Source organism: Mauremys reevesii, linkage group 8 (assembly GCF_016161935.1).
Source record: "Mauremys reevesii isolate NIE-2019 linkage group 8, ASM1616193v1, whole genome shotgun sequence".
NCBI classification, from domain to species: domain Eukaryota; kingdom Metazoa; phylum Chordata; order Testudines; family Geoemydidae; genus Mauremys; species Mauremys reevesii.
This window is the reverse complement of record NC_052630.1, coordinates 79,725,564-79,969,161: the sequence shown is the minus strand read 5'-3', so window position 1 is coordinate 79,969,161 and position 243,598 is coordinate 79,725,564. Positions and strand designations below refer to the sequence as shown.

The 243,598-nt window shown below is 45.8% G+C and overlaps 5 protein-coding genes and 2 long non-coding RNA genes across 10 annotated transcripts; all 7 read left to right on the top strand.

The window, feature by feature from the left end:
• The first annotated feature begins 18,519 nt into the window (after positions 1-18,519).
• On the top strand, positions 18,520-19,766 carry LOC120370547. Its single transcript, XR_005583793.1, has 3 exons — positions 18,520-18,568; positions 18,737-18,832; positions 19,715-19,766. It is a non-coding gene; the product is annotated as an uncharacterized LOC120370547 (long non-coding RNA).
• LOC120370546 (maestro heat-like repeat-containing protein family member 2B) lies at positions 19,767-52,041 on the top strand. The gene is made up of 16 exons (XM_039485463.1): positions 19,767-19,819; positions 33,979-34,102; positions 35,884-35,996; positions 36,815-36,967; positions 38,885-39,039; positions 40,396-40,558; positions 41,009-41,202; positions 43,800-43,937; positions 44,144-44,255; positions 45,972-46,118; positions 47,292-47,474; positions 48,548-48,703; positions 49,203-49,337; positions 49,538-49,640; positions 50,718-50,783; positions 51,600-52,041. The coding sequence occupies exons 3-16, from the start codon at positions 35,892-35,894 to the stop codon at positions 51,695-51,697; spliced, it is 1,908 nt and encodes a 635-aa protein (XP_039341397.1). The 5' UTR covers positions 19,767-19,819; positions 33,979-34,102; positions 35,884-35,891; the 3' UTR covers positions 51,698-52,041.
• Positions 52,042-63,668: 11,627 nt separating this feature from the next.
• On the top strand, positions 63,669-65,442 carry LOC120370902. The gene is made up of 2 exons (XR_005584048.1): positions 63,669-63,950; positions 65,333-65,442. It is a non-coding gene; the product is annotated as an uncharacterized LOC120370902 (long non-coding RNA).
• Positions 65,443-86,722: 21,280 nt separating this feature from the next.
• LOC120371019 (adhesion G protein-coupled receptor E3-like) lies at positions 86,723-105,817 on the top strand. The gene is made up of 15 exons (XM_039486461.1): positions 86,723-86,753; positions 88,060-88,116; positions 89,281-89,430; positions 90,068-90,223; positions 95,451-95,582; positions 96,683-96,750; positions 99,317-99,421; positions 100,099-100,276; positions 100,818-100,937; positions 101,631-101,830; positions 102,424-102,594; positions 102,763-102,957; positions 103,492-103,727; positions 104,474-104,540; positions 105,312-105,817. Exons 1-15 carry the CDS (start codon positions 86,723-86,725, stop codon positions 105,405-105,407), a joined length of 1,962 nt encoding a protein of 653 aa, XP_039342395.1. The 3' UTR covers positions 105,408-105,817.
• A 5,803-nt stretch (positions 105,818-111,620) lies between these two features.
• Positions 111,621-147,034, top strand: LOC120369640 (calcium-activated chloride channel regulator 2-like). 4 transcript variants are annotated; one of them, XM_039483144.1, is made up of 14 exons: positions 120,721-120,923; positions 122,270-122,407; positions 124,349-124,499; positions 127,134-127,242; positions 128,094-128,262; positions 129,062-129,289; positions 133,662-133,889; positions 134,992-135,169; positions 137,070-137,176; positions 139,329-139,553; positions 140,491-140,761; positions 142,819-142,989; positions 143,944-144,183; positions 145,144-147,034. In XM_039483144.1, the coding sequence occupies exons 1-14, from the start codon at positions 120,753-120,755 to the stop codon at positions 145,554-145,556; spliced, it is 2,799 nt and encodes a 932-aa protein (XP_039339078.1). In that variant the 5' UTR covers positions 120,721-120,752; the 3' UTR covers positions 145,557-147,034. The 4 variants fall into 4 exon arrangements, with proteins under 4 accessions (XP_039339081.1, XP_039339078.1, XP_039339079.1 ...); XM_039483146.1 differs by lacking the exon at positions 120,721-120,923 and adding an exon at positions 122,181-122,229 and having other exon boundaries at positions 122,317-122,407; XM_039483147.1 differs by lacking the exons at positions 120,721-120,923; positions 122,270-122,407 and adding an exon at positions 111,621-111,663.
• Positions 147,035-155,808: 8,774 nt separating this feature from the next.
• Positions 155,809-188,989, top strand: LOC120370871 (calcium-activated chloride channel regulator 1-like). Its single transcript, XM_039486146.1, has 14 exons — positions 155,809-155,963; positions 157,400-157,540; positions 157,992-158,142; positions 159,777-159,894; positions 162,532-162,709; positions 168,232-168,459; positions 172,266-172,487; positions 173,516-173,693; positions 174,303-174,409; positions 178,270-178,500; positions 179,042-179,312; positions 183,904-184,068; positions 185,877-186,113; positions 188,484-188,989. The coding sequence occupies exons 1-14, from the start codon at positions 155,814-155,816 to the stop codon at positions 188,912-188,914; spliced, it is 2,808 nt and encodes a 935-aa protein (XP_039342080.1). The 5' UTR covers positions 155,809-155,813; the 3' UTR covers positions 188,915-188,989.
• Positions 188,990-211,918: 22,929 nt separating this feature from the next.
• Positions 211,919-242,480, top strand: LOC120370874 (calcium-activated chloride channel regulator 1-like). Its single transcript, XM_039486154.1, has 14 exons — positions 211,919-212,068; positions 213,273-213,413; positions 213,864-214,014; positions 215,627-215,744; positions 217,635-217,794; positions 221,280-221,507; positions 226,045-226,269; positions 228,720-228,897; positions 229,670-229,776; positions 233,420-233,650; positions 235,159-235,429; positions 236,759-236,923; positions 238,554-238,790; positions 242,074-242,480. The coding sequence occupies exons 1-14, from the start codon at positions 211,919-211,921 to the stop codon at positions 242,478-242,480; spliced, it is 2,769 nt and encodes a 922-aa protein (XP_039342088.1).
• The last annotated feature ends 1,118 nt before the right edge of the window (positions 242,481-243,598 follow it).

Here is a 243,598-nt window from a genome sequence, read left to right as displayed (position 1 = left end):
AATATAACGAAAACACTGATGTTTTTCACGTCACCAAGGTGAGGTACCACTCCTTAAGGTAACTGTCTATGTGTGTGCATGTATGAACTGCACAAGGAATTTGCTGCCAGTGGGGTTTCCTGGTTGAGACAGTGACTTGTTAGAAAATAAATATCCACACGAGTTCTGGGTTTATACACATGGTGAGGCAGGCAAGAAGATTTGTAGGTAAATGCCTCTTATGAAAAGCATCCTCTGTTTCCTGGGGAGGATGATAAGGAGATAAAAAACAAAACACCTGCCCCCCTCCCCAACAAGATCCTCCCTCATGATTTCCCAGTACATCCTGTCAACTCTGCCTCTCTTTTAGTTCATAAGCTCCCAGAGCATGGTCTGCCATATGTTGTCTCTGGTCAGTACCAAGCCAATGGTCAATGGCTGAAAATTAATACTAAGGAGGCTTGAGGGTGATTGCTTTGGATTATGTAACTAGATGGATCTAAAAGCATTGCCTGTCTATTTCACCTCCCGTTCTATGCAGTGCTGTTGTAGCCATGTTGGTCCCAACAGCGCCAAGGTGGGTGAGATAATCTAATTAAAGATATTGTCTCACTCCCCTTCTCTCTCTATTTCATCTACCCTGAGTACCACATGAGCAAGAATTAAGGGGCCATATTCTGTCTTCAGTGCGGCTACACTGTTGTAAATGAACTCACGAGACAGCTATAACTTCTTGGTAGTGATATTTACTCACCATCTCTGTTGGTTGAAGCTTTCTGGTACAGTATGTGGTCACTTTTGGGGTTGAAATACCCATGATTTGGAGGGAACCAACGCATGATGGACTTGTTTGATAGCATCAGAGCACTACAGAACTGTTTCAATATAGTAAAATCTGTAGATGGCATCAGAGACATTCTGGAAGCTTGAAGCAGCAAAGGAGAAAAGTGTTTAGATGCAGGAAGGAATTCGATTGTCACCTTTTTTATCAATAACCTGGCAGAGGACATAAAAACATCTCTGATAAAGTTGGGAGATGAGATAAAAATTGGGAAGTGGTAAAAAATGGAGAGGACAGATTCACAGAGATCTAGATCACTTGGGAAACTGGGTGCAAACAAAGGTGCATTTAAATATGGCTGAATGTAAATGTGAGCATCTAGGCACAAAGAATTTAGGCCATACATACATGATGGGGGATGCTGTCCTGGGAAGCAGTGACTCTGAAAAAGATTATTCATCATGATCACCACAATCAGCTGAACATGAGCTCATGCTGTGGCCAAAAAAGCTGAAAAGCATAAAAAGGGGAATCTCTAGGAGGAGTACAGTGGTTATTTTACCTCTAAATCTGGCACATGTGTGACTACTGTTGGAATACGGTGTCCAGTTCTAGTGCCCACAACTCAAAAAGGGTGTTGATAAATTGGAGAGGAGATTGAGAGAAGAGCCACAGTGATTAAAGGATTAGAAAACATGCCTTACAGTGGTAGAATCAAGGAACTCAATCTATTTAGTTTAACAAACAGAAAGTAAAAGGGTGCGTGATTGGGTTTAGCTACCCAACATTGGTTCAACACGGGATAATCATACTTTATGGGTTAAGAAGGCCATGGCCCCTCATCTCTGCTGGGCATGCTTCAGCTGGAACCAGGATATTAAAGAGAGCCACTCAGCTCAGTCTGGGATGGCTGCCGAAGAGAGAAGAGGTGCATTCAGGAGCAGTGCCAGGGTTTTTGGCACCCTAGGCGCAGGGCCGGCTCTACCCATTTTGCCGCCGGTCCCGCGGCTCCGGTGGACCTCCCGCAGGCGTTCCTGCGGAGGGTCCGTCCCACGGCTCCGGTGGACCTGCCGCAGGCGTGCCTGCGGATGCTCCACGAGAGCCGCTGGACCAGCGGACCCTCCACAGGCACATCTGCAGGAGGTCCACCGGAGCCACCTGCCGCCCTCCAGGCAAAATGCCGCCCCCCCCTCCCCCCAAATCCTGGCGCCCTAGGCAACTGCCTAGCTCGCCTAAATGGAAGCGCCGGCCCTGGGTGCATTGGAGGCTCCTGCAGAGAGACTGCCAGTGCTCCAGGATTCAGAGGTCAGCCAGACTGTGGCTGCAACCGACCCCCAGCCGCCCAATGCCAGAGATGGAGGAGAGACCACAGAATTCCTGAGTGGAAAGTATCCTAGGTAGACTAAGCATTGATCCAGTTGAGGCACTGGGCTTTGACTTGGCGTGTTTTGGAAGGATCCCCGCTGATTTGGTGGCAGATACCCCTGTGGCAAGACAGGGCCCTGGGCTGGGACCTGTGGAATACATAGGACCCAGTGGAGAAGGGCTGGCCACTAGGCAACACTTCCCTGCTGCAAAAGGTGGTTCTAATGACTCTGGCCACTAGGCCGCATTGCTCTGCTGCCAAGGGTGGTTCCATTGACTTTGGCCACTAGGCCGCACTGCTATACCTAGAAGGGGAGCCCTACAGACTCAGGCTGTTTGGCCGTGGACCCTCACTGAAGGGCTGCTGCGCTGATCCCAACCAGTAGGCTATGCTGCCATAGGAGTCAGGACTGCTGCGGTGGCTAAGGAGACTAGGCCAGCTGGGCCGCCCGAGATCTACTTCATTTCCTCCACAACCTGGTACCACCCTGACGGGGTGGACCTATCCTGTGACAGGTGACTTCATGACAGTCTATAATATCTTACATGAGGGACTCATGTTTTATAACGGGCTCTTCAGTCTAGCAGAGAAAGGGGTAACTTGATCCAGTGGCTAGAAACTGAAGCAAGACACATTCAGACTAGAAATGTGGTGTCCATTTTTAATGGTGAGATAATTAACCATTACAACCATTTACCAAGGGCCGAGGCAGATTCTCCCTCACTGACAGTTTTTAAATCGAGATTGGGATGTTTTTCTAAAAGCTGTGCTCTGGGAATTATTCTGGGAAAGGTCTGTGGCCTGTGTTATACCGGAGGTCAGACTAGATGATGGCAATAATCTGTTTCGGCCTTGGAATCCATGAATCCCTCAATCTGCTTCAGTCACTACATATTGCTCCTGTGTGTGCCACCATCTGACTTTCACCCTCTGTTGCAGAGTCTGAGCCAGCTCTTGGAGGTCTCTGGTGAATATAAGATCCCTCTCCCTGACGGGAAGTTTCAAGCCATCTGCAGTGCTCTGCATAACCAGGTGAGGGGTGGTTTTGCTTGGATCCCTTGAGCTTAGGCACAGCAGATCTGAAGCATATTAACAATCCAAATCTATGAAATGATAGTGCAGAGCCTGGGGACTGCCTCATGCCTTACTGATTTCTGCCGGCTCAAAAGTAAGCAGGTAGTGGTCTCACTTTCTTGGCTAATATCCAGCTCAGTTTGTAAAGCAATTTTACCATAAGCCGATTATCAGGGGGAGTCAGAGTTGTACAGTAAACACTGTGGCTGTGTCTTGATTCGATGAGCTCTGCCGTTCAAAACACTTTAGCTTCTCTCATCTAATGTATTGGACATTGTGTTTGATTCTTGCTGTGCGTTCAGTACCATCCACCTGGGGTTCAGACCTCTAGTTGGACAAGTAGGAAGTGGAAGCTTAGAAATTAATTGAACATTTTCTTTTCAATTGCTTCTGATTAGTTTTTCTTTGACCATTTCCCTTCTTCCCACAGATCTGTTCTCAAGCTAGGCCGCTCAGCATGGAAAATCACACAGAGCTGGTCCATTGTGTAGTTCAACTAGGTAAGGGGAAGAAACTCTGAGTTACACAGTAGTTTCCTTGTAACTTCCTTACCTTTGTAAGGTATGGTAACAATAAGAGTTCTGTCATCAGCGAGGACGTGATTTCTTCCCTTGCAGCCCGTTCTTCTCCAGAGGATCTGATAGCCTTTCTGCACTCACAGCTGAAGATTAAGAATGAGGCTGTTTGTGTGACCTCTTTGAAGCTGCTCAGAGCTATTGTTGATGCTGACTGTAAGTAACACAGGAGCAACTGTGCCAGCCGCCCTCTTGGCCGACATGCTGAGGGTTGAGTTGGGGACGTCCAGGGCAGGGCCGGCTTTAGGAAGTGCGGGGCCTGATTTGTGGGGCTTGTACTCACCGGGCGGTGCCCTGAGACTTCGGCTGCACTTCGGCGGCGGGTCCTTCACTCGCTCTGAGTCTTCGGTGGAACTTCAGCAGCGGGTCCTTCACGTGCTGCCGAAGACCCATAGCGCGAGTGAAGGACCCGCAGCTGAAGTGCTGCCGAAGACCCATAGCGCTGCCGGGTGAGTAAAAATTTAAAAGGTCACTGGGCGCGGGGTCCTGTTATGTGCAGGGCCCTGTCAGGCACGGGGCCCAATTCAGGAGAATCAGAGGAATCGGCCTAAAGCCAGCCCTGATCCAGAGCTAAAAGCATGAGCTACTATAGATTGAGCTAAAGAACCAAGGCTTTGTAGGCCCGGCAGGGCTGTAACAGACTCATCACCTCTGCAAATGGGGCACAGAATCTCTATAACACACAGTCACCAGTGGTCTGGATATCCACTAAGGGGCAAAATGCTGCCCTAAGTTACCCCCCTATGGCCACACAGAAATCAACAGGTTCAACTAAGTGCTGAATGTAGCCCAAGATATTTTTCAACTTCAGATACAGAAGTTGACTTGGGGCTAATGCACATTAACGATAATCAAAAATAAAATAATACCCCTGACTTGATAATCGTCAGTATTAGACACTGTAGACTAGATTCTGAGTTCTGTTAGACTGTGTTAAACACAGATTGACCTCAGTCTATCTAATTCTTTTATACTATTTCCATCATGGCAGCATGATGGCACTATTTATAGAACTGGAATTACTTTAGATTTACACTAGTGTAACTCAGACCAGAGTCTGGTCCTATGTTTTCCCCATTGATTCTGTGTATGAGAGAAGCTTGGTATTATTCTTAAATAGGGCCTTTTGAAATCCGGGATTCATTCCAATGTGGAAAGTGAGTGTGTGGATCAAAGAAGTACTGTACACCTCTCCTTATCTTTCAGTGCCCGAGACAAGACCGAAAAAGTGTCTGATTGTGAAGGCAGTGAAATCCACTTTCAGTGATCAGAATGCTACGGTAAGATTGTGTGGAGCAGTGAAATATTTCAATTTTTTTTCAATGATATGGGATGAATGGACATCTGGGTGGAGCTTTCATTCAGATCCAGAGGAGAGACTGCAGACTAGAGAAGGCATGTCATTATCCTGACTCTGTTAAATGGATCCATGTTTATAAGCCAAGGAGATCAAATCAAAAGCATAAGGACTCTCATATCCTATCTCCTATTTCAGGCAGAAGGGATAACAATAACTCATGTGTGTCATCTCTACCCTTGCAGGTGAGGAAGGCAGTTCTTCATTTCATCCAGAGGCTGCTCAGCTTACAAAGTGTGGAGAACTGTGCAGCTTGGGATATGGTAGCACATGTTTTCACGGAGTTCAGTGTGTCCACCAGCAAACTGGTAAGGAGACTTCTTAACACTTAAGACTCGGTCCTACCATTCTTGCATGCTGACTGCTCCCCTTGCCTTCAGTGGGAGTTTGGACTCAAGGACAACTGGACTGAAGGATTAGAGCCAGAATCTGATCAGTTATATTGGTGTAAAGTCAAGGTAACTCCACTGACTTTAGTGGTGTTACTCTGGATTTATACTAGTGTAACAGATCAGACTCTCACACTGGGTATTTACATCTAACAGAGTCATCTAGGTTCCTCAACCCTCTGATGAGTCATTGAAAATTCTGAAAACACCATTTTTCAGTGAAATGTTCTTGTACAAGGAAGCACATCTCTTTGTTTTCAATAGACTCTCCAGAGAACATAATGGTGCCCAATTCTGTGGCTGTTGAAGCAAACATAAACTATCAGCAAAATACCGAGGTTATGCAGGTTGCATCCCAGACTGTCAAGAGCCTGGAAAAGCTTGCTGCATATTTCCCTCACTACATGCTCTAATCTACATGTACTAGTTTAAAAATGTCTTCAATCCGTATTTCTATCCATGGATACAGCCAGAGGCTCCAGAAACTTTGTGCTCCATGATTGGATCCATGATCTGTATTAACATAAACAGTTCAACTTTACAGTAAGTTGTTGAAGATCTTAGCTCTGCCTGGCCCCTTTTCTTCAAAGTTGGAGCTTGTGGCAATACTCTCCAAGGGCCTTTTTTTCACACACACGCGCACACATGCATCCATCTTAAGGAAGGCTGCTTTTTCTCCTCGGGCCAGTTTTGCTCTCCTTTACACTGAAATCAGTAGAGTCAATCAATATTTAGTCCGGTGTAAGTAAGAGCAGAATTAGGCCCGTTGATAGAATCACACTCACTACACCCAGAATGACCAAGCTGGTTGGGGCATCAGAACAAACAGAGTGGATCCCCCTGGTTCTGCATATTGATTTCCACTGGGCAGAGTCTGAATGTTTTTCCTCAGAGATAAAAGATGAAACAGTTTTTCAAATTTAAAGAAAATTAACCCTGTTGGGGAAACTCTTGTGTTCAGAGAATCATTCCCTTCACTTTAGGGTTTTCCTAAGCCTGGGATCTGACCCACCAGTTAAGAGTTTCCATTATTCTCTTCCCTTCAGATGTTTGTGCACTTCCAGTGCAATATAAAAGCAGGCATAGGTCAATGTTCATGATGGCTTTGTAAGAGAAGGACACTGATTCTCTAGCCAGTGTCTTGCTACTAGCTAATAAGTTCTATAGAGCTGTCTCACAGCAGGGTACAACACTTCTCACCCAGGCTATTCCGGAAGAAAACATGATCCAAACCCTGTGCACTGACATCCTGCAATGTCTGGACACCTCGGTCACTGGAATGACCCAAGTAAGTGACCTGTTGCTACTGCTTCTTGAAATAGGGACGTTCTTCCTTATCTTCCTTGTACCTCCCCACAAGGAAGCTTTTTGCACAGTCAGCATAATGAACAGCATGTCAGATTCATGTCAGGGATGTGACCCTTTCATCATGGAGTAAGTGGTTCACATTAGAGAAAAGATAAAAAGCAACTGAACTGGAAGGAATCATGTTGCAGAGATCTTCTCTTCATTCTTTCCACTGTCTGAGTGCAACTGCCCCTTAGGTCCCCCAGGGGGCTAAGCTACAAGCTACATGAGAGGGAGGGATTCCGACAGCAAGATATTGGAGGTGGGGGGATGGAAATAGCTGCGTACTGAACAGTCTCGCTCTTCTCTGCAGGTGTTATGGCCAAGGCTTCTCGAATATGTGGTGCCAGTTCAGTACACTGGTACTTTGAAGCCTCTCTGCAGATGCCTTAGGGAGCTGGCTGAGAAAAAGCAGCAGGAAGGAGAAGAAGCTGCTTGCCTTGACTACGGTGGACCAGGTTTATAACAGAAACTCTTTCATTTATGCTCTCCAGGCACACTACGCAATGAACAGGTTCAGTCTGCTCCAGTTCTCTCATCTGCAATGAGAAGGCTAAAATGAGGATGGTCTTGTGATTACAACATGGCCATGGGATGGAGCTAGGAAATGTGGGTTCTGTTCCCAGCTTGCCACCAAAATTCTGATGTGACCTTGGGAAATCACCTGATCTTTCTCTCTCAGCTTCCCCACTTGTGAAATGAAGGAGTAATTAATGGCAACCTCATAGAGGTGCTGTGAGATGGAATTCATTCATGGCTGTAAAGCATTTTGAGAAGCTCAGACTGAAAGCACTATGGAAATGCAAATTATGATCAGCTGCATTCAACATTGGTGGGCACGTTGGAAATGGCTAGGTGAATAACATCAGCAGGACTCTCTGAAAGTCTGGCAGAATTCATGATATTCTCTTTCTTTCCCTAGTGAAACTCCCTACACCCCAGGGGCTGCTGGCACGACTCCTGGTGAGTAGACCATGAGAATAGGTTTTCTGTGGAATGTGAAGTGGGACAGTTAACTATAAAAATGGGTTTTCTAGCTAGATGCTTGTAGACAGGCTGAGGAATGTGTATGATTTGGATCTCTCTGTCTCTGCCCTCTCCTGAGACGCACTGTTCTGCATCCTCGTACTAGCTAGAATGCTTTCTTCTTCAGAAAGGCACTGCAGTAGAATCAACAACTCTATTGTATGGTCTCCACAATGAGAGAGTCTGAACTATTCCCTCCTTCAGGACCACAGTGGTATTGTGCTGACCAAACTTAGCCTGTTCTTTCTCTCTCGCTGACAGGTAGTAGCCTCGTCCCCTTATGCAGGAGAAGGACAGGGATGTGCTGCCTTGCAGTTACTACAGGCCCTGCACCAAAATATCCATGTAGCAGTGGGTGAGATGTGGGGAGTAAAGATCCCATCTCTGCTGCAGTACATTGAAGGTAAAGTGCTAGTTAGGAGGAGTGCGATCCATGGAGCATAGAAGGGAAGCCAGAAAATGCAGCTTCGTATCGACACGTGTTGTGCCATTCCTGTTGCAGTATGTGGGAACAGTGGGGAATTGAAATTGGGCTTCTAGGCCTTCACTTTTCCTTCATCTGGATAACTGTGAACCACTGGGCTAAATCTAGAGTTAAACCACTGAAGCCAATTCAATCCGGGCAGAATCAGGCCAGGAAGGTTTCAGCTGAATGGAAATTTTACAGCAGTTCCCCCCACACCTTTGCTAGGTTAATGTTTCAGAAGGTGAATTACATGTGAAGTTGGAGGTTAGTGAAATATTTTGGGGTTCCATATATAGTCTAATTTTGCAAACTGAATGTTTCTGAAAATTAAACCCCATGTTTACTTTCAAGGGTGATTCAATTAAAAACCCAGAGTTTTTCTTTCTGTAAGGAAACCTGAGCCATAAAAGCTAGGTTGGCCAAGTGGGTGCCCATGTAGACTCTAGGTATTGTGGGCCTAATAATGTCTTTCAGCAATTTTACAGTGGTATGAATCTATTGACCTCCTCAGTCAGTGTAGCTGCATCTACACTATGGGGTTATGCCAGCAGAACTCCAATGACGTGGTTGTGCCAGTGTAGTCTCTGTGGAGTATGACAGACCCTACGTGGAGCACAAACCCAATATGTTTCTGATGAAGGTCAGACCCCACAATGTTCAAGTGGGTTTGATAGTCAAAAAAAGATTTTAAAAATGAGCTGTATCTTCCCTAGTTGTTGCTGTACAGAGTCCCCAGTACTGCCTTGTGCCGACATTAAAGAAGGGTAGGTTAGAGCTGGACATTCAGAAACGGGGCCAGATTCTCAGCTGATGTAAATCAGTATAATTCCATTGACTTCAGTGAAGCTACACCGATTTACATCAAGTTAGGATCAAGTCCAGAATCTTTTATTATGCAGGAAAAGTTTGTATTCCCATTAAACCCAGTCTTCTGATGTGCTGAACAGTTTTCTGAGATGCTAAGTACCCTCAGCTCCCATTAAAGTCAAAAGGAATTGGGAGTGCTCAGCATCTCACTCCTGGTGGGTTGACTGACCCTGAATAAAAATGCCAGCAGGGTACATAACATGATACTTTCTGTTGGTCCAACAAAGAACGTTGGCGTAGGTCCCATTTAGCCTTGAAAGCCCAGGCATGTTACAGCTTGGCAGAGCAGGGGTTTTCGAAGGACTGATTGCAAAGGAGATTCCTGGGACGACTCTTCTTGCTAACCTAGCTGACATTATTGTTTTGCCTCCTGCTTCATAGGAAACACAGAGAATTCCCTGGACCACGCGCGGTGGGAGCAGATGCTGCTTCAGGTACAAGATGGCTTTCAGCTGTATTGTCACAGCCCTCCCTCCCCCCTCCAAATGTATCAGCTGGGGAAAATATTAATGATAAACTATTCATTCTAAGCAGAGCTGGTCAAACCATTTCATTTGCAACTTTTGTTCAGTGAAAACTGGCCTTTTTTATTTTCATGGGACACTTTCAATATTTTTTTTTTTTACACAAAACAAAACAAAACCCAACCCAACTGGAAAATGTTCAGGTTTTTTTTTTTAACTGAAGTTGATTTTTTTGTGTGTTTTTTTCATTTGCTTTCCTGTTTGTCTCCTTCCCCCTGCCTCCACTCCCCCCCGCCCCGGCTTTTTCAGTCACAAAGTGGAAGAGGGGAGGAAAGGCCTGGGGACGAGGGATAAAGGGAAGGAAAGGGGGAAAACAAAGAGCTGAATAATGGTCATTTTTTATTTTGAAAAGCAAAATATTTTTGTTTCTTTCACTTTTCATGTGTGTGTTGAAAAATCAAGAAAACAAAAAACTCCCACTTGCTTTGTGAAATGGACTTACCATTGTTCAACCAGCGCTAGTTATAAATAACTCTGCGTTACCACTGGGAACAACACACAACATAACCAGAAAACCAGCATGCTCATGGTGCTAATGCACCACTGGGGGACATAGAAAGGATTCTTTTTTTCTCTTTGCCACTCAAAAGAAAATTTGCTGTGAGAAACCCCAAAAGGAAAAGAGACAAGACAGGGTTTGGTGACTGTATCTCAGGGAGAAGCCTTTCTGCTCAGAAAGAGCTCTTTGCAGCCTCGTGTAAATCCAGACAAGGAACACTTTGATGGCGAGTGCTGAAAATGAAAGGAAGGGACCTAGTGACAAATACGCCTCAGAAGGTTTGCAGTTCCATTTGGGGTTGGATTACACTCTGGAGTTCCCCATTCCAGATCCAGCCTCCTTTGAAATTCTTTGGGCTAAAAAATCAACTAAGATTAGGTTTTCTTGTGAGGTTTCTGAGATTTCCTGGCTGCTGTTCAAAATTAGGGCCTGAAACAGCAAAGTGCTGAAAGTTACTAACCTCTGGCTGACTTCAATGGGAGATGAGGGTGTGACTCCTGGTCCTTTGGGTGTCCACTGACTTAGGCTACAGGATTGGGGAGGGATAGCTCAGTGGTTTGAGCATGGCCTGCTAAACACAGGGTTGTGAGTTCAATCCTTGAGGGGGCCACTTAGGGGTCTGGGGCAAAAATTGGTCCTGCTAGTGAAGGCAGGGGGCTGGACTCAATGACCTTTCCAGGTCCCTTCCAGTTCTAGGAGATTGGTACATCTCCAATTATTACCTTGGATTCCCTGGATCTGATCTCTATATAATCAAAGGGTGTCATGTAAAGCCTTTACTGGATACCTGTGTCACACGGCTCATCATAAGCATTGCACAGTGATTGGATGGATAATATATAAGGTGCTATGGTTCTATACTGAAATTGATGCTTTTAAGGTCTGTGAGTTCGGGCTGGTCACCAGAAAGTGATAAACAAGTTTCTTTCAGGCAGGAGACGCTTATCTGCCTGTGAGTAATTATTCACAGTGGATGCTAATCAACAGAGGAAAATTCTAATCAAGTGATTGTGAAGTCTCCAGAGGAGATTTGATACAAGAAAAACAAGCAAACAATAGGGGGTACCCTGTTTTCAAATGAAGACAATGGATGCGTGGAACTATATCTGGAGGTCCAGAGGTATCTGGCCCCAGGTATCCTTCATCTATTGGACGAACTGACAGCTCCTTGTCTTATGAATGGAGGATGATCTTTGGTCTGGGTGTTTCATGCTGGGAGAGAGATTTGGGGGAGCTATCCTTTGTGAGACAGGGGAATATTTGGTTATCTAAGTTCAAGCTCTAGAAGTGTGTTAGGATTTTATTTTTACGTAACCATTTGTTTACATTAATTTTACTTGCTGCTTCTCAACTCTCTGATCTTTGTCAATTGAACTCTGCTTGTTTTCACTATAAATGTATGTGTGTGTGTGAAATGGAGCGGTGATGCTGAGGTGAAACTGATAAGGTGATGTGTAGCAAACCTATGAATTCTGTGAGTGTCCAGTGGAACAGGGGCTGGACATTGTGGGGCTGCAGAGAGGGCTCGGCGGTTGGACTGTACCGATTGCTTATCTGTAGAAGGAGAGTGGAACCTGGATGGGGTGAGAAGGGCGTGCTTGTGTTTCCTGTGGCTGGCTGAGTCAGGAGCTGACACCTGGCAGGCACAGAGAAGGCTTTCTCATGCTAAGGGCAGGGGTAGTGAGGTACCTCACAACCCTGGGGACCCTCAGGTGGCAGAATGGGTTCATAGCACTTCAGAGAAGGTGCCTGGTCCTTCGTAGTCCAGGGCCCTTTGCTCAAAGTTTACTAGACCCATCCTCCATCCACTATAAAATCACTCCTCAATGGTCAGATTTCTTGGCTCCATCTCATTCTCCAATTCACTGTTCATCTGGATTTGAGGACTGAGAGGAATCATCACACAAAGGTTAAAGAACAACAGCAGAGGAAATCTGGGTTGTCGATGTTTATAGTTCTCAATAGGGAAATAACCTTCCCATGACACCTGAATATTGGAAAGTTTACAAGAGAGAACAAGGAAGAAAAAAAAACACCAAACAAATACGCAAACAAACCCCCACAACAACCCCCAAATTCTTGCAATTAACCATCTGCTTTAACTCTCTTCTTTTACACTCAGTTCCTAAGAACATCTCTGGGGATGATAGATGACAGTGCCTGGAGCAGCCAGATAAGCCTTGAGTTGAACCAGCAGATGGCCAGCTATGCCAGCCCCTCCCTTGAGAAGGTTTGTTCTCTGTTAAGGCTTAGTTTCTAGTTAATTTTCCTTGAAATTCTGATTGGGGGGCTGCATAAGGCTTCTCTCAAGGCTTCATTACTTTATATTTTATTCTGCATATAAAATTTGTTTTTACTTGTTCCCTGCTCTCTTGCCCCCCTGCCCATCCAATATTTGCTTGGACAGGCTGCTTGTCTGTGCTGCATTGTTAGTTCTCTGGCTGGGCTAGATGATGGGATGTTTCTGCAGTATGAGTGCTTGGACTTGGCTATCTTGTTCTTTCCTGAGTGTTGCTGAGCTGGGTCTGTACTGACTGGCACGTTCTGTTACTGGTATCTCAATGCTGGTCTCTTTCTTTCAGAGTTTCCTGTATAAGGCACTAGGAACATCCTTAGCAGTTTGCCAGGACCTGGTCCATGTTAAATCCCAGCTTCATCAATTTTTGACAGCAACAGATTATATGGAAGCCCCTGAGAGACAGGTGAGGACCCTGTCCCTCTCCCCGCTTTACCAAGTAACCCCTGAATGCTCCCTGTGGGGCTCAGCTCTGAGCTGGCCTGGGACAGATGCTATTTTGCTTCATATCCTCTTCGTTGCTGTTTCACTCAGCCCCCGCTGCCCACGGGTCTGACGCCTGACTGGCGCTTTACACTCCTTCAGCTGAAAGGAATGGACTTGTGGGTTAGATCCTAACCAGTATTTTTATTGGGTGACAGGGAGTCATTTCCATCCTCGCACTCTCTGCTGAGAGCCACTTGGACCTCACCCTGAACGCACTTCAGGAGTTTGGGGCTGCAGTGAGCAAGGTTACGATTCCTGGGTTCATCAGCTGCCTGAAGGTAAAGGAGCCAGGGGGTTCTCTCCAACTTCCTCTCCCTCTATAGCAGGGGCAGCAGCCCCAGGGTAGTGTCTGCTCTGCTCAGCTTGCATTGTCCCCCAGTGTGTGCATTCTACGTGACGCCTGCAGTTAAGCAGAGAGGAGCACACTCTGGAGCTGGGGTTCTCTCAAATGATTTTTATCATCTCCTTCTTTGAGAGAGTAACAGATTTTTTAGACAAGGGAAATGCGGTGGATCTCATATATCTGGATTTCAGTAAGGCGTTTGATACGGTACCGCATGAAGAATTACTGGTTAAATTGGAAAAGATGGAGATCGAAGTGAAAATCCAGAGGTGGATAAGGAGCTGGTTAAAGGGGAGACTGCAGAGGGTAGTATTGAAGGGGGAACTGTCCGGTTGGAGGGGGGTTACCAGTGGAGTTCCTCAAGGCTCGGTTTTGGGTCCGATTTTATTCAATCTATTTATTGCTGACCTGGGAACCAAGAGTAGGAGTGGGCTGATAAAGTTTGCGGATGACACCAAGTTGGGGGGTATTGTCAATTCGGAAGAGGATCGGGATATTCTCCAGGGAGATTTGGATGACCTTGTAAACTGGAGTATTAGTAACAGGATGAAATTCAATAGTGAGAAGTGTAAGGTTATGCATTTAGGGATGTCTAACAAGAACTTTAGTTATAAGCTGGGGACGCACCAGTTGGAAGTAACGGAGGAGGAGAAGGACCTAGGAGTCCTGGTTGATCGCAAGATGACTATGAGTAGGCAATGTGATGTGGCGTTAACAAAGCTAATGCGGTCTTGGGTTGCATTAGGCGAGGTATTTCTAGTAGGGATAAGGAGGTGCTAGTCCCGTTATATAAGGCGCTGGTGAGACCTCATTTGGAGTATTGTGTGCAGTTTTGGTCTCCCATGTTTAAGAAGGATGAATTCAAACTAGAACAGGTACAAAGAAGGGCCACTAGAATGATCCGAGGAATGGAAGGCCTTTCGTATGAAAGGAGACTTGAGGAGCTCGGTTTGTTTTCCTTAACCAAAAGAAGGATGAGAGGAGATATGATTACACTCTTTAAATATATCAGAGGATAAATACCAGGGAAGGAGAAGAATTATTTCAGCTCAGTGCTAATGTGGACACGAGGACGAACGGATATAAACTGTCAGTCAGGAAATTCAGGCTTGAAATTAGACGAAGGTTCCTAACCATCAGGGAGTGCAATACTGGAACAGTCTACCGAGGGAAACAGTGGGGCGAAGGACCTCCACGACTTTAAGATTAAGCTAGATAAGTTTATGGAGGGGATGGTATGATAGGATAACGGGCTTAGTCAATAGGTCAATTATGTGCCTGGTATGATGTAACCTTTTCCAGAGGGTTTGGCTGGAGAGTCTTGCCCGCATGCTCGGGGTTCAGCTGACCGCCATATTTGGGGTCGGGAAGGAATTTTCCTCCAGGGAAGATTGGCTATGGCCCTGGAGGTTTTTCGCCTTCCTCCAAAGCATGGGGCAGGGTTCACTTGCTAAGGAGTGGGTGGATCGGCTTATGTGGCCTGCATCTTGCAGGAGGTCAGACTAGATGATCATAATGGTCCCTTCTGATCTTGAATTCTATGATTCTATGATTCTATGTCTCATGGCTTGAGCGCCCCTCCCATGCACAATGTGTGGGAACTACCTCAGTTGCTTGCATGGAAAAGCATTTAAGGTATTTTTAGCATTTTTTTAATCCCAGTTAGTAGCTGGAAATGAGGAGGTGTTGCAAGCAACATGTGGCCAACCAACCTGCTTTAGATAGACCACCAGTGGTCTACGAATGACAATTATGGAACCTGTGATTTAGAGCAGTGGTTCTCAACCTGTCCAGATTAGTGTACCCCTTTCAGGAGTCTGATTTGTCTTGTGTACCCCAAATTTCACCTCCCTTAAAAACTACTTGCTTACAAAATCAGGCATAAAATTATTAAAAAGTGTCATAGCACATTATTACTGAAAATTGCTTATTTTCTCATTTTTACCATATAATTATAAAATAAATCAACTGGAATATAAATATTGTACTTGCATTCTTTGTAGTCTGCTGTAAAACTAGGCAAATAGCTAGATGAGTTGATAAACCCCCTGGAAGACCTCTGCAGACCCTCAGGGGTACACAAGTAGCTCTGGTTGAAAACCACTGATCTAAAGGCTAGAGCAGGAGACTAGGCCTCTGGGCTTCCACTGCTGGCTCTGCCATTTACTCACTGTGCAGCCTTAGGCAAGACATTTAGCGCCTGATCTTGTACCCGCCAGTGTCAATGACTAAGCTCCCGTGTACTTCACTGCTGTAGGTTCAGCATTTTAGGCTCTCTGTGTCAGAGTTACCTAGTGGGAATGATGGAGATACTAATATCTCCACGCCTCACAGTTATTATATTGCTTAAATACTTTTTGCAAGTGGTTTGAGATCTTTGGCTGAAAAGAGCTTTGCAAGTGCAAGCTGCTATTGCTGCTGTGAGGAATTCCTCGGTCAGCAGCAGATCAGAATTCCAAAGCAAAAGGCATCAGAGGAACTTTCTGATTGTCTAGGACTACCACCATGGGAGAAGAGGCCAGACTCGCAGCACCCTGATGCTGACCTACAGCAGCGTGGCTGTCCATGCTCCAAAAGAACAGCTTCTCTCCCGAGTAGAGGCAGACATCACAAAGAACATCCTTCTCCATTACAGAGCCAGTTGTCAGGTAAGAGTTTTTGCGTGATAAGTGTCACATAACTCAAATTTAAACCTGTAATGGATGGAGCGTGAGCTGTCACATGTTGTATCATTTTTGTTGCTCTTCTTTGTATTCTCTCTAGTTTTTCTATATTCTTCTGAAATTCTGTAGACCCCAGCTACACAGTAATTCAGATGCAGTGACACTCAGAGTGTTATTCTGAATAGCCTAACTCCTCTCATATGGATGTGTATCTAGCTCTATCTTTTGCTACCCAAGAGAGACTAGTGCTAGCCTGTATTTATTTCATTTGCTCACTACTTCCCTTACCTCTTATCTGTCGTCTTGTTTGTCTGTGTGCTTTATTTCTGTTCCCCAGGTGCCTGACTGCTGGTCCTGACTCTCATCTCAATGCAACCTCTCCACGTCACTTTGCCATTCAGTACTGCCTTGTCTAACTGAGACTCTCACTTAGGCATTGCCAAAAACAGTTGAACCAAACTGAGATCTTCCAGTAGTTCACAAATGCAAATACTACAGAGGATGGCCCCTGATATTGACCTCTGCAAAACACCCTCTCTGGATACCTTTCCTGCCTTTTGGAAGATTTAACAATAGTGATTTCTCTCTGCTCCATATTCACCAGCCAGGACATTTTGAGGATGTGTGTTATGTGGGACTATCTACATTGCTAATAGCTGTTTTGCATTTCATTTTTCAGGTGCTGGGCATCACTGTTGCGAACAAGGTACATTCTAAATAATCTGCCCTCAGCTCTTGCATTTTCTGTACACAAGTTGCTTGTTTAAATTGCACAGAGCTTGGTTTCCTTGCTACATCAAGCAGGAGTCCTGGCTGCTCTGGTGTAAGTAGGCCTGGATTTATTTGATGAACCTGGGTTTTCTCTTCTTCTGAGGTGGGTGCAGAGCCAGAGTCCACTACCTTCTGGGGTCTGGGGACACCTCTCTCCTCTCCCGAGGCTAGATTTAATTCCTGATCTTTATCTTCTGGACTCTGGTTCTTCTCTCAGATTCTCATCCACATTCTCTTGTTTCTCCTTCTGGATTATGTAGGACATGAACCTAAAATTAACCCTCATCCAGAATGTCATGGAGATTAGCTGTGCCATCTTGGAGACCAGAGACTCCCAAGAGTTTGAATTCTCATACAAACTGGAGCTCCTTGGCTACATGTTGGTGAGTGATTAGGAGCTTTGAGGACTGAAGTACAAGAGAGTTTGTTGTAATGTAATGAGACTGGTTTTCTGGGGAGATGATATTTTATCCATTGGCTGTGACTGTACTACTGCAGTCTCATGAGCTACCTGCATAGCACCCAGAATGCTGGGTCCACTCTGATCTTGGCAGGGATGCTGACATATATTGTGGGCTGTAACTGGAAGGAATAGCTTGTGTCTTGTGAGTTCTCTTTCTGTCCTCTGTATAGCCTGCAGATGGCCCTACGGCCCATTTCTGAGGCAGAGAGCCTGCTGGGCACGGTGTCTGTTTATTCCAGGTCTGGCATATGGCCCTGTTTCAGGGTGTGAGAGGAAGGCCTCTCTGCCTTTCAAATCCATTTCCCATTTTTGATGTCCCCATTCATGCATTTCAGGACTTCATTAAAATGGAACCACTGGATTCCCTGACATCTCCAGTTCGCTACCAGGCAGTTCTTGCCATTGGACACCTGAGGTAGGCTATTTTCCGCCATATTTCCTGGCACTGTGATGCCTTCTTATTTGTTAATTCATGAAAGTCAGGTTGGGAGCAGTCTAATGCCTGCAGGGTTTGGCTCACCAGGGCCGCCCGGGGGGAGCAAATGGGGCAATTTGCCCCAGGTCCCGGGCCCTGCAGGGGCCCCCATGAGAGTTTTTTCAGGGCCCCTGGAGTGGGGTCCTTCACTCCGGGGGCCCTGGAAAACTCTCACGGGGTCCCAGTCTTCGGCAGCAATTCGGCGGCGGGGGGAACTTCCGCCCCGGGACCCACCGCCGAAGTGCTGGGCCTTCAGCGGCAATTCCCCGTCGCCGAAGACCCCAGGCCCCCTGAATCCTCTGGGTGGCCCTGTGGCTCACATGCTGCTCACCAGCAGGACTTCAGTTCTTAAGGATTTGAATGTGTCCATTTGGGGGTTTGTGCTCGAAAGACACAAGATTGGAGGTTGTGGGGCATGCAGTACAATGGAGCAGAGTTCAGATGGGGAGGGAGGTGTCTGGCTAGCTGGCAGGGGGGAGGAAGCTTGTGGGTTTCTCTAAAAGGAGATTTGAAGTTTTAGCTTTACTTCTAGAGGAGCCAATACTTAATAGAGGTGCAAAGTGAAGGGTTGTTTGCACTTGGGGTTCTAGATTGGGACAATCTGTAGTCATTGGACCCATTTCTTTTACTTGGAGGTGGTACTGAGTCTAATACATGACTTTTCTCTCCATCTTTCTTCTGCCAGCAAGCTCAAACCATCTCTGACCATGGAGGAAAACCGTGAGCTCCTTGGTCAGTGCTTCAAAAGTTTATTTCCCCTTCCTCCCTTGGAGAAGATGAAAGAGGAAGACGGGACAGCAAAGGATGCTCTGCATATACAAGTACGTGACAACAATTCTCCTCCGGCACCATCCACTGTATTTCTGCCCAGCAGGCACTGGGTGATGGCAGTCACACATGGCCTCCCTGGCAAAGTTATGGTTAGCTTTCCCCAGCCCACACACACAAATGATCTGTGCTGAGCCTCACTCCTTCTTTTCTGGTTTCAGTCACTCTACGTGAGGTCCTTGGCAGCCCTTGGCAAACTAGTGGAGACTTTGCTGGAGGAAGAACCAACCGCAGACTGGTTCCAGGAAATGTTTGAAGTGAGTAGATCATTGAACCGTGGTGCAGATTGTTCCTTGTGTTACAGCAGGGAAGAGTCAGAGATTTAGGGGGTCAAGCTTCAGTTGTGGAGGAATTTTCCACAATGGAGTGAATTTTAGGGAGAAAGCACCAAATTCTTCTTGGGATAAGCGGGCATGTGCCCCACTGAAATCCACGGAAGCTATGCCATTTTATGCCAGGGCTGGATTGGGACCAGGTTCTTACAGTGTCCTTGACACTACTTGGAGCGGCAAGAAAATCACCACTGCAGTAGCCAAATCCAAGAGAACCAGTGGAAACTGATCACTTCTTCTAAGAGGAATTCATGAATATTGAGTTAAGCCCTGTGTATGGAAACTCATTCAGAGGAAACTTCCTGTTCCTCAGACATGAACAGAATATCGTGAAGAGCTGAGGGGTGGGGAGTTTGATGCACGTTCAGTATAAAAGTGAAGTTATAAAAGGAGCTGGGCTGGGGGGACTTCTCTGCTCTTATTCAAATTAATAAAAAGAAATGCTCCTCTCTGTCATTTTGCCACTCAGTGTGGGAGAAGTTGCCCAGGAAATAGACCACAGAAGCAGACATCAAACAGCATGCAATGTGCTAGACAGCTCCCATCAGACAGTCTACAGCAGACATCACATACACGGGCCCAGATTCATCTCTCATGTAACTCCTTTGGCTTCAATCACCAGAGGTGAATCTGGCCCCTGGGACTTGTATATCTAAGGGGCTCTTCCATTAGACATGTGATTCCTTTGCTACATGGAGGTCAGATGCTTTGGAGAGGGATTTTAGTGACAATTAAACCTGTTTAAGAGGAACTTTTGGGAAGGATTTTCTGGTACTAACTCTGTCCATTCCCCTGCTCTGCCAACAGCTCCTAAGGACATGGTTCAGTTCGGGGAAGGAGTGGGAGAGAGAACGGGCCTTGCAGGCCAGCACCCAGCTGCTGACTGCCTATCGAGAGACAGTTCACAGCACAGTGAGTATAGCCGTACTCTTCCTTGAGCTGACTTCCCTGCTTACGTCAGATCTGACACTCAACGCAAATGCATGAAAAACTCTTCCAGGACAGCAGCTGGGATCTCAAGGTGACTAACATCCCTCTGCTTCCGTGAGTGAGAGGTTTATACAACAATGCTGTGACCACACTGCGGGCAGACTGCAAGAAGTAGAGGGAGACAACCGCCAAACTGATGGCTTATTCTATCATTAGATTCACCAAGTCAACAACAAAAGAGCTTCCACCGTAGTTAACAAGATGCCAAACACGGTCCCCTTTTTGGCATTCCAGACCTTGGCTCCCATCTAAACATCTCTGTCTTGGAAGAGGGGGGAGGGATAGCTCAGTGGTTTGAGCAGTGGCCTGCTAAACCCCAGGTTGTGAGTTCAGTATTTGAGGGGGCCATTTAGGGAACTGGGGTAAAAATCTGTCTGGGGATTGGTCCTGCTTTGAGCCAGGGGTTGGACTAGATACCTCCTGCGGTCCTTTCCAACCCTGATATTCTATGTCCAATATAGTGAGGGGTTACTGGAAACCTGATTCACCATATGTGGGGTTCACTGATCATAAAGGCCCAGATGCTTATCCCCAGGTCAATGTGAATCTCAGGTCTTCCCCAAATATCACGCTGTCAGCCAATCCTTAACTAAATCTAAGATTTATTGTTAAAAGAAAGAAGAGTTACAAATGGTTAAAAGATCAATATCCAGACAAGTGACTTTCCATGTTCATAGTTCAGGATCACAACAGTGATGGAATAAACTGCTGGTTTGTAAAAGTCTCTCTGGAATCATCCCAACAGATCAGAATCCAAAGGCAGCTTAGATGTAAAGTCTGTTAGTTTTTCCAGGCATTTTCCAGGTTCTTCCAAATGATTATTTGGAAGATCTCTGTCCTATAAACACTGTCCCTGTTCAACATTTAAGCAGTCTAGAGATGATAGGATCAGGCCCGAGCCTTCTCTTGTCTAGCTATTCTACCACGCTGACAAGCCAACCTCACAGACATTGTCACAGAAGGCCCTTCCCACAATGCGGATGGCCTGTTGTACTTCTTTGAAGATAATCTTCTATTTCCTGTGCATACCCAGTAAACTAGTTACATTCATTCACATAAGGTCTTCCATTATGGAACTAATAGAGCATGAAGATAATGTAGAATAGCAGCCCAGAGCCCTCGACTCCCGGCCGCGGCTGGGATTTAAGGCTCTGGGCTCCCCCCGCAGGCTGCAGGCAGCCCCTCCCCTCTGATTCCCGTGCTGGGATTTAAAGGCTCTTGGGCTGCAGGCATGGACCTTGTAGGATTTGCACTAATGCATTTTATGCCAATGTTGGCGGTTGAACACAGTGGACCTCCCGCAGGCATGTTTTGTTATAGCACTTTGGTAGCTATAGGAACAGCCCAATCCTGGCACTAAAAGATTAAGAGATGATAGTACAATAACTTGTGAATTTTAAATGAGATCAAAACGAGTTGCTGTCACCATTTCTTCCTGGTGTGTTCTTGCATGGAAGTCTATCCAGTGTGGAAACCTCCCCTGGACATTCGCTTCATGTTGTTTTCATTTGTGCTGTGGTAACAGTGAATGAGAAGAAGCAGACATGGAAGAGTGGCACTGGTCAGAGGTCTAACCAAGCCGCACACCTACTTTCTCATTTATTGTTCTGGTTGGATCACTACCCATGCTGGGTTTGAACATACAGTCCATATGTTCAAAGCCTCCTACGTGGATCTGTGCATTATTGTGTGAAAAGTTTTTCTCAGTCTTTTGACTTTATCCAACCAGAATCTCATATTCAGCTCGAATTGTTTGCTGAATGTTGAGTCTCTAAAGTGCAGTTCCAGTCAGGAAAGTGACTCTGTAAAAATAGAGAATGGCAGCGTCTTTTACTGATTCTATTTCTCTTTCAGTGGCTTCTATGTCACACTTGCTCAAAACCATTTTTTTAACTTTCAGCACTGTAAGTTCATCTAGGGATCTCAGAATCAAGCCCAAGTGTGTTCTCCTTCATGTATCCTCACCAGGCAGTTTTGTCAGTGAGGCATGAAGCAGACTAGAATATAGCTCACTGTCGCACAGCTGTGTTGGTTCTACAGTAAAAATGTCAGTACATGAAGCAAATGATGACTCTGAAGACCCAAGGAGAGTACCGGTGGGCCATTTTACAGAGCCATTTTTCTGAGCACAGTCCTGTTGCAAACCTTAACTATGAACACTTGTTAGTCTTTGTAGCAATGTGCAGTGCTGCAGACATAGCAGAGTGAACACAGGGATAGCTACAATGACCAAGAAAGCTCTTAGGAAAGATTGGATTTGCAAGGCAGTGTACAGACCTTTCCTCTCTTCCCTTGTGCTCAGTTAGATTTACTAGATTAATTTGCAAATAATCCAGTTAACTTTGTTTAAAAATGTGAACTGCATCTTGAACGACAGTCAAATTACATTGCATACATTGAGAGATTCAGTCTCAAGACATCCCTAGGTTTACCACGCTGTGAGCAGCATTGCATTGAGACCTTTGAAAAGGAATTAAGAAATCAATCTCTTTCTCCACATCAGTATGATCCCGAGCTTTCGTCACGGCAGTTTGGGGTTGAGCTCTCCCGACTGACCAATGAGGAGCGAGCGGTGCCACTGGTGGTGGAGAAGCTCATAAACTACATTGAAATGCATGGATTGTACACCGAGGGCATTTACAGGAAGTCAGGCTCAACCAGTAAGATAAAGGAGCTCCGACAGGGTCTTGATACAGGTAAGATGAAAAAGAGAGAGTCTCAGAGGAGGAGCAAAAGGGACAGCCGAGAACCTCTGTGAACAGGGAATTCATGTCATCTAAAGGAGGCCAGAGCAAAGGAACCGTTTTCCCTTCCCCCACCGTAGACTCTGGCTTTTGGTACCATGAAACTACAGACACTTCTCTAATACCAGCCTTCACCAAAAGTCTGCACTGTGTTAGAGCCCTCCTGTCTTGTGGAACTGTTTAATTCTTCCTTGTTTTATTCCTCCTCTTGTGCACAAGTGTGCAAAAAAGAAATTGGGAGAAAAAGCTACATTAGCCAGGCTTCATATTTATCAACATCACCTAGACTTCCAAAGTGCTTTACAAACTCTCTCTAAAGACTTTCACCCCTGGAAAACTGGCTCCTTTCACTACAAGAATTTTAACATGGTCATATTAAAAAAGCAGGTGCCAAGGTTGTGCACTGTGTGATCTGAGGTTGCTACAGTATTGATACCTGTTTTTCTATGCAGTGTTGTTGTAGCTCTGCTCACTGTAGAAGAGCCTGAGACATAAGCCCTTGTATCAGAGGCCTGAGGGCTGGGCTAAAGTAGCGGTCAAAACTTTGCTGATATAAAACAAAATCAGGCTGTGAGCTAGAGGCAGGCCCTTCTCACAGAATCTGGCAAGAACAGGGCTGATATTGCAGAAACACACGTTGCTGAGTGCTAAGCACAAAACACACACACACAGACACATTCCAGAAGGGTGGTACCAGAACACCCCATACCAAGAATGGTACAAACACATTCCCCAAAGATAACAGGAACACACTGACCCTGACTAAAGATATGGTCAGGATGACAATATGATGGATAGAAATGTACAAGGTGGTGGGTTGTGATATCAGAGGATGTCAACTATCAGAGGAACAATATGTAACTTGTTTGTATCTGTGTATAAAAATGTATCTCGGGGGCAGTGTCTTTATCTAGCCTAGGAAGGAACGGAAAGTCCCGCCGTTTGCTGAGCTGGTCCATTGTTATGGGTATACATGTATTAGTGCAGGATACTAGTACTGTGCTTCATCAAAATAAGCCTGGCTGGGTGCCTTCATGCCTTAATGGATCTTGTGGTCATTGGGCGGTTCGCTCGAGGTCTGCCATGTCAGTTGTCTGTGCCAGGCTGGGGTGGCACACAGAGGGAACACACACGGGCAGCCGAACATCTGACCACACCCATGATAGTAGAGAGACGGTGAGTGAGGTAATAGCTTCTGTTGGACTGACGTCTGTTGGCAAGAGACAAGCTATCGAGCTACACAGAGCTCTTCCTCAGGACCTCTCTCACCCACAGAAGTTGGTCCAACAGCAGTGGTTAGGTAATAGCCAGTGCTAGTACTGACATGAAAACACTGGCTTGTTTACTGGATCAAAACTGATCATTTGCTTTTTCTTTGGTTTCTTTTCCACTCCCTCCCCTCACTTGCCTCGGTGAACAGATATTGACAATGTGAATCTAGATGACTACAATATTCATGTCATTGCCAGTGTGTTCAAACAGTGGCTGAGAGATTTGCCCAATCCCCTCATGACCTTCGAACTCTACGAGGAATTTCTGCGAGCTATGGGTAAGGAAGGTCCATACAAATCCTATACAATCACACACAAAACCCAAGACAGGGAAGGTACAATTAGCTGCAGGTACCAAACCCAGTTTCTGCTTGCCCAGAACAAGCAGTCTTTTTTTACTTTAGTTTTATCATCACCATTGTCATGACAAGCAGCAAGCAAGTAGATTGTGTGCTTGTACAATTGTACAAGCGCCAATTGTATGGAGTGTTTGAATCCAAAAAGTCATTTTGGTGATCTGTCATCTTTTATGACGTAACTGGCAAGACAGTGCTGGAGCCTCTCCCATCTGCCTCCCTCTTAGAGCCTTTTCCCACTGCCGGGGTCTTTCCTGCAACAGGGAAAGACTCCATCGGGGGTGATGACACTGCTAAAAATAGACAATGTAGGTGGGAGGAATGACTTTGGCATTTAGAAAGCCACGTAGGTGATGCTTAATTTGTGCCAAGGCTTGCCAGGGCTGAGCTCCGGCACATCTGCTCCAGCAGCTCTCTGCTGTTGAAGTCTTTCCTTGCAGCCTCCTTCTGCCAGAGCCTTTCACTGACGTGTAGGTAGGCATTGCAATGTGGACACAGCCTGCTTTTCACTGTGCCATGTAGCCACAGACAGCACTGTGACACAAACTAATCCCTTACACTGTTATAGTAGTCAAAGCCTTTGCTGTTCAGAGCCCTGGTACCACTGGGCTTGCTGTGTGAAAGTTTAAAAAAAAAAAAAAAAAAACCTTGAGCCCCGGCACCTCTTTCGTTACAAATTAAGCAGTGTGTGTAGGGTATATCCCCACAGCCTTCATGCATGTCTTTACTCACCTAAGCAGTGCCTCACCATCTACATTGCTATTTCTGCCCGTGCTAGAGTGGTATGTAGCATATGATTTTGATGGTGAGCAGAGCAGAGTGTGCAGCATAGACGTGCCCCAGGAGACATTGTTATTATTCAGCTCCCAGCTCTTTTGGAATCTGTTTAAAAGAAATCAGTGTCTTATGCTCATGTTTTTTGCATAGGATACTGCTACCCGAGGGACCTGCAAAGGGGGCCTGCTTGTATAGGCAGGGAGAGGAGGGAGTTGTCATCCCTGTCTCTGTGCACTAGCCTCCTGCACAGCTCCCCTGTACTGGGCCATTCACACTACCTTCACAAGTAAAGATGGCAGAAGACACCATGGGGAAGTTGCCTGTAATATGTGTAACTGTGTGTGCTCTCTCCAGGCCTGCAGGAGAGGAAGGAGACCATCCGAGGCGTGTACTCTGTCATTGATCAGCTCTCTCGCACCCACCTCAGTACCCTGGAACGCCTCATCTTTCACCTTGTGAGGTAATGGCACACCACAGCGTGGGATCATCATACTGCAGCCACTCTTTCTGTTCTCCTTCCTCACTAGGGGCCTGATTCTGATACACTTACTCCCCATGAGTACCACCGTACTCCATGAGTAGTTCCACTGGAACAAGGTACTGTTCTCCGTGAGTAAGAGTACCTGAACACGGGCCTATGTGATCCAAGTACTTTTGTCGGGAAAAAGGGGAGTGAAACTTCGCAAGGGAGTGCTTTAAATTCTGAAATGGCTTTAACGCTCTGGACCCAAGGGCTCTTTTTCCAGACAATGCTCTCATTGACAGCTAATGCCAATAATGTTCTTCTTTTTATATATAAGTTCCCTTTCGTAATAGCAACAAATGTTTCAGACTTGCTGAGAAGACAACCACTGTGGGTCTCAGCTGGTTACAAACACATGGTTCCATGCCATAGACAGGGGTGAGCTGCAGCCGGTTCGCACCGGATCGCGCGAACCGGTTGTTAAATTTAGAAGCCCTTTTAGAACCGGTTGTTCCCAGTGGGACAAACTGGTTCTAAAAGGGCATTTAAATTTAACAAGCGCTCCCTGCTGCCCGGCCCCAGCTCACCTCAGCTCTGCCTCCACCCCCTGCCATGAATGCTCCTTCTTGCTTCTCCTCCCACCCTGCTTCCCGCGAATCAGCTGTTAGCGCGGAAAGCCTGGGAAGGCTGAGAAGCAAGCAGGCTTCCCCGGTCCAGGAAGACGACGCTGAGGTAGGAAACCAGGAGGGGCCGTGTGCTCCCGCCGGTCTCCAGCCCCGTCCCCGACCACGGCCCCCCCTGTCCCCGGGTCCCCGCCCGGCCCCGACCCTCCCCGGCCACCCAGTCCGGCCGGCACCCCTCCGCCCGGCTCCCCGCCCGGCTCGCCGCAACCTCCCGGCCACCCGTCCCGCCGCGCCCTCCCCCGCCGGCCCACATTCCTCCCGGCTGCCCGGCGCGGGCTCGGCGCCCTGCCCGGCCCGCTCCTCGGCCCGGCTCCGGCTCCAGCAGCGCGCCTGCCCTCTCCCGCCGCTCGGGCTCCGGCTCGGGCTCCGGCTCCAGCAGCGGTGCCCTGGCCGGCCCCGCGACCCTCCCTGACCGCTGCAGCCCGGCTCCGGGCACGGGGGCAGGAATCACGACCGATACTTACCCAGATGCTGGGGTCCGGGCGCAGTGGCGGCCTTGGCTGCCTGGCTCCGGGCTCTGGCAGCACGGTAAGGGGGCCGGGAGGGGGTGTTGGAGAGAGGGCTGGGGAGTTCGGGGGTCGGGGGGGAGTGGATAGGGGTTGGGAGGTGTTAGAGGGTAGGGAACAGGGAGGGGGGGTGGACGGGGCAGGGGTCCCTGGGTGGGGGAGGCATGATTCCTCCTGGGGTGAGGAGGGAACCGGTTGTTATGATTTTGGCAGCTCATCACTAGCCATAGACCTAACCCACTGAGGAGTGCAGTAAGATTGCAGTGGATCACAGTACTGCCATGTGTTGCACCCTTTAGTTTGAACATTGAGGATCTAGGGATCATGTGTGATGCTTTTGCATGAGCTTAGACAATATCTAGTTCAGGCTATAGTCACTGTTACAATCTGCGAAGTTTCCTGCCATCTACATGCATTTAGACACATCTGTGCTCTGTTTCTAAGGCATAGCTTAATGATGGCTAAGTGAGTTGCTTGCTACTGTAATAAATATGCACTGTATCTATTCCTTTTTGGAAAATAGGTTAAGTAGGTCAAAACAAAAGATTTCCTAAAGAGTGTCATGGCATGTTGCGTGGTTCACTCAGTATCCATTGTCTTACCTTTTTGCCCTTGTCTGGTATAATATTTACATCCTGTTGGTCTAGTTCTTTACCAGATACAACAAATTGAAGCTCTTCACTTCAAAGCTATATAATATTGTGGAAAATCTTCCCCTGGCAATGACCTCCAGATCTCATGTGCATATACAGCCCTCCTCTCCCTGCCCTGCTCTGAATTTGTATTTTGTCCTCTTTCTGTTTCTCTACAGGGGTATTTCCTGCCAGTGTTATGTGAATTGGAGCTACCTTTAACCCTTGCTGCTTTGTTGTTTATTGTTTAGGATTGCCCTGCAGGAAGAGACCAATCGAATGTCAGCTAATGCCCTGGCCATTGTGTTTGCTCCCTGTATTCTCCGCTGTCCTGACACAACTGACCCACTGCAGAGCGTTCAGGACATCAGTAAAACAACCACGTAAGAATATAGCATTACAACTTCCAGAGTAAATCCTGTAATGAGGTCATGTCAGGACAGTCAAATGATCACTGAGTAATGCACTTTAATGTGCTGTAGAATGACAGCTACAAACACATCACTGGTTTGCAAATGAATTGCCTTAATGAAATACTGTCTATTCTATCAGTAACTAGCAGCTGCTAAAGTTAAACCTTTTAAAATCTGCAGGATTGGATAACCTGCACCCAGGAGTTTTTAAAGAACGGGACAGTGAGCTCTCTCCGCCATTGATGTTGATATTTAACAAATCCTGGAGTAATGGGGAAGTTCCAGAGGCCTGTACAAAAAGCTAATGTGCCAGTATCTAAAAAGGATTAACAGGATGATCTGGGTAACTACAGGCCAGTTAGCTCAATATCAGTCTCAGGCAAAATCATGGGAAAGCTGACGTGGAAGGTAATCAGTAAAGAATTGAAGGATGGCAGTGTAATTAGTGCCAGTCAACACAGTTTTTTATGGAAAATAGGTCTTGTCAAAATTGATTGGATGCCAGGTTTGGTTGGCAGAGGTAACCACGTTGACATCGTTGACTTAGATTCCAGTCGGGTCATCCTGATTAAAAAATTAACACTATACAGATTCAGTGCAGCAAATATTAAATGGATTGAAAATTGGCTAATTGATATCTCCAAAGTAATTGTAAATAGGTAATCATCATCCAGTGGATGGGAAGGGTTTGTAATGAAACCCCTCGGGGATGTTTTTGACTTCAACTGGAATTTTAAGAATAAACATGTTAGATTGTGAGAAGCTCAGATAATAGGGCACTGGGGGTTAGATAAGTACCTAGGATGGATAGTGGATGCAGGAATCATTTGATGAAATTCTATTCAGGAGACCAGACTACATGAACCTGCCTGGCCTTCAAATCTCTCCTAGAAGCAATTCTTCTGCCTACAGATGTGAAAATTACTTTGAATCACTCTTCTAAAGGTTCCTTATAAGAAGAAGTCTCTAAAGGTTCCTTGTAAGAAGAAGTCTCTTTGTAACTTGACTTATATACGCCGCCTTGTATCATTACTGCTCTAAAAGGATTTCTTCCAGAAAACAATACTGATGGTATTAAACAAAATATCTGCCCCAGACACCTAATCACTGTCATTGCCCTGCGACTGCCTGTCCAGCTTGGATGCAAACAAGCACAAGTGTGTGTGTCTACAAATAGATATAGCTAGATAGCGCAGCATATCTGAAATGGCCATTCTTTCAGCCTTTCATTTGAACACGCTGTGCTTTCCTAACCTTGGTGGGTATTTGCCTTTCCAGGGGAAGGACCTGTTTCCCTGATGGAGCCCTTGGGGAGCCCTCCCTTTAGTCCTCTAGTTTAGCTCCCCTGCCTACTACCATTTGGGGCATTTCAACCACACTGTTCGTTTCCAGCCCACGAAGCAAGAGAATTGGCGCAGCACTTAGGCGACATGGCCAGCTCAAACACAGCCAGAGTTTTATCCTCCCGTTTTACCACTTTCTTTTTTCCTTTTTGCAGCTGTGTGGAGTTGATTGTCGTAGAGCAGATGAATAAATACAGGGCTCATCTCAAGGACATCAACAGCCTGGAGTTTGCTGAGAACAAAGCAAAAAGCAGGCCGTCTTTGATCCGCAGATCAATGGTAAGATTCGGATGGAGGGTGGGAGGGGGTTGAGCTGGTAGTATGTTCTGTTCCTGTGTCAGGAAAAAATGGAGCAGACTTTTCCTTTGTTTTAGGAGGACAAGTTTCTCCAGCCATGTCATTGATCATAACTTCCTTTTATACATAAAATTCAAAGGAGAACCTCGTGTCCATGTAGCTATTGTGTATTTGCATAGTTTATTCAGTGTGTCTGTTGTAACTGAGAAGAATGTGCATGGTACTAAATTGAAAATCAGAGAATAATTTGGTACTGATAAGCCAGCCCCGTCCTTTCCTCTCCTTTTCACTCAGACTAATCTCCCCTAATCTTCTCCTGCCTATTACAGTCTCCCTAGCCTCTTACACCTCCCAAAGCATCATATCCAGGGCCAACAGAGAGACTGAACCTCAGCCCTGCACTTGGCTCCTTGCGTTTCCTGAGCCACACATTTATACCAAAAAAAAGCCCAAAGGAGATGGGAATGGTGCCTGTCAAGAGTTCTAAAGGAAAGTGCCACAGAAACGTGGTCTCTGGATTTCACAGGCTCATTTGTACATTTTGGGGATATATTTCGCAAATTTGGACTAATTTATCCTGTGTTAATCAACTCTTTGCAGGCTCTGTTTATGACCTCCTCACTCCTGCACTCAAGTCCCCTAATCCCACAGTGGCCTGCTGTCTGGTACTGCCCACTGTGTTAAAACCCTTCACTTGTTTTCCTCCTACATAACTTCAGGGGGAATCTGGGGTGAAGCTGCCCTTAACCAAGCCCTTGCTTTGACTCTCTGTGTGCAAGTCACTTCATTAGTACTGCCTTCAGCAGCGAGGACTGAACTGAGCTGCCTATAAAGGGTCACTTTCTTTTCCTCCACTGCCTTTCTGGGAGTTTGGAATACCAGCTCATTTAGCTTTCACACACCCAACTGGGTAGATGAATGAGAGGCAGATGGGCACAGGTGGTGATGCTTTATCTTCAGAATTGAGGTGATATGATGCCCCGATGGTAGTTGAGCCTCTCCTGGAGGCTAACCTTGGAACAGCATTGGCCCCAACCATAGAGCAGGATGCTCTGCTGCTAGAGAATATCATAGAATCATGGAAATGTAGGGCTGGATGGACCTTCAAGAAGTCATCTCCCCACGCTGAGGCAGGACCAAGTAAACCTAAACCATCCCTGACCAATGTTTGTCCAAACTGGTTCTTAAGAACCCCCAATTTCAGGGATTCCACAACCTCCCTAGCTAACCTGTGCCAGTGCTTAACCATCCTTAAAGTTGGAAAGTTTTTCTAATATCTTACCTCAATCTCCCTTGCTGCTGAATAAGGCCTGGGCTACACTAGTGGGGGGGTGGGGGTTTGAACTAAGATACACAACTGCAGCTAAGCTATTCGCGTAGCTGAAGTCGAAGTATCTTAGTTCGACTTATCTGGCCATCCTCACGGCGGCAAGTCGACTGGTACGGCTCCCCTGTCGGCACCGCTTACTCCTCCTGCCGAGGTGGAGTATGGGTGTCGATTAGCAGATCGATTTATCGCATCCAGACGAGACGCAATAAATCAATGCGCTATACATCGAACACTACCCGCCGATGCGGTGGGTAGTATAGACATACCCTAAGCCAATAACTTCTTGTCCAAGCCCCAGTTGACATGGAGAACAGTTGATCACCATCTCATTATAACAACCAAGACTGTTATCTTCCCTCTCAGCCTTCTCTTCTGAAGACTAAACATGTCCAACCTTTCGTCACAGGTCATGTTTTCTAAACCTCTTACCATTTTTCTAGCTCCCTGGAATCTCTCCAATTTGTCCATATGTTTCCTAAAGTGTGGTCCCCAGAACTGGACACAATACTTCAGATGAGGCCTCACCAGTGATGAGTAGATTGGAATAGTCACTTCCCATGTCTTAGAAATGACAAACACAACAAAATGCCCCAATCTGACATCCAGCTCAAAAGAGAAGGGGGGAATAAAAAAGAGTCTGCAAAATCCCATCTGGGTCTGCTCACTCTATCCCCAAAATACATGATGAGCAGCAGAAAGTGCAGTGTGTAGGGAAAGGTGCTGGGGTTGTGATTGGGGCACCAGATTCTGTAGATTCAGGAATCATTAAGTGGGACAAAGCAGTATCTGAAGTTCTAGCAGTACAATTTGTATTGACATGAATGAGATTTGGACAGCTCAAAGCCTGTGCAGCTAGGGCCAGCTCTAGCTTTTTTGCTGCCCCAAGCACAAAAAAAAAAAAAAGGGGTGGCTGGACTGCCGAAGCAAAAACAAAAAAAAACCCAAAAAACCAGCAGCCGCAGGGAGCGTGTGGAGGGTGGTCAAGGCGGCTCGCAGGGGGGTGAATGGTGGCGCCCACCCCCTGTAGGCAGCCAGGCGCTGCAGCCCGCTCGCAGCCGGGCGAGACGGGCTCCCTCCTCCGGCCTTGGGGTGCCTCTCCTGGGGGCTGCAGGAGGTGCTGGCTCAGCCACTCCTTTAAAGGCGGCTCAGCCGGGCCGGGCTCAGAGCGGCATGGGAGGCGGAGGCCGGTGCAGGCAGCGGGGAGTGGCACGTCCCGGGGAGCCCGGCAGCACGGTGAGCGGCGGGGATCGCTAGTTCCTGCCCCCCACCCCCACCCCCGGGCCGGGGTCCGTGCCCCGGCTGGGCTGGGACTGGCAGAGCGTGGGGAGCCAGCCGGGGGCTCCAGAGCTGCTGACCGGGCTGCCAAAACAAACAAACAAAACCACGGCAAGGTGGCCGGAATTGCCCCGCCCCAAGATTAGCCAGAATTCTGCCCCTTACAATGTGCCATCCCAGGCATGTGCTTTCTCGTCTGGTGCCTGGAGCCGGCCCTGTTACTGCCTTATTATCGATCTGCTTCCTAATGGTTCCTAACATGTTGTTAGCGTTTTTGACGGCATGTGGAGCAGATGCTTTCAGAGAACTGTACACAATGACTCTGAGGTCTCTTTGAGTGATAACAGCTAATTTAGACCCCGTCCGTTTGTATGTACAATTGGGATTATATTTTCCAATGTGCGTTACCCAGTTCAGTACAGGAATCAGAGGCACAATGTTACCAGACGTGCCCGTTACTTTGGGGAGGCTCATTAATTAGGGTTACTCTTCTGTGGGGGAAGGGAGGGGTGGGGCAGTTCTGTAATTTTATTAATGTGCTGCTTATGTCACTTGTGTGTTCTACTCCTTCCTTCTACAAGTCCCCTCCCAATGGAGCTCTCCTGCAGGACCTAGGTTCCCCAGGGCTAATAACTAGAACTAGACAAACATGCGCACACACTAGCAGAGCAAGTCAATCAGCACTCCCCAGCTGATCCCCCTCATATGTCCCTGTGTTCAGTGGGCTGGGTTAAACAGCACTGTCAAGCTGGTACCCTCATGCGCCCCTGGTCTCAACAGGCTGGGTTCAGCAGCACTTTCCACTGCTCCCCGCACCCACTTATGTGCCCCAAGTTTAACACATTCCTATCACACTTTCACATTACAATTGTACTGGTAGTAACCCATTTGATGAGCAAACCCCACAGTATTTTGGGGCACTACAGGGATCTTTAGCTTAGGTACAAGAAGTGTTGCTGCAGAGTAAATGGGGGAAGCTAAAAACACAAAAATCTCAAATTGATAGAGAGAGAGAGAGAAGCAACCAGCTGACCCATAACAGTTATTGATTGAATCATAGTGATAACCACACCAGGAGGGCTAAACAAACATAGCAGCTACATTTTAAAGGTTAATACCTGAGGTAGGAAAGAAAACAGAGAGAGAGATGGATCTAACCCACTCCATGAGGCTTGAACTGGTCGGGGTTCCCAGGTGATGGTGGTAGCTCAGGGTCCTGAGTGCTGGAGACAGGCAGAGCCCCCAGCACGATCAGTCAGGAGGTGGAATCCCAGTGGAACTGATGCAGAGTTTGGGTCTATACATCAGAGTTTGGGGAGTTTGTAGAGAAAATACAGTGGTTGAAGGGAGAACACTAGATTTGTTTATGGGTAAACTGATGGCTCAAGGGTTTTCTTTAGGCTAGACAATAGGAGCTGATCATTCTTGGCTATGGGTGTTGTTTTCTTCCGGGGAGCTCACAAGGCAACTAGGCTGCTTCAGTATTTTGGGATATGAGTCAAAGATTTATTACTAGAATTGGTCTGATAATTGCTGAGCTGAGTGTGTGCAGGTGTAGGTTCATTAGCATCTGGAGCAGGGATTCCCATGATTCAATGCGTCCCTGCTTTCTGGTCCCAGAGTTCAGTGCGGTTCTCTGTTCTTCATTCTTTATGCTAATCCCTATTCCATCTTTCATGCAGTTGAGGCATGCAGAGTTGTCTCTGTTCTTCATTCTGTATGCAAATGGAGATGTCTTAATCTTGTCACCCTTGTCAGGAGGCGTCTAGGTATGTCTCCCCAAACCCTTCATTGTTCTCTGCAAGCCTTTTCTCTGATCGGTTTTGGTTCAAACAGAGATGGGAATTGGGGGTGTCCTTCATGAGTCACACAAGCTAGATACTGTGCCCTGGTTCCCCAAAAACACAGAGCTGACTGGTATCAACAATAAAGATGGCAAGTGAAGTCTAGTACAGCTGGAGAACGTTCATTCTTCATTCTTTTTTAATTAGACTCAGGAAACTTTTCATCAGTTTGGATCTCTGATTGGAGCAATAGCACCATACAGCTGTGATTCACTGGCCACGTCTCGTCAGTGGGTGTTTGACTGTATCAGCTGCCTTCTCTGTATACAAGGTGAGGAGACCATTAGCAGGTATAAGTAATTCTTCCCCATTAGCAGGTATAAGTAATTCTTCACCTTCTTTCACTGTTGTAATGTCCATTTTTTTGCCTCTCTAGTTCTTTCTGTCCTGTCTGTTGGCACTTAGATAACAGAGTGGTGGGCATCCTGTAAATAGCTCATTAGAAGAGACGATTATGATGTGTAAAGAGTGTGGCACACTTCTGGGAACTGTACAAATAATAAATGGTCTGCACCAGGTAGATAACTGCTCAGTTCCTTAAAGCTTCTCTACACAGGGACACTAAGGAGAGTTAATCCAAATGAACTAAAGGTGTAAATTTTAAAGTGTCATTAAACACGTGTGGATGCTCTGATTCTGAATGAAAATGGCCCTTCTTAATTTTAGTGAATTACATGAATTAAACTAACCTGAAAAAGGCCCCTTTAATTCTAAATAAGTGTGTCCCCAGAGGTGTTTAATGAAGTTTAACTAATGCAGTTTGAAAATGAATTTGGATTAGCTTTCTTGACTATCTCCATGTAGACAAGCCCTTGGTACTAAACATTTTCATTCTCTTTACCCTGCCACTGGCTGTATTGGAGGGGTTTCCTGGACTAATTCTTTAAACAAAAAGTTCTTGCAGCAGCCCTCTGTCATGAGCATTCAAAGCTATTGGAGTAAGTGTAGGCCATTTTCCCATTTGTGAAAGAGTGGGACAGGGGTAGGCAATCTATGGCACGGGTACCGAAGGCGGCACGTGAGCTGATTTTCAGTGGCACTCACACTGCCCAGGTTCTGGCCACCAGTCCGGTGGGCTCCGCATTTTAATTTAATTTTAAATGAAGCTTCTGAAACATTTAAAAAGCCTTATTTACTTTACATATAACAATAGTTTAGTTATATATTATAGACTTATAGAAAGAGACCTTCTCAAAACATTAAATTGTCTTACTGGCACGCGAAACCTTAAATTCGAGTGAATAAATGAAGACTCGGCACAGCACTTCTGAAAGGTTGCCGACCCCTGGAGTAGGATATTCTTTTCACCTAATGGTTAGATGTAAAGGGATAAAGCTTGGTTATCATTTAAGGCCATTTCCAATTAGAGCGACCAGAGAGCAAATGTGAAACATCAGGACAGGGGGTAGGGGTAATATGAGTCTATATAAGAAAAAAGACCCCAAAATCGGGACTGACCCTATAAAATCGGGACATCTGGTCACCCTATTTCTAATTATTATTAATCAGTCCTAAAAACCAGTGTTGGTGATTCAGAAACAGAATAAGGGACTCCAGTCTTTGAGCGTACAACATAGAAATCCCAGCATTGTTTAGAAGTGACGGATGAGCCTGGGTTTCCTGCCGAAGGTTTTGTCCAGCCCCATCTCGTTTACAACGAGAGTTTGGTGGAGGGATTCACTTTTACATTGGAACCCCTCACATCTACCTCCATGAGTTGTACTTGAATGTGAGATTAGATGTAAATAGTGAGAGCAGAGAGGCTACTGAAACCAGACACCCCCAGAAAGCTGCTCCAAGCTGAATACGGTGCTTGTTCAATCCTGTATCAGTCACAATAACATACCACTACTGTTAACTTTCAGACATTTAGGGTGTAATCCCGACTCCATTATAGTCAACAGGAGTTTTGCCGTTGACTTTGATGGGGCCAAGATTTTACACTATGCTGATAACAGCCTAGCACATGGATCCTCCTGTATGAATATCCATGCAGTAGAGGTTCAGTTTCATTAGTCGTTACAGTACTTTTTTTCCTTTTCTCCACTCCAGGCCAGCCCATGAACCTGGGGTCAGTGGAAGAGGAGCTGAGATGTCTCCATGAAGAACTAACAGCAGCTCCGGACCCTGAAGCTCTGTTTCAGGCATCTTCCAAAATGGCCAGGGTAACTGACTCAAAAAACTTGTGCGGATGTTCTAGTGACCAGGCACCCTTCATTTTACATTTATGCTTTCATGATGCCTTTCCGTACTTGGAGCGAGCTGTGGGCGAGGGGCATTCGTTGCTAGTAACCAGCAAGATGCTTTTCATAGATGTGTGCTATGAATGCCATGTAAAATCCAGATTCCACAGAATGTTGCATGTCCATGAAAATGCACACGCAGATGCGCACACATGTACCTATCCAGCTATCCATGAGAAAAAACTGTATTAGTGGAACATCAAGCTGAGAACCCATCCAGTCTTCATTCTGTCACCTTGTGGGTTTGCCTTAGCCTGTATTTGTGTGCATGCCTCTCTTGACTTCATTGTATATATTGTAAAAAGATGCAGTGTATCTAAGAGAATACGAACTGGAAACTTACCTCCTGCATATCCAGTACAATGTTGTGCTAACTGTGCAACAGAAGCTTTGCCTCGAACCTGATCTCATTAGTGTAGAATACAAAAATGTAGTATATAGACTATGGAGAGAATTTTAATCCCAAATGACTAGCTGGACATGAGGCTAATTAATAAATTGTTAATTAATCAGAAGGGTAGCCATGTTAGTCTGAATCTGTAAAAGCAGCAAAGAGTCCTGTGGCACCTTATAGACTAACAGATGTATTGGAGCATGAGCTTTCGTGGGTGAATACCCACTTCGTCGGATGCAATTTGCTGATGCATAGATATTTTTCCATAGAGATATTAGGCCTCCATTTTTACAAGTGCTGGAGCCAAACATCATTGCAGTCTCTCCTGTTTTTGATTTGTTCCCAGGTTGTTAGTGAGTACTTTCCCCCAGAACAGGCCACAGCCTTTATTGAGGCCACAGTGGAAAGTATGCTGTCTGCCAGCCCCACCTGTGCCACAGCAGCTGGACTGTGGATGAAGGTTATACTGAAGGAGTGTGGAGATGCCATGCTTGATAAGGTAAAACGGGAAACTGGAGAGGTTTTCTGCCTAAACTCGAGGCTTTTAGATCTTTGCCCTCATGTGTAATGAACAAAAATCTTGCTGTTTCTCCCCCTCGGACATAGAATCGATTCCATCTCTGTTCCCACCCTAAACTAGGCAATGGCAGAATCAATAGCAATAGACAGAGAGAATCCAAGGGAAAAGGAAGATGGTTGGTTATTTATTTGTCTGGCTTGTTGCCACAGTATTCAGCCAAGAAAGGCTTGAAAAAACACTCTGGGGAAAAGACAAGAAGACAGAATGACCGGCACTTGGAGGCATCCAGTTCTTAGGAGGCCTATGGCTAAGGGCTACCTGGATAAAAATAGCCCTGTAGTCATTCCCAGGGAGTCTGGAGCCTGGGCTCTGAGACCCACCCTCTTGCCAGGTTTCAGAGCCTGGGCTGCAGCCCGAGCAGGAACAGCTACACTTTTAGCCACATAGTGCAAGCCCCTCAGGCCCAGGTTGACCTGAGCTCTGAAACTCACTGCTGTGGGATTTTTTTGGTGTGTAGACGTACCCTTTAAGAATAGAAGGAGGGAGGGAGAAAACTATAGTGTCTTTGGGATCCACTATTTATATGCCTTATTCTGGAGCCCAGTGTGTTAGGGCTAGATGAAAGGAGCACTCCACAAATCTTCTATCAAGGCTGGTGAAAGGCCTCAGGACAGGGAACCCTCGCAGCAGAACTGCCACGTTTGCACAGTATTTCGAAGATGTGAAGGGCTAGGAATGAATGAGAGGTCGTCACCTTGTCATAGTCCCAGGCATTTGCACACTGTGTTTAAAGCACTTGCATATTTTGTGCTTGTGGTTGTTTATGAGCTGTGCATCCTTCGAGGCAAATGGTTGCATTTGGCTGCTTAAATCACACCTGCAAAATCTGGGCAAGCAAAGCCTTCTTTTGTGCATGCCAGCTGGTTTATTTAATGCATAGCTGGGCACCACCACATTAAATTACCTGGTATGTACAGGGAAACCCCACTCAGGGGTGGCTCCAGGCCCCAGCACGCAAAGCGCGTGCTTGGGGCGTCACGCCGCGGGGGGTGCTCTGCCGGTCGCCTGCGGGAGGTCCACTGGAGCCACGGGTGCCACTGTGCTTGGGGTGGCGAAATGGCTAGAGCCTCCCCTGACCCTGCTATAATGCACCCCGTAATAATGTGAATTCGGCTATAACACGATTGTAAGGTGGCTCCGGCCGCCCCAGGCCAAAAAAAAAAAGCAGCTGGAGCGCTGCGGAAGCGCAAAAGAGAGAGAGAAAAAAGAGAGAGAGAGAGAGAGGCTTTGTGAAGGAAGAGGGGCTGGAGTGCCCCCAAAGGGAAAAAAAAAGCAAAAAATGGAATGTGCCTTCCTCACTGCCTTTTCCCACCTGCCCCCACTTACCCTTTTGGTGAGAAGAGCCACTCTCTCCCCAGCTGCTCCTCGCCCTTTCTCTGCCCATTGCACGTCTCCCCTGCTCACCCCAAGTGTTTCCCTCTCTCCCTCCATGGCTGAGAGCCCCCGTTGCTGGAGCTCCACCCTTTCAGTTACTGCGGTGGGCAGTTCACAAATGAAAGTAGTTTTCTGCCCAAGAGAAATCGACCGGCTTGAAACTGACCAGCTTGAAATGGTAAACCCTGCTATACCGCGACCCCACATTTAGCGCGATCCAATTTTTTGGACCCTGATCATCGTGTTATAGCGGGGTTTCGCTGTATGTGTGTGTGTCAGTGTTAATTTTTACAGCCAAGTGTGGGCAATTGTTGTGGGTTAAAGTTACACAGACATATTTGAACGTTTGTTTCTTGAGGAATTTCTAAAAAAGCAGCAAATGTCTAAATAAGGGTTTTGATTCTGTAGAATGAATGGAGAGAAAGAAAAAGGGACATTTCTTTCTGGTTTTGTTCCTTCCAGGTGCCAGCTATTGTGGGTATAATATATAGCCACATGGCTACTATCCAGGAGGGCAGCTTGAGGCAATTCCTGCTGGAGGCAGTGTCTATTTTAGCTCACCATCACCTAGAGGCAGTGATCTCCAGCCTACTCAGCAACCATCTGCCAATGGACAGGTATATACCGCTACCTATTGCATTCATCTTGGTAAAACATGGATCCCACAGCTTTGCTGGGAGATGTAGGGCTTTATTTAAGCAGCAGACATTTTGGGATAATTCCTGATGGTTAATAGCCTGGGTCTTTCTCCAGGAAGGTCCAAGAGCATGGTAAGGTGGGGTGTGGAGAGAAATTAAGTGTCATTCTGTTTCCATTAATTCATAACTGCTTTGACATCCTAAAGACCTAACTTTACTGGTATAACTGGAGTGTATTGTTGGAAACATCTACTTCTCTAACAGGGCTGGCTCCAGGGCTTTTGCTGCCCCAAGCAGCAAAAAAAGGGTGGGGAATAAAAAACCCTGCGATCACGATGTGCAGCTCTACTCCTTCGCTCCGAGAAGGAGTGACGGACCAGCCGCCGAATTGCCACTGAAGACCCAGATGTGCTGCCCCTCACCATTGCCTGCCCCAAGCAGCTGCTTGCTGGGCTGGTGCCTGGAACCGGCCTGGCTCTCTAGACACCTGAATTGACCTCACTTTGGAAATTAGCAATTGCTGTTGATTTCCTGGGAGTATGACAGCTTCAAGTCCAATCCCTGGCTGATGACAAAGAATAGGGCCAATATTGTCATCAGACCGCTGCTTGGTATCGGTCAGGGTGTGGCTGCTAGAATAGAGTTGCTGTCCTTGGGATTTAAAACTGGACTGGAAGCAGATCCATCATTTCATTTAAAGGTCCCCAACTGGGTTATCAGTTATCAGTGCTGGAATCTAAGACCATAAGAATGGCCATACTGGGTCAGACCAAAGGTCCATCTAGCCTAGTGTCCTGTCTTCCGACAGTGGCCAGTGCCACATGTCCTAGAGGGAATGAACAGAACAGGTAACTGTCAAATGATCCATCCCCTGTTGCCCAGTCCCGGCTTCTGGCAAACAGAGGGTAGGGACACCCTTTGTGAAGGGGAACTAGGATGGCCATGAATATTCGTTCTCATAATTGTATGTCCAGTTAGTAGAAATGTGGCTTTTCTTTCATCCACTTGCCTTCCAAACCCTGGATCTTTGGGAGCCACATGCTCAGGATTCCATATTTACTGGGAAGTGGGAAAACAGGAACTGAGGTTGGCGCTCTGTGTCCTGTCCTTCGGAAGTCTAGTATTAATGGTTAGGCTGCAGTAAGACTAGGTCACTTAACCTAGTTCTGTAACTGGAAACTCAATATTTAAACAGGAGGAGCGTTAAAGGAGGACAGTGCTCCTAACTTTCTCCTCATAGGCAAGGAGAAAAGTTGGTCTTTACTTAAATAGGACGCATTCAGTCTGAGCCACAAAAGTGTCCAGGGGTCACATGTAACTTCTGTTAAATTGCAGTGACACCAGTGAGCTGTGGAGATCTCTAGGGGGAGACCCCTTGCTTGCCACTCAGGTCCTACAGGTCCTAATAGAAAAAATAAAGATGTCAACAAGCCAAGAAGAAAGCATCACCTCACAGACTGAAACTGACAGGCATTTGGCAGCTGCTGAACCTCTCTCAGTAAGTTAGATGACAGACACACCTTTCAGGCTTTCCTCTGCCCTGTGACAATCCTGCTGATGGAAACCTAGAAGTGTGGTAGAATATTGCTGTGTGGGCACTTCTCCTCTGATGTACTGTTTCCCTGAGTCCAGCTCTGCTGTCTGTGGAAGAAATACGCAGTTTTAGAGTACATGGCTGATTTACTTAATAACATCTGGCAATTAGAAAGTCTTTGAACCAGGTTTCTCACAGTGCTTTGCAAATATTCCTTAGGACTCACAACATGCCTTGGTAGGTCATACACATTTTTACAGATGTGGGAAACTGAGCCATGAGTTAAGGGAGTTGCTTGCAGTCATTCAAGTTACCGGCAGAAGTGAAAATTCAGTACAGCTGATATCAGAAGGGGAGAAGAGGGTGTGATGGTGTTGGGAGGAGATCTCATTTTTTACCATGCTCTCCTTTCAGGCAACATGTGCCATCTTTGAGGTGGTGTCAGCACAGCAGTCGAGCAAAGCTGTGCAGGAGCTGCTCCCAGAGTTGTTTCCTGTTCTCCTGCAGCAGGTCAGCCGAACCTCAGGACAAAAGATGCCTTTGCCAAGGATAAGAAGCCGGAGCCTATTCCAAAAAGACCAACAACATACTGAGGGCAACCCTTGCCGGTAATTAGAAGGAAGGGAGAGAAACAAAGAATTCCAATAGAGTTGTGTGACACTCCCCAGGAATTTCCAGGGTTATGAGGCACCTTACCATTGCCTGCCCTTAGAGTGAGGAAGTCTTGTCTGTGTCTGCTGTGGGTCAGTTCCCTAAAATGACCAGGCTCTGGCAAAACAAGCACTGCCATCCAGGCCTCCTCAGACCCCAGTCTCTTTGTACAGGTTAGTGATAGGCACACACCAACCCCCGAGTCTTCTGACCGTTCCGTATAGTGTCCAGACCTTTATCCACTGAACACCCACAGAATTACCGGGCGTGCTGTTCCCTATGGAACAGTACACACCAGTTTACTTCTTATACTTTAGACTCTGTACTTTATACTTTATTACTTATACTCTATAGTGCAAAACACACAGCACTTAGATATATTTATAGTGCAAACAAGAGCAGAGATGATCAAAGAACAGAGATTCCAGTGACAGTGAGTAAGAATGCAAACAAAAAATGGTTACATGTCAAATGAAATCATAACATGGTCCTAGAGACTAAACTTAACCAACAGGTTAACGTCCTGTCTAAAGATGTTTCTCACCCAATGTTCTCAACCAAGCCTGATAGCGACCCCGCTGTCCGTCTCGCTGTCCGTCTACTTCCTAAGTGAAAGATGCCAGAGTGTCTTCTTTGTCCCCCAAATATACTAGAGCAAACCTTTGAGGTGTACCCCAAAATTGGGTCTCCACCCCCTGTCTCCTTCCTTTTACTTTTCTTTCTTTGAAGTTCTCACAGTCCTGAACTGAATGTGAACCCTACATGCTTAATTTACATGTAAACAAACAGATGGAGAAACATTTCTTGCCTTAAAGAGAACCATTTTTTCACCTTTCCTGGTGACTAGTCCCTAGACACAGATCATAAGAATGTAATTTTCAATGCATATATATGGCTCGTTACACAGCATCTGTAGATGTGTTTCACAATGATATTGGTAACATGAGCTTTTATTTGAGACTCATATGACAATCTTTGAGTGATCTTTTAGCCCCTTAAACCACTGACTCACTCTGGGAATGTCCGCCTCTGCAAATTCCTCTGTAACTTTAACTGCGGGGTCCAGATTAACTGGCTGGTGCCACGTAACCCATACTCGGGTATTGTCAGGGAAACTCTGAAGAAACTTCCAGAATCATGCAGTCCATGATCTCCCCCACAGTTTGAGTATGTGGCCTTACCAGTGAGTGGCCCAATCTTTCAATTTCTATGCAAATGCACAGAGGCCTAATCCCTCAATCCATCTTTCAACTCTCCATTTCTGGCAGTACTTTTCTGTGGACAGGCCCCACCTCGTCCAGCATGGCTGCCTTGATCATGTCCTAATCTCTTGCCCGCTAATCACTAAGAGCTATATATGTGCTTCCCCGGTTAAATGGGGTGTCAGTCGAAAGGCCCACATTGTTCTGTCCTTGTGAGGTCTCACCGCTGCTCCTTTAAGAGTAACCAAAAGCAGATCAGGGTTGTTCGCAGGTCCCATTTTACAGAGTCTGGTCTCCTGTGCCTAGTTTCCATTTCCTGTCACAGGACTCGCCAGACTTTGGAGGAGTTGTTGCCAGACCCGGGCTTGCTCCCGTATAAATTCCTGAGGGCTCTTTTGCTGTTAAACCTACCAGGCAAGCAAAGGCTGTTTTTCTGCCTGGTGGGATTGTTGGAAGGTCTGTGGGGTCTTCTACACCAGCAGTTCTCAACAGGGCCGGTTTTAGGGGTTCCACCAAGCAGGGCTGGCAGTAGACTAGTTGGGCTTAGGGCAGAAAGCTGAATCTCTGAGCCCAGCCAGGCAGGAGCCCTGAGGCCCAGCACCTGCACTAAAGCCCCAAGCCCCTGCATCCTGTGGAGTTAAAATCTAGAGCCAGGAGCCCCAAACTCTGATGCCTGGCAGGGCAGAGGCCTGGGACTGGGCCATGGAGTATTTATAGCTTGTTGAGGTAAGAGGTGGCTCAGAAACGGAAAGGTTGAGAACCCCTGTTCTATACTTCTCCTTGCTGCTTCACCACCCATTTCAGTGTGTTCCCTCCATCACCCACACTGCCAAACCTCTACCCCGGCTTCTCCAGCAGGTTCTCCATTTGCATAGATAACAGGGAAATCCCTGATGAGCCCCCAGCTGTGACAGAGAGGGGTGTTGCACTGAATTAGTACTAATAGTGACCAGAGTGCTGACTCAAGTGCAAACCCTCAGCACTCTGTCACATCATATCTGGAGATAGGACCCCAAAATATCCACTAGTGATCACCACATTCTATGCCCCCCAGTTTTTGGGTCCTGATCATGTATCTTTTTTATATCCTTGTACTCTGCTAGTACCCATACTCCTTGCAGAAAGTGAAAGACTGCAAAATTTTGTCCCTAGCAAAACTAGTTCTGTGAGATGTATGAGACAGAAACTTACCTCCTGGCATCAAGTCCTTCCAGGGACACTGGTGTCCAGGATATTGCCAATGGATGAACTGTCGATGAACAGCAGACCTGATAAGTAACCTGGGCTTCCTGACTCTGTTCAGGCTGCACCTTCCTACTGATTGCTGCAGTTCTGTGCCTCTCTTTCCCCAGGTTTTCTGTCCAAGCATTAGAATCTGTGCTTTCTAAAGCTGGGAATGAGAGACTGGTGAGAGTGCTCAGGATGCAGAAAACATGGATTCTGCTTGAAAACCCCCAGACTCACCATGAGGGAGTGTGTCTGCTGGTGAGGTAAGAGATCTAAGAGGCATGATTTTATCCTTGGGAATCAGTAGCAAATAGAGTGGCTGAGAGGGAACCTCCAGTTTATAGCTTTGTGGGGGGTGCCCTGGGTGGAAACACACAGCTCTCACCCATAGATATCAGAGCTGTCTGCTCAGAGCAGCTGAGTTTTTGAAGTGTGCAATCGACCCCATAAGCGGTTTTTTGCCTTCCAGTGTTCTGCTAAGATTTGGACTAATAACACTTGAGATCATCCAGAGCCTCCTCCCCTGGGTGAATTCCCCAATGGAAAACTTCCGAGTCACCGGCACAGCTTTCCTTGCCCAGGTAAGACACAGGGCTCCGAAGAGCAGTTTCACCATTAGACCACTGTCTGTTTGCCTTTCTTTTAAGGAGCTGTACAGTTCAGTTCATAGGAGTAATTGTCATTTTAGATAGTAGACTGGGTCCCCCTTTATATGGAAACCTGACAAGGAACTTCATTCTACCTTTCGGAGTCATTCTCTCGCTGATATTTGTATTGCTGTCATTGCCTATACTAGCTACACAACCACAGGCGCTGGCTGAGAGAGATACAGACAGAGTTTGAAGTACTGGACCTCTTCTGCCAAGTCCCAGTGCTGATATTAACCAACAGCTCCTGGTTTTGGTTTCACTCAGCAGATCTTCAGAATGAACCTAGTGTCCTAATACTATAAAACAAGCAACATACAAATACATTCACATCTGTCTTAGGTTCTCATGACTATTGTATCTGAGTACCTCAAAACTCATTTATGTATGTATGTAATCCCCACAACACTCCTGGGAGGTAGGGAAGCACTATTATTCCTATTTTACAGGCAGGGAGCCTGATGCACAGAAGGGCTAAGTGATTTGCCCAAGGTCACCCAGGAAGTCTTTGAGGGAACAGGACTTTGAACCTGGGTCTCCTAAGTCCTAGGCAAGTGTGTTAACTGCTGGACCATCCTCCCTTTCTACAGCCCTCCTCTAACATCTGCATCATATTTCCACTTATGCTAAGTAACTATCTTAGGGGTTCATCTGGTTCTAAGGAAAACAATCGATCTGTGCCTGGGATGGGCTGTTCCTGGGCTTTGAGGCTCCTTACAAGAGGCCTCATGGACCTACTGCACCCTGCCCCAGGAAAAGAGCCACAAATCTGGGTCTGTCTAGAGAGGCCTCATGAGAGCAGCCAATCAGAGCCCATCAAGCTCAGCTAAAAGGAGCTGCAGGGCCTTAGCAGGTCAGTTCCTGCCAGGAACTGGAGGGGCAAGAAAGGGTGCTGCTCTCTGGCTGCAGAAATTCCGGGGATTGCCAGAGTTTGATTCTGGCAGCATTTGCTTAAGTTGGGTTTGCAGGAAGAGAGTCCTTAAGAACTTGAACTTTGAGGTGAGGGTGAAGCTAAAAGTGGCCAGTAGGAAAAAGCAACAATGAACTGAAATCAAGCGGTGCCTAGCTACTGTTTACTGGGTCCATGGTTTGGAACTCAGAGTTATGGGCAGGCCCTGGATCCCCTACCACTTACAGTGGCATAAGCCCCAAGAAGGGGACAATGCTTACGGAGAGCTTGAACAAAGAGCAGAATTTCAAGGACCCAGAGTTGGGGCTGGAGACCCTAGTGAGGGCAATGGGACTGTTCTTGACTAGCCCAGAAGGGGTTCATTTGGACTTTGGGACTTAGCCAGAGGCCTGAGCCACAGAAGACTCACTGAGGTCAGCTGGCAGGGTGCACCGGGGGTGAGAAAAGGACTGTGGTACCAGACCCAGCCACTAAGAGGCTCTCAAGAGGTGAGTGGATCCCTATTATAGTGCCCAAAAGGAAAGCTCCATGTTCTTAAGACATTTCTCATTTGTGTGGAATGATAAAGTTAGTGTGTTATGTGCCACGTATCAGAGGGGTAGCCATATTAGTCTGTATCCACAAGACTGTGGCTATAGGAGGACTCCTTGTTGTTTTTAGTGTATTCTATGCTGGCTCAAATTCTATTCCCAATCTTAAGGATCATATTGGTGCTAATGGACATGTTGATTTTATTTCAGCTAATGACTGATCCCATGCTCAGGGAGAAGAAGTTGCTTAAGAGTGTCTTGCGCATCTTGGAAGAAAGGTCACAGGATAGGAACAGCATTGTCCGTCAGATGGCTGTAAGAGGCCTGGGAAATATAGTCAATGGGGCGCCTGTGAAGGTATGAGAGAATACTGAATAGGATGCAACATAAGTAGAGAATCCAAGGGAAATAATTGCTCAGAGTTTACAGAGGCTGCACACAATGCACTAGGCCAAATTCTGCTCTCTCCCATACCCTAGTAACCTTTTTGCAGTCAATACAGAGCAAGCTGGATCCTTTGGTAAACTGGGCATAAGCAAACAATGTGCACTTTAATGTAACCATATGTAAATGTATACATCTAGGAACAAAAAATGCAGGCCATACTTACAGGACGGGAGACTCTATCCCAGGAAACAATGATGCTGAGAAAAAACTTGAGCCATGGCAGATAATCAGTTGAACATAAGCTCCCAATGCAAAGTTGTGGCCAAAAGGACTGAAATGATCCTTGGAGGCATAAATAGAGGAATCTTGAAGAAGAGTAAAGAAATTATTTTCCCTCTGAATATGGCACTCATGTGAGCGCTGCTGGAATGCTGTGTCCAGATCAGGTGTCCACAATTCAAGAAGGATGCTTATAAATTAGAGAGGATTCAGAGAAGAGTCACAAGAACTATCAAAGGATTGGAAAATATACCTTTAGTGATAGACTCAAGGAGCTCAATCTATTTAGCTTTACGAAGAGAAGGTTAAGGAGTGACTTGAGGACAGTCTATAACTACTCACATGGGGAACAAATTTTGATAATGGGTTCTTCACATTAGCAAACAATGGTATAACAAGATTCAATGGAGAAAAAGGAAGCTAGATTAATTCAGACTGGTAATAAGGCGTACATTTTTAATAGTAATTTTAATTAATCATTGGAACAATTTACCAAAAGTTGTGGTGGATTTTCGGTCACTAGCAATTTTAAAATCAAGATTGGATGTTTTTATAGAAGATGTACTCTAGTTCAGAGACTATTTCGGAGAAATTCTATGTTATGCAGGAGGTCAGACCGGATAATCACAATGATCCCTTTTGGCCTTGGAATCTAAGTAACAAGAAATCTAATAATAGGATTATGCACGTGTATTATGGCACTGAGTTTGGCTCATTGTAGCTAGCACCTGGTTTGAAATATAGCTATAGATCTCAGGAGGGAGGGAGAGTTGATGAAATTCCCACAGCTTCATAACTGCTAAAGAAAAGTTCTTAGAAGTGTGATCAGTGATAAGTGTTCTTTAATGTCGTATGTTTGTACAGGTGAAAAAATACAAGAAGTTTCTTCTGGACATACTGATCGGGGCCTTACATGATATTTTCAGTTCTGAAGTGATTGGTGAGAGCATGAAAGCACTGGCCAAAGTCCTGAAGGAGCTGAAAGAGAAGGACATTGGTTCTTCCTTCAAAGACCTCACCCAACAGATCCGGACCTACTTTGACGATGTATGTGAACAGAACTCTCCAACCCCAGTTCAACCGATCTTGATTAGACTCGATTTATGATGTGTGATGTGGACTCCCTGGGCATTGCTCATGTCAGAGTGCAGAGATTTTAGGCCCCAGGGAAGGGAGGTATTTTACGGAGGAGGAGAACATTAGGAGGATGGGGATGACATCCCTGCTCCCACAGTCTCACCCTTCTGTTCTTCTTGATTGCCACTGAGAACCTCAAAGAAAGTCTGAATACTAGATTAGGTAGCTAGATAACCATGAAAAGGGGGTTACAGAGTGCAATAGAGAGTGTTGGGCCTGCTCTGTACTGTTTTTATGTGAGAGGGTTGGAATGATCATTCTGTTTTGCAGAGAATTTTTGAGATTTCAAATTTTGGTTTTGTTCCTATTTGTGGGAACCCCTCCCCCAAACTTCAGAACTCCTTGTGAAACAGAATTACTATTCTCAACCTAGCTCTGTTGGAAGCCTTGGCCCGGGGCAGTCTGTTCTCAGACTATCCTGGTGCTGGGAACCCAGGAAACTCTGGGAGCTAGAGGTGCCAGGGAGTTGCAAATTTGAGAGCTAGGACTCCCAGGGTCATAGAATTGGAAGGGACCTCAGGAGGTCATCTAGTCCAACCCTCTGCTCAAAGCAGGACCAATCCTCAGCTTTTTATCCCAGTTCCCAAAATGGCCCCCCAGGGACTGAACTCACAACCCTGGGTTTAGCAGGCCAATGCTCAAACCACTGAGCTATCCTTCCCCCCAAAGCTGGGAGCCTGGAAGCCTATGATCCCAGTCAGCCTGCTAGATTGGCTGCCAAGGAGCTGGATGGGTGTACTGGCAAGACACCAGGCAGGTTTCTAAGGACTCTGTCTGGCTTCTGGAGGAATTTCATCAAAATTGAACTGTCTCTAAAATATTGTCAGGAATCAGAAAATTCAAACAAAAAATTGGTTAATTAAAGTTTTATCTGACTAGCTGTAGTTGCAATCACTCTACTTTAGCGTAGAAGAGACGTCTGTGTGAGGTGCGTGATGGGATTGTCCCTTACTTACCAAGTTGTGGGGCTTTCTTGGCTGTAGGAGGACGATGCTCTTCGCTCAGTGGCCTTTGTCCTATTTGGCATCCTGGCTCAGTTGACAAAGAAAAAACGGAAGGCCTATTTCGCTGAGCAGGTTCGAAAGAGCTGGGTCACACTTCTGCTGCACCTGCAAGACCCAAGCCCCGAGGTTTCAATGGTAAGACCAACAGTGACTTATTTCCTAAGCCAAAGGAATCTTCCTCCCAATACCAGGGGAGCACTGCTATTCCTGCTTGTTGTGAAGGCCCAAATTCTCCCCTCGGTTCATTGCTCTCCTGCTGAGTCAGTTCCAGCCAGGTTGGTCCATGGCTGCCTCACCAGAATCCAGGATAGGTCATGGGTCTGACCCCTACAGGTCTCTGTTCCTGTCTGACTCTTCACCCCAGGCCCCTGCCTCCCCAGAACAGAGGAGAGACCACAGCTGTGCCTGGTGAAGCAGCTTTCATCGGTATATCTGTTCCCAAAAGACAGTGATGCTACCTCCAGGTTTCAGTGGAAGCTCTCCCCTCTTAGTCATTCCTGCATGTTTCTGCCAGTTGCATCCAGATTAATCCCTTTTTGTCCTGGAATAGATGAGCAGTCATGCAGATGAGTTCCCTTTGATTGAACACAGCACTCGGTAGGGAACAATTCAATGGTGTGACACTCTTTTTCAGGAATGCAGAGCTACGTTTCACCTCTGTTTCCCGTTTTTGGGACTGAAGAGGCTCCAACATGCGATCAATAGGCACCTTGGTGGCAGAGCCGAGCTGAAGCCTGAAGAGCTCCAGATGGACATTTGCAGACACCTTGTGAGTGAGCTGTTGAATTGTATGAGATTATTGACTGGAGGGTGATGGGAAATGTAAATCTGCCCCAGATTCCCATTTTTCCCACTTCTACCCAGCCACCTGTTCTTTCTCTTATTTACCTGTGGTTCATAAAAGCATGTGCTAGCAGTCAAAGGGCACTTCTAGCCAGAGAGAGCTCATGTGTCCCTGATTTCCTCTAGGCCAAAGAAAATGCAGAACTGCTGGAGAACTTGTACAGCACCACCATCGCTTACTTCAGTAGCAGCTGGGAAGGGATCCGGGCAGTTGCCGCCAACTTAGCTGGTGAGAGATGATGCCCAGTGTCCCTTTTGATATTCCCATTGAGGGAGACAGAAAAAATCCCACTGTGCAGCACTGAGCTGCCCTTAATCTCTCTGTGCCTCAGCTTTCCAGCCATAGATGGAGATGTTAATGTCCCTACCTCTCTAGGATGGTGGTCGGAGGAATTCATTAGTTGCTATAAAGTGCTTCAGGATTGTTGCAGGGGAAGCACGGTGCAGTCATTTTGCAGTAGCGGCTGGGACACCGTCACGTAGGGCATGGTTACACTTTGAGCTGGGGGTATAATTTCCAGCTTAATGAGACACACCCACAGTAGCCCTGTGTGCTAAAAATAGAGAGTAGCTGCGATGGCAGGAGCAGCAGGAGGTTTAACCACCCCAAGTATGATCCCATCCAAACCCCAAAGTCTGTTCTCACAGTGGCTGCTCCTCCCACGGCTTGTTAACATGCTAGCACTGTCAGAGCTAGTGTGGGCCCATCCCATTGAACTGGGAGTGATACCCCTAGCTCAAAGTGCAGACCCTACCCAGTGCTGTTCAGTGCTCCTCACTGCGACTTCATCACTGGGAGGCATGCAGCCCACCTCCCCACAGCGCCTGCTGTTTCACCTTCCTGGCCACAGCACCTTGTCAAGGAAGCATTAGGTTCCTCCTCTTTGACCCAGTGCCCTCTTCTCCCTAGCACACCCATGTGAGACAGGCAGGCATTGGGGCTCACCTATCAGTCTCCTTGTGAGATCCCTGCTTAGAACTCGCTTATTCCTGGCCCCAGTCCTTTGCTCAGACCACTAGACCAAGACACTATCTTAGTATGTCTCCAATAACTGACAGCATTGGCAAGAGGAGCACAGACTGTTTCAAGCAAATGGGTTTTATGTAAACATTCTTTTTAAAAAATGTCTCTCTCATTCTCTTCAGTGTGGACTCTAAACTGCTCTAGCATCCTCTTGCCCACAGCTCACCCTTAGGCCCACAGTAGGAGACCCCAAAGACCTGTCTAAGGGCTGCTAATATCACTTTGCACTCAACAAGGGAAGATTTTATTATTGTTGTTATTTATTTGACATTTTGTATTTAGGCATCATCCTGGAACACACAGACACTCAGCGTATGAAATGGCTGGACCTGGAACATCTGCTGATGTGTAAGTGATAAATACAGCTGAAGTCCTGCTCATTAGTGAGTTATAAAGGAATTTAGCTCACAAGCAGCAGTAACCGATACCACTGGTGCAAAGTGCATCAGCCACACATCGAAGGACAAATTCACTCTTGCCCAGTAGAAAGTCAGCCTTAATTTCCCCTGAAGGAGGAAGCTGCAGAAGGTGTGATATGAGTCAGTGCATCTCCTGGTTGTCCTGGCAATGCCCCCTCCCCAGCCAGTGCTCTCCACACTTTGGGCTTTATTGGCTCTCTGTGGACTCCCCAAGTGAGAAGTAGCCACTTTCTGCTACCCCAAATTTCCCACCAGCAATTTTGCTTCCAGTAGGTGCCCTGTATCATGCGCAAACCAGCTTGGACCTGGCCTGTGTTAAATTCCAGGTTTAGTTGAGCTCAGGCAGTGGCTCCTGAATAGAGCTGGAAAATAACTGAAAAGTGGAAGCTATTGAAACAATGGACCTTCTTCCATTTGCAGCGGAGTGGATGACTTTCTGGTAGAGTCAGGGTCAACCCACAGTTGGGAGCGTGGAAGGGACCCAATGGGGGACCCTAAAGCTTTGTTTGTATTGGAGAGCTGCTGTTGTGTGGTATTCAGAAGTAATAAGTCTCCAGCTATTTCAGGCACAGGTGACTATATGAAAAGTGAGGCCTATTCATCTCTCATGTATTTTCCACCCCCAATAAAAGGACTGAGCCCAGTTTCACATTTTTCCATGTGATCATTCTGCTCAGGTACTTCAAGGTTCTGTGATCACGCTTAGCTGTCTGTTCACTAACGTTATGTCCTCCTGTAATTTCAGCTCTCCAGGTCCTAGAGAAAGACCCAAGTCCCACTGTCCAGCTGGTGGCAACTGAGCTCATAAGTGACATCTGTCCTGGCCGAGCGCTTGGCGAATGAAGCAGAACGGAGACCAACAGAACAAGGCGCTCCAGTGGTATAAGGGCCCTACCATCAATCAAATGTTAACCTCACCCCTTGACCCCGGCAGCAAGATGTGTCATGTGACCCCTCTAAGAACTCCTCCCACTTTCCTCTACCAATCAGGATGGGTTTCGCCCCAATAGGAATGCCCCGAGAGAAGACTTGACCAATCAGGGGGAGTTCCGGGGCAGGTGACGTGTCCTTTGTGTGACCCCTCTAAGAACTCCTCCCATTGCCATCTACCGATCAGGATGGGTTTCAGCCACTGGGGATCACTCCAAGAGGAGATTTGACCAACTGGGGGGAATTCTGGGGTGGGGTGACCCATCCGGAAGTGCTTCATGTGACCCCTCTAGGAACTCCTCTCACCACCCTTTACCAGTTGCGATGGGTTTCAGCTGCAGAGGACTGCCCCAAGAGGAGAGTTGACCAAAACAAGGTAGGTTCTCGGAAGGGGTGAACCTCCCAGAAGAGGGTCGTGTGACTCCTCTAAGAACTCTTTCCAATGCCCTCTGCCAATCAAAGTGCAGCACATCACTTCATAAGTCCCAGCGCTGGGCAGAGGAGGTCATCTCTTACCAAGAAGACGTGTTTTATGAATTGTGGAAAGGCTGAGAGGAGACATGGACTCCTTTACCACTCCCCTGAGAACTTCAGACTTTGTTTTAGCCCTGAGGACCTTTGGGCTTGTATGGATAAAGCGCTATAGCAGTTACAGTTCCGAGGAGGGCCCTTTGACTCGACCATTGATAGATACCTCGGGACCCGACCCCGAACCCTCGTGAAGAACCCTGATGAGTGTGACGACCCCCCCCCAAAGTTGGAAGATGATCATGGCTTGGGGGAGTCACTGGTGGACAAGGTGAACGGGAAAGACGTTGCTCAGGTAAATGAATGATTAAGAAGCGATGGTCGATCATGGGGGTATAATGGGATTAGAAATCGACTTGGCATTGCATAAATCTAAGAACAAGCAGGGGGTTGCTTACACTGTCTTTTGTCTGAAAATCTGTCAACAGGTCGATGATGCCTTTCAAGAGGCCTTTAAGAACTTACACATCGGTAGCCCTGTCGTGCATCAGCTGTTTTTGCTCCTGTCTGAGATGCAGATCTCAAGAGGAAAATCTGGAAAAGGACAAAATAGAAGAATGAACCAGCTCAGAGCCCTTCGTTGTAGGGGTCATGGCATCCATTTTTACAGGTGGCTGTCAAAGGTTGTGTTAAACCAGGCAATTAATTAAACTTATTTAAATGTGTCCCTGTGACTGTATCCCCCTCCATACTTGCGTTAGTAAAAGACGGTACCAGGAACAGTCCTGTCTCCACAGACAGCTCTGTTAATGAAAATATATTACATCCCCAGGGAAGCTAGGAGCTTTGGTGGGGGAATCCTCTTTTTCGAGTGGCCAAAAAGCACAGTAAAACTTTAAATAGAAGACAGGTAACAGCTTAGCTTTCAGATCAGATTTTTTCACTTTACACAAACTGGCTCAAATACATTTTAAAAGAAACAAGACCATTGTTTCACATGTGGACGTGCAATGGCAGGCAGATTTGGTAGATGTGCACCGGTTCTCCAAACACAACAGAGGCTTTAAGTACATCTTAACGGTGATAGACATTGTATCCAAATATGCTTGGGCCTTAGGCCTAAAAGACCAGATGAATGGTGAGGTATCCAAGGCCTTTAAAGCTAGTTTTAGCGAAGGCCGCATGCCTCAAAAATTACAAACTGATCGGTGGAAAGAATTTTTAAACAAACCTTTTAGCAGATTGTTAAAACGGCATGGCGTTCACCATTTTGTTACTAATAATGAAGTCAAAGTAGGGGTAGTGGAGCAATTTAACAGAACTTTAAAAAGATGTGGAGGAGGTGGAGATATTTTACAGCCCGGAACACTTTTCGCTACATTGACGTGTTATCTGACTTTATAAAGAATGACAACCGGACCTTTCACAGAACTATACGTACCAGACCTGCTGATGTTAATCCTTCACATTCTCTGAAGATATGGAAAACAGTTTATAGAGATGGTTTTAAAATAAAATCGGTTGTTGCCCCTTTTAGAAAAGGCGACCACGTGAGACTATCTAAAGTCAAAGGAGCCTTTGAAAAAGGTTATGAACAGACGTTTACTGATGACCTATTTATAGTGGATGAAGCCTTAACCAGGAGCCAGAGCCCTGTATACTGATTAAAAGATTACGAGGGTGAGACAGTTACTGGATCTTTTTACCCTGAAGAATTACAAAAAGTAAACCCCAAACAAGACCGGATTTACAGGATCGAAAAAGTTCTAGCGGATAAAGGAAAAGGGAGAAAAAAGCAGCTACTGGTGAAGTGGTTGAGGGAGGCGATAAGTTTAACAGCTTGGTGGAAGCTTCTCAACTCTGTGACATTTAGAGACGGATAAAACAAACAAACAAAGATTCCTCCTGCAAAGACAGAGAGAGAGAAAAATGAGCGACAGCGGGTTCTACATTACGTTGCCCAGCAATGCCAGCTCTGCAGTTTTTCCTCAGAACACCAGCTTGAACTTTACAATACGGCTAATTAAGCCCTAGGATCTCCGGAGAGCCTGGGAGGTGGGTTAGTGGAAATACAATACCCACACAGCCGGAACACTGTCAACACTGGGGGGGAGGGATAGCTCAGTGGTTTGAGCATTGGCCTGCTAAACCCAGGGTTGTGAGTTCAGTCCTTGAGGAGGTCATTTAAGGATCTGGGGCAAAAATTGGTCCTGCTAGTGAAGGCAGGGGGCTGGACTTGATGACCTTTCAAGGTCCCTTCCAGTTCTAGGCGATTGGTATATCTCCAATTATTACCTTACCTAACAAAGACACCCCTTTTGAAATCACCTTTGCAGGTGTGGCATGGAGTTTATCCTACTACAGGGTTATTACTCATCCATACCCGAATTATTGGATCATATGAACAGTACTGTGGCTCGTCATCCCACACCACCTGAGGTGGTCATGAACTACGACCCTGGGGGTAGAAAAGTTAGTCTTAAATCCGCCAATTTTACTTGTATGTTTTCTATCAGCGGGGAGCTAGCTAACGTTCTAGGTTTGGGCCCCAAGCACAGAGTCCAAAAATTCCCCTTCTCAGCAGACATCACAGGGCTTTTAATTTCTTGCGTCTGTTCACAGATATTGTAGAACACGAGTTTGTGGGGGACTTTTCTGTTCCCCTGTTGCACTGTGTCCCTGTCCGAGGAAGGAACAACCAGTTTGTCACCATCACCTACGATAAACCTCATTACATTCCTGTCAGAAAACTCCACATCGATACCATTACCACTGAAATAAAGACAGATCAGAACAGCCACGTCTTGTATTGCTTTGGCAAGGTGATCATCAAGATGCACCTGTATGCCCGGAGAGAGCGAGGTTTCTAAAAAGCAAAACATTAGGCGATCCTAAAAAATTACAGTGACCCCACCATCTACAGGAACTATTACAAAGCCCAGGTGGGATAGGCCCTTCCTGCATGTATGGGGCTGGCGTGGGTGGAATATTCCGTAACCAAGCCTCTGCAACCGACTTCGAGGCAGAACACTGCGTGAGAGACTACATGAATCTGGTACAGACAGCTAGTAAAGATGTGAAAGATCGTTCTCTGTTAATCAATCATGAGGAGTTTGCACGGAGTTACACCTTGTTTGCCTTTGACCTGTCTCCTGACCAGGAATGCGCCAATCACTGTTCCCTGTTTAAAACCTAGAACCTGAGAGCAGAAATACGTTTTGGGATGGCTTTAACTGATTGTGTATGGGGTTTTTGACAACGCCATAGAGATAAATCAGAGGAGAAATGTTCTGCTTGACTATATGTGAACATGGACACCGTGCAGCTCTCACGTGTCTCATCAACGACCTCTTACACAAAAAAGAATTCCCTTATGATTGGCTCCCTGGCAGCAAGCTGTCTCAGAGACCCTTAGGTTTGGTGGTCAACATGTATCCACATAACCAACCTGGTGAACACTGGCTCACGTTGTATCTGGCGAAGTGTAACCGTGGAGAGTTTTTTGACTCATACGGGCACACCCCCCCCAATAGCGTGTTGTTTCCTAAAAGCATTATGAAATTGTTAAACAAAAATGCCACAGACAATGTGTTTCATAATAGACAATTACAAGACCCCCACTCTCTTGCCTGCAGCGATCACAGCGTGTTTTTCTTACATCATCGTAGCAAGGGTTTATCTTTCGACTGGATTTTAAAATTGTATTCTAACGACTTAGTGCAAAACTGACTGGATGGTGATGAATTTTGTAAAAACTAAATTTAAATTCTTGGGCATATCTAGCCTATCTTAAAACATGTTTCAACAAGCCCAGACATGTGTATCTTGCAATGATTTTTATAGCCATGTTATTCAATACTCTCAGGCATAACAGACAATGTTTGTTTGGCATTATCCAACACATTTTTTATAAAGTAACTTTTCCCACAGTTGCTAGGCCCCACAAGAATGGCAGAAAAGGGCTGTTTCCACCTCAGATCCATTTTTAAAGCCATAGGGCAGGGTTTTAAACCCTTCTCCTAGGACCTTCTTGGTGGAAACGACTTTCTGTTTTTTCTTAAGGGTTTTTGTCTTTATTTGCCACTGATTTTTGTTCCTTATGATAGAGGGCTGCTGCACCTCTATCTTTTTGGAGGGGTTTTCTCATAGGCCCATGCAATAGTCCAGAACTAGATCTTTCAAACTGTCCAAGTTGATCTTTACACAATTTCCTACGTTCAGGGTAATACCTTTTGACTTTCATGCAGGCCTTTCTTCCCGACAGCTTTTGCCCATATGCCGGCACAAACTCGGTGATGTGTTGATCTGGGGGGATCTTGCCTAAATAATCCCGCAGAGGAGGATTCCAGTTACCCTCCCTTTTCACAAATATCACCAAGTCAGTGTCATGGTACAGGCACCGCTCTTGCAACCTGTCTAGCAGGCTGTATAGTTCTATGCGGGCATAAGCAATGGTGAAACAGGCTATGAAAACACTGGTATTTCCAGAGACAGAGTACCGGTCTTTTGGGTCCTTCCAAGACACTCATGCTGTTTCATCGATAAACTTGCAGGATGAAACCTTATAGTTGGGGGGAAAACAGGTACTGAAAGAGTTTGTTAGGGTCTCTCACACTGCTGGTATTGGGTAGGTTTGTGGAGCAGACAATGTTGTTGTTATAAATCACATGAAACTGTCTTGTAAACTTAAAAATAAAATATTCATTAGGGTATTTTTCTATTTAAAAAGTCATAGCTTTAAAACAAAATAATCCATTTCAGGCTGTATAACAAACAGGAGTTTTAAGTTTGTTTCTACCATTTTAAAACAACAAACCCACAAACTTTTTTTAAATACACCTCATTTTGCAAAATGAAAATCAAACTGCTTTTAAAATCAACTTTTAAAATCCAGTTTAAAACACATTTTGCACACTAAAAACAACAACACCCTGTTAGTTTGAAACACACCATTACCATCAGTCTGCAGCCATATTCTTTAAAAAAAATCCCACCTATGTTTTACAGAGAGAGAGAGAGAGTTTAAAATACAATTTGCAACAAAATAGTTTTCAATAAACCCACGCATATTTAAAAGCCAATTGCAGAAAGTTACCTTCTACTACAGGATAAAGTGTTGCAGGTACATGCTTGTTCTGTCCCCCTCAACGTGTGCTTGGGCCTTTGGATTAAAGAACAAGCAAAAACTGTTAGTTAGTATTAGCCCCAAATCCCTACACAACTTGTGTAGTACCTGAAGTTATTAAGCAAAACTAGAGTTACAATGGTTTTTACCTTGGGCTGGTGATGAAATGCAATTTAAAGTTACTAGTTCCATGCTAAACAGATCACACTGCAATAAACATAGGCACCATTATTTACTAAGACAGCACGGCCAACGAGTGATATTATATAATATATATTTTCTGAGTTTAAAACAGGGAGCATACCTCCTCTTGCAGCCCAGCAGCCATTCAAGAGATTCTGTTCAGAAAAACAGTCTCCAAAATACCTGAGGTTTTCATATCATCCTAACCCTTTGTTTCAAAAGGACTTCAAAATAGTAGCCAGCAGGTTGATTTGATCGCTACAGCTCTGAAATACTAGCGACTTAAGGACTTTAGGCCCCTTCCTAACATTCCCTTTTGGGAGCTGGGGTGGGGGAATTAAGCTGTCTGCACAACTGAGCTGCTTTTGGCTACATTTTTTCTTTTAGTTAAAATACATTTTTCTGCAGGGCCTTCTTACACTATTAAACAGTAAATCCCCAATCCTTAATGTAACTGTCCCCCCCCCCTTTCCCAAATGGGGACCTTTTGCAGATATCAATACATCTCTTTGGGGCTTGTTTTTTAAAACATGTTTCTTACATGCATGAAGTTTGGGGTGGGGGTTGAAATAAAATGATTGTATCACAACCATAATAAGCCCCCCAGAGCTGTTAAATGTTTGATTGTCATTAGCGCAAATGCTTGTTCTGTAGCATGGTAAAGGTTTGTGACCCCTTGAAACAGTTCAGTTTTGGTTTAGACCCTTGTGTGGGGGGGAGTGTGTGTGTGTTTGTTTGTTGTAAATATATTAATTTAAACTTTTAATGGCTTTGAATTGCTAGAAAGAGTGACCCATAGCACTCAAACAACTCCAGGGGTCATATTTAAACTGTCCAATAGCACTCTATCAACTTCAGGGGTTATATTTAAACTATCCAATAGCATCTGCAAATTCCTGAGGTTTTATTTCATAGAATCATAGAATCATAGATCAGAAGGGACCAATATGATCATCTAGTCTGACCTCCTGCAAGATGCAGGCCACATTAGCCGATCTCCCCACTCCATTAGCAAGCGACCCCTGCCCCATGCTTCGGAGGAAGGCGAAAAACCTCCAGGGCCACAGCCAATCTACCCTGGAGGAAAATTCCTTCCCGACCCCAAATATGGCGGTCAGCTGAACCCCGAGCATGCGGGCAAGACTCTCCAGCCATACCCTCTGGAAAAAGGTTAAGAATAACATATCATTGACCCATTGTACTATTTACCAGTGTGGCACTTAATTAACCTATTGACTAAGCCCGGTATCCTATCATACCATCTCCTCCATAAACTTATCTAGCTTAGTCTTAAAGTCATGGAGGTCCTTCGCCCCCACTGTTTCCCTCGGTAGGCTGTTCCAGTATTGCACTCCTGATAGTTAGAAACCGTCTAATTTCTAGCCTAAATTTCCTAACTGACAATTTATATCCGTTTGTCCTCGTGTCCACATTAGCACTGAGCTGAAATAATTCCTCTCCTTCCCTGGTATTTATCCCTCTGATATATTTAAAGAGTGTAATCATATCTCCTCTTATCCTTCTTTTGGTTAAGGAAAACAAACCGAGCTCCTCAAGTCTCCTTTCATATGACAGGCCTTCCATTCCTCGGACCATTCTAGTGGCCCTTCTTTGTACCTGTTCCAGTTTGAATTCATCCTTCTTAAACATGGGAGACCAAAACTGCACACAATACTCCAAATGAGGTCTCACCAACGCCTTATATAACGGGACTAGCACTTCCTTATCCCTACTAGAAATACCTCGCCTAATGCATCCCAATACCGCATTTGCTTTCTTAACGGCCACATCACATTGCCTGCTCATGGTCATCCTACGATCAACCAGGACTCCTAGGTCCTTCTCCTCCTCCGTTACTTGCAACTGGTGCGTCCCTAGCTTATAACTAAAATTCTTGTTAGTCATCCCTAAATGCATAACCTTACACTTCTCACTATTGAATTTCATCCTGTTACTAATACTCCAGCTTACAAGGTCATCCAAATCTCCCTGGAGGATATCCCGATCCTTTTCGAATTGGCAATACCTCCCAACTTGGTGTCGTCCACTAAACTTTATCAGCCCACTCCTACTCTTGGTTCCCAGGTCAGCAATAAATAGATTGAATAAAATTGGACCCAAAACCGAACCTTGAGGAACTCCACTCGTGACCCCCTCCAACCTGACAGTTCCCCTTCAATACTACCCTCTGCAGTCTCCTTTAACCAGCTCCTTATCCACCTCTGGATTTTCATTTCAATCCCCATCCTTTCCAATTTAACCAGTAATTCCTCATGCGGTACCGTATCAAACGCCTTACTGAAATCTAGATATATTAGATCCACTGCATTTCCCTTGTCTAAAAAATCTGTTACTTTCTCGAAGAAGGAGATCAGGTTGGTTTGGCACGATCTACCTTTTGTAAATCCATGCTGTAAACTATCCCAGTTGCCATCGGCCTCCTGCTCCGTAACCACTCTCTCTTTTAAAATTATTTCCATGACTTTGCATACTACAGATGTTAAACTAACAGGCCTGTAGTTTCACATTTTTCCCCTTCTTGAATATAGGAACTACATTAGCTAATCTCAGTCCAACGGTACAATCCCGAATTTAGAGATTTATTAAAAATCATCGCTAACGGGCTAGCAATATCACTCGCTAGTTCCCTTAATATTCTAGGATGAAGATTATCCGGGCCCCCCGATTTACTTCCGTTAAGCTGTTCAAGTTTGGCTTTCACCTCCGATACCATAATGTCTACCCCCATATCCTCATTCCCATCGGTCCCTGTATCACTATTCCTTAGCCCTTCATTAGCCTCATTGAAGACCGAGGCAAAATATTCGTTCAGATATTGTGCCATTCCAAGATTATCCTAATCTCCACTCCGTTCAAAGTTTTAAGCGGTCCCACTTCTTCTTTCTTGGTTTTCTTCCTATTTATATGGCTAAAAAACCTTTTGCTATTGGTTTTAATCCCCTTCGCTAAGTCCATCTCCACCCGTCGTTTTGCCTTTCTCACTGCTTCCCTACACCCTCTGACCTCAATAAGGTAGGTTTCTTTGCTGATCCCTCCCATTTTCCAGTCCTTGTACGCTTTCTGTTTTTTCTTAATGACCCCTCTGAGACGCTTGCTCATCCAGCTCGGTCTAAAACTGCTACCTACGAGCCGTTTCCCTTTCTTGGGATACATGCCTCTGACATCTCCTGCAACTTCAACCTGAAGTAACCCCAGGCGTCATCTGCCCTTAGATCCCTAAATATGTTAGGCCAGTCTACTTCCCTAACTAGTCGCCTTAGTTTAGTAAAGTTAGCCCTTTTGAAATCATAAACCCTAGTCTCAGATGCACTATTGATTATCCTCTCATTTATTTTGAAACAAATTAGCTCATGATCACTCGAGCCAAGGTTGTCCCCTACAACTATTTCCTCAACAAGGTCCTCGTTGCTCACCAAAACCAGATCTAAAATGGCATCCCCCCTCGTCGGTTCAGCAATCACTTGATGAAGGAATTCATCAGCTATCACGTCTAGGAAAAGCTGAGCCCTATTATTGTTACTAGCATTTGTTTCCCAATCTATATCCGGGAAGTTAAAATCCCCCATGATCAAGCAGTTCCTATTAGTGTTTACCTCCTTAAAAACATTAAAGAGCTCTCTATCCATCTCTAGGGTAGATCCCGGCGGTCTATAGCACACCCCAATCACTATCCCGGGTGAGGCTCTAGTAGTTTTCTTCCCCACATTTCATATTAATCAGAACTCATCCACCCACCTCCCTTACTATGGGTGCACACCAATCAAATTTATCCCTATGGCAACAAGGATAAGTAGTCACAGTTACCTTCGCTATTCAGTGGGGGTGTGGTTAAAACCATTTGGTTCAACAGGCTGAGTCAACTCTATTGTACTCAAACACATGTCTGAACCATCCCTGTTTGTTTTACTGTTGTAAGCAGAGTCAGGATGAGATCTACCCTGACATTTGGTGGTGAGTTGTGGAAAAGAACGTCAGGGGTTGATCTCGTTTGCACAGGCACACCCACCCTGCCTAGCATGAGCCCATAGTAGCCCAAATGGTCACTTTGGCTGCTGTGGGATCCCCAGTTTCTCTGTTATTGAGGCAGGAAGAATAAAGTGTTGTTCTCCTGATTATGTGAATCAAGGACAGTGGAACTGTACTTGGCCTTTTATGACAGAGGGACTCGCCGTCAACTAAGTAGCACTCGCTAGGCAAGGGACGTGGGTTCCAAAACTCAGCAAATTGAGAGAGGCTGGGGACAGGTATTTGTACCTGGTGGGCCCCATACACTAATTCCATCTCTTCTTCCTGTCTCCACTGTGAAATGTTAGTGCTAATTTTGATTCCATGAGGAGTCTGATTACAGACTGCAGAGCTGAATTCACTTTGGGCTAATGGTGAACCAGCACTGAGTCCTCCCTACTGCTTAACACAGTAAGTGGTGATTTTAGCTTGTAGTAGGGGAGCCTCAGTGCCCCACTGGCTGAGGGCTTGAGCCAGTTTTGCATTGTGTGATTGGAATGGAGTTCCTAGCAACTGAACGCAGCTCTTGTTGCTGCCAACTCTGATGGCAGAATGGTTACACTATAAACACATTTTTAGGATTTTTCTCCACCCACAACATACATTTCAGCTTTTTGCTGTAAATGGGTCTTTTTTACACAAAAACACAAAAGTTAGATTCTCACAAACCATTTTTTTATAATTTAAAAGACATACAGCTTCTTGAAAACAAACCAAGAGGCTCCATTAAAACTTTTAGCTCACTTAAGGGCCAGAGATCTTCTAACAGAAATGCATATAGTCACAAAACCCTTTTCAATAGATGTTTTTAATTTACATATTTAAATTTACAAATTTACATATAAAGTTGAAGTCCAAATCTCACAGTCATGGTGCCGTTGGGCTGGGGTATCTATGACATAGCCCTCACAATCTTCAAAAAGCTTTTCCCTAAGACAGTTATTAAGAACAGCATAAATAGCAATGCATACAATAGTCCACATAAATTTTTACGCTCACAGTGTGGCACTGGCTCAGCGAGTTCCATGCCAAACCTTCTCCTAAACTCCTTATAACCTTCATCCTCGAAGTCCTCTTCAACAATTTTTAGCGGCGTTCAGCAAAAACAAGGCGGGCCCGGTTCATCTTTGCTGCTTGATACAACGTTGTCCAGGGCCTCTGGGTCCTCTAGAAAGGCATCATCGAGCTGGCTCAGACAAGAAACAAGTGTAAGTTCTCACTGCTTGTTATTTAGATTGACACAACCCCAGGTTCCTAACCTCATTACACCTCATCATCAGCTGTCGCTTCTTAATCATTCATTTACCTGAGCGACGTCTTTTCCATTCAGCTTGTCCGCCGGTAACTCCCCCAAGCAATGATCGCCTTCCTCCTCCAGGGTGGTGGACAACGAGAGGCCACCATGCTCACTGGTGTGTCTCATGAATGGTTGGGCTTTGGGTTCAGGTTCTGGCGTATCCATCAATGGCTGGGCCAAAGGAATCCCCTCGGCTGTTCCTCATCCTCTTCAGAACTGTTGCTGCTGTAGCACTTTCTCCACACAAGTCCAAAGGGCCGCGGGGCTAAAACAAAGTCTGAAGTTCTCAGGGGGGTGGTAAAGGAGTCCACGTTTCCTCTCAGCCTTTCCACAATTTCTGAAACATGTCTTCTTGGTAAGAGATCGCCTCCTCTGTCCAGCTCTGGGACTTGTGCAGTGATGGTGCTGCACTCTGACTGGCAGAGGGCATTGGGAGGAGTTCTTAGAGGGGTCACACAACCCTCTTCTGGGTGGTCACCCCATCCCAGAACCTGCCCTGTTTTGGTCAAATCTCCTTTCGGGGCAGTCCTCTGCAGCCGAAACCCATCGCGACTGGTAGAGGGTGGTGGGATGAGTTCCTAGAGGGGTCACACGAACCACTTCTGGATGGTCACCCAGCCTCAGAATTCCCCCCAATTGGTCTAATCTCCTCTCAGGGTGCTCTCTAGGGGCTGAAGCCCCTCCTGATTGGTAGAGGGCAGTGGGAGGAGTTCTTAGAGGGGTCACACAAACCCCGGAACTCCCCCTGGTTGGTTAAATCTTCTCTCAGGGCGTTCCTATCGGGGCAAAATCTATCCTGATTGGTATAGTGGAAGGAGTACTTAGAGGGGTCACATGACACACCTTGCTTCCGGTCATGTGTCCGCCTTGACCCCCAGAAGTAATACCCCCATGGGGTGGGGCTTCTGATGACCAGTGGGCAGGGCTTATTCAGTCAAGAGGTGGGGTTAAGTTTTGATTGACAGTAGGGCCCTTATACTCCTCGCTCCCGCTACCCAAAATTGGAAGAAGACCGAGGCAACTATAATACTGCGCAGTAGTCGCCATTGTCCTACTGCTCAGATGCTGTAAGTGAGAGAAGGATCAGGCCCTGTAAAGTAGCCTGGGTTGATTTTTATTACTCAAACGTTTTTATTACACATCAGGACATCTAGTCATTCTGATGGATATGCAGCCTCTGGACAAGCTCATCGATAAGCATGTACATTATACTGCTTGCTCAGGGGTCATTACTATAGTAACAGTCAAGTACTGGCCCAGATCCTCAAATGCACTCTAGACTCTGGGTTCTAAATTACGCTGTCTTGTAACAGCCATTGCTGCACTGGAGATAGCTGTAGCACAACGCACAGTGTGTGTGCCATCTTCTGTTCCCAGCTCCCACCCCATATACTTGAGTGGGAAGCTAGGAGTTGGTGACATACAGCCAGCTACACTGACTGTACACTCTCTATGCTGGTTCTCTGGGTGTTAGGGATTTGCACATGCTGGGGAATTCCTAGCTGCCTCTTAGGGCAGCTTTATGGCTAATTTGCCGGGCTCCACTGCAACATAGTGCAGCAAAAGGGTGACTTTACAACTAACCCCACCCCTATTGATGCACCTACCCGTGGTTGTTAGGAGTCTGAGTTCAGGTATCCGGGTTTGGAAAACCCACTCACTTGGCATAAAGGTGTCTGTCAACCAAAGGCCAAATATGCCTTTAAACATCAGTCCCCTTGTTTTTCAAATATCTATTTGAAACACCACAAAGCTGATAGAGATTTAAGTGCCCTAATCAGCACCTCTGCAGATGGCTATAATGAGTATTTAGGCTTCTACCTGCAGATTTCAGTGCTTAACTTTAGCCACCCAAGGCCTTTGTATTTGTCTTGCCCAAGCCTATGAGTTGCTGAGTGTTCTCAAACTCCCACTGTTGTTATTGGGAGATAAGGATGCTCTACCCTTCTCAGCAGATATAACTCATCTTCCAAAATTCGCTACTATAATCCTTCACCTCCTATCAAAAGGTCACTGAATGGTCAGATTTCTAGTCTCCATCACCACCTCATTCTCCAGTTTACTGTCCCCTTGGGTGCAGGGCTTGTGAGGATTCACCAGGCAGCGGTTTGCAGAGGAGGGCGAAAGGCAAAGGGAGTCTGGGATGTTATTGCTTATAGTTCTCAAGGGGGAGACAATGTTCCTGTAATAGTTGAATATTGGAAGGAAACCAATAGAGACCCCTGTTGAATTGACACATTCTGCTAATTCAAAAGTGACTATATTAAGTAATATGAGTTCCCCTAATCTTGTAGTGTTTCCTGTTTTGGTGATTGTTTTCTAGACCGTATCCAGCAGCTTATTCCCAGTCTATGTTTTCATTTTGTTATTCCCTAGTATTCTGCACTCTGTTTATGTGTATTAAGGGGCACTGGACAAATACTGATGACTCTTCACATTTCTTTTTCAGGTGCTGGCCATGTATCTGACAAACAAGATCATATGTAAATAACCCAGCTCTGGATTTTGTATATACTGTGTACATATTTCCTATTAAACTGTTTGAAGTATCTGTTTCAATTGCTCGGAGGCCTGATTTAGTCTTTCAGAGAATTGGGGCTTCCTCAATGTCCTCTGTAACCATGATGTGGGGGCTTCCTCCTTTGCCCTTTCTCTGTGGAGCTGGACGAAGACCTCAGCTCAGCGCCTCTCTGGGGTCTCTAACCACTCTTCCGCAGTCCCCACAAAGCTAGATCTACTCCCTGTAGTTAGTGGCCTGGGGTTTGGTTCTTAATCATATTCTCATCTTTGTTTTTCTGGGAGTTCAGTGTTGCTGATGAATTCTGGGTTGTAAGTGGGATGGACTGTGTTCTGGTGAGTTATCCTCCCTCCTGTCTAGCCTATTTGTGGGTCAGAAGGCTATCTGTGAACTGTGTCTGTTTACTTACAGACTTAGGATAGGTGCCTGTAATAGTGTGTGAGGGAAGGCATCTCTGCTTTTCTACGCCAAGTCCCTGTTTGTGAACTGCAAGAATTTATCCGAGAGGAACCATTGGATTCCCTAGCTTCCCCCACTGCACTACAAGGGAACGACTGTCATTGGGTATCGCTGACAGGGTATGTCCTGCTGGGCTCACTGGTCTTGTGGCTTCTTAAGGGCCAGCTCATTTTGTTAATAATTCACATTGGACTAGAGCTGGGTGAAGGCTGATGGGGCAGTTCATTGAGGGGCTTACCAGTTAAACTCCACAGTTCAGAGAATCCTAGAAATGTAGGGCTGGGAGGGTCCTAGAAATATCATCCCATCCAGCACTATACTTAGACCGTCCCTGACAGCTCTTTGTCCAATGGGTTCTTAAAAACCTCCAATCATGGGGATTCCACAACCTCCCTTTGAAGCCTATTCCAGAACTTAACTATCTTTATAGTGAGAAAGTTTTTCCTAATATCTAACTTAAATCTCCCTTGCTGCAAATTAAGCTGATACCTACTTCTCCTACGTCCAGTGCACATGGAGAACAGTTGAGCGGGGTCCTTTTTATAACAGTCCTTAACATATTTGAACACGGTTTGAACATATTTGAGGGTTGGCTAAGATAAAGAGGCACCTGGAGGAGGGAAAGCAGGTTACAGGGGTATGTGTGCAGCTTTCTTGGGGTGCCCAGTGTGACGGAGCTATTCTGGCGGGACCCAACTGAGAGTGCCAAATCAGGACCAATTGCTTAAACAGGGCAGTCACAGCCCTAGGCTGGGGTTTTTCCACCTCTAAGGCAAACCAAACCAGCCTGACAAAAAGGACTTTGGTCTCACCCCACTGGCTAACCACAAGTCACACAAGCAATTTCCTTAGACACTCCAGTCTCCCAGTATCACCACCAGTGCACTCGTCCTGGGGATAAATGGTTATGAAAACCAACACCCCAATAAAAGAAAAAGGTTCTCTCAATCCCAAAGGACCAAGCCCCAGACCCAGGTCAATATACACATCAGATCTTACCCACAAATCACGCTGTTGCCAATCCTTTAGAATCTAAAATCTAAAGGTTTATTTCCAAAGGGAAAAAGGTAGAGATGAGAGGTAGAATTGGTTAAAGGGAATCAACTACATACAGTAATGGCAAAGTTCTTAGTTCAGGCTTGCAGCAGTGATGGAGTAAACTGCAGGTTCAATTTGAGTCTCTGGAATACATCCCCCGCTGGGATGGGTCAGTCAGTCCCGTGAGTAGAGCTTCAGATTGTAACAAAGTCCTTCCAGAGGTCAGAAGCAGGATTGAAGACAAGATGGAGATGAGGCATTAGGCTTATATAGACTTTTCCAGGTGTAAGAATCCCTTTGTCTTCACTGTGGAATTTTACAGCAAAATGGAGCCTTGAGTCACATGAGCCAGTCCCTGCATACTTTGCTGAGTCACAAGGCGTGTCTGCCTTCTCTCCATGGGTCAATTGTGTAGCCGATGGCCCTTAATGGGCCATCAACCCAGCTATGCAGGGCTGACATCAGCTTGTCTGAGACACTTCCCAGAGGCAGAGCATAAAACAAAGTATAGACATTACAGAGCCAATACTTATAACTTCAACTACAAAATTATACACAGACATACAGACAGCATAATCATAACCAGCAACCCAGAACCTGGTCTTAGACACCTTATATGACCCCCTTTACTTAGGATTTGGTGCCACTACAGGACCTTGGTTGCAACCCATGTTCTATATGGTCCCCGTTTACATCAATAACGTCACACCCCCAACGCAAAAGTGATGCAGGAAGGGATGACAAAACATCACTGACTGCATCCTAAGAGCTCCCCACTCTGGACAATGCATCAGCCACGATATTTTCCTTCCCCTTTATGTGGACTATATCCATTTCATACTCTTGAAGGGCCAAACTCCAGCGCAGCAATCTGGAATTGGTACCTTTGGCCTTGTGCAGCCAGACCAGGGGGTCATGATCACTCAACACAGTGAAACTTTTGTTGTACAAATAGGGCCTAAGCTGCTTGACAGCCCAGACAATGGCATAACATTCCTTCTCAATGGTAGCGTAATTTTGCTCAGTGGGGGACAATTTCTTGCTTAGATACGCCACGGGATGTCTTTTATCCCCTTCCCCTTCTTGCATCAGTACTGCCCCACGCCCGATATTGGAAGCATCTGTACACAGCAGAAAAGGTTTGCTGAAATCTGGGCTGGCCAAAACCGGCTCTTTAGCCAAAGCACTCTTGATGCTTTGAAATCCCTGCTCACAGGCCTCGGTCCATTGCACCTGGTCTGGTTTTTCCTTTTTCGTCAGGTCTGTGATGGGAGCAACAATGTCACTGAATCCCTGAACAAACCTCCTGTAATAGTTGGCCAGACCAATGAACGATTGGACCTGTTTCTTAGTTCTAGGGACAGGCCAGTTCTTAATGGCCTCCACCTTCAAAGGCTCAGGGCGCAGTTGCCCATTGCCCACCCTGTGCCCCAGCTAGGTCACCTCAGCAGCTCCCATTCTGCATTTCGACACCTTAACAGTTAGATTGGCCTCTCTGAGCCGGTGCAGCACAACCCCTGTGTGGTTAAGGTGATCTTGCCACGAACTGCTGAATATGGCCAGGTCGTCTATATAGGCCCTGGCAAAAGACTCTAATCCCCGTAGGACCTCGTTTATAAGTCTCATGAAAGTAGCCCCTGAATTACGCATCCCAAAGGGCAACACTTTGAACTCATACAGGCCAGATTCCACTATGAAAGCGGATTTTTCTTGTGCATCAGCATCCAGAGGAATTTGCCAATATCCCCTAGTCAAATCCAGGGTGCTTATAAACTTTGCCCCCCCCAGTGTATCCAATAGATCCTCTATTCTGGGTGTGGGGTAAGGGTCAGGCTGAGTGATCGCATTTAGCTTCCTGTAATCCACACAAAACCTCATGGTTTTATCCTTCTTTGGCACCATCACAATGGGAGAGGCCCAGGGGCTCATGGAGTGGGTAATTACCCCCATTGTCAGCATGCTTTTTACTTCCTCCTGGATCTGCCTTTGCATCTCCCCCTTGGCCCTGTAAGCTCTGCTGGGAGCTGGGCGGGGACCCACCGTCTGAATGGAGTGTGTCATCCTATCAGTGAGCCCTGGCCTGTTGGAGAAGGTTCGCTTGTGGTGTTTCAACAACATTAGCAGCTCCTTCCTTTGAGGGGGGGATAAACCCTCCCCCATCTCAATGCTCTCAAGAGGCGTCTCTTCCTGGCTTTCAGCAACCATGTCAATCAAAGGGACAGACACTGCCTCTTCCTCAGCACAACAGATCATGTTCACATTTACCTCCCTTGCATGGTAAGCCTTCATTCTGTTCACATGCACTGTCTGCACACTTCCCCGGAGCTCTGGCTTTCCCACGGCATAGGTCACCTCATTAATTTTCTCCACTACCTCCATGGGCCCAATCCAAACATCCTTCATTTTGTTCCTCCGGACAGGATCTAGCACCAACACCATGTCCCCTATTTCAAACGCTCTCTCCTTAGCATCTCTATCATACCAGGCTTTCTGAGAATCCTGGCTCTCTTTCAGATTCTGCTCAACCAACTTCATCATCTCCTGCAAACTCTCCTTGAACTGAGCCACGTACTCAGCCACTGGCTGCTCTGTCTCCTTCACATTACCTTCCCATGAGTCACGGACCAAATCTAGGGGCCCCCGGACCTGCCTCCCATAGAGCAGCTCAAAGGGAGCAAACCCTGTAGACTCTTGGGGCACACTCCTGTACGCATACAATAGATACGGCAGCAGAACATCCCAGTCATTCTGGCGTCTATCAACGTACATTTTCAGCATAGACTTTAGGGTTCCATTGAACCTTTCCACTAGGCAGGGGCGGCTCTACAAAGTAGGCTGCCCCAAGCGGCGGGTCCCCTCTTCCCGCGGCTCCGGCATCCTGGGGAGGGCGGCAGCATGCCTGCGGCAGGTCCACGGAGCCGGGACGAGCGGACCTGCCGCAGTCGGCGCCTCGGAGCTCAACCGAGCCGCGGGAAGACGGGACCCGCCCGCGTGCCCTGCGCGGGCAGGGCTAGTCCGCCCGGCTCGGTGGACCTGCAGGCAGGCATGCCGGGCGGAGGGCACCCGGGCCCACCCCCCCCCCCCCGCCCCGCCCGGCCGGCGCTGCGCCGCTGGTGCCTAGAGCCGCCCCTGCCACTAGGCCATTAGTCTGGGGGTGGTAGGGAGCAGCCTTCAGGTGCTTTACCCCACATAACTCCCACAACTGCTTGAAAACCACGGACATGAAGTTAGACCCACGGTCAGACAATATTTCTTTAGGAAAACCCACCCTGCTGAAAATAGAGAACAAGGCCACTGCCACTGTCTCTGCCTCAATATTAGCCAAGGCTACAGCCTCAGGATATCGGGTAGCAAAATCTACCAACACCAGGATGTATTTCTTCCCATTTCTGGAGGGTCTTGGGAATGGCCCCACAATATCCACAGCCACTCTGGCAAAAGCCTCCCCAATGACAGGCAGAGGCTGGAGGGGCACCTTGCTAGGCCCCCTTAACCCCTTACGCTTCTGGCACAGTTCACAGCTCCTGCAGTAATCTCTCACCGACCCAAAGAGGTGAGGCCAGTAGAAATTTTGCTCTAGCCTGTCACATGTTTTGCCTACACCCAGATGTCCTGCAAATGGACCATCATGAGCCAACTTCAACAAATCACTGCGGTAACCCTCCGGCACCACAAGCTGTTTGTGAGCTGCTGCTTGGGAATTCTTCCGTCCCCTGGGCGGCTCCCTATACAACAGCCCATCCTGCATGAAAAACCTGCCTCTCTCTTCACTGGCTGGGACCTGACTTTGAGCATCCTTCCTGGCTCTCTCCAGAGATACATCCCTTTGCTGAGCCGCAATGAATTCATCCTGGGTTTTGTTTGAATTCAGAGCCATCTCTGAAACTTCAGACAAACCCTCACCTGCTTCATCATGAGAGACATTCTCTGTCTGTTCGCCGTCCCCCTCACTGGCCTCAGTCAAGGTATCTGTCCCAGGCACCAACTCTTTCTGCGACCTGGTCACCACATTCACGTGGCCATTCACCCTCAGTATGTTATTTCCTACCAAAACATCCGCTGGGATTAAATCCCGGACAGCAGCCTTCACCTCCCCTCGAAAGCCATCCCACTCCAGGTGGATTCTAGCCATCGGCAGGTCCACAGAGTACTCAGATAGGGCCACTATCGTCACATACTCCCCTGGCAACATGTCCTCTGGCTTCACCAGATGTCCCTTGACTATAGTTACATCCGAGCCCGTGTCTCGCCATCCCAGGCATTCAACACCATTGACCTTTGCCTCCTTAATAAACCTCTCACTCCCTTGCCAAGCCTCAGTTCTGACATAACTGGTGAGCTCATCCCCTCCCCCCAGGCCACTGGAGACGATGGGGTTGGCATTAGCCATCGCTGTGCTTGCACCTGGACTCAAGGTGGCGCTGTTGTGGCTTGGTTCAGCCTGAGTGCTCAGGGTAATGGAGTTGGCCTGCACTGCTGGCTTTGGGCTGCCCTTCAGGGTCGGGCAATCGGGTCTGATGTGGCCCAGCATACCACAGTGATAGCAGGTCACCTGTTCCGTCCTGGGATGCGAGTTCCTACCCTCCATCCCCCCTTTAGAGGAGTCAGGGCCAGGTTTACCTTTAAATCCTTCCCTCCTCTTGAGCTGGGGAGAATGGTGACTAGTTTTCCCCAGGGGTTTACACCCTTCCCGAGCCCTGTTTTGGGTATGGGCATCCGCAATCTCTGCCGCCCGTAGGACTGACTCAGGGTCCCTATCACACACAGCTGCTCTCACATGGTCAGGCACAATGTCTAGGAACTGTTCTAAAGTTATCAAATCCAGCAGTTTGTCAAAACTCCCATGTGCCTTTGCTCCCATAACCCATTTTTTAACAAAACCCATCAGTTTATGAGCACATTCTACAAAAGTACAATCCTTAGACATTTTAAACTCTCTAAATTTAACTCTGTAGGATTCAGGAGTGACCTTGAACCGCCTTAACACAGAATCTTTAAACAGCTCATAATCCAAGGCTTCCCGCTCCCCCAATTCATTAAATACCTCCCTGGCTTTTCCAGTCAGTCTGGTCAGCAGGACAGGCATTCGCTGACCTTCTGGGATTTGGTACAGATTGCAGAGTCGTTCAAAGGTAGATAGAAACGCCTCTATATCCTCAGTATCACTGTAAATGGGACACATCCTTTCCCAGTTTTTCTCATGGCGGTGGGGAAGTGGAGTACCAGGGGGTGATGACTTTCTCCACTCTTCCACTTGGAGCTGAAGTTTGGCCGTTTCCTGTTGCATCCTGTGAGTCTCCCGTTCAGCAGCCAGCAGCTCCAGACGCCCCTTACGAGCTCTCTCTTCTCTCTCATCAGCCTCCTTCTTTCTCTCATCAGCCTCCTTCTGTCTCTCATCAGCCTCCTTCTGTCTCCCATCAGCCTCCTTCTCTAATTCAGCTATTTTTTGCCTTTCCAGCAACCGAAGATCTGTTAGATTCCGTTCACGCTCCAGTTGCAGTTTGTCTGCCGCTTCTTGCTCTCTAACTGTTTCTGCAGCGTCAGGCAAGGGCCCAGCTCCCCGATCATTGGCCATTAACAGATTTCTGAGTTCCTCCTTTGTAGCTTTCTTTCTAAAGCTTATCCCCTTTTCTGAGCACAAATTTTCCAGGGCTCTTTTGCCCAGTCCCGCATAATCTCTCTGCTCAGCCATTGCAGCAGCTCTCTAACCAATCAAACTCTCAAACCCCAAAATTCGAATTTGGATAGCGTGGGGTTCTGACCCAAAGCTTAATTGACCTGGTTCTGTGGATCCAAGCACGACTACGCCACTGTGACGGAGCTATTCTGGCGGGACCCAACTGAGAGTGCCAAATCAGGACCAATTGCTTAAACAGGGCAGTCACAGCCCTAGGCTGGGGTTTTTCCACCTCTAAGGCAAACCAAACCAGCCTGACAAAAAGGACTTTGGTCTCACCCCACTGGCTAACCACAAGTCACACAAGCAATTTCCTTAGACACTCCAGTCTCCCAGTATCACCACCAGTGCACTCGTCCTGGGGATAAATGGTTATGAAAACCAACACCCCAATAAAAGAAAAAGGTTCTCTCAATGCCAAAGGACCAAGCCCCAGACCCAGGTCAATATACACATCAGATCTTACCCACAAATCACGCTGTTGCCAATCCTTTAGAATCTAAAATCTAAAGGTTTATTTCCAAAGGGAAAAAGGTAGAGATGAGAGGTAGAATTGGTTAAAGGGAATCAACTACATACAGTAATGGCAAAGTTCTTAGTTCAGGCTTGCAGCAGTGATGGAGTAAACTGCAGGTTCAATTTGAGTCTCTGGAATACATCCCCCGCTGGGATGGGTCAGTCAGTCCCGTGAGTAGAGCTTCAGATTGTAACAAAGTCTTTCCAGAGGTCAGAAGCAGGATTGAAGACAAGATGGAGATGAGGCATTAGGCTTATATAGACTTTTCCAGGTGTAAGAATCCCTTTGTCTTCACTGTGGAATTTTACAGCAAAATGGAGCCTTGAGTCACATGAGCCAGTCCCTGCATACTTTGCTGAGTCACAAGGCGTGTCTGCCTTCTCTCCATGGGTCCATTGTGTAGCCGATGGCCCTTAATGGGCCATCAACCCAGCTATGCAGGGCTGACATCAGCTTGTCTGAGACACTTCCCAGAGGCAGAGCATAAAACAAAGTATAGACATTACAGAGCCAATACTTATAACTTCAACTACAAAATTATACACAGACATACAGACAGCATAATCATAACCAGCAACCCAGAACCTGGTCTTAGACACCTTATATGACCCCCTTTACTTAGGATTTGGTGCCACTACAGGACCTTGGTTGCAACCCATGTTCTATATGGTCCCCGTTTACATCAATAACGTCACACCCAGGCTCTGAGTCACTTTGTTACCCATCCGGCGAGAGGAAGATTTTCTCAGGGAGCTGATATCTAGTTGAGCATAACACCACCGGTCTGTTAGCCAGCCTACCAATCTCCACAGGGCTCTGCCAGCCCTTGCTCCGCTTTGCACGGTAACAGTAATGGCACTGCAGCCCCCAAGCCCCTCTGAAAGTGTCCCCCAGTAGCATCAGATTACTGTCACAGGACACTCACAGAAATTACCGGGGAATAGAATCTAAACAGCTTGATTGGTACAGCTCAGGATCAGATCTTTATAACCTCCCAGCACTGAGACATATGTATAGTGGAATAATCCTAAATTCGTTACCAAAGATTAAGATTTTAAGAGGTAGTGAGTCAAGATCATGGAAACTGAACTGGTTACATATAAAATGAAAATCATAACATGCTGCTTAGAGTCTAAAATCAATTATTACGGCAGTTTTTCACCTAAAGCAATCTCCTAGCAGCATTAACCAACATGCCTGGGATCCAACGTTCCTGAGGAAGGAAAAGGGCTTTTTGCAGGCTGTCCCCAGATGTGCCCGTTACTTTGGGGGTAGGTTCATTTATCAGGGTTATTCTTCTGGGGGAGGGGCTTCTGTAATTCTATTAACGTGCTGTGAAAGTCACTTGTGTGTTCATATGGAGCTCTACTCCTTCCTTCTGCAAGTCCCCTCCCAATGGAGCTCTCCTGCAGGACCTAGGTTCCCCAGGGCTGGGTTCTTCCAGCCTTAGAACTGGATGAACATGTGCGCGCACACACACACTAGCAGAGCAAGTCTGAGAGGACCAGGTCAATCAGCACTCTCCAGCTGATCCCCTCATGTGTTCCTGTACTCAATGGGCTGGGTTAAGCAGCACTTTCAAGCTGGTACCCTTATGTGCTCCTGGTCTCAATAGGCTGGATTGAGCTCCACTTTCAGCTGCTCCCTCCCCACCCATGTTCCCCAAGTTTAACACATCCCTATCATGCATTCACATTATAATTGTACTGGTAGTAACCCACTTGATGAGCAAACCCCACAGTATATTTTGGGGCACTACAGGGATCTTTAGCTTAGGTACAAGGAGCGTCGCTGCACAGTAAATGGGGGAAGCTAAAATACAAACGAGTAAAATTCAGAGAGAGAGAGAGAGAGAAGCAACCAGCTGAACCATAAAAGCTATTGAATCATAGTGATAACCACACCAGGAGGGCTAAACAAACACAACAGTTACATTTTAAAGGTTAATACCTGAGATAGGAAAGAAAACAGAGAGAGAGATGGATCTAACCCACTCCATGAGGCTTGAACTGGTCGGGGTTCCCAGGTGATGGTGGTAGCTCAGGGTCCTGAGTGCTGGAGACAGGCAGAGCCCCCAGCATGATCAGTCAGGAGATGGAATCCCAGTGGAACTGATGCAGAGTTTGTGTCTATACATCAGAACCCTTACTTGGGCATAGGTAGCGGGTTTTGTAGAGAAAATACAATGGTTCAAGGGAGAACACTAGATTTATTTATGGGTAAACTGGTGGCTCAAGGGTTTTCAACTTTGCCTTTGTTCCTGTCTTTCCTGAACAGCACCTACCCTTCAATCCCTGGACTCCAGCCATGCCTATTCCACCAGGTTTCTGTTATCCCTGCAGTGTCTGGTTTCACTTCCTGCAGCAGCAGCTCTAGTTCCTCCATTTTGTTGCCCAGCCTCCTTGCCTTGGTGTATAGGCATCTTAATTGCTGCTGCTTGGCTTCACCCACATTCCTCGCCCAGCTGGGTACAGTCATTCTGCTTCAAGCATCACCTTCCTGAATGGAGGGAGGAGAGAATCCCTCCGCTCCCCAAGCCAGACCTGGGCTCGCTGGTGCCTGTGGCTCTGAGACAACCGGAAACACCCCAGTGGACGGGCAGGCTGGGCTGGGGGAGGGGAGAGCCTGGAGGCTGAGCTCTCCCCGGCCAAGGCTGAGACCCAGAAAGACCCCATCCATGGGGGGGTAGGGGGGCTGGTGCAACATCCCAGACCAGTTCTCAGCTCCCTGCCCCCTCGGGTAAGACCTCTGCCTGTGTAGCCTCAGACTCTGCTCAGCCCTCTCAGTTGCACCCTCCATGCCCCCCGCGGCAGGACCCACCTTGGCACAGGGTCGTGTTCCCATTGGAGGGGACGTAGCCGGCCCAGCACTCACACCAGTAGCTCCCATTGGTGTTGATACACATGATCTTGGGGCTGCAGATATCTGGGGTCTTGCGGCACTCGTCAATGTCTGGGAAGGGATAGCGGGGTGGGAGGGGTCACACACAGCAGGGCAGGGGGCTCACTGGGGGCGAATGACCACAGAGACACCCCCAACCATTGCAGGGGGCGTGGTCTGTCGGTCTGTCTGCTCCATCTAACCCCACCCCCATTCTATTCTCCTTTCTTCCCTGCTATGTGCAGTGCCCCAATCCCTGCAGCAAAACCCCTCCCACCCCATCCCAGACTGGGGACCAAATCTTATCCAGACCAGGACCCTGCGATCCCCTCCCTGCACCAGCCCTGACAGAGCGGGGTTAAGGGTGGGCCGCTCAGCCAGTTAAGCTGCAAAGGGGAAGTGACTCAGGCTGCATGCAGGGCGCTGGCTAGAAGGAAGCTCGCCTGGGAGGGGACAGGTGGGGCTTCTCTACAGCCCGAGGGCTGGGCCCAGTGGTGGGGGCCTGAGGCGAGGGGGGCTAGGAAGCCCCGAGGGGGGGCTAGGAGCCCCGGAGGAAGGGTTTCGCTAGCAGGCAGAGGACAGAGGGATCTGACTTTGAAAGGCTCCCCCAGAATGGGGATCACAGCGTGACCTGGACGGACTGCCGAGACACGGGGCAGCCACGACTCTGGGAGCTGCAATGGTGGAAGAGAAGAAAGGGGGCGCTGAACTGGAGCTAGTCGCCAGAAGGGGGCGCCATGCTCAGTGTTACAGACCCCAGTCCCATGGGTCCCCTTCCCATTCGGGATACACCCAGCCCCGCCCCTCCCCTGGAGCACTAGGAGAAGGGTGGGTGGGCTGTGCCCAGGGAAGTGCAGGGGAATTGGGTGCTGTCCCTTTAATCTAGTTTGTTTGCCCTCTGGTGGCTCTCACGGGGGGGTCTGTGGCAGAAGCCCCCAGACCCCCGACTTGCGGCCAGTGCACCCACCTGTACTGACCTGGGCAACGGGAGTCCCAGGCCCCAGGTGACTGATGTCCTGAGTATTCAGCAGTCAAAGGCTGGATTCACAGCTACACGGAGACCCTGCTGGGCCACTCTGGCAGTGTAATGGTCTCTGACAATCCCCCCAGCCTGTGCAGGGGCCTTCCCAGCCAGCCTGGAGCCGGTGTAAGGGCCCTTCATCCGCCCTGCCACCAGCCTGTTGTAGGGGGTGGTTTGGGGCATGGCCGTAGTACCCTGCGCTGGGGCTGTTCTCAGCACCCTGGGGCCAATCAGGGCAGATTGGGGGCCTGTCTAGAGCATCAGGCACTGGGGTTATTCTCTGCTCCCCAGAGCCCACAAGGGGCAGAGCGCACTGTGCTATGTCTATGGACCATATATAAGGCTCCTTCCCAGGCTCAGGGGGGCCCTAGCAGCCCGGATGCTGTGTGCTGGGGACAGCGAGGGCCCCACCCATCTCCCTGGTGCTTCTCTGCAAACCTAGGGGTTTATTCCCAATCCAAACACCGAGCCAGGGGAGCTCCTGCCCCCACGCTCTAGGGCAGCAGTTGAGGGTCACGGCTGATCACAGCCCCGGTGAGTGGATCGGGGGCCTTTGCTGCAGCTGGCAGCAGCCTCTGGTGCAGCACCAGGCCTGGAATGAGCCCAGGGGTGTTGGGGACTGAGCAGGGGGTAGTGGCAGCAAGGGGAGAGCTCACCCTGGCAGCTGTTCTCACTCGCATGCGGGAATTTGGTTTTCTCAGCCCTTGACTCGTATTCATCGATGCAGCTGCAGGAGTAATTCCCAGTCACATTGGTGCAGTTGGTGTTGGGTCCGCAGTTTACCCCACTGAGCCCCAGACACTCATTAATATCTGCTTCCCAGTCTTTATTCAGGCCATGTACATTGGCCAAACCGGACAGTCTCTACGCAAAAGACTAAATGGACACAAATCTGACATCAGGAATTATAAGAGTCAAAAACCAACAGGAGAACACTTCAATCTCACTGGTCACTCAATAACAGTCCTAAAAGTGGCAATTCTTCAACCAAAAAACTTCAAAAGCAGACTCCAATGTGAAACTGCAAAACTAGAATTAATTTGCAAACTGGACACCATCAAATTAGGCCTGAATAAAGACTGGGAGTGGGATGGGTCATTACAAAACCTAGTTTCCCCCATACTAATTTGCCCCTACTGTTATTCACACCTTCTTGTCAACTATTTGAAAGGGGCAACTCTCATTACCACTACAAAAGTGATTTTTCCTTCCTTGGTATCCTATTGTTAATTGAATTGACTGGCCTCCCACTTGGTAAGGCAACTCCCAGCTTTTCATATGTTGTATATTTATACCTGCTACTGTATTTTCCACTTCATGCATCTGGTGAAGTGGGTTCTATCCCACGAAAGCTTCTGCCCAAATCAATTTGTTAGTCTCTAAGATGCCACAAGCACTCCTTGTTATTTTTTGCTGATACAGACTAACACGGCTGATACACTGAAACCTTTCCAGTTCTGAAGATCCTGAGTTTCCTTTCTGTTGATAAACCGTATGGTCAATTGCTTGACCACACTTTGGTTTGTTATGCAATATGTCCAAGAGACCAAATAACCAATATCGGTCCGGTTTATTGCTAATACTCAGTAACAGCATATTAACAAAGGTTCAATATAACTCCAATTTTCAGGAATATCTCCTGCAGCAGTGCTGAATTCACCTTACAAAGAAGGCTTGTGTCCAGAGTCACACCCCTAAAGCTGTCCTTTTTATACCCAACCTGTGTACAAGGAAAGAGGTACTGTATGCACCCTGTGAGGCTATTCTTAACCGATCATCTTTCTACCTTGTTTTTCCTGGTACCACATGGCACCCCTTAGCTCTTTGTTCTGGACTCAGGAATTCCAGGTACCAAGAGCGTGATGCACCTCCTAGGCTTGTCCCGTATATATTGTCCTTATCTTTGGGACATTCCAATAAGAGTAACTCCCTGCCTGTTACTACAGTAGAACACCCCATATATGCTGATCCTGACAGTTTTCCTGGCTAATGCAAGACATCATGGGATGCTTAGCATAGGTGAACAAGACTAAAGGAAGATACAGGCCACCATTCCAGGCCATGTAACTGCTAGAGGTGTATATACAATGGAATGTTATATGTGTTGTTAGAGGGTTTATTCCTTCACTCTCCCACTTCCCTGGTCCTTCTCGCATGAACTGAGAGCAACAATACCCAAAGTCCGAAGGTGCAAACAATTCAATGTTTATTGGGGTGAACTTCCAGCAAGCTTAAATTCAAGTTCATTTTTCCTTATTTTTTAATCCAAACTTCCTGTTTGCCCCTAATTTATATAATTATATTCACAGCTATACATTAACCAATCATTCTACTAAAATTTACCTAACCAATCCTAACATACTGTAACATGATTAGCTAACCAATTATATCCCACCTCCTTAATTAGTTTACACCCAGCAAAATTAATTATACAGCAGACAGAAACAATCACAGAACCAGACAGAGACCATGCAAATAAACATACAAAACAATACAGAAGCGAGGATTTCACAACTACATCTGTACAGACATAAGGGTTCTCCAGCTGTGTCTATTAATAAGTAAGTTCTTACCAGACAGAAAACTATCAAACTAAATTTCCGTTCATATCTTCTCGGCTCTTCCCTTTCTCTGGGAAATAAACCGGTAATAAACCGGATCACCTCCTAACAGCCCCCGATTGCCTTATTTCAATATGACTAAACAGGGCCTCAGACTGTCCCAGTGAGAGAAGGCCCTTACATAGATAGACAATGATTTTAATTCTTTCTTTTATACCTCTGTAACTAGCTAAGTGATAAGAATACACCTGCATTCTTAAAGTATAGGCCTTTGCAGACAGGCTTGAATATCTATATCCTACCATGTGTTAAACACATACTATCCATATTAATATATGTAATTTGAATCATACCTATTGATCATGTAATATATTAGCCCAGCATATATGGGTGAACACTTCAGAAATAGATTTAACCAACTGATCCATAGTTATATCGTATCAACCAACAGTACTACACACAGGAAAGCACCATCTTCCCAGCATGCCCTGCTCTCCTTCCTTCTGCCGTACCACTTCTCCCAGCCCCAAAAGCATTTACCTTGCTGAGTACCTGATACCCTATGGGGGAAAATGACCATAGTGCAGAGGGCCTAGCACCACTTCACAGAATCACAGAAATGGGGAGTTGAAGGGACTTCAGGAGGTCAAACTGTCCATCCACATGTGCTGAGGCAGGACCAAGTGCACCTAGACCATCCCTGGCAGGTGTTTGTCCAACCTGTTCTTAAACCCCCCAATAACAGGGATTCCCCAGCCTCCCTAGGTCACCTGTTCCTGTGCTGAATCATCCTTAGACTTAGAAAGTTTCTCCTAATATCAAACCTAAATGTCCCTGGCTGCTCACTAAGCCAATTCCTTCTTGTCCTACCCTTGGACATGGGCACCAATTGATCACAGTCCTCTTTATAACAACCTTTTGCATATTAGCAGATTATTATCATGTCCCCACTCAGCCATCTCGTCTCTGGACAAAACATGCCCAATTCTTTCAACCTTTCCTCACAGGTCATGTTTTCTAAACCTCTGATCATTTCTCTTGCTCTCTTCTGGACTCTGTACAATTTGTCCTCATGCTTCTTGAAGCGCAGCACCCAAACCTGGACACGGTTCTCCTGCGCTGAGTAGAATAGAACAGTAACCTCCCATCTCTGACCCACCCCACTCCTGATCATGGTGATCCAGGTGCAGCAGGAGCCGGAGATTGCTGCCAGCACAGCCATGAATGTGGTCCACCGGCCCTAGCAGCATAGAGCCTGGAGACCAAGGAGCCCTATGCCAGCCTCTGGGCTCTGAAACTGGGGGAGACAGAGATGCATGGTGGTAGAGACGGCTTTCCCTGTCCACACCACTGTGCCCCATGCTGCTCCCTTCCATGGCATCAAGAAGATCAGCATCGTGGCCAAGCACCGTGGGCCTAGGCATCGGAGCCTCTCCAGGTAGGGCCCAGTGCACATGTTGGGGGGAGGGGCAGGCGCTCCATGGCCTTCCTCCCCCATCAGGCTAGGGAGCTCCCTGCCCCCTGGTCAGTTGTGGGGTGGGGATTATTGGGGGACAGAGCTAATTGGAGGGGAAAGGCTTCATGTCCGTGACCTCCATGACATAACTGTAGCCTTAACCATGAGAAAACTCCTACCCCGGAATATAATGGGCAGTGTCCTTTGCCTCAGTTTCTCCCCTTGCGGTGTGAAAGTCCAACAAATGCTCCTTTAACCTGCCTTTGCCCTTTCCCTCCCCTGCACCCCACTCGCCAAAACGTCCACCTTTTAAAGGAGCCCTGTTTGCCTCTGACTGTTTCATTTACTTTGTTGTTAGCCATGGTGGTACTTTTTTGGTTCTCTTAGTATATTTTTTAATTTGAGGTATGCGTTTAAATTGAGCCTCTATTAAAGTGTCTTTAAAAAGTTTCCATGCAGCTTGTAGAGATTCCAGTTTAAGCGCTGTACCTTTTAATTTCTCTTTAATTAACTTCTTCATTTTTGTATAGTTCCCCTTTCTAAAATTAAATGCTCCTGTGGTGGGCTGCTGTGGCGTTCCCCCCACCCAGGGATGTTCAATTTAATTATATTATGGTCACTATTATCAGGGGTTCAGCTATATTCACCTCTTGGACCAGATCCTGTGCTCCGCTTAGGACTAAATCAAGAATTGCCTCTTCTCTTGTGGATTCCAGGACTAGCTGCTCCAAGGAACAGTCATTTAAGGTGTCAAGAAACTTTATCTCTGCATCCCGTCCTGAGGTGACATGTACCCAGTCAATATGGGGCTAGTTGAAATCCCCCATTATTACTGAGTTTTTGATTGTTATAGACTCTCTAATTTCCCTGAGCATTTCACAGTCACTATCACCATCCTGGTCAGGTGTCAAGTATCAGAGGGGAAGCCGTGTTAGTCTGGATCTGTAAAAGCAGCAAAGAGTCCAGTGGCAGCTTATAGACTAACAGACGTTTTGGAGCATGAGCTTTTGTGAGTGACACCGTCAAGCACGGATAGTCATTAGCCGGCTCTTCCATCTTCTTACTACAGCACCACCTGGAACAGGACTGATGTTCTGTCTGCGTCTCCAAGACGACAGCTGCAGACAAGAGCTACAATCACAGCTGAGACTTGGACAGCACCATCTCACTCCTAGGGAGCCGCACTGTGAGCTGGATGAAGATCTGTTCTCCTGTTTGTTTCTGTTAAGAAGAGCCACAGCTCAGAATGTGACTTTGGCATTACAGCTGCACCACCTTAGATGACTGCTTGCAGCAAGACTCAATAACAACCCAGGACACTGATATCTCTGACCATGATGTCAGCAACCAGCTACTCAGTATGGGCACCTCTTTAGTGTTACTGAATGCAGGATTAAAAGGGTTAGTTGTGTCCAGATCCTTCACACCAGTTAATTTCAATAAGAGGGAAGGAAACTGTCCTGAATAGGGAAATAACAGATAAGTTAACAGATAAAGAATATTTAGATAAGTTAGATCTATGCAATTTGGCAGGGCCTGATGAAATTCACCCTAGAGTACTTAAGAAACTAGCTGAAGCAATCTCTGAATTAGTGATTGTCTTCCAGAACTCCTGGAGGATGGGTGAGGTTCATAGCAAGGGCAAACTTCAAAAAAAGGAGCTCTAAGGGAAGTGTAGACCAGAGAACCAATCTTAAATACCCAGAAAGATATTGGAAAAATGATTAATCTACCAATGTATTAAAAGCTAGAGGATAATAGGTGAGAAGTAAGAACCAACATGGATTGTCAAGAACAAGCAGGGGTGGCTCTAAGCACCAGCAAAGCAAGCACCTGCTTGGGGCAGCCCATTTGCAGAAGCAGCAGGGAAGCTGAGAACCAACAGGGGGATCTGGGAGCTGTAGTTCCTTAGTTAGCTCCCTGCCTATAGAGCCAGCCCTGGAGCAGGGAAAGAACTACATTTCCCAGCATTCCCTTCACCACTACCAACTGGAAAGGAAGGAGGGGGACCTCATGCGGCAGCCTGCTGTGAGTGGTAGGGAGACCATACTTTAACATTCAAAAAACAGGACACTCCACGGGGAGGGAGGGTAGCCCCACCCTGCCACCATCCACTCCCTCCGACTGCCCCCCACAGAAACCCCAACCCATCCAACTCCCCCCCCGCTCCCTGTCCCCTGATCACCCCCTCCTGGGACCCCTGCCCCTAACTGCCCCCCAGGACCCCACCCCCTATCTAAGCACGGCTGCTCCTTGTCCCCTGATCACCCCCCCTGCCCTTAACTGCCCCTTGGGACTCCAGCCCCTACCTAAACCTCCCTTCTCCTTGTCCCCAACTGCCTCCTCCTGAGACCCCTCCCCAATATCCCACCAGGAGCCCACCCCCTACACTTCCCTTAGAGCTCCTTTTTTGAAGTTTGCCCTTGCTATGAACCCCTGGGACTCCCATGCCTATCCAACCGCTGCCTGACCCCTGACTACCCCCCCGAACCTCTGCCCCATCCAACCCCCCCTTGCTCCCTGTCCCTTGACTGCCCCCCCCAGAACGCCTACCCCTTCTCCAACCTCCTAGCCCCCTTACCGTGCCACTCAGACGAGCGTGTCTGGCTCCGCGCAGCGCCAGACACACTGCTGCATACATGCTGCCGTGCCCCCCTGCGGAGCCCACAGCCCCACCCCCCCACACATCCGGCACCTGCCTTCCAGATTTGAACACCTCAGAATTCAGGAGTGCTTAGGCTCAATTTGGGCAGCTGTTACTTCATTTCTCCCAGATCAAATATACTGATCCACTGTAACTTGCTGTAGAAAAACTAGGATAAAATTGAGCAAGAAATGCTTCCCAGTGGTTATGAGGACTGAAATTGCTATTTTCAACAGCCATTGCCTTTTGTTTGTTTGTTTGTTTGTTTGTTTGTTTGTTTGTTTAAAAGGAAGACAGTGATATTGCATTGGCAAATTCCCCATAGAAAGAAAGAGTGGAACAAAAGAATAATAAAGGCACCTCAACTTTTCCTCATTTGTGTAGGGCGGTCTTATAATATGCATCCAGATATCCTCCAATCACACAAGCTGAAAATTGTTCCACTTTACTGCAGCTCTGTAACCATAGGGGAACCAGTCCTGTCTGTGTTTTGTGCACATCCAAAATTCCTGCTGAATGACCCACCTTGGGACCCACCATTCCAGGCCCAGTTACCAGTGACCCAGGGCTGCGGCAAAAGGAGGATACAGGTGGGGGGAGAGGAGAGCCCAGGGTTGGGGCGGCAGGAGGTGGGGGGGCACTGGTGGGGAGGAATGGGGGAGCCCAGGGCTGGGGCAGCAGAGGGGTGGGGGGAGGGCACTGGTATAGGGGGAACAGGGGAAGCCCAGCACTGGGGTGGCAGGGGGTGTTGGGGGGGAGCCCAGGGCTGGGATGGGGAGCAGCCAAAATTTCTTTTGCTTGGGGTGGAAAAAAACCTAGAGCCGGCCCTGAGATCAAGTCTTGACAAACAAACATTATATCCTTCTTTGATTGGGTACCATGTCTAGTGGATTGTGGGGGAAGAGGTTGACATGATGTATCTTGAATTTAGTCAATCTTTCAACACAGTCCCACATGACATTTTCCTACTCAAACTAAGGAAATGTGAACTAGATGAAACTACCACAAGGAGGGTGCAAAACTAATTGGAAGTCATTACTTGCAGGGGAGGGATGGGGACTCACTGGCTCGGCAGCCACACTGCAGAAAAGGGTATAAGTTTTCTGGTGGACCACAAATGAAATGTGAGTCTGCAGTGTGATGCTATTGAAAAAAGGCAAATGTCAGGTGACTGTTCTCCTCTACTCAGTGTGGGAGAACTGTGTCCAGGTTTGGGTGCTGCACTTCAAGAAAGATGAGGACAAATTGTACAGAGTCCAGAGGAGAGCAACAGAAATGATCAGAGGTTTAGAAAACATGACCTGTGAGGAAAGGTTGAAAGAATTGGGCATGTTTTGTCCAGAGACAAGACAGCTGAGGGAGAACATGATAACAATCTGCAAATATGCAAAAGGTTTTTATAAAGAGGACTGTGATCAATTGGTGCCCTCGTCCACCAAGGGTAGGACAAGAAGGAATTGCCTTAGTGAGCAGCAAGGGAGATTTAGGTTAGATATTAGGAAAATCTTTCTAAGGATGTTTCAGCACAGGAACAGGTGACCTAGGGAGGCTGTGGAACCCCTGTTTGTGACGTTATTGATATAAATTGGGACCATATAGAACATGTGTTGCAACCAAGGTCCTGTAGTGGCACCAAATCTTAAGTGAAGGGGGTCATATAAGGTGTCTAAGACCAGGTTCTGGGTTGCTGGTTATGATTATGCTGTCTGTATGTCTGTGTATCATTTTGTAGTTGAAGTTATAAGTATTGGCTCTGTACTGTCTGTATTTTGTATTATGCTCTGCTTCTGGGAAATATCCCAGACAAGCTGGTGTTAGCCCTGCCTAGCTGGCTTGATGGCCCATTAAGGACCATCAGCTACACAATTGACCCATGGAGAGAAGGCAGACACGCCTTGTGACTCAGCAAGGTATGCAGAGACTTGTCCATGTGACTGCAGACTCCATTTTGCTGTAATTTTCCACAGTGAGGACAAAGAGATTCTTACACCTGGAAAAGTCTATATAAGGCTGATGCATCATCTCCATCTTGTCTTCAATCCTGCTTCTGACCTCTGGAGAGACTTTGCTACAAACTGAAGCTCTACACAAGGGACTGAGGACCCATCCCAGCAGGGGATGTATTCCAGAGACTTAATTTGAACCTGCAGTTTACTCCATCACTGCTGCAAGCCTAAACTAAGAACTTTGCCATTACTGTATGTAATTGATTCCATTTAACCAATTCTACCTCTCATCTCTACCTTTTTCCCTTTGTAAATAAACCTTTAGATTTTAGATTCTAAAGGATTGGCAACAGCGTGATTTGTGGGTAAGATCTGATGTGTATATTGACCTGGGTCTGGGGCTTGGTCCTTTGGGATCGAGAGAACCTTTTTCTTTTATTGGGGTGTTGGTTTTCATAACCATTCATCCCCAGGACGAGTGCACTGGTGGTGATGCTGGGAGACTGGAGTGTCTAAGGAAATTGCTTGTGTGACTTGTGGTTAGCCAATGGGGTGAGACCAAAGTCCTTTTTGTCTGGCTGGTTTGGTTTGCCTTAGAGGTGGAAAAACCCCAGCCTAGGGCTGTGACTGCCCAGTTTAAGCAATTGGTCCTGATTTGGCACTCTCAGTTGGGTCCCGCCAGAACCGCACCATCACACTGTTATTGGGGGGTTTAAGAACAGGTTGGACAAGCACCTGCCAGGGATGGTCTAGGTGCACTTGGTCCTGCCTCAGCACATGGGGATGGACAGTTTGACCTCCTGAAGTCCCTTCAAGTCCCCATTTCTGTGATTCTGTGAAGTGGTGCTAAGTCCTCTGCACTGTGGTCAGTTTTCCCCATAGGTACTCAGGAAAGTAAATGCTTATGGGTCGGGGAGCAGTGGTAGGGTAGAAGGAAGGAGAGCAGGGTGTGCTGAGAAGACAGTGCTTTCCTGTGTGCACAGTGCAGTGCTGTGGGTTGATACAATATAATGCAACAGGACATCAGTTGACTTGGCTTCCTGTCTAATTTCTCAAAGATAAGGAGTCTGCAAAGCTCAGAATCCTCAGATCTTGACCTGCCCTGACAGCGTCTGAGCCACCATGGGAACCCGAGGTGATGTGTATTCATTGGGTGAGTTGAACAAAGTCCATGGGATGAACTCGGGTGGGGCTAGGAGAGTCTGGGGGGCCCACAGGTCTGTCTGCACTGGGGCTGGAAGGTGAATGTTCCAGCTGAAGGCAGTCACGCTAGCTCTCCTCTGCTAGAAATAGAAGTGTCACCGCGGAGGCAGGAGGAACTGGCCACCCTGAGTGCGTACCTGCGGTCTTAGGCTCAGTATGAGACCAGAGCATGGAGAGGTCAAAGATGGTGTCAGGCTGAGTCCCCACTCTGGCACCTCGAGTGCAGGAAGTCGGGGCTCGCAAGGATTTTAAAAATTAATATTTGCCACTCCAGGCTTGTATTACACCCTCAAGGTTACAGCTTTTCTCTGACCTTGGCTTGGTAAACGCTGCCACCACCCAAATGCAAAAACCCCCCTTTGAACTCAGGAAGGAGCACTTGGGAATTCCTCCCTGTGGGGTACGCTCAAGCCCTTTCACCCACCTTTGGGGAAGAGCTGGTGGGCTCTGGGCACATCCCGGCACAATGGGCAGGGCTGGTTTTCCAATTAGGCACAGAAGGCACGTGCCTAGGGACGCCGACGTTCTATGAGGCACCTAAAAATTCAAATTTTGCCGCTCCTGGGCCCCAGCAGGGGGCAGGGCCGGCTGAGGGGGAGACGATCCCACACACCCCTGCTGCTGGAGCGCTCCTCCCTCTGCCCAGCAGACAGTGTCACCTCCCGGGGGGCCAGTGAGTGTGGGCCGGGGGCAGGGCTTGGGAGAGCAGGTCTCTGGGGGAGTTCATGGGGCAGCTCTGGGCAGAGGGGGTGGGGGTGCTTGGCGGAGGCGCACTGGGCGGCAGGGCACCTAAAAGTTAAAAGTGGTGGGGTTCCCCCGCCGCCTGTGGTGGTGAAGAACTTAGCAGCAGGGGAACCCCTCAGCTCCTGGCTGCCTCCAGGCTGCAGGGCCCCCAGAGCTCCAAGGCGGGGGTGGGGAGGAGACCACTGAGCCCCCGTGCCTAGGGGCGCCCTAAGTATAAATCCAGCCCTGACAATGGGGGCTCCTGGTCTTTGTTGCTCATACACACAATAAAAGACCCAGGTGCCATGGCCAAAATCCCAGTTCCCAACTGGAACCAGTTAAAAATATGACCAGGGATCCCAGCTGGGGCTGATTTCCCAGAGCACCAGGTTTCTGCATTTTTAATTCCACCATCGACGTGGCCCTGACTGGCCATTGGCCCAGGATTGGCAGGACTGGGGCGGCTGGGGGTGTGTGCAGCTGCGTGGCGGTTACCATCTGCCCAGGGGCCTCACCCTGTCTCTGCCTTCCAGGGCTCTGCATCGCCCTGTGCCTGTGGGGCACCGTGGCCCAGAATCATGGCATGCAAGGTAAGGCCAACTCCTCCTGGCTAACCTTCCCCAGCGCTCCTGGCTGCCCGGGGTCTCCGGCCTCCGCCCCCTCCGGCCCCTTTCCCTTGTGGGAGGAGAGCAGAGTCAGGGGTCTGGGGAGCCGGGAACAGCACCTTGGCGTGGGCGTCTTGGGGTGGGTTTACAGAGCACGGTGGGTGCGTGCAGGGAAGAGGAGAAGGCCCCTGTGCAGCCCTCCCCTTCCCTTCCCAGCCCCGTGGCCAGCAGAGAATAGACCCTGGGGCCCAGGGCTCTACATTGGGGGCTGGAGTGAGGGGCGGGTAACCTTTGTAGCCCCTGATGGCGCAGACGTTAGAAGTGGCTTTTGTTTGTGCCCCCCCCAAAATCAGGCTGAACTGAAACCTGGGACCCATGTGCCCAACTGGGGAGTGTTTGGGATCAGGACTCTGCGCCCCGAGTCCAGCTCTGCTGTGAATCCCAAGATGGGATTTGGGCAAATTCCCATTGACCATCTGGGGTCCCCCAGTGCTGCACCCACCCTGCTCCGTCTGCTCCCACCCCAAGCCCTGCAGCCGGCTGAGCTGCGCTGGGATCCTTCCCCTCAGGCTGGTCAGAGGGACGGATCCCAGCGGAGCCCCAAACACCAGGCAGCTAATGGATCCAGGAGCTCCCGTAGGCAGGTCACAGTCTGGGTCATGGAAGGCAGCTCAGTATCCAATCTAGCCCTGCGCCCAATTCCACTTTCAGTCAATCCAGAGCAGAGCCGGGCAGGCCGATTTGGTTCAGGGAATGTTTGGTTTTACTCAGGGAAAAAAATGCGTGGGGGGAGGAGGGATGGAATAATTTTCAAAACTAAAAAATCCCATTTTCCAGTTTGAAGCGAGGTTTCAGTTTGAAATTGACGTTAATGAGAGTAATGATGAAAGGAAGAAAATCGGGTGAGATCAAAAAAGTTTCACTTGAAGCGACGCCCAGCTCCGGCGGCTCTGCCTGTCTGTGCCGGGGGCACCTCGGGGAGCCAAGGCCTCCTGTGCAGCCGAGGGCAGCGTGTGGCAGGTGGTGGATGGAGTCGGAGCTGTTTGCCAGGCGCCCAGGGATGAAAATCAGCGAATGGGGCGTGTGAAAGGAGTCGATCCCCCTGTGTGTGGGCGGGGGAGCCGCTCTGCACTGGCTGACCCTGCCCAGCTGTTCCCGCCCCTGCAACTGGGGACTGCAACAGCCATATGCTGTGCCCAGCAGACGCCAAGTGTGTGAACAGCATCCACTGCACCTGCCTGGATGGATACCAGCCACATGGGAATCGCTTCTTCATCGACACAATGGAGACCTGTGATGGTAACAGGGCTCCCACGTTGTCCGGGCGGGGCTGGGACAGAGCAGGGCATTAAGGGCCAGAGCAGCCGACTCCACTGACTCCAGGGCCTGTTGGGGGTACTCAGCCCGGCTGGGGATCGAACCGGGGCCTCCAGAGTGAGCAGCAGGAGCCAGGAGTGTTGGGCTCTGTGAATGGGGCACAGGGTGGGGGGGCCCATCACACTGACCCGTCTGAATCCCAGCCTGGGTCCTAATGGGAGCAGAATGGGGCAGCCCTGGCTGTACTCCCCCTTTCCCTCCCCCCACTCACAGGGATTTAAGGAGCAGGGGACAGAGGTGAGGCAGTTTGTCACACACACACAGGGAGCCTGGAACCCCAGGGGGATGTCTCCTCACTCTCCCCTTACATGGGGGATCTGGGTGTTTGTGGGGCCGAACCCCCCGTACCTGTGACAGGAGGCTCGGGGGCGGGGGGGCTGTTTCTGACATTCTAGCAGCAGAAATGGGTAACTGAGAATCAGGCCCTTAATCACTAACCAATCAGGACCCCGGTCACCTGGGTTCCCTCACCCAGCTCAGTGCGGGGGGCTGGAGGGAGGGTGATACGGGGAACTTCTCCCTGCCAGGACTGTACAGAGCGTCCCCTCTTGCGTTACAGATATTAACGAGTGTGTGGAGCCGAGCCTGCCAGACTGCGGATGCAGCGCACACTACACCAACATGCCTGGGAGTTACTACTGCAGCTGCATCGATGGCTACGAGCCCAGCTCTGGGAAAGCCAAGTTCACACACGCGAGTGAGAACAGCTGCCAGGGTGAGCTCTCCCCTGGCTCCCACCGCACCCTGCTCTGTCCTCCAATCTCTGTCTCCCCTCCATAGACACACTCCTGAGCTCATTCCAGGGCTGGTGCTGTGCGAGAGGCTGCTAAGGACTTCAGCAAAGACACCTGATCCACTCACCAGGGCTGTGATCAGCCGTGACCCTCAACCTCTGCCCCAGCATGTGGGGGCAGGATCTCCCCTACCTCAGTGTTTGCATTGGGACTAAACCCCTAAGTTTGCAGGGAGGCTCTGAGAAGGCGGGTGGAGCCCTCGCTGCTGCCAGCCCACAGAATTCAGGCTGCTAGTGCCGCTGAGCCTGGGAAGGGGCCTCGTGTATGGTCCACGTACAGCACAGTGCGCTCTGCCCCCTATGGGCCTGGGGAGCAGGGAATAGCCCCAGTGCAGGGCACCCTGGCCACGCCCCCAATCTGCCCCCTCCCTCAGGGCTGGGAGCAGAGCCTTTTCCAGCCCCACACTGACAGGGAGCCCCCTGGGTGGGAGGGTGTTTCCCAAGGGGGCCATTATGCCCCCATAGGCAGCCAGGGCGGCCTGACCGGAGAAGGGGCTGGGGCGTTCCAGGCCCTTGTTTGCGACGTTCAGCCGGTAGTTAGAGCTTGTGTCAAGTCCCAGCCGGCCGTTCCCATGGAAACCGCCCGTTACACCCCCGTTTGGGGGGGCGCAGAGCACCAGGCCGTAGCACTGGGAGAACTCAGGAGCCCATTGGTTCAAACGCTTCCCTGGCAGAGACCTCGCCCAGCCGTTCCTGCGCCAGCCCCAGGTCACGTGGGATCACCCCAGCCAGTGCCCCGGGGCGGGTCTAGGCACAAGAAGAAATCAGCACTGCAGGTATCTCAGCCAGTGCCCCGGGGATTGTACAAGGATAGCTGGTATCGGGAGCCGTGTGGAGAATCCCTAGGGCTTGTCCCCGGGGGGATTGATGGCGATCGCTGTTCTCTTTGGAAGCGCACTGATTATTCCAGAGCAGAGTGTCCGGACGGTGAGCGATTCCACAGGAGCTGTTACCCTCAATTTCCCCGTGTAACAGCGGGGAACACCCAATCTCAGAGCTCCCTGCAACTCCGAGTGAGTTTGGAAGCCGCGGGACACCCGTGAGCCCAAGGGAGGGGAGAGCTCTGGCCGCACAACCGAGAACCCAGCGCATGGCCCCCCTTCTCCAGCAGACAGAGCGTCCGAGCTGGGGAAAGTGCTTTGGAGCAGCGGCTGTGCTGTGGCTGGATGTGTGTACAGCACCTGGCACCACGGGGCCCCGGCTGGGGCGCTACCCGCTATAAACATCCCAATGGCACCAGGACGGGATGGATAAGAACGCTGGAAGCTCTGTTCCCATCCCGCATGGGCTCTTGGAAGCCTTCGGGGACGGAACCCGATTGTACGTCTGTAAGCAGAGTCAGGATGAGATCTACCCTGACATCTGGTGGTACATTATGAGGAGTGGGCAAAGGAATTTTAGGAATGTGCATTTACATTGGTAAACCCACTCCACTTAGCATAACACACAGCAGCATGGGATGGTTATTTTCACACAGTGGAATCCCCAATTTCTTTGTTATTGGGGCAGGAAGGAGAAAAAAGTGCTGTCACCTTAATTATGTGAATGAGGAACTATGAGACTGCTTTATGACAGAAATGACTCAACCTACATTAAATAGTACTTGCTAGACAAGGGACATGTGTTCCAAAACCCAGTGAAGGGAGAGAGGCTGGGGACTGGTGTGTGTACCTGATGGTATGGGCCCCTTTTGAGGGCCTGGAACACCAATTGCACATCCTCCTCTCTCCACTATTAAAGAGCAGAGCTAATTTTGAATCTTTTAGGAGTCCATCTGGAGACTGCTGACCTGAATTCATGTTGAGCCAAGGTGGCACTGGGGCTCAAGTTGAAACCACTAAGAGCTGAAATCACTAAAAGAGCTAAGCTTACTGAGCTGAGATCACTGAGTGGGGGAGCCTGAAGATCGATCGCTAAGCAGCTGGCAGAGCGGAGCAGTCTGCAGCACGTTGGCGCAGCCCGTGGAACAGTGAGCAGTGTGGAGCAGTTCGCGGGGACGGCTGATGCGGTTCACAGGTTGGCTGGAGGAGCGGCACAGCTGGTGGAGTGGAGCCAGTCGTGGTGAAGGCTGCAGCAGAACTCCACGGAGAAGCGGGGCAGTCGGCCCTGGCCCACGTAAGGTGTCCCTTAACACCCTGTGTGTGCCCCCCCCCCCATTTCCACCCAGGCTGGGGGGGGTAAAACTCTGCAGATAAACTTTTGAACTCTGGGGTGGCACTGGCCAGAGACAGAGACTCTTGGGTTGTTGGACTTTGGGGTGATTGGACTTAAGACCCTAAGGGGGAAAGGACAGTGCCAAATGTACTTGGAGGTGGGTTTTTTGCTTATGGTTTGTGTATAATCCTGTTTGTGGTATCTCTTCAACGTGATGCCGCATTGTTTCCCTCCTTTATTAAAAGGATTTTGCTACACTCGGACTCTGTGCTTGCGAGTGGGGAAGTATTGCCTCCTAGAGGCGCCCGGGGGGGTGGTAGGTAATTGTCCCAGGTCACTGGGTGGGGGCTCGAGCTGGTTTTGCATTGTGTTATTGAAACGGAACCCCTGGATACTGAACCCGGCCCTTGTTGCTGCCAACTCAGAGGGGCAGAAGGGTTACACGTCGGTTCCGGAATAAAGCAGGTTCTGGAAACGTGGAGCCGCCTTGGTGCTGTCAGGAGAACCCGCGAGTGTCGCAGGGTCGAGGGGCGGAGGAGGCAGCACTTGGCAGGATGCAGCCGGTAGGTTCTGACAGGGTTCAGTGCCCCGGGAGCAGCTCAGCCTCTGAAGAGGCAAAACCGTGCTGCCAGTTAGGCTGAGACACAAGTAATGCTGGCACCTGCACAGTACAGACGGGATCAGAGCTGAGGCCCATCTAGCCTGGTATCCCGGCTCCAATGAGCCAAAACCAGATGCTGCAGAGGATGGTGGAAGAGCCCTGTAGTGGCAGCTGGGGGATAATCTGCCCTCACTTCCTGGTCTCTAACACTCAGCTGGGCTGAAGCCCCAAAGCAGGAGGTTTTCTCTCTCTTCCCAAACGTTTGTGCCCTTTAACTATGATCCCTCTGGCTGTTCTCATCATCCATAGGAATGTCCAGTCGCTCCTTGAAACTTCCTAAATTCAGTGACTCTTGTGGTGAGGAGTTCCACAGGTTAATCGCACATTGCACCAAACAGCCTTTCCTTGGCTCAGTTCCGAATTTCCCCTCTTCTCACTTCCCTGACTGGTCCTTGCTCTTGTGTTATGAGGTGGGGAGAACAGAAGCTCCCCATCTCCCTTCTCTATCCCCGTCAGGCATTTATAGACTCTTAACACGTCCCCTCTTACGTTCACTCTAAGGTGACAGTCCCAGTCTGTTCAATCTCTCTCCGCAGAGGGTTTTTCCAGGCCCCTGATCATTCTCATTGCCTGTCTCTGAACCCCTCTGGTTCTGCACTGGCCTGTGTGCAAGGGGGTGTCCAGGGCAGCTGGTGGGTTGCAGAGGAGGTCACCCCATTGACTGATATCCAGGCATTAGACCAGCCCTCATGTTAGTCTCTACCCCCTTCCTCCAAAGCAGCTCCCCACTTGTCCCCTTCAGGGGCGGGCGGCTCATTCAGGCATTGCCGTCCGCACTAATATTGCGGCACTGGGCATCGCCAGATCCGCTTGGGAGCTTTAGGAAGCAGCAGGCGCGTGTCCTGGCAGGGCTGCATTTCCCTTCCCAGCTGGAGCAGCTCATTCCGGACAATAGTCACTTGCTCCCATTCACTGACCCAGTCACTGAACTCCTGGCTCTAACCAGCCCCGTCTCCCCAGCGCACGGTGCATGTCGGATGCCCGGATTATCCCCCAGCAGCATCATCCCAGTGCCCAAGGTCCAGCTCCTAGATCAGCCTGACCCAGCGCTTTCTCTCCCCTTACAGACATTGACGAGTGCCAGCGAAATGCCACAATCTGTGAGCCCCACGGGAACTGCATCAACATGCCAGGGAGTTACATGTGTAAATGTAGAGAGGGATTTGGGAAGATTCAAAAGGATACGTCTAAGATCTGCACAGGTATAATGGGAGCTGGAAACAGTCATGGCAAAGGCATGATGTTTCTGGCTTTTCTGCAGTGTTACTAATGCGTAGCGTTGCCTTAAAGCCCCACCTCCCGGAGTCACGTGATTCTAGTTTAAAGGGACATCACCCAATTCCCCTGCACTCCCCTGGGCGCAGCCCACCCACTCTTCTCCTAGTGCTCCAGGGGAGGGGCGGGGCTGGGTGTATCCCGAACGGGGAGAGGACCCATCGGGCTGGGGTCTGTAACGCTGAGCTTGGTGCCCCCTTCTGGCGACTAGCTCCAGTTCAGCGCCCCCTTTCTTCTCTTCCATTCATTAATGATCTGGAGGATGGTGTGGACTGCACTCTCAGCAAGTTTGCGGATGACACTAAACTGGGAGGAGTGGTAGATACGCTGGAGGGAAGGGATAGGATACAGGGGGACCTAGACAAATTAGAGGATTGGACCAAAAATCTGATGAGTTTCAACAATGACAAGTGCAGAGTCCTGCACTTACAATGGAAGAATCCTCTCTTCCACCATTGAAGCTCCCGGAGTCATGGCTGCCTCGTGTCTCAACTGTCTGGCCAGGTCACGCTGTGATCCCCATTCTGGGGGAGCCTTTCAAATCAGATCCCTCTCTCCTATGCCTGATAGCAGAACCCTTCCTCCGGGGCTCCTAGCCCCCCCTCGGGCCTTCCTAGCCCCCCTCGCCTCAGGCCCCCACCACTGGGCCCAGCCCTCGGGCTGTAGAGAAGCTCCACCTGTCCCCTCCCAGGCAAGCTTCCTTCTAGCCAGCACCCTGCACGCAGCTGAGTCACTTCCCCTTTGCAGCTTAACTGGCTGAGCGCCCCCCACCCCTTAACCCCGCTCTGCCAGGGCTGGTGCAGGGAGGGGATCGCAGGGGCCTGGTCTGGAAAAGGTTGGGCCCCTGATCTGGGGGTGGGGGAGGGGTTGTGCTGCAGGGATTGGGGCCCTGCAAATAGCAGGGAAGAAAGGAGAATAGAATGGGGGGGTAGATGGAGCAGACAGACTGACTGACAGACTACGCCCCCTGCAATGGGTGGGGGGTGCCTCCATGCATTCGCCCCCAGTGAGCCCCCAGCCGTGCTGTGTGTGACCCCCTCCCCCGCTTTCCCCTCTCAGACATCGACGAGTGCAACAAGACCCAAGATATCTGCGGCTCCAAGGCCACGTGTATCAACACCATCGGGAGCTACTGGTGTGAGTGCCGGGCCGGCTACGTCCCCTCCAACAGGAACACGACCCTGTGCCAAGGTGGGTCCTGCCACGGGGGGCATGGAGGGGGCACCTGGGGGGAGGGGCTGGGCAGGGTCTGGGGTTACACAGGCAGAGGTCTTGCCCAAGGGGGCAGGGAGCTGGGAACTGGTCTGGGATGGTGCACCAGCCCCCTGCCCCCCATGGACGGGGTCCCTCTGGGTCTCAGCCCTGGCCAGGGAGGGCTCAGCCTCCAGGCCCTCCCCTCCCCCAGCCCAGCCTGTCCGTCCACTGGGGTGTTTCCGGTTGTCTCAGAGCCACAGGCACCAGCGAGCCCAGGTCTGGCTCTGGGAGCGGAGCAGGGGCTGTTCCAGGGCCAGGCCGGGATTACACCAGGGCCAGGCCGGGGAGGGGTGAGCAGGGCTGCCAGGGGCCAGGTGCCTCTTCCCTGGGGCTGCCAACTGTCTAATCACACGAACCCAAACACCCTTCCCTGCCCCTTCTCCGAGGTCCCTGCACCGCCTACTCCATCCCTCTCCCTCTCGCTCGTTCTCTCCCACCCTCACTCACTCTCCCCAGGCTGGGGCAGGGGGTTGGGGTGTGGGAGGGGGTGCAGGCTCCAGGTCAAGCTTGGGGAATGGGGTTGGAGTGTGTGGGGGGGGCTCTGGGAGGGGGCTCAGGGCTCAGGTAGGGGTTGGGGTGCAGGAGGGGGAGCGGGATACAGGCTCTGGGAGGGAGTTTGGGTGCCAGAGGGGGCTCAGGTGGCACTTACCTTGGGCAGCTCCTGGTCGGCAGTGCAGCGGGGCTAAGGCATGTGGAAAGGTGGGTTCCCCCCAGTGGGCGGAGGTGTCTGTACCCAGCAGGTCTCTCTGCAGAGCAGATGGAAACACGGCAAAAAGCCTCAGAGACGGGAGCAGGAGGGACAGGCAAAGCAGAGTCGAAATGGAGAGGAGAGAGAGACAGAGTGAGACGGGCAGGAAGGGAGGGAGTTTTGTAGCAGCCACATGTTAAACTATTGGCAGCGCAGGACTTTCATGTGCAGAGAGAGCAGCTGTCAGGGCTGGGAAGAGAAGGGGAATTTCCCCCAGGGAGGAGTGAGTTGATATGAAAATCTGATGTGAAAACTCTAACGTCTGCTCCTCTCTTCCCATCGCTCCAAGTCCCCAGCATTAACTCCAGCCCTGAGTTCGAGGGAATCAAAGAGACGTGCAGGAATTTCTCTCTGCAGGTACGTTTGACCCCATCATTCATTTGTGGGGGATTTTGCCCTGTGTTTTTTACCACCAATACAGAAATTCCCAGACAAAAACCTTTGCTGTTGGTATTACGGTGACCCCTGTAAACCCCAATCCAAGATCAGGGCAATTCTGTGTTTGTTTCTTTCATCGCTGGGACTCGATCCTCCTCATCCCTCTAGTAGAGCGGAAGAATTACTTCTTGTGTCTTGCTTACAACACCCCTATTAGTACAGGGGTTCTCAAACTGGAGGTTGCTACCTCTCAGGAGGTCATGAGGGTATTACATGGCGGGTCGCAAACTGTCAGTCTCCACCCCAAACCCCGCTTTGCCTCCAGCATTTATAATGGTGTTAAATTTTTTAAAAAGTGTTTTTAATGTATGAGGGAGGTCGCACTCAGAGGCTTCCTATATGAAAGGGGTCACCAGTAGAAAAGTTTGAGAACTACTATGCAAATACATCCCAGAATGAGGTTTGGGTTTTTTTGCAACAGCATTACACTGTTGACTCTTATTTAGCTTGTGATCCATGGCTTCATGGTCTGGGATAATGCCTTTTACTTCAGTCAGGCTGAGAAAAAGATCCTGGTGGTTGGGGAGAACAGAGAGCTGTGTGCTCTCTGCAAGCTCGTCCTCCTCCTCATCATCATCACCTTCCCCATCTGCAGAATCCTCAGCCATGGCTGAGATTACCCCCTCCTCGGAATCCACGGTCAGGGGTGGGGTAGTGGCGGCGGCTCCCCCTACAATTGCATGCAGCTCGGCGTAGAAGTGGCATGTCTGTGGCTCTGCCCCGGACCTTCCATTTGCTTCTTTGGTTTTCTGGTAGGCTCGTCTGAGCTCCTTAACTTTCACATGGCACTGTAGTGAGTCCCTACTGTGGCCTCTCTCCATCATGCCCTTTGAGATTTTTTCAAACATTTTGGCATTTCGTCTTTTGGAACGTAGTTCTGCTAGCACAGAATCCTCTCCCCATACAGCGATCAGATCCAGTACCTCCCGTGCAGTCCATGCTGGAGCTGTTTTTCAATTCTCAGACTGCATGGTTACCTGTGCTGATCACCTCTCCACGCTGGGCAAACAGGAAATGAAATTCAAAAGTTCACGGGGCTTTTCCTGTCTACCTGGCCAGTGCATCTGAGTTCAGATTGCTCTCCAGAGTGGTCACAATGGTGCACTGTGGGATACCGCCCAGAGGCCAATACTGTCGAATTGCGGCCACACTAACCCTAATCCGAAATGGCAATACCGATTTCAGCGCTACTCCCCTCGTCGGGGAGGAGTACAGATATCGATATTAAGAGCCTGTTATCTCAAAATAAAGAGCTTCGTTGTGTGGACGGGTACAGCATTAATTCAGTTTAACGCTGCTAAATTCGAAATAAACTTGTAGTGTAGACCAGGCCTTATTTAGCTTGTGATCCACTATGACCCCCAGATCCCTTTCCGCAGTGCTCCTTCCTAAGCAGTCAGTTCCCATTTGGTATGTGTGCAACTGATTGTTCCTTCCTAAATGGAGAACTTTGCATTTGTCCGTCTTGAACTTCATCCTATTTACTTCAGACCATTTCTCCAGTTTGTCCAGATCATTTTGAATTTTAGTCCGATCCTTCAAAGCCCTCCCAGCTTGGTAACATCCTCAAACTTTATAAGTGTTTTCTGTATGCCATTATCTAAATCACTGCTGAAGATATTGAACAGAACTGGACCCTGCACTGATCCTTGCAGGACCCCACTGGATACGCCCTTCCAGCTTGACTGTGAACCACTGATAACTGCTCACTGGGAACGGTTTTCCAACTAGTTATGCACCTATCTTAGAGTGGCTCCATATAGGTTGTATTTCCCTAGTTTGTTTATGTCACATGAGACAGTGTCAAAAACCTCACTAACGTCAAGATATAGCACATCTACTGCTTCCCCCCAGCCACAAGGCTTGTTACCCTGCCCAAGAAAGCTGTCAGGTTGATTTCACAGGATTTATTCTTGACAAATCCATGCTGACTGTTACTTATCACCTTATTATCTTCTAGGTGTTTGCAAATTGATATTGAACCTTCTAAAACTTCTGGAGCTTTGCTAGTGGCTGGTTCCCAGACTTACACACCCATTGTCTCCCTGCAGGAGAGCACTGAAACTACAGATCATGTACTCTGATTTCTTCTGCTGATTTTCATGTCGTTTCTTTCCAATATGCATCTGCATGTCTCTCTGCATCTTCCTTCACTTCCTCTTTCCTCTCCTCCACAAGCACTACAACATCTGTAAAAGGCAGGTGCCAGGGGACTCCTCTCTGGCTGCTTTCTGTCAGTGCATCCAGCACCAACGTGAACAAGCCTTGATGTATCCCAGCCGTTACTAGAAACTGTTCCTTTTCTCCCCATGAACCTCTCGCTGTGGCAACAGCACCATTGTACATGTCCTGGACACGTCTGATATAAAAGCTTTATTCACTCAATGAGGGGTGTCAGGATCAGGCCCCTGCACAAGGCAAACACCAATGTCAGTCGCCCTTCAGCAGCTGCAGAACTCACCCTCTGCCCTGGGTCTCTCTGCAGGGAAAGCGGAGCAGCAGAAGCAGCAGTTTTTGCTCTTTCTTTAATTCAACGTTAGACATTTTGATGTCCATGTTCGGAGACGGGAATGTGACGTTATCACTGGAGGTGAGATGCTCCGCCCCTTGAATGTGCCCTGCAGACTAGTGCCCCTGTGTGTGCCCCAGAGCCTGGTGTCTCGATGGAGGGGAGGGAGACATGTAGATACTACTCAGACAAGATCTGTGCCCTCCACTGCCGTAGGGAGCGGGGGATGCACCCTCTAGTGGTGTTTGTGTGAGTGCAAGTTTGTGTTTGTCCACCCATATGTGTCCTCTAGTGTTCAGAGCTGTGGTTGTTCATCAGAGGTGCTTCACTACTAACAGTTAATGGGGATTCTCCCTCAGCTCATCCGTCAGTGACCTGAGTGTTTCAGGCAGCAGGATCTGGGCTCTATCCCTGCCCTGCCAGACATTTCTGAGCAGCTGCCTGATGCAGCATAGAGACAGCCTAGGAAGCCGTGGGCTTGTGACAATGTTGTTCCCTGGCATCTGTAATGGAGGGATGGGGGAGCAGGAGTGAAGAAGGAAGGACAAAGGGTTCTAACCCCAGTTAGCTTCAGGTCCCAGTGGGGCTCTGAGTCAGCCTCAGTGGACCTCCCTTGTAAAGGGCTCCCCCTCTGAGAGCACTGCAGCCCCCTGAACTAGCACTGGCTGTGATGCCCGACGCCCCCTGGGAACACAGGGAACGTGGCAACTGAACCCCTGGACTCCTCGCTCCCAGGGCTTTTTCTTTCCTGTCCCCAGAACGTGACTCTCCATTTCAACGCTCTCCTGAACAGCACCTCCCTCTGGGATGGTGGAGATAAGGAGGAGGTGGGGTCGGCTGTGACGGTCCTGCTGCAGAGCGTGGAACGGGCCACGCTGGCCACTGCGCTCCGGTCTCCGGAGAGGACAACACAGGACATGACGACAGAGTCTCTGGGTGAGGGGGGACTTGTGGCTCTCAGCGCCACCTGCTGGCTGCCATGAGATACGGGGTTACACACTGTGCCCCAAATCCACTGGAAGTTAGAGCCTATATACCATTGTGATGTGAGCCTGTGTTCAGTACAGACACAGAACATATTTCCCCTGCACCAGGAAATATAACCCAGCCCCGCCAGTGCCCCCAGGAGCAACAGTAATGCCCAAGAGGGGTTTAAATGTGATTATTTGGCATTTCACCACTAGTGGCTGCCACTCTGAGCCAGGCGCCTCCCCCCACCCCCACTACTCCCTCTGCTGGGGATGCAGCATCCCCAGGGAGACACAGCCAGAATGGGGGGAGGGGAGGTGGAGGGGTGATCAGTGGAACTCGGGGGGGGGGGGATCAAACTTCCACCTCCCATAGTGCAAAAGAGCCCTGAAGCCCCCCGGCTCCAAACGGAGTGGGAGGGGGGTGGATCTGGCCCAGAACGGACAGATTCCCAGGGAAGTGGTTTCACAGCGAGGGGCTCTGTCATTCCTCACCCCCACCCCCGCAGCTATCCAGACGCGGCTCATCACGGGGAACTGCAGCCAGCACAGCGAGGTCTTCACGTTGAGCGCTCACGAGGAGACGATGGTTGTGCACTGTGCTACAGTTACCGGGGCAGTTACACAAGGTACCATCTCGGGGATGGAGACACCCAGGGACCAAACCACGGCACAGAGCGGTTCCTGGGCACTGAACCCCAGTCTGGGTTTCCCCCCTTCTTCCCTCCCTTCCCATGGATCCCCAGGCCGGCCCCGGCCTCTGTCTCTAGCCCTGGAGTGCTCCTTGCTGGCTGAGCCAGTGGTTCTCAGGCTGTGGCCATGGAGCTGACACCTTCGTTCCTGGCTGTCCCACAGCTTGAGCCCCCAGCAGTGAGGAGTTGGGGGTGCAGAGGGGAGACGGCTCATGAGAGGGTCTCTGGTATGAAATGGGCCCAGAGAATGGAAAGGGCAGGGACGCCCTAGTCTAGCTAGACCCCCAAACAGAGATGTGGGGGACTAGCGTAACGGACCCTCAGCTGCCATATTCAGGGCCCCGAATCCTCCAGCACCAGGGGAAGCTCATCCCTGGCCAGCCCCTCTCCTGGTCTCGCTGAGAAAATCCGTATCTTCATCTCTGCATCCTGCAGCTCAAATTTTCCAGCTGGACACTTTTCTGGCAGCTCCAAGGGAGGAGGTGGCACAGTCCAGTTCCATTCCCAGGATCCTGGGTTCCATTCCCAGAGCTGCCACAGACTCACTGTGACCCCTGAGCACCCGGCCGGCTCATTCTTTGCCATTGTGTCCCCAGCTCCCTAACGAGGGATTTTCTCCTCTCCCAGCAGGTTTGGGGGCTGCTGCTTTTATTTCTTACTCCACTTTGGACTCCATCATCAGTGCGAGACGTCTCAGCGAGGGAAATCTACCAGCTGGTGGGAAGCTGGAGAAGAGTCACCTCAACTCCAGGGTGGTGAGTGGGGCCGTCGGAGACGGGAGCCACGTTCACCTCTCCAGCCCCGCAAACTTCACCCTGCGCCACAGACAGGTGTGTGACGGAAGAGCCTCTCGCTTTGCTCCATATCTGGAGCTCCAGAGGGGTATGTAGAAGGCACAATCTCCTGCTGGGCATTTGGACCGTGCTGCCTTTCTGGCTCCGGATGGTCCTGAGAAGAGGAGGCCTCCTTATTCCTGATGCACTGGGGCTGTGTTACTGGAGGAGGTTACCGGGGGTCGCACCACGACACAGGGCTGTGCAAAGTGCTCTAGGGTAACAGCTCCGCCTAGCTCACCCCTGAGCTGGGATAACTGGAAAGCCGCTTTCTCTAGAGCCTGTGGTTCAGGAAATCAGCATGAAACACTTTGATACGGTAATGACGTGGTTAGGGTGTCTATGTGTATGTGTGCACACAGCACTGCCCTCTGCTGGATACTGTCGGAACTGCTCAGCCATGTGCCAGATTCCTCATAGTGCTAACGGCTAGCAGGATTTATTTCCCTTTCGCTCCAATAGCAGGGCCTGGGCTTTTGGAGCAGCAGGATCTGTGCTCTCTCTCCGCTGTCACCGGGATGGCCCCAGTGATAACAGAAACGACGTTCTGTGGTCCCGTGAGGATGAGGATGATCCTGTTGTGTTTCCAGGCCAAAAAAGAGGAGGAAGAGGCTCTCTGTGTCTACTGGAAAGTGGTGGCCGAGAGTGGCAGCTGGTCTCCGGACGGCTGCACCGCCGTGCGCACGAACAGCACTCACACCACCTGCAGCTGTGACCATCTCTCCAGCTTCGCCGTCCTAATGGCTCCCACCGCAGTGACGGTATCTCACCGTGAGACTCGGGTCACAGGGCAGGACCCTGAGCTCCGCACTCAGTCGTGGGCAAAGCTCTCCCTGGAGCGACTGGAGGCTTTGCTGGGGAAAAGTCTGAGTCGGAGCCGAGGGGGCTGGGCTGGGGTCACTGGTGATTCTCCCTTTGCTGTGTTACAGGAGAGTTACTCACTGACCATCATCACCTACGTGGGACTGACCCTCTCCCTGCTGTGCCTCTTCCTGGCCATCCTCACCTTCCTCCTGTGCCGCTCCATCCGCAACGTCAGCACCTCCTTCCACCTGCAGCTCTGCCTCTGCCTCTTCCTGGCCGACCTGCTCTTCCTCACGCAGGTGACCCACCCCGGCAGTCAGGTACGGCCTGATTCTCCCCTGCTCTGTGCCTCCACGCGCAGCAGGGCTGGGGTGTGTGGCTTTGAACCCCTTTGTGCTCCCTGGTTTCTGGGCTGTGCCGGACACAGGGAGGGTTCCTGGGGGGATGTTTCCACCCTGTTAGGCCCCTTCACACTGGACACAGTGCTCTGAGTGTCCCCAACCCCTGGAGTTCAGCCAGTTCTATCCCTATGTCACAGTCTCCCTGTGCCTCGATTCCTCTCCTACGTGACTTGCCCATGGTCAGCCAGGGACTCTGTGGCAGGGCTGGGAACAGAACCTGGATCCCTGAGTCCTGCTCTAACCACTAATCTCTGCTCCCTTCCTGCATCAGCAATGCGCACCCGCAGGACCCTCCATAGACCGAGGAACCTGCCGTCTCTGGGTCACGGAGCGCTGTACCTGGAGAGCCGTGCTAACAAGAGTCCCGGTGTGACACCCCACCCCGGCAGGTCTCCCCCATACTCAGCATTTCCCTTCCCCTTGCAGTGTCCCTGGGCTCTCTGTCTCCCCCAGGTGGCGTGTGCTGTCATTGCTGGCCTCCTACACTACCTCTTCCTGGCCTGCTTCAGCTGGATGTTCCTGGAGGGGCTGCACCTCTTCCTCACCGTCTGGAACCTGCAGGTCGTGAATTACACCAGCGCCAACCGGTTCAAGAAGAGATTCATGTACCCGTTCGGCTACGGATTCCCAGCCCTGGTGGTGGCTATTTCTGCAGCGGTGAATCCTGGTGGCTACGGAACTTCCACACAGTACGTGCAGCGCCCATCCCGAAGGGGAGCTGGGATGTGGCTTCCATGTGCTTGTCCGGCTCACCCCAGGTCTGACTTGAACCTAGATTTCCCAGCTCGCCCTGCCTGGGAGCTGAATTTCCCCCTGGGACCCTTCCCATCCCCAGGGATACTAAGCTGCCCCAGCGCTATAGTTGAGTTGCCCCCCTGTCAGACATCTACACTCCTCACCCCACTGATGATGCAGAAGAACAAGCCAGAAAGATCCCACCTTGATTCCCAGGTCCCAGGCTGGGTTTGTGGGGCTGGTGGGTAGGAAACAAATGCACCTTCTTACTGTGTGCAAATCCCTGAGCATCCCCTCTCTAAAGTGAGCGACTCCACTAAAACAGGGCGTGGCATGTTCTAGACACCCCAGGTGAGATCCTCAGCTGGTGTAAATCAGGGCAGCTCCACTTCCTTCAGTGCAGCTGGACCAATGTCCATCCGCTGCATGTCTGGCCCTCCATCAATACTGCGCCCATCCACCAGAAAGGGTCATGTGAGGAGGTGGAAGAGGAAGTGGTGGCTGAAAGCAGGAGATGCTGAGGTACATGGGGAAGGCTATTTGCCTGCTACCAGCAAGAGAGTCGGCCATGTCACAGGCAGGCGGAGATTCATCTCGCTTTTGTGATCCAGCTGCCCTGTGACACCCCCTCTCTGCCCCTGGGGCTGAAAAAAGGCAGTAATCCCATTAAAGTCACCTTCTTCTTCCTCCCTCCCTGTAGCTGCTGGCTCAGCCTGGACAGAGGCTTTCGTTGGAGCTTCCTGGGTCCAGTCTGTGCCATAATCCTGGTGGGTACCTCACAGAACCACAGGGCCCCATTCTCCTCTCACCTCTGCGACCTCATTGATTTCAGTGAAGTAGGGAGGGGAATGTGGCCCATAAAACACAAGGAAAGACCCAGTTAGGTCCCACCTGGCTCATCTGCTGTGGTCAGTCCTGGGATGAGTCCCTGTGCAGTATCCCCAGGCCCACAGCCGTTACTCGGGCCCAGCTCCCAGGGACGTCAGCAGAAGTTTTGCCAAGTGAAGACAGAAGAGTTTGGTCTAGTTGAGTTAATGACCCAAGGAACGAGGAAGGGAGAGGGCTGCACTCTGCAGTGTTTTTTTCAGGGGGGGAAACAAATGTCCCTACATATTCCTCCCTATGCCCTGGAGAAGTTGCAGGGGGGAGGATTTGTTACAGCCTAGAAGTGGCAGGAAATATTCTAGAGGCAGGATCTGGAATCTCTGAGCCAGATCCTGCTCTCAGTTACACCAGTGTAAACCCAAAATAACTCCTGACTGCACTGGAGAGGCTCCATATTGAACTCTAAGCAGGAACTGGCCTCTGTGATCCCATTGATCCATCTCAGCCCTGGTTGTGCTGTCAGCTCCATGCATGGGGAGGGACTGAGAGCTGCCAGGGGATATTACAGAAGAGGGGATAATTCCCACCAGAAATTAGCCTTCCCTGGTTCTGCAGTGTTTGGCTCGGTCCCCTGGGATCATTCTCTGCCTTGGCTGCAGTCACCAGCCCCGGATGGGATGTTTTACAGGAAATATTTCCCACTCTTCCCACAGATAAATATAACATTCTTTTCCCTGACCCTGTGGATCCTCAGAAACAAACTCTCCTCTCTCAGTGCAGATGTGTCCACCCTCAGAGACCACAGGTGAGAGGGCAACAAAACAATCCTGGAGGGTCAGATGCCTTGGATTGGAGAGTCCTTGGCACCGGAGGGTGTGAGAGATTTCAGGAGGGCAACAGCATATCTAGGGTCCATGGGAATGAATTCCCAGTGTGTTTGCATTGACGGTAACCCTGTCCCACACAGGAAAGCAGGGGCCGGTAGTTCCACCCCACTCTGCCCGGATTCAGCCATGTGGGTTGTGAAGAGGTATATGGCATGTGTTGTTTTAATCTAACAGACAATTCTAAACGGATTCAAGCACACATAGATAACCTCCAAGAATTGGCACAACACATTCAGCAGGACAGGAACCCATCATGGTGGGATGACCTTTGGGCGTGGCTGCCATCCATGGGATGGGTCCGAACTGTTCTGCAATATGCTTTGATTGTTATCGCCTGCTTGACTGGTTTTTGTTGCTTTGCTCAGTGTATTCCTAATATAATTAGGATGTGTTTTACACCCTGTTGGTGCAAACCCCTGCCTACACCCCAAGCCGTCATGTATGCATATAAAATCATGAAACATGCGGACCAGGCACGGGTCGACAAAACAGAAAAGGAGGGGATATAGGAACTTTACACTTCTTAAGCACTAAGGGGGTAGGAAGACCGCCCCTGAATTTAGAGCGGCTGAAGTGGTTCCCCCCCTCCACATCCGGTCAGGAGACACACAGATTAAGCGCCGACCAGGTGTGTACCACTGGAACACGCAATGCATAGAGCACCAATCAGGGGAGGGGGCGAGGAATTGGATTGGGGTTGCACATGCGCATAATAGAATGATTTATGTAACCATTATAATAAAAGGACGTGGAAACCCCCCGCTTGGGGCGCTCCACTGGAACAGACTGACTGACTTGGCTTCGTTATTGCTACAGGTGGTTATGATTATGCTGTCTGTATCATTTTGTAGTTGAAGTTATAAGTATTGGCTCTGTACTGTCTGTATTTTGTATTTGTGCTCTGCTTCTGGGTGACACCGCAGACAAGTTGGTGTTAGCTCTGATAAGTTCGCTTGATGGCCTATTAAGGACCATCAGCTACACAATCGACCCATGGAGAGAAGGCAGATACGCCTTGTAACTGAGCAAAGTATGCAGGGACTTGCCCATGTGACTCTAGACTCCATTTTGCTGTAATGTTCCACAGTAAGGACAAAGAGGTTCTTACACCTGGAAAAGCCTATATAAGGCTAATGCCTCATCTCCATCTTGTTTTCAGTCCTGCTTCTTACCTCTGGAGGGATTTTGCTAGGAAATGAAGCTCTACGCAAGGGACTAGCGACCCATCCCAGCGGGGGATGTTCTCCAGAGACTTGATTTGAACCTGCAGTTTACTCCATCACTGTTACAAGCCTGAACTAAGAACTTTGTCATTACTCTATGTAATTGATTCCATTTAACCAATTCTAGCTCTCATCTCTACCTTTTTCTCTTTATGAATAAACCTTTAGATTTTATATTCTAAAGGATTGGCAACAGCGTGATTTGTGGGTAAGATCAGATGTGTATATTGACCTGGGGCTGGGGCTTGGTCCTTTGGGATCGAGAGAACCATTTTCTTTTATTGGGGTGTTGGTTTTCATAACCATTCATCCCCAGGATGAGTGGGTCTGGTGGTGATACTGGGAGACTGGAGTGTCTAAGGACATTGTTTGTGTGACTTGTGTTACCCAGTGCGGTGAAACCAAAGTCCTTTTTGTCTGTCTGGTTTAGGTTGCCTTAGAGGTGGAAAACCCCTAGCCGAGGGCTGTAACTGCCCTGTTTGAGCAATTTGTCCTGAACTGGCACTCTCACTTTGGTACCGCCAGAACTGCCTCATCACAGTGTGAATAAGTGAAAAGGGAGGTAAGGTTTGGGGGTCCAGAGGACGCCCCTGACCCCAAGGTGGTAACCAGAGTGGCCCCATTCATTTTTTCCACTGGCTTCCTCCTTGATTACTTCCAATGACTTGGCTCCCTATGCACATGTCACTGGTCCAGGGATGGTTGTGCACCTGTCACTGTTCCGGGGATGGTTGTGCCCCTGTCACTGGTCCAGGGATGGTTGCAAATCTGGAGGGATGGGCTTTGCGGTCAAAAACGCTCACGATCTGCTTCCTCCTGGCTAATGTGCCAAATTGACCTATTGGATGAGTGAGGTGCGCTCTTTCACTCGTTTGTGTGTGAGTATGTGAAAAGGGAGGTAAGGTTTGGGGGTATACCTAAATGCACTCCCCTTCCCCACTCCCAGCCCTACAGGGCCACTCAGAGAATTCCGGGGGCCTGGGGTCTTCGGCAGCGGGGGGTGAGAGCAACAGGGGATGGATCACTTGATGACATTTTGCCCTCGTCCCCCCTGGCACACACACATACAGCCTAGGGCCCCCTCGTCCTCTCTTCACATACTGCTCCAGGCTAGGGGGCCCCCCTCATCCCCCCGGCACACACAGCTCCGGGCTAGGCCCCCCCCTCATCCCCCCGGCACACACAGCTCCGAGCTAGGGCCCCCCCTTGTCCGCCCATCACATATACCCCCTGCCCATCTGTCACATGCATCTCCAGACTAGGGCCCCCCACCCTCCCGTCACGCACACAGCCAGCCCACCCATCACTTGCATCTCCAGACTAGGGCCCTCCCTTTACATGCATTTCCAGACTTTGGCCCCTCCCCTGCCCATCCATCACACACATCTCCAGACTAATCAAAAATTGGAGAGGCCCAATCCTAAATTCACCAGCCAGATGGGGCCACTTGACTGTCTATGGCCAGTGAGAAAAATAAGATGTGCATGGACACGCGGTAATGGAGTCATTTTCATGCCAAGCTAACCTTCCCTAATGGACTGTCAAATTGGCAAATTTTGAACCACCGTGCACTTCCTGCCTGTCAAAGGCACTGAAGGTCTAATAATGGGCTCCGCAGAGAAGTACTCAGTGCAATTCAGGAAGGAGTGTTTGTGGAAAAGTGGCTTTCAGCCATCTTTGAATTCCCTGCTCTTGAGACTGCTCAGCACTGAGCCAGTCTCCTGGTGTAATTGCACTAGCTACCAATGGCCCCTAGAGACCATTCCAGAAGCCATGGATCATTGCACCAGCAACTGCAGTTGCACCAACTGCACCATCTTTGCCACAGCAGCACTTTAACGTCATTGCCCCTTTCCCTGCCCCCCCCCCCCAGGCCACCAACAGGTGGGGGAAAAGGGGCAGCTGCCCTGGGGCCGGCGATTTAAAAGGGCCCGGGGCTCCTGGCCACCGTGCCCCCCTCGGGCCCTTTTAAATTGCCGCTGGAGCCCTGGGCAGCGGAGGCCAGGCAGTGCAGATGGGCTGGCTGGGGGAGGCGGACCCCTGTACCGGTAAGAATGTAATATTACTTTCACCCCTGAACATAGGGCAAAAAGCTCCCTTTCATACTAGAAAGGGGAGCACTGCAGAGCTGAGCTGCCATTGGCACCAGTGCAGGAGGGCCAAGCCTCTGAGCATGGCACTGGTCTTCAGAGATTTCTCAAGATCCACGCTGATTTGGGAGAGCCACAGGTTTAGGGGCAACCACTGGTTGTTCTAAAGAGGAACAAACCCATCACTTAATCCCCCAACAGAATGATAAAAGATATCACACAAGCTAAGACTCAAAAAGTTTTGAGTTGTCTGTGAAGGAATAATCTAGACAGAATCTGGCCTATTGCTTTTTAGAATCCAGAAGACTGCAGTTATTGCTGTGTTACTATGACATTCAAGATTCTGTCATGTCCACCAGATTATAACAATTCTTAGACAGATCACATATTGGACTTCAACAAGTTATGTCCTTTTAAGCATCTCGCTTTTCACAGATTTGTGAATCTTTTGACATTAGATAACAAATAAACATTAGTATCCATAACATACATAAATCAACGTTTCCCTCTTCCATTGTATCACCAAACTAAAACAGTCTAAAAGAGAAATGCAAAATATTTGTCTGGTTAGATAATATCAGCTTTCAGCACAAGTTGTTGCATATGTCTAATGTCTTTGAGGGAGAATTTTTAGAATCAACTCTGATGAAGTTTTTTTTTCTTTCCTAGTCAGAAGGACACTCCTGTACTTTCTCCCTTTTTATTTTATGTTTATCCCATTGGATTTTAGGCTTCCTTTAGCTTGCCAAGCAAATATGATTCATAATTGTTAAAGTTATACAGTCTTTATGCAAGTTTTCACTGACTTTACTTTGCAGCTAGTGTTTTGTGGACTTTTATTTATATAAAGACTCTTCAATTGTGCTTCTCCTTTTACCTCAGTTCCTTGCAGCATTGCTGATTATACTGGGACAAAACTGTATAATCATCTAGGATGCTGGGCTTAGCCCATAGAACCTGGACTTTCCTGTTGAATTTAGTCACCCTGCTTATGAAGGAAGAAGTCCTACAGTGAAGTACCTTACTCAGCATCCATTTGTACATGCTCAAATGTGCCAGTGCAAATTGATTGCATACATACTTTCTACACAAAGTCAGTTATGCATACTATGACACCTCACCTCATATTCTTCACAGTGATATTATTATATGATATGATTATGGCATAATTCTGATGTAGTTTATGCAAAATAGGCCTTGTGACATATTGGAAAGGTTGAGATTATCCTATTTGTATGCATATATAATTTTTGTATCTGAAGTTAGGAATATTGACTATATATCTGTATTACAAATGTGTTTACACTTGGGGAACATACACTAGGCAAAAGACTGTCAGTCTAGATGGCTGACTGGGAAGGGCCCTTTCAGGTTAAAGGGCCATTAGGAGAAAACAATAGGCCTTAGAAGAAATTTATCTCCCAACCGGGTGTGTGTGTGTGTGGTGGGGTATCTTCCTGAGGACACTGCAAACAGCTTCCAAGCAATGGCTGCTGTGGCACTACATGGGCATGTAACCAGGTCACCTGGTACTGGACTCCATCCTGGCATACCGGTGTTTTTCCACTGACTGGCATGGAAATCAAGCTTTGAGACAAAGGATTCCCGGCCATATGCAAAAGCTATTTAAGGCAGGGGAGTGACATCACTGTGGTTCTTCACTGACTCCCCACCCAAAGAGACTCCTGGAAAGAGCTAAGGAACAGGGACTGAACTGGGGGAAAGTGCTGGACTCAGGCTAAAGGGATTTTTAGCCTGTGAAAGGAACACCTGGTGTTTTTAAGCTGTAAGCAAGTGCAGCTAGCCCCTTAAGAATATCTGCAGCCTTCTTGAATCATAGATTCATAGACTTAAGGTCAGAAGGGACCATTATGGTCATCTATTCTGACTTCCTGCACAATGCAGGCCACAGAATCTCGCCCACTCCCTCCTGTAACAAACCCCTAACCTATCATCATTTAGGATGAGAATTTGCTACTCATATCCAATCTCTTTAGTATATTAAGCTTAGTTTGCTAGGTAATCTAATATGATCTGTTTGCTCTCCCTTATAATCACTTAAAATCTATCTTTTTAGTTAATAAACTTTATTTTTGCTTTGTCTAAAATCAGTGTGTGGGGAGTCATAACTTGGGGCAGAACGCTGTTGCATATCCTTTTCCACATTGAGGGATGGGGCGAATTTCATGAGCTTAGTACAGATCACTGTGCAATGCAATGTAGCAGGGTGGACCCTGCTCCGGGGTTTTAAGGGCTTTGAAATGCAGCCTGGCAGGGCTTGAGAGCGGCGGCTGGAGGCTGGGCTGATGGGGAAAGTGGCTGCAGCTGGAGGCCACGCCCCAAACTGAAGCCCTGGGGCTTATATGAGGCAGGGAAGCCAGAGCCCAGACAGAGTCTTTCTCTGCATCAGAGAGAGATGGGCCTGGCTCCTTAGAGACTGAGGCTAGATACCTGAGGAAAGCAGGGCTGGGGGACAGGCTGAGGAGCTGGGGAAGCTCCAGCCAGGAAAGCCCCAGGCTGCGGCCTAGCAGTGGGCCAATAGGTATTGGGGGTTGCAGAGGGCAACCCAGGGGTAGGACAAAGCAGCAGGTCCAAACCCCCTTTGCCTGTGATGAGTGGGCTGATACTGCAGTCTGCCCCAGGGTGTGGGGCTAGACCATGACTGCCAGTAGCCACTACTGAGGCAAGGTGGGGATAGTAGCGTGGGGTTCCCCTGGGAGGGGGAGACCCAACCATAGATAGGGGGCACCGGGTCCAGGGAGGGACGCCGGGGCCAGAGAACAGGCGGGTCACCAGCCTGCTGAGGGCGCTCCAGGGCTGGACCGAGGGACATTCTGCGGCCAACCAGCAGGAGGCGCGGCAGGGGTGAGTACGGCCCGCTTACAGCAAGATGGTATAATTTTGGGTTTGCACTCCAGAGGGATGTGTGCATTTGAGTAGCTGGGCAATTCCTTAGCTGTAGCCTACCCCATGCAGAGCTGATCACTGCTCTGTATATACTGCAGCTGGGTGTGTCCCTACCTGTATGTGTGCTGATGCCTGGGAGAGGGCTTGGCAGGCTGGTCACAGCAGTACAGTGTAAAGGAAGCCCAGGCTGGTGGGCCAGGGTGGCTCAGTGGTATCCCAGTACCAGGTGGCTCCCTGCGGAGGGAACCCGTCATACATACATACGATGAGTTTTGCATGTGTATATTGCATATGCAAAAGCAGCTCTGTTCATGTAAATGTTATTCCAGGGGGAATTCTGTGCCACTGCGCATGTGCAGAATTCATGTCCCCCACAGATTAATTTTCTCTGCAGAAAATACATTCTGTCGGAGAGGCACGGCAATTATGCCTTTGGCCCACCAAGGGCTGCTGTGGTGTCAGAACAGAGAGCAGCAGGCTTACAGGACAGAGCAGCCAGAAAGTGGATAGGGAGGAGAGGCTGCATTTCTCACAGCATCCTGTGTGTGGAGCCTGGTGAGGAGGCACAGGATTTGTGGGGGACAGACAGAGCAGGGCACATGGGGCTGCTGGGTGGTCACAAATACTGGGGTTGTGAATGGCTAGTGGGGGGGACAGACTGAGGTGGATGTTGAATGGCAGTTGGGGTGCAAGGACACATAGAGGGAGGGGAAAATGTTCCTGATTGAATGGGAGAGGCTAGGGGTTGTCCGGGTCTGCAGGAAGAGGCTCCTCAATTCCCTAACAATCCTCCCCACACAAAAAAAACTTACATACTTCTCTCACCCACACCCAACAACCCTCCAGGATCACTCCAGGCTCCTTCCCAGCAATTACTTCCTGTATTAATATGTCTATTAAGGAATCTATTTGTTTAAAAACATTTCCTGAATCTTAAGTGCCTTAAGACATCTTGCTGACAAGATTTTTTTTAATAAATTACCAAAATAATTGAAACTGGTATGATTACATTGTGTTATTTTGACAAATAAAATATGCAGAATTCTCTTTCACTGGTGACAAGCAGAATTTTGAACAAGGGATGATGATAAAATATGGCACAACCATCCCCATGCTGGACTCTTTGGAAACTCATTTGGCCATGTGTATAATGTAAATGTTTATAATATACAACTTTCACACAACAGTAAATATAGTTCATACAGTGTGTTTATTGTTCTGATGTAAGTCTGTTGTTGTGCTGTATTTTTCTGCCACTCCCAGACACCCTGTTGCATTATCTCCTGGCATGTTAGACACCATTTTGCAATCCAAAGAGCCATAATTGATGAATTACAGCACTAGATCATTTTGTTCCCTTTTGCAAAAATGGGACTTTTTAACCACAAACACATATCTACTATTAAAAATAATACAATTATGTAATTATGTTTGTGAAATCAACATTTTTATAAGGTGCTTGGTTTATGAAATGGCATGTTCTCAAAGTTTATTACAGTCCAACACTATTCAGTGGAGTTCACAATCTATTCACATTCTATGAAACCTGGCTGAACAATATTTGGATACATCTTTTGGATATAGCTGATGTAGTAATTTCTCAGTTATTGGGCATCATTGAAGGGCAAACTAAGATTAAATAGTGAGAACTGTGTAACAACCATGACTGTATACATGCTAACACTATGGATCATGTGCAGGGATTGAAACTCTGTGTTCTGGCTTCAAAAATCCCTGACCTTTATCAATTGAGTATAGTAGGACACTTTTAGCTGTGAGACAGTAAATAGACTATTATAACCACTAGGGCAAATGTTAGGTAGAGGCACAATCACTCACACATTAAGCAGTGTATTACACTAGCAAAGATGCAAATCACATTCATCAAGGACATCCACAATTGCTGTGGCCAAGTGTACAAACTCCAACACTCATAAACGTACTATAAATAAGGCAAAAATATACACTCTTACAGTGTGTTTGAATTAATTATTATTATTATTTATTATTTATTAATGATAATACAGAATTTCACCACACCACCAAAATTTCTTAACCATAAATTTCTTTTTTAAATCAAAAAGGCTGAATGGTATTTATACAGCTGCTCCAAATACACCTTAACTACCTAAGCAATCATCACAGCCATACAGTAGCATGCAGTTATAACATTGATCAGGTATCTAGACCCTGGAAATTTCCACTACATGCATCTGACGAAGTGGGTATTCACCCACGAAAGCTCATGCTCCAATACATCTGTTAGTCTATAAGGTGCCACAGGATTCTTTGCTGCTTTTACAGATCCAGACTAACACGGCTACCCCTCTGATACTCAACATTGATCAGGTATCTAGAACAGGACTAGCTAGACCTGGGATGTCAAATCATGTTGGCTGGCTCCAACTGGACAGGGAGGTAATAGCAACAAATCCTTTAACAGTAAAAGTTCACCCTTGTATACCTTATCTATCGGAACCTACCTGATGTTTGTGACAGCTTCTTGAATTCCTTTCTTTGCAAAAGCCAGTTAGAACCATCATGGATAATTGAGGCTTTTTCTTCAAAGTTTTTCCTCTGATCTTATCAGCCACACTCCAGGTCCAGTATTTCCTATTAAATCACATTCCAAGCCCATTATATCCAATTAAGAATACCATCTTTCAAAGCATTCTCACAATTGCTAAGCACCGGCACTTAACACAAACTGCAAAACACATATATTTTTAGCCAAGGTAATCTAACCCTTTATATACCTTCTAATCCTACAAGCTGCCATAACATTTCATTTTTTTTGCTGAAATAAGACAAAATAGTATAAGTAACTACGTTAGTCTTTAAACTAGGTTCAAAACTAGGTTATTTCAGTGTATGCTACATAGACTGACTGACATGGTTGTAACTGTAAGGAAAACAAACATATTTTTAATTTTTTTTTGGCCTGCTGGAAAGGCTTATATGATGTGATGTATAAAAATTATCTAAATGTACTTGGTACGGTATTGTTTTCAATACAAAAGCCTTTATCATAGATGACTGCATATTGGATGATCAGTTGTCATGACTTCTGAATAAATGACTACACAATATTTATACTGTCATTAATTGAAACAATTTAATAATCATAGAATATCAGGGTCAGAAGGTCATCTAGTCCAACCCCCTGCTCAAAGCAGGCCCAATCCCCACACAGATTTTTTGCCCCAAATGGCCCCCTCAAGGACTGAGCTCCCAACCCTGGGTTTAGTAGGCCAATGCTCAAACCACTGAGCTATTCCTCCAAAATCACTGAGCTAGCCCTGTTCCAATTGTTTATGTTTGTCCAAAATATGCCTTGGTACTTCATTATTTCTAATCACACCATTCTGTTCAGGCTGCTGATGTAATAATAATAAATTATGCAAATTTATCTAAAACACCTCAGCCTGTCAATTAAGTTAAATTATAGCTAAGGCAGCTACATCTCTACTCCAAAGATATTTTCAGTAAACTGCCAGCACTTCTTCATACTATACATCTGTTTCTTTCATCCTTTTATTTAACAAAGAGGTAATGTGTTGCTGAGAGTTAGTTCATCAGTGATGCACACTGTACTCACAAATGTAAACTCCCATTTACTGCAGTGGGACTGCTCGGACAAAAAGGGGCTGAACTGAAAGATCACTAGAATGCACAGTGACTATTTTTCATATAGATGTGTGGTACTCATGTCATTACATTGTCAGTTGTTTGTCAACACAATGCCAGATATTAAGAAGTGTGTGTCTGTATTGTAACTTGGCTATATTATTTGATATGTATGTATTAAGCACTAGATTGTAGTGTACCATAACAGGGAAAGCTTGGGGGGTTGTTATACATCCCTCCTTCTCTCCCTCCTGCCCTCATTCCTCCTCCCCCCGACCAAGCTCTATAGTGAACAAGGAGAGTGCACAGACCCTAAGACAAAAAGATAATTCCATATACAGAAATATAAAATACGACAAAGGCCAGATTCTGCATTCTGTTACACATGTGTCAATATGGAATCAGTCCACTGTCCACGCTGGATTGTTTCCAGATTTATACCTGTGTAACAGCTAGGAGAATTTGCCCTTATATGTGCAAAGGGCCAACATTTGTTGCTTATAGGAGCCATAACTTTGAATTGTCTGACTTGTGCCTTAAAAACCTCAAACATAACTTTTCACTGGCTTAGCGTTTTATGATGATATTGGGCTGCTGTATGTGAATAGCCACTTTTAGGCCATCATAATTATATCAGACAATTTTTTAAACTTATCACAAATTGATATATAAACTAGATAACTGACCCTTGAAATGAAATGAAAGCAGAAAATTGTTGTAGTCAATTATAATGAAGGTGGTTGTTTGGTTTTTATGTAATACACAATGCATAGGCTCAAACTCAACATGTTTTCCTCACTGAAATACAGCATAAACTTTCTTACATGGGTTGACTTTTTGAAATCAGTGAGACTACTAATGTGAGCGAGGTGAGCAGGATTTGACTCTGAATGTATATGTCATAGATTATACAGTAAGTAATAACATTACAATATTGTTTTCTCTACATCACACACACACAGGATTATAATAATCATTCACCAAAAACTACATTAAAAGAACTTTGTGGCACAAAACAATCAAGAAAAATAAAAAGAGGCTAAGCAAGTTATATCACACAATTGAAGGGCTTAAAAACGAGAGGTGAGATGGATGGGAAGGTCCAGGAGAGAGATGCTGCTTTAAATATTATGCAAACTCTGCTGGCTGTTTGTCAAGGCCCAATTCTTTATCTGATTTTAAAAAAAAACATAACTCTTTCCATTTCTGTTTAGGAAATTGGAGACACTAAAACATTTCTTTGTTCATAGTTTAATTATGGCAATAGTATCTGATCAAGGAAAGTCACCGTTTCCACTTCCTAGGGATGGATTTAGCTGGTGTATAACTGTGGATAACATGCACAAATATTTTACTGATCTTTATTAAGGCAGCTGCTCTGATTCCATTTGGGTATTTTCAGAAAGAGAGCCATGGGCCTCCTTTAAAAAAGGCAAAAAAACCCACTACCTTGCTAATATTGTAAATGGGGAGGAGAGGTGATGCAAGTCTATAGATTTAGGAGGACAAAGAGGTGGGTGGTAGGGAGATACCCTCTTTTGTACCATTGCTCCCCATCTTCTTCTGTAGACGCTCTAATGAATCACCTCTAGAGTTAACAAGCCAGTTGCAACTTGAGTCAGCAAAGTGCACTTAACATTTCTCATCAAGATCATTATCTGCTAACAGGGTGGGGTTTTTGGGCAAATACTGTCAGCCTGGTGCCAAACCTCTTCATATGTAGGGAGTATAAATCTGCAATAAGTATCCAAATAGTCTGTTTATTCATGTATACTGTGATTCATGCTTACAGGTTTTTTAAGCAATACTAAGAGAAATGTGCACAAAATGGAGCCATTGTATCATGCAGTCAGGGACATCCCTAGAGGGGCCCAGAGCCCGGGACAAATCAGCCTCCTTGCTAGTCTCCTCGCCATCCACCCTGTGTGCCCGCCCGCTGCTTGCCTCCTCACCTGCCTGCCTGCCACTCGCCTCCCCACTAGTCTGCTCGCCGTCCGTCTGGCACCCACCCCGTCTGCCCGACCCGCAGCTCTCCTCCTCGCCGTCCGCCCGCCCACCTGCCTCTTCACTCCCCTGCCGCCTGCCTGCCTGTCGCTTGCCTCCTCACCCACCTCCTCACCCCACTTCCCACCTGCCTCACCAGAATATTGGGGCAAATGGCATCCCAATCGCACATAACGTAAACGTTAACATCTCTGGGTGGGAGAAAACACCACAGCAGCCCACCATGATAGCATTTAATTTCAGAAAAGGGAACTACACAAAAATGATGAAGTTCATCAAACAGAATTTAAAAGGTACAGTGCCAAAACTGAAATCCCTGCAAGCTGCAAGGAAACTTTTTAAAGACACCATAATAGAGGCTCAATTTAAATGTATACCCCAAATTAAAACGCATAGTAAGAGGATCAAAAAGTGCCACCGTGGCTAAACAACAAAGTAAAAGAAACAATGAGATGCAAAAAGGCATCCTTTAAAAAGTGGAAGTTCAATCCTAGTGAGGAAAATAGAAATTAGAAAGGAGCATAAACTCTGACAAGTGAAGTGTAAAAATATAATTAGACAGGCCTAAAAAGAATTTGAAGAACAGCTAGCCAAAGACTCAAAACGTAACAGCAAAAAAAAAAAAGTGCATCAGAAGCAGGAAGCCTGCTAAACAACCTGTGGGGCCCCTAGATGATTGAGATGCAAAAGGAGCGCTCAAGGAACATAAGGCCATTGTGGAGGAACTAAATGAATTCTTCACAACTGAAGATGTGAAGGAGATTCCCAAACCTGAGCCATTCTTTTTAGGTGACAAATCTCAGGAATTGCCCCAGACTGAGATGCCAGTGGATGTGGTTTTGGAACAAATTGATAAATTAAACAGTAATAAGTCACCAGGACCAGATGGTATTTACCCAAGAGTTCTGAAGGAACTCAAATATGAAATTGCAGAACGATTAACTGTGGTATGTAACCTATATTTTAAATTAGCTTCTGTGCCCCATGACTGGAGGATAACTAATGTGATGCCAATTTAAAAAAAACGCTCCAGAGGTGATCCTGGCAATTACAGGCCGGTAAACGTAACTTCAGTACCAGGCAAACTGGTTGAAACTATAGTAATGAACAGAATTCAGACACATAGATTAACACAATTTGTTGGGGAAGAGTCAACACAATTTTTGTAAACAGAAATCATGCCTCAACCAGGGCTGCCTAGAGGATTCAGGGGGCCTGGGGTCTTTGGAGGCAGGGGGTCCTTCTGCTCCGGGACCCGCCATCGAAGTGCCCCAAAGACCTGGGGCGGGGGCCCCCCGCCGCCGAATTACCGCCAAAGACCTGGCACTTCAGCAGTGGGTAATTTGGCGGTAATTTGGCGGCGGGGGGTCCTTCTGCCCTGGGGTGGAAGGACCCCCCGCCGCCGAAGACCTGGAGCGGAAGAAGCTCCAGAGGCCTGGGTCCCGCGAGAGTTTTCTGGGTCCCCCAGAGCGAGTGAAGGACCCCGCTCCAGGGGCCCCAAAAAACTCTTGTGGGGGCCCCTATGGGGCCCGGGGTAAATTGCCCCACCTCCCCCCCCCCTCCCCCCCCGGGCAGCCCTGGCCTCAACAACCTATTAGAATTCTTTGAGGAGAAGTATGTGGACAAGGGTGATCCAGTGGATATAAGTTTCAGAGGGGTAACCATGTTAGTCTGTATCAGCAAAAACAACGAGGAGTCCTTGTGGCACCTTAGAGACTAACAAATTTATTTGGGCATAAGCTTTTGTGGGCTATAACCCACTTCACCAGATGCATGGAGTGAAAAATACAGTAGGCAGGTATAAATATACTGCACATGAAAAGATGGGAGTTGCCTTACCAAGTGTGGGGTCAGTGCTAACGAGGCCAATTCAATCAGGGTGGACGTGGCCCATTCCCAATAGCTGACAGTTCACCCCTTCTTGTCCATCAATGGCTATTAGCCATGGTGGGTAGGGATGCTCTGAAGTGACCCTAGCCTCTGTTTGCCAGAAGCTGGGAAGGGGCAACAGGGGATGGATCACTTGATGATTCCCTGTTCTGTTCATTCCCTCTGAAGCACCTGGCATTGGCCACTGTCAGAAGACAGGACACTGGGCTAGATGGACCATTGGTCTGACCCAGTATTGTCATTCTTATGTTCTTAACAACCTCCTTTGATATAACTCCATAATAAGTAATGCATCATATATAAACACACAGAGACATGCTCCTTATTAACAGAAAAAATAAGAGATATTTCCTAGTTTGTCACACATGTATTGCTCTGTCTTGACTTGTCAAAAACTTAACACTAAATCCTGGATCAGAGTTCCCAGGCCTCTTTTGACACATTTTACCACATGTTCATTGGAAAGCCAGTTGTACTGGTGCCACTACTCATTTCTTGTGAGTCATTTCAAAACTCTCAAATCTCAGCCAGGAACCTTAAGATGTACAGGGAAGTATCTGAGTCTAAAATAAGAGAGTCAGCCATCTGGGCTATTTGTTAGAGACCTTTGAGATTTTAAAAAGAGGCAGAAAATACCTTTAGTTCTATTCCTCTTTTCTTAAGCAACTTTTCAAAGTCTACATGTGTTTATTCACCTGAGTTGTTCTATTTTTTTAGTTTGGCTTCTGTATTTGATAATCCTAGCTATTTTCCCCCTTAGATAGCAGACAGATACAATCCCTGAGCCTGGTTCTGATATTATCCTCTTGGGGCTTGGCTACACTTGCAAGTTAGAGCACATTAAAGCAGACCCTAACTCCTGAGGAGTCCACACTGGCAAGGCACATAGAGTGCCTGGTCTCTGCAGCTGGAATGCTTCTGGTAATCCACCTCCACGAGAAGCATAAAGCTTGCTGCACCCTGGCTGAAACGTCTGGGGGGTCAGTGTGGCTGAACTTTGACACCATCTCAAATCTGTTAAAAACATTGTTGGGGAAGAAAAGTTATTATCTGATCTTATCAGCTCATTCATTAACCAATGTGTGTAATGGAGGGCACATTTGGGATCACCATGTCCACAGAGCTAGCAGGGGGCCCCTTCTCAGGAGGGATAATCAAGAGACAATAAGTAAAACCTCTCTTACATTACCTGGCACTTAGCATGTGCTCATCACTAAAGCAGTTTGGAACCAGATCAGCCCAGGAAGGTTGGGGATCTGTCTCTCTGCTCTGCCAGGGCGTGGAGAGTTAGCAAGATGCTCTCTTGCTGCTCCCACTGCGGGAGGGGGTGAAGGAAAACGGGCGAGCAGGTCAGGAGCCCCGTCTAGGGTGAGGTGAGCCGAGCCAGTTGCTAAACCGCCCTGTCCCGCTCCACGGAGGAGCCGCGCTCCTCCCTCCTAGCTAGTGAGCTTGGCAGCCCAGCCCCGGCACGCACCGTGCAGGCAGCAGGGCGACTGTGCGGATCTGAGTCCCCCATTGCCTGCGGGATGCGCTGCGGGGACGGGGCTGCTGCTGCTGCAGGCTGGCTGCGGACGCTGCTCACTCTGGCGGCCGCCCGGGGCGCTGCGGTGCTGCTGCAGGGCAATGGCTACGATGGGCTACTTGTTGCGATCAACCCGCAGGTGCCAGAAGACCAGAAACTCCTCGCAAACATCAAGGTAAGAGGCCCCACGTGAGGTCTCAGTTCGGCTCGAGCTCTTCCTGCAATACAAAGCGGCTTCCCTGCAGCTTGAATCGTCCTACAGCTCACCCTTCCCCCCAGAGTGGCACCAGTTCAATAAGGCAGCAGTAAGCCAGTGCAATGCTGGGTTGGCACAGTCCGCCTGTTGGCACACAGTCTCGCTTTGGTTACACCCCCGGGGCCTTCACCTTCCCTTGTGGGCTGCAGAAATGCTTGGGGTTTTTTTTTAAAAAAGAGTCTAACCCCGCTAGGTTTTCACAAAGTATTTTTCATCGAAAGCTGCAAGGAATTCCTTGTCGCAGGCTCACCGCAATGAAGCAAACTCCTGATATTAATGGTGATGGGTATTTTTAAAAAACCTATGTGCAGTAATACACCACTAACTCTGTTTCTATGGATGACATTATTGTCAAGGTATAGATTCAAATAATGAATGTGGGGTGGCCCTGCTGAAGCTGAGCATCCGCCCAAGGGCATAGGGTATAACAATTTTTTTAGATAAAGATTTGATATTTTTCTAAGACATCTGCTCTAGGAATCATAGTGGAGAAGTTCTATGGCCTGTGTTTTAGTGGAGGTCCGACTAGATAATCACAATAGTCTCTTCTTGCCTTAGACTCTGTGATGCATTTAGTATTTTGCTAGTGTGTTTTGCTACGTTCATATCCAGGTGTTCATCTAAGAAGGTGTGGCCTTCAACAGGCCCAGAGTTTCAACATGAAAGGGAATCTGCAGCAACAGCTCCAAAGACAGTTGTTCTCCTAGTTCCACTCCTGACTGATATTGTGAAAGTTATTAAGGCAATTATAATTGCCCAGACAAGTCCCAGGCAGTATGTATGTTTAACCTGTCTCATTAAAACTGACCTTAAGTGAGATTGTTCAAGCTTAGTTTATACCAGCAGGTTACACAAATGTTATGCTTTATTGTTTGCAATTGTATTTATCACCAAAAGATGATCTTACTAGTGGGTGAAACTGAGGTGCAGGAATCTGATCTCAGTTTCTGGCTCTGACACTGCTTCTCTCTGTAGCCTTGTTACAATGACCCTTATGTGACTCAGCTTATCGGCCTGTAAAGTGACAATAACAACATTTAGTTGAATCTCACAAAGGTGGTGTGGGAGTTAATTCACATTTGTAAAACACATTGCAATCCTTGGATGAAAACACTATAAAAAGGTGAAGTAGTTTATTTTTTTCTTCTGATTGTCCAGTAACTTTTCTACAGATCTTGCTGCGCATAGTAATATACACCACTGACCTAATGCCCCAGTGACTCCAGTAAGTTTACTGTTATTTTTTAATTTCATTTTATTACTAGGAAATGATAACTGAAGCTTCTTTTTATTTGTTCAATGCTACACAAAGAAGAGTCTATTTCCAGAATATAAAGATTTTAATACCTGCTACATGGAAAGCAAACAGTTATGGGAAACCAAAGCATGAGTCATATGAAAAGGTAATATTTAAAGCCTGTCTTGGAAACTGAAGCACCATCATGAGCATGTTTTAAAAACAAATGTTCCTTTTACCCTATGGACACTAAACATCCATTTTCACCATTGAGTCTCTACCCTCCCCATGCCAGATATACACCTCTCCCCCCCCAGTGCACAAAAGCTACGTCACTGCACCAAGGCCCTGCTGTCTGCTCCTCTTCTCGCCCCCTTCTTTCACTCTTGACTGTTTGGATGGCAAGAATGAAGGCTCATTAAGATTAAGGCATTTCTGGATGTGACTTCCCCTTGACTGTCCTATCTCCAGCTGAGGATGCTGCTCACCTACAAAACCTCTGGACTATATCAGTATTCACAAGTAAGAAGTCACCCAGTGGGCAGGCTTGCTGTTCTGTAAATCCACTTAAATATGTAGTTTGTGCACATTCCTTCATGCCCCTGGATAGCATTAAACCCAGAGATTCTCTGAATGTTTTTGTTTGAAGTCGCCCCAACAGTAGGTACAGGCAATCTGCCCTACCGGTGTTATACAGCGGTGGTTCTCAACCAGGGGTCCAGGGCCGCCTGGGGGGTTGTGAGCAGGTTTCAGGGGGGACCACCAAGCAAGGCCAACATTAGACCTGCTGTGGCCCAGGGAAGAAAGCCAAAGCGCAGGGCCCCAAGCCCCACCACCAGAGGCTGAAGCTTGAGCAACTCTAGCTTCACAGGGCCACCTGTGGCATGGGGCCCTGGGCAGTTGCCTTGCTTGCTACCCCCGAATGCTGGCCCTGGCTTTTGTATGGAGAAAAACAGTTATTGTGGCATGGGTAGGCCAGGGAGTTTTAATAGCATGTTGGTGGCGATGAGCTGGGGCTCACAAAGAAAAAGATTCACTGATCGTTATTTCTGACATATGTTTTCTGACTGGGGAGAAAATATTAGAGAAAAATAAAGAAAAACTTGTTTGGCTAATTATTTGAATGAATGTTATCAATACTAGGCAAAAATAATGTTAAAATGATTTCCAAAATAAGTTAATGTGTTTCTACTGTCACAGAGCGAGAGAATGTGTAAAATAGCACTTTTGAAAGGAAGAAACTGGCTACATACTAGAAAGGAAACAAGTATGAAGGGGGATATGATAGAGGTCTATAAAATCATGAGTGGTATAGAGAAAGTAAATACGGAAGTGTTATTTACTCCTTCTCATAATACAAGAACAAGGGGCCACCAATTGAAATTAATAGGTAGCAGGTTTAAAACCAACACGAGAAAGTAGTTTTTCACGGAACGCACTGTCAACCTCTGGAACTCCTTGTCAGAGGGTGTTGTGAAGGCCAATACTATAATGGGGTTCAAAAGGGAGCTAGATAGCCATTGATGGATCTATCTTCCATGAATCTATTAGCCAAGATGAACAGGAATGGTGTCCCCTAGCCTCTGTTTGTCAGAAGCTGGGATTGGCTGACAGGGTATGGATCACTTGATGATTACCTGTTCTGTTCATTCCTTTTGGGGCACCTGCCATTGGTCACAGTCAGAGGACAGGATACTGGGCTTGATGGACCTTTGGTCTGACCCAGTATGGCCATTCTTATGAAAAGAGTATTATCAAGAAAACTGCACATGTTATAAAAGTATTTGCTGGCCTATGGTGTCTCTGTTTATTGCTATATGTACAGGGACTGATTCTTATTTACCTTAAGGCCATTTTACACACTTTAGTCACGTAAGGAGGCTGGAGTATGAGTCTAAATGTAATTTTCTCCCACGTTAAGGTCCCTTTATTCTCCAGAAAGGTTTAATGTGGTCTTAGTGTAAATGAAAGTCAGACCCAGAATGTTTTTGTTTATGATTTGTATTGTAGTCACGGACCAGGACCCCTTTGTGCTAGATGCTGTACTTACATAGAACAAAATATTACTGCACATAATTAATTAAACAAGACATTTTTGTAATTTTAGGCAGAGGTCATAGTTGCTGCTCCTTATTGGAAACATGGAGATGAGCCATATACCCTACAATATGGAGAATGTGGAAACATGGGAAAATATATACATTTCACACCTAACTTCCTAGTAAATGATTATTTGATTGATGTCTATGGATCACGGGGTAAATTTACTAAATCATTCTTAATTTTCTGTTTTTTATTCTCCTTTGTGTTTGGCAAAAGAGGTGTATCTATGAGGACTCTATAAAATAGTTGCTGTCACTTTCACGTGTGTAGAACTGCAATTACTAAGTATGCCAAGAGTCATAATAATACTAGGTACTTGTATTGCTCCTTCCATCTGAAGATCTCAAAGTGCTTTACAAACATTAATAAAACCTCACACCACTGTGAAGTAGGATATTGGGATCTCAGCACTTTGCAGGATTGAGATATTTCCCCCCTGCCCAAAAATACACTTTATGTAGAGCTGCTATACAATAGTCCAAGTTTACCTCTCCTCAGATGTGTGGCCAAAAAAACATAGAAATGTACATGAGGTCATAGATCTAGTCTATTCTCTCTGCGCCAGGGCATGCTTAAATATACCTATACTATCCCTATTAAAAATCATATGACATGAAATCCAGAGACAAGGTGGGTGAGGAAATTTCTTTTACTGGACCAACTTCTGTTGGTAAAAGAGACAAGCTTTTAAGGTCAGGTCTGAAGAAGAGTTCTGAGGAGCTTGAAAGCTTGTCTGTTTCCCCAACAGAAGTTAGTCCAGTAAAAGTTACCTTACTCACTTTGTCTTTCTCATATCCTGGGACCAACGTGGCTACAATAACACAGCAACCATTTGTGACATCCAGCCAATTATAAATATGGAAAACTGATAGTATTCCAAAAATTATTTTTGTCAGGATTGTCCACTCATTACACGGGGCATGAAGTTAATTTTGTTAAACGCAAAAGCACATATTAAATGCAATTATATCAATGACCTAGGGCTAGTCTACACTTACGAGCCGGGTCGACAGGGTGAGTTCGACTTCTCGGAGTTCGAACTATCGCGTCTAATCTGGACGCGATAGTTCGAACTCCGGAAGCGATAGTTCGAACTCCGGTACTCCACCACTGCAAACGGCGGTGGCGGAGTCGACCTTGGAGCCGCGGACTTCGATTCCGCGGCGTCTGGACGGGTGAGTAGTTCGAACTAGGGTACTTCGAATTCAGCTACGCTATTCACGTAGCTGAATTTGCGTACCCTAGTTCGACCCCGCTTCTTAGTGTGGACCAGCCCCTAGATAAGTACTCATTAGGGTAAAAATGCTGTGAGTAGTCCCAATGAAGTCAGTGGGACTACTTATGTGAGTAATGCAAGTAGGGTTTGGAGAAGTACTTACTGGGCTGGCTAAGACAATGTTACCTCTTTCTCTTCCTAATAATTGACTTTCATGATTCATTCACTTGTGAGCTTCCAGGTGGTCATCTTTGCAATCACTTATGTGAGTGCCTCAGTAAGGGTTTGCAAGACTGAGTCCATGAACATTAAAAAGTCAAGGAGTGCCAAAGTTGTCCTAGTAATATTAATTCATTTGCATTGCACTGTGTATTCAAGCATACATGAAAAAGCTTAACTAGTAATTTAAAATTTGTAGTGTAATTTTAGTAGTCTTCAATGTGTAATTGAAGACAAGTTAATTTTATTATGAGCACCAGTAGGGTGTGGAAATTGTCTGCCTTTGACTCACAGGAGGCAACTAACTTAGGGTCACTTCAATGGGAGTTGGATCTGGCCATTAGCCTCTCTGTTTCTTTCAAGCATGGAAAATTAGAGCCCAAGTTGAACTTGGGTTTTTGTTTTTTGTTTTGTTTGTTTTTTGAGCAATTCTCTTCTGAAGAAAGTCTGTCAATTGAGTAATGGTGTGTGAAAACTGTGGAAATTATTAAAAACTTTTCTCCATTTCACTTTGGGTAAGACTGCTCCCCAAACACAGACATCACATAATGAGCATGGGGATGAGTGAGTACCCATTGCAGAGAGCTTGACTGAGAGATTTAATTTTTCTGTGAGTTTCAGTTCAGTGACTTTTCCCCCATCAAATAGATGTGAAAATTCAAATCCAAATTATCTTGGCAATGGGCCAATTTTCAGGGGAAAATATGTGCAAAATTTGTGTACAAATACCATGTCTGATTTCATAATAAAATGGAAAAAAATGGAAAATTGCATAGTTGAACCCTTTGCTGCAAATGTTTCACAGATGTCTCTCTAGCAAGCACTACTTGCAAACCCCATGTTAAAATTGTATAGGGATTTGCTTTTGCCCCATTCCTTTGTCATCTAAAGAACTCAGTTCACCTAAAAGAAAATCAAGGAACCAGGAACCTTAAGTCTTTAATTACTGTTCATTGTGCACCTTCCAACAATTTCAATGCATATTTAAAAACAAATAAACAAACAAAAAAACCTCATTGCACATCTGTGTCAATATAGGTTTAGTGCAAGCCCAGATATATAGTAAAGTTAGAAGGTAATTTTCAAAGAAATAAAAGCCAAGAGTTTCAAATGAGAGTGTCTAACGTTAGCCATATTTAAGCACCAATATAAATGGCTTGATTTTTTTATTTATTTGAAAAATATTGAACACCCACTCCCTTACTGTTCCACAGTGGGATTTGCTGGGTACTCAACAATTCTGACAGTTACTATACATCTTTGCTGGTTGGTTTTATGTACAGTGATCTGCAATGGCAAACAACTAGAATACATCTTACAGTACCCCTTAAGTTTCCATGTACTATTCCCACAGGCAGAGTTTTTGTCCATGAATGGGCCCACCTTCGATGGGGGGTATTTGACGAGTATAATAATGAAAAACCTTTCTATATAACTGGACAAAATCAAGTTAAAGTTACAAGGTAAGTTATTTTACTCTTTTAAATTCCAGTTCTGATCGGCTTTAGAAATATGGGTTTCAGTAGGGTACAAATCTGGTTTGTTTCTGTAAACTTTTCAAGTGTCTCTTTTTCTCTTAGTGCCTATTTCACCCCACATAAAAATATCCTACCTACACTGTAATTAGTTCATATGAATTGTATTAATTATTATCCTTTCCTTGTTTCACATTGCATTTTCCTCTCTTAATACCGTTATGGTTAGTGGTTTGTCAAGGACACTGAGCCTGATTTTCTTCTCCTGTAGACTCAGAATTGCTCTCAATCTGGAGAGGCAGATATTCAGCAATTCACTTTCCTGTCACTCCATCTATTTGGCTATCTGTCAGCTGCCTGTTCCTTTTCTCTGCTGCCTCCTTTTTCTCTTTTAATTTTCCTAGTTGTCTTCTCTCGTCTAATCCCTCCCAATATTCTGCAGGCCCCCTTCTTTCTTCCAGAGCTTCTTGTGCTGGGCTAGTTTTTCCTCACCTTCTCTATCATTACTGCCTCAGAACTGGTACCATCACTGCTATGTGACCTGCTCTCACCCAGTGGGATTGTCTCTGTTCATCTTTTTTTCTCCATGCTGCCTCTCTTCCCATATGCCAGGGCTGGACATTAGAAAAAAACAGCAACATTGTGTATGGAATACATTTCTACAAAAAATACCTCTTCAAACACATTAATTGTGTGTAACTCATTAAGGCCATGATCCTGTAATTAGGCTCTGCCCAGTGGACAGCTGTGTCATTAAAGTCAGTGCTCCACTCATACCCATAAGTGGGGCCTAACTCCAGTCAGGAAGTTCTAAATGATAACTATTCTTTCATTCCCAGGTGCGCGTCTGACCTTACAGGGATCTACATCTGTGAAAAAAAATCCTGCACTGAAGGAAATTGTGTCATTAATCAGCTGACAGGACTTTTTAAGGAAGGATGTGCATTTATTCCTGAGAGAACTCAAACTGCAAAGTCATCAGTAATGTACATGCAAAGCTTATCATCTGTAAGTATAATCACAGAAAAATAGATTTTTCTACAAGCCACTCTACAGTTGCAAATATTACACTTTATCCTCCTTTTAGAAACGCTAAGTGTGTTTAAACCTTTATCTCAGTAAACAAACTGTTAAAAACATTTCTACCAATGAATGCTGAACTGTTTTCTCTATACTGATGTCTAATTATATATGACAGTCCATAATAAAAATCTAGAATATCTTTTGGACCCCGGTATATTGCACAAATCAGACTCTACTTTTCACACCATTATAGAAATGTATATTGTATGTATTTGTGGATGTCACTAAACTAGGATCATATAAGCAATGTTGTTTCCACAGGGTTAAATTCTGTAATCCTTACTCAGATAAAAGTTCCAGTGACTTTCATTGGAGTTTTGCGTAAATAAGGACTGGGCTCAGATTTTCGTCTTACTCATGATGGGTTAAATTATACTTACATGGCACTGGCATGCTGGACATGAGCGGGAAACACACTGCCTAAGCAGTAATATTAGATTAGAGGCCTTTCTATGGGGCTGCAATAGCTTACTGGATTGGGTATGTGACTGCAAGGGAGAATTTCTAGGTTCTGTGCCTCACTCTGCTCTTAATTTGGGTAGCTCATTTAACCTGTGTCGGTGCCTCAGTTATTGTGTTGGTAAAACAGATATAATAAAGTTAACTGAAAGTACTCATGGCTCCTGTAGTAAAAGGCACTATATAAGTCCAAATTATTATTTTTCTTACATCAGTATTTGTATTCTTGTGTTGCCGGCTTTATTTATTTGTTTCCCATTTCTAGGTTGTTGAATTTTGTAATGAAGGTAACCATAATAGAGAAGCTCCCAATCTGCAAAACAGAATGTGCGACTATAGAAGTACATGGGATGTAATAATAAGCTCTATGGACTTTAATAACACCCTTCCAAGGACCAACACCAGCCTCCCACCTCCTCCTACCTTCTCATTGCTACAGAAGAGAGACAGAGTGATCTGTTTAGTTCTTGATGTTTCCCAGAGCATGAATGGGGTAAATTGTCCCTCAGAAATATTTCTATCTGTTTATTGTAAACACATTTGACTTGTTTACATTATTCATTCAAACACCTCATCTATACTAACCAGGGAATATTTTTTTGCTGAAGAAATTTTCAATCCTGTTATGGGGTGGGTGGGGGCATGTGTGCGCACACATGTTTAAAAAACAACAAAACATGTATTGTAGTGATTATTAAGGCTAAGATTTAGTCACAGCTATTTTTAGTAAAAGTCAGGGACAGGTCATCAGCAATTAATGGAGCCTGTGACCTGTCTGTGACTTTACTAAAAATAACCAGGGTAAGGGCTAAATAGGGGGGAGGAATGGAGTCCTGGGGGGGACCCAGAGGCTGAGACCTCCCACCATGGCAGGGAGCACAGCTCTGGTTCTAGTGGCTGCAGCGGGGGAGCACAGCTACGGAGGGGCGTGCAGCTGCAGGACAGGAGTGTGCGGCCCTGGTGGCAGCCCCCTGCCAAGCCCTGGCGGCAGCCCTGGGAAGCTGCGGCCTGTGGACACATGGCTCCCTCTGCAGCCGCCAGCAGGGGCATGCAGTCCCAGCTGCAGCATGGTCTCCACTGCAGCTCCCAGGCAGTAGTGTAGCTAAGGGGGGAGCAGGGCAGCGGCCGCTCCCCCACTGAGCACAAGTAGCACCTTGTCAATTTCTTGGCGCCTTTTTAATTTTTACTCACCCGGAGGGAACAGGGGGAGCGATCAAAAAAAAAAAAGGCGCCACTTGCTGCGGCGCTTTTACTCACCCAGCGATGCTCTGGGTCTTTGGTGGCACTTCGGCGGCGGGACCTTCACTTGCTCCGTGGGTCTTTGGTGGCATTTCGGTGGCGGGTCCTTCAGTGTTGCCGAATACCCGGAGTGCCGCCGGGTAAGTAAAAGTGCTGCAGCGGGTGGCGCCTTTTTTTGATCGCTCTCCCTGTTCCCTCCACCTGGCTACGCCACTGAGCAGAAGCCATGGGCTGGGGCACAGTGGAGGTGGGAGGTGTGCAGTCGCGGGGGGAGCACGCAGTCCCTGCTCTAGAGCTGGCTGCAGCTGTGGGACAGGGATGCGTGACTGGAGCTGCAGACCCTGCCAAGCCCCAACCGCAGTGGGGGAGGGCAGATGGCCCTAGGATGTAGTGAAGAGGCGGGCATGGTCCCCGCTGCAGCCCCTGGTGGAAGCCATGGGGCTGGGATGCAGCAGGGGGACGCAGCCACAGAGAATGCACAGCTCCTGCTCCCGAGCTGGCTGCAGCTCCTGGACAGGGGCTCACAGACCAGCTGCAGCTCCCCCACCCTCTCAGCCACAGGGTGGGGGCTACTTCCAGCCCTCCAGCCCCAGTTGAAGGGCAGGGATGCAAAGTCCTAGATGGGAGAATGAAATTTGAAGACTGAAAACTGATCATAATTTCAAAGTTAGCCTCTGATTTTGAGTGCCTCAGTGTTTGGGTGTCCAACTTTAGCCAAGATATTGTTAGTCGTGCTGAGAAGTCACAAATTCTCTTGGATTTCAATGGGTGCTTACCATCTACCAAAACCAGGCCCAAGGTGTCTCGAATTGGATTCCAGACACTGAGACAGTTAAGACCAAAGGTCACTTTAAAAATGTTTTCTTTTTTCTTTATCCCCAAATAAACAGGAACCCAAACCAGTACTCTCCTGTATAACCTCCCTGACCCCAACCCGTTCAAACGCTGGCTATGTCTGGATTTAGAATGCGTGACCCATTGCCTCATTTTCCAGGTTATGGATGTTATTGGATCAAAAAGATGGGAAAAAATGCTGCTTCAGAAATTTAAATCCCACTCCTAGCCCTCGGGTGGCTCCCCCTGTTAAAGAACTCAGCTAGGAAGCCCTCTCTATATAAGCTATCTGCATATAGCAGCGGTTCTCAACCTATTTACCACTGTGGGTGGCCTTCAATGTCTTATGTGGGCCACATCTGATACTACCTGTAGAGCCCTGAGGATGTCACGTGGGCTGCAGCTGTGTGCTGATTGGGCCGCAGGTTGAGAACTACTGACATAGACAGATATACATGGCTTTTATACAGAACTCTTATAACACATTCTGTTCTTTCAGGCTCCCACTTATGGTTGCTGCCATTCTCTTGGGCTCTCTCCTGCCAGTGGGGGGCTGCTGGAACAGGCTACCATTTCTTCCAAGGGTATGTTTACACTGGGAGTGTGCTTCCCATCTTAGGTAGAGAGACACGTGCAAGCTCTGCTCCAAATAGCATAAGAAACAGAGCAGTGTAGCTGGAAGTAGCACATATGACCGCTCAGGCTAGTGACTTGAGTACAAACCTGCCTAGACACTATGGGTACCTACTTGGGCGGTTAGTCTGACCTGTGCTACCCCTACGGTTGCCAACAATCTAATCGCACAAAACCAAACAGCACTGCCTTGCCCCTTCTCCAAGGCCCCGCCCCTGCTCACTCTATCTCCACTCCCTCCATCGCTCATTCTCCCCCACCCTCACTCACTTTCATCAGGCTAGGGCATGGGATTGGGGTGTGGGAGGAGGTGAGAACTCTGGCTGGGGGTGTAGGCTCTCGGGGGGGGGGCAGGGATGATAGGTTGGGGGGGGGGGCTCCGGGCTGGGGCAGGGGGTTGGGGTGCGGGCAGGGATGCAGGCTCCAGGAGGGAGTTTGGGTGAGGTGATTCCAACCTGGGGCAGGGAGTTTGGGAGGAGGAGGGGGTTAGGGTTGCAGACTCCAGCCGGGCAGCACTTACCTGAGGCAGCTCTCGGAAGTGGCCAGTATGTCTGGCTCCTAGGTGCAGGGGTAGCCAGGTGGCTCTGCGTGCTGCCTGTGCCTGCAGGAGCCGCCCCTGCAGCTCCCATTGGCCATGGTTCTCCCATGTGGAGCCTCCTTGGCCACTCCCTGCACCGAGGAGCCGGACATGCCGGCTGCTTCCAGGAGCTGTGTGGAGCCAGGGTCAGCAGGGAGCCTTAACATCCCAGTCAGCTATGATGACCAGAGCCACCAGGGTCCCTTTTCAACAGGGTGTTCTGGTCGAAAACTGGACACCTGGCAACCCTAGCCAGCCCTGGCTACGCTGCTATTTTTAGTGTGCTAGCTCAGCCAGTCTGTCTGATGGAGCTGGGAAACATGCCGCCAGCTGCAGTGTAAATATACCCTAGGAGCTGCGGCAGCCTGGCCTTGCTGACTGCTAGCACTACCCATACTCATCTCACTATTACCTTGTGTTTCCACTCTCTGTCTGTTCTATACATCTCTTGTTTCTCATGCTATGCTTAGATTGTAAGTTCTGTTGGGGGCAGGAACTGTCTTTGTGTTAGGCATATAAGGTGCGTACTAGCACAGGCACTGCCACAATACTCCTATATCACTACTAATTGTAATAAAGTAGAATTACAAATCCCAGAAAACCTTGCCTGGGAATCTATTCCCCCGGTGTTTTGTGTGTGAGGGAAAAGGGTCAGCTGCCATCTTGATAGAAGATGCCCATTGGATTACGAGGAAGTATGGGAACCATCCCTTAGGGTGCCATTTTTTGCTTCCAATCAAGAAAGGAATTCCTTCCCATCTCAACTGATTCTCTCTCTCAGAAACCCTCAGAGTTTAACTGGCCTGCTAAGGTAGGGTGATCAGATGTCCCGATTTTATAGGGACAGTCCCGATTTTTGGGTCTTTTTCTTATCTAGGCTCCTATTACTGCCCCCACCCCCGTCCTGCTTTTTCACACTTGCTGTCTGGTCACCCTAGCTGCAGGTAGGAATCCTGAGCTGTAATAGAGCTGCTTTCCTGCAGTCAGCCCACTGGCCAGCTTCTCAGGACTCTACCGTAGCTTCCCTTCTACTGATTAGATATTACCTTAGCAAGTTTCTTATTCAGTCTAACTCACTTTTCTTCATTGAACATGACAGCAGCTGGCTGGGACCATCTGTAAATACCTAGGACTGTTCCAGCCGAATCAGGGCTGTTACCAGCTCTGTAATTTCTATTGACTCCGTTAACCTTTTGTAAGCGGAAGGGGCATTGCCTGTGTAGCTGATCCGGTACCAGACTTCATACTGCAGGGCTCATTTGTTTCATCCAGCCGTTGAAGAGAGGTCAGGGAATTCGGAGTATAGGCTCGTGGGGGTGGGGGTAGAATTTGACTATGCTACTGCTAGGTAAAGCTGATTGATCTGCAAATTTTGGTTTTGTAATTTTAAATAATTGATAGAGCATGCAGAGCCTGTCCATGGGCACCTTTTATTCTAAATTGAAACTAGTTTTTGAATGTGCAGTATTTTATGTTGTTTTTCTCTAAGATGCTGTTCTTTTCAGCAGACAATTTAGAGGTGCCTGGTTTCATTATTGCGAATTATTAATAGCACTGTTTGCTTTGAATGTTTTATATATAGGATGATCGGATCAATCGACTGCGTCAGGCAGCAGAATTGTATCTACTGCAAGTTGTTGAAGACAATTCTTATGTTGGTATTGTCACCTTCAATAACGAAGGAGAAATCAGAAGTCAGTTGCGTCAAATAGTCAACAAGGACATACGGAAACAGCTTGCTTCTTACCTACCCACTGCAGCACCTACTGGAGGAACAAACATTTGTGTGGGTCTGCAGCTGGGATTTGAGGTGAAGTAGTGCAAGCACTATTTCTGTTTGCATCACTTGTGAAGTCACTAATTATGAACATTTCTGGGTTTTTGTTGCTATATCAAATGGAGTCTGTTGATTATATTGTTTTAAATAACTTTTATTGGTTTTCCACTATACATACAATACGTTTACAACCTACTAAATATTATAACTAATAAAAAATTGATATTTCAAGGCAGGGTATTAGGTTTTTTAGAAAAATAACTTTCCTTTAATTAGTTTACATTGCACAGTCTTTCTTTCATAGATTTAATGATCTGTGTTTTAACATGCAGTTTTAGCACTAGAAATCACCCAAATGAAAAGTTTCTGAACTCTCCAAAACTCTTTCATCTACTATTGAAAGTGCAGTTCTGCTTTGATAGGTGATTAAACAGCAATGGCACTTCTTACTCTGCAGACCTGCTCCCTGTGTGTACTTAGAGTCATATCTGCCAACACTAATGACTAAAATACATTTTAACTACTTTTTACTCCTGTTTACCCTACAGGGTCAACACAGCAGAGCGAGTGAGTGGAATTCCGTTGTTTCTTGTGCATCAACAGCTCCAATCAGTTGCACCTATGCAAACACACTGAATGTTGCATGGGTTTAGCCAAGGACATAATTTGGCTAGCAAAATCTTTATTACTGGTGGATGGTGAATTAAAAGGAAAGAATCCAGCGTGACATTCCGAGTTAGCAGGGATGATAGATAAAAATAAATACAATAAAAAACAGCTGAGCACATTTGATATGGAAATACTTTGAGAAACAACAAGCCTAGAACCCCTGGATGCTATTTAATGGTATTTATGTCCTGCACAAGTACACTGGGAAGGGGGTAAAGTTGAAGGCATTCCCTGTGCTCATTCCTTCTGAAGTTTACCTATACAGGACATTCTTAATTTAGCTGATATTATTTCTTCACTCCATAATATAATAGATACGAAATGCAGAGAAATTGATGAATATAAGAGAACTTGCATTATGTTTGCTTTGATATACTTCCTCTTACAATGCCATTTTCCTGTACCTGTATGTGCAGAGCATATAATGTACATTTTTTCATATTAATACTTAGTGCTCTATTATCAGGTGATTAAAAAACAAGATGGAAATATATATGGTTCTGAAATTATATTACTGTCAGCTGGAGAAGACGGTGGGATAATTGAATGCTTTTCTAACGTAATTAACAGTGGATCGATCATTCACACCATTGCTCTTGGCCCATCTGCTGCTAAAGAAGTGGAACAATTAGCCCATGAGACAGGTAAAAAAATTTTTTACAAACTGTGTCCCCAGTCCTGTAAACACTTGGCTCAAATAGTAAAGTAAACAGAGTAAAGTTAAGTAAATATATAGATGTTTGCTTGACCGTGGAGCTGTCCCTCTTGTGTTTGTTTTAACCAATCTGTGGTTGTTTGCTGTGTTGTAGCTGTCTCTCTCAAACAATCTGGACTACTATGTAGGTAGTGTCTCTGTACTCTGAAGGAACTACTACTAAAGAATACTGCTTTTGCAGAGCTGAACTGATAATTCATCATGAGTAGTTTGTCAATTTTTCCCTCTTTATTTTCTGTTTGAAATGTCCATGAGCAGACTTCAAGACTCTCACATTTAGACATTATTCAAAATTATTTGCAAATTTCTTATTCCTATATAATTGCTCACTAACAGTTCATTCCTAATATTTAACATACTGATTTTTGTGCTGCATTGGTAAGATACATAAGTCATGTGGTAATGCTTCTGTTCCTTGATTGGATGGCTTATTTAACGAACTTACATGGCTAGACTCTGAGTATTTTAGCAGAATATAAAAATGAAAATTGAATTTCAGTGACTAGAGAAGCCTCAAGCTTAAAATTCCTTTTTCCATCTCAACCATTTAGATGCCTGAGATCAGTGAGACAAACTATGAGTAAGGACCATTTGTCATGGGTGAAATTAACCCTTGTGTGGAGGGCCACCCCAAAGATTGAAGTGGGACTTAATGTAGACCTTGTGTTGGCCCTCTTTACAAAGGTGAGATCCAGGGCCTAAGTTCTAAGTTTCCAAAAGTGAACATTAATTTTTGGAGTCTTCGTTTTTGCATAGCCATCATTACATGGCTAGCAGGGGCGGCTCCAGACCCCGGCATGCCAAGCGCATGCTTGGGGCGGCATGCCGCGGGGGGCGCTCTGCCGGTCGCCGGGAGGGAGGCAGGCGGCTCCGGTGGACCTCCCTCAGGCGTGCCTGCGGAGGGTCCACTGGTGCCGCGGCTCCGGTGGTCAACCAAAGCCGCAGGACCAGCGGACCCTCCACAGGCACACCTGCGGGAGGTCCACAGAGCCGCCTGCCGCCCTCCCGGCGACCGGCAGAGCGCCCTCCGTGGCATGCCACCCTACTTGGGGTGGCGAAATTTCTAGAGTCGCCCCTGATGGCTAGGGTTGCATAGTCTAACCCCTGCTCACACCAATAGCTTTATTAAAGCCGAGGGGGTCTAATTATGTAAGAACTCTCCAGCATGAGTGAGGGCACCAGTAGCTGGCCCTTTGTTTTAAACTGAGCACTCACAAATGGAGGCATGCAAAATCATTAGTCACTTTTGAAAGTGCTGATCACCCACACCTCTATTTTAAATCAATAGGACCGTTGGGGGCTGACCACCTTTGACAACTAGGCCAAATAGGTCTAAAGTTACTGGGCACTAAAAAATTGTGAGGTCCATAAAAATGAGGCCACTTTTGAAAACTTGGCCCTAAATGTCTAAGCAGTGTCCAATCCTGTAATCCTTATTCATGCATAAAGCCTTCGTCACAAGTTGTCTCATTTAGTAAGGCTTAGAGGATTGGGTCTGTAATGCAGTGGGAATGAATCCTGTAAATAATGTAAAATGACTACTACAATTTTTAAAATCAAGAGAGTCATTGAGAGATGGCACATTTAGATTGTCACTCTGATGAGACCTATTTTGAAAGCAGTGGGAGAGCTTTCGGTCACCAACTATTGAAGTCCATGTTTGTTATGTGGCAATCCTCATGTTGCTTTGAAAACATTGGGCTAAGATTCTTGTGGCGAGTTCGTTCTATATCAGTTAAATCTGGGTTCATACATCAAGTACGTCAAAAGACTGTAAAATAGCTAAAATTGAGTTTCTATTACAAAATAAAAACTGTACTCTATTTCAGGGGGCTTAGCATTTTTTGCCTCAGATAGACTGGACTCCAATGACCTAATTGATGGTTTCAGCGCAATTTCATCAGGGAATGGAGATACTTTCAGTCATTCCATTCAGGTCTGTCTTGTAACCAGTTTTAATGCTTTGGTTTCCCAGTTTATTCACTAGCATTGTAGCAGTAGTAAAACTTTTGTATTACGCTGTATAAATGTATTTTGAAAGAGGCATGGAAGTAGTAATTAAGGATGGGCAAACCAGTTCAGGCAAAATAAGAACTGAACCTCCTGTAATGTTTTGATCAATTCACAAACGCTTCTTTTCCCTCTTTGCTGTGGGCTGACAGGTAGGAAAGATGCAAACTTCTCTAACCCTCCTTTTGCTGTGACCACCACTCTCACCTTTACAGGACAGCTGCTGGGCCTAGCTGGGTTTCTGCTAGGCACTGGTCGGTTCACTTTGAGTTCTTGTACAATGTGCTGTGCTTTAGCATTTTACCAGAAGCTCTGCTACATGCTAGAGCACATGCACTTCGTCATATGGAGGTGTGTGAAAGTTTGCAGCAGGTTCAGCTGAGCACCATGCATCACCTAGTGATACTCCTGTCTCCTCTTGAGCCTCTGTTTGTATCTCCACCATGGGCTTCTTTTGTTGGTGTGCAGAGAAGGATGTGGAAATAGATTGCCAAGAATTCCATCTGAATCAAAGTTTTTAACCGTATCCAGTGTCATCCTCACTACTAACAACATTGCTGTAGAACAACGTGACTATGCCTGGAATATTGAATACAGCTTTGGTACTCTGCAGCATAAAATAGATATTGTAGAGAAGAGTTGACAAAGTGTAACTAGAAAGCTCTGAACACTGAAGGATTTGTCATACAAATAGGTATGTAGGAAGCTGAACTTGTAATACAGAAAAACAATGTGCGTGACACCAGCAGGGAAACAAAGAAGCTTCTTTAAAGGTGATGTGCTAATGATTTAAAGGAGGAAATATGCAGATACTGTCAGAAGAGTGAGATGTACTAGAATATTGACTCTCAATAAGAAAAGGAGAATACTGTGAATGCACAATTTGACCCAATCCTCCAGCTGGCGTGTATAAACTTAGCTTAATTGAATATGGGCATCTGTAGAGATAAAATATGTGCTGCTTTAACTACCCTCGTAGTGTTGATGAAGATACACCAGTATAAAAGTGTTTTATACTGATACAGCTATTCCCGCACAGGAAAAGGAATAAGCTATCCCGGTATAAGACACCTTTATACCAGCATAACTGAGTACACACTACAATTGTACTGGTATAACTATTTCAGTAAAATATCCCATCTCCTGACTGAAATAGTTATGGTGGTGAAACTTTTTCAAGTAAAAACAACGAGGGGTCCTTGTGGCACCTTAGAGACTATCAAATTTATTTGGGCTTTCATGGGCTAAAACCCACTTCATCAGATGCATGGAGTGGAAAATACAGTAGAGCAGTATAAATACACAGCATATGAAAAGATGGGAGTTGCCTTACCAAGTGGGGGGGTCAGTGCTAACGAGCCAATTCAATAAAGGTGGAAGTGGGCTATTCTCAATGGCTCGTTAGCACTGACCCATCCAGGGAACCATCCAGGAACTGTGGCTCACCCAAAGAATGGGCTCCTATCTCCTCCCAGCTGTCTTTATTTTTTTGCCTTGCAACACACTGAACTCTCTGTCAGCACTCAACAAATAATTAATAACACGAGAGGCCAGTTCCAGCCCTAGTACATGAGTACACCAACTCTGCATATTTAGACAGCCACAGAAAGTTTTGCAACTTTGGTTCCTATCCTTTAACCAGTTACTAATCCATGAGAGGACCTTCCCTCTTATCCCATGATTACCTATTTTCCTTAAGAGCCTTTGGCGAGGGACTTTTTTCAAAGGCTTTCTGAAAATTTAAGTACACTATGTTCACTGGATCATCCCAACATATATTTGAGCTTGTCAGAAATTCCATGTAGTAGAGAGAATTGTGTGCACCATATTGGGAAGAAAGCCATTGGGCCTGAATATCCTTTCATTTATACCAGTGTAACTTCTCTGATTTCAGTGGAATTACTGCTGAAATATATTCAGAACGAGAGGAAAATTATGAAGACAAATGTCTTAATATGTATTTTGTCCTATTTAAGCATGAGATTTTATTTTTAAGGGTAAAATAGAAGGTCTTATCTGGGGCAAAATGCACTTTTTTTTTTAATCTAGTAATTCTGTTTTTTTTTTTTCTCTGATAGATTGAAAGTGCTGGTGAAAGGACTGAGAGCTATAAGCAGTTTAGTAGGACAGTGACTATTGATAGTACAGTAGGAAAGGATACCTTCTTTGTAGTAACGTGGCAGACTGCTGAACCACCGAGGATCACTCTCCTTGATCCCAATGGAAAAAACTACACCAATAAGGACTTTGAGGTTAATACAGTGTTGCAGGTAGCTCGTCTCCAGATTCCGGGAATTGCAGAGGTAGAAATTAACTTCTCTCTTTTGTCATTTGATCATAACCAATGTGTGAAACATGAATTATTTAAATTGTAATCACATATGGAATAATTAAATAGAGTGTGATATGATGATTCTGTCACATTGCAATTTCATTACCTTTTGTTTTACCCACTGAACAGAAAAATAGGTCTCTTTAGATTTAAAAGAGACTTTAAAGCTCATACACATCTTATTTTTACTTCCTTTACAATAGAATTCACCTCTACATCCCCCAACCCCTCACTGCTATGCAGGGGGTCCATTTTCTTCCTTTTTATTTCCATGTCTGATATGTAGCACCAAAAGGATTGAAATGATTTGTTAAAATTTACAAAGCCATAATTGAAAAGAACCTGTGATTTAAAAAAAATCAAGTTAAAAGGCTCAAGAATAAAGGAAAAGGAGAGAGAGATCTCCAGAGATTAAAAGGGGCATGTGAAGACTGAACTAATCCAGTGTGTGTAATTCCTTTTGAAACACTCACAAAATTAGTGCATGTTAAAGTTGCTAACAAGATTTGTTAAAACAATGACATCCAGTGCATCAGTTTTTTGTTAAAATTTATATATTTCCGAATTATTCTTCTGAGCACTCAGACTCCATGAGACTAGAGGTGCTGAATTTTATAACACTGAAGGGCATGAATCTGTAAACCCTTCTTCATATAAGTAATCCATTGAGGCCAAAGGAGACTACTTCAATGAGTAAAGATAACTCGCATGTGAAAGTCTTTTTAAAATCCCACTCTGTGACAAATTCGGTCACTCTTAGTCACGCAGAGTAATATTTACTCAGTGATTTAAATGAGGCTATCGGAAGAGTAAGGTACTCAGCACGAGTGAGGATGTCAGAATCAGGCCCAAAATTAAAATCCATGATCAAGGGGGCGTTCTTTAATTTTAAAATATTGTTTTTTCAGGTTGGGGAGTGGACCTACGCTCTCACGAATACTCACCCATCCCCTCAAGTTCTAACTATGACAGTGACTTCCCGAGCAGCAAACTCTACTATACCTGCAATAAATGTGAAAGCTCATGTCAGTAGTGATAGAAACGAATACCCTAGATCGATGGTTGTTTATGCACAAGTCAGTCAAGGACTTTCACCTATTCTTGGAGCAAATGTAACTGCCGTTATCAAACCAGAGACTGGAGATCCACTTATCTTGGAACTTTTAGACAATGGTGCAGGTAACGAGGCTCTTGTGCCATGTTGCAATTTTACAAAATAAAATCAAAGGGCTATCTTAATTGCTAATGCATTGTATTATTTTTAAACAATGTGCTGAGAGATACTGGCCCTGATTTCAATCTCACTTACATGAGTGCAACTGACATTAGTGGAATTACTCCTAGTTTAGGTCCCTGTTCTGCAAAGCACTTCAGCATGCACTTAATTAAAAGCATGTGAATAGTCCCACTGAAGTGTTAACAGAGTTCTGGTGTATACTGTATTTGAGTGAGGGCCCAGTCTTCTACTCCCCTTCAAATGGAGGGACATGGATGGTGTCTGTACTTGTAGTATAAAGCCTTTAAGGGCCAACCACGCCAAACACACATTACTTCTTAGTAATAAGTATTTTGCAGGATCAGGCCCTTAAGTTTCTTGCCCTGAGGAGCTAACAGTTTGAGCCTGATTCTCCAGTGCCTTGCATCTGGTGCAATCGTTTGTATCTATGTGAAGTGGTGTAAAACATCACCATTCTGATTTAGGTGTAAAACATCACCATTCACACCCATTATTTAAAGCAGTGCAAAGCAAATGTATGATTATGTGAGGTGCAAGGCACTGACAGATCAGTCTTTGTCTATGTATTTTGCGAAGCAATGTGCATCTCTGTGCTGCACCATACTTATTATAAAGGCTTTCTATAGACAGTTGGTAATTATCACTTCATAATTTTATTGACTGACATTTCTGTAAATTGGGAGGTGACTTATACATTGTTTTCTTTTGTATAATTATTTAGCATTTGCAGCTATGATTAATCTAATCCCAGTTACAGCACCATTTATTGAATTTACTCATTGCTGTCATCCTTAGAGCTAAGGCCCCAGTCAGAATCCAGTTGATGTCACTAGGACTCCATGTGGGAATAAGAGCCCCTGCCTGAAAATCCCTTTGTAGGACTGAGACCTAAGTGTTTTCAGCTTCTCCTCTGGACCTTTATTTATTTCCCTGCCCCCAGCCTCCTCAAATCTTCCTCTGTTGCTGTTGCTTCAAAAAGGACACTTAGCTTCTCGCTTCTGCAGTGTGTGGCAGCTGAATCTGCTGTAACAGTTTCTGAAAGCACAGATTATAGGTGAGAAGCGCCCAGGAAAAGTAAAGATTTTAATGTGAATGGTGCTCTTGACTTGTCATCTGTTATATGCAGTTTATGTGACTACACTTCCTACTGAATCATACTCATATTTGGCTTTTTGGCATCTTCAGCAATTTTAATGGTGTATAGCCAGGGGAACAAATGTGCTGCGGGCTGTCTTTTGCTGGCATGCAAGGCCTTCCAGAACAGGCTGTAACTAGGGTTTTATTTGGTTCATAGTTCACATCAAGTCATAACCTGCCAACGGTGATGTGCTACCAATAATTAACGAAGGTTCCCATAAAAATGTTATGATGCAACCAACTGCCAAGTGTATATATGCTTACAGGAAGGAAGTATGAGGGAATTAGGAATCTATTCTTTCTCATAACCACTGAGAAAGGAGGCACTACAAATTGCCTCACAACCTCCCTTCAATTTTTGGCAGAATTTTAATAAAGACCTCCCTGGATCTCCCTCCCACTGCACAACCGTGCCTGCCTGTTGAAAGCATAATACTTGCATTGCTGTCTTTTAACTGAGCATTGTGGTTTGATTCTGTGGCCGTTTTCTTACGATGGTCTGACTTTGGCTCACTTGGCTTTAATGATATAGTTGTATGATCATCTGTGGTGGGAAGCAATAGGCCCAGGAGATGAAAATCCCTTAACTCTCCCATGCTGAGAAATCAGCTGCTCCCTCAGTCAGTATCCCTCAGGGTGATAAGCAAACGTTCTAGTTCCCGATTGCATTCTCTTGGTCACTTTATAAACAGCCTGGGCAAAATAATTCTCTGATTTTGTACAGCACCAAAGTCAATGGAGTTGCATGGGCTATAAGTCAGAGCAGAATTTGCCTCCATCCCCGCCTTTGAGTTTCCTTCTAACAATGAAGAACTAACTAATGCAGAAATTTCTTCGTGCTAATTCTGTTTTTTATGTCTAGGGTCAGATGTTGTCAAGAATGATGGTGTCTATTCCAGGTACATCTATTCTTTCTCTGAAAATGGCAGATACAACTTGAAAGTACGTGTTCAACAAGCTAACAAGACTGTCAGACCACACCCCACAGTGCTATGGAGTCATTCTATGTATATACCCGGTTACATAGAAAATGGTAAGATGGAGTAATGCGGAGTGAGGCATGTAAAACAAACTCCGTTGTAGATACACTGTAATAAATAACGGCATCACATTCTCTCAAACACTGATAAAGGGCATTGGAGCATTGACATCCTTGCTAAGAGATCTTCATAAGTATAAGGATCTGCCCAGCTGGATGATATTAGTTTTGGATGCTTTTCAGCAATTGTTTTAACTAAATTCTGCCCTTTCTACACAGGAACAAAAAAATGGTAGCTAAAACCGTGTTTAAAGTAAGTTTTAAAATCATTATTTCTTAGAACACTACTTTTGTAATGTAGATGGCACCTTAGAAGGAATAAATCCACACGGATGTTGGAAGTTCTCCTGCCTCTACATCTGTAAAATGCCATGTACCCCAATGGCACTGGAAAATCATAATCAATCATCTTACATTCAGAATTGTTATAAAGGTTTAGCAAATGTCAAACACGTAACATTTTATGCTGAGTCCCAACTACTTCACTTAGGTATTATTTTCATTCTCATTAATTCAGTATTCTTGAAGATACAGAGAACATACTATGGAGTGATTCTGGTCTCCCAACACCACTGAGTTCAATGGAAACAACACGGAGTCCGGTGGCACCTTAAAGACTAACAGATTTATTTGGGCATAAGCTTTCATGGGTAAAAAACACACTTCTTCAGATGCAGGAAGAAGTTGTTTTTTTACCCACGAAAGTTTATGCCCAAATAAATCTGTCTTTAAGTGTCACCGGACTCCTCATTGTTTTTGTAGCTACAGACTAACACAGCTACCCCTCTGATACTTGAGTTCAGTGGAGTTATTCCTGATTTACAACTGTATAAGTGAGATCAGAATTGGGGTCATTATATCTTCAGAGCTCCGTAATGTGAAAATGTTGAGACAAGTCCAGTTGTGGGTGAGGTTTTATGTTAATTTTGTTTGTGTATGTGGCTGTAGGTAAGATCCAGATGAACCCACCAAGACCCTCAGTGATCAGTAATGAAGATATTCAAACCAGAGTAGGTGGCTTCAGCAGAACAGCTTCAGGAGGCTCCTTCATAATGTCTGCAGTTCCTACTAGACCCCATACTGATGTCTTTCCACCATGTAAAATTATTGATCTTCATGCCAGAACAGCCAACGATGTGATTATTTTGTCATGGACAGCATCAGGGGATGATCTTGACCAGGGGCAAGGTATGTTTGATGGTTTGTCACTTGTCATCTGATTGCAATGGAATTGCTGTGGCTGAAACAAATTTTCACTGGTTCCGCTTAACTGTGTCACAAAAACTTGCAACCACAACCATTTTGTACAGAGAAAAGACACCTTTTTTTAAGTGTCAGTACAGGTTTTGCCTGTGCAAACCAATATGCTTCTGAAGCATGAGAGCAGGTGAAGAAACTTTCTGAAATTTTTATCCACTATTTCTATGGTGTTGGTATGAAAAAAAAAGTCATTATGAACCAGTATGCTACCCATAAATGACCTATATGTGCCATTCCTGTCACTCAGCATGAAACACAGCATACACAAGATTTTGGGGGAATTTGATCCTATTGAAGTCAATAGGAGTTTTGCCATTAACTTCAATGGGGCCAGAATTTCACTCCAGGTTTTGGGATGATTTTGGACTGATTAGGCCAATGGGTTTTAAAAGAATTGCAAAAGTGGTGCTTGCAATTGTGATGGAAGGCTTTACCTCCATAATATTGTGGTATTGCTTTCTGAACAATCACAGAAGGGAGCCATGTGGTCTCCAAATGTGAAGGGAGAGAGTGGAGTGAAGAGTGAAAGCCTTTGACTCAATAATTTTACTACTTCATTCTAGGCTGAATTGAGTGAAGTTGGTAGGGCTGCGAGGCTTTGGGTGAGGACAGAATTATCCCATTCTGGCTATTAAATTCAATGTCGTGAATCTTTGTTTTCAGTGAGATTTCAAGTTCACAAGTGTTTCCTCAAGTCTCCCTCAAGTTAGCAGAGCAAGTGTTCTGTTATGGGGTCTGTCCAGCATGCAACCTTCACTGTTCAGATGGTTGAATTGGGTAACTTATGCTGCTAACAATTTGACTGCTTCTAAAGGAACAGATCAACAGTTTCAATTACAGGGTTAAATACATGCTGTATAAACTATGTTGACATATTTCCATTTTCAGCTGCAAGTTATGAAATAAGAACAAGTGAAAGTCCTCTGGAACTAAGAGACAACTTTGATAAAACTATGCTAGTGAATACTTCTGATTTGACACCTCAGCATGCTGGGTACAAAGAAATATTTGTATTTAAACCAGAAGCTTTTGCAACAGAAAATGTCACCATCATCTATGTGGCTGTACGTGTCATTGATAAAGCCTCCCTGCACTCTGATGTATCCAATATTGCACAAGCAGTGAAGTTTGTTCCCCCAATGGATTATCTCACTGGTAATACTGAGTACAGTATTTCAAGGATAGTGTTGCTAGGATTTGGGTTAATAACAGCAATTTGCCTTATTACAAGTGTAACCATATGTGCTTTAAAGAAAAGGAAGAAAGTGGTTAACACAGAAACGGCAACAACTCTACTGTGACTTAAGGTGAAAGTTTGGATGATGTCTACTTATTTTTCTAGTAGCTGTTTCGATTGTTTTTTCAAAAGCTACATAAAATAATTGCACTAGTACAGAAAAGGGTATATAAAAACAATTGTAAAGCCATAATGCAGAACTATATGAAACTGCTGTGATTTAGTAGTATCATATTGCATGTACACTGCATTGTACGTACTGCATATATACACCCTAAACTTATGCCACTTAAAGCTTTATGCCACTTGATTACATATTTTTATATATACAGTATGATGAAAAAAATGTAATTAAATTATTCATTCAATGTCTTAAATCTATATGCAAAAGAAGACGTACAGTGAGGTTTCCTGCAGCTGCCTGTATGGTGAACGTTTTTATTATTCAGTTCTCATGCATGTCATGGTATCCGGAGGGCGCAGTTGTTTAGAAGTGCACCCATTTGGAGGATGTGCTGTGGCAGGAAGGAGCTTCATGCTGGTCCTTGCCTGATTGCTCTCAGTGAACCAGGAAAGTACCATGTTTAGCGGGGACTAAAGTGCATGAGTGAAAGAAGTTTCCAAGGAATGCTGCAACCCAAGGAGCTTGTTCACTGAGAAAATGCAGTTGCAAATCTGTTTTCAGCCATTTAGAGTCAAACTCTCATAAAAATACTTGCAAGAGTTTGGAACCATTGAACCTCAAAGTTAGACATGAGGCAGTCTGATCTCAAACGATAACTTAAACCTAGTCCACACACCACCTCTTTTGCCCATTTCTACTAGAAATTGAGGTTTATAATGCAAACAATGAGCTATTAACTGTATCACTGTACGTACATTACCATAATACTGCTCCTAAAACGTCAAAGGGATTTCAAGGCAGCCTCTACATTCGTGCCCAGTATTTTGCATAAAAACTGTTGTACATATAAAAAGTGAAGTTTTACCACAAGTAGCATTTGTGCTTGTAAATCTGTTTTTTACCCACTGTTCATAAAGAAACTTGTGCTTTGTGCATGCATAAAATTTGAGGGTGTTAATTTGGAGAAGATTTGAACATGTTTTCAAAAAACGTAAATGTTACAGAGTATTGGTCTGCTTGTTCTTGGCATCATCAAACAAATGTAAAGAATGTAGCTTTTCACATACTAAGCCAAATCCACCGCTCATCCTACTACAACTGAAAACAATTGGCCAAATTTAAATCTAGTGAAACTCCATTGTCGTTAGCCATTTGATTAGTCAGTGGCTCTGAAGCATGGGGTATGTTGGTATGCCACTAATGTGATTTTGTTTTCTATCTGCTGCACCTTTAAAAGTTTGGTTTTTCTGAGGAGATAACAAATGTGGAAGAGTTCTCTCTCTGTCCTATCCTATAGCATTTACCACAAGGTAAGCACTTTACCCCACCTCTGGGTAGAGTAACTCACCCACAGTAAAACTAAAGAGCTTTGCCTCCGCTATGTTTTTACAGTGGGATCGCTAACACGCATAAGTTATCCTGTTTTAAACCATACCCTTTTTTTGTCAGTGAAGACACACCCTCAGAGTCAGGTGTTTGCAGAGGCAGAACTGATTCAGCATGTAAATCAGAGGTAGCAGATACTGTTCTCCCACAGAATTTTTACTTTTGTTTCTTGTTTTGTTGAAGTGGGAGTAGACTGGCTCTCTGCTGACAAGCCCGGTCTGAACTACATTTAAAAAAGCACTAAACAAGACAAGCATTTTTAGCCTAACCAAAAGAAGGCTGAGGGGATACGTGATTGCTCTCTATAAATACATCAAAGGGATAAAAACCAGTTAGTGAGAGGAATTTAAGTTAAGCACCAGTGTGGATAAAGGAACAAATGGATGTAAACTGTCCAACAAGTTTAGGTTTGAAATTAGACAAAGATTTCTGACCATCAGAGGAGTGAAATTTTGGAACAGCCTTCCAAGGGGAGTAAAGGGGGCAAAAAACCTAATTGGCTTAAAAACTGAGCTTGATAAGTTTATGGAGGAGATGGTAGGATGGGACTGCCTATCAATGGCATGTAGCTGATCTGCGACTGCTAGCAGTAACTATCCCTGGTGATGGGACACTAGATGGGGAGAATTCAGAGAATTCTTTCCCGGGTGTCTAGTTGGTAGGTCTTCCCAAATACTCGGTCCAACTCAGGGGCGCTGGAATGGGGGGGCCAAGGGGCCCTGGCTCATCCACTTTTTGCCATAGGCTCAGCCCCTTGCCCCTCCTTTTCCCCCTGAGCCTTGAGCCCAGGCAGCTATGGGGAGCCTTGGACCCTCTGCTGGCCTGCGGGTGGGGGTTGAGAGCAGCCCTCAGCCCATGTCCCTGGGCCCCCCACCCAGGGCAGGTGGAGGTTCCACGGCTTCATATAGCTGCCTGGGCAGCTCTTGCCATGGCCTGGCTCTGACATGGGGAGCTGAGGGCTGCTCTCGGGCTCGTCCACGCTGGCTCCAGCTTAGCCAAGGGGTGGGGCCTCAGGGGGAAGAGGAGGGGTGGGTCACAAAGGGGGCCTGGTCTTATGCCCCCCACCCTCCATCTAGGCAGAATCCATCACCCCTGGTCCAACTGATCACCATAATTGGGGTCAGGAAGGAATTTCCCCTCAGGTCAGATAGGTGAACACCCCTCCCCGCCCGGGGTATTTCCTATCATCTGCAGCAGGGGGCAGGAGCAGGGGCTGTTCTGAACTAGTGTAAATGGTGAATTCTCTGTAATTTCAAGTCTTTCAACCATGATTTGAGGACTTCTGTAACTCAGCCAGAGGTTAGGGGTCTATTACAGGAGTGGGTGGGTTAGGTTCTGTGGCCTGCAATATGCAGGAAGTCAGACTAGATGATCATTATGGTCTCTTCTGGCCTTACACTCTATGAGTCTAAAAGAGGGAGTTTCATTTGGTGCTTTGAACACTTTTGGGCTAATGCAGATGGGAAGAGGAGCAGAGGAGCAGCAAGGGTGGAAAAGGGACCTGAAAGGAGGTGATGGGAAGGAAAGAAAACAAGTGGAGAAATGAGGAGGAAAAGATGAATTGGACAAGAGCAGAGAAGGAGTCTGGAATAAAAGAGCTCAGCTGGAATGGAGAGAGAGAAAATCAGGAGCATACAGGACATGGGGCAGCCAGAGGAGGGGCTGGTGCCCCTGAAGATCTGTTCTCCATGGAGTTGTAGGTTAAGAGAAGGCTGACGGACACTTTGAACAACTGGGAATCCAACCCTAGCTCAGGAAGACTTGAAGAATTCCCCAACTTTTACTGCACTTGCAGGTAGGATGAGTGGGGAAGAAGAGAAAAAATGGGATTCTGAGTAACTCTGAAGGAGAAGAGGGAAATAGGGAAAAGAGTAAGCAGTTAAGAGAAGAAACGGGGAAGGGTTAAATGAGGGGAGACCTGGAAGGGTGAGAAATGTAAAGGCCAAGGGAGCTGTTTTCATCCTTGCTCCCACCCTGCTGCCAGGGATACTGCTGGGCATCCCCCACAACAAGCCACAGAGACTGGGTATTTTTCCCCAGTCCAGCACGCTCCCTATTATTGGGGTGGGGCACCCAGGAGAGTTTCCCTTTCGCTCTGTGGCTTGATTAAGCAGTGCCTCAACACAGCTTTTCCTCCCTGCTCCTCGCTCAACCTGCTTCCATCACAGTGGGGTGGGAGTGGGGCTAGTTGTGCTAAGCTTCCTTCTTTTCTTGGTGCAAACACCATCATGATGACAGTAGCTGCTGGCTTTCAGACAGAGGCAGCCCAGTGAACACCTCTAGTGGAGGGCTGAGGCTTTCGTGTGCATGATTTAAAGAGAAAAGCTCCATTAAACACAATGAGGAGGATTATTTTAATAACTTTGCCAGGCTGGGGTCAAGTGCCTCGCATATGATTTCATATTATTGCTGTGAGCCAGTCTGATTGTGTTGGGTAGGGAAGAGATGGGGGAAATACCAGAGACACCGGAAGACAGAGGTGAAAGTAAGCCGGTACGGGCCGGTACGGAGGACTGGTAAGAAAAGGAGACTGGCTGAGGGAGGGAGAAGCCTGCCCCCTGCATAAGAATAGTTTAAACTCAGCTGTTCCCTGAGCGGTTCAGCCCCTGGGGTTAGGAGCGGTTTCTGGCATCCTTGTTAATTTCACTCACAGTAGCTGGGGGTCGGGGGTCGAGTGTGTTTGACCATGGCAGGGGCAGTCCTTTTCTGCCCCCGGGAGGAGGGGATCTCTCCAATACTAATATACACAACAAATACAAGCATTTGGCTGCACAGCTTAAATCCAGAGCTAATAAAAGCAGGTGGAAGGGAAAACTCACTGTCACATTGGTTTCTCATCTTCTCCCTCCCCCTTCCCCTCCTCCAGCCAGGCTGCAGACAAGGTTCTGCATTCCTGCCCTCCGCCCAGCAGGCAGGGCCGGCTCCAGGCACCAGCTTATCAAGCAGGTGCTTGGGGCAGCAACTCCAGAGCGGGGCGGCACTTTCAAGTATTCAGCGGCAATTCGGCGGAGGGTCCCTCACTCCCGTTCGGAGCGAAGGACCTCCCGCTGAATTGCCGCAGATCGTGATCGCGGCTTTTTTTTTTTCCTCTGCTTGGGGCAGCAAAACCCCTGGAGCCGGCCCTGCCAGCAGGGGTTCTCCTCTAGGCTCTAGCTTGCAGTAGGGACACTGGCAGAGATGCCTGCTGCTGCTGCCTGCATAAGAACAGTTTAAACTCAGCTGTTCCCTGCGCAGTTCAACCCCCAGGGTTAGGAGCCGTTTCTGGCATCCTTGTTAATTTCAGTCCCAGTTGTTGTTGTTGTTGGGGGGTGTGTGTGACCATGGCAGGGGCAGTTCTTTTCTGCCCCCATGATGAAGGGATCTCCTATACACAAAAAACACAATCAAAATCAGGAACCATTTCCAAGTTCAAATCTATCCAATTCCCTCCCCAGCAGAGGATCATGACTGTGATGTCCAAACTGCTTGCAGATCCTCTTTGAAATGTTACTGAACCGTGCAGGGAACAGCTGAGTTTAAACTGTTATGCAGGAGGCAGGCTTCTCCCTCCCTCGGCCAGTCTCCCTGCTGCAAGCTAGAGGGAAGCCCCTGCAGCTGCTGCTCAGTGCCAGGCAGGGAGAAGGCACGGAGCCTAGTGTCAGCAGCCTGGCTGGAGGAGGGAAGACACGCAAAAAAATGTGACAGTGAATTTTCACTTTTTCAGGTTTATTCCAATAGTAAAGTTTTATTACAGACAGTACTGGTAGTAGTAATAGTAGCTTTATTTTCTCTATCTATGTCATGCAATGGTAGAGATCCTTGAAGTACTTAGGAGAGGTGGTTGCTTGCGATTGGACCATTGGGTAAGAAATGTAAATTACTTTCACCCCTGCCCAAACCCCAGGGCTCCCAGCCGCCTCTGCAGCTGGTAGCTCTGGCGGGTGATTTAAAGGGCCCGGCTTCTAGCTTCAGATGAATCCCTGAGCCCTTTAAATCCTGATTTAAAAGCCCCAGGGTTTAAAGGCCCCACCTCTTCCGATAGAGGCCATGCCTCTTCTGGTTGAGGCCCCTCCCCCTCCGCAGGACTCTGGAGTACTAGTAAGTCCTTTAAGTTACTTTCACCCCTGCCAGAAGATGGGATCCAGAGGAAAGAAGAGAAAGATACAAGATCACAGAACTGATATAAGGGAGGAGGTCAAAACACTTAAGGGGGAGGTGGGGTGAAAGAATGGAAGATGAAAAGTGGGGAATGGAAAGGAAAGCCACACCATTTTAAGCTTAGGAATCTTTTTTTTTACCGTATTTGCTAATGCTATTGTTGTCAGATGCTACCGATGTGGTGCTCTGTTCTGTTCAATGTTGATATCAATCGGTTGCGTGCATGTGTTCCCTCTGTGTGCTGCCCCAGCTCTGCGCAGATCGCTGACACAGCAGACCCGACGAGAACCCCCAATAACCACAGACTCTAGTAAGGTACGAAGGCACTTCGGACAGGTTTATTGTCAAACGAAGCACAATGATAGTTCCCTCTAGACTTTACTCTACAGGAAATACTACGAATATGTGCCCCGTGGCAATGGACTCAGCTCAGTCAGTGGCAGGAATTTCCACTGCCCCCTAGGCCAGACAAAGACACCGCCCCAAGGATGCATTCTTATCCACAGGTACAAACAAGTTACACATCACTCCTGATGTATTGAGGTGCAACCCCTCTACGTAGCAAGGTGCCGCCTCTCACCTTGTACATGTTGATTTGAACAAAACAACTCTATCCATCATATTACCCTTTTGCCCCTGTCATTGGGATGGGTCAGCCTGTTCCTTGTTATCTGTGTGGAATGTACAAGTATGTGAATGTTCTGGTATCTGGTGTGCAGTACCTTTTAGGTATGTCTCTTTGTGCAGCATCAGCCCTTTCTTTGCCAGCTTCTGTGAGCAGGGCCTGCCTCTGGCTCACAGCTTAACTTTGCTTTATGTTAGCAAAGTCTTGACCATTACCTTAGTTCAGGCCTTAGGCCTCAAACCAGGCCTCTGATACCAAGATTTATATCTCAGGGCCTCCTCTTACAACAGCCAGTTGCATGCTTATGGTTGGCCATTTATCTGTCTTGACTTTGTCTGTAAAATGGCTTTGTAAAAGTATTTTCATTCTTTCTAAAGTGCAGTTACATTAGCTATAAGATGTAGCTGAATCTGTTTTTATAAGAACAATATAAGCCTTTTTTGCAGGAGTCCACAACTGAATTCTCTGCAGCCTCATACTTCCTTCTACCACTGTAGTGGAAAATGGAACTCACCAGGTTTTGTACAGTTGGCTTTGTGTGCTGTGCTGCAATAAAATTACTTTCTACCTAGGACTAAATGAGGTTCTTAAGTTTAGGGTGGTGCTTCGGAGGGGGGTGGCACGCCCATTACTGGAATGCTACTTGGTGAACTGTATTACTGTAAAAAGGGCCAGATACTTCTCTCTGCAGTGGAGAGGGAAGTAGGACTGTGGAAATCGGTAGGTGAGGCTGTGCAGCAGGTCAAAGGAGGTTACATGGCAATATCTCTCCATGACATCGCTACTTCTTCAGATAGGTCCATGGCTCAGAAGCAGTGATGGTCTCTGTTACAAGACTGACCATCCCAGAACACCCCTTCAAGACCCAGCACTGCAGCACTCTTCCTCAGTTTCCCCACAGTGATCTTCAGCCTGCTCCAGCCATAGAGGTAACTTGGCCTCCAGGCCAAACTACTTCAAAGCATCCATCCTCTTCCCAGGTAACAGACTCCTTTAATCCAGTCCAATATAACATCAACACAACAGTGCCTTCAGTCCACTCGCCTCCACCTTCAACCCCCTTCCTTACAGGCAGGTTCTCAGCAGCAACAGCTCTCTCACCATCTAACAGCCAGCTGCTGGGCTCTGGTCAACACATGTACCCAGGTCAGGTCTGCCCTCCTACCAACGGCCTCTGGCAGGCTCCAGTCCTCAACCAATTTCTAGCTCAAGGCCAGTTTCTTGCCTCACATCAGAACAGCCTGTTCACTCTCCTCCCATCCAGCCCTTAGCTGCTGGGCTTTCATTCTCAACCACCGAGTTCTGATCCAGTCCATGAGGTGCTGGTTCCCGTTGGGCTCTGTCTTCACACACTACCCCAGCTTTGGCATTCAAGCCTCCAGACCAGCTTTTTGTCCTCCCCACTCTCCTCCCAAGCCAGCCCTCAACTGCTGAGTTTTCCTCTTTTTCAGCTCCACACTCTGCACAGATGTAGCCCGGTGGGGATAATTGAACAGGGCTGCCCAAGACCTGTTCCTTAAAGAGGCAGGCTACCTTGCTATACAATCTCACTTTTGAACGACCTCCTTCCTGGCCATTGACTGTGACTGTTCAGCTCAAAGACTTGCAGAAGTGAGTGACAAAGTACTCAAAAGTTTCTGCTCCTTCCTTATATACCATTGCCTGAGGGTAGAGATAGGGAACATGTGCCTATTCTTTGCCCATCACACTAGGCCTCAGAGTTCATCATCAGAAAGGGCATTTCTCCAGGGCTTCCAAGGATTTGCTGATCACTGGAGAAGAATCATCAATCTTGATGTAGAGTGGTCTGGAAAGGTCCGTGATGTCAGACTCTTTAGAAACTCAGGCCTATTTTCTACAATAAAAAAAGGAAATTTTCCTTCCAGGCCCACTATGGGTATCAATGGCATTCTGATTCCCACTGTCATTCTGGGAGACCCTCTCTGCTTCCCTGGCATATGAAGCCTTTTACTGGACACTCGGATGGGAGAAAGGAGCTGGTTACCTGTACCCTGAGCAATCACAGAACGTCAGAGGAGTATGTATGTGAAGGCTGAAAGGGAGATGGAGATGGCTCGATGATAAAGTTTGAGGCTGCTGAGCAATATCTGCCACATGCGATAACTGCTCACTGTATTTTGCACCACATCTGTGAGCGCAAGGGATAAAGTCTTACTGATGGCTCTCAGGCAGAGGTGCAGAGACTTTCAGAATGTTATGAACAGCCAGAAAGGCTGCCTCAACAGACTGCAGCAAATCATCGGGGCCCCCAGGGATGCCTTATGCTCCTAGTTTGAACTTAGGAGCTAAAATGCTGAAATGAAATTGTATTATGCATGGTGTAAGGATTTCATTAGTCTGTGTGGAAGAGTTTCATGAAATGAATTTTCTTTATGCTTTTATACTTTATGCTTTTTGCAACAATTTTATGAAAGGGCATTTCTTATATTTTCTGGCATATGGCACTTTCATAAATCTGTCAGTAATAACCTTCAGTGATTCACCCTCGTGGTTACTCAGAATGATTGTTTTACCCTTCAGGGATTTCATGACAGTTAAAACAAGGGACACACAGACTTTACAGAAGCACTTTTAAACAATCACAAGAGATATACAGACCTATGGAAAAATAATAAACAGCTGCATACAAGACTCTGCTCAGTTTCCTGGCGCAGCCGGCTCAGGGAGTGCCTGAGCTGCTCAGGGGCCCCTGGGTCAAATCACACTGGCCGCTGCAGAAATCACGGAGGTCCCTGAAACCCATGGAATCTGTGACTTCTGTGACAAACTCACAGCCTTAATTATAAGGCCAGTTAGTCTAACATGGCTCCCCGGCAAATTAATGGAAAAGCTTATGTGAGATTCAATCAATAAAGAATTAAATGTTGGGAATATAATGAATGCAAATTGCTGTGATTTCATGGAAAATGGGCCTTGTCAAACAAACTAGATTTCATTTTTTGATGATTCCAAGTTTGGTAGATAAAGACAACTGTGTAGATGTAATATACTTACATTTTGTATGGTGTTTGCATGTCTGATTAAATATGTGCACTATACATTATCAATAGAGCACACATTAAATAGATTAAGACATCTTACTGCTAGCTCTAGTGTGAGTGATAAATCATGGGAACAAACTGCCAAGGGAAGTGGTGGATTCTCCATCAGGCAAAGTCTTCAGATCGGGACTGGGCCTTTCTGGAACACATGTTTTAGTCATAAAATCCCATTGCCTGTACTATACAGAAGGTCAGACTAGATGATCTGATAGTCCCTTTTGGCTTTAAAATTGATGCATCTGTGAATTGTGACTGCAGTTATATGCACTGTTGAAGTAAAACAGCTAAGCCGAGTGGAAGTGTTCTCTCTACAAAGCAATTTAAATTACACATATTAGAATGTAAAGTTACATACAGTACATACCAATTGTCCCTATTTTATTTATATAGTATCATTTCTGACCTTCCATTAACCTTTATCTTTCTCATTAATTGAATTAATAGATTTCAAATATTGGGCAGGTATGACAAATTTCTACAGTACTTTTTAAAGCATCTAATGAAAACTAATAGGTCCTCTGATACATTCCATATAGAATTTCTCTCTCAAATCACATAGATTAGCACTAATCTGTGTTTGCCACTCAATCTGCATTTGTCCCATTCAGTAGTACATAGCTGTTGTACTGATCAGAGTTTTCTCATACAAGTCCCGAAGTGCCGTGTTTACCAGTTGACTATTTGCGATACTGTATTTTACATGTTTTACCAAATATTTATAATATATTCATGACAACATGAATGGGTCACTTCAAGATGCATCAATTGGATAAGGAAATACAGTTCAGATTATTACAGTTGTCAAGAATTTCCACATATTAGTATGTTACCTGACACCATCAGATTGACCACAGTTATGCAATCTGAATTTACACAACGGATCTGTATATACTTGCCATAAAATGTACAGATACTTTTGTGTAAATAAGCAATTGTATAAATAGCTGTGCCACCATGTTTATAACAAAAATTGTGGAGAAAGGGACAATGAGGGTGTTCAAGAGCTTGACTCTTTTATTTCTGCTACTTGTAGTGAGAGGTTCTATGGTACAGCTGAAAAATGGTGGCTATGAGGATATTGTTATTGCAATTAACCCTGAGCTACCAGAAGATGACAATATCATAAGAAACATACAGGTAAGAACTTTGGTATATGTAATGTCCTTCAGTGACATTCAGACTTCTTGGTTATTTCTACCTCTAGATTAGCAGTAATCTTAAAAGACCAGTTCCAGCCCTGATTAATGTCAATGCAAGGTTTTCCCTTTTGATTTTCATGGGAGTTAGATCAAATCCATTATTACCAAATTTGTTCTTAGCTTGAATTTTTCTTCTTAAGTGCTGGTGTTAATGAAATGAGTGTACTAATCTCTTGAAGTTTAACAGGACTACTATGGCTCAGGGCCAGGCTGATTCTGTGTATCACCTTCTTTCCAAAACATGAGTATTTTAGACTAGAGAATCTCCGGAACATGGCTATTTAATTACCCTTTACTGTACCTCCATTACAATGTTTGCCATCTGCTTTTATCCCTCCTTTCCCCTGTCCTTGCAGATATTCACTGTGTTCTTAAAACCCGTGGTGTATATAGTGATAGTTTTGGTTTTAGTTAGCCTTTCATTTCTCAGTGTCACCATGTAAATCTTTGCTCCATCTTCACAATGGGGGAGGGATAGTTCAGTGGTTTGAGCATTGGCCTGCTAAACCCAGGGTTGTGAGTTCAATCCTTGAGGGGGCCACTTAGGGATCTGGGGCAAAAATTGGTCCTGCTAGTGAAGGCAGGGGGCTGGACTAGATGACCTTTCAAGGTCCTTTCCAGTTCTAGGAGATTGGTATATCTCCAATTATTACCTACTACATGATTTGGTCATTGAGCATTCAGTTGCTGCTACCCCTCTGATACTAGTTGCTGTAAAGAGAACAATAAACTGAAGCAGGCATAGCCATTAACTAGTGACCCCAAAACTACTCAGGAGAGGAGGGGAAGGAGCAAGGAGGAGGGGAACAGAAAAATAGTGACAAAGTAGTGCCAACTGTAGAGGCAGGGAAAAGGTACAATCCTATAGAAGTGGAGCAAAGAAAGGAGGAATCCCAGGGAGAAGAAAAAGGAAACCACAGGTTATTACTTACTATTTATCATTTTATTTGATTCATCAAGCACCACAGTGCACTTTAGCAATCAATGAAAAAGACTGATGCAGGCCCCAACCATCCTTCATCTCAGGCCCATGTAAATTTTTTGAGGAAATGCCATGTCTGGAAGGTTCTCTGTCAGGTTTTATTTTCAGGGATAGATTGTGGTTTTTATCATAAGCCCTGAGCAAGGGGTGGTTATATTTCTACTCCCCTAGGAGCAATCCAGAGTCTCTCAGAGTTACAATTTGGTCTCTCCTTGCTCCATGAGGGAAATAATCTGTCCCAGCCTTTCCCTTGGCCAAGGTTGGTTTCTTTCTATGTCTTCACATATTTAATGTTACTTTATGTACCCTTGTTTCCCGGCAAGGCTAAACTACTCATTGCCTCTACCATTCAATTCTTAATTCATAAGGCATTTCTTTTCTTTCCCTACCAGGACATGGTCAAAGAGGCTTCTACTTACTTGTTCACTGCTACAAAACAGAGATTTTTTTTCAAGGCTGTAAAAATTATAATTCCTCTGCATTGGCTGCCAAAACCTGAGTATTTAAGTGTAAAAACAGAGTCATATGATAAGGTAAGACTTAGAGCACCTTTACAAACCAAAAGTATTTGTTGTGTTCATAAGTGTAAGATATAGAGTCTTGTCTACAGGGTGGAGTAATGCACCTATAGAGGTATAATTTCTAAAACACATTAACGCGTTGCTCATTAATTGGTCCTTGTAGACCCTGCTGGTGTGCACTAAGTGTTCCCTGGTGCACTTTAACATAATGCTGCACTTTAGAAATCACCCCCATATAGTGCATGTTACCGCACCGTGTAGACAAGCCCTAATTTTTTTCAGTAATATAGAAATATAAATTGCACTTTTTAGAATTTGTATTGCCCTCTAGTGCCCAGTCCTGCAGTCCTTATCTGGAGGAACAATCACTGGGAGTGAAAGCTGCAGATGAGCCCATTCATCAGAATCATCTGTCACCCTCCATTTCCTGATGCTCTTTAAACAAGGACCATTTTATTTCTAGGCAGATGTTATCGTGGCTAATCCTTACTTGAAGTACGGAGACGATCCCTACACGCTGCAATATGGAGGATGTGGGGAAAAGGGACGATACATTCATTTCACTCCCAACTTCCTGTTAAATGACAATTTGTATAACATCTATGGATCACGAGGTAGCACCACCTACTGGACCTTAATTTTCTGCTTTTGTTGTTATAAATATGCAATGGGCCAGATTTTCCAAAGTGACTAGTGATTTGAGATGCCTCCGTTTTTGATTGCCCAACCTGCTTTAAAGGAACCTGTTTTTTCACACAGTGTTGAACATCAGGCTCCCTTGAGGAGTCTTAAGTTGGACACTCAGAAATGGGGGCACCTAAAATGACCACTCTCTTTTGAAAATTTTGGCTCATATTTTTACAGTAAATGAAGGTTGTTTTTCCTCTTAAATCATTGCCTGGACTTGGAAATACCATATATCCTAACATTACAGTGCAGCAAGCTAGTCTGAGAGTTGAGGTGGGTGTAACCTGCGGAACATGAAGGTAAAACCAGTCCCAGAGGATTCTAGAATAGACCAAACTCTCATGAGCGGATCCTGCTCTGAGGACACGAAGGTTTTTCTTGGAACTTCTGAAAGCCACATCTGCCCAACTACCCTTCTGTAAGTGCACATTCACAAGGAATTAACAATATTCCCATTTTGATTTCATCAGCATATTTTTTTGACTGCATGGGCATTGCCTATGTGAGGCCATTAATAAGCAAATAAAAAAGCCCCAATAGAGACCCCTGAGTTTTGTGCAGTGTAACCTGCTGTTATTAACAACGACTTGCTCCTATGCCCATTAACCAATATATTGTACAATTTATTTATCTCTGTTCCATACCCAATTAGAATCAATTATTTATGTGAGCTAGATCAAAAGCAGCCCCTCAAATCTGAACCCTGGTAAAGGTGCAAGGTTATTTGGATTCAAATCGAAGATGAACCTGCATTAGATTGGATCAAAAATGTATAGGTATTTGTCCTAAAATGGTGGAAATCTCACCAGAACAGTCTTTCTCATCAGATTTCTGGCATTTGGGACAAAAATCTTAGAACAATTCGCTGGACTCCAGTAAAGTCAAATACAAACCCAAATTCTAGCCTGGGGAAGCACTGAACTCAAACCTTGAATTCTGGCTTAATCTTAATCTGATCTGAGCGCTGCTTCCTTGGCCTATCTCTAATTGAAAGCTTTAGGTAGACAACATTATGTACATTCACCATGTCAATGGCTTTACCAACACCTGCAAGAAAGGGGTTAGATTGTTCTGGTGAGATAGTTTGGTTTTCTGGAAAAGTATTTTGGTTGTCTAACCTTTTACACTTTATCTGCCTGCAACTATCTAAGTAATCCTTAGTTTTATCCTGAGCTGAACTTAAACTCACTTCTCTATGGTTTTCTAATATACACCTTTTCCTTTGTGTTATATAAGAGCCAAGAATTATTATTTTAAAAGACATGGGTAGCATGAGGCACCTTGCTTGATACCAGGAATAGACAGAAGTTACTGTCTGCAAACAGAGGTGTCAGATCTTTACCCAGGTCTGTTAATACTCTGGAAGGGTTAATCTGAACACAGTGATCTGTTTGGGTTTAAAGTCGGATCCCGCAGTGAGTGCTGTGTGGGTGCAGGGGTCCAGCCAAGCAGAGCTCATTGCAGGATTGTGCCCTAAATTTGTTTAAATGACCTACAGGAATTTAAAGTAAACTTTAAAGTGTTGTATTTAGAATTCACACATGCTCCTGCTCTTCCACAGCCAAAGTTTTTGTCCATGAATGGGCCCATCTTCGTTGGGGGGTGTTTGATGAATACAATAATGATGCACCTTTCTATGTGTCTGTAGACTCTGGAAAAGCAAGTGTTGAAGCAACAAGGTACCGGTGCTTTTTATATTTTGTCTTCAGTTGATGACATTTTAAATAGTTCAGTGACATTTGGCACATAATGGTCTTCTGTTTTCTTTCTGTACTTTGAGCCCATGCAAAGAGTCTTGGCGAGTTGTTCAGAGGATTAAAAAAGAAGTTTATACAATAATGTTTAACTAACAATATTGCTCCCCACAGATCAGTCTCATTGAATTGCAGTCACTATAATCCATCACACTTTCTATACAAATAGTATAAAAAGTATGAGCTTTTAATTTAAATGCAATTACAGATTTGAATTCCTGTTCTCTACATTTTGATTTACTATGGCTTTATCCAATAGCAGTTAGCATGTAGTAAATAAGAATTTTTTCTCAAGTTCCTTGGGGGAGTGATCCTTGAAGTTCCAGAACATTCTTACTAGTTCATGTTTAGTTTTATTTTAAATATTTAAAAGGGACATGGTCAAGGCACACACCCCATTATTACCCCCACTTCAAAGCTGTTACTATCTTATGATAATGTTCTTCAGATTCTGCGTATCTAAGGTTTTTATTTTTTTAAATGTACAACTCTGTCAATGAGAAACAAAAAGCAGAGTGAGACTGGATATCTCAGAGGGTTGGAAATGGGATACAAAACTTTTCACTTCTCAGGCACTGGTCTGAACTGGAACCAGTTTGGTCATGCCTAAAACTCATTACCCTCTGCCAATCACTTGTTGGCCATTGTGAAAGGAATTGGTATTTTCTGTCCAATTCCTAATGGAGAAGTATCAATATCACCAATCTCCTCTATTGCAATTGGTACTCTAATTGGCAGTCACCACTGAAAGAGACTGTGACAGGGCTCCCTACTCCGCCCTTCAACCACCACAAACCAGCTGGACACTTTCCAGGTTTATAAGCATCAGTGTGTTATTTATGAGGTCCCCTCCACCAGTTCCTCAATACAACCTTGGGCAGCAACATACCAGTGTACGTAAACTTCCCCATAACCCACTCTCTGGTGTGGCAGAGGGAAAGATCTCCTCATCATGTGCCCCTGTATCTCCTGGCATCCCCCCTCTTGCATTTCCTTCCTGCCTCTTAACTGCTCCCACCTGCTGGGTTTATTTTCATAGATTCATAGACTCTAGGACTGGAAGGGACCTTGAGAGGTCATTGAGTCCAGTTCCCTGCCCTCATGGCAGGACCAAATACTGTCTAGATCATCCATGATAGACATTTATCTAACCTGCTCTTAAATATCTCCAGAGATGGAGATTCCACAACCTCCCTAGGCAGTTTATTCCAATTTTATTCCAGTTTATTCCAAGTTTATTGATTGTTGTCATTAGCACATCAGCCCCATGCCTACACCACAGGTCTACATTACAGCCTAAGTCAAGAAAGCTTCCCCCCCCAAGCGATGCAAGCTTCACGCTGTCCACTCTGGTGCTATGTTGACGGGAGATACTCTCCTGCTCACATACCTTCCACTTCTTGCCGAGGTGGAGTAATTATGCTGATGGGAAAGCGCTCTCCCTCTGCATAGCACGATGTGCTGCATTCATCAGATGTGCTGCAGCTGCGCAGCTACTCCCATATAGTGCGGTAGTGTAGACTTGTCTTCAGCCAAGTACATTCCAAGGGGGGAATAACTAGTAACTTAGTGACCACCTCTAGGCTTCTAAATCTGTGTCACAAAGACAGTGATTTAATGGGCATGGAGAATGTAATACCAGTTCACCTCTGGAGAATATCTTTCATGTCTGGATTGAAGCATATTGATGGAATAGTAGAGGCACTTGCATAGTTATTGCTTACACAGATGGTGTTTGATGCACAACCTATACATAATTTCTTGAAGATGCCTCTGGAAAAAAAAGTCTACCAGTATTTTATTATTCTGACCACTTGTAAATTATATTGTAAACTTTTTGGGGCACGGCCGGCGTAACCCATTAGGCGACCTAGGCAGTCGCCTAGGGCACTAACATTTGGGGGGCGGCAACCGCGGTGGCCAGACCAGGGGCGGCTCTAGACACCAGCGCGCGGCGCGGCAGCGCGGGGCGCCGGGGCGGGGCGCATTTGGCTCGGTGGAGCTCCGCCATGCCGGGGGCCACGGGTCCACCGAGAGCGGGGATGCGCGATGCTGCGCTGCGGCGAGACCCGGGGGGTCCCCGCGGCGCGGCTCTCCGCCGCGGCTCGCGGCGGCAGGTCAGCTGCGTCCGGGCTCGTGGTGGGGCTGCGCGGGCCGCATGCCGCTCGGCAGGAGCGAGGCGGGAGGAAGGACCCGGGACGAGAAGGAGACGCAAGGCAGGCAGCGCGCGCAGCGCTGCGGGCAGCCCCGCTGGCCAGACCTTCCACCGCCTCTGTCGGGGGCGGCATTTCAGGGGCAGGACCTTCCGCTGCCTCTGTCGGGGGCGGAATTTTGCAGGTGGGACCTTCCGCCACCTAGGGAGGCAAAAAAGCTGGCGAAGCTCCTGCTTTGGGGGCAGAGATAGTGTCTAAATTTGTGTTTGTGCAATGTCTAATACAATCCCAGTGCTGACTGGAGACTTTGGGCCTTTCATGATTCAAATAATAAATAACAGATCATTATTATTTGTTGATTATATGCAGCTTGTTAGCTAAGCCTCTTTCTATCTTACCTCCCCTTTAGGTGTTCAGCTAGTGTCACTGGGAAATATATAGTTCAAAGCTGCACGGGAAACAGCTGCACAACAAGAGAATGCAAATATGATAAACAGACAAAGCTGTATGAAGCTGGATGTAAATTTGTACCAGATAAAACACAAAATGCCCCAGCATCTATAATGTATATGCAGAGCCTCCCTTCTGTAAGTACTGTTACCACTTTTTGACCCAAGTGGATAGCCAGTGTCTTGTAGGTTGTTTCCATTAGGAGAAATTGATGATGGAGTAAAGTATTTCTTTGATGCAATCCTGTTTGTTTACAAAGAATATACACAAAGTCCTGTTACTCTAAAGATACCAGGAATCAAACAACAGGGGGTATTTTCTTTATTCACAGTTCCAAGCCTCTTTCTACCCATCACTTGGCCCAAAATTCTTCCCCTCTGCTTTCAAGGCCAACATTTCCAGTCCTTCCCTCCCAATGGCTGATATTTGCTGAAGGTACCATGAGGTGGGGCCAACTGGATAGACAGGCTCTCATCAACCTTCTCATTACCAGCATGGGGCCTCATTGCTTATCACCCCACCCAGGATCTTACTTAGGGCACTGCTCTCCCCTGCCAGCTCCCCTCTACTGAGAGAAAAAGTCTGTATTTCAGTGAGCAACCCAGTCCTATGCTGGACACAGAAGGAGAAGATCTGGAGAGACAGATATCACCATATGAGTTGGGGGTTGATGTCCTTCATGGCATGGAGTCATCGTAGAGGTGCATGATCCATGACCAGGGTGAATTAGTTGCCAAGAAGGTAATATTGGAGTGCCTCCATGGCCTATTTCACAGCTAAGTCCTCTTTTTCTATAATGGAGTAGGCCTCTCTTGGGAACAACTTGTAACTCAGGATGGGATATTCCTCACCATCAGCTATCTGAGACAAGACAGCCCCCAGTCCAGCTTCAGAAGCATCAGTGTGTAGGAGGAATTCCTCAGTGAAATCCAGTCTGTATAAAATGGGCTCCCTACAGATGTTACCTTTTAGTAGCTGAAAGACCTTCTCACAGGCTTCCATCCAATGAATCTTTCTTAGGTTGCTGTTCTTGAGAAGATTTCTGAGAAAGGCCTCTATAGATAAGAACCTTGGTACAAACTGGTAGTAGTATCCTGTCAGCCCCCAAAACTGGTGCATTTGCTTTTTTTTGGCTGGAGTGGACAGTCCCTCAAGGTCTGGACCTTGTCTACCAGATATTGTACCTGGCCCTTCCTCATGGTGTACCACAGGTAAGTAGTTTTGTCTTTGACTGTACAGCACTTTGCAGAGTTCACCATTAGTCTGTCCACTCTGAGGGACCAGATTACAGCAACCACGTGCTTCAGGAAGTCTTTCCAGCTATAGACCATGACATTATCAAAGGAGAACACAGCATAACCACTGTGGGACTAGGGGGACTGGTCCATTAGCTGTTGAAACATTGCTGGAGCCCCATGTAGGCTAAATAACAGAACCTGGAACTGATATAGGGCATAAGAGGTGACAAAGGCTGTTTTTTCTCAGCACTCCAGAGTGAGTGGGATTTGCCAGTATACCTTTGTGAGATCCAAGGGGTAATATATTTGGCCTCACCCAACCAATCTAATAGCTTGTCAATGTGTGGCTTGGAATATGCATCAAACTTTGAGGTGCATAGACTTTTCTAAATATCAGTGCAAAATTTTGTGGTCCATAGGGTTTAAGAACCAACATGCTTGGACTTCTCCAGTCTATGGGTCTCTTCTGTCACCCTCCTCCCCCAAGGTCCAGCATGTACTGGAGTTTCTGCTTCATGATCTCCCTCATCTTCTATGCAAGAGGCTGCGTGATGTCCTGAAACCTTGTGCAGCCTTAGTTTGGATGTGGTAGGAAGTGTAATAGTTTTTACTCAGTTGGTCAGAAAACACGGTATGGAGAGTACCAGTTGTTGGGCTTAGACCTTTTGTTCCTGCGTTTGACTGTCCATGGTACAGACCATCCCAAGGGCCAACATGTGGCTGCCTGTGGCCCTAACTCTGGTTTGGAAGGGTAGCTGGTGTAAACTGGGATCTGAATGAACTCTACCCTGCCATTTGGTGATGAACTGGGGGAAAAGACTTCAGGAGCCATGTTTATTTGCATAGACACACCTACTCTGCCATGGCATTCAGCAGACAGAGCTGCTTTGCCAAAGTAATCAGTCTTGTCTGCTTTGGGTTAAAATTCACTTTGTTTTCCTTATTGTATGAATAAAGGGCAGCATGCCCTGTTTGAGGAGATCACTGTAAAATCAATCTCACTCTCTATGCAGGGGGTATGGATGCCAAATTTAAGTGAAGAAGGGACGAGTAGGGACAGGTATTGCTACTTGATGGTGTGGACTATGTTTAAAGCGTTTTTATGACCATTTAATCCTCCCCTCTCCTGTGTTTAAAGACTCAGTTGAAAGATCTTTTTTCTGTTCATACCTTAAGGCAACAGAGGCAAAGGACACTGCCCAGTGTACTGTGGGGTGGGTGTTTACTCATGGCTTACATGCTTTTACATGTTGCAGTCTTTTCCCAAGATAATGCTGTGTTCCCTCTCCTTTTTAATAAGTTTTCTTTAGTTATACACAGACTCAGTGCTTGTGCATGGGGAAGTCATGCTTCTTCGAGGCACCAGGGATAGTGTTTGGTTTTCCCAGATTAGTTGATGGGGGCTTGAGATAGTTGTTCTGAAATGTGAAGATGAACCCCTAGATTTTCACCTGGCCATTGTTGCTGTCAGGCAGAAGGGTCACGTGGCTTTAAGAGATTGAGATTGTGGCAGGGCAACATCCTACTCCTGACTTCTGCTCTCTCTACACTACCTAAGAGGCTGTCAAATGTCAAACACCCCAGTGAGGTTTATTTACATTTGTTTTTCCCAGCAACTTACTCATCCAGACGCCATAATTATATATGGTTCCAGTTTCTCATTTCTGTCAGTAAGAGGAGAGGGAAGAGATCTCTCTACCCAGAGATCCTTCCTGATTCAGGCTCTGCTAGCCTGCTGCTTTCTTCCCTGTACCGCCTTCCAGTGCTGCCTTCTACCACCTGTGTTAATGGGTCAATTTGCTCATTAGTCCTTCCCTAGCCCATTCTCATCCACTAATTAGGCCCCATCAGGTCCACTCTGGGGGGAATTAATTAGTGTTTAAGCATCCAGAGCACTGGCTCAGCTGTTCCTTCCCAGCATTGTCACAGACACCAAAATTTTGTTTTGTTTTTCTTTTGTCAGGCTGTCTCATTTCATAATTTACATGGCGAATATTTTTGTAAGGGCCCTGCCGATGGGCCCAAGGTTTTGACTCTCTGAACTCAGGAGCAATAAGAGCCCGCAACCCCCAAATTTGAATACTCGGAGATGGGCCCATTTGTTGTAGGCAGTCTCTTGGGCACTCGGCATTCCAGAGATTCTCCTTTACAAAGGTGCCTAAAGCTTCTAGAGCAAGGATGTACTGCACAATGTTTGCAGCTCAGGGACCCTGCTCCTCCCACATTTCTCGTACTAAGTCCAGTAAATTGTTCAAGGGAAACCATTTCAGCCACTTGAACCCCTGTCCTTGTCTCAGGTTTTAGCCACCACCAGCACAAGTCCTGTAGTTTCTGTGCCACCATGCAGGGCCAGGCCCTCAGATAGATCCAATGAGTCTAAAATGGCCACTTTGCCTCAGGCATAAACCTTGCTATCAGAGCATAATCTCATGCTATCGCTGGGTTTAGCCCACAATAGGCAGTCTGTGGTTCTGTCCTGGTCAAGTAGGTGACGGGTAAGACTGCTCAGTGCTCTGATGGCCACCATGCTCCACAGCCACCCACTGAAAAATTTCAAGAAAAGTCACTGGATCATCTTCAGTCCCCATCTTCATGAATCTGACCGGCACCAGGGCCACGGCCAGGTCCGTGTCCACCAGACCCATGGTGGAAGTCCGGCCAATGTGAGAGGCTGCAGTGAGGTCACGCCTTGTTGCATCAGCTGTTTTTGTTATTGCTGCTGCTGAGCAGCTAAGTCTCAAGTCAGTTGCGGCTGCTATTGGTGGATGTGATGCTCCACCATTTATTTCAGTAGTTGCTCCAGGTCCATACTGCTGGGAAGTCTCTTCTTTAAGTCCTGACCTCTTCCCTTCCCCCAGTGCTAGACGTGTGCCTGCATTCTCCCCCAAGTTTGTTCTTCAAGGGCTGCCTCCATAGTACCCCTTTGTCGCCCCTCAGGGCATGACTCACCTAGCTGCTGGTCTCCGCTGGTATGGTGCTGTGTTTATGAGGTCCAAGGTAGCATTGATTTTGTCCTCCTGCAAAGGCACAGCTCAGTCCTACCCCTTCCAAAGGAATCAGGAACAACAACAATAACAAAAATACAACTCAAAACAGGGTTGTCCAATGAACTTTGCGTGGGACCGAACGCTTCTATTCAAGGCTTGGCTCCAAACAGTCCATGCTTCTGCTGATCCCCCAGCATCTGGTTGTCCCTTCTAGCAGGAGCTTGTCAGGCCAGCAAGCTGGCTCAGCCTCTGGTCTGCAACCAGGCTTCTCTCTGGAGAAGCAGAGTTCTGCTCTTCTTCCTGGGAAGCCCTGAGTTTAGCTAAGTTTCCGTTTAGCTCCTCTCTCTGTGCCTGACATTTGCTGCTGGTGTAGTGGGATGGGGCCAACTGTGTCCACAGGCTCTCACTAACCCTTTCATTGACAGTGTGGGGCCTATCTGTCCCATCACAGATGTACGGAAATGTAGCCTGACATTGTGGCTAATTTTACTCCCTTTTGGGTCAGGTAAAAATAAAGTTACCTGACAGGAGGCATTTTTGGTTGCAACACTGAGTGGGCTTACCCTTTTGTGACAGGCCTAATCCTGCTAAGTTGTAAGCATCTTCAACTCCCACTAAAATGAATGAAAATTGAGCATGCTCAGCCACTTGCTAGAGGTGCTCCACACCTTACTTCTGGAGTTCCGAAAATATTCTGTGGGCTAAATTCTGCCCTGCTGGGAGTAGCAAGTGGGGACAGACACAGCGAGCTATTCATCCTCTTTAAAAGGATTCCTGCCAGCCAGGAGGATGAGAGAGGGCTTTTGTTTTGCAAAATTTCTCTTCTTGCGTGATTTTGCACTGGTAGAGTGTGTTGTGTCCCAGGTGAGTTGGGATCCTTATATATAAAAGTTCTGGGATTCCATAATAACTACATGACTGAACTGTATTGATGATGTCTGCACTGCTTGGGCATCCTCACACTGTGTGTCTACAGTGCAATCCGAAATATGATTGAAGTTCAGGTAGGCATCTCCATGCTAGCTTTAATCTAGCTAGTGTGGCTAAAAATAGCAGCAACAATGATGGCATGGACCTGGTGCAGACTAGCAATGTGAGTATATATCCAGGGTTCTGGGTGAGCTTGTACAGCCCATGCTGCCAAATCTTCGGTGCTATCTGTAGCCACACTAGCTGGACTAAAGCTAATGTGGGTATGGCCACTTGAGCTGCAGTGCTATGCTCAGTGTAAACCCTGAGACAGATTCTTTGACTTTGTCCAGGGCACAGGACATAGACAGATTATATTCTCTGTAGCCTTTAGAGCAGGCGAAGAATTTCTGTATTTGTGGTTGCCATGAGCAATAGAACAATAGTAGACTGGGATTTGCTACTACATGTGTATGCTTGCTTTTTTCAGTAATTTTTCTTCTCTTTCAATTGGCTTTTTTTAAGGTGGTTGAGTTCTGTGATCAAAGTACTCATAATGAAAAGGCTACAAATCTGCAGAACAAAATGTGTAACTACCGCAGCACCTGGGAAATAATTATGAACTCTTCTGACTTCAGTAACACCGCTCCAATAAATAGCGCAAGTCCTCCATTTGAGACCTCCTTCTCATTGCTGCAGACCAAAGACCGAGTAGTCTGTCTAGTACTTGATGTTTCTAGTAGCATGGCTGGGGTAAGAATAAACATATACATTCTTCTTTTTTGCAGAAATGCTTAGAAATGGTTAGGCAGTTATAAAACAATGTGGTGTGCAGATATTACAATATTTTCTTCAGTCAATATTTCAGCAATCATGTTTATTATTTTAGAAAAATTGATGCCACTATTTCTCCCATTATACATATTTAGGGATTGATAAAAGGAAACTCATCAAATTGCTAAAAATGATATGACAGACTTGGTCTCTCTTTCCTTACAAAATATAACTACTGCTCTTTCTTTAGCTTCTGCTCCAGAATGTCAGAATCACTGTACTTCTCCAAAACAGAAAATATATCATACATGCACGTTTCTTGCTATGTGACTCCAAAGTTATTTTCAAAATAAATATGAGAGTCACTGTGTATAGCAAAATAAAAATGAAATACTTTCCCTCATAATCATTCATCCTAATGAGTCAAGAATTTGGGTTGTCATAAAGTGATGCTGGATTAACCAGAGGCATTTTTAAAAATTAAAACTTGTACTAAATTTAGCACAATTTTCATCTTGCAGAGGCCCCTGTAGGGAACATGAGCCCTTAGAGAGACTCTCAATCTGTTTTGGGCTTCAACTTTATCAATCTTACAGTAAATCCAATATAACTTCCCTGAATAAGCTGTGTGTTCATATGTATAAATATCATAACATGTAGAAGTGATAGCCATGTGATAAGTTGGTCACATTTTTGCGGTTTATTTATCCTGTAACTTTACAATCTTCAGCTGCATTCTTCCTATAAATCCATCTACCCAGGTTTTAGTCTTACATTCCAAACCACTACCCAGCTTCCAAGAGCTATTTTTATATCAATATATGTTGTATTCTTTCCCCAATATACAGAATTTCTTCATCCTTTATTTTTGTTTCAAACATTCAATCCTGAGCCAGTGACAACGTCTGTTCTCAAAAAATGTTACAACATTTAAGTTTGATATTTCACAGATCTTCAAGGCTAGAAATAGGAACTTCCCACCGGTATTTCTCTGGGAGGACAAGATATTTTATGTCTGAAAAAAATGTATGTAATTTTTAGAAATCTTTGTAAGCCCTGTATGGATTGAATAATGATAAAAAAGGCACCTGGCTTTAAAGGTAGAAGGATAAAAAATAGTCCCAATATAAAAAGAATTGAAACATCTCTTAAAACTTTCAAGAATACTTTTTTTTCTGTCATACTGACTATATATTGGTGTGGTTTTATCACCCTTTCTTTTGAATGGCCTGCCTAATCACTCAAAATTTCACCATCAAGCAACAACATTAGTATCCCCAACTCATGCTAGTTAAAACTGTACCATACTATCATGTATTCCATATACACAGTAGAACCTCGGAGTTACAACAAGTTACTGCTCAGCCAACCACATGCATCATTTAAAACTGGAAGTACACAATCAGGCAGCAGCAGAGACAGAAAAAGCAAATACAGTACAGCACTATATTAAATGTAAACTACTAGAAAATAAAGGGAAAGAAGCATTTTTCTTCTGCATAGTAAAGTTTCAAAGTTGTATTAAGACATTGTTCAGTAGTAAACTTTTGAAAGAATAACCATAACGTTTTGTTCAGAGTTACGAACTTTTCAGAATTACGAACCTCCATACCCAAAGTGTTAGTAACTCTGAGGTTCTACTATATTATTATATAGTATAAAGTGTATTAATGTAGCTTTCTTTAAAAAATAAATATTTTGGGTCTTCAGTTCAACCATCAACACAACTCCACTGAGGAGCCAAAGGATGATGTTTTGATAAAGGCTGTTGGAAAAATCCTTGGTATATGGTATGGAATTTTCCAAGGATGGTGCATGGGATTTATCTTCTCTTTCACAAAGACATCTATGAGGCTAAAGCAGGTTGAGCAGATGTCTTAAAATATTTGATAAATATCCACAATAATGAATTTGATCAAAATGTACAGGAGGGTGCTTAAAATGGCATATGGCTATTTCTTTGGCCTACAGCAGTGGTCCCCAAACTGTGGAGTGTGTCCCCACTGCGGGGACACAGAGGAATGTCCGGGGTGGGGGCTGGGCCAGCTCCCCTGAGGGGACATGGAGGGAAAGCCACTCAGCCCTGCTTTGTCCCCGGGTCCTGGGCTCCTGTTTGGTGGCCGTGGCTCCGCTCGTGGCCCGAGGGGACATAGACATATTCTATTACTGGTAAGGGAAGAGTGCGAGAGAAAAGTTAGGGGACCACTGACCTATAGGGGTCTATATAATGTTTTAAATGAGTTCAGTTTTATAGTTCAGTATTTGTCAATATCAAATACTAACTTCATTGATTTTCTGACAAAGAAAGACTTACCTTGGGCAGCTCCCGATCAGCAGTGCAGTGGGGGGTGCTAAGGCAGTCTTCCTGGCTGTCCTGGCACCGCAGACTATGCTGCGCCCTGGAATCATCCAGCCGCAGGTCCAGCTCCTAGGCGGAGGTGCACAAGTGGCTCTGCGCAGCTCTCGCCCTCAGGCACACACCCACCCCAGCTCCCATTGGCCGGTTCCCAGCTAATGGGATTGCAGAGGCAGTGCTTGGGGCAGAGGCAGTGTGCAGAGCCCCATAGCCTCCCCGCCTAGGAGCCAGACTTGCTGCTGGCTGCTTCCGGGGCGCAGTGCAGTGTCAGAACAGGTAGGGACTAGCCTGCCTTAGGCAGGTAGCAACGCCCACGGGACTTTTAATGGCCCAGTCAGCAGTGCTGACCAGAGCTGCCATGACCCAGTGCCTTACATTCCTCTGCCTCATTTGCCCAAATTATCTAGTGAAGTTATGACAGGATCTATGTCTATCATATGTGACATATGCTATGAAATCACCCAACTGGGAACTGAGAGGCACAGGATGTAAATGCACCAATCTTTTCCCTCTAGAGATAATACTTCAGATTCTGGATCACAAGTGAAAGTGGTACTCTCTAATGATAATCTGTCCCCATCACACAACCAAATCTTTTGACACAGCTGGCATTCCTTCCTCTGGAGAGGTTTCAGATTGGAATAGCAGATGTGGAGGTACAGTGAAAGAGCAGTCTGGAAAAGCTTATGTAGATTAATACTATGAGTATTTTACTCTCTTTAGTATCAAATTCACCCCACAGCCATTAAAAGGCAAACAAGTAGTTAACTAAGGTCTGCACCTAGATTTCCAGAGATAAAAAGATAGAAATGGGCCCAACCTCTAATCTTAAAAAGATCAAGAATGACGACAGCTGGTTTGATAGAGAAGAGAAAATTTACCCTGGGAAGTTTTTCTATCTGGTTTTCAGCAATCTGTTCAAAGATTTACATTTAAAATACGATCTCTCATGAAAATTAACAAATTTTCAAAGTGCCAGTAATATGTAAAATACAGGGGCTATCCTAATGCATAGGTAGGTTGATTAGGTAAAGTGGCTGAAGATTCAGAACTGTGAACAAATTATGTGACACAATCTTATTTGTGAGCATGAGATCACATTATTAGAATGCTGTTTGGCTCATACTGTTATATATCTCCTGGCGGTTTCAGTATGCAGATACATTTTCATGATAGCCAAACATGGCACACATCTCCAGTAGTCTGGAAAAAATATGGCTGCGGGTAACGTGGGGTAGTTTGGAGTACTCGGGTATTGGAAAAGTTAAACTACCCATATACTTCCTCCAAATCTCTCATCTAGTCTATGGCAGGTACATTTCCGTTTTTTGGTACAAAATGAACATTAGTAATTGCTGTATTCTTGCTTTTTGCTGTCTCTCCTGTAAAGCCTTGACTGTTCTAAGTACGTCCCTTTCTTCACCTGCAGAATAACCGCATTAAACGTCTTAAACAAGCTGCAGAGATATTCCTGCTACAGATTATAGAAATGGGTTCCGAGGTTGGAATTGTCACATTCCATTCTACAGCACAAATTGAAATGGATCTACAACAAATCAATGAGAATGTACGCCAGGATCTTACCAAATACCTGCCTACATCAGCTGGTGGAGGAACTAAAATCTGCAAAGGAGTACACAAAGGATTTGAGGTGAAGGAGAACATTGTGGGGAATGTGTCCTGGAATGCAGTGACACTGAAATGGAATTAGGGATCATGGTGGATATCCAGTTGAACATGAGCTCTGAGTACAGTGATATAGCTAAGAGAGCTAATGTGATCCTTGGATGTATAAGGAGGAGAATAATGAGTAGAAGTAGGGAGGTGATTTCACCTCCATGTACAGCAGTACTGAGGACCATTACTGGAATCCGGGGACTGGTTCTGGTGTCCACACTTCAGGGAGGATGTTGGGGAAACTGGAAGGGGTTCAGAATAGAGCTACAAGAACGATTCAAGGTTTGGAAAATGTGCTTTATAGTGAGAGACTTAGGAAGCTCAATCTATTTGGTTCAATAGAAGCAGGTGCAGGGCCTAAGAAATTTACAAGGCCCTGTGATGTTTATACTAGAAAAAAAATTAAGATTGCATTGAGACAATCTTACAAGAATGCTTTGCAGGAATCTCAAGGCATCTTGCAGAAGATCAAAATCATATAAAGTCTTATAAAAATGCAAATTTTGTTTATTTTAACATTGGTTTAACCATGGTTTCATTCTGAAACGTGGTTATGTAAAAATGGCACCATGGTAGGCTGTGATTTCTCAAGCCACTACCCAGAACAGAACTGTGTTCACGGTAGCTTTCCATAGCCTTAAGGGACATGTTCAGGCTTCCAGAAGATGCCCTGTGCATATGCTGTCATTGGCAGCAGGACCTGGAGTGAGGGCACACATTACAGCTTCTTGGAAGAAATGTAAGGAATATGCGACCCTTAGACAATTCTCCCCTGAACCATCCTGCTCTGTACAGGCAGGATAATTCAGACACCTTCAATTCAGCCATTGCCACATAATACAACTTCCACTGCCCGCACAATTCACACTTGTAAGGAAAGGATTTTGCCTTACACTTGCACACATATACATCAAGGAAAATTGTTGTGCTACCTGTGCTAGGGCAGCTAACATTTACAATAAAGTCCTATTGCTAATACCTGAAATTCTCTTATCAATTTAGGTCATTAAAAAAAAATACTCTAATCTCTATGGTTCTGAACTTGTACTGCTGACAGATGGAGAGGATGGGAGTATGAGCAGTTGCCTTACGGAGGTGAAAAACAGTGGATCGATCATTCACACCATTGCCTTGGGGCCAAATGCTGCTCCAGAACTAGAACAATTTTCAAATATGACAGGTGAGTAACTTTCTAAACTAATCCAGCTTTTGGCTCACTGTCTGAAACAAATGCCAGATTTCCAAAGACACTGAGCAGCAGAGATTCCCATTGGAGTTATGAGTGCTCAGCACATATGAAAGTGGCCCAAACATTATACTGGTAAATGAAGCAGATTTGATCTGAGTCATTGAGAAGCAATAATCATGGAATGCTACAATGTTATTTTGACAGAGGTGTCTTTCAAAATGGAATTGCACTTTACAGGTAGTGCATGGCTGGAAGTCCAGATTTACCAAGAACAGCCTGTAAGTGAATCAGCACAGTGTGCTGGATGAAATGCTAGATGTGACCAAGCTAGGTGGAGTTAAAATGTGAACAGATGGGATCATTTCCCAGGTCAGACTAGCTTTTTGCAGGAACTCCTTTAGGTGTTTGTATTAATTGATTTCCCCAGCACCAGTGGTTCCCTCCTCTCCCATGAACAAAGGATAGTTAAGGAACAAGATTTAATTTATCAAATTAACACTGTGCTTTATAGCAACAGCCAAACTAGAATAAGGCACATAAGAAAAACCTACTGTTCTACAGTAAATGACTATTCTGATTATTTTAACAATCACATTTCAGGAGGCTTAAGGTTTTATGCCACAGATACAGTTGACTCCAATGGCCTTATTGATGCATTCAGTGGAATTTCATCAGGAAGTGGAAATATTTCTGAACAGTCTATTCAGGTCTGAGTTTCATTTTTTTTTCCACATTATTAATCAGTGACTGCTCTATAGTAGTAATTTTAGTAGTCAGTAATCATAACTATTGCACTGCAAGTGGCTGACCTTAAAATTGAAGTATAAAGTGATATTTGGAAATGGCCGTGGGGATTTTTGTGGTCTGTTATATTAGCAATGAAATGAAATAGCCAGTGAAACAAAGAATTAAAATTTTTCACAATTAGCTATTCAAAAGGGACTTATAGCCAGAGGTAGGCAGAAATACTACAGAATGTTCAGCCACTCCTGTATGGAATGTTGTAAACAAGTCATCTTGTCTTCCAGAGCATCTTAATGGTATTAAGTATCAATAAAGAGGAAAATACCCTGACTGCTTCTCTTCTAAACAATTGATAATATTTTGATTCCCAGCTTTCCTAACACTTCTCATGATCTACCTCAACTGAGCAACGATTTCTTCAAAATAATTGACGCTAGTAGTAGAGTTTTCCCCTCCTCCTATTTCTATCACAGCTCTTGGGTTGTGCTCTCTATAACTTAACAACTCATCCCTCACTTTGTTAAATCTCTGCTGTGGACCCAGTTTTGCACTTTATCTGAATCATGCACAGCAACTAACATAGCGTTGTCCATGGACTACTTAGCTTCTCTACAAATGTATACAGGTCTTGTTAAAAACATAAGAATAGCCATTCTGGGTCAGACCAATGATCCATCTAGCCCAGTATCCTGTCTTCCAAGAGTGGCCAGCACCAGATGCTTCAGAGGGAATAAATAGTGTGACAGGTTGGATCACAGAAACCCCCTTGGGAACTGCCAGCTGATGTGCCAAGACTACTTCTGCCCCTGCTTTCCTGCCCTGGCAGCTTAGGACTCCAGCACCTCGTCTTGCTGAGCCAGACACGCCCGTCCACTCCAACACAGACCCAGGGTCTGACCCACTACGCCTAACAGCTGTAGGTTTAACCAAAAGCAGCTTACAGAAGTGTTCCTGTCTTTACACTCAGATGCCCAACTCCCAATGGGGTCTAAAATCCAAATTAATCAGTTTTACCCTGTGTAAAGCTTGTACAGGATAAACTCATAAATGTTCACCCTCTATGACACTGATAGAGAGATATGCACAGCTGTTTGCCCCCTCGCCTCACGTATTAATAGATACTCTGGGTTAATTAATAAGTAAAAAGTGATTTTATTAAATACAGAAAGCAGGATTTCAGTGGTTTCAAGTAGTAACAGACGGAACAAAGTGAATTACCAAGTAAAATAAAATAGAACACACAAGTCTATGTGTAAGAAACTGAATACAAATAAAACCTCACCAGTTCCAGTAAGCTTCCTTTTACAGACTAGTCTCCTGCTAGTCTGGGTATAGCAATTACTCACACCCCCTGTAGTTACTGTCCTTTGTTCCAGTTTCTTTCAGGTATCCTTGGGGGTGGAGAGGCTTTAGCCAGCTGAAGACAAAATAGAGGGGTCTCCCAGAGGTTTAAGTAGACTTTCTGTTGTGGGTGGAGACCCCCTCCTCTCTCCTATGCAAAGTCCAGGTCCAAGATGGAATTTTGGAGTCACATGGGCAAGTCACATGTCCATGCATGACTCAGTTTTTACCAGCCAAGCCAAATTCCTGGGAAAGCTTAGATGTGGATTGGCATCTTCAAGTTCATTGTTGGCTTAAGTGGTTCTTTATTGGGCATTTAATTTGCACATTTCTTTCTCAATAGAAATCAAGCAAGTATACAGCCAATATTCCTAACTTCAAGTACAAAAATGATTCATGCATACAAATAGGAGGAATGTATTCAGTAGATCATAACCTTTACATCGATATGTTACATAGCATATATAGCATAAAACACATTCTAGTTATGTCATATATACATTCATAAATGTAACCCTTCTGCCCGTCAGACTTGGCAGCAACAAGGGCCGGGTTCAGTATCTAGGGGTTCCGTTTCACTACTACAATGCAAAACCGGCTCGAGTCCCCAGCCAGTGATCTGGGACAATTATATACCACCCCCCTGGGCACCTCTAAGAGGCAATACTTCCCCTCTCGCAAGCACGGAGTCTTAGTGTAGCAAAATCCTTTTAATAAAGGAGGAAACAATGCGGCATTATGTTTGGGAAACACCACAAACAGGATTCATAACACAAACCATGAGCAAAAGACCAACCCCCAAGTAAGTTTGGCAGTGTCCTTTTCCCCTCAGGGTCTTAAGTCCAACAACCCAACAGTCACCCCACCCACAGTTTCTGACCTTGGTCAGTGCATCCCCCAGAGTTCAGAAGATCCTCTGCAGAGCTTACCTCCCAGCTTGGGTGGAAGCGGGGGGAGATATGGGGGCATCTTACATGCTCTGCTGCTTGGGTTGATGGCCGATTGCCACGCCTCTCCATGGGGTTCTGCTGCAGTCTTCACCACCAGCTGTGTCTCTCCGCCAGCCGCCTTGCTATCCGCTCTGCTCACCACGCCTCTCCGCTAGCCGCTCCTCTCCACTAGCCGTCCTGCTACTCGCTCACCAACTTGTCTTCAGGCCCCTCCCCTACTTAACGCAGCTCTCAGTGATCTCAGCTCTTTAGTGACTTCAGCTCTCAGTGATTTTAGCTGGTAGTAGGGGAGCCTTGGTGCTAGTGCACCACTAGCCCAAAGCAGATCTGACGCTTAGACCTTGGTATCAGTGATTTCAGCTCTGTAGCATGTAACAAGACTCCCAATGGAGTCAAAATTAGCTCTGTTATTGCACAATGGAGAGAGGAGATGACATGTTCACAGCCCATCTGGAGATAGTTGAAATCCTGAATTATTATTAGGTTTTCTGTTTTAGTAGCTCCACTGTCACATCAGGAAAAAGAAAACAAAATGTTTCTTTATTTTCTGGGATAGTAACATCAGCTATTAAAAGAGAATTTATCACACTTTCTAAGCATTTATACAATCTCATTACTATAGTACAATCTGAGGACCTGACTCTCAAATGTCTACCCAGGTGATCTTTGAAATTGCCATCCAGTATCTAATCTCCAATTTTTATCCTAAACAGAAAGATATTTTATTAAAAGGTACTTTTCTATCTTTAGTTTTTGTAATCTGTAAAACAGGAGTGAGCAAATCTACTTGCAGCCTGATAGTCCAGTGGGACACTATAAAACTCCTGTTGGTAGCTCATCTGTAAATTCTGGTGGCCCACATGTGCAATACCAATGTTGGTAAAGGACACCCTGTTTCTTTCCTTTCTGTGTGTCTCCCTGTTGTTTATGTTATTTCTGTTTGAGTCTCTCATTACTCTCTGTTGTCCCTACCTGTGGTTGTACGGCTCTCTCATTGTGCTGTCCTTCTAGAAGGAGGCTGACAGCTGCAGAGGAAATGTAGCACTAATCTCCTGCACAGAAGTGATTTGATAGCTAGGTGGATAGACCACGAAGAACAGTGGAAGGAGACCCTTGGTTACTATATTTTCACATACTTAAGCAATTGTACTCTGGAAATGGGCATTACCAAAAATGTGCTCTGGGATTCATTATTCCACTCCCTTCAATCGCTAGCCCAAGTGGCCCTCGCCCTCCTGCTAGTTCCCCAGGTGTGGCGACACAGTGGCAGGAGGCTCCTGCCTCCTTTGCACAACCCTGAGCTCTGCACAGAACAGCAGAGACCTGCTCAGGGTGGTGGCAGCATTAATCCTCCTCTATCCCCTCTTCCAGACGTGGGCCAGTTGTCCACCAGCCAGTCAAGATGCCCTCTGAATATGCAAAATATTGATTTGTTTGGCCCTTTAAGAGGAAAATGAACCACTCTGAAATTACTGGTATTTTAAGTGTTTATCTCCTAACTAGCCATAAAACATATTTTATTTGTCTAATAGCTTGAAAGTACAGCTCGGAGTGTCGCCGTCAAGCAGTGGATGAATGGTACAGTGACTGTAGATAGCACTGTGGGAAAGGACACCTTCTTTGTAGTTACATGGGATCGAAGCACATCTCCACCAGACATTTTACTGCAGGACCCAAAAGGAAAAGAATATAGAACGTCAAACTTCACAGTTAGTAATCTAAACCTCCGAACAGCTCGACTGAGTATAGCCGGCACTGCAGAGGTAAAGACTAAACTCTTATTATCCAAACATGTTAACATTTTCGTAATCTAAAATGCACCATCTCTTTTTAGAAGTTATAAATATATATTCCTAATGAACCAATTTTCTCCTTGGTGTAATTCCACTGACTTGCAGTGTTGTCTAACTGTCATTTGTGCTCCTCCTAATTTTTTATTATGCACTATACACATCCCAAGTATACAAGACTCCCAGACAAAACACTAAGTTAAGGTTGAGAGTGCATATCAATAATATACGGGTTCCAGTCCTTCCAAGAATGTGATAATTTTCAAACATCAACCACCAAAACTGAGCAAATTCAGACATAAGGTTAAATTTAAAAGAAACCAAACATTTGAGAGCAGGAAGATTCATGAATAAGGTACCCAAATTACCTTAGCTGTGGTCCCCTAATTGCCCTTTGTGCCCTGGAAAAACTCCCCTAAACTAAGATAATAATTAACTAAGGGAAACACAAAGCTGCCCTTAGACTAATGAAGTCTTATATTATATTTTTATAGTCCATATATTTGATTTGCAGGTGGGGGATTGGTATTATTGGATTCAAAATAACCACACGGATTCTCAAGTTATATCAATGATAGTAACCTCTCGAGCGGCATCTTTGGCTGTGCCTCCAGTGACTGTGAAAGCCCTCATGAATAAGGATACAAACAACTTCCCTAATCCAATGGTGATTTATGCAGAAGTTAGTCAAGGATTTTTGCCTGTTCTTGGTGCAACCGTGATGGCCACTGTTGAACCACAGACTGGATCTGCAGTGGAGCTCAAACTCCTTGATGATGGTTCAGGTAATCTTATTACAGGTGTCTGTACCAGGGATTCGGAGGTTGGAATGCTTGACTTTCTGCCCCCTGCTTCTGTGGTTGACGTGCCTCAGTCTTTAAGGCAGGAGTTTAGGGAGACCCGGGCCCTCCCACTCCATTGGATCCCAGCCCAGAGTCCTGTGTAAATCAATCTCTGAGTAGGGGACCTCTCAGCACAGAGTCTATGTTCCACAGCCCTGGGCTACTTCTCACTGCTGTCCCTTCGGTTTGGGGTGTGACCCCTACAGTCCAAGTTCCTGTGGTGGCTTGTCTCTAGTAGCGCCCCCTTGTGGACCTTGGGGGGCATCCGGCTGCAGTTGCAGATTCCTCCAGATGGGGCAGTAGTAAGTTTAGCAGGGTCAGAACCCCCACAAGGTGTCTGAGCTTTGTTCCCCTGGGCTTCTCTTAGGCCCCATGCTCCTAGACCTCTTTCTCCAGCTCCTTTGGCCAGGAAGAGAATATTTGGTTTCTGGTGGCTGCCTCAGCTGGCAGCCTAGTGAGCCTTCCCTCAGGTAGGGAGGCAGCGAGCTCCTGTCTCTTCACTAGTCAGCCCCAAACTGAGCCAGGCTCCCTCCTTTTCTCTCCCTTCCAGGCCTGACATTGGCTGCAGGTATAACAGGGCGGGACTAGCTGGGCCCAAAGGCTCTCTTTAACCCCTTCCATGCTGCTGAGTGGTTTCTCTTCACAACAGATTCCTTACATTTTGTCTAGAAATTTGTACAATCCCCATTTTGTGGTATGTGTTTTAGAATCGGCCTCTGCATGATACTTCCAAGCTTATCACTAAGGGTTCAGTCATGCCTATTCCATAAGCACAGACTTAGGGGCAGCAAGTGAGGGGAGACTGTGATTCTGGTCTCCCCACTGCTTCAGGATGGGAATAAACTGCACAGGGTCTAAAGTGGTGCAGCACATGTGCCCTGACATGCTGGCACAGCTACACTGTTGGGTGTGTTAGGAAGGAGGAGAGAGAAACTGCACCAAGAAGAAGGGTGTGTAGTGGCTGTGCGAGTCTTCTTCCTCTCCTGTGCGGTTACCCGTGATGCAAACAGCCAGCACAGAGACCGAAGTGGGTCTTGTGGGCCTGATTCAGCCGTACTCACTGTTTGAAATTATGTATATTTTACAGAGGGGATGCAGGAGGCAGAACAAGAGAGTGAGAGTCTGTTTCTAAAGCTTGTCATATGCTATAGGCCAGGGGTCTCAAACTCAAATGACCCCGAGGGCCGCATGAGGACTAGTGCATTGGCCCGAGGGCCGCATCACACCCCGCCCCCCTGCTGCCCCCCCCCCCACCCCCCCCCCCCATGAGGCCCCCCCCCCCCTGCCTCTTCTCCTCTCCTCCTCCCCTCCTCTCCCTGCCTCCCCCTCCCCCCCTCCCTCCTCCTGAGCCGCCAGCGCCACCAACAGCTGTTTAGCGCGGCGCGGAAGCGGAAGAAAAAAAAAAAAAAAAAAAAAATAAAGTAAGTATTATAGTAGTAATATATTATAGTATTAAAAGTAATTTTATTTAATTTTTTATTTACTATTAAAAAAAAACGAACGTGACGTCATTGCTTGTTTTTCATTTTTTTTTCATTTCATTTTTGGCCACTTGGCTTTTGCATCATTGCATCAAGGTTTTGATAATATGAGGTTTGATATCCTCCAATCTGTGTTGCTTGCAAATGTGTTCATCTTTGAGCTTTTGAGACACACACATTTGTTAATCTTCATGAAAGAGAAAAACTCATACATATATATGTATATATATGTATTTCCATTATCCTTGAGAACAGAATAAATAACAGAAAATCTGAAAAAAAAGAAAAATGTAAAAAAAATGTAGAATTCTCTAATTATCTGGCTGCTTCAAATCTGTGTACTTCTGAGCTCCACTCAACTCACATGGAACTCTGAAAAACATTCATTTTTTCAAATGAAAATTGTGAAAAAAAAAAAAAAAAAAAAAAATGAAATTCAAAATGAAACACATCATCAAAAATCATGTGTTTGTTTAAAAACTGTAATCTGTTTCTTTCAAAAATTCTTTTTTTTCATTCAAGGAATTTCAAGTTGAGAAGTGGAGAAAATGCCAGAGAAAATTGCCAGCAGTCAACTGTTTCCCCATACTTTACTTGACTTAATTTGACTGACTTTGACTGTATTGTACTGTTCATGTTGTTGTGTTTTCAAGTGTCAAGTTCTCAGTTTTCAAGTTCAGTGTTATCAAAGTGATCAGTAAGCAAGGTTAAAAAGCAAGGTTGCAGATAAAAGTGGAATCAGCAAGCTTGTTTTCATTTTCATTTTTTTCTTTTCATTTCCTCTTTTCAAAAAAACCCAAAACATTTCCACAATCAGAACATTTAACACCATCAGTGTCCATACTAAGTTCCCCATATGTCTCCTCCAATACTTGCTAGAAAGAAGTGAAAAATGAACTGTGCGTATAAAAATGATTAAAACAAAAATTTTCATTTACTTTATCATTTTATAACTTTTTTCTTCTTCTCTTTCATTTACAAACTACATACTGCTTCAAAATGCAAAAATATAATGGTATATGGTGGCTGGATCATCCTGGTTGGTCTAATTCAATACACCACACCATCACCACACAACACCGTTCACAGAGAAGTTTGATGGCAATACGTACAGTTTGTTCAGGCATTTCAATTTGTTTTCACACTTTTTTCAATTCAAGAATTTCTTCCAACCATTCCGTACCCTCATGTCAGTTGTATTTCAGTGTTAAGTTCAAATTGCTTTCATTCTTCCATTAGAACACTGCACACTTATTCGTATCTGATACATCACTACTCATCTGTAGCATCATCTTGTACTCTCAAAAATCATTATTTTTGAATTCTTATTGTTTCAATTGTTTTTTTATTTCTGTTTTATCATTTTCACAAACATCCACATTTGCAGCAGGCAGCTGTATCAAAAAAATTCAGACATTTTTTTCAAAAATTCTCTTTATCACATTCCTTTCACTTCACTTTCAAAAGATTTTTCTTTTTTTTATATCAATTTTTAGCTATGGTTTATGATTTTACTTATCATCTTTTACTCTTACTTATCATTAAGCTTGCTAATCTATCCTTTTTCTTGTTAATCCTGAATTTAAATTTTTTTTTTGCTTTGCTGCTGCTTTTTTTTGTTTTTTTTTTTTTTCTTTTCATTTCCATCGTGGTTCATATTTTTATTTTCGTCGTATACTTATATCGTGCCGACACACAATCATTTGCTTACAACAAAAATCATTTTTTTATCTTTATATTTGTGAAAAAATACTCTTTTTCTCTGTGAAAAATATAAATTCTCTTTTTTTTTCTTTTCTTTTTTTTTTCTTTTTTTTTTTGATTTTTTTTTTTATTTTTTCATTTAATATGCATAAATAATACTTATATATATCACTCTGCCAGACACTCTGGGAGGGAGCTGAGGCTGAGTTGGGGGGGGAGGAGTGGGGAGGGGGGGGAGGGGGGGGGGGGGGGGGGGAGGGAGGGGAGGCAGGGGGGGGGGGGGTGGGTGGGGGGGGCAGGCAGGGGGGGTGGGGGGCAGGGGGGGCAGGGTGGGGTGGGGGGGGGGGGGGGGTGGGGGGGGGAGGGCTGGGGGGGGGAGGGCAGGGGGGGGGGAGGGGGAGAGGGGTGAGAGGGGAGCAAGGGAGAGAGGCAGGCAGGCGGCAGAGGGGGCGGAGAAGGGCAGCCGGGAGGGGGGGGGCAGCAGGCTGGCGGAGGCCAGTGCAGCAGGCGCAGCTGGAGTGCGAGTGCGGCAGGGCGCAGCCGGGGCCAGGCCAGGAGGAGGTGGGGGGCAGGGGAGGGGCAGTGGGGGGCAGGGGGTGAGGCGCGGGAGGGGGGGGGGGAGGCGGGGGGGGCGGGCAGGGGGGGCGGGGGGGGGGAGCGGCGGGGGAGGGCGGGGAGAGGGGAGGGAGGGGGCGGGGGGAGGGAGCGCAGGGGGAGGGAGGGGGGGAGAGTTTAGGCGGGGGGAGGGGGGGGGAGCTCGGCGGGCATGAGGGCCGGCAGCAGATAGGGAGCATAGCGTATATGGGAGTATAGGCAGTATAGCTATGTTAAAAACATCTCCTTCATAAGGATGATTTACATAGGTTATTATTCTCCTTTTTTAAATCTACTGTGCCTACAGAGGTGATGTGATCATTCTCCAACTTCTCTGTTCTCTGAACCATGTAGTACAGACTGCAGGCTCTCTCCTCCCCCAACCCTACATTCCACCATTGCTTCAATCTCAAAGAGTTTTAGTCTGCACATCACCAAGAAGGGCTCCACAGACCACAGAGAATTACTAAGTAGTTTAGAAATAGCAAACTAGTGGTTATTATTTAAAATAACAGTAAATACACAGCTACATTTTTCAATGCTACATTGTTATCTCCCATTAAATATGTTATGAGCTTATGTCACCACAATGGGATTGATCCTGTTTTCACCTAGGTCCATATCAAAACTCTTATTGATTTCAGTAGAAGCAGGAGTAGGCCTGATGTATGTTTATGAACTGAACAGCAAGAAAAGATCTTTCTTAACAAAGGTATCTTGTTTGGATGATTAATTATTAACATTTGTATGTCTAGGTGCTGATATTACCAAGAATGATGGAATCTATTCAAAGTACTTTACATCTTTCAAAGGAAATGGTAGATACAACTTAAAAGTGCGTGTCCAAGGGAACGATAAGACTGTCAGACGACGCCGTAGGCAGAGTCGAGCCTTGTATGTTCCAGGCTACATAGAAAATGGTAAGGAACATTTATGAAGTAGAAAACACTTTGTGTGAGTGTGTGTGTTATATTTTTCCTCTTTCCCTTATTTTTGCATTTCTGTTTTGACTAAAAGCCCCAGGGAAATTAAGTGCAAAAAATACAACTAATTCATCATTCAAATATAGCTTTATTCTGAAGTGGCTTTGTTAAAATAGGATTGTCGAATTCTACACTGTTATGTCTCAGTCGCTCCAGAACAAATTTGGCTAGTTAGAGGTTAGCAACACGGCTGTTCTAACTCCTAGCCCTGCAGATGCTGAGGTTCTGAATATCAAGTTGTGTTCTTTCTGGTTTGTGAATGATCTTCATAATCTGCAGGCCAAACGCCATGCTCACCTACATCTATACAACACTATGGCCATCGATGGAATTGTACAGGTGTAACTGGGGACGTACTTTGAAGAGAACAGTTGAACCAGTTGGCCCTGCAGATGGAACTTGGTTAACAACTCTGGGGAAAAATAGTAACTTACTTTTTGTCATTTAATCTGATTCTGGGTAGATCAGAGTTTCTCAAACAGGGGTCGCCGCTTCTGTAGGGAAAGCCTGTGGTGGGCCGGGCCGGTGTGTTTACCTGCCCCATCCGCAGGTCTGGCAGATTGCGGTTTCCGCTGATGGTGGATCGCTGCCCAGGGCCAATGGGAGCTGCTGGAAGCGGCGCGGGCCAAGAGACTTACTAGCCAGAGCTTCCAGCAACTCCCATTGGCCCGGACCTGCGGACTGGGCAGGTAAACACACCGGCCCAGCCCGCCAGGGGCTTTCCTTACAGAAGCAGTGACCCCTGTTTGAGAAACCCTGGGCTATACTGAATTTTAAAAGTCTACAGAAAAACATGTTCAACTTAAACCTGCAAAGCAAGGAAATGCTGACAAGGTTGTAATTCTTCCGCTGCCTGCAATACCGAGGAAGAGTGGTGTGGAAGCTACCTTATCATAACCACTTCTCACTGATACCTGCTCAATACCTTAAATACCCTAATGGATAATAGGCACTTGTAGCAGGGTGGCCCCTGCTCCTGCCCTGAGGGGTTTAAAAGTGGCCTGGCAGGGCTTGAGAGCGGCTGCTCTCAAGGCTGGGCTGATTAGGGAAGTGGCTGCAGCTGGAGCCACGCCCCAAACTGAGCGATAGCTGGCCCCTATAAAAGCCCAGGGGTAGGCCAAGGCAGCAGGTCCAAACCCCTTTGCCTGTGATGAGTAGGCTGATACTGCAGTCTGCCCCAGGATGTGGGGCTAGACAATGACTGGCAGTAGCCATATACTGAGGCAAGGGGGGGATAGAGGGTGAGGGTTTCCTGAGGAGGGGAAACCCAGAGAGAAAGGGGTTACTGCCAGGGGGCAGCACCCCAGGGAAAACCCAGAGAGAAAGGGGTTACTGCCAGGGGGCAGCACCCCATGTAAAAGGGCACCGGGTCCAGGGAGGGACACGGCAGCCTGAGGACAGGCAGATCACCAGCCTGCAGAGGGTGCTCCAGCACTGGAACAGAGCTAATTCCTGGAGTCACCAGCAGGAGGCGCCGCAGGGGTGAGTCCCACCCGTCTACAGCACTGTTGCTACTTTCAACTACTTTTAGGGTCTGCCATAGTTTTGTGCAAGGATGCAGGTCTTGAAATTCACTTTGTTTTCTGTCTGAGCCTCACTAATTTTTGCACTATGTTTGAATAAGCTAAAGAAAAAAATAGATTAAAGCGAGAAGGAATGCTAGATAAAAAAGAAAGTGTGCTATGATTTAGACTTTTGTAATGGTCAAATATTATGAGCAATTTTTTTGATCTTTTTTGGGACAGGTGAAATTAAAATGAATGCACCGAGACCTGAAGTTACTGATGATGAAATTCAAGCAAAGCTAGGAAGTTTCAATAGAGTTGCCTCAGGAGGTTCTTTTGTAATGGAAAATGTACCTTCAGGAGGAACTACTGATGTGTTCCCACCCTGTAAAATTATTGACCTTGAGGCTCAGTCTGAAGAAGATAAAATTCACTTGTCTTGGACAGCTCCTGGGAATGACTTTGATGTGGGACAAGGTAAGTTGGAAGTTTTGTTTTAGTCAGCTGAAAGTGATGCAGTATTGTCATTTATCTGAAATTACATACGATGAGCCAGCCAAGCAGATGACAAAAGTCCCATCTGCAAAAATGTGACCATCACTATGGCCTGGCCTCCGCTAGATTTTCTCTCTAAAATTTCCTAGTGTAGATCAGGCCTTGGCATAACCAGTAAATTCCCTGTTCAATATGATATTAATGTTAGTCCCTCTTAATCTTTCAAAAAAATGTTTGAGAAACATGAAATATTCCCAAACCCTGACACTTTTATGGCAGAAATGCAAAACTTTTATACCAACCAGCCAATACTAGCTTAAAAAGACAAACAAATTAAATAAAAAAATACTCACCAGTACGTTTGGCGTCGCCAGTGCCTCTTCCAAGGCTTAGCCCCTGTCTACATTGCAACTATACGTAAGTCAGGGGACACAGTTACACCATGGACAGTCCAAGGCTTTAATCCATTTATGGGGACACACCTAGGTCTCCTCTATAATACACATTTTAAGTATGTTGTAGCCAGGTCCCATGACTCAATTGTGTTACAGTGTGTACATCAGCACAAGCCAGAGAGGGGTTAAGATAGAAGTCCTACAGTCACACAGAGAGCAGCCTCAGGTTAAAATCTTTACATACCCCTACAGCTCTTGTCAACCAGCTCACCAGAGAATAAACCAACTCCATTAAATCCCCAAAGCACTGGTCTAGGTTCTGATATGTGGCACCTTTGCGCTACTCCTCCTGGTCATAACAACCGTATAGCTAGAGTAGCCAGCAATGGGGGAATAACCTCACTTAGGAGGATCCTCTGATGGTGTAGAGCTCCTCCAGCTCTGCAGGGATAGAAAAGCAGATGCGGGGCAGGAGGTAGAGCTCAACTCAAACAAAGACCTGGAAAACCCACCAGCAGAACAGAACCAAACAGCCTTGAAATGACAACTGTGGAAGCCAGGCACATTTGCAGCAACATCCCTGATACTCTAACTATGCTGGCAAATGGAGCAGGCATTTTCCTATCTCTCAGTCTATGCTTTTAGAGAGGGAACGCTGAGCAGGATGCAGGGACATATCCCCGGACTGCTGTGTTTGTTAAATGTACTGTTTGATCTTATACTTGACCTGCATACTCACTAGAGACAATTGAAGGGACTTGTGTAAATGGGTATGGGAGGGATGGGGCGAGCTGGTAGGGGGGGGGGAGGCGTGGATGTGGGCAGGGCCAGCTCCAGGCACCAGCAAAACAAGCAGGTGCTTGGGGCAGCACATTTCTAGGGGCGGCATTCTGGCGCCGGCCATCATAGGTGCCGACTCCAGAGCATGAGGAAAAAGTGCCCCCGCCACCCCAGCTCGCCACCCCAGCTTGCCTCCTCTCCACCTCCGCCTGCTCCCCTGAGCGCACTGCCACTGCTCTGCTTCTCCCCCTTCCCTCCCAGGCTTGCTGCACATGAAACAGCTGTTTCGCGCAGCAAGTCTGGGAGAGAGGAGAAGCCAAGTGGCGGGGAGCTCGGGGGAGGCAGCGGTGGTGGAGCGGAGGTGAGCTGGAGTGGGGAATGGTTCCTCTACCCCCCGTTACTTCCTGTGCCCCCCACTGTAGCTCACCTCTGCTCCGCCTGCACCCCTGAACGCGCTGCTGCTCCGCTTCTCCCCCCTCCCTTGCCTGAGAGGGAGGGGGGAGAAGTGGATCGGCGGCGCACTCGAGGGAGCAGGCGGAGTGGATGTGAGCTAGGGCAGGAGGTCGTGGGGAGCCCCCAGGAAGCTATGGGGGGGGGAATGTGGCACGCCCGGGGGAGGAGGCTGGGGATTTGGGGAAGGGGTTTGGAAGAGATGGAGTTGGGGCCGGGGCAGAGGGGCACGAAAAAAAAGGGGGTACGGCCAAAAATTTTCTTGCTTGGGGTGGCAAAAATCCTAGAGCTGGCCCTGGATGTGGGGCAGCTTAGTGGTAGTTTTCTGCACTGCCATGTGGAAGACTCATCTTGAATTCTTGGGTTTGGTCTCCTGCTGCTCAGCCCAGCAGGAGCTAAGAGTGCTGATAATATAATGCTCTTAATGCTCATGAAGGGAGGGAATGCCCCACATCAGTTAACAGGAGACTATTGACTCAATTAAACTGTGAAACAGACAAGTTCTAACAGGATTCCTGCCCAGAGCTCTTCAGAGAAAGGATGGGAGTCAATTAAGTAGGCCCATCAATAGTGAAGGTGGGGAAAATGGTAGAGATGGTAATGGAGTATTATTGGAGTTCTGATAAAGATACAAAACTGTTCTACAAATCCTGTACTGTGCTTTCAGTTACAGATAATATAATAGGCATATTAACACACTCTTACTTGTATTCCTCTCTTTTTCCAGCTGACAGTTACATAATAAAAATGAGTGAAAGTCTTCTGGACCTAAGAAACACCTTTGATAATGCTACTTCCGTGAATACCTCTAGTCTGGTACCTAAACCTGCCGGCACCAAAGAATCATTTCAGTTTAAATCAGAAAATGTCACAATAGAAAATGGCACCATAATCTACTTTGCAATACGTGCCATTGATAATGCCTTCCTGACCTCAGAAGTGTCTAATATAGCACAAGCAGCTTTGTCTGTCCCTCCAAAGGAATCCTCGCCTGATGGTGCTCCTAATGATGACATTATCAATGAAGGTATTAATGTTTTAACAATAGTGTTAATAGTAGCTGGGTCTGTAATAGCTGTATCAATAGCTGTAAGTATAACTGTTTACATTTTACACAAGAAAAATAGAAGGGGAGGCCCTGAGCTCAGCATGTACTAAAACTAATTGTAAGATGAAAGTTCAGTAGGCATCTATCTGGATTTGTTCTTTTTGTGATTTTTAAAATACATAAGGGGAGACTTATATAATTTTGTAACACATTTGAAAATTAAGTCAACTGACTTTAAAATACATGTACATTTATGTGTATTTCTGTTCTGCTTTCAATTAGTTTCTTATGTTACAGTACATGTACATAGACTAAATACTGAATTTAAAAAGCATGTACTCAGTAGAGTAAGACACGAATATAAATGACAATCTAGATGTGGAATTTAATTCTAATCTTGCAAGAATTTTGCAACATTATTGTGCTTTATTTTTAAAAAAGTAGCAAAAACTATGTCTTTCTATTTTTGTTTTCCAGTTGCTTAGCTGTCAGGAAAGGTGAGATTTAATAAGAAATTAGATAGACCTGTAATCTGTCATTTTCATACATACCTTCATATCCTCTCAGTTATGTTCAGTGAGTAGTAAACAAAGTATATACTTCTGATGGCCCAGAGCTTGCAAATGCTTAAGTACATGCACAATTCTACTTATGAGAGGAGAGTTATGCAGGTGTTTAATTATTATCACAATCAGGGCCATACAGTATCCACAAATGAGCCTATGGATAACACTTCCTTCCTGATATAATCACCAATCACATGTGCAACATTTCAACTCTAAACTATTAACAAAAGAACAAAAGCAAAATAGTAGAAGAGAAGACAATACATGCCAAATTAGCAGGAATGCCACCTATCACATCATATGTAAAAGCAATTGCCCGAGGCATCAAGGAGGAAAAGCTATTCAGCAGATGGCTTTTCACTCATCTTTCCTATATCCTGCAAGCCCAACTTGCAACATCATGCTGTGTGATGTGACCCTCCAAAAATGGGAAAGGAGCATCCATTTTATGGGTAATGAAGACATCCATAGTTACATTAGATGGGGTGAAATTATTTTATAAGGGACATAAACCCTCATGCTTCAGGTTATCAGCTCATCACAAACAGGGGCTAGGGAGGAACTTTTCCATGGGTTAAATTATTCCATAATTGTCCATGTGACACACCGTGTACCCTTCTGTTCACCACTTTTACAAAACTATGATAAATCTTCTACAAACTATGCCTTGTGAGGTATAATTTGAAAACTCATAATTTGCAGATCATTATTGTTCTGGTAAAATATGTGTGGCAACATTGTATGTAAAGATATAAGATTGTAAGTATGATGTTACTTGAGATAGTCCAAGCCTGGGAAAGCAGCCCAGACCAGTTCCTCTGAGACAAAAGGCAAACTGAAGCCTCAGCCATGTGTCAACGCAATCAAATGGACTATCAACAGGGTAAGTGGCCATTCTTTGACAGGAAGAAGGGTGTGAGTAAGAATTTTACATCTTGGAAATGGAACAGTTGGGGATTCCCATGTAAACAGACTGGCTTTACCTGAACCCCAGCCTAAGATGATTCTCAAAGAGGAGGAAAAGATATAAAAATGTGGAACAGAGCCCTAAAATAACCTCTCTGCCCTCATCTCTACTCATGGCATCAACAACATTTGAAAGATGAAAGAAGCATCATTGAACTGGGGGGAGGAGTCCTGGCTGAAGGAATCCAACCAGACTGCTGTAAGCATATAGTGATAAAATTGTTTTGTCTAAACCAGTGTATGTCTGGATTGAAATGGTTGAGAAACTTAATTTGAGATAGCAGGATTTGTGCACATAATTTTCCATTTATGAAATGATGGACTTTCTATAAGCTTGTACAGTACAGAAGGAAAGAGCTGGGCAGTACAAGATGCAAATTTCTGGGGACAAGTCTTGGATTGGGAATTTACTGGTGTCACTCTGCAATACAGTTCAGAAGTGCCTGGCTAGAAACATGCATATAATTCAGCTGGGAGTGATTTTGCATTCTAGAGGCTGTGTATAAATAGACCAGGAGTGGTTGTTCTCAAAGCAAAGCAGTGTAAAAGGCACCCCAATTGGAGACTTGAGGAGACACAACTACTCAACTGTCCAGATTACACCTTGGGGAATGTCACAGTCCAGTATGGGGTTTCTTGCTGCTTCCACTGAAGTATACTTAGTAATATAGATGTATTGGCGAACATGGGTATGCCTACACTTAGATTTTGTATAAGTTAATTAACTGACAGCTCAAGGTAGTTACCACATTTGGACTATGCCTGGAACAAACATTTGGAGAATGTCCAGGTTAACTTTTACAAACATATTAACTGCAAATCACTAGTGAAAACAAGCCCTGTCTGAGAGAGGCATCTGGGTGTTTGATGGGTTAGTGTAATTTCTATATTTCCCAGATGGTTTTTTTATGCCATGAAATGAAATTCAGAAATTGATTTTCTCTTAGTTGCTCGTCTACATGTAAAGGCAATATGACTCCCCAGTTTTGTTTTTCTGGTGCATGTTGGTGGTTTTCTTCATGTCTTTTGGGTATAGGTGAATGGGACACAAGAGGGTGATCAGTAGAGTGTAATAAACAGAAGGCTTGAAGGTGCAATGTATTATGCATAAAGACCAGTAAAACAGAACAAATCATGGGAATTATGGATTGTGTTTTATTTTTTATTTGTCAATTAATATCTACCCTAATGAGAAATGTTCCATGAACATGGGATTTCTCATCCGATGACCAGCCCAATCACATATATCTGAGCTGTTTCCTGATAGAAAAATTGGCCTGTGACCTAGGAGTGTTTGACTTGGTGATTAAACTGTCATCACTATCTGGAGATCTGTTTGAGACTGGTCCTTCATTCCTGACAATGCAAAAGCTAGGAGCACTATAAAGAGAAAATGTCCTCAACCTAGGGAGGGAGCACCTCGTAGTACTCTGCAACAATCTCTCTGGTGGATTTGAGAGCAGCCCTGATGGTCCCTGGAGAGAGCCAGAACCACTCCTCTATGTCTGAAAGAATAGTCGTCACATTCTGGAGAAAAGCTAGGAAGACTTCTTGTGGGGAGGTATAAAGAGAAAAATTACAGTCGCAAAGCAGCATTCAAAGGTATTAACCTCATCAAGTGGCTAGGATTGACAACCCTCCAGGAGAGTTCTGAAGTCTCCAGAAATTAAAGATTATGTAATGAGAGGAAACCTCCAGGAATGCATCCAACCAAAATTAGCAACCCTACAAGTGGCCCTAGTTTTACCTGCTTTCTACCTATTCAGTAGCGCTTCATTTTGCCTGCTCATCCTACCTCTAAACTGGAGGGTACTACCAGCTCCTCATTCTCAGAAGTGTTTATATTTCTACTCCACAGAAGTTATATTGGTAGGAACTACATCACAGAGTCAGAGTAAACAGTGGTGAAATTGTTCCTGTTAATATTTCCTAGAGTAACAAGAAAACATAGCAGTCCTCAGATGTACTGTGTCCATGGAGTAAGTGGGTCTATAAATATTGTTCCACAGACATCCCTGTTCCAGTTCTCCATTTAAGAGCTGCCTAGCAGTTTGATGCTTTGGTTACACTGACATCTAGTGGATTTTCAAAATAAACACACAAAAATTCTTCCAGTTATGTTTCCAAAATCACATATTTACCCAATAGACCACAACAGCTCCTTCAACGATGCTCTGATCTCTCATATAAATACTTATTTAGTGGGACGGTCAAAGATGATAGATTCAAGTTTTCATTCATCAGTTGTGATTGGCTCTTCTTTTTCTTCTCATTTATATTGCACAAATGCCTTGAGGACCCAACTGCAATTGGGACTTCATGTTCACACACATTGTAAGTGACAATCTTGCCTCAAAGAGCTTGGCTGATGTACGCCTGGAGGTTTCATCAGATGACATCTTTAATTAAAGCTTAATTAGTCTTCAGTTCCTGGAAACCCCAGGACAACCCTGGAAGGTTGGCAACCCCAACTTCACCTCCAACACATCTCTAGGGGAGGCGTCAATAATTTGGCTGCTTATGTATCCTGAGTGTAATAGGAGAGTTTAACAGTGGACCTGATTCACTGATCCACTGACTTCAATGAGGTTTGGTTCAGGCTCAGTGTTGGCAGTGCTGTCCATTCCAAAGGGCATGTGGGCTGGGACCATGACTACCCACCAGGACTGCCACCCCCCTGTTAGTGGTGGTTAGCTAGAAGGGCAGCCCATGGTGGAATGAAAGATACATATTTTGTATAGAAGTAGAAAGTGCTCCTAAGCATGCTCGTGCACACTCTTGTAATAATATTAATTAATTAATATTTAGCTCTTGTGTAATGCATTTCATCAGTAGATCTCAAAGCACTTTACAAAGGAGGTGTGATGGGGTGTAGCAGGAACTTGGAGGCCCCCTGCTGGAGGCCTCATGGTCCTACCACACCCTGCCACAGGAAAGGGAACAGTAGAGGTGTGTCCTCCAAGCTGTCTAGAGAGGCTGTAGGGAGCAGCCAATCATAATCCATCAGGCTCATATAAAAATGAGCTGCTGGACAGAGCAGATCAGTTGTTGGCTAGAGCCAGAGGAGCAAGAATGGTGCTCCTGACTGGCTGCAGGGCTGGACAGTTCAATGATGGCTAGAGACAGAAAAGCAAGGAAGGTACTGGGGCTGAGAAGGATACCGTCCAGGGAAACATAGCCTGTAGGTAAAGGGAAGCAGCAGGCTGATGCTAGATATAGGGCAGGGTTTCTCAAACAGGGGTCGCCGCTTCTGTAAGGAAAGCCCACGGGGGCTGGGCGGGGCCGGTGTGTTTACCTGCCCCGTCCGCAGGTCCGGCAGATTGCGGCTCTCACTGGCCGTGGATCACTGCTCCAGGCCAATGGGAGCTGTTGGAAGCAGCGCAGGCCGAGGAACTTACTGGCAGCCACTTCCAGCAACTCACATTGGCCTGGAGCAGTGATCCGCAGCCAGTGGGAGCCGCGATCAGCTGGACCTGCAGATGGGGCAGGTAAACACACCGGCCCGGCCCGCTGGGGGCTTTCCCTACAGAAGCAGCGACCCCTGTTTGAGAAACCTTGATATAGGGTTTTCCCCCCCACAGCCACTAGGGAAGTGGCTTAAGCTCTGAGCCCAGAGAAGGAGCTAAAGTCCTGGAAGAGGTTCAGTAATTGTTGAACTTTGTTACCCCTGGAAGGGGTGGAACAGAACAGTAAAGAGGGGCTGAGCTGGGGCAACCAGTGGAGAATCTGCAGGGAGGAAGCCCTGGGGGCACTGCTCCATTTCAGAGCAAGGACAATATTTGAGCGAGCCCAGAAGGGGCTGAGAGACACTTTGAAAGCTAGCCCAGGAGGGGCTATAACTGAGATACTGTGCCAGACCCTGTTGGACAGACTGAGAACTGAACCCAGGAACGGGGCTGCAGGCCAACACCAAAGAGGTACTGTGATAGGTCCTATGAGACTAGAATTAAGCCCAGGGTATACTCTTGCTGCTTGTTCAGTTTTTGTATTTTTCTCAGTGGAGACAATGAAAACAGACTAGTCAGTTTTTAGTTACATTTATTTTCAGATTTTCATGCACAGCAATTCTCAAACTCTGGTCCCTGGACCACTGCTATTCTGCAGAGTGCTGGCTGGCAGTCTGTGAATCAGCAGCTGGTCACATGGGACTGGCTCTTCCTCTCATCTCTATCTGCTAAATTACATTGAAAGAAAATACAAATACATAACTACTTTCTCAGTGTGACTCTTTCATGTAAGCAATTGCTGTAGTTGCCACAGGGATGTTATGTGATCATGGATGGGGAGGGGAGGTAGAAATGGCGGGAGTTGTGGTCCACATTATAAAGAATGTGAGAACCCCTGCGCTAGTATGATGTTGGGGTTACAAACACTGCAGAATGTTTTGTTTTTTAAATTGGTTTCCATTGAAATTAAACTGAATCTAATGGTCTTAACTTCTGTAAAAGCCTTGAGTCTCATGGCCTCCTGCTCTTCAGGTCATGCCCCTACTTCTCACACAGTCAGGGGCTGGAGTCAGAAGAAGGGCTCCTTATATTTATAAACATTTAAGTTATTTAAAAAACCCTTATAATATAAATATTTATAACTATTATTCAATGGATGTTGCTTTTATGTGCCAGATCCAATACGTACTGAAGTTAATGGAAGGATTCTGGAAGCACGCCCATTGACTTTAAGGGGTATTGGATGATGACCTGTATACCTAAAAACAGGTCTTTATATATCTTTACATCTGTCATGCTCCCCTCAAAACTAAAAGGCATCTCTCCTCAGCAAGGTCCATAAAACAAATTTTGAGGTTTATCAGCCAAGCAATTCTGGATATCGAAAAGAAGTGAATGTTTTGGGAAGTTTTCAAAATACCATAGCTTTAAAATGCTTTAATTAATTTATCTTTTTCATCAGACTTCCCAGAAAAACTCTGTCCTGGAATGAGAGAAGGAACGCAAAATTTTAGGAAGATCAGTTACTTCTCAGAGAAGTTAGGTGTTGGGGTGAGACGAGATAACTTGAATACTGAGCTGATAACGAGGGGCTAGCTTCAATCTACAGTGATTGCTATCCAGAGATCTCAGTTGCTTTCAGCCCCCATTTTAACTGAGTGTTTAAAGCTCAGTCTTTCAAACACTGGCACACAAAATTAGCTATTCAATACACATGTAGAGATATAAGTGGTCTGGTCTGTGGAGGCAACGAGCAACCACAACTCCCACTTGATCAATGGCAGCTATAGGGACTCAACCCCTGAAAGTAGGACCACTTTTATCTAGGTGCTCAAGTTTGAGAACTTTGGCCTCACTGACTTTCAGAAAGTCTCAGGGTGACAGCACTAGGTACAGAACCCTGCTCCTCTCACTCTCACTACACTGTAGTCTCTACAGGAGCATGTGCTTCCTCTGAGGTTTGAAAGATGATCATGAACCAATGACACATTACATTACTAAAAATATTTTCAACAAACTAGAGCTAAATCAACAGTAGAAAAAGGGTTTGAAAGCAGCATTCAATCAGCAAAGATATAAACTTGCTAAAATAAAAGGTAAAGAATGGTAAATTGCATTCAAGCAGAGCAAGTACTTACACAGTAGCTTTCACGTCTTGTCTTGATCAATAACTGTTTTGCACAATGGCAACTTAAAAAAAAAATTTGCGGGGGGGGTTGTTTTCCCATCCCCTTCCTAGAATCCCATCCCCTTCCTAGATGTTATGGTTGTATAGATAAATCCATAACATAACAAGACTGAGTTGATTGTTTCGGTTACTTCCTCTTCCAGGAATTTGCTTCCTGTCCTAATGCACTAGATTGACCGTAGGCAAAGGGAAGGCAAAACAGTTTTACCAAGCTTAGCCAGTAATTACTGCTGCTGTGGGTGGGTAATCACCTTAAGTGCAATATGTTTACAAAGTTATGTTTCAACTAAAAAAATTAATTTATTGTTAATGCAACATCACATCCTATAAAGACCAACACTAAGCTAATCTGTATGAACAAGTTGGCTGCCGACACGGGCACCTTCCTGAGCCTAGGTTGACCAGATAGCAAGTACAAAAAATTGGGATGGGGGATAATAGTTGCCTATATAAGACAAAGCCCCAAATAACAGGACTGTCCCTATAAAATTGTGACATCTGGTCACTCTACTGGAGTTGTGCAGTGCAGGTGCCAGTCGTGGGAACAAGTTGAGACCAGCCAGCACTGCACAGGCTGTGAGTCAGGCCTGGGCAGCGCCTGTGGTGGTGGCATTGGAGGCCGCTGTTGGGCCTGGTGGCTGGGCTTCGGTCCACGCTCAGTAGCCACTCACACAGGGCCGGCTCTGGCTTTTTTGCTGCCCCAAGCAAAAAAAAAAAAGGGGGGGGGGAGGGTGGAGCGGCAAAGCAGGAGGGGAAAAAAACCAAAAAAAAACAAAAAAATCTGGCGCAGCCCGGAGCAGCAAAGTCAGGGGGGACACCTGCAGCGTGGCCAGAGCGGCAAAGAAAACAAAACAAAAAACCTGGGGCATGGCTGGAGCGGCAAATCAGGGAGAAAAACAAAACCGGCGTGGCCGGAGTGCCAAAGCAAGGGGAAAAAAACAACCAAAAAAACCCTGCCGGGCAGCCAGAGCCAGAGTTCAGGGGGACTCCCTGTGCTGCAGACGTGCAGCGGAGTGCGCACCCAGTCTAGCGGGGAGGGAGCAGGGGGGTGGCCAGGGCTTCAGCGGGGCGCTTGTCCCGCTGTCCCGACCACTGTGCCGCCTGCCGGGAGGGCTCCATTCCACTCCGCTCCAGTAGGCGAAGAGAGAAGAACAGGGGCTGCCCTGCCCAGTTTGCTGCAGGGCGCTCCCCTCCTCCGCACTGCCGCCCCCTACAGGGCGGCCGGAGTGGCAAACCAAAAAAAAAACCCACCTTTGCTGCCCTAGGATTGGGCGAAATGCCGCCCCATAGAATATGCCACCCCAAGCACCAGCTTGCTCAGCTGGTGCCTGGAGCCGGCCCTGCACACACAACCCAGCTCCTGCTCCTGAACTGGGCCCTAAGCTTGTCCCTGCATCCCAGGGCTGCTGTTGGCAGAGGACGGGGGTGGCTTGGGGAGTGGTGGCAATGGGGTGATTTTTTTTGCTTATATTGTGCATTTTACTTCAATTGTTAAACATGTAGGACAAAATGGCTGAATGTTACATATCACCAAGAGCAAAAATTTACCAGGCCTCATATAGTCTTGTTGAAGTAGAAGTAAATTTACACCTGTAAAACAGAGCTCTGTTTTATACAGTATATACCAGATCTACTATGAAACTTCCCTGTCATGTACTTAATATATGATTTTACAGCTGCTTTGATAGCTGTGATGTTATGGTTGTATAGATAAATCCAATAGAGTAGAAAACATCTTTGTTTTTAATGAACAGGATTCAGAAGTGGTCTCTTTTGTAAAGTGAATGTTCCCAGTCTCTTTAATCTCTCCTAATATGGAAGCTGTTCCATATCCTTAATAATTTTTGTTGCCCTTCTTTGTACTTTGTCCAATTCTGTTATCTTTGTTTGAGATGGGCCAACCAGAACTGCATGCAGTGTTGAAGGTGTTGGTGTATCATGGATTTATATAGTGTGTAGTGTGGTGGTCACCCGCTCCGGCCCAGAAAGGATTAAAGCCAGCCCTGGGAGAGGGCTGAGGCTGGGAAGGAAAGCCTGGGCTGATTGGAGAAGGCAGTAAGAGCTGGGGCCACTTCCCAATCAGGCCCAGCTGGCCCCTATAAGAGGCTGTGAGCCATGGCCCAGTCAGTCTCCCTCTGCTTGTAGAGGGTGAAGGTCCTGGCTGCAGGGACCTAAACAAGACATCTAGATTGGGAACAAGGCTGGGGAAGGGCCAGAGGAGCTGAGATCTCTGGCCTGGAAAGCCCCAGGCTGCAGGCCTGAGTATAGGCTGAATAGGTGCAGGGTTGCAGCGTGGCAGCCCATGGGTAGGCAGAGGCAGCAGGTCCGAACCCCTTTGTCTGTGATGAGTGGCTTACACTGCAGTCTGCCCCAGTAAATGGGAGCTAGATGGAGACTGGGCAGTAGCTGAGACTGAAGTGAAGTGGGGATAGTGGGTGGGGGTTCCCCTGGGAGGGGGAGACCCAGAACTGTGGGGGTAATGCCAGGGGGCAGCACCTAGTTAAAGGGGCACTTTGGTCCTGGCAGGGACATGGGGTTCACCGGCCTTCAGAGGGCACTCTGGAAGCTGGATGAGCTAATTCCTGACAGAGACTAGCAGGAGGTGCTGCAGTGGTGAGTCCTGCATCACTTACAAGTGGCTTTATAATATTTTCTGAGTTATTATCATTCCTTTTCCTAATGGTTCCTAACATTCTGTTTGCTTTTTTTGATTGCTGCTACCCATTGAACAGATGTTTCCAGAGAACTAGCCACAATAAGGCCAAGATCTCTGTCTTGAGTGGTAACAGCTAAGTTAGATCCCATCATTTTGTAAGTAGGGCTGGGATTGTCTTTCAATATGCATTACTTTGCATTTATCAACACTGAATTTCATTTGCCATTTTGTTGCCCAGTCATGGAATTTTGTGAGATCCCTTTGTAACTTTTTGTGGTCAGCTTTAAAACTTTTGCAGTCAACTATACTGTATTGTCTGCACACTTTGCCATCTCACTGTTTTACTCCTTTTTCCAGATCACTTATGAATATGTTGAGCAGCACTAGTCCAGTACAGATCCATGGAGGACCCCACTATTTACCTCTCTACACTATGAAAACTGACCATTATTTCCTACCCTTTGGTTCCTATCTTGTAACAGTTACTGATCCAGGAGAGGACCTTCTTTCTTATCCCATGACTGCCTGCTTTGCTTAAGAGCCTTTGGTGAGGGACCTTTTCAAAGGCTGTCTGAAAGTCCAAATTCACTATATCCACTGGATCACCCCAACAGACACTTGATCTTATCAAGTATCACATGCATCCGACGAAGTGGGTATTCACCCACGAAAGATCATGCTCCAAAACGTCTGTTAGTCTATAAGGTGCCACAGGACTCTTTGCTGCTTTTACTTGATCTTGTCAGAAATTCCATCTAGTAGAGGGAACTGGGGGCATCATTATGGGAAGAAAGCCAGTGGACCTAAATATCCTTTCATTTACACTGGCGTCATTTCTCTGACTTCAGTGGAATTACTGCTGAAATATATTCAGAGCGAGAGGAAAATCAGGACTATACATTATTATGAAGACAAATTTCTTAATATGTATTTTTTTCTTTTTCAGTATCAGAGTTTATTTTTAAATGTAAACTGGAAGGTCTTATCTGGGGCAAAATGTGCTTTTAGGACAGATAGATATCTAGTAATTTTTTTTTTTTTCTGATAGATTAAAAATACTGGTGAAAGGACTGAGAGCTATAAGTAGATCAGTAAGACAGTGACTACCGATAGCACAATGGGAAAAGATACCTTCTTTGGTGGTTCAGCAGCATGCCATGTTACGACAAAGATCACTCTCCTTGGTCCCAGTGGGGAAAAAACTACACCAATGAGGATTTTGAGGCTGATACAGTGTTGCAGGTAGCGTGTCTTCAGATGCCAGGAATTGCTAAAGTAGAAATTAACTTATCTCCTTTGTCATTTGATCATAACCAATGTGTGACACATGAATTATTAAAATTGTATTCACATATGGAATCATTGAACAGAGTGATGGCAACTCTTCCACTTTGTAATTTCATGACCTTTATTTTACCCACTGAGCTGAGGAATTGGTCTCTTTAGATTTAAAAGACCCCCTTTAAAGCTTAAGCCCATTTTATTTTAATTTCCTTTATAGTAGAATTCACCTCCACATCCCCCAACCCTCACTGCTATCCGGAGGGTCCATTTTCTTCCTTTTTAGTTTTCTGCCTGATGTGTAGCAACAAAAGGATTAAAAAGATCTGATAAAATTTACAAAGCCAATTTAAAATAAATGTTGTAGATAAAAATACTTCTTTCATTCCAAATATTCTGGGATGGCAGAAATGTGGCAGCTAGAAATGGTCTCAAATTTTTGACTCCAGATCCAGCCAGCTGAGTCACTGGGGCGGCTCTGTTTTTTGCTGCCCCAAGCATGGCAGTCAGGTGGCTTTCGGCGGTTGTTCCTACTGTTCCTCAGTGAGGTTAGCTGTTGCTTCAGAAATGACATGGAGCTTCTTGCTTCTGCAGTGTGTGTCAGTTCAGGGATGGCACTTCCATTAGGCGACCCTAGGCAGTCGCCTAGGGTGCCAGGATTCGGGGGGGCGGCATTTTGTGCACTCCCCACGGGGCGCACGGGAGCTTCCGGTTTCACTCCCGTTGCGCCGCCGAAGAAGGACCCTCCGCTGACGTGCCGCGGAAAACAGCGGCAGGCAATTGAGCAGCTCAATGACTGCCGCCTGCAGCATTTCAGCGTAGGGTCCTTCTTCGGTGGCGCGATGGGAGTGGAACCGGAAGCTCCTGTGCGCCCCATGGGGAGCGCACAAAATGCCGCCCCCGAATTCTGCCTAGGGTGCCAGTAACTCTGGCACCACTCCTGTGGCAATTGAATCATCTTCAACAATTTCTGAAAGCACAAATTATATGTGAGGCACTCAGGAAAAGTAAGGATTTTAATGAGAATGGTACCCTTGACTTGCCATCTGTTATATGCAATTTATTCAAGTACTTTTACTACTGAATCTCACACACTTGGCTTTTTGACATCTGCACTGGTTTTAATGGTGTATAGCCAATGGAACAAATGTGCTGTGGGCTATCTTTTGCTGGTGTGCAAGGCCTTCAAGGACAGGTCTGTAAATAGGGTTTTATTGTGTTCATAGTTCACATCAAGTAGTGACCTGCCAACAGCGATGTGCAGCCAATAATTAACAAGGGCCTTTTTTTTACACTGGTCTGACTTTGGCTCACTTGACTTTAATGATATAGTTGTATGATCATCCATGCTGGGAAGCAATCTGCTCAAGGGATGAAAATCCCTTAACTTTCCCATGCTGAGAAATCAGCATCAAATTCAGTATCCCTCAGGATGATGAGCAAGATTTCTAGTTTCCGATTGCATTCTCTTGGTCACTTTATAAATAGCCTGGGCAAAATTACTCTCTGATTTTGTACAGCACTAAAGTCAATGGAGTTGCATGAGATATAAGTCAGAGCAGAATCTACCATTGTCGTTGCCTTTGAGTTTCCTTCTAACAAATGAAGAACTAACTAATGCAGTAATCTCTTTCTGCTAATTCTGTTTTTTATGTTTAGGGTTTGACATTATCAAGAATGATGGTGCCTATTCCAGGTATTTTCCAGGTATTCTTTCTCTGAAAATGGCAGATAAAACTTGAAAGTACATGTTCAACAAGCTAACAAGACTGTCAGACCACACCCCACATTGCCATGGAGTCATTCTATCTATATACCCGATTACATAGAAAATGGTAAAATGGAGTAATGCGGGGTGAGGCATGTAACAAATGCTATTGTGGATATATTGAAATAAATAGCTGCATCACATTCTCTCAAACACTGTTAAAGGGCATTAGAGCATTGACATCCTTGCAAGAGATCTTCATAAATACAAGGATCTGCCCAGCTGGATGATATTAGTTTTGGATGCTTTTCAGAAATTGTTTCAACTAAATTTTGCCCTTTCTACACAGGAGCAAAAATGGGGTAGTTAAATTAGTGTTTAATTTAGGTTTTATACCATTATTTCCTAGAACACTGCTTTTGTGATGTGGCTGGGACCTTAGAAGGAATACATCTACATGGATTTATATTTTGCCTGTGAAAAAAGCAGATGCTGGAAGTTCTCCTGTCTCTACATGTGTAACGTGCCATGTACCCCAATGGCACTGAAGAATCATAATCAATCATCTTACATTCAGAATTGTTACAAATGTTTAGCAAATGTCAAACACTTACCATTTTATACTAAGTCCCAAGTACTTCATATGGGAAGCAAGACTAAGTGGGAAAAACAATAGAAGACAGTTGGCAGTTTTTCATAGAGACATTATTAAGGGCACAACAGTAAACTATCTCACTACATAGTAAAGATAGGAAGTATGTCAAGAGATCACCTGGCTTACCCAGGAGATCTTCAATGATCTAAAAATCAAAAAAGAGTCCTAAAAAAGTGGAAACTAGGTCAACTTACAAAGGATGAATATAAACAAATAACACAGGTATGTAGGGACAAAAATTAGAAAGGCCAAGGCACAAAATGAGATCAAACTATCTAGAGACATAAAGGGCAACAAGAAAACACTCTACAAACACATTAGAAGCAAGAGGAAGACCAAGGACAGGGTAGGCCTGTTACTCAATGCGGGGGGAGGGGGGGCGGAAATAATAACAGAAGATATGGAAATGGCAGAGGTGCTTAATGATTTCTTTGTTTTGGTTTTCACCAAGTAGATTGGTGGTGATTGGACATCTAACATAGTGAATGCCCGTGAAAATGAGGTAGTCTCAGAAGAGGCTAAAATAGTGAAAGAACAAGTTAAAGATTACTTGGACAAATTAGATGTCTTCAAGTCACCAGGGCCTGATGAAATGCATCCTAGAATACTCAAGGAGCTGACTGAGGAGATATCTGAGCCATTAGCGATTATCTTTGAGAAGTCATGGCAGACGGGAGAGATTCCAGAAGACTAGAAAAGGGCAAATACAGTGCCCATCTATAAAAAGGGAAATGAGGACAACTTGGGGAATTGCAGACCACTCAGCTTAACTTCTGTACTTAACTTCTGTACTAATTTGCAAACATCTAGAAAATAATAAGGTGATAAGTAACAGTCAGCATGAATTTGTCAAAAACAAATCGTATCAAACCAACCTTATAGCTTTCTTTGACAGGGTAACAAGCTTTGTGGATGGGGGTGGGGAAGCAGTAGACATGGTATATCTTGACTTTAGTAAAGCTTTTGATATGGTCTTGCATAATCTTCTCATAAACTAGGAAAATGGAATGTAGATGGAGCTACTATAAGGTAGGTGCAAAACTGGTTGGAAACCGTTCCCAGAGATTAGTTGTTAGTGGCTCACCGTCATGATGGCAGGGCATAATGAGGTGGGGTCCTGCAGCGATCAGTTCTGGGTCTGGTTCTGTTCAATATCTTAATCAATGATTTAGATCAGTGGTTCCCAAACTTTTTCTGCCGCTTCTGCAGGGAAAGCCCCTGGCAGGCCAGGCCAGTTTGTGTACCTGCTGTGTCTGCAGGTTCAGCTGATCGCGGCTCCCACTGGTCGCGGCTTACTGCTCCAGGCCAATGGGGGTTGCTGGAAGCAGCGGCGCGGGCCGAGGGATGTATTGGCTGCTGCTTCCAGCAGCTTCCATTGGCCTGGAACACTGAACCGCAGCCAGTGTGAGCCACGATCTGCCAGTCCTGCAGACGCGGCAGGTATACAAACTGGCCCGCCAGGTTCTTTCCCTGCAGAAGTTTTGGAACCACTGATTTAGATAATGGCATAGAGAGTAAATTTATAAAGTTTGTGGATGATACCAAGCTGGGAGGGGTTGCAAGTGCTTTGGAGGATAGGATTAAAATTCAAAATGATCTGGACAAAGTGGAGAAATGGTCTGAAGTAAATAGGATGAAATTCAATACGGACAAATACAAAGTACTCCACTTAAGAAGGAACAATCGGTTGCACACATACAAAATGGGAAATGACTGCCTAGGAAGAAATACTGCTGAAAGGGCTCTGGGGGTCATTTAACCACAAGTTAAATGAGTCAACAGTTTAATGCTGTTGCAAAAAAAAGCAAACATAATTCTGGGATGTATTAACAGGAGTGTTGTAAGCAAGACATGAGAAATAATTCTTCTGCTAACACTGCACTGATTAGGCCTCAACTGGAGTATTGTGTCCAGTTCTAGGTGCCACATATCAGGAAAGATGTGGACAAATTGGGGAAAGTCCAGAGAAGAGCAACAAAAATAATTAAAGGTCTAGAAAACATGACCTATGAGGGAAGACTGAAAAAATTGGGTTTGGTTAATCTGGAAAAGAGAAGACAGAGGGGACATGATCCTTTTACAAGTATGTAAAAGGTTGTTACAAGGAGGAGGAAGAAAAATGTTTTTTCTTATCCTTTGAGGATAGGACAAGAAGCAATGGGCTTCAATTGCAGCAAGGGAGGTTTAGGTTGGACATTAGGAAAAACTTATTAACTCTCAGGGTAGTTAAGCACTGGAATAAATTGTCCAGGGAGGTGGTGGAATCTCCATCATTGGAGACCTTTTTTTAAGAGTAGGTTAAACAGCTGTCAGGGTTGGTCTAGACGATAATACTTAAGCCTGGTCTACACTAGGCGTTTAAACCGGTTTTAGGAGCGTAAAACCGATTTAACGCCACACCCGTCCACACTAGGAGGCACCTTATATCGATTTTAATGGCTCTTTAAATCGGTTTCTGTACTCCTCCCCGACGAGAGGAGTAGCGCTAATATCGGGATTAACATATCGGAATAGGGTTAGTGTGGCCGCAAATCGACGGTATTGGCCTCCGGGCGGTATCCCACAGTGCACCACTGTGACCGCTCTGGACAGCATTCTGAACTCTGATGCAGTGGCCAGGTAGACAGGAAAAGCCCCGCGAACTTTTGAAATTCATTTCCTGCTTCCCCAGCGTGGAGAGCTCATCAGCACAGGTGACCACGCACAGCTCATCAGCACAGGTGACCACACACAGCTCATCTGCACAGGTAACAATGCAGTCTCCTGAGAATCGAAAAAGAGCCCCAGCATGGACTGCACGGGAGGTACTGGATCTGATCACTATATGGGGAGAGGATTCAGTGCTAACAGAACTGCATTCCAAAAGACGAAATGAAAAAGTATTTGAAAGAATTTCTAAGGCTATGACGGATAAAGGCCACAGCAGGGACTCAGTGCAATCCAGAGTGAAAGTTAAGGAGCTCAGACAAGCCTACCAGAAAACCAAAGAAGCAAACGGAAGGTCCGGGGCAGGTCGAAAAACATGCCGCTTCTATGCTGAGCTGCATGCAATTTTAGGGGGCTGCGCCACAAGTACCCCACCCCTGACCATGGATTCCGAGGTGGGGGTTGTAATCTCTGCCATGGCTGAGGATTATGCAGACGGGGAAGATGAAGATGAAGAAGAGGAGGACGACCTAGCAGAGAGCACACAGCACTCCGTGAGCCCCAGCAGCCAGGAGCTTTTTATCACCCTGATGGAATTACCCTCTTCCCAGCCCTCCCAAGCAACTATCCCAGACAATGACACCATGGAAGGGACCTCTGGTGAGTGTACCTTTGCAAATAGCAAACATTGTTTTTTAAGCAAGCGTTTTTTATTGATTGATTTGCCCTGAGGACTTGGGATGCATTCGCAGACAGTATAGTTACTTAGAAAAGTTTGTTAACATGTCCGGGGATTGAGAGGAAATCCTCCAGGGACATCTCGATGAAGCGCTCCTGTAGGTTCTCCAGAAGCCTTTGCAGAAGGTTTCTGGGCAAAGCAGCCTTGTTCCGCCCACCATGGTAGGACACTTTACCACGCCATGCATGTAGCAAGTAATCAGGTATCATTGCATGACAAAGCATAGCAGCGTATGGTCCCAGTGATTGCTGGCATTCAAGAAGCATCCGTTCTTAATCTCGCTGTGTTATCCTCAGCAAAGTGATATCGTTCAGGATAACCTGGTTAAAAATCAGGAATTTAAGTAAGGGGGATGGCCATTTTCCTACTGGGTTCGTGGACTGCAGCAGCTTAAAAAAAATTCTTTCCTGCACGTAGCCAAGCGGGGGGAGGGGAGGAGTGAAATGCCGATGATCTTTTTTGTGTTTGCTCAGCGGTGCTTCCCCAAGCTACCAGCCACGCAGTGGGTGGGGGGGTGGGAAGGGTGTTGATTAGCAGGGAGCTAGCGTGGTATTAGCCATGCGTTGGGGGGAGGGGTACAGAAGCCGAAAGACAGTGGCTTACCATGGCCGCATGCAAGCTGTGCCAAGATAGGGATATGGGTTCCATCTCTCGCCGCCTCCCCACAGTTAGGGAATCCCAGTGCAGCAAAGCCATCCACTATGGCCTGCACGTTTCCCAGAGTCACAACCTTTCGTAGCAGCAGCTTAGTGATTGCTTTGGCTACTTGCATCACAGCAGCCCCCACAGTAGATTTTCCAACTCCAAATTGATTCCCGACTGACCGGTAGCTGTCCGGCGTTGCAAGCTTCCACAGGGCTATCGCCACTCGCTTCTCTACTGTGAGGGCTGCTCTCATCTTGGTATTATGGCATTTCAGGGCAGGGGCAAGCAAGTCACAAAGTTCCATGAAAGTGCCCTTACGCATGCGAAAGTTTTGCAGCCACTGGGAATCGTCTCCCACCTGCAACACAATGCGGTCCCACCAGTCAGTGCTTGTTTCCCGGGCCCAAAATCGGCGTTCAGTGGATAGAATCTGCCCCATTACCATCAGGCTCTCCAAAGCGCAGGGGCCCGTGGTTTGAGAGAATTCTGTGTCTACGTCCTCATCACTGTCATCACCGCGCTGCCGTATCCGCCTCCTCCTCGCCTCGGTTTGAAGGTCCTGGTTCAGCATAGACTGCACGAGAGTGCGCGAGGTGTTTAAAACATCCACGATTGCGGTATTGAGCTCAGCAGGGTCCATGCTTGCTGTGTTATGGCGTCTGCACAGTTCACCAAGCAAAAAAGGCGCGAAACGGTTGTCTGCTGCTTTCAGGGAGGGAGGGGTGAGGCTGTACCCAGAACCACCCGCGACAATGATTTTTGCCCCATCAGGCACTGGGATCTCAACCCGGAAATTCCAATGGGCGGGGGAGGCTGCGGGAACTATGGGATAGCTACGGGATAGCTACCCACAGTGCAACGCTCCAGAAATCGACGCTAGCCTCGGACCGTGGACGCACACCACCGATTTAATGTGTTTAGTGTGGCCGCGCGCAATCGATTTTATACAATCTGTTTTGCTAAACCGGTTTATGTAAATTCGGAATAATCCCGTAGTGTAGACGTACCCTTAGTCCTGCCATGAGTGCAGGGAACAGGACTAGATGACTTCTTGGGGTCCCTTCCAGTTCTATGATTAACTTCAATGGGGCCAGGATTTAACTCCTGGTTTTGGGGTGATTTTAGACTGATTAAGCCAATGGATTTTTTAAAATTGCAAAAGTGGTGCTTGCAACTGTGATGGTTGGCCTTACCTTCATAATATTGTCATATTGCTTTTTGAGCAGCCACAGAAGGGAGCCATGTGGTCTCCAAATATGAAGGGAGAGAGTGGAGTGAAGAGTGAAAGCCTTTGACTCAATAATTCTACTTACATTTTTACCTCATTCTAGGCTGAACTGAGTGAAGTTGGTAGGGCTGTGAGGCTTTCGATGAGGACAGAATTAGCCCATTCTGGCTATTAAATTCAATATCATGAATCTTTGTCTTCAGGGAGATTTCAAGTTCACAAGTGTTTCCTCAAGTCTCCCTCAATTTAGCAGGGAACTTAGAGGGGCTGCTGGTCCACCCTGGTTCCAAGCCCCCACCAGCTAGCTGCAACAGGCTGCTCTTCCTGCAAGCAGTGGACAAAGCAGGCAGCTGCCAATCGACGTTAGAAGGGAACATTGCACAACTTTAAATGAGCATGTTCCCTAATTGATCAGCAATGTAACAACGTTAACCGGGATGACTTTAAGTGAGGAGTTACTGTACTGTTCTCCCACAGAATTTTTACTTTTGTTCCTTGTTTTGTTGAAGTGGGAGTAGCGTGGCTGTTTGCTGACAAGCCCGGTCTGAACTGCATATAAAAGCACAAAAAGAGCTTATCTTGTTAAGCCTAACCAAAAGACGGGTGAGGGGGAGATATGATTGCTCTTTATAAATGCACCAGAGGGATAAATACCAGTTAGTGAGAGCGGTTATTCAAGTTAAGCACCAATGTGGATACAGGAACCAATGGATTTAAACTGTCCATCAACAAGTTTAGGCTAGAAATTAGGCAAAGGTTTCTGACCATCAGAGGAATGAAATTCTGCAACAGCCTTCCAAAGGGAGCAGAGGGGGAAAAAACCTAATTGGCCTCAAAACTGCGCTTGATAAGTTTATGGAGGGGATGGTATGATGGGACTACCTACAATGGCATAGAGCCATGCTGTAACTGATAGCAGCAAGTATGTCCAATGGCCAGAGATGGGACACTAGATGGGGAGGGCTTTAAGTAAGTACAGAGAATTCTTTCCCGGGTGTCTAGTTCAGGGCCACCCAGAGGGGGGGGCAAGAGGGGCAATTTGCCCCGGGCCCCGCAGGGGCCCCCAGGAGAGTTTTTCGGGGCCCCTGGAGCGGGGTCCTTCACTCGCTCCGGGAGCACCGGAGCTTCTTCCTCTCCCGGTCTTTGCCGGTGGGGAGTCCTTCAGCTCCGGGGCGGAAGGACCCCCGCCGGCGAATTACTGCAGAAGCTGGACCCGCCGCCGACGTGCAGCCCGGTCTTCGCCGCGGGTCTCCGGGTCACTTCGGTGGCGGGTCCCGGAGCGGAAGGGCCCCTTTGTTACAGACAATAACTAGCAATAATACAGACGATAATGAGCAACAACTGCATTTTGTTTATACATAAGGCATCCTGCTATCTTATTTTTCTCACTCCTAGAAGACACCAGTCTGCATATTTGGTTACAAGTTGCAAGGTCGTAATAACTTTTTACACAGTTCTTTGCCTCTCACCTCACACCATCCTCGCTTCTGCAAGTCTCACGTCATTAGGGTTACAGTGTGGCCTGACTCTTGCTAACTGACTGACATGCATTACGATCCCCTTCAAATCCTTGTTAATTCTTTCCCTGCTTCCACACAGGACATAGGGCAGCCAGAGGAGGTACTGGTGACCCTGAAGATCTGTTCTCCATGGAGTTGTAGGCCAAGAGACGGCTGATGGACACTTGAACAACTGGAATCCAAGCCTAGGTCAGGATGGCTTTAAGAATTCCCCAACTTTTACTGTACCTGCAGGTAGGATGCGTGGGGAAGAAGAGAAAAAAATGGGATTCTGAGTAACTCTGAGGCTAGGGAAATAGGTAAGAGGCAAAAGAGAAAGCAGTTAAGAGAAGAAATGGGGAAGGGTTAAAGTGAGGGGAGACTCAGAAGGGAGAGAAATGCAAAGGCCTGAGGGAGCTGTTTTCATCCTTGCTCCCACCCTGCTGCCAGGGGTACTGCTGGGCATCCCCCACAACACACACCAAGCCACAGAGACTGGGTATTTCCCCCCAGTCATCATGCTCCCCAGCATTGGGGTGGGGCACCCAGGAAAACTTGCCTTTCACTCCAAGGCTTGGTTAAGCAGAGCTTCCACACGGCTTTCCCTTCCTGCTCCTAACTCAACCTGCCTCCACCACATTGGGGTGGGGGTGGGACTAGCTATGCTAAGCTTCCTTCTTTTCTTGGTTCAAACACCATCATGGAGACTGTAGCTGCTGGTTTCCAGTCAGAGAGGCAGCCCTAGTGAACACCTGTAAGGGCTGAAGCTTTTGTGTGCATGATTTAAAGAGACAAGCCCCATTACACACAACGAGGAGAATTATTTTAATAGTTTTGCCAGGCTGATTTACATATGATTTTATATTATCGCTGTAAGCCAGTCTGATTGTATTGGGGTGGGAAGAGATGGGGGAAATACTAGAGACACTGGAAGATGGGATCCAGAGGAAAGAAGAGAAAGATACAAGGTCACAGAACTGATATAAGGGAGGAGGTCAAAACACTTAAGGGGGAGGTGGGATGAAAGAATGGAAGATGAAAAGTGGGGAGTGGAAAGGAAAGCCACACCATTTTAAGCTTAGATATCTTTTATTTTTTTCTATATTTGCTAAAGTCACATGCATGCTGTTTGTTTGAGTTTACTTTTTATCTAAAATGGCTTTGTAAAAGCATTTATATTCTTTCCAAAGCAGTTACATTACTGATAAGATGTAGCTAAACCTGTTTTTATAAGAGCAATCTAAGCCTTTTTGCGTGCAGGAGTTCACATCTGAAATCTGTGCAGAGCCATATTTCCTTCTTCCACTGAAATGGAAAATAGAGTTGTACAGTTGGCTTTATGTGCTATGCTGCAATAAAATTACTTTCTGCGTAGGACTGGATGATGTTCTTAAGTTTAGGGTAGTGCTTTAATCTATTGTAGGAGTGGGTGTCATGCCCATAGCTGGAATGCTACTTGGTGAACTGTCCAAAGGGCCAGTGGAGAAGGAAGTAAAACTGTGGAAAATATGTGTGGGCTGTGCATGGATTCTACTTGGGGAATCAATGGAATCAATTAGAAGGCATGCAAGCCTCTGCTCAGAAGGAAATCCAGGAGGGCTAAAAGTGAACTAGCAGGGGCGGCTCTAGGGTTTGCGCCGCCCCAAGCAGGGCGGCACGCTGTGGGAGGGTGCTCTGCCGGTTGCCGGTCGCCGGTCCGGTGGCTCCGGTGGACCTCTCGCAGGCATGTCTGCGGATGCTCCACCGGAGCCGGGGGACCAGCGGACCCTCCACAGGCACGTCTGCGGGAGGTCCACCGGAGCTGTCTGCCGCCCTCCCGCGGGGCGCCGCCCCAAGCACGCACTTGGTGCGCTGGGGTCTAGAGCTGGCCCTGTGAACTAGCATGAGTAAATGATAAAGTTCAAAAGGTCGTTTGAGCCAAACAGAGTGGCGCTCACCTTGGAGCTGCCGCAACCAACCAAGAGTTCCCCTCAGCCTGCAGAAGCATATGTACATCGTTATCTGACAGCTCACCAGCCCGGATTGCTATCCATCACTAGATAACCAGTTTGGTGTTTAGAGGTCAACTGTCAGGGCTGTTGTCATGGAAGTGTATGCAGCTATTAACAGGATGCTGCTACCACAGGTCATAAAGGCTAGGGCACTGCACAGAAGATTATCAATAGCTTTGCATGGCTGGGGTTCCCAAAGTGTATTGGGGCCATTGATGGGACCAGTGTATGCTTTGCCCACCACACCAGGCCTCAGAGTTCATCATCAGAAGTCCTCCAAAGATTTGTTGATTACTGCAGCAGAAGCATCAATATTGATGTAGGGTGGTCTGGAAAGGTCTATGATGCCAGACTCCTTGGAAAGTCAGGCCTCTTTTCTACAATGGAAAGGGGATATTTTGCTCCCCGGACCACTATAGATATCAGTGGTGTTCTGATTCCCCCTGTCATTCTGGGAGACCCAACTTCCCTGGAATTTGAAGCCTTTTACTGCACACTCGGATGGGAGAAAGGAGCTGCTTACCTGTACCCTGAGCAGTCACAGAAGCCAGTGGAGTATGTATGTGAAGGCTGAAAGGGAGATGGAGATGGCCTGATGATGAAGTTGGAGGCTGCTGAGCAATATCTGCTTCATGTGATAACTGCTCACTGTATTTTGCACCACATCTGTACATGGATAAGGAAATACAGCTCAGATTTAGCTTATTACAGTCTTTAGGAATTTCCCCAGTGTATTAATATGTAACCTACACCATTGAGCACAGTTATGCAAACTTAATTTACACAGCAGATCCATATATACTTGCCATAAAATATACAAATAAAAATGCCCATAAACAACTGTATAAATAGCACCGCTGTGCCACCATTTTTATAACAAAAATTTTAGAGAAAAGGACAATGAGGGTGTTCAAGATCTTGGTTCTTTTATTTCTGCTACCTGTAGTGAGAGGTTCTACGGTTCAGCTGAAAAATGGTGGCTATGAGGATATTGTTATTGCAATTAACCCTGAGTTACCAGAAGATGACAATATCATTAGAAACATACAGGTAAGAACTTCGGTATATGTAATGTCCTTCTGTGACATTCAGACTTCAGGGTTAGATCTACCTCTAGATTAGCCATAATCTTAAAAGACCAGTTCCAGCCCCCATTAATGACAATGTGAGGTTTTCTCTTTTGATTTTCATGGGAACTAGATCAATTCTATGGTTACTAAATTTGTTCTTAACTTGAATTTTTATTCAAGTGCTGCTGTTAATGAAATGAGTGTACTCATCTCTTGAAGTCTAACAGGAATATTATGGCTCAGCATCAGGCTGATTCTATGTATCACCTCCTTCTTAATTACTTCTTTCCAAACAGTGTGTACCTTAAACTAGAGAATCTCCAGAACATGGATATTTAATTGCCAATTACTGAACCTCCATATAATATTTGCCATTTGCTTTTATCCCTCCTTTCCCCCATCCTTGCCGGCATTCACTGTGTTCTTAAAAACCCTTGGGGTGTGTGTGTGTGTGTGTATATATTTCTGTTTTTAGTTATTCTTTAAGTTCTCAGTGTAGATCTTTGCTCCATGATCACATGATTTGGTCATTGAGCATTGACTTGCTGTAAAGAGAACAATAAACTGAGGCGGGCATAGTCGTTAACTAGTAACCCCCAAACTACTCAGGAGAGGTGGGGAAGGAGCAAGCAGGTGGGGAACAGGAAAATAGTGACAAAGGAGTGCCCACTGCAGAGGCAGGAAGAAAGTAGAACCTAATTGAAGTGGAGCAGAAAAATGAGGAATCCCAGGGAGAAGAAAAAGAAAATCACAGGTTATTACTTATTATTTTATTTGATTCATCATGCACCACAGTACACTTTACAGATTAATGAAAAGGACTGGTCCAGGGTTGAACCATCCTGCATCTCAAGCCCGTGTAACTTTTTTTAGGAAATTTCATGTTTGGATGGAGGTTTTATTTTCAGGGATAGATTGTGGTTTTTATCATAAGCCCTGAGCAAGGGATGGTGTATACTTGCACTGTCCTAGGAGCACTCCAGAATCTTTCAGAGTTACAATTTGGTCTCTCCTTGCTCCATAAGGGAAATAATCTGTCCCAGCTCTTCCCTGGTCAGAACTGGTTTCTTTCTATGTTTTCACATACTGAGTGTTACTTTATGTACCCTTGCAAGGCTAAACTACTCATTGCCTCTACAGCTCAATTTGTAATTCATAAGGCATTTCTTTTCTTTCCCTACCAGGACATGGTCAAAGAGGCTTCTACTTACTTGTTCAATGCTACAAAACAGAGATGTTTTTTCAAGTCTGTAAAAATTATAATTCCTCTGCACTGGCTGCCAAAACCTGAGTATTTAAGTGTAAAAACAGAGTCATATGATAAGGTAAGACTTAGAACACCCTTACAAATCAAAAAGTATTTGTTGGGTTCATACGCTTAAGTCATAGGGTCTTGTCTACAGGGTCAGTTAATGCACACAATGGAGGTATGATTTCTAAATCACTCTAACGTGTTGCTCAGTAATTCATCCTTGTAGACCATGCTGGTGTGCACTAAGTATTCTCTGGTTCACTTTAACGTAGTGCTGGACTTTAGAAATCACCTCCCTGTACCGCGTAGACAAGCCCTAAGTTTTTCCAATAATGAGGGAATATAAATTGCTCTTTTTAGAATTTGTATTGCCCTTTAGTGCCCAGTCCTGCAGTCCTTACCCAGGGAAACAATCCATGGGAGTGTTCCGTGAGTAGAAACTGCAGGATGAGCCCATTCAACAGAATCATCTGCCACCCTCCATTTCCTGCTGCTCTTTAACCAAGGGCTATTTTATTTTCAGGCAGATGTTATCGTGGCTAATCCTTACTTGAAGTACGGAGACGATCCCTACACGCTGCAATACGGAGGATGTGGGGAAAAGGGACGATACATTCATTTCACTCCCAACTTCCTGTTAAATGACAATTTGTATAACATCTATGGATCACGAGGTAGCATCACCTACTGGACCTTAATTTTCTGCTTTTGTGGTTATAAATATGCAATGGGCAAGATTTTCCAAAGTGATTAGTAATTTGAGATGCCTCAGTTTTTGGTTGCCCAACCTGCGATGTTTTAAAAGAGCCTGTTTTTTCACACAGTGTTGAACATCAGGCTCCCTTGAGGAGTCTTAAGTTGGACACTCAGAAATGGGGGCACCTAAAATGACCAGTCTCTTTTGAAAATTTTGGCTCATATTTTTACAGTAAATGAGAGTTGTTTTTCCTCTTAAATCATTGCTTTGACTTGGAAATACCATATATCATAACATTACAGTGCAGTTAGCTAGTCTGAGAGTTGCAGGGGGTGTAACCTGGTGAACATGCAGGTTAAACCAGTCCCAGAGGATTCTAGAATAGAGCAAACCCTCCTGAGTAGATCCTGCTCTGAGGACTTGAGGTTTTTCTTGGAACTTCTGAAAGTCACATTTGCCCAACTACCCTTCTTGTAAGTGCACATTCACAAGGAATTAACAATATTCCCATTTTGATTTCACATTGCCCATGTGAGGCCATTAATAAGCAGATAAAAAAGCCCGAACAGAAACCCCTCAGTTTTGTGCAGTGTAACCTGCTGTCATTAAAATGACTTTCTCCTATGCCCATTTAACCAACATACTGTCCAATTTATTAATCTGTGTTCCGTACACAAATTAGAATCCATCATTTATGTGTTTCTTTTAGAAAAGAACTAGGTCAAAACCAGTCCCTTGAGTCTGAACCCTGGTAAATGTGCAAGGTTATTTGGATTCAAATCCAAGATGAACCTGCATTAGATTAAATTAAAATGTATAGGTTTGTGGTCTCACCAGAACAGTCTTTCTCATCAGATTTCTGGCATTTGGGGACAAAAATCTCCTTAAAACAATTCATTGGAATCCAGTAAAGTCAAATACAAAACCAAATTCTAGCCTGGTGAAGCACTGAACTCAAACCTTGAATTCTGGCTTAAACTTAATCTGATCTGAGCGCTGCTTCCTTGGCCCATCTTTAGTTGAAATCTTTAGTTAGACAACCTTATGTACATTCTTCATGTCAATGGCTTTACCAAGAAAGAGGGTAGATTGTCTTGATGCGATATTATGTTTTTCTGGGAAAGTATTCCGGTTGTCTAACCTTTCACACTTTATCTGCCTGCAACTATCTAAGTAATCCTTTGTTTTACCCTGAGCTGAAGTTAAACTAACTTCTCTAGGTTTTGTAATATACAGTACACCTTTTCCTTTGTGTTATATAAGAGCCAAGAATTATTATTTTAAAAGACATGGGTAACATGAGGCACCTTGCTTGAGACCAGGAATAGACAGAAGCTACTGTCTACAAACAGAGGTGTCAGATCTTTACCCAGGTCTGTTAATACTCTGGAAGGGTTAATCTGAACACAGTGATCTGTTTGGGTTTAAGGCCCGGATCCCACAATGAGTCCTGTGTGGGTGCAGGGGTCCAGCCAAACAGAGCTCATTGCAGGATTGTGCCCTAAATTTGTTTAAATGACCTACTGAAATATAAAGTAAATTTTAAAGTGTTGCATTTAGAATTCACACATGCTCCTTCTCTTCCGCAGCCAAAGTTTTTGTCCATGAATGGGCCCATCTTCGTTGGGGGGTGTTTGATGAATACAATAATAATGCACCTTTCTATGTGTCTATAAATTCTGGAAATGCAAGTGTTGAAGCAACAAGGTACCGGTGTTTTTATATTTTGTCTTCAGCTCATGTCATTTTAAATAGTTCAGTGACATTTGGCACATACTTGTCTGTGTTCAGTCTTTGAGCCCTGTGTGAAGAGTCTTGGCAAGTTGTTGTTCATAGGATTAAAATAGAAGCTATAGGATAATGTTTAACTAATGATATTGCTGCCCAGAGATCAGTCTCATTGAAATGCAGTCACTATCATTTTATAATCCATCATATTTTTAATATTAAATGAGCTTTTAATTTAGGTGCAATTGCAGATTTGAGTTACCATTCTCTATATTTTGATTTATCATAGCTTTATGAAATAGCAGTTAGCATGTAGTAAATAAGAATGTTTTCTTAAGTTCCTCTGGGGAGTGATCCTTTGGGAAGTTCCAAACCATTCTTACTAGTTCATATTTAGTTTTTGTAAATATTAAAAAGGGACATAGTCAAGGTACACACCCCTTATTGACCTGCTTTAAAGCAGTTACTATCTTATGATAATGTTCTCTACAGTCTGCATATCTAATAGGGGGCGGGATTTAAGTGTACAACTCTGTCAATGAGAAACAAAAACCAGAGTGAGACTGGATATCTCAGAGGGTTGGATATGAGAGAGAGAACTTTTCACTTCTCAGGCACTGGTCTGAATTGGAACCAGTTTGGTAGTGCCTAAAACTCATTACCATCTGCCAGTCACTTGTTGACCACTGTGAAATGAATTGGTGTTTTCTGTCCAATTCCTAATGGACAAGTATCAACATCATCAAACTCCTGTACTGCAATTGGCACTCTAAGTGGCAGTCACCACTGAAGGAGACTGTGACAGGGCTCCCTGCTCCATCCTTCAACCACCACAAACCGGCTGGACACTTTCCAGGTTTATAAGCATCAGTGTGTTATTTATTAGGTCCCCTCCACCAGTTCCTCAGTACAGCCTTGGGCAGCAACATACGAGAGTTCCCCATAGCCTACTCTCTGGGGTGGCAGAGGGAAAGATCTCCTCATGGTGACCCCCTGTATCTCTTGGCAGCCTCCCTCTTGCACTTCCTTCCTGCCTCTTAACTGCTCCCAGCTGATGGGTTGATTGTTCACATTAGCACATCAGCCCCATGCCTAATTAGAGCATTAAGCACCCATCTCTCAGGGCAGGTCTACACTACAGCCTAAGTCAAGAAAGCCCCCCTCCCACAAGCAACATAAGCTTCAAGGTCTTCATACCAGTGCTATGTTGACAGGAGATGCTCTCTTGTTCACATACCTTCCACTTCTCACTGAGAGGGAGTAATTATGCCAATGGGAGAGTGCGCTCCCTCCACACAGTGTGTATTCACCAGACGTGCTACAGCAGTGCAGCTACAGCTGTGCATCTGTGTCAATGTAATGCTGTAGTGTAGACTTGCCCTCAGTTAAGTCCACTCCCAGAGGGGAATAGCTAGTAACTTGAGTTTTGGATCAGCTCTAGGCTCCTAGATCTCTGTCACAGAGACAGTGATTGAATAGCCATGGAGAATGTAATACCAGTTCACCTCTGGAGCGCGTTCTTCAAGTCTGGATTGAGGCATATTGATGGAAGAATGGAGGCACTTGTATTGTTTCTCATCACATAGAGGATGTTTGAGTCACAACCTATACATAATTACTTGAGGATGTCTCTGGAAAAAAAGTCTACCAGTATTTTATTATTCTGACCATTTGTAAATTGGATTGTAAACTTTTGGGGGGCAGAGATAGTGTCTACATTTGTGTTTGTGCGATGGCTAGTACAATACAATCCCAGTGCTGACTGGAGACTTTGGGCCTTTCATGGTTCAAATAATAAATAACAGATTATTATTTGTTGATTGTATGTGGCTTTTTACCTAAGCCTCTTCCTTCTTTCCTCTCCTTTAGGTGTTCAGCTAGTGTCACTGGTAAATACATAGTCCAAAGCACGACAAGAGAATGCAAATATGATGAACAGACAAAGCTGTATGAAGCTGGATGTAAATTTGTACCAGATAAAACACAAAATGCTCCAGCATCTATAATGTACATGCAAAGCCTCCCTTCTGTAAGTATTGTTACTGATTTTTGACCCAATTGGATAGCCAATATTTGGGGTGTTTTAGGTTGTTGCCATTAGTAGAAACTGATATGGAATTAAGTATTTCTTTGATGCTTTCTGTTTATTAACAAACAATATACATAAAGTCCTGTTACTGAAGATAGCAGGAATCTAACAGGGGGTATTATCTTTACTCACAGGCCTGGTCTACACTACGCGTTTAAACCGATTTTAGGAGCGTTATGCCGATTTAACGCCGCACCCGTCCACACTATGAGGCCCTTTATATCGATATAAAGGGCTCTTTAAATCAGTTTCTGTACTCCTCCCCAACGAGAGGAGTAGCGCTAATATTGGTATTACCATATTGGATTAGGGTTAGTAAGGCCGCAAATCGATGGTATTGGCCTCCGGGCGGTATCCCACAGTGCACCACTGTGACTGCTCTCGACAGCAATCTGAACTCGGATGCAGTGGCCAGGTAGACAGGAAAAGCCCTGCGAACTTTTGAATATCATTTCCTGTTTGCCAAGCATGGAGCTCCGATCAGCATGGGTGGCGATGCAGTCCCAAATCCAAAAAGAGCTCTAGCATGGACCGTACGGGAGATACTGGATCTGATCGCTGTATGGGGAGACAAATCTGTTCTATCAGAGCTCCGTTACAGAAGACGAAATGACAAAATGTTTGAAAAAAATCTCCAGGCTATGATAGACAGAGGCCACAGCACAGTGCTGCGTGACAAGCGTAACGGAAAGCCAAAGAATCAAATGGACGCTCATGGAGGGAGGGAGGAGGTACTGAGGACTCCAGCTATCCCACAGTCCACAGCAGTCTCCGAAAAGCATTTGCATTCTTGGCTGAGCTCCCAATGCCTGTAGGGTCAAACTCATTGTCCGGGGTGATTCTGGGTATAGCTCGTCAATGTAACCCCCCCAACCCCCCGTGAAACAAAAGGGAAAAAAATCATTTCTCGCCTTTTTTCAAGGTCACTCTATGTCTACTGCATGCTGCTGGTAGACGGGGTACTGGAGAGCTAAACAGCAGCATCCTCTTCTCTCCCTGGTGGCAGATGGTACTGTACAAAAGGACTGGTATCCATTCTTGTCATCAGCCCGTGAGTGCTCCTGGCTGGCCTCGGTGAGGTTGGCCGGGGGCGCCTGGGTAAAAATAGGAATGACTCCCGGTCATTCCCAGCAGATGGTACAGAACGGCTGGTAATCATCTTCATCATAGCAACTGGGGGCTGAGCTCCATCAGCCCCCAGCCTTCATGTATAAAGAAAAGATTCTGTACTGCCTGGACTATCATAGCAGCTGGAGGCTGCCTCACCCTCATTTTATCTCAGTAACAAGTCACTGTTTCTTATTCCTGCATTCTTTATTACTTCATCACACAAATGGGGGGACACTGCAACGGTAGCCCAGGAAGGTTGGGGGAGGAGGGAAGCCACAGGTGGAGTTGTTGCAGGGGCACCCCCTATGAATGGCATGCAACTCATCATTTTTGTGGGATCTGACATGGAGCGGCTGTGCTCTCTTAGTCTCTGATACACTGGTTCTCTAGTACACTTGCCCCATATTCTAGGCAGGACTGATTCTATTTTAAGATACCATAAAGGAGGAATTGACTCGGGGAGTCATTCCCATTTTTGTCTTTGTGCCCCCGGCCGACCTCAGCCAGGGGCACCCATGACAGCAGCAGACAGTACAGAACGACAGATAACTGTCATCTCATTGCCAATTTACAATGGCAGCAGACGGTACAGAACGACTGATAACCGTCTCTGCTATCATGCAAAAGCAAATGAATGCTGCTGTGTAGCGCTGCAGTATCGCCTCTGTCAGCGGCATCCAGTACACATACAGTGACAGTGTCAAAAGGCAAAACAGGCTCCATGGTTGCCATGCTATGGCCTCTGCCAGGGCAATCCAGGGAAAAAGGGCGCGAAATGATTGTCTGCCGTTGCTTTCCCGGAGGAAGGAATGACTGACGACATTTACCCAGAACCACCCACGACAATGATTTTTGCCCCATCAGGCACTGGGATCTCAATCCAGAATTCCAAGGGGCGGGGGAGACTGCGGGAACTATGGGATAGCTACGGAATAGCTACCCACAGTGCAACGCTCCAGAAATCGATGCTAGCCTCTGACCATGGACGGACACTGCCGAATTAATGTGCTTAGTGTGGCTGCGTGCACTCGACTTTATACAATCTGTTTTACAAAACCGGTTTATGTAAAATCGGAATAATCCCGTACCCACAGTTCCAAACCTCTTTCCACCCATCGCTCTACCCAAAAAACCTTCCCCTCTGCTTTCCTTCCTGGGGAGCCCTGAGTTTACCTAAGTTTCTTTTTAGCTTCCCTCTCTATGCCTGTTATTTGCTGTTCATATAGTGCAGTGGGGCCAACTGGGTCCACAGGCTCTCATTAACCCTTTCATTGCTAGTATGCGGAGTATCTGTCCCATCACTGGTGTATGGAAATACCCTGAGATTGTGACTAATTTTGCTCCCTTTTGCATCAGGTAAAAATAAAGTTACCCAGACAGGAGGCATTTTCTGTTACAACATTGATGGGGCTTATTCTTTTGTGACAGGGCTCCCATGAAGTGCTAAGCATTTTCAACTCCACTAAAATAAATGGAAATTGAATGTGCTCAGCAACTTGCTAGAGACGCTCAGCACCTTACTTCTGGAGCTTTGAAAATATTCTGTGAGATAAATTCTGCTCTGCTGGGACTAGTAAGGGGGCAGCAAGCTGTTCATCCTTTTTAAAGGTATTCCTGACAGTCAGGAAGATCAGAGAGGTTTTGTTTGCAATTTTTTCCATTCCTGCATGATTTTCCACTGGTAGAGTATGTTGTGTCCCAGGTGAGTTGGGTTCCTTATGTATCAAAGTACTGGGACACCATAGTAACTACATCTCTGTGAACTTTATTGATGATGTCTGCACTGCCAGGGCAGCCTCACAACACCGGGTAAGCAGACATATCGCACATCTACAGCTCAATCAGAAGTATGACGGAAGCTCAGGTAGACATCTCTGAGCTAATTTTAAATCTAGATAGTGTGGCTAAAAATAGCAGCAAAGGCATGATGGAATGGACACCGTGCGGGCTAGCAATATATCCAGGGTTCTGGGTGAGCTTGTACAGACATGCTGAAGCCCAGGCTGCCAAATCTTCATTGCTATCTGTAGCTACACTAGCTGGACTAAAGCTAATGTGGGTATGCCCACTTGAGCTGCAGTGCTATGCTCAGTGTAAATCCTGAGACAGATTCTTTGGGAACATGCTTCTTTGACTTCTTCCAGGATACAGGACATAGACAGATTATATGGTCTGTAGCCTTTAGAGTGGGCAAAGAATTTCTGTATTTATGGTTATCATGAACAATAGAACAATAGTAGACTGGGATTTGCTACTAGATGCTTGCTTTTTTCAATAATTTTTCTTCTCTTACAATTTTCCTTTTTTTTTTTAAGGTGGTTGAGTTCTGTGATCAAAGTACTCATAATGAAAAGGCTACAAATATGCAGAACAAAATGTGTAACTACCGCAGCACCTGGGAAATAATTATGAACTCTCCTGACTTCAGTAACACCTCTCCAATAAATAGCACAAGTCCTCCATTTGAGACTTCCTTCTCATTGCTGCAGACCAAAGACAGAGTAGTCTGTCTAGTACTTGATGTTTCTGGGAGCATGGGTGGGGTAAGTACTAACATATATGTTTCTCGCTCTCTCTCTCTTTTCTTTTTTTAGCAGAAATGCTTAGAAACAGGCAGTTATAAAACAATGTGGTGTGTATATATTACAATATTTTCTTCAGTCAATATTTCAGTAATCATGTTTATTATTTTAGAAAAATTGATGCCATTATTTTTCCCATTATAGATATTAAGGGACTGATAAAAGGAAACTCATCAAATTGCTAAAAAATGATATGCCAGACTTAGTCCCTCTTTCCTTACAAAATATAACTATTGCTCTTTTTTTTAGCTTCAGCTCCAGAATGTCAGAACTACTGTAGTTTCCCCAAACCAGGGATGAAAGTAAAACACAGGACTTACCGATACGGGGGCCGGTGCCTTGGGCAGAAGGGGTGGGACTGGGGGGGTCAGCGTGCCCCAGCCAGCCCATCCGCGCTGCCTGGCCCGCTCTGCCCAGGGCTCCAGCGGTGGTTTAAAGGGCTCAGGCAGAGGCAGACAGCTGCTCCTTTTTCCACCATTGTTGGCGGCCCTGCCAGTAGGGACCCAGCAGGGCCACCGACGGGAGACGCAAAAGGGGCAGCGATGTTAAAGCGCTGCTGCCGGGGCAGCGCTTTGAAGTCAGCTGGATATGGGCTGTACTGGCAGACACTTTTTACCAGTATGCCGTCCCATCCCGTACCTATTTGCTTTCACCCCTGCCCAAAACAGAAAATATATCATACATGCACGTATCGTGCTACGTGACTCACAAATTATTTTCAAAATAAATATGAAAGTCACTGTGTATAGCAAAATAAAAATGAAATGCTTTCCCGCATAATCATCAATCCTAATGAGTCAAGAATTTGGGTTGTCATAAAGTGATGCTGGATTAAGCAGAGTGAGACTTTTTTTTATTGAAACGTGTGCTATTTAGCATAATTCTTATCTTGCAGAGGTCCCTGTAGGTGACATGAGTCCTTAAAGAGACTCAATCTGTTTCAGGCCTCAAATTTATCATTCTTACAGTAAATCCAATATAATCTCCCTGAATAAGCTGTGTGTTCATATGTATAAATGTCATAACATGTAGAAGTGAGAGTCATGTGATAAACTTGTCACATCTCTGTAGTTTATTTATCCTGTAACTTTACACGCTTCAGCTGCCTTCTGCTCATAAATCCATCTCCCCAGCTTTTATTCTTACATTCCAAAGCACTACCCAGCTTCCAAGAGCTATTTTTATATCAACCTATGTTGTATTCTTTCCTCAATATATTTCTTCATCACTTATTTATTTGTTTCAAACATTCAGCCCTGAGCCAGTGACAACATCTGTTCTCAAAAATATTACAACTTTGAAGTGTGTTATCTCGCAGACCTTCAGGGCTAGAAATAGGATCTTCCCACCAGTATATAAATGGGAAGAGAAGGTCTTCAGCATCCCGGTGAGGAGCACAACATCCTTTTATGCCCTAGGGAGGCCCCAGACATCTTGCTTTAAAACTGTAGTATATTTATGCCTGGAAAAAAAGTATGTAATTTTTATAAGTCTTTATGAGCCCTGTATAGATTGAAGAATAATAACAAGGCACCTGGCTTTACAGGTGCAGGGGTAAAAAATAGCCCCAATATCAAATAATTGAAACCTCTCTAAAACATTCAAAAATACTTTTTTCTGTCATACTGAATATATATTCGTGTGGTAGAAAGGTTTTATGAATGCTTCTTTGGAATGACCAGCCTAGTCACTCAAAATTTTACCAACAAGGAATAACATTAGTACCCCAACTCCTGCAGGTTAAAACAGTACTATACTGGCATGTATTCCACATATATTATTATGAAGTATAAGTGTATTAATATAGCTTTATTTAAAAAAATATTTGGGGTCTTCAGCCGGGCCGGCGCTTCCATTAGGTGACCCTAGGCGGTTGCCTAGGGCACCAGGATTCGAAAGGTGGCATTTTGTGTGCTCCCCACGGGGCGCACGGGAGCTTCCGGTTCTGCTCTCATCGCGCCGCCGAAGAAGGACCTTCTGCCGATGTGCCATGGAAAACTGCAGCAGGCAATTGAGCAAGTCAATGACTGCTGCTGTTGCCTGCGGCATTTCGGCGAAGGGTCCTTTTTCAGCGGCACAATGGGAGTGGAACCGGAAGCTCCCGCGCGCCCCGTGAGGAGCGCACAAAATGCAGGCCCCCGAATTCTGCCTAGGGCACCAGAAACTCTGGCGCCGCTCCTGGTCTTCAGTTCAACCATCAACACAACTCCACTGAGGATTCAAATGATGATGTTTTGATAAAGTCTATTAGAAAAATTTGCCAAGGATGGTGCATGGGATTTATCTTCTCTCTCAGAAACATAATTTATGAGGCTAAAGCAGGTTGAAAAGGTCTCTTAATATATTTGATGAAGAGCCACAATAATAAATTCAACCAAAATGTACAGGAGGGTGCTTAAAATGGCCATATGGCTATTTCTTTGGCCTACAGAGTACTATATAATGTTTTATATGATTTAAGTTTTGTGCTTCAGTATTTGTCAATATCAAATAATGACTTTATTTAATTTATGACAAAGGAAGATATGGATCTCAAGTAAGTGGTGCATCTTGTGATGAGCTACAGTTGAGCAGCATGGAATTCAGTGCTCTTGAAAGTAAAGCACTAAACTCTGGCTGAAAACATGTATAGTGCAGCTATACCCTATGTAAGCTTCCCCTATGTTGCTCTGCCAACACGCCTTCTTCCTAACATGCCACACCAGTACAATTCCATTCCTGGGACTGATGTTTAGAAAAGATTGACAATTTCCTCAAATTATCTAGTGATGTTATGATGTGATAAATGTCTGTCATGCATGACACATGATATGAAAACAACGAGGAGTCTGGTGGCACCTTAAAGACTAACAAATTTACTTGAGCATAAGCTTTCATGGGTAAAAACCCCCACTTCTTCAGATGCATGGAGTGAAAATTACAGATGCAGGCATAAATATACTGACACATGAAGAGAAGCGGGGAGGGAGAAATTACCTTTATAAGTGGAGAACCATTGTTGACAAGGCCAGTTCAATCATGGTAGATGCGGTCCACTCCCAGTAATCGATAAGGAGGTGTCAATACCAAGAGAGGGGAAAATTGCTTTTGTAGTCAGTCAGCCACTCCCAGTCCCTATTCAAGCCCACATTAATGGTGTTAAATTTGAAAATGACTTGTAGCTCTGCAGTTTTGCTTTGAAGTCTGTTTTTGAAGGTTTTTTTTAAGGATGGCTAGTTTTAAAATTGAAGGATTGCAACTTTTCAGTTATTGGGAGTGGACCACATCCACCCTGGCTGACTTGGCCTTGTCAACACTGGTTCTCCACTTGTAGGTAACTCCCTTCTCTTCATGTGTCAGTATATTTATGCCTGCATCTGTAATTTTCACCCTATGCATCTGCAGAAGTGGGGTTTTTTACCCACGAAAGCTTATGCCCAAATAAATCTGTTAGCCTTTAAGATGCCACCGGACTCCTCGTTGTTTTTTGTGGATACAGACTAACACGGCTAACCCTCTGATACTTGGAAAATACTATGAAACCACCCAATTGGGGACTGAGAGGCCCAGGATGTAAATGCACCAATCTAGAGATAATACTTGAAATTCTGGATCACAAGTGAAATGAGTGTGCTGTTCTCTAATGATTATCTGTCCTCATCAAACAACCAAAAGTTTTGACACAGCTGGCATTCCTTCCTCTGGAGAGATTTCAGATTGGAATAGCAGCTGTGGAGGTACTGTAAATGAGAAGTCTCAAAAAGCTTATGTAAACTAGTACTATGAATATTTTACTGTCATTAGCATCAAATTTACCCCAAAGCTATTTAGAGGCAAACTAGTTAACTAAGATCTGCACCTAGATTTCCAGAGATAAAAAGATAGAAATTGGCCCATTCCCTAACCTTAATATAGGAAAGATCAAGAATAATGACAACTAGTTTTATATAGAGAGATAATCTTCCAAGGTTAAACTTTATCAGCTGATTTTCAGCAATCTGTTCAAATATTTACATTTAAAATAAATTCTTTCACTAAATTTAACACATTTTCAAAGTGCCAGATGCCTGTGAAATAGAAGGGCTATTCTAAAGCATAGGTAGGTTGAGTACTGTTCTCTGAGGCTGTAGCTATTTTACCTAAATAAATTATCTGACACAATCTTATTTGTGAGCATGATATCACATTATTAGAATGCTGTTTAGCTGACACTGTTATATATCTCCTGGTGGTTTCAGTATGCAGATACTCTTCCATGATATCCAAACACGGCACACATCTCCACTGGTTTGGAAATAACATGCCGGGGTGATACGTAGGGTAGTTGGGGTACTCAGATGTTGGAAAATTAGAAAATCACCCATATTTTCCCTCCAAATCTCTCATCTACTCCATAGCAGGTACATTTAAATGTATCTGTACAAGCTGAACAACATTAGTAATTGCTGTATTCTTGCTTTTTGCTATCTCTCTTGAAAAGCCTTGATAGTTCTAAGTGCGTCCCTTTCTTCACCTGCAGAATAACCGAATTAAACGTCTCTACCAAGCTGCAGAGATATTCCTGCTACAGATTATCGAAATGGGTTCCTGGGTTGGAATTGTCACATTCCATTCTACAGCACAAATTAAAATTAATCTACAACAAATAGTCACTGAGAATGTACGCCAGGATCTTATTACATACCTGCCTACAACAGCTGGTGGAGGAACTAACATCTGCGAAGGAGTGCGCAAAGGATTTGAGGTGAAGGAGAACATTGTGGGGAATGTGTCCTGGAATGCAGTGAGACTGAAATGGAATTAGGGATCATGGTGGATATCCAACTGAACATGAGCTCTGAGTACAGTGATTTAGCTAAGAGAGCTAATGTGACCCTTGGATGTATAAGGAGGAGAATAATGAGTAGAAGTAGGGAGCAGGGCCAGCTCCAGGCACCAGCTGAGCAAGTTTGTGCTTCGGGCAGCAAATTCTACAAGGCGGCATTCCGTCCAATCCTAGGGCAGCACGGCCGTGTTCTTGGTTTTTTTGATTCGCTGATCCGGCTGCCCTGTAGGGGGCGGCGGCGCGGAGGAGGGTAGCGCCCTGCAGCAAACTCAGCAGGGCAGCCTGCATCCTACCCTCCAGGCCGACTGGAGAGGCGCAGAGCCCTCTTGGCATGTGGCGCAGTGGGAGGGGCCGCATGGCGAGTGCCCCGCTGAGGCCCTGGCTGTCCCCCTTCTCTCTCTCTCCCCCACTCTCTCCCCTACCCCTCCACTAGCTGGTACATGTCTGCAGTGCAGGGAGTCCCCCTGCACCCTGGCTCCGGCCGCACCACAGATTTTTTTTATTTTTAATTTTTCCCCTGCTTTGCTGCTCCAGCTGCGCTGTGTTGTGGTTTTGTTTTGTTTTTTTCCCCTGCTTTGCTGCTCCGCCGCCCCCCCCCCTTGTTTTTTTTTTTTTTTTTTGCTTGGGGTGGCAAAGAAGCCAGAGCCAGCCCTGATAGGGAGGTGATTTCACCTCTGAGTACAGAAGTACTGAGATTATTACTGGAATCCGGGGACTGGTTCTGGTGTCCACACTTCAGAAAGGATGCTGGGGAAACTGGCAGGGGTTCAGAAAAGAGCCACAAGAACAACTAAAGGTTTGGAAAATGTGCTTTATAGTGAGAGACTTAGGAAGCTCAATCTAGTCAGTTCAACAAAAGCAGGATCAGGGCCTAAGAAATTAACAAGGCCCTGCCATGTTTATACTACAAAAAAAATTAAGATTGCATTGAGACAGTCTTACAAGAATGCTTTGCAGGAATCTCAAGGCATCTTGCAGATCAAAATCATATAAAATCTTATAAGAAATTCCAGTTTTTGTTTATTTTAACATTGGTTAATTCGCAGATGACACTAAGTTGGGGGGAAGGGGTAGATACACTGGAGGGTAGGAATAGGGTCCAGAGTGACCTAGGCAAATTGGTGGATTGGGCCAAAAGAAATCTGATGAGGTTCAACAAGGACAAGTGCAGAATCCTTCAATTAGGGCAGAAGAATCCCATGCCCTGCTACAGGCCAGTGACTGACTGGCTAAGTGACAGTTCTGCAGAAAAGGACCTGGGGATTACAGTGGATGAGAAGCTGGATGTGAGTCAACAGTGTGCCCTTGTTGCTAAGTAGGCTAATGGCATATTGGGCTGCATTAGTAGGAACATTACCAGCAGATCGAGGGAAATTATTTTTCCCCTCTATTCGGCATTGGTGAGGCCACATCTGGAGTATTGTGTCTAGTTTTGGGCCCCCTAATACAGAAAGGATATGGATAAATTGGAGAGAGTCTAGCAGAGGGCAACGAAAATTATTAGGTGGCTGGGACACATGATTTACGAGGACAGGCTGAGGGAACTGGGCTTATTGAATATGCGAGTAAGGTGGGATTTGATAGCAGCCTTCAGCTACTGAAGGGAGGTTCCAAAGAGGATGGAGCTCAGCTGTTCTCAGTGGTGGCAGATGACAGAACAAGGAGAAATGGTCTCAACTTGCAGTGGAGGAGTTCTAGGTTGGATATTAGGAAAAACTATTTCACTAGGAGAGTGGTGAAACACTGGAATGGGTTACCGAGGTAGGTGGTAGAATCTCCATCCTTGAGGTTTTTAAGGTCTGGCTTGACAAAGCCTTGGCTGGAATGATTTAGTTGGGGTTAGACTAGATGACTTCATGAGATCTCTTCCAACCTTAATCTTCAAGCATTCTATGGTTTCAGCATGGTTTCATTCTGAAATGTGGTTACATAAAAATGGCACCATGGTAGGCTGTGATTTCTCAAGCCACTACCCAGAACAGAACTGTGTTCAAGGTAGCTTTCCATAGCATTAAGGGACATATTCAGGCTTCTGGAAGATGCCCTGTGCATATTCTGTCATTGGCAGCAGGACCTGGAGTCGGGGGCACATTACAGCTTCTTGGAAGACATGTAAGGAATATGCTACCCTTAGACACCTCTCCCCTGAACCATCCTGCTCTGTACAGGCAGGATAATTCAGACACCTTCAATTCAGCCATTGCCACATAACACAGTCTCCACTTGCAGCACAATTCACACTTGTAAGGAAAGGATTTTGTCTTACACTTATAACAATTTCCCTTGACGTAGACACTACCTGTGCTAGGGCAGCTAACATTTACAACAAAGTCCTATTGCTAACACCTGAAATTCTCTTTTCAATTCAGGTGATTAAACAAAAATATTCTAATCTCTATGGTTCTGAAATTGTACTGCTGACAGATGGAGAGGACTCGGGTATGGGCAGTTGCCTTATGGAGGTGAAAAACAGTGGATCAATCATTCACACGATTGCCTTGGGGCCAAGTGCTGCTCAAGAACTAGAACAATTTTCAAATATGACAGGTGAGTAACTTTCTAAACTAACCCAGCTTTTGACTTGCATACTTGAAGCATGAAATGTAAAACTCGAGTGGTTTACAGCTTGCAATATGAAAAGAAAGTAAACTTAGTCACCTAATTCCAGTCATATTTACAGAATGTTTATTTTCACCTGAATAAACACAACAATGTTGGGACCAATTGTTTATTTTTACCTGTCCTTAGTTGATTTCCAAAGACACTGAGCAGCAGAAGTTCCCATTGGGGTTCTGGGTGCTCAGCACATATGAGAAAGAGACCCAAACTTCATATCTGTAAACTAAGCAGATTTGATCTGACTCATTGAGAAGCAATAATCACGGAATGCCACAATGTTATTTTTACAAAGGTGTTTTTCAGAGCAGAATTGCACTTTAAGGGTAGTGCATGGCTCAAAGTCCAGACTTGCCAAGAACAGCCAATGAGTGAGCACTGTACTGGATGAAGTGCTACAGGTGACAATTCTTAGTCAGACCAAGCTAGGTGGAGTTAAAATGTGAACAGATGGGATCATTTCCCAGGTCAGACTTGCTTTCTGCAGGAACTCCTTTAGGTGTTTGTATTAACTGATTTCCCACCACCCAGCGGTTCCTCCCTGCACTGCCCCATGAATAAAGGATAATAAATTAAATTTTATTCCTTTATCGGGTTAACACAGTGCTCTCTAGCAACAGCCAAACTAGCATACAGCACATAACAAAAACCTACTGTTTTACAGTAAATGACTATTCTGATTATTTTACCAATCACATTTCAGGAGGCTTAAAGTTTTATGCCACAGATACAGTTGACTCCAATGGCCTAATTGATGCATTCAGTGGAATTTCATCAGGAAGTGGAAATATTTCTGAACAGTCTATTCAGGTCTGAGTTTCAAATCTTTTTTTCCCCACATTATTAATCAGTTAATGATTAATTAGAGTAATTTTAGTAGTCAGTAATCTTAACTATTGCACTTCCAGTGACTGATCTTAAAATTGAAGTATAAACTGATATTTGGAAATGGCCATAGGAATTTTTGTGGTCTGTTATATTAGCAATTAAATGAAAGTCAGGGAAACAAAGACAAGTAAAATTTCTCATGATTAGCTAATACAAAGGGACTTATAGACAGAGGTAGGCAGAAGTACCACAGAATGTTCAGCTACTCCTGTATGGAATTCTGTAAACAAGTCATCTTGTCTTCCAGAGCATCTTACTTAATACTACAGTCGAACCCATTTATCTCGACCTCGGTTAACTTGCCAATCGTATTAAGTCGACGTTTTAGAAGTGGAACCGCCAAACTCCCTCTTTGTCTTATCGGTTTCTCATCGGTTATGTCGATTCTTTAATCTCGCCGAACCCTAATATCTCGAACACAGAAGAGCGCCGAATTTGCCACTTACCGGTAAACTACTAACTAACTCGGCCGGCGGCCTGCCCTGCCCGCATCCCTCCCGGCCACCCGGCTCCGCCCCGGTCCCGCCTGCCCCGCCCCCGACCCCGTCCCAGCCCCAGCCGCCCAGCTCCCGCCCCCCAGCCCGCTCACGGCCGCCCAGCCCTGCATCCCCAGCCGCGGCCGCCCCAGCCCGGCTCCCGCGTCCCGACCCACTGTGTCCCCAGCCACCCGCTCCCGCGTCCCCAGCCGCCCGGCTTCCGCGTCCTCGCCCGCCGCCCGCCGCCCCGCCGCCCGCCCGCTGGGTCCCGCCGCCGCCCGCCCGCCCCGCTTCCCCGTCCCCGCCCAGCCCCGCTTCCCGGTCCCGCCCGCCCGCCCGGCCCGCATACCCGGTCCCGCTTGCCGCCCGCCCGCCGTCCCGCTTCCCGGTCCCGCCGCCCCGCCCGCCCGGCCCCGCCGCCCCGCCGCCCGCCGCCGCCCGGTCCCGCTTCCCACGCCCGCCCCGCTTCCCGCCCGCCCCGCTTCCCGGTCCCGCTTCGCCGCCCGCCCGCCCGCCTGCCCCGCTTCCCGGTCCGCCGCGCCCGCCCGTCCGCCCGGCCCCGCTTACTCGATCATCGGTTATCTCGACGCTTTTTGGCAAACCCTTAGGCCGGCGACTTAACAGGGTTCAACTGTATTATCAATAAACAAGAAAATACCCTAACTGCTTCTCTTCTACACAATAGATAACATTGCGATTCACAGCATTCCTGGCACTTCTCATGATCTAGCTCAATTCATCAACAATTTTTTCAGAATAATTGAGGCTAGTAGTACTGAGTTTTCCCCTCCTCCTATTTCTATCACAGCTCTTGGGTTGTGCTATCTATAACTTAACAACTCATCCCTCACTTTGTTAAATCTCTGCTATGGACCCAGTTCTGCACTTTATCTGAATCATGCCCAGCAACTAACATAGTGTTCTCCATGGACTACTTAGCTTCTCTGCAAATGTATACAGGTCTTGTTAAAAACATAAAAATAGCCATACTGGGTGAGACCAATGGTCCACCTAACCAGTATCCTGTCTTCCAACAGTGGCCAGCACCAGATGCTTCAGAGGGAATTAATAGAACAGGGCAATTTATCAACTGTTGTCCAGGTCCAGCTTCTGGCAGCCAGACATTTAATGACACCTACATTGTGGAGTTGTATCCCTGCCCATCTTGGCAAGTAGTCATTGATGGACCTATCCTCCATAAATTTATCTAATTCTTTTTGGTACCCAGTTATAATTTTGGCCTTCACAACATCCCCTGGTAACAGGTTCCACAGGTTGACTGTATGTTGTGTGAAGAAGTAGTTCCTTAGGTTTGTTTTAAACCTGCTGAATATTAATTTCATTTAGTGACTCTTGGTTCTTGTGTTATGTGAAGGGGTAAATAACACTTCCTTATTCACTTTCCACACATTGAGATGAGTCCTCTTACCACTAGGGGAACCTCCTTCTGGCCATTCTGGGGATTAGCTCCGGCCAGGTGCTGTGACCTCCTCTGGCCATCTCTCCACCCATCATCTTCTCTCACTCCGAGGTCCCTCTTCCTCCAGGAGCTGAAGCTTCCTCTTTGTGAGTGGACCCTCCTGCCAGGTCACTACTGTCCTCCTTTTCCAGGGTATCAAAGTCTTTCAGGGCAAACTGTTCCAGGCACTCTGATATCCACTGCTGGGTCAGGGACCCTCTGGTCAGCAGTCAAGGTCTGCTCTGTCCTGTACTTTGTTGCTTTTCCCCTAAGACTTCTTACCTTTCTGGCTCCACCTCCTGTTCTCTGGGTTTGCCAGCTGAAACTCCCTCCTCCCAGGGAGTAACTGTAGATTACACTCGATAGTCCCAAACATACCGGCAGGCTGAGGGGAGGGGGTGGGAAGGGGTGGAGTGGAGGCAGGGCCTGTGGCAGAACAAGGGGTTGAGCAGTGAGCACCCCCCAGGCACTTTGGAAAGTTGGCACCTGTAGCTCCAGCCCTGGAGTCAGTGCCTATACAAGGAGCTGCATATTAACTTCTGAAGAGCCACATGTGGCTCTGGAGCCACAGGTTGGCCACACCTGCTCTGATCCCTTGCTCCTCCTCCACGTGCAGCCCAGGCTATTAATTAGCCCATGTGGCCACCTTAACCACATCCAGGCCTGTGTAGGGTGGACATTCCATCACACACAACATTCATGATTTTATAGATCTCTGTCATATCTCCTCTTAGTCATCTCTTTTCTAGGATGAATGGTCCCAGTCTTTTTAGTCCTTCCTCATATGGAAGCTGTTCCATACCCTTAATCAGTTTTGTTATCCTTATTTTTACCTTTTCCAAGTCTAATAGATCTTTTTTGAGATGGAGCTACCATGCAGTATTCAAACTGTGGTCATACCAAGGATTACTATAGTAGCATTATGATATTTTCTGTCTTCTTATCTATGCCTTTCCTAATGATTCCTTTCTGTCTGTCTGTCATTTTTTTTTACCACCGCTGAACATTGAGCAGACATTTTCAGTGAACTATCCATAATGACTCCAAGATCTCTTTCTTGAGTGGTAACAGATAATTTGTATGTACAGTTGGGATTTTGGTTTCCAATGTGAATTATTTTGCATTTATCAACATTGAATTTCATCTGCCATTTTGTTGCCCAGTCACCCAGTTTAGCGAGGCCTGGGCATGAGGTAAAAAGTTTGGGAAGCACTGCTTTACAGTTTCACTGTACTCTGCAAATGGGCATTACCGAAAACGTGCTCAGGGTTTCATCATTCCACTCCCTTCAATGGCTAGTCGAAAAGGCCCTTGTGCTCCTGCTAGTTCCCCATATGTGGAGGCACAGTGGCAGAAGGCTTCTGCCGACTTTGCCCAGCCTTGAGTTCTGCATAGAACAGCAGAGACCTGCTCAGCGTGGTGCCAACAGGCCTGTTACAGCATTAATCCTTCTCTGTTCCCTCTTCCAGCAGTGGGCTAGTAATTCACCAGCCAGTCAAGGTGCCCTCTGAAGAAACAAAATATTGATTTGTTTGCCCCTGTAAGAGGAAAATGAACCACTCTGAAATGACTGGTATGTTAAGTTTATATCTGCTAACTAGCCATAAAACATATTTTCTTTATCTAACAGCTTGAAAGTACAGCTCTGAGTGTCGCCGTCAAGCAGTGGATGAATGGTACAGTGACTGTAGATAGCACTGTGGGAAATGACACCTTCTTTGTAGTTACATGGGATGGAATCACATCTCCACCAGACATTTTACTGAGGGACCCAAAAGGAAAAGAATATAGAACATCAAACTTCACAGTTAGTAATCTAAACCTCCAAACAGCTCGACTGAATATAGCCGGCACTGCAGAGGTAAAGACTAGACGCTTTTATTATCCAAACGTTAACATTTTCATAGACTAAAATGCACCTTCTCTTATTAGAAGTTAAACACAAATCCATAATGGACTGATTTTATCCTTGAGGCAACTCCGTTATCTTGCAATGGAAGTTGGGTATCTAACTGTGCTCCTCCAAATTTATTATTATGCACTATACACATCCCAAGTATACAGATTCCTAAACAAAACACTGAATTCAGGTGAAGTTAAGGATACTCCTAGGAATTCCGTGTATCTGCAGATGCCTGGAATTCCTCTGTCTCACATAGTTTGGTATTTTCCGAAATTTTCCACATAAAAAAGATTTTGCCTAAGAAGTGCTGCCATTCTGCCTCTTGCCCACCAGCGGCCTCTGGTGGGCACAAGGAAGAACTGCAGCACTTCTTAGGCAAAATGTACTTTATGCAGGAAAATACAAAATTCTATGCCCAGTGCTGCAAAATTCCCCCAGGAGTAGAAGTTCACCCTGCCCACAGAGCCAGGTTAGAATAGAGTGGAGCATACAGGACTGCTGGGGGTCACAGACAGGGGATCAGAATGGCTAGTGGGAGGGGGGACAGACTGGGGCATGGGCTCAGGAGCTAGTGGGTGACAGCTTTGCGCATGGGGATGGGGAAGGGGGCTTCAGAGACCCATGAGGATGGGAGGGATGCAGAAACAGGGGCAGATGAGCCTGACTGAATGGGGGAGGCTTGGGGTCAGCCAGGGTCTGCATGGGGAAGGCTTCCCAACTCACTAGCAATCCTCCCCTCACCCCCGAAAAAAAAATCTTTCTCCCACCCACACTCAATACTCTCCAGGTTTACTCCTAGGTTCCTTGCCTCTCCCTCAGCTCCTCTGTTACCCCTGAGTTCCCCAAGCCTTTGCACTGCTTCTGACAGGTGCAGGAAATAGAGTTCTGTATTGTAATTTAAATGAATTACACAACGTTCTGTATTAATATGCCTAGTGAGGAATCTCTTTGTAAAAAAAAAAATTACCAGAATCTTTCTTTTTTGGTCTGTTACAGACATACTTGCTGACAGATATTTTAAAATAAATTACCAAAATAATTGAAACTGGCATGATTATATTGTGTTATTCTGACAAAATATGCAGAATATTGCAGAATTTTCAAATATTGGGTGCAGAATTCTTAAATTTTTGGCACAGAATTCCCCCATGAGTAAAGTATTCATTTCAACATCATAAGGATTCAAGTCCTTCTAAGAATGTGATAATTCTCAAACATCCACCACTAAAACTGAGCAAATTCAGATATAAGGTTAAATTTTAAAAGAAACCAAACATTTGAGAGCATAAAGAATCATGAGTAAGATACCCAAATTACCTTACCTGTGCTCCTGTAGCAATACCCTAACTGCCCTTTGTGCCTCTCCCCTAATCTAAGATAATAATTAGCTAAGGGAAACACAAAGCTGTCCTTAGAATAATGGAGTCTTATATTATATTTTTATATGACATATATTTGATTTGCAGGTGGGAGACTGGTTATATTGGATTCAAAATAACCACACAGATTCTCAAATCATATCAATGATAGTAACCTCTCGAGCAGCATCTATGGATGTGCCTCCAGTGACTGTGAAAGCCCACATGAATAAGTATACAAACAACTTCCCTAATCCAATGGTGATTTATGCAGAAGTTAGTCAAGGATTTTTGCCTGTTCTTGGTGCAACCGTGATGGCCACTGTTGAACCACAGACTGGATCTGCAGTGGAGCTCAAACTCCTTGATGATGGTTCAGGTAATCTTATTACAGATTTCTGTACTGGGGTTTGGAGGTTGGAATCCTTGACTTCCTGCTCCCTGCTTCTGTGGTTGAGATGCCTCAGTCTTTAAGGCAGGCCCTATGTAAATCAATCCCTGAGTAGGGGACATCCCAGCATGAAATCTACGTCCACAGCCCTGGGCTATTTCCTTCTGCTTCCCCTTCAGTTTGGGGCCTGGCCCCTTTAGTCCAAGTTCCTGTGGTGGCTTGTCTCTAGTAGCACCCTCTTGTGGACCTTGGGGGCATCCTGCTGCAGTCTCTGATCTGCAGTCCTAGATCGTTCTAGGCAGGGCAGTCATAAATTTAGTGGGGTCAGAACCACCTCAAGGTGTCTGAGATTTGTTCCCCTGGGTTCCTTTTAGGCCCCCGTGCTCCTAGGCCTCTTTCTCCAGCTCCTTTGGCCAGCAAGACAGTACTTGGTTTCTGGTGGCTGCCTCAGCTGGCAGCCTAGTGAGCCTTCCCTCAGGTAGGGAGGCAGCGAGCTCCTGTCTCTTCACTAGTCAGCCCCAAACCGAGCCAGGCTCCCTCCTTTTCTCTCCCTTCCAGGCCTGACTTTGGCTGAAAGTATAACAAGGCGGGGCTAGCTAGGCCCAAAGGCTCTCTTTAACCCCTTCCATGCTGCTGGGTAGTTTCTCTTCTTCACAACAGTTTTCTTACATTTTGTCTAGAAATTTGTACAATCCCCATTTTGTGGTATGTGTTTTAGAATCTGCCCCTGCATGGTACTTCCAAGCTTATCACTAAGGGTTCAGACATGGCTATGCCATGAGCACAGACTAAGGGGTAGCAAATGAGGGGAGACTGTGACTCTGGTCAGGATGGGAGTAACCTGTGTTGGGTCTAAAGTGGTGGAGCACGTGTGCCCTGACATGCTGATACAGCTACAATGTTGGGTGTGTTAGACAGGAGAAGAGAGAAACTGCACCAAGAAGGATCGTGTGTAGTGGCTATGCAGAGCCTTCTTCCTCTCCTGTACGGTTACCCAGGATGCAAACAGCCAGCATAGGGACAGAAGTGGGTCCTGTGGGTCTGATTCAGCTGTACTCACTGTTTGAACTCATGTATATGTGTATATATAAATACACAGCTACATGTTTTAATGCTACATTGTTTTCTCCAGTTAAATACTTAATGAGCTTATGTCATCACAATGGGACCGATCCTGTTTTCACCTAGGTCCATATCAAAACTCTTACTGATTTCAATAGAAGCAAGAGTAGGCTCAATGTATGTTTATGAAATGAACAGCAACAAATGTCCTTGCTTAACAAAAGATACCTTGTTTGGATATATTTGTATGTCTAGGTGCTGATATTACCAAGAATGATGGAATCTATTCAAAGTACTTTACATCTTTCAATGGAAATGGTAGATACAACTTAAAAGTGCGTGTCCAAGGGAGAAATCAGACTGTCAGACTTGGCCGTAGGCAGAGTCGAGCCTTGTATATACCAGGCTATATAGAAAATGGTAAGAAACATTCACGAAGTAGAAAATACTCTGTGTGTGTGTGTGTGTGTGTGTGTGTGTGTGTGTGTGTGTGTGTGTAATGCATCTTTCAGTTTCAAAGTTATGAAAGTTTAAAATTATCAATTTAATGCATCCACATTTTTTCTGTTCTTCTTTTGGGTTTTCTGGACACATTATTCAGGACTCTTTCCATTAGGCATGTGTGTGCTAAAGTTTTTCAGTTCTAGAAAACAAAGGTATTAATGCTGCTATTAAGATTGTACTGCTTAAGCCTTATCAATCAATGAAGCCTCAGTTAATTATACTTTTACAGTGAGTATGTTATGAGCGTGTTGTGACTTAGTACATTTTTTCCTTTCCCTTATTTCTGCATTTCTATTTTGACCTCAAATCCCCAGGGAAATTAAGTGCAAAAAATACAGTTAATTCATCATTCAAATATAGCTTTATTCTGAAGTGTCTTTGTAAAATGAGCATTGTCGAATTCTACACTCGTGTCTCAATCGCTCCAGAACAAATTTGTGCTAGTTAGAGGTTAGCAACACAGCTGTTCTAATTCCCAGCCTTGCAGACTCAGGTTAGGTTCTGAATATCAAGTTGTGTTCTTTCTGGTTTGTGCATTGTCACCGGGGTCTGCAGGCCAAACGCCATGCTCACATCTATACAACACTATGGCCATTGGTGGGATTGTACAGGTATAACTGGGGACCTACTTTGAAGAGAACAGTTGGCCCTGCAGATGGAACTTGGTTTGGGGAAAAATAGTAACTGACTTTTTGTCATTTAATCTAATTCTAGGTACATAGAGTGGCAGCTCTATTGAGTAAGGACCCCTCTCTAAGCTTGAGCTGTAAGGCACCCAAAAACCTTAGGAAGTTCCAACAGTTAAGATTTGTACCTCACTGTTCACTTGGCTACATTGCACAGTGCAGTATTTCCTACTCCTGTTTTCCTTGTTAAATATAAACCTTACTGTTCTTTTGCCATTACCAAAAAGACCCAGACAAATTGTGCAACATGACTGTAAAAAATATGGTGATAGAAAACTTAGGTTTTGGAATGTCTTGACTTTTGACTGCCTGATTTCTCAACCTTAATGGTGGATTGATGTTAGTTTTTGCATTTCATATCCTCTCTTTCTTGTACATGTGTACACAGACAGATTTTCTGTATTTTTAGAAACTTAGAATATACTGAATTTTAAAAGTCTACATAAAAATTTGTCCAACTTAAACCCAGAAAAGTAAGGAAATGCCTACGAGGTTGTAGTTCTGCTGCTGCCTGCAATAGCTAGGAAGAGATGGGTGGAAGCTACCTTATCACAGCCACTTCCCACTGACACCTGCTTAATACCTTAATCACCCTACCTGATAATAGGCACTGTTGCTACTTTCACCTGCCCTTGAAATCTGATTTGCTTTTGGGGTCTGCCTTAGTTTTGTGCAAGGATTCAGGATCCTGAAGTTCACTTTGTTTTCTGTCTGAGCCTCACTAATTTTTGCACTATGTTTGAATAAGCCAGAGAAAAAAAGTAGGTTAAAAGAGAAGGAATGTGAAATAGAAAGTGTGTTATGATTTGGAGTTTTGTAATATTCAAATAGCATGAGCAATTTTTTTTCTTTTGGGGCAGGTGAAATCAAAATGAATGCACCGAGACCTGAACCTAGTGATGAGGAAATTCAAGCAAAGCTGGGAAGTTTCAACAGAGTTGCAACAGGAGGTTCTTTTGTAGTGGAGAATGTTCCGTCAGGAGGAATTACTGATGTGTTCCCACCCTGTAAAATTACTGACCTTGAGGCTCAGTCTGAAGAAGATAAAATTCACTTGTCTTGGACAGCTCCCGGAAATGACTTGGATGAGGGACAAGGTAAGTTGGAGTTTTCTTTTAGTCATCTGGAAATGATGCAGTATTGTCAGTTATCTGAAATTACATACGATGAGCCAGCCAAGGAGAGGACAAAAGTTATGTCTTTCCCATTGTTATGCTTAAGCAAAGCATGCGAGATCTTTTATAGGGGAGAAGGCAACACGACACATTTATTGAGAATACAGCAGTTAGCATATGCTTTTCAGTCACACACCCCGCCCCCCCATGCACACAGTCCCTCCAGTCGATGTTTATAGTTACCAGTCCAGAGTCTGGTTTAATCTAGTGGGCAGCCAGATTGGTCACAGAGGGGAGCCGGGCTCTGTCGGTTGCAATCCGATGCTCCTGGAATAGTGGCAAGATGAAACCAAAGTCCCCTGGCAAAGCACCCTGTTCTTACAGTCTTCTTTCTCTGTTGAAGTCAATGGATTTTGCTGTGTCAGTTTATGACCAGTTACTCCTTAATTGGTGTTATCTTTTGATGTGAACATTCCAAAACACCTCCGAGAGGGTCATCCTGTGCTGGATTTGATTTAATCAATTGTCTTTAGGGGTGCCAGCCTCCACCTCAGGGTCATCAATCTGCCCTTCCTCAATCATGGATGCATGTTGATGGTTCTCTGGCGTCAATAAGTCTCAATAAGTGTCTTCACTCCTCCTTTCTCAACCATCTGGTTAACAGTGGCCTTCACACCTTATCTTTTCCTGATGCATGCATGCCTCATTCACACAAACAGTCTTTTACAGAGACCTTTGAGAATACAAACAGGAGTATTTTATATCGAGCAAAAAGACATTGTAAATCTAACATCTAACCCTGTTCCCACAGCCTCCCAGTCCCAGGGGTCTCTGCAGCCCCCTTTCCTCCTCCCCAGTCCCAATGCTATCACCCCATTAGCTCCTGAGTCCCTGCCCCAGTCTGTCCCCCCCCCACTAGCTATTCTGAATCCATCTCTGACCTCCCCTCTCCCAGCAGCCTTGTATGCCCCACTCTGTCCTAACCTGGATCCATGGGCAGGGTGCTGTGATGAACTTTTATTCCTGGGGGAATTCTGCAGCACTGGGCATAGAATTTTGTATTTTCCTGCATAAAATACATTTTGCCTAAGGTTTCGGAATGGTAGCCTTGTTAGTCTATAGCAGTAAAAAGAACGAGGAGTACTTGTGGCACCTTAGAGACTAACAAATGTATTTGAGCATAAGCTTGCGTGGGCTAAAGCCCACTTCATCAGATGCATGCAGTGGAAAATACAATAGGAAGATATATATACAGAGAACATGAAAATTGGGTTTTGCTGTACCAACTCTAATGAGACTAATTGATTAAGGTGGTATGGCAACATCTTTCTCTCTCTCTCTCTCTCTATTTCTCGAATCTTCCTACTGTATTTTCCACTGCATGCATCTGATGAAGTGGGTTTTAGCTCACAAAAGCTTATGTTCAAATAAAGTTTAGCCTCTAAGGTGCCACAAGTACTCCTCCTTCATTTTGCCTAAGAAGTGCTGCAGTTTTTCATTGTGCCCACCAGAGGGCAATGTGGTGCCAGAACAGCTGGCATGAAGGCAGCAGGCTGTTTTGGCACCACAGCAGCCTCTGGTGGGAATAACATGGAACTGCAGCACTTGTTAGGCACGTTTTTTATGAGGGAAAATACAAAAGAATGTCAGACAGAGGAATTCCACGTGTTCGCAGATGCACAGAATTCCCCCAGGAGTAATCCTTCTAACTGAGGTTATTCTTCCATTGCTGGCTACTCTAGCTATACAGTTATGACCAGGAGTAGTGCAAAGTAGCCACATAGCAGAACCTAGACCAGTGCTTTGGGGATTTAATGGAGTTGTTGGTTTGTTCCCTGATGAGCTGATTGCCAAAAGCTGTAGGCATGTGTAAAATTTTTAATCTGAAGCTGCTGTCCATGTGATTGTAGGTTGTCTATCTTAACCTTTCTGTGGCTTGTTGTGCTGATGTGCTGACTGTAACATAACAGAGTCATGTGACCTGGTTACAACCTACTTAAAATGTGTATTATAGAGGAGATCTAGCTGTGTCCCCATAAATGGATTAAAGCCTTGGACTGTCCATGGTGTAACTGGGTCCCTGATTTATGTACAGTTGCAGTGTAGACAGGGGCTAAACTGGGGAAGAGTCACTGGTGACTATGTTTTTTATTTAATTTTGCCTTTGTAAGCTAGTATTGGCTGGTTGATATAAAAGTTTTGCATTTCTGCTGTAAAAGTCTCAGGGTTTGGGAATATTACATGTTTCTCATACATTTTTGAAGGATTAAGGGGGACTAACATTAATATCATATTGACCAGGTAATTTATGGGTTACACTGAGGCCTGATCTACACTAGGAAATTTTAGAGAGAAAATCTAGTGGAGGCCAGGCCATAGTGATGGTGAAATTTTGCAGATAGTGTAGGAGCAGGATTTTATAATTGTACTATAAGAATTAATGTATGATTTGATTTCATCCTGCCAGCTGCCCTTTTTGAATAGCAGAAAGGAATGACCCTCTGGGACTATGGGATTCTGTTTCCCATATGCATTACAAATTGGGCCTTTTTTAGTTCTTTGTTTTAAGGTTTAGTTAGTAAGAGACAGGATCTTGTATTGTGTTAAGTTGAAGGCCTGGGCCTCAAAATGAATTGTTTTGGTTATAAAATGTAGCAAGGTTTAACTTGACTGAATAGAAGAGGCTTGGGGTCAGCCAGGATCTGCATGGGTGAGGCTTCCCAACTCCCTAGTAATCTCCCCCCGCAAAAAACCTTCTCCCACCCAACTCCCTGTACGTTCACTTCTAGGCTCCTTCCCTCTCCCTCAGCTCCTCCATTGCCCCTGATTCCCCAAGCTTTTGCACTGCTGCTGACAGGTGCAGGAAATACAGTTCTGTATTGTAATTTAAATGAATTACAAAAAATTCTGTATTAATAAGTCTAGTAAGGAATCTATTTGTAAAACTTTTTTACCAAAATCTTTCATGTTTGGTCTGTATTATTATAGACATACCTGCTGACAGACATTGTAAAATAAATTACCCAAAATATTGAAACTGGAATGATTATCTTGTGTTATTTTGACAAATAAAATATGCAGAATTTTGCAGGATTTTCAAATATTGTGTGCACAATTTTTATTTATTTATTTGGTGCAGAATTCCCCCCAGGAGTATCTAATAAAGATACAAAACTGTTCTACAAATCCTGTGCTATCCTGGCATTTACAGATAGTATGATAGGCATACTAACACACTCTTACTTGTATTCCTCTCTTTTTCCAGCTGACAGATACATAATAAAAATGAGTGAAAGTCTTCTGGACCTAAGAAACACCTTTGAGAATGCTACTTCCGTGAATACCTCCAGTCTAGTACCTAAACCTGCCGGCACCAAAGAATCATTTCAGTTTAAACCAGAAAATGTCACAATAGAAAATGACACTATAATCTACTTTGCAATACGTGCAGTTGATAATGCCTCCCTGACCTCAGAAGTGTCTAATATAGCACAAGTAGCTCTGTTTGTTACTCCAAAGGAATCCTCGCCTGATGGTGCTCCTAATGATGATGCTATCAATGAAGGTATTAGTGTTTTGGCAATAGTGTTAATAGTAGCTGGGTGTGTAGCAGCTGTATTAATAGCTGTAAGTTTAACTGTTTGCATTTTACACAAGAAAAACAGAAGGTGAGGCCCTGAGATCAGAATGTAATGGAATTAATTTTAAGATGAAAGCTCAGTAGGAATCTATCCTAATTTGTTCTGTTTGTGATTTTTAAAATATATAAGGAAAGACTTAAATACTTGTGTAATACTTTTGAAAATTAAGTGAATGGACTAAAATAGATGTGCATTTATGTGTATTTCTGTTTTGCTTTCAATTACTTTATGCTATGTTACAGTACATGTACATAGACAAAATACTGACTTTAAAAGCATGTACTCAGTAGAGTAAGACACAAGTATAAATGACAATCTATCTTGCGATATTTTTGCAACTTTAGGTATTCAGTGCTTTATTTTAAAAAAGTAGCAAAAACAATGTCTTTCTATTTTTGTTTTCCAGTTGCTTAGGTGTCAGGAACGTGAGATTTTATAACACAAATTGATAGATCTGTAATCTATTATGTACAGTAAGTAGGAAACAAATATATATACTTCTATTGGCCCTGAGCCTGCAAATGCTTACGTACATGCACAACTTTACTCATGGGAGGAGAGTTATGCAGGCTTTTAACTATTATCAGGATCAGGGCAATACAGTATCCACAAATGAGCATATGGAAAACACTTTCTTCCTGATATAATCACCAATCACATGTGCAACCTTCCAACTCTAAACTATTAACAAAAGAACAAAAGCAAAATAGTAGAAGAGAAGACAATACATGCCAAATTAGCAGGAATGCCACCTATCACATCATCTGTAGAAGCAATTGCCTGTGGCATCAAGGAGGAAAAACTATTTAAAAAAATGGCTTTTCACTCATCTTTCCCATATCCTGCAAGCCCAACTTGCAACATCGTGCTGTGTGGATGTGACACTGCAGAAATGGGAAAGGATGGGTAATGAAAATATCCATAGTTACATTAGATGGGGTGAAATTATTTTATAAGGGACATAAACCCTCATGCTACAGGTCATCAGCTCATTACTAACAGGGGCTAGGGAGGAACTTTTCCATGGGTTATTATTCCATAATTGTCCATGTGATGCACCATTTTCCTTTTTGTTCACCACTTTTACAAAACTATGATAAATCTTCTACAAACTATGTGAGGTATAATCTGAAATCTCATAAGTTGCTG

Coding starts and splice junctions, on each gene's coding strand:
- LOC120371019 (XM_039486461.1), top strand. CDS start 86,723: ATGGGAACCCGAGGTGATGTGTATTCATTGG. Junction 90,224..95,450: donor GAGTGAGAACAGCTGCCAGG/GTGAGCTCTCCC, acceptor TTCCCCTCTCAG/ACATCGACGAGTGCAACAAG. Junction 100,277..100,817: donor CATGACGACAGAGTCTCTGG/GTGAGGGGGGAC, acceptor CCACCCCCGCAG/CTATCCAGACGCGGCTCATC.
- LOC120370874 (XM_039486154.1), top strand. CDS start 211,919: ATGAGGGTGTTCAAGATCTTGGTTCTTTTATTTCTGCTACCTGTAGTG. Junction 229,777..233,419: donor TTTCTGAACAGTCTATTCAG/GTCTGAGTTTCA, acceptor TTTATCTAACAG/CTTGAAAGTACAGCTCTGAG. Junction 238,791..242,073: donor TGACTTGGATGAGGGACAAG/GTAAGTTGGAGT, acceptor CTCTTTTTCCAG/CTGACAGATACATAATAAAA.
- LOC120370871 (XM_039486146.1), top strand. CDS start 155,814: ATGAGGGTGTTCAAGAGCTTGACTCTTTTATTTCTGCTACTTGTAGTG. Junction 157,541..157,991: donor AAACAGAGTCATATGATAAG/GTAAGACTTAGA, acceptor TTTTATTTCTAG/GCAGATGTTATCGTGGCTAA. Junction 162,710..168,231: donor ATATGCAGAGCCTCCCTTCT/GTAAGTACTGTT, acceptor GCTTTTTTTAAG/GTGGTTGAGTTCTGTGATCA.
- LOC120369640 (XM_039483144.1), top strand. CDS start 120,753: ATGCGCTGCGGGGACGGGGCTGCTGCTGCTGCAGGCTGGCTGCGGACG. Junction 122,408..124,348: donor AGCATGAGTCATATGAAAAG/GTAATATTTAAA, acceptor TTGTAATTTTAG/GCAGAGGTCATAGTTGCTGC. Junction 128,263..129,061: donor ACATGCAAAGCTTATCATCT/GTAAGTATAATC, acceptor TCCCATTTCTAG/GTTGTTGAATTTTGTAATGA.
- LOC120370546 (XM_039485463.1), top strand. CDS start 35,892: ATGAACCTGGGGTCAGTGGAAGAGGAGCTGAGATGTCTCCATGAAGAA. Junction 40,559..41,008: donor CAGCTGCTGAACCTCTCTCA/GTAAGTTAGATG, acceptor CTCTCCTTTCAG/GCAACATGTGCCATCTTTGA. Junction 41,203..43,799: donor ACTGAGGGCAACCCTTGCCG/GTAATTAGAAGG, acceptor CTCTTTCCCCAG/GTTTTCTGTCCAAGCATTAG.